Below are 288,358 nucleotides of genomic sequence, written 5' to 3'. Positions count from 1 at the left end.
ATCTTCCACGAGTCTATCGCCGTATTTAGCATTTCTCCTCACATTGACATAAAAGCACTGAATCCTTGTCAATCCTGATCAGTCCAATTCGGAACCCATTTGTGTGAACGAATGCCATGCTCAAAAATACTCCAGTCTATGTCTACTATAAGAGAAATCCATGTTTGATAGTCAAAGATTATTCCAAAGGACAATAAAAGTTTTGACTAATTTATGATTATTGTTCCGTAATTCCGTAATAATATGCAATAAACATAATTGAAATAAACTTTGGATGTTCTGAGGAAAAAAATATATTTAAAGACATTGAAAAATCAAGACAAAATTAAAATGAGTATATGCGAAAGTCGATTAAAATAGGCATTTGAATCTCACCGGTTTTTCGGTTGTCAAGCTCAACGGTTTCCGAAACATGAATTTCTGTTGAAATTACATTCAAGAGATACACTTTTAAATATCATTAAATGCAAATGTGCAGCTCAACCCAATTTCCTTCCATAAAATATTATCAGTGTCTCCAAAAATTACCAGAGCAAAATACCATAGCAATTAAGCGGTAACCTGATAGTGTTATCACCGGTGTGAAGTAAATGCAAATCTGCGTACACTTTTGGAATAGATATGAAAATATTTTAATTGAAACTTTTGTAAATACTCGTCATGAAATTTTATTCTACACTATTATAAGAGAAATTACTCCTCTTTGAATACCTGGGAGTTATTTCCATAGCTTTTAATATCACATTTGCTTCGTAATGTATTGAGGAAATTTTATTATACAATCTTGCGTTTCTATCTTACATGAGTTAATAACCGAAGAAATAGGTGATGCACTAAATATTTTAGGTATAATAAACGAACGCTGAAAATTGGCCAAGGATTAGATAATCGCGATATAATATCTCATAATATAAATGAAATCATTAGTAAAATATCTTACTGTTCAGAAAGGTACTTACGCACATACTTGAACAGGAAATCCTTACTCAAACACCTGTAATACTTGCGTACCATTGGACTTTTTAACAAAGATGCCATTATCAATAGAGATAAATATCTATGTTACATGGAAATTATATTACCGACGCCCTTTTAATGATGATTCTAAAGGAGAATTTTTAGTGCTTGGCCTACAAGATGGAATAAATTCATCAAAAAATAAAATTACTCCACTCTGGAAGATATTTAGCATACACTCACCTGATATATCCTAGCCGATTATATCATCATGAATCACGGTCTCAATAAAGAAATCTATATCACAACGCCAACGGGCATGTAAGCAGTTAAGACGCCGTGGTTGAATTTTTCGCCTGCTTGGCTTGAGAGAAAATGATACTCCATAAATGAAAGCAGGAGGATCGTAATTGTGTGGTGAATGAAGATGCTTGAGGTCGCTAAAGCGCCGGAAGTGGGGAAAACGTTAATTCAGAAAATAGCCGAGAGGGCATAATCGGGAAAAATCACAATTTCGGAGCAGTTTACATTTCCGTTGTCTGATAATGCTCCATTGTCGGTCGGCAGGTTAGTAAAAGAAAAAAAAAGAAACGAAGATTGCGGCTTTTCGGTTTAGTAATCTCAAGCGGCGTGGATGTTCTCCATTAGTTGGGTGGCGTTTAGGGGAAACAACGATTGGAAAAAGAACAGGACACATCCGACGTTTATTCCAGGGGTACGATTTTATTCTAGGAATACGAAAAAAAATCAGCAACCGCTGTGCAAAGGCTCATGAGATCCACTGAGGATATACATTCCCTCACGTACCGCCAACTGGGATTAATTTATCCCAACATTTCATGTTTTCTCGGGGACAAACAAACTTATCTAATATTTAAATTAATTAACAATGTAATAAAGTGGTTAAAATTATTGACACATCATGTATTTTGAAATAAAGTCTGTTTCTAAAGATCTAACTATTTTACCAACAAGGATTTTTTTTAATTTGGCAAAATTTATGTTGAATTGCAATTAACTCCGGTCGAATCCAATAAATAAGTACAAATATAATTTTAAATCATAAGTTGGAGCGAAGGTGCTCTTACACAAAATCTCTCTCAGTATAATATTTCCAAGTATTCCTCGATTTTAATGTGTAATTTATTTTATTAGGGTAAAAATAAAAAAAATTCTGTTAGACAATCACAATATAATACCATGTGTAAATGTATATAAATCCAGTTAATGTTCACAATTTCTTCTATTCCATGGAAATAAAACCCAAACTAATTAAAAAGAGGGCAATTTTTGCTAACTGCCGACTATTGATAGAACTAAGTCGAAAAAAACTCAATTCAAGCGGCAAAATACAGAACTGTGAATATTTTTACGTCCCTGAGGCAAATTTACCTCGGCTGACCGCATTCATAAGCTGGAACAAGTTCTACACGAACCTAAGAATTCTGCGGAGACGCTTAAATATTTAAAATATGAAATTTAACTGAAAATAGGCTCAAATATCAGGCTATCAAGATAAAAATATTCAATATTATAGCTGAGTTATTCTTTAAAGTAGCACATTTGACCTCTGATCAAATTGGTTGGCAACGTGACCAAACTTCAACCGACTGCCGTAGACTGGATTTGGGAAGGGGCAAAGAGAACAAAATTATAATTGCACAAATAAATGCTACAAGGCATAATTGTCATTGGGAAAAAGACTAAGCGTGCCTAATAGTTAAAATGCGTAATATTGAACAATGGAGCTAAAAAAATCTAATTATGCTCATGCTTACCCAATAACTACAAAAACCATTTTTCTAGAGTTGACACACGTGGTCACAAGCCTTGATATCATGTTTTTCGTTATATCAAACATTATAAATATTTTCTTAAAAAAATGGCATAGTGATAAGTTGATGGTAATTTTTTCATACCCCTATTGTTGTTCAAAAACAAGCTGAAAGCTATCGAACATCGATACGAGAAAAGAAACGCCACATTGCAAAGTCCACATTTTCATTTTTTTAGTATGAGCGTGGAGTCATCGCCAAGCAGCTCGAGAAAGGGTTCGGAAAATGGTCGCGCTCTAGCAGTGGCTGAGTCCGGAATATCTGGCTGCAAAGGGAACTAATTATTGCACATATTAATAATGAGCAAATGGTCGCAATAGTCCACGGCATCGCACCAAAATGATGATTTTTTCCCCTGTCGTGTGAAATAGGTTAAACATGATGTTTGAAGAGGTTTCATGAATACAGAACTCGCGAAAACATTACAAAACATCAATCGTGAGACAACGGTTTAGGGAAAGTAGCTACACTTAGATTGGACCTCAAAGTTTCCAACGGAATACACATCAGAATGAACAGATAATGCATGGAACATTTTTGTCGCGTAGAGTTTTCATTTCTAAGACATATTGTCGTGTTCCGACTTTCGCACGTTTGCAAGGTTCCCCCCCCTCCTCCGGCCAATATCAGATAGCCTTCACCTTTCCTCCTTTTACGTTCTTCGCGACCTATGACCTATCTCTCTTTGGCTTTCAATACAAGTTCTCACGATTCCATATTAGGCTTGCCAGCCCTTCTTGGCCAGGTTCTCACGAAGGAGAGCCCTCATGAGGTCAAAGGCTATTTCCAAACTTTTCGCCTCGCGTATTTTCTTGAGACATACGCTCATTAATTTTCGCCATCCCTTTGAAATCACCGCCCCTATCGCAGTGACCGCATCCGGGATACATCCGGGAAAACACTCAACTCTCGCTTCTGACGTAAGATTAACTCATCCCACCTTGGTTAATAAATTCATATAGAATACGGGTCTTTCCTAACGGTCGTGAGAAACTACGCATTTATTCTGTTTGCACGTGTCGAGCGACCCGTGGAATATTCCAGAGAGGGGACCCATTATAAATAGGTAAACTCGGAGACGCCAAGGATCATTCGCTCTTCTGGACGTGGAACCTCTGCCACTCTGATTCTCGACTTGTCTGCCGACAAACCAGCGTCTTCTCTCCGCCACATCGCCAGTTAAGCCGATCGTTCGATCCACCGCGAACCATCCATCCGACTCTCCAACTCTGCTTCGCCATGAGCTCTTTTGACGAGTAAGTTAAAGCCAAGGTTTCACATGTATTCTTACTGAATGTTATTAAATGGACTTTACTTAAGAAATGGGTGTGTATTCCTTTATAATGACTGCCTCTGTCAATTAAGATCCTTCTCTACCTCTAGCTACGAATCCCCAAATAGTATCGTGCTCTTTCGAGGTCACGACAAATGGTGGAGGCGCCGGGTAAATTACAAGCAGTCTTATAAACGAATTCACATCGCACTTTGTGCATAAATTAGATATTAGTTATGTTTTTTTCTTTGAGCAAGGCGTGTGGGAAACGCCCTATGTTGTAAGATGTATGAATTAATTTCTCTCTTACAGGAAGTGTTTTTTATGTTGCATGTTTGCTCTTTTTTATGATCTGTGTCGAGTTTTGATTATGTGTTAGGCAGGGTTTTGCTTTCCAGGAAATGTTCTTGATTTTGTGTTTGCGTGTGTAATATTTAAGTGCGTGTGTAGTACTTAAGTATAGGGTTTTTATTTTCGCTTCCTACCGTGTTAGGCAGGGTTTTGCTTTCCAGGAAATGTTCTTGATTTTGTGTTTGCGTGTGTAATATTTAAGTGCGTGTGTAGTACTTAAGTATAGGGTTTTTATTTTCGCTTCCTACCTGTGCTTCGCGTAAGAGTCTCTCCGTTCGACCTGTATTTAGTTTCTTCTGAGTTTTGAGGGTAAATTCATGTCGACGTCAAGAACGCCGCCCCCAAAAAGAAGTGACCGTTTGGCAGGAAAATCTCCTGCGTATCGTATTCCCGTAAATCCTACTAGGCGTCCGGCTGCGGACTCCGAAACGAGTGACTCAGAGGGTGAGTTGAGGGAAGATAAGGTCCTTGTCACGGACTTAAGAACGTTGCAAATAAACGCAGCGGAGATGGCAGATGGTGGGACAGCAGCGCCGACCACGGAGGCTGGCCCTTCAGGCGAAAATAATACTTCGACATTTCCTCGTATAGGTGGAGTCCATCTGACGCCACCAAAGTTTAGCGGGAATGCAAACGAATGCCCCTTGCAATTTTTATCTACCTTCAATAAGATTAGCACTGCCAACTCATGGTCAACCGACGCACGATTAAGACTTTTCCCATGTTTTCTAGAAAGTACTGCCCAAAGATGGTTGCAAGCACTTCCGGCCTATGACGTAGAATCAGGTGCCCTTCGTGGCACCTGGGAAGAACTGGTGGCGGCCTTCAAGGCTGCCTTCAAGGGGACGATGTCGGATGAGATGAAGGCCCATAGATTAAACGAGCGCACTCAGCAAGCGTTTGAAACCTCCGAATCATACTTTTATGACGTGACCGCCTTATGCAAAGAGGTAGATCCCCAAATGCGTGAATCGGAAAAAATCCGTAACATCCTCAAGGGGCTGAGGCCAGATATTGTAAGGGTCGTGTTGCCTATGAAGGCTAAGACCTGCGAAGAATTACTAGAATTTATTAAGCTGCATGAGGCAGCCATTTTGGTCTCAGAGACGGTAAAAGAAAAAAGCACTCCTCAGAAAGCAGCCGAGCAATCGAACGCTTCCATAGGACGATTAGAAAATAAAATCATGTCACCGTATCATGAGCGTGAAAACGAAGAAGCCGCCGCCCCATGTGTAGGTCAAGGACGCTTGAAGATAAGCACGACCGACGCGCCGGCCGAAGATTAATTCGGAGGCAGGAAATGGCGTAGTGAACTAACGACTCACATCGCCCGGAATTTCCGCAGTCAGTTTCCAGTTCTATTCGGCTGGTGAAAACTCGAATAATATTATAAAACAGATAATTGAATACTAAGTGAGGCAACACGGCTGTTAGTATAAAATGAAAAGTAACCTTTTACAGCCAATTTTCCATGTTTCTTGATTTATTCTTGAATCTTTTTCTGTCAACAAATTGTTCTTAGTATTTTTTTCCAGTCTTGGAGAATGCGTTCTCAAACTTGCCCCGCTTTCAGGAGTAAATTGACACTCTTACATTTAAATACTATTTACAGTTAAATGTAGACCAATTTGTTGACCCCCATAAGTTATAAGTGATGCAATTGTGTGTGGAATTTATGTATGTGGCATGCAATGAAAAATTGGCCGAAAGGGCGGCCGAGGAGATGTATCAGCAAACCAGCGGGAAAAGACTGAAGGAGAGGTAAGCAAGTTAAAACTGTGAGAAATCACATCCTTAAGTCACTCAACGGCTCGGCGCCCAGGCGCCACTCCAAAGAGGCAGGACAAGGAGCTTTCAGCTAACCTGTGAGCGGATAAAGGTAGATATTTTTTCTCTTTTTTTTTTCATAGTCGCCTGACTGAGAGAAGAGGGAGGCAACCCGCCACACACCACTTCCTTCCCTTGAAGCAGCGATTACGCATTTAGGGCGTTGTCTCATTGCGGGCATGAATGGAAGTCGCAATGTAACGAACTCGCGAGTAGATTTTGTTAGCTTGCCTGTGAGAATAATGCTTGAGTATGAGAGTAATTTCGATGTAATTAACATGTGTTTATTTTTCAGCAATTACCGCCCGAGCTGTGAACAGCCGTAAGAGCGGTGACGCCAAAATGCATAATTTTGGTTGATTTTTTAAAGGCTTCGATTGGAGTGAAATCCTCGAAGTATTATGGGTGGGATGTTGAAGCCAATCAGTGTAATAATTTTTGGCCGGCGTGAGATGCGCTTGGGGCCAGAGGAGAGCAAGGGATGAGAGACACCCCTCCTCCTTTTAAAGTGCTTTGTTGTTTTAAGAAGTAAAAGTTTTCAGTGGTACCACTTACGTAATTATTTTGGGAGATGAGGACTTCTCCTAGGGTCAGTATCTGGGGACGCCTAGAGGCCCGTGTTGAATTGATAAGTTTATGATGCATCATGTTGTTAATTGCCAGTAATGTACAAGTGTTAGTACATGGGCTTGAATGTATTTTATGAAATACTTTTGCCGGTAATACGTCAGGGAACGTATGGGCATGGAGGCTAGGTAAGCCAAGTTTTATTAAGTAATTTGCCGGTAATACGTCAGAGAACGTATGGGCGCAGTGGCTAAGTAAGCCAAGTTAGCACAAGTTGGTGCTTTTTGTTCGTTTGGGTAATGAGGAATTACCCCGGTTTTAGATTACACTGAAAGAGGCTCAACAAGATTAAAAAATGGTGCAATTCTTAAGCACTTTTATGAGGAAAGTTCGGTTTGCTGTTATGCAACGAACTGGTCGCAGAAATATTAAGCTAAGATTTTTTCTTAGGGGTACTGAAATATTTTTGTATCCACCTGACTGTGGGTCGGTGGAAAAGAAGTTATGTATTACTTATGAGAACGTGAATTGTTATTCAGCTAGATTTTTCCTCACGCAATTTTACATGACCTGGTCGCCTGTGAAGCGCAGCATGTTAATTAATTGGAGGAATTTAATTACTTACATACTTCCACTATTCAGTAATTTCAAGTACTTTTAGAAACAAACGTTTATCCGTCATAATTAACTTGATATATTTTAATTGTCCAGCTGAGAGTTTTAAACGACTTGTTAAAAAACCCATAAGGTTTTCTGATTACACAACCTTTAATGCCACTTGTGAAATAACTAACGGAAGCGAATAGACTTGATCACTCTTACTGACTTCCTATTGTTGTTGTTCACTGTAAGCGCATTTTGTTTATTTCCTTAAAGGAACTCTCTTTGCGCAGTCGGCTAACCGCGCCGCTTCCTGTTTTCGCGTGACAAGCGCTCTTGCTTCACGCGAGGATGGCTCATGGCGTGTTTTGAAAGAGTGTGTGTCATTATCTCCTGTGGGCGTGTCCCCGGATGGGAGGCAGCCATTTTTAAAAACACAGTCGACTCTCTACTGGCTTCTGGCATTTCATGGTGCCTGGCAATTTTTAAAATGCTGTGATATTTCTTTTGTATATTTTTATGAATCTTTTTTTTTTACTCAATTCTTAAGCGTTTGAATTCAGACTAAAAGTCTCCTTGGATTTGCTTGTATTCTTAACAGGCCGCTTGTCACGTCCTCTGTGACCATGACGCCTCAGAGGATTCTAGCCTGTGAAAATGGGAGGGGCCTGCGCCTCCTAGTGGCAGCGGTCCTGCTGACCACGCCCACTCAAGGCGCGCCAAGAGCTGGCAGCCAATCACCCCACGTTGACCTGACCGCTGGCGCATACCTCAGGAACCTTCCAAACATAACCATTTATGAGACGGCGTTAGCCCTGGCGTTTCGGTGGGACTTCAACCCAGGCTATCAGCTTCAGCTACTGAGAGAGATGGTTGGAAGGGCCTGCAAAACAGCTGATAATCGGCCAGTATGCAGTCTCCCACGGCTCGCGGTCGACTCTGCTCTTCGCGATTGGGACAGACGGAACTGGTTCGAATCGTTGTCGGAGGCACCCCTGGCCACGGATGGGGGCGCGATGGTCAATACCTTCACACTTCCCACGCGCAGACATTCCAAACGAATGATAATCTCCGCGGAGGAAGCGAGGGAGCAGGAGAACGATTTGGCTGAGATGGGAGGTGTCAAAAATCTCTCAGCGCCTTGCATACCTACGTACGCACCGGCCTCGGGAGATAGGCCTGATTTTGGCCTACTGACCCTCATCACTTCCACCATAGCAGCCCAAAGAGATGTCCTAGCCATGTGTCAGACGCGTAGGCTGAGCCCCTCGGTCGTGAATGTGGATAGACTTCGCGCTGAGTTATTATCACTGCAGCGCTCTGTCCACAGCCGAGGTTGGGAGCTGGCGATCCAACACTTCTCCAGATATTACGTTCTACCACTCCTTGATTGTTTACTATCCCCTTCGTCCTTATACCTATTCCTAGTGATACCTCTGACAAAGGCTAACACCACGTCAGTCTCACTCCACTCCTTTATCCCCATTCCCTTTGCCTACGGCGATTTCACTTGTCAAATCACGGCCCCTGCGGCGGAATTGGCTCTGGTACGTACCGCTGAAGGAGTAAAGTTGGGAAGTCTGCAGTGTAACCCTTATCGAGATGAGTTGTGCTCTCTCGAGTCGGTACGAGAAGACGAGTCCGTTCCGGCCAAGTGTGCGAAATTAGTCGCCCTTGGGGGTACGGCAGAAGAAGCAGCCAAGGTCTGCCCACTACATTGTCAACGATCATCGGAGACCCGGGTCATTTCACTTGGCCCGGCCACCTTTCTAATTACTCATCCTCCGGCCGATGCTGTGATCCGTTGCGACGCAGTCAGGTGGAGTGATTGGGGCGCTAGGAGAAAGGGTTCCTTCCGCATTACCCTTCCCTGCGACTGCCAACTGTCTTACAATGGCAGCGTAGTCGCTCCTACTTTTCCCTGTTTACCCTCAGCCAACCCTACCTTATCCGTCCGACGCCTCATTCCTGCGGAATGGTCGTTGCTCCTATCCGTTTCCCTTCCCCCTTTCTCAAAAGCGCACTCCTTATCCTGCACGGATCTGGACGAATGTACCAAATCATCATGGGATCCTGAGAGCCATTCCTCGCTTGAGCTTCGGCCGTGGATGTTATATTTGAATATCGCCATAATCCTTTTCCTCTGCCTCCCCTCCTTGTTCCTCAGCCTTTTACCTTATGTTACCTGTAATCGCCCTCCTGTACCTTTTTACCTGAGTACGAACGACACATCGCCATCGGATCGCCCTCCCCCAACGTCACCTACGAGACTTGGCCCTCCGTTAATTCCCCCTCCGCCCATTCCAACCGCAGCTGCTAGCTTCCGCCGTCCGTTACCCACCCCCGCCATAACCGGTCCTGTTTATGAGGAAATACTGGAGACAGTCTACTTGCCCATGAGACGTCGGCCGTAGAACTTGTTTTGTGTTTAGTGTTTTTTTTGCGTGTGCTATTGTGACTAGTTTTTGCCGTTTTGTGCTTTTTTGGTTGTTGGTGTTTTTTGTGTTTTTGGGTTATTGGTGTTTTATTTTTTGTCTTGGGACTGCTCTTCAAGCTTAATTTTTTTTTGGACTCTTGGAGTCGATTAGTGTATATTTTCTTTGTTCTGTGTTCTGATTACAATCTGTTTTGAGTTTTTTATCAGCTATGTTGTGCCTTCGGCCACTTGCTGTTCTTCATTGGCATTTTAATGGACTCATTCACTTGCCTATGCTGTTGGACTTTTTGGCGCATAGAGCGTTGCCAATGCTACGATGCTTCATTTATTTACTGCATCGAATTCCTTTTATTATTTTTTTGATTTTTTTGTGTATATTTTTGCGTATTTGCTATTATGGTTTGTCGTTTTGGTTTATGTTGGTACGAACATTTTCGTTTTTCCTAGATTTTGCTCTGCACCCTGTAGTTGTGCAGGCTTGTATTTGCTAGTGTTTTGCTAGTGGGATAAGAAGTTAGTGTTTTTTTGTGTTGGGTGTTCCTTTTCGCCCGTTGCTATCTTTTTGTGTGTTTTTCCCACTTTTTCATGAGTGTTGGTTCTAGTTTGTGTTTGATATTTTTGTGCTAAGGTACGGCTGACTTCATCAGCCCTAGTTTTATTGCTGGTATTGGGTTTTTTCGTTTTTGTATGTTGCCATTTTATTTTGTGTAATTCAAGTTGCATGTCGCTTCTCTGTACGGCGTGCATTTCGTTGTCATTTTTGAGGTTATTTGGTGTTTTGATTACTTTCTGGTGTTTTGTATTTTTGTATCTATGGCTTTGGCTTATGGTTTTTACTTGCTCGTCCATTAGGTTATCTAGGGTCATTTTTCGGGGACGAAAAACGCTTTTCCAGGGGGGGAAGTGATGTCGTGTTCCGACTTTCGCACGTTTGCAAGGTTCCCCCCCTCCTCCGGCCAATATCAGATAGCCTTCACCTTTCCTCCTTTTACGTTCTTCGCGACCTATGACCTATCTCTCTTTGGCTTTCAATACAAGTTCTCACGATTCCATATTAGGCTTGCCAGCCCTTCTTGGCCAGGTTCTCACGAAGGAGAGCCCTCATGAGGTCAAAGGCTATTTCCAAACTTTTCGCCTCGCGTATTTTCTTGAGACATACGCTCATTAATTTTCGCCATCCCTTTGAAATCACCGCCCCTATCGCAGTGACCGCATCCGGGATACATCCGGGAAAACACTCAACTCTCGCTTCTGACGTAAGATTAACTCATCCCACCTTGGTTAATAAATTCATATAGAATACGGGTCTTTCCTAACGGTCGTGAGAAACTACGCATTTATTCTGTTTGCACGTGTCGAGCGACCCGTGGAATATTCCAGAGAGGGGACCCATTATAAATAGGTAAACTCGGAGACGCCAAGGATCATTCGCTCTTCTGGACGTGGAACCTCTGCCACTCTGATTCTCGACTTGTCTGCCGACAAACCAGCGTCTTCTCTCCGCCACATCGCCAGTTAAGCCGATCGTTCGATCCACCGCGAACCATCCATCCGACTCTCCAACTCTGCTTCGCCATGAGCTCTTTTGACGAGTAAGTTAAAGCCAAGGTTTCACATGTATTCTTACTGAATGTTATTAAATGGACTTTACTTAAGAAATGGGTGTGTATTCCTTTATAATGACTGCCTCTGTCAATTAAGATCCTTCTCTACCTCTAGCTACGAATCCCCAAATAGTATCGTGCTCTTTCGAGGTCACGACAATATAGCATCCCGAATATAATATCTTTAGCATCTAGTGTATAGTAAAATATTGGATTGAAATGCTAATTTCCCTAGAATCTATCACCCACCAAATAGCCCAAGCGTTCTCTTTTTTAAACTCCAAGAGCATCACTTCCGTGTCTTTCAGACTCCTCACGCCTATTCCGATATGGCAAGGTCATTACATCAATTTCCTAAAGTCGTGGACGCAATGAAACACCTGTCTTACAACGTAGACAGAGGACTAGCAGATACCAAATAAAATTTAGTATAAATCAAGGAGTGAGCACAAATGAAGAGTAAATGAGCTTTTTCCTCAACGATCCGAAACATAAATGCATTGCACGGTGCCGTACGACACTTAATATCCTAATATCCAAACATGGATGCTGATTTGATTTTTAAAAAGATATTTTTATGCATCCTTCAAAAATAAAGCTTGGGTTGTGAGGCTTAAAAAAATTAATCCCTCATGTAATTTTATACAGCATCAAGTCAAATCTGGGTAGTTAAAAGTAGTAAGAGGTCCGTGATATTCATTTTTCAGCCTTCTTTATGAAAAAATCTTAAGTTCTACGCGCGTTTACCAACAATAACCCTGAACTAAACCATTAATTCCAATAAATAGAACCATAACTTCATTTTAGCGGCTAAAATGAAGTTATACAAGATAATAACTAAATTACAGCAAAAATTTACCTTTGTTTGATACTTATCGAGAGAAAATAGTTTTGGAAGAGTGATTCTGAAAACATTCACTCACTCTAACTGCTCTCGCAATTCGAATATCCATCAGTAACCACAAGTCTTGCGACCATTCGAATAAATATCCTAAAAGTCCACAATACATCATTTTGAAGAAATTCTTGGAAAAGTACGCCATTAGCACGTATTTCACCAAATTACTGTGGTTGAAGAGATTGTGTTAGTGTGAGGTCTATAGTGTTGATGGAGGCTTCCGCGGAATTGTGCAGTAGGCACAACAAGGCTCCTGGATTTTTCTCCGCATTGATTCATGTCTTTCTGAAGACAGCTTTGCCTTTTTGCAACAGGCGTCCTCAGGCTTGAAGTGTCAGATGCAAATTTTTCCCCGCCTTCATTTTGACCAGATGCGTCCTGATTGTGGAAGAGTCTTCCTAGCGTTTTAGAGCGAATAGTTGTCTATCCGCTGCATTTAAGTGACTTTGCTATTTCGATACTCTCTCGTGTGAATCGGCTGAGCATTTTGGTGGCTAGAGTGTTGGCTTCACACCGCGGGGACCTGGATCAAATTCCGGCGGAGGAACAGGCTGTACAGAACGTGTCCGACCTCTTAGTTAGTCTTTATTTTTGGGGTGCGTTGACAGCAAAGGTCATTTTGCACCACAACCGTCCTTATGTAAAAAAATTTCAAGAGATTAATGACACATTATGAATGGAATTGATATTTAAAATAAAAAAATTTGCATGCATCTGTTTAAATCACTTTGCAGTTTGTTAAAAACGTTGATATCCTTCAAAAAGGCAATTGCTCGTGACAAACCCTCTTTATCCGACCTCTTTATCAAATTAAATGTTCCTTTCTTTCTTTTTATCTTCCGATTTCATATCTTTAATTAAAAATGCTGTATCACACAAGGTGGTTTAGAGTGGTGTGGTGGACAAGAGCAGCACTCCGTCCGTCGGTTGGGACGTCAGTCCGCGGTTCTCTTGGCGAATTTCGTTAATATCATGCTAAATCTGGGTTTCTCCCGACCTTACCTTCCCTCCTCTCTCACGGCGCGATTGACCAAAGCTGTTGGTAACCTCCTGCAAATATCTTATCATAGTGAGGCGGAAAGCATGTGCAGGACATGACTTCATTGATTAAGACATTAATAATAATAGTTGAGAAACTTTTCGGTGAAGACGTAATAAAGATATGAACGAATATTGCTCATCCCAAACTCCATACTCTTCATTCACAAACATTATGACTGGTCAGACCATTGTTGCGTCAATCCACCTTGCTACTTCCGCCACTAATATCATAACTAGGAAGTCTGTAATATCCTCCCATCTTTAGATTTGCATAAAGTCAAGGACGCCCGTCCACATTTTTTCCTCTCGCGAATCTGCGCGGGCGCCACACATTTGTCATTTGTCTCAAAACGAGGCGTGTCTCTCTCTCACTCTACGTGTTTCCTACGCCTTCGGTTGACGGCTCCTTCTTAGCTGACTGTTTATGGGGCGAGAAGATGAAATCGCGAAATACATGTCGCGGTCGGTCGTGCTTCCGACGAGACAATGACGCCCTTAGGTGCCAAGTGACATCCATGTGTGAATCCTATAATTACGTATATTCGTGCAAAGAGAGTGAAGCTTATGAAGGACAAGGAGGCCACCCGGCGTTTTTCGGGAAGGACAGTACTACAGAGTTAGGAAACTTGGAACTTGGAATTCATGGTCACATGGCAGGATTTTTTGTGAAGGAGCAAAGCATGCGTGATTATGGAATAAATAGGTGGAGTGGCTCGCCATGGGCGCCAATCTGGCCTTTTTCAAATGCGGTTAAAATTGACCATTGCCATTCGTCTAAACTGGGATTTCTAAAACCAAATAATTTGTATGCTAAGAATACACTAATGCTGGGTAACGAATCGCAATCAATACCTTTCGTTTTCTTTGATAATGGAAACCACCCTATTGTGTACATGGTAATGAGCCCCTCAAATATGTTGAAATAAATTAGATTAAGAATGTCAATGACTTAAATGAGATGTAACACTTAACGCCCAAACTTCGGTGAGTTACGATGGGAATTCATGAGCCTGGATAGCTTAGAGGTCTGCATTGGGGAATATCCAAAGGTCCATGGTTTGATTCCTGGAAATGAGAAATATTTTTCCAATGCCACTAATTTCAATAAAACACAAACAAAGACGATAACTATTTCCGTAGACCACACACAGGATTAGCTTATATCCCACGCCACAACATTGACCATTATGTATGTAGGTACGCATGTGAGCAGACAAAAAAACCTCGCAATAATTGTCGTCGTGAAACGTTCCATAATGATGAAAAAACAATTCATGAGCAAATATAGAAAGAGAACTCATTGGAATTTTAAAAAATGAATTTTTAATTTATTTGCATTTTTCCATCGGGACATATTGAAATTCAAATCTATTTGCCCATGGGCACTTGAATGAACAAAATTCAGGATTTTCATTATTATCGGAAAATGGAAGACAATTCTTTTTCAAAATTTCATGTTAGCCATTTCATTTATTTGTATCACTTATTAGGATGTAATAATAGATATGATGTGCATAAAATATTGAAAAAATTGCATTTTTCTGAACACAGTAGTTGATTTCTCCCAGCAAAAATCGCGAAACAAACTTAGAATTTGTATTCACATTAGTATTTTAATTTTTGTGCAACATGCTTCACCGCTTAGAGGCATCATCAGGTTATTTATTTAATTAAAATTATTCTTTTTATTTTTGCTAAATTATTGATTCACTAGTTACGCATGTTTTATTGAAATAAACGAAAGTGAAAATAAAGTGTACTAAAAATATTCACGAGAGTTTAAAAAGTAAATAAATAAAGCCACGTAACTAGGATTTTACCAAATTATATTTTATGTAATTAATTTGATAAAATTCCTAGAACTCACATTTTATTTTACTCCTCTTTTTTATGTCTTCCGTATCAGTTTTACCTTCAGGTTTTTTCCGCTATTGTATTTTTTTAAATAGGTTAACACATTAATGTTACAGATACACACAATTCTGCAAAGTAAATGCACCAGATAATGCCGCGTAGTAGTAAAACATGTTTTAGAAAAATTTTATTTTAGAGTAAAAGTATGGTTTTATAATAATGAATAAAATGAAATATATTACATTAAAACACCTATCATCCAAATATGGAGACCACAAAGGCGCAACAGCAAGAGACAATGATACAAACTTATGAAATAAGCGCCTTTAATAACATGCAATATGTTAAGCGTAGGTAGTAGATCTCTTTGAGGTGTGATTTGTCGTTCGAAACCGCCTCCTCTCCAACTTTTTCTGTAGGCATTATTTCAACTGTTACTCAATTTAGACATATGATGACAACACATACAATATGCGATGACCTCAAGACAGGATAATAGCATTCAATTAGCCAAATGAATCATCTTCGTGTCGTGTCGGAATGCGGCCATCGCACTTGAGGACATGCTATTTCCAGATTTCGAAATTTGTCGTTTCATGCGCCTTCTTCGACTCTCCGAAACTTGAATACAAATATTTCCCCTCCTCTCCTACTTTCCTATTCTATAAAAATATCCTCGTTCTTAAGAAACAAAAGATCAGCATAGCACCCAGGCGATATATACGGGTATTGGGCGACGTAAGGAGAAAAAGATGAATGGTTGACAAGGTGACTCTTTCCACACTCAGTAAGAGCAGGACAAAAGAAGGGAAAGTTCCAAACAATCACTTGTTGGCAATGCTATAGAAACAACTGGATGAGCTACGAATTAAAATGGAAGCAGTGCATAATGTTGCTTTGCAAAGTCACAAGGACTGGTAGGCTCGAGAAATATCTCGCGACCTCTAGCGCCTCTTTGTAAACGTTTTGCAACCTCGAAAACAATGAAATAATTAGTGAAGAACAGAGGCATAAGAATTCCATTGGTTGAAAATCAGCCAAAATGGTCTGCTAAGTCAACGTCTTGGCAGGCGAAGAATGACAAGCAATGACCAGTTTCCATAGCAATAATTTTACATAAAAATGGCGGAAAAAATAACTAAAGCTCATTATAAATTTAATTTATTCAATATCACATTCTCCTTTTATCGAAATTTGTTAACAATAATTCGAAATATCTCTTAAAATATATGTTGAAACACTAGCAATCCTTTTAGAGAAAATAACACACTAGAAGTCCCTACTTGCACATTTGAAAGCTATAGATTTTTAGCATACTCTATACGTATTTTGATACTAAACAGAGGGAATTATGATCCCTTATTCCCCGCAGAGCAACTTATTAATGGTTATAAATTTCTAATAAGCAAAGAATTTATTTTTCATCGTAAGCAGAGACGCTACGAAGTAGGTAATTCACATGCTGATTGCGGTATAAAAGTATGAAAAGGTCCATGAAGTTAAAACAGGACGCTAAACTCGCAGTAAAATCGTCATCCACAGCAAATCTATTTGTGCATCGGTGACATAAAATGAAGTACACCATTCACGATGGAAAATTTAGAATGCAGCTGCATAGCAGATATCTATGAGGCATGCTTCGGTCTTAGCTGATTACAGGAAACTAGTATTGCTCAAGCCATATGCATCAAGTCGCCATCATTACTCCATGAATCGTGGTTCATCTATTTCAGAGCACTTCAAACATTGAAATCTCATTGCGTCCGCTGTTGCCTAATTGGATTTCTGGCTGATTTCACCTAGGTTTCAATCGCACTGGTGCACTGGTCATCATAACTCTGTGTACGTGCTGATGTTTTCAACTAGGAAGTGCAATGGGAGAGCCAGCTTCATTTCGCGCACGGCCCCTTTTCATGTCGAGAGTGAATAGGGTGGTTTCCTATTATATTTTTACTGCCTAAATCGAAATATTATTACTCCTGGAGTACGCATTTCACTCTCTTAGATTTTTAAATGACAATACGGCGATTAAATGAAGAGTGAAAATTTTCAAGCGCGCGGAAACGCGACGGCTAAGTATTAATGCTGGGAAAAGCCCGTGTGACGTCATTCTGGTTCTGGCTGCCGCCGTGTCAGATTACATTGGGGTGAGGCTTTGAGCGCCACTGCGATGTAGGCTGCTAGCAGGCAGGATAGTAACCAGCTAGCAAGTAGCGCTTGGCTTAAATAAGGATTATTAATATCCTATCAAACGAAGGAAACTTTCCGGCCTTAGGCACTTTTAATAGGTGATTAGTCGTTTCACAGTATTTTTCTTGGAATATAACGAAATCAGCAATAAGCATATCATTCCAAAGGTGATAGCAGAGTTCTCGGTTTATTAAAAATCATAGCTTTTTCAGGGTTACAAGCACCTCCACATCTTTTCCCTAAAATACCAACGATTCACTCCATGAAGTTCCCCCAAGCAGAAAATGTAGGCAAGCAGAAGTATTAAAGCTGGACTGTAGGAAGGCTTAATATGGGTTCGAACCCCAGACCCTTACCCTCAACCTCAAACAAATGGGATACCATGCTCCAACACATATTCTGCATTACCAAGCCACAGTAAACAAGAAAAGCCAATGCGAACATTAATTTTTCAATGTTTTCTACACTGTTTGATATAAATGCTGCTATTCCTCTACGCACACGCTCATGTTTGAAAATGAGCCATAGTCTAATCGCCAATTCTATTATGTCGGATCAGATGAGGCGGGGAGGAATTGAGATAGGGTCAAGATACACACAATGAGGGGAGAAAACTAAATATAATTTAAAGCCATAAAAAACATCTCGCAACAGAATCGTGGATACGTGCTGCAATGCTGGCATAGTATTGGCCATATTACAGCACGTTAGATTACGATATTAAAGGCCATACTCAAGAAAAGGTCTGGCAGGATTAGCGTGGAAAGAATGAGACGTAAAAATTTATTGGCGAGAGAGGTTGAAATCCCATTTTAAAAGTGAGGCAGGAAGAACCACGAAAAAGAAAACTCTAAATCAAACTCCACCGGTGTATTTATAACTAAATTGGCTTGATAATTGGAAAATTGGAATGAAAACTATGCAGGTAAGTGTTAAATGTAGATATCACACAGACAAGGAGACGATACGAAACTATTTTTTTGTTGTTGATAGAATAAACGACTAATTATTGCTGAATTTTAGAGGAGAAACTATAGTAAATTGCAGTCACTATGATAGAGACCAAAACTAAAAGGAAAAAGTATGAAGAACAAAAAAAGATATTCAATGAATTGCATGACGTAAAGGGCAGGCTACAGTTCAGAGTATAAAATGTAAACTACGACTAGTTCAATGTGATTTCAATAGTATTCTTAACAAGACGTCAACCTGGAATACTTGGAAAGGCTTTTCAGCCTACACACATGGCCAATTTTGCAGCCAGCTTCAAGAGTGCGCGTAGCAGCGAAATTAATCGTAGCCTGAGTTGTTTATTTCTGTATTTAAAGAACACAAAGCAGATATAAGTGAAAGCTGCACCCCACGCTATCAACGCTTTCATGGTTCGTCCTCGTTAAGAGAGTTAATTACTACTCAGGCCGCCGAATTTTGCGTTTCGCCGCCATAAATCCAGCACCATAGGAGAACACCCAAAAGTCCCTGATGCGTTAGGTCAAGGAGTATTCTCGCAAAATTCTGTATCCATTACATTAATAAAAGAGTAACTTATTTGAGAAACTTCTTCCTCGTTGGTTCTGTTCCCAGTGACTTATCGCTGGGTACTTGATGGGCCGTAATGTTATATGTACGATTATGGCACAAATATTAATCATTTGGAACATTTGTATGATATTTTTTTCTTATGTTTTTTAACTTTGATAATGGAACTCTTTCGTCGTTTCGCTGTTGGTTTATCGGCCATAACGAGTAAGTAAGTTGATTTCATGATTCTATATTTTAATTCATCCTATGCTTACACGATGCTCGCATTTATTCTATGGTTTTTGTACATTAAATTGATTTTGCTGTCAGAGGACATACGTCCTAGAGCAATAAATATCTTTCTAAATCTTAAATCTAAATTGGTAAACAAATGACACATACATTTTGGATGAATACGTATCGGAATTATTTTATTAATATAGGGATAAATTGAGAAAAATACAACACATACTTTTATTGTACTCCACACCCTTTACTTGAATACGCTTACTCAATCAGTATGTTTACCGGATCAAAACCCCTTGTCTCTTAAACGCCTTTCTCCTGACCCAGAATCTCGCGAAAATAAATGCTATTCGTATCTTTGAAATAGCTATTGAGGAAGGCGGATACACATACACTCATTACGAGTTGATACTTTCAAACTGAGATTGGAAAGGAGCATAAAAAGAAAATATGAGGCCACAAAATAAAAGCCTAAGGAGACTAGGTGATTGTTATCATTTTAAAGTATGAACACTGCTTTTATTTTTCATTTTTTTTATTCAGTGGTTAGAATGACTTTGTTAAAAAGTTGTAAAATACGATTTTTCAAAAGACGGATGGCGTAATAATAAACCCGCAGCAAAAAAGAAGGTTTTCACTTGGCCAAATGCTACGCTCAAAGCACGCAAATTGTTAATGTGTGTAAAAACTTCTTGTATTTGTGCTGGTATTATTCTCAGTAATGAGAAACGGCTTATGTTAATTTTTAAATCCGTTATGTTACCAAATATAAGATAAAATATCTCCAAAAGGTGTAAACTTAAAATTTGGATTCAGAAATAATATTAATTAGGTTGGAGATTGGTGCGATGGAGACAGGTGACGAAGATTGTTATTTTTGTGGTATGTTGGCCAACCAATCACTCATTATCTCATATGTGTCACTATTTATTTCCGTAATGATCTTCTGTACCGTTTGGCAATGTAAGTGTGTAATTTATTAACTGGTAGGAAGCATTCATGTCATAACTTAACCACATTTTGAACTTAGAGCGGAAGGACCAGGTTCACGAAATAAAAATATTATATTTTACGTACGAGTCATACCCATAAAAGCAGTTCGAAACATACGTGTAAGCTCGGCAGTGCTTACTTACGATGGAAGTAATTTCATTCATTTTCGGGACGAGAAAAAGCACACAATGCCTTTCAAAGCACGAGAGTAGAGAGGCGCCTCGTCACTTGGAATACTGATTAAGAGAACGAGAATAAAAAAGTGGAGAGGTAGATGGCAGAGCCAAAGCGAGAAACGCGTTTTCTAGATAAAAATCATCAAAAACGTATTCCAACTGAACTCCATCATTTCAGGAATTAACTTTTTAAGGACTATCACGAATGAATAAAGTAGCAACTGTTTAGAAGCCAACTTAACTTTTCATAGTCCATTTAATTTCGACGCTAAGAAATCGCCATAAGTTGTATTGTCATGTTCCATTATTATACATGTAGAATGCCATTAACGTGAGTATTGCCATTTTCGGGCAAAATGTTCATGCTGTCATCACATCATCATAAGTCAATAATCCTAAGATTGGTTTGACGTAGCCCTCAATTCTTCTCTCCTATCCGCTATCCTTTTCATAGCGATGTATTTATTCTCTTAATTTGGCATCCTTTATAACCTGCACTATGTAACTCATTCGAGGCCGTCCATGGCCCTTCCACCTTTTTTCTGCGATTGTTTACATCAGGACATCATGCCTCAAAATTTGGCAAAATAACGAAGTTGCCCTGTCATTAAGGTCTTTAGAAGACCCTTCTTTTCTCCCACTCTTCTTAGCTTGGTCGATCCATTTCATTTTTATCATTTTTTGGTAGCGCCACATTTCGAATGCTTCCACTCATTTCTCCGCTGCTGTCGACGTCGAAGCCTCGCTTCCATAGAGACATTGCTCCATATATATTAGTATTGTTTCCATACTTCTATTCCTGCATATGCTTGTTTGCACTACATGCCAAAAAATGGGCTGATTAGCAATGAAACTCTCTTATAAAAAGAGCATTTATACTTGTTGAAACTCAAGTTGTCGTGAAGATAATGCCTTACCTGACTCATTAATCCGCAGCGACAAAAAAATGTCACTATGTTGCTTATCTATGGAAGGAGACGATACGACCACTTGCGGTGGATATCATAAGAATTATCACAGAAGCGATAACATGATAGCGATTTTTTGCCGAACGGATAGATATGGGAATTCGTTTTTACCCCGAACCATAAGGGATTTCAATAAATGCTGGTCGTAATTTCCTTAAAGCACTTCCTTTTTATTTTATAAATGGCTGGTGTCCTAATACCCCCTGCCACACGCCTTTTAGGCGGCTAGCGGGGTATTATGCAGATTTAGATACCTGCAAATTAAGATAACTTCGGATATACCTACCTAGTTATTTTATGTATGCAATAAATATTAAGTTTATGCATAGTTGTTGACTGCAAATATTGTGCGAAAGTTCCATAGAGAAAAAATCGTTCGCCTTTGCCGGGACTCGAACCCGGATCCTCCGATTTCCCATTGAGCGCTTTAACCCGTTAAGGTACCGACACTACGAAAATTACTGGATCCGGATTTGAATCGGGGCCAAGGCGAATAATAATATGTGGAATTTTCGCACATTTTCCTGCATTGTAGGTGACTCCGTGAAGTAATCGCCGTGGAGAGTCACGGTACCATTAACATTTGCACACATTATTTATCACTCAAATTGTTAAAATATTTTACTGACAATATTCCATTATATTTCTAACATTAACATACACGCAGGTAGATCATAGCCATGCCATAAAAGTAGGTAGCCCTAGATTCATTCGTTACTGCTATTTAACTGTTCCATTTTTAATTTAGTAGTGAGTTACTGTGCAAGATTAAGCTGATACTTCGATGATGATTTGAAAAAGGTATTTGACCCACACCTACATTTGAGGAACTTATAAGTGACATTAATGTTTTACGACGGAAAATATGTCTCAGAAAAAAAGTGCCTTCTTAAATTACTAATGGCATATTACAAGACAGCCACAAGTTCTTTCTTCATAAACGATCTTCACTTACAGGTGCTAAGTTGGAGAGCACTTCACACTTCACTAACAGATAAGGTGTCACATAGAAAGATTTTATTTCTCTTTAAGGCTAATATGGGTGTTAAACGAACCTAGCGGTATTACATCGCCAACACAATTCTGATATTACTAATTCTTCATATTTCGTAAGAAAAAACAGGAGACAACTACTAAGACTAGCGTATACCAAGTCACCCCATGAAAATCTACTGGTTAACATAATTTAGGGCATTTCAAAATGGACATCGAGTCATTTTTGGGCTTTGTAGCATTTACACCATTTAATTTATACATCATACGTAAAGAATAAACCAAGTAAAAGAGCAAATCAAAATAACTTAAACGCAAGTTTCCAGTATCGACGGATTCGGGCTTCATATAATGGAAGGTATCCCTGATAGATAAAATCCAGCACTTTTCCACAAAATATGTCATGTGTCTAATACGAGTACCACTCGTCATATCGAATCTAAAGTCGATAAGAGCGTCTTCCAACCGTGATCAGATAGTCTTGAGAAGTGAAATGACATATTTTATCGTTGTTTTCAAGTCGGACAGGTCCGATTGCACACTGAGAATATTCATGTCGTTCTTTTGATAAAATACCCTACGTCACAGCTCTCATCCTGCTCAGATGGGTGGAATGTAGATGGATACAAGGTTTCTGCTCATTAGTCGCCAATTTTGCTACTAAGAGAAGTATAGTATTTGCGTGCGTATAAGACCATAAGGAAATATTTTGAGTCGGTATTTCATCTCATGAATCCTTGATGACTTTAAGTCAAATGGTAGGTATACATTCTCTTGAAACTCCGAAATAGGGTACTTTCCTCCATCAAAGAAAACGAAATGCAGTGATAGCTATTCGTTACCCACCATTCGGGTTTTCATAATATATAAATTATTTGGTTTTAGAAATCCCAGTTTAAAAGAATGGCAATGGTCAATTTTAACCTCATTTGAAAAAGGCCAGCATGGCGCCCATGCGATTCCACTCCACGTGACGTCACAGGGACCTAGTTTCTACACGAGAGAATAGTAGTTTTACATCGTCTGACATTACCAATACATGCATGAGTCACAGAGCTCAGGGAAACATCACTTAACAATCAATTATTAAAATTGTCTAAGGTCAGAAAGTTTCCTCTGTTTGATAAGGTAGTAATAATCCATATTTAAGCCAAGCGCTACCTGCTAGCATCCTGCGTCGTATCAGCGCTCAAGCCTCGCCTCAAGGTCACCTCACAGGCCGGCAGCGGGAACCAGAAATACGTCACAAGGACTTTTCCCATCATTCCTGCTTAGCCGTCGCGTTTTCGCGCATTTTCACTTTTCGTTTAATCGCGAAAAATAGATATCGTCATTTTAAAATGTAAGAGCGTGAAATACGTACTCCAGGAGTAATAATCTTTCGATTTAGGCAATAAAAAAATAATAGGAAACCACCATATTCATCATGACAACCCCAGCACTTCCAAGTCCTCGTTTTCAATCGGTCATCGATTAATTAGAATCCTAAAAAAAGAAAATATTTCCCGTTACTTCCAAGTATCTACAGCCATTTTCCCAAAACTTTATCACCTGTTGTACTGCGTTCGTATCACTTGGCTCTTTGCAAAGCCTTATTGGCAGAGGAGCCGTATTCTCCTCATTATTTGAGGTAGCGATAATAATGCAAAATAGTTTCCCGCAACTAGGCCCTCTATCACTGTCACTTAGCTCGACCATTTGGCTGCACTAACTAAGCAAGCATTCGGTACATTATCACTTCCTGCCGCTAGCCTTCAAGGGCAGCATAATTGGTCTCCCAGGAAGGCCGCATCGAAGAAGAGGAAGTTGCACATCTGTCAACGCGAATGATTCCTCGGACAGAGCGATCGTCACTTCTTTGAATGCGAGATAAGACGCCTGAGGTTGCCCGAAATAACCCTTAGGTCATTCTTTCCACTGAGGATAAGCGCAAAGAGAGTGATTCACTAGATAATGTACATGGACGGCATGTTCGGAATTTAATTCAGGCTACTTGGCTTTCCAAGGTCTCTCCTTCATAGCCCCCGCAACCATCACATGCATCAGTGATTTTTCCTAGGGAAGGTAGTGAATCTCAACGATAGAAGCACGGGATAATAATGGTTATAATGCCATGAGAGGCAAATGGGCAAAGCTTCCTCTCAGCCAGTTGTATACTTCTACATAATACTCCGCAAGCCGCCTAAAAGGCGTGTGGCAGGTACTTCACTTCGTCTGTAGCCTTTATTTTAATACCATCCACAGAATAAGCATGGTTATAGTTGGACGAATTCCGCAAGAAATGTACCGTCATGCATTTGCTCATATTAAGCTCAAGCCCCCACTCTTAGGTCCACAAATGAACGTCTTGTATTGTCTTGCATATTGCCTTCTGTGGCACATAGCTGTTTCATCTACATATTTATTGATTTATTACATACTGCTGCAAGTAGACTAATTCCAGATGGTAGCATGAGATTTAAATAAATGAATGAAAAGGTTACTTATCTAAACAAAGTACATGGACGGAAAATACAACTGCAGTATAAAAATACAGTAATTTGAAATCATACAATTAAAAAAATTTAGTTTGAACCAAATTACCAGATTTCCAACGCTCTCATATAAATCACTATGAAATCAACCTATAATCGATGAACACTTACTCTTGACAATTTTAGCACTTGCGGGGAAGGCCTTAAAGATATTTTCAGGTAGGTCGTTCCTCTTTTCAGGTAGGCCGTTCCCGGATTTTTTTTTAATGTCCGTCCGTCACCATGAGGTGTAGTGCAATTTTGGTAAGGGATATGATGTGAAGAAATGTGATGTGACAAGTTATGGAAGGAAAACATGGAATCGCAATCTCCAGAAAAAGATTTGGCCATATTTATCTCTTTGTGATTGTCTGAGTCAGTAAATTACTCCTTCATAGTCAAGGACCCCACTCATATGTGTCTTGAAATATTAAGCTACAAAAATGACATCATTGTACCAGTTTGGCCTTCAGTATTTCAAAAATACGATTTAAAAAATTGAGGTTTGTTTCAATTAAAGCGTCCGCCACTCCCTTAATTGGTTTTCAAAGCGCTGGTAATTCATTGAATGAAGAAATTCCATGCCGCGCACTCATAAACGTATCTTCTTTCAATTTCAATGGCAAGTATGATTTCCATCGAGCCATTCGGATGGTATAGGTACTGTAAGGACTTCAGAAAATAAGCACAAAGAAAACCGAGATATTAGTATGCAGCAGAAGAGAAGAAGGCAAGACTAACATTAAAAAGGGAAGCAAAAACTGATAGAGGTGGATGAATTCGGTTATTTGGGAAGCAAGATAACTAGTGACGGGAGAAGCAAGAAAGAAATTATCAGCTGAATAGCCCAGGTGAAGAGAGCATTCCACAAAAGAGATACCTGCTTACAGCGGGAAACTTAAATATTGAAGTAAAGAAACAATTTATAAGAACCTACATTTGGAGTATGTTACTATACGGAAGTGAGGCATGGACAATGACCGCAGCGGAGAAAGCAAGGATAGAGGCCTTCGAAATATGGTGCTACACAGGAATGATGAAGATCAAATGGATCGACCGAGTTAGTAACGAGGAAGTCCTAAGAAGAGTAGGAGAGAAGAACAGCCTCATGAAAACGTTAACAAGAAGACGGAGCAACCTTATAGGCCATATATTGAGACATGATGGCCTGATGAAGACAATCGTCGAGGGACAAGTGGAAGGTAAGAACGGAAAAGGAAGACCTCGAACAAAATACATGGAACAAGTAAAGAAAGATGTGAAAGAGAAGAAATAATTAGGTGTGAAAAGATTAGCTGATAGGAGAACTGAGTGGAGAGCTGCGTCAAACCAATCCTAGAATTGTTGACCAATGATGATGATAAAATAACTTGAAAGCATGATTCAATATTTTCCTGGTGAATTATATCGGTGCTTCAATTTATACAATTTAATCAGAAGATGACTGTAAGATGGCGTCAAAACTTTGTCTGAGGCCTCGGAATTTTCCTAATATGTCCATTTGTCGCGCTCAGATCGCTATTCAATTCCATTCCATCTCCTAAGGGCGTCTTCGCGGAAGGAATTCCTCGTCGAATGTGAAGACTCCCTGAACAAGAAGAAGAAGCAGGCTACGAAGCGATGACGCACGCATTACAGAGTTCCTTTGTTTTGAGTTTCGCCCATCCCACCTTGCTAATCTGCTCGCGACGATTCTCGAAGGCGTTGACGGTGGTTGTTCTTGAAAATATTCCCTACGTATAAAATTTTTCTCAATTACGTCATCATCTTGATTTTTTTGGAGGACATGAAGTAAGACCCTTTCATCATTTACCTATTGCTTAAACCTGTAAACTCCACCCGGTAATATACTTTAAGGTAGTACTTACGAATTTTACAGGCAGGTGATTATTTGCATAGATTTACTGTTTATCTACTTACCTTAAAATTTCAACATGGTGGCGTAATGCCTAAGGATGCAATATGCTAGGAAAACATACCAATCGAGGGTGAGTGAGGCGTCTTCTTAAGAGGCACCTTTCGAGCTGCGTTTTCAAATTGACATACTGCCCTCGAAAATGAAGACTGATGTCATGAAATTCAGAGAACACATAGAGGATCGTTTTCGATATTTTCCAATGAATATCGTTAAAAAAGTTATCAACATCATTAGTCAACATTCCTGAGATTGGTTTGACGTAGCCCTCCATTCCTCTCTCCTAACCACTAGCCTTTTCATAGCGATCTATTTATTCTCTTTTACATCCTATGTAACATCTCCAATGTAACTCATTCGGGACCGTCCCTTGCCCTTTTTCCCTTCCACTTGTCCTTCAACGATAGTCTTCATCAGAACATCGTGCATCACAATGTGGCAAACTAAGCTGCCCCGTCTTCTTCTTAAGGTTTTTAGGAGGCTTCTCTTTTCTTCCATTTTTCTTAGCACTTCCTCGTTACTTACACGGTCAATCCATTTTATCTTCATCATTGCTCGGTAGCACCACATTCCGAATGCTTCCACTCATGACTTCTCTGCTGCTGTCAACGTCCAAGCCTCGCTTATATAGAGAAACATACTCCATACGTAGCATCTGATGAATTGTATCCTAACTTCTATTCTTCTTTTTGTAGTAAGCCCTCTTCGCCTCCGCTATTCTACTGACTTAAAAGTTAACCTCAGTAACCAAAACGTAAACCTTTTAGAATTGAGCAACAGGATGTTTATTTTTCTGGTGATATCAAAATACCCAGAAACAGTTTCAAGATAGATGATCAGGTAAATTTTGTCCCGTCGTGGAAAAAAACGACCGATCTTTCGAAGGACAATAAGTAATATCAGGAAGGGCTTCGGGAGTTGTAATTTTCCATAATTGTGAATTTGTCACACCTATATCGCTATTACTTTCTGTTCCATCCATTCTGTGAGGACGTCTTCGTAGAATTTCCCCTCGTAAGAAAAGACCCCCTGACAACTGAGCAGATTTCCTTCGTTTACTTCATCGTTCTGCCTTCACAACCAAATCGCACCGATTCGACGAAGTACTTGCCGGCTGATCTTAAATTCTTCCTCACTTAAAACTTGCATTGTCATCTTTAAGTTTTCTGGATACCTAGAATAGATACATTACCTAAGCAGAATATATCATTTTCCGCCCGTTCGTGAAAGATGAAGATTTGGCGGCATCATTCACTTTGACGTGATATTTTCATATTTTTCATCCAGGTAAATACCAACATTGGTCTAGTGTATATGTTCAAAATTTCTGGATGACCGCGTAATTTTTAAACATGCATTACGTTAGTACACCAATGTAATCTATCAGGGGTTGATGTGTTTCCTCTTAAGTACCCGTAAGTTAGCCAAACGGATAGATGTGGGAATTCGTTTTTCCCCAAGCCATAAAGGACTTTAATAAACGCTAGTCCCAACTTCGTAAGAGGATTTCATTTTTTTTATCTGTAAACGGTCTTAACACCCCCTGCCACACGCCTTTTAGGCGGCTTGCGGGGTATTATGTAGATGTAGATACCTGCAAGTTAAGATAACTTCGGATATACCTACCTGGTTACTATACGTACGCAATAAATATTAAGTTTATGCATAGTTGTTGACAGCAAATATTGTGCGAAAGTTCCATAGAGAAAAAAATCATTCGCCTTTGCCTCGCATTCGCCTTTGCCACGCATTCGCATTTTTTAATCGCATCCGCATTTTTTTCTTTAAACGGCTGGTGACTTAACACCCCCTGCAACACGCCTTTTATGCAGCTTGCGGGGTATTATGTAGACGTAGATGTAGATGAAGTATTGATTTGGTCATAAAAAAGTTCCTTATAAGCCTATTTGTCTCACTCAGATCGATATTTTATTCTATTCCATAGGTAATGGCGTCTTTGCAAAATGTATACCATGTGGTATAGGAGGAGTCCCTCAAGAAAAAGAAGAAGATCACGAGGCGGTGACGCACTCATTAGGGAGTTCCTTTGTTTCCCTTCGCATCCTACCTATCTCGCTAAAGTCTTTTTCTAAAGTCTAAAAAAAGTCTAAAATCATTTTCTTTCGTCACGAAAAGCGATCGCTTAAGTGATCATTTTTCTGAACCACACGGGCCCTCCCGCCGTCGACTTTCGCATCACTTTCAATATCACAGCTCGTTGTCATGGGACCCGCATAACGAAAATATACAGCGTGTTTATGTTTATCTATGTCGTTCCCACGATTGTCAAACGTTGCGCTGCAATCGCTACATACGGGCATGTGTTCCGATTGGCTGATATTGGGTTTTGGGGACGGTTTTAGCGACGGAAAAAGCGACCGGACGAGTGATGAAAAATAGCGATGGGAATCCTCATCGCGATCGCGAAAAACAAATGCCGGCGAAGACCATTTGCGAGTGATCACTCCTAGTGATCGCGGTTGTGATCACTAGGAAATGACGGATAAAAAATGATCGTGTGATTCAGGCTTAACCTGCTCGCGCGAAGGCGTCGCCGATGGCGGCAGGGTGATCTTGAAATCCCGACGCGTGCTCTGACGCGGTAGGCCGTAAATACCCATTGTTACACCCTTGCATGCCATGGCGACCGGGTGCGTGGAGAGGCGGTGAGTTATCTGCTCCCACTACGGATGCCGCATCAAGGTCGCGCACTTAATTACGGAATAACAAAATTTTCAATCACTTGCACACAAATGCCGCAAAGGGGAGTGGCACCGCCCATCAGCCACTCATTATCACAAAAGTGTATAATCATGTTTACTTGTTCATTTCGCGGGTTTCGGAGCCATCTGGGGTGTTGACATCCTCAAGGTCAAAGTGAGAGTTTTCCACTGAAATTAAAATTCGGTTTCGTAACTTTCATTCGTCATCGCGCGACGATTAAAATCGACATTTATCGAGAGCAATCATTCAGTTTCTCAACGTATTCCACGAACATGGAAATGAGAACAGCAATCTCCTTGGACGTCATGTTTTGCTTGCCAAATGGTTATTGAAAACATGTGAAGAGTATAGTAATGTGGATAGTATAAAAAACAGCATTCGACAGAGAGTTGTACACTTACGCGGGCCGAATAATGGCTTTTCAAATTTGTTCTGTGCGGAAAAGTTGTATCTGAAAACTTATATCAGAAACCCATATCCGATTTTTTTTTAATCTGATTTTAATTACCACTGATGCTCGAGCCCCAAAGGTTAAGATTATGCAAAAATTCAGGCTGAATTTGAAGACCCATGGATAATAAATCACAACAGCTAAGCCTGCATTAGCGATAGAAAATTATGAATATAAGATTCAAGATAATATTTACGAAGTTTGTGGACGAAGTTCCGAAAATGTAAACTGAATACCACTAGTTGAATGGTGAGTATATGAATCAATATTTCACAACTCTTAATGCAACATGGGAGAAATAAAAACCAAATAAATATCCTTAAAAATAAATTTAAAATACTATTTAATATTACAAAATGTCATCCATAAAGGAATACAGGCTTCAAATCACATCCCACTGCTTTTTGGTCATGTGTGTATTCAGGGAATGAAACAAGTACCTAAAGTATAATAGCAAAACCTTGAGGTCCAATGCGTGGTCCATTGTTCCATTTTTTTTACAAACAAAAATCGCCTAGCTCATAAAAACACGTCTAACCTTAGCGGCTGCTGCAGAAAACGTAAATAAATGAAGAGAGCTGAAATTTTTATCATACTTTAAACTTAAAAATATTTGATGGTGGGACTATAAAAACCCACGAAATTTCGAAATTCCCGTTATTTTCTAGAATATTTTAAGAAACTTTCTTTTATATGAAAAATGATCCTGAGATTATAAGAAAAAGAAAAATTGAAACGAAGTGCATTTTTAATTTTCATGCAAGACATTAATCATTGTTCAGCTAATTTTAGATAAGCTATACAAAACGTCTCCTCTTTAATTTTATTGGAAGTTGAACAAGAGGGATATTTAAAATTTGTTTTGGACTTTGCTAAATGTACATTTCCATGAGTGCAAGTATGGTTTAAAATTAATGAAAAACTTCTAGAAAACGAAGCGAGAAAAAAAGAAAGGTGTTAGAAGTGTAAGCATGGAGAATGTAAAGTGAGAGAGGTATAATAGGAGAGATGAGGAAACAGAGTGAGGATGGAATGAGTGCTTGGAGTAATGATGCTAAAGGAATGGATGGACGTGAAAAGGAATGGATGTCTGACAGCAATCAAAGGTTGTGAAAAGGATTAGGAGCCTCCATGGGCAAAATCACGAGTAATATGTTTTTATTCCTAGCTAAATAAACAATTTAAATGGTAATATAGAGACTGTCGATTCTGATTTTTAAGAAATAAGTAGACCAGATGCATGTAAACACCTTTATCAGGAAAATAGTAGTAGGTAGGAATACTGACCAAAGAAAATGTAATTATCTGACGAATTTCCATTAGATATTTTAAGATTTGAATTGATAACAGATAAGTAAAGTATTTAGGCACGTCTTTCCATGGAATTGGGAAGGTATCCAATCAAATACAACTCTTGAAAAGCGACACTATCTATCTACACTAAGGTATTACATCGCTTTTAAAACGATTCCGATGCTATCGCTTTTAAAGTCGTGGTATTCGTTTGGATACCATACCAAATCAATGGAATGAAGTCCCGAAAAATGTTATTTTTCTATTAACACCATTAAATTCAACAGTTAATTAAACTTTCTTTGGCAAATAATACTTCCTACTGGTATTTCTCTGTTAAGGATATGTTTATATGCATCAGGGTTTAGGTATTTTTTTAAAATCACCTCAGACATCTTTTTCCGCCCATTTAAAAACATTGTATGACACACCTTACTCTATTAAGGGGTAAAAGTAAGCTACAAAATTAAAAATAGTCCGTTTTTTGATCAGTTTTACGACATGCACTATGTATTCCCACACAAAGCGATTACTGCCCACCGACCGGATTTGAGCCGGTTGCGACACACAGGAAGCCATTGGGGTGGCGCCTGGTTCCGCGGACGAAGAGTGCACATGCAAATGCACGAGAAAAAAAAAGAAAAAAACACCGACGAACGGTGCCTCTAGTCTCCGAGGCCACCGCCGCGGTGGTATCACAGATCGCAGCCACTTATCATCTTTTTCATGACTGAGACAGCAGACCAGGATATCAAAAGTCTCGCAGTTGCTCTGTAAATACAGCAATTAGATTTTAGGATGCGGTTCAGAAACGTGGACGATGAAGAATCAGTAATATTAATGAGCCAGAGGTGCTATAATTTATGATCACTCCTGATCTATTTATAACAGACCTAATGCAGCTGCCTGTAGCACCTGAAAATTTTGTATCAGGTCTGGTCAAATTAGACGACCCTGATTTCATTCCTGATCATACTAGATCGTAAATGCCCACACGGTGGCGATAATTCTAACACTACCACCACCAAATACAGCTTTCCTGGGATTCATTCATCATCATAATTGGTCAAAAATCCTAATATTGGTTTGACGCAGCTCTTCATTCCTCTGTCCTATCCGCTAGTATTCTCATAACGACGTATTTCTTCTCTTTCACATCCTTTATAACCCTTTGTCCTATGTAACTCATTCGGGGCCGTCCCTTGCCCTTCTTCCCTTCTACCTGTCCTTCTACGAATGTTTACAACAAGCCATCATGTCTCATAATGTGGTCAACTAAGTTGTCCCGTCTTCTGCTTAAGGTCCTTAGAATGCTTCTCTTTTCTTCCACTCTTCCTTGCACTTCCTCGTTACTTACAGGGTCGATCCATTTTATCTTCATCATTCATTGGTAGCGCCAAATTTCGAATTTTTCCAACTCCTGACTTCTCTAATGCTGTCAATGTCCAAGCCTCGCTTCCATAGAGAAATATACTCTATATGTATCATGTGATGAATTTCCGGGATTCTTTGCGCACTTCAAATTATTACGACACATTTCTTCACATCTCCTGTTTTCTTCATAAGGCTTTTTCTTTGCCGTCCGAAATAACAGCGGACACCCATTGTTGCTGGAAGTTAATGATTTAAATAAGCAATCTGCACGGCATGGAGAAGATGAGATAGAGATAGTTATAGACGTGGAAAGCGGAAAGAGAAACTGTTGAAAGGATTAAGGATGAAGCAACAGGGTTTAGGTGGACCGAGTAATTAGGGAATAATATGTATGCTTATTAACGAGGTAATTGATAGAGAGAAGAATATTCAGCGAAGAATTATGTGAAATGGATTGGGTTCATTGAAAATCATATAGCCTTATGCAAAAATGAGGAAGGATAATAATGTGAGAAAAAAACTGGGCAGTCCTAGGAGATAAGTTAAATAATTATACTGAATACGATGCAATAGAGATTTTACAGGTATATTGCTAGAAGTATTATTTACTAAGGAGTGCCTGTTTAGCTAGCTGGAGAAGTACTTTGTAATGGCATAAAACTAAATAATTAGCGCGCGTTCACTAATATATCATTATATTTGGAGCGGCCTGCGAACAAAAGCAATTCTTTAAACACAATTGAATCAAAACTTGTGCGTGGATTGCTGCATTAATGTACATCTTAATTTTCTACGAATTTGCTCAAGTACAGCACGAACGTTTCCCGTATATTCAGAAAGAACGCTTCCGCGGAGTGTTGTCATTGATTGGCTGCTTTCAGGTTCTCTACCGCTTCTGTTCATCTCAGGCGACAACATGTTTCGCAAACGTTGGAGTTTGCCTCTTCAGGTCCGAAGTGTAGGATGCAGTTGGTAATTTCCTTATATACCTTTCCTTTCTTACCTCAACCATCGCCGAACACACATGGAGCGGACCGAAACACAATGCAAGTATGGAAGAAGCAAGATTGATCACAAAAGAAAGACCCAATTGCCCGAGACTAATCAGATAATCCATCAAAATAAAGAAAAACCCAAATAATTTCAATAGAGAAGATGAATACACACTGCCCAGCTGTTGGAGACGAGTTTTCAGCGAAAACAAGAAAGCGCGCCAAAACGAACCGGCCCCTGGCTGATGGAAAGGTGTATGTATAAGGAAATCACCAACTACATCCTACACTTCGGACCTGAAGAAGGAAACTGCAACGTTTGCAAAACATGTCGTTGTCAGAGGTGAACAGGCGCGGGAGAAAACGTGAAAGTAGCCAATCACCGTTTCTTTTGTATGCTTTCCATTGTCAGCATATTAAATATAAGCAAGTACAAGAAAAACCACTACAAGTAATTCCTTCTCAGATAATATCGAGATCGTGCTGCAATGCGTCGAATACTAAATAACCTGAGGTTTTTTTTTAAATGCACAGCATTTTACCTTATTTAACGATGGTGGAATTAGGAACAGTTTCAGCCGAATGTATTTCTACGACATCGAAGGGGCATGTGAGGTAAAAAAAAAAGCATAATCAATCACCATGAGTGGATCGCTTAGTTTTTAAGTTCTACCCCTAATCCTAAAAAAATATTATCCTTTAAAAATAAATATCTCATTCACCTTCAAAATATACTGTAAAAACACTAAACATCCCAAATTAAAGATTATTGCGTTAATTACTTGATACAAATTAACAAAATTTCATCGACCATTGTTCAGTTAACTTATTTCAGTATGTTGGAAACATTATTTTGTAAGAACTTCAGTTTCGTTTTTTCTGGATTTTCATAATTGTTTTGCATTTACTTTATAGATCTTACTTTCAATTTGATCTTAGTCCGTTGCATTGTGAATTACGATTTATTCCAGTATGTACCAGACCTATAGTCCACGATGTCATTAAATATTATTTCAGTGATTTCAATCCTATTGTGTTACAAACTACTAACATTCAACAGATCAGTAGCTTGTGTCTTCTTTTTGTGCTCCAAGGATGCTTGCCTGAGAAAATAAACTAATAGATCTATGAATAAATGTACTTTGTAATTTTCTACGAATTTATTTCATATACAGCACAAACGTTTCCTTTATTTGCTCTCCACTGTCAATAGAGTGAACATTCAAGGACAAGAAAAAGCAGAATCTCTCAATCTGCCCCAACATGCAGTGAGCGTTGCCTGGCGACCGGATTTGAAAGACAGTTGCAACAGACAGGAAGCCAGCCAGCCCTCAGGTTCCGCGAGCGATCAGATGCAAGTGGGAGAGATAAAAAAAATAAACAAATCGAAAAAAGAAAAAACAAACACCGCCCGACACTGCACGGTCTCCGCGACCGGCGCCTCGTTGGTGCCAATGGTCCTTTATTACGGCACTAACGTCCGAGACAATCGGCCAGTGAGAGCTTCCCACGTGCACTTCAATACGGAATGCCCATTGAGTGAGCGAGGCGACCACGCCCCGCCATAGCTATATATAAAGGGATGTGGTTGAACACAGTCGGGTGGCTTGACCCCATTCTTGACCGGATTGAGGTCAGTTGTGACCGTTTGGGTCGCCGGGCGCTAGGGAGCCATCTAGCGGGGGGACAGAGGAGTTACACTCGAGATTAGAGGGGGGCACAGCACATTCCATTTCTCCGCTGACGGCTTGACTATCTCTCTCTGACTAAGAGCTGCTCTTGAGGAGCACAGGAGGCGTGGTAGCGGTTTCATAAGAGGATTACCAACAGGATGATCTCGCGAAGCTGTCGTCGAGATGGCCGTGTGGATTAGAAAATGAAGGGGACAGATATTGTGCTCCACCAAGATATTGCACGGTTATAAAAATCAAGACAAAAGACGCCACCATTCATCTATTGTTGAGGAACTGCCGACGTGAATAAGTGATTCAAATTAAAGATAAGACCTCCACAAACGTGAATTTTAGATCAAGAAGGGTATAATTAGGTATTTTCCTGATCTCCATTTATGATCAGACCTAATCTAATTAGAACTAGTGCGAATCCTGATAACACCTGAATATAAGGCCTTATCATTAGCATTATCTCAGGCCTGGTCAAATACGATGATTTCGTTTCTATACCTAATCATGCCAGAATGAATTACCTCTTAAATATCCATGCGGGTGACAATAATTTTTAACATGGCCAAAAATGGGATTCATTGGTATTTCAAATAATATCGCAATATTTCTTCACACCTTCTCTTAACTTCGTTAGGTTTTTTCCGCCTTCAATAACAGCGGACATCAATTGTTGCTGGAAGTCAATAACTATTAACAATCTGCTTGACGTTATTCTTTAATATATCTTGATATTAGAACGCCACTATATTTTCAGGTCCGACAGAAGCGGTAATTAAAACAGATATTTTGCCATACGGATAGAAATTGGAATTCGTTTTTCCCCCGAACCATAAAGGACTTTAATAATTGCTAGGCGTAATCTCGTTTGAGCATTTCCTTTTTATGTGTAAACGGCTGGTGTCTTAACACTCCTTGCCACCCCTCTTTTTAGGAGACTTGCGGGGTAGTGTGTAGAGGTAGATGTATAACCGTCTTCATGGTTGATTGTCTCCAATATTTAAACTATTCTTATGAACCCCTATTTACTCTTTTGGCTGCTAAACATGGTTAACAAAGGCATACAACAGAAACTTCAAATTAAGCCCTTATTAATCAGTAACTATTTTCTTTCTACTCCAAACACATTATATCAATTGGCGACCTCGAAATGGCATTAGAGCACGCCAATAATTACACTTACGAAACTCATTGACTTCAATGTATCGTTTATTTCCAAATAACTAGAAAAGCTGAATCTTGGTAAGGATCCTAATTCTTCAGACTAGAAGATAATGACTATTCCGATATGAAAAAACCTTACCTCCGTTTTCTTCAAATGCTATTTGATATTTGATGATTTTTAAATTGAATTTCAAGAAGATTGATAAAGAAAATACCACAGCATTATCCTGAGAATGGCAATCAATTCGTTGAGGTACTCCATTACAATAGAAAATGAACTAATTTATAGTGGCATGAAATTACACTTGACAATTTATGGCCGAAGGATAATAGTAAGATTTTACTTCTTCATATTTTACCAAAAATTTCCTGGCTTAAATTATTTAGATGATTTCATTATTATTTTGATTTAGCCCCTAAATTTTAAATTGGACAAAGATTTGACCGTTCCAAGTCATTTTTTCAAAGACCAAATGCCAGGTGTGAAAGGGTGTCTAAAAATTGAATCTTAATAAACAAACTTAAATATGCCTTAAACACACCATTGTGTCTATAATATATCTCTTTTAATTCTAAATTTACAGGTTCAAATATGGCGCCGATCGGAAGGTTACGATACGAGCACTCAAGGATTCTGATCATGTCACAGTGTGCTCAAATGCATTGTGCCAGTCTAGGGTAAACCCGTGAAAATTGAAAATTTTACTTATTTGATTCTGAATACGAAATCCTACTTCAACTAAACTTGAGTCTGAGATCAGAACCATCGGAGTGGAGTGAGGGCTCAAAATTGAATCAGGTTCTGGATTCTAAGCCTTCTAAAAATCCCATTGTTGTGTGGTTACCGGTTAGGAGAAAAAAAATTGGAACATTACGGAGTATAATCATTTAGCCCTCTCAGTGGCGCGTGCTAATGCGCCGGCTTTTACTTCCACATCGAAATTGCCACGTGCCGGAATATCGGCTTTGAGATAGTTTATAAATAATCCAAATTAATAATTATACAGCAACTAAGCTCTTAAATAAAATAATCAACATTTATATACAGCTATAAATCAATATTCCAAGAGATAACGAAATAAACAGATTGTTGATATGCCAAAAAATGACATAACAGAATTTATTCTCGGAGGATATATGTCATATTTAAATATTTTCGGCATTTCTCGGCGGTATCACTCCAAGTCGGTGGCACTGAGAGGGATAAATTCATGGAATTGCGCAAGGTAAAGGCCTAAGAACGAAAGTTGGCTGTAGTTTGGGCCCAAAATAAAAATAAATTATTCATTAAAAGGACTACATTCGATTAAATTCGACTTTTTATTTTCCAATCAATAAAAATGCGGAGTCACAACGAGCCAATCTACCCTCAGGTCAATAGCGTTTCCGTCCCGAGAAAGAGGCATGAACGCAATTCACAATTGCCAGCACTGAAATTGCCCCCCGGCAGCGAGAATGAGTCCTTCGAAACTGAAAGTACCAAACGACTTATTTTTCGTCTTTTTCCCATGAGTGAAAGGAAAAGCGTCATAAATCTTAAACTTCTAATGCCCATTTAACATGTATGCTGGAGAGGAAACTATTCTTTTCTTGCAATCAAGAAGTTGAAAAGTAAAAGAAAATGAAATTACATTCTATTTGACACAGCTAAAACTCGAATTTGAATGGAAAAATATTAACACTTGCCGTGCTGAACTGTATATCTGTACCTCTGTGCGGGCCATTTTCCATACTTCTGTGTTATTTATTACAGAACAACCTTCAATGAGATGAATAGGTGTTTGGTTTCATTTTCAGTAATGAATTTTGCATTCATTAGTTTATTTAGAGACTAGTACTACTTTGTTTAAAAAAAATACGGTACACCACTATTTTTCAAAACACGGATGGGGTAGTATTAAATTCGTATAAAAAATCGAAGGATTTCATGTGGCGTTATATAACACCCGTTTCACGCAAAGTGTTAAATATTTAAAAAAATATCTATTTATGTGCCGCTGGCAATTTTTTCCTCCATCTTGACCTGAATAAAGCCAATCACTTAGTGATTTTGCCGGAGAGTCATAATGGATAGGCGATGGTAGAGCTCTCCCCATGCCAAACCTCAGGTGAATGAATTTTAGACATGAAAGGTACGGGTGCAAGTTCCTTCTCCAGGGCCACATTGCATCGCGCTGCGATAATTTTGAGTTGAGTTGTACCGTCGTCCATTGTAATGTGTAAAGTGCGTCCGGGAAGGTTGGAGGTCGAAGAGCAGGGGTATTTGTGACGTTTTGGGGGTGAGTGGATTGGAGTCGTTAGTGTGGATCAGGGAAAATCTTATTTTGTTTAATGGAATTGTCATTTTGTAGAAAACCCAAAAGGTGCAATTGTCAAATAAATGCCCAAGTTGTGGTACGATTTGTTTTATAGAAATGATTCTCTTTTTTTCGGTTTATTGATCCCTTGCGTGAGGCGTCCCGGACAAATCCTCGTGGTTCTTTTAGTTTTAATTAAATGATTTCTCCACTGCTAGCTAGTTGCGAGCAAATTTATGTAACGCGGAACTACCCTCGTCTTTTGGGTTCTGAGATTTAGCATGGGTAGTTGTAAGAGGGTTACAAATGGCGTTACATATGGTGCCCAACGTGTGGAGCCTCAGGGGTCCTTAGGGGCCCGAGGGTCTCGACGAGTATCCTATTTAAAAATTATCTATTTATGTGCCGCCGGAAATTTTCCCCTCCATCTTGAGCTAAATAGATTCAATCATTTAGCTATTTTGCCGGAGAGACATAATGCATAGGCGAGGGTAGAGCTCTCCCCAAGCCAAACCTCAGGCGAATGAATTTTAGACAAAGGATACGGGTGCAAGTTCCGCAAAAATCACGCAAAAACAAAGGAAAATTACTGCACTGCCCTCTCGAAGCAATCTCTTCCCCGCACTCCTGCTAATTCTATTCTCACTCCTTTCTCAGTTACCCTTTCGTGGACTTCTCTCCGTCACCTCTCCCTTGCTTTTCTACTTACGATACTCCCACCTCTCCAATTCCAATGACAAGCCTTTCACCCTACCCTTTATATTCTTCTCCATCCCCTTGGCCTTCCCGTTTCTGTGGTTCTTTCCCCTGTGTCGTTCTTCTACAGTAATGTCTAGAAATACGTGAAAATCGCACTTTCATTTTTATTTTATCGCACTTTCAATAACAGTTTACCGCATTTCCTAGCGTCTTTTTCTTTATTTTCATAATGAGGTAGATGACGATAAAATGTGGTTGAAACACAGTTACATGACAAAATACAGAATATTTTAAATAATTATGTTGTAGAACAATAATAAATTAAGGAATAAGACGCATAGTGGCGGAGGTGTAGCTTGCCCGCGCCCACTTGTAGTTCGCGGCCACGTAGAGTCCCAGCCAACTAGCAGCTGGCCAGTCCCTCATATGCTCACATGCGGTGAGTGTCGGCGGAGCATATAAACTGCGCTCGGCACAAAATGTACGAGTTTTGCCGTCGAAAAGGCAAATTTGCGTAAAAATATCATAAAAGTCATTCATATCAATTATCCAGTCATCGTATCTGTGTCACATTTATTTGCGCACATCGCACCTATATCGCATTTATCGCATTTGCGATTTTCACGCATCTCTAGTGATGACTAGAGTCCTCCCTACACTTCTCGGTTATCCCGTATCTCTTTATCTCTATATTTCCTCACTCTCTTCCCACTGTACGTCTGTTTCCCACCCCTTACTCCAACTTGTTAAATCCTCACCCACCCCTTCCTATAATGCATAAAATGATTTTCTCCTATACTACAATTTCTTGTACCTGATGAAGGCTCCGTTAGCCGAAACGAAATTCGTACGTATTGAATGATTGTGGAAAAGTTCAACTACATTGTATTTCAATTTTACCACTTCATTGCGATAGCATGATATTAGATTAAAGGCCTTAGATTTTAACTCCCTCGAAACGTCATATCGTATCATTTGGAATATAATCTGTGTGTCAGTCCCAAAATCGTGAAATTTCAAAAATCCTTTAACTTTCTCGGCTGTTTCAAGAACGATTTCTGGAGAAATATAACTTTTGCGTATTTAAACATAAACACACACACTTGAGCCAATCTCAAGGAATGTCAAATTTAGAAAAAAAGACAAACATTAAACGAATATCTATTTTGGTATCGCCGGAAATGTTTTCCTCCATTTTGAGATAAATCGATTCAATCATTTACTTATTCCACCTGAAAGTCATTTTGGATAGGCGAGAGCGGAACTCACCCCATGTCAAACCGCAGGACACTAAATGTTGCCATACAGGGATACGGGTGCGGATTCTAAATGGTTCTACTCACAGGTATCAATAACTAGAGCGGGGAAAAAAAGTCTTTCCAATTTTTGTAAAAGTGGGACTTTTGTGGTTTTAAATACAAATCTTCACCAATCCCATCAAATAAAACCGTTTTTAATGACTTACTGAGAAACTTTTTGGGACTTTATTTTTGCTGTGGCGGGACATTTTCTATTAAAAGAGACTTTTCTGGGACTTTTTATTGAAAATACCTGCCTAAGTTAATATTTGGCTGTTGTGACCACACTTGTTCAACTTTGTGTCGGACAAATCTTTTTTTTTATTCGGTGCATACTTCACGGAGCAGATATTTACCGTAAAATGTAAGCTACTAACAATTGCTAATGCGAAATTTTATTAATAGCTCCGGAAACTTTAATGAATTCTTTCGATTACTCCACCGTCCATGAAGTAAACCCATGCAGTGCTTCAACTCGAAGGTGGTTAGGATATGTGAGCGTAGAGCTCACCACGTATTTATCCGCATCTCTACCCTCTTTTCTCCATCATTTCAATTAAATTCAGCCACTTTCTCATGGAAATAACTCAGACCTTTAATGATACTTTTTTCAAAAATATTGACTACTTTTTAGGCGACTTTTTTTGAAAAATTGGAGACTTTTTTTTCCGCGCTCTATCAATAACAATACACAAAGGGAACGGCACTATCCCAATCCCTCGGTGAATTTTTCATACATTTGCCGTCAGGGAAAAGAGAGGCATATGCCTCTTTATATTCACAGTCGATCGCGTGTATTAAAATAAGTAGGCAAGCATTCTCACGGTCACGCATTTACTTGTGAGCCCGTGATACTTTTGGAGGCCGTGACAAGGACCTTACGCCCGCTGCATACATTAGCTTGAGCAGATCCCTCTCCGTCGCACTTTCGCCTTCACAAAAGGCGTTCCCACTGCCGATGGTTCCGCCACGGAGATCCTAACATGCTGGGATTGACAGACACATCTCCACGCTGCAAACCCTTTCTCTTGTCACTTTCCCATGCGAGTCTCCTATTTAGGCACCCTTTTTTCAACCCTCAAGGAACAGTGAAAGAGATATTCATGAGGATCCTTTCTAGCGTCTAATAGACCACGTGCGCCCCTTTAGTTTGAACTTTTACTAATCTAGGCGCCACATTAGCATTACAAAAGTAGCCCACTTTCCCTGACCTTCAAACGAAGAGGGTTCCTGAGCTCTCGACTCCTCTCTCAAAATATTCCAAACGTATTTTATTATTTAGCGGAGAAAAAACTTGTACTCATCCTAAACTACATTGGCAATATTCTAAAAAACAAGAGTTTGAGCGAACCGTAAGAATTAACCTGACAAATCATTTATAATCAATTTAAAATCAATTACCAGATTGCATAGATGGAATAGATAAACAGACTAAGCAATTTACGCAAGAGCGTGTAAAAATAAGTAAAGTGGAGTCGACTCCTTGGGATGATTATGTGATGGTTTTCCCTTGCCTTCCACATGGCTGCACTATAGCTGTTAAAGTTAATGTTACCATGCCTGCAGTGAAATGAGAGTCACTGTACTGACCAAAGTGATCCCCCTAAACTCATATGAAGAAGAGCTGCTGCCCTCTCCCCCGGATGTTGGGAGGCATAATTGTTGGCGGCTTAAAAAGTTATGTTTCCTGAAGACAAAACGTTGCTGGCTGGGACCTCTAGAGAATTAGGTTAAAAGAGAATCCTTTTACAAGATGTAAGTTCTGATCTCACTGATCTCAATGATTGGAGGCATTATTGGCACCATAATATGTGCAAAGGTTCTCCTGCAAGTAAAAATAACTGTAGTAAGAACTATCACAAAAAAGAAAACAGTTGCAGCTATCAATTTCTAATAAAATCCAAAAATGCAAGCGTGATAGAGAGGATTCTTTCCCTATCGAAATAAACAATTCTAACTTTCTACGAGTATAAAATTTTTTATTACGACCTTCTATGAATGTGAATATGATGGAGTAACATTTAAGCTTAGGTCGTAATTAAAATATTAAAAAATCAAGGCGAAGATGATGCATTAAGATTGAAAGCTAGGTCTTGATGAAAAAATTTATAATCGTGGGAAATTGCAAGTATTTATTTCAATATCGCTTTTAAATTGACTTCTGACGTAGCCTAGAAATTTATCGAATTTTAATTCAAAATTCCAACTGTATACACACACTTCAAACATTTCCTAAAAAATATAGAATTCTAAATTGTAAGTCTCACCGCACACCTTCATGCAGGTGCTTTCAAACATGTTTCCAACGTTAAATAATGTTTCACGCATTAGCCCGCCGATGAGAATCTGTAGTCAGAAGCCAGCAGCACAGCTCTCAATGCCCTTGAGGTATGGGGCAGCCAAAGAGAAATTCCCAGGCTCCCTCGCCTGGATACGAAGCGAAGGGGTTGATCTCGTTTCTGCTATCGGAATGAAATCGCTGCTGCATGCATCTGTCGACGCCCACTTCAAAAATCCCCGAATCACTCTCCACGCTCCACCGAGCACTCCGAGGGCCACCAAACAAAAACGAAACGCCACGCGAAGCGAAGGGTGCATCCACTTTATTTACACAAACGGCCCCTCTCTCCAAAGGCTAACTACCTGCCCGACGGCTCTCAAGGTTTTCGCGAAATACGAGCTCCACTTGGACGCGTGAATTGGACGGGGCGAGGTCGTCGTTAACGACAACGGCATCGCTGGACTTGTACGACCGACGCGACGGAAGGTGACAATTACACTCCTCCCTTACACTTTCCCTTCCTTTCCTTCGACTCGTCCCTATTAAATTACCAGAAGGATTTCAGATATAAAACATCTTTTACCTTTTCATATATCTTTAAAATACTTTTTTATGCGATACGATAGCTAAAACATTCACCGATATAAGGTTAAAAAACAAAGAATGTTTCCTATATGGTGATCCGTTGTTTATCTTGTATTATTTTGATGAACTGGAAAATTTTCACATATAAATCATCTTATACCTCTTCAAATTATCTTTCAAATACTTTTTTGTAAGATATTATTGCCAAAATATTATTAAATACGGTAAGAAAACAATCACATTTTTCTATGTGGTGAGCCGTTGTTTAACTCGTATTATTTTACTGGCTTGAGGTTGCAATATTCTTTTAATTGTATCTTGACTCAAATGTGAGAACCCCGATTAAATTTTTAAAGTACAAAAGGTGATCTTATCATACATTCATTTCTTTCTGTGCTCTTAAAAAAGAATAAAATTCAGACTACCATTTTCGACAAATTTAATAATAATGGTAGATATACACAAAGTAGAAAGAAAGAAAAATTTCCTCAGCAATCTATCAATTTACTCTGATTGATTTTTGTCAATGCTCATTTTAAAGGTCTTTTTCGACACTGTAACTTCAATGAATTTCATTTCCGTTACTTGACCTCTAATACATCGATTTTTGCATTCAAGTTTAAAAATATTCCATTCCCAAGAAGTGCTGGGTACCAGCGACAGTGACAAGCGTCACTCGGCGCTATGTCACTAATTTTTGCTGAAACATCCCCAAACGAAGCATGAAATGTCAAGTCTATTGGTTAAGTTACTAAGAATTCGGAGGTGAAAAGCTGAAATGAATGCACCGCTAACAACGTTCACGTGCAAACAGGATTGGCATTACTACCTAAGAAGGTCTGAATATTGTATTTCATTTAAAATAGATAAATTACTCCAACTCAACCAGTCATATGGTGTCTTTTGCGTAACGTATTACTCTACAGAAACAAACGAAATCAATTGAAAACTTCAGTGCATTAAATTCTGTTTAGTATTTACTGCCCTCTCGCATATTCAAATAACATCTCAAAGAAAAAATGGGGCAAATTTTGCATAATTATCCCACAGGAAAATGTTTAAAAAGTTCTACGACAATTTTTGAACATTTCTTTAACTATAAGCGTGAAATTTGATTTGAAGGCTTTCTGAATTGAAGCTTTACATAAAATATAGGCATCCATCCACGTAGACGTCATAAATTCTTTTATGTGCTATCTTTATTAAAGAAAATCTGGTAAGTAAATACAATTTTCGATATCTAAGTCATTATTGCATGCTATTGACTACGCATTGACTTAAGGAAGAAATGATTCTTCATATAAGAAGGGAAATATTTGACATGAAATATGTGTGACAGTGTTGTGAGAGCTAGCGCACATACAAATAATAATACATGTCATTCAGAAAAAACAAGGAGAGAACAATGCCCGCATAACTTAGAAAATACAGCCGGGAAGAAGAGAGGGAAAACCATATAATATATGTATCGTGTGTGAAAATCAACCCGAGTGAAAGGCAAAGAAATAATGCAATGACAAAGAATATAAAATGGTAAATTCCCACAAATGTGAAAGCTCTCTAACTATTATTCTAAAACATACCATTCCATTGAAGCTGTTGAAAATGTTAGTCATAAATTTAGTCTTTCTCCAAGTGCACACAAAACATCGAATATATAATAAGTTCATCTAATGTACTTTGAAAAATAAATCGGGGTTATCACGTTTAATAAACAAAAGGAAGAATATTGCGACCTCAAGATAGTAAAATAATCCAAAATGAATAACGACTCACAACTTAATACCATCAGCAAACCAAATAATTAAATCATAGCCTATTTTAGACTATTTTTAAGGGAAAAAAGCAAAAACTAGATGATTCTAGGAAAATTTTATGCAAGGGAACCTTTAAGTCCACAGTACATATAATGAAGTTGATCAATTCCGAACATTATGTTACAAAATAAATATTAATTATAAAATTTTGAGCTTACGCTGAAACATTGGATTAGAATGATCAAAGTTCTAATGTTCATACACAATTGGAAAACTTGACGCCAATTAACTTCCTTAAAGCAAAATAAGCATCAAAAATGTTTAAGTAAGAATGTCTTGAAGAGCTCTATTGAAAATATTTCATTTTTAATCCTTGAGTTGTCACTAAGTGAGACAAGAACATAATTATTTTCACCCGAAATGAATCTTAAATGTACAATTTACACTTTTATGAGGTCCATACAAGCCTAGGATACATTCGCTTTCCATTATCACGAAGATGAGACTTAATAGCAAGAGCGTCTTTCCTTGTGGCCACCTTCACGAGAAAAACTACCGTACTAAGTTGTCAACGACATCAATAAGCAATAAGGGAGAGTCAAACTATGTTGGAACGACCCAGCCTTTAGAATAATTTAAATATTCAGATAGACGAAAAACCTAACATTATAACAGGCAAGTTTTCAAATAGGTTAAGAGGTTATATGCACCTAAAAAGGTCCAAAAGGCATTCAATAGGAAAAAAATGCATCTAATTGGGGTGGATACGCCCATTGTCACCCCATGCATACCGTTACACTGATCCTCGTCAACAAAATAAAGGATACTCATATGCTTGGCTTCCGGGCGTCCACTTCTTAAAAACAAAAGAACACAAAATTGACCGCATTAAACGTATTCTTTCCACTGGGAATATGTAATCAATATACTTAGGTATATCATCAACACGGACGCAAGCGAGAGATTTCAACGACCTGAAAAAAAAGAAAAATCTTCGCCGAGGTAGCCACGGGGATGACGAAGAGAGGCATTGCCTCAAGAGTTCAAATAAACGGTAGCTCAGACCGCTACGTAAAAAATAAATAAACTGGAGTAATTCAGGATCAACTGAAGGGGGAAGACAAGGCTCAATCCGTGAACTTAATAAAATACAAAAGGAAATGCGCGCGGTTAGTCAAAAACTGCTACGGGCGTACAGAAAGCGTCACACAGATTTGAATCGAATTAGGCTAAGAGTGAGAGGCTACCCGCTAGGCTAAGTTTGCTTGAACAATTGAGGATATATCCAGACCCATGTACTCAAAATCTTACGTTCGCTGGTTATTTTAGCCCTAACACCAATAAAGCCATTATTTTCAGGAAAAATATTGACACATTAAAGCCGTTTTATTACGGGACACTGCAAGCAAAATTGTTTTATTGATAAATGTGCATTTCATATTTTTCATTATTATGCAAGGAAAAGTAACTTTCTACAAATATCAAACTTCGTAATTCATTTTAACTCTTGGCTCAACATTATTTCAAATACAATCAAGCCAAACAAAGGAATCGATGAGTCAAAATGGATTGGCTATAATTCACTTCCTTAAATTTGGCCAAATTTTCCAACTAACTTAAAAAACTCAAAATTAGCCCAAAATCGTACTATTTTTTATTTTAGAAATGATGAAAGCAAAATTAAATAATTTCGTAATTTTTATCAACCTTTTCGCTACTAAAACATCACAAATAAATTCAATAATGGACTCAATATTGGATAATATGGATATATTCGATTTTGATAAAAAATAGATACAATGGATATAAATATGTCTAATACGTAATAACTGGAACGGAGCCTCCTTTAAAATTGAACGCTCTGCAATTCCTCATCATTTTGATGATTCACGGTTACTTATCAACAAATGGTGTGGCAAATTTTTTCCCTTCTGCCACCGAAGACGAACTCTTACGGTTATTTCGTATTTTTGGAAGCCATCGACTTCCATACTCTGACATTCATTACTTAAGGGTCCAGTCACACGAGGCCTAAAGAAGAGCATGGAAAATTCTTAAAGCTAACCCATGTCCCATTAGCTCATTAATTCACTTACTGATGTTGCATTCCACTAAATAGTGGACTAACTCATTGGTAATGGTATTCATGAGATTTCAGTTGGAGGCAATCAATTCTGAGCCCTTATTTGCATCGGTGCTGCAGTAAAAACGTCGTATTTGAAAACCTTTTAGGTATCTAATACATTCCCTATTTCTACATCCTTGGAGTGCGAGGTGCCCCAGGGAAATGCACTGGCCCCCCATTACCCTGAATTTGTGATATTCACATGCCTGAGGCTAACTCTGGGTGAGCTCTATCCTCATCCTTCCAAATCATGTATGGGGTGATATTAAGATGAGGCGACCGACAGCTGAGGTCATTTGCGCCATGAGGGAAGGGTAAGAGAGGGAAGGACGGAGAGAAACCCGGCGACTGCATTTGCCTGCTCTTAACGAATTGCGCCAAGGGGACCACGCCTTAACGTCCCATCAGATGGACAGAGTGATGTGCTTGAAATTTCCGTCATACAACATTCAAGCAGGGATCGGAAGGGGTCTGAAAATTCCTTTCTCCGTATTTTTACAGGTAAATCTGTTTTTAAAATGTGACCATATTTATACAGCATTATTCATTAAAGCAATGCAATAGTTCTATAGCGCTGCATGCAATGAGTGACTTTACGCACTGTCCTGAGCATGGGTGCAAAATTATTTATACCAAGCGTGGAATTGTTTTTTTTTTAGAATCATTTGGCCTAGCTGGGATCTGAACCCAAATCTTCCATTCGCCAGCTAGTTGGTAAAACTGATATCAAACCCGACCAGCAATGGGGGATCCAGAATTGAACACTACCCCAAACTACATGTTTTATTCATCGTGACTTTCTCCCTCGGTTTAACCCTAATAGAGGCAACATATTTTTCTGTCTCGAGCAAGGTGATTCCATTAGACTCACAACTATTTCTACTTATTTAAACTATCTGACCAATAAAAATGTTAGTTTTCACATCACCTAGTATTTATAGTACTCTAAAGAAGCACTTTCCATACAATATATTATTTTTACTTAAACAAAAGTTTTAGATTGAATATTAACTTCTCGCATAATCAAACAGCGCATCCAGTAGACTGTTTTAACGAAAAAGGGATTTTGAGTTAAAAGGGGATTTGAACCCGATCCCATGGGGTGGGAAGCCAACACTTAAGCCGCCACACCAACCCGATCCCCCGTCCAAACCAATCAGTGAGTCTAAATCAATGAGTGAATTAATAAATTCCCTTTAAGTGTATCATTGTAATCATTCTTTATCATTTCCTCATTATTTATGAATAAATGCGCTGTAAGGAAGAGAATAGGATTTTTAGATAGATTGAAAGGGAGTATGCCTTACAGTGAATTAAAGAAGGCAGTGCTGGAATGAAAGGGAGGCTCCCAGATCACTTCTTGAGTACTCCATGGAAACCTAACTTAATCTCTAGAATGCCATAATAAATAGGCGTTATTTCTGGAGATCAATAATTTAATCAATTAAAGACTTTTTCTCCTTTCACCAATAAAAACACGCTGCAGATGCTCTCTTCTCTCCCTTCCGAGAGCCCTGTCTCATCCTTGTGCTTTCTCGCCCTCTCTCCATTCACATTTCCACCATGCGCTCAAACTACATAATGAATTAAGTCCACCGCGTCCACTTTCACGCCTCGCAGCAGAAGGGTCACTGCGTGAGGGAATCCAGAGTGAGCGAATCCGAAGGGTGAGACTCTTCGCTCTGCCCTGGGCCACTCTCCACGCCTAACAGCTCACGCATCACTCCAGCTACGCCGCTCGTGTTTTGTTCCACATCTATATACTACCCGGCAAGTGGCCAAGATAGGTGTGTGGCAGGGGTGTGAGGACATCATCTACATCTATATAATACTCTGCGAGCCATCTCTAGGGTGTTTAGCAGGGGGTGATCAATCACCAGCATGCAGCATGCAATTTCATTCCAACATGCACACCACACGGTTCAAAAAACGTTACGCTTACTAACAAATTTTGACATTCTGAATCTGTCTGTTCTATAGTCTATCTCTTATTTTTTACATATAATCTGATATACGGTAGTATGTTGGCGTTCGTAAGATATGGCTTACTTCGTTAGAAAAAACACAGTGCTGGAATTCATCTAAAAGTTTTAGCCTATTTTTTTAATCTACGGTCTGACAGAGATTCCCATCCGAGTTAATCGAAGAGGTCAGTTACACTAACAAGACCATCGTAATAGACATCAACCGTCAAAAAAAAGGGCATGCTGTAATAAACTCCATTTTTAAGTTGTATGGTATTCGAGTGAATGTACTTTTATAATCATTATGAAATTTAAAAAAATGTTTTTCCACCTAGATATATAAAGGTATGACTAGTTTCGACACATCGGCATCATCATCAGACATGCCGTTGAGTATCTGATGATGACGCCGCTGCGTCGAAACTAGTCATACCTTAAACTCGATTTTTTTCAGGATTAACTTTGTGAAAATCCAATGTAAACATTTGAAAAGGTATGGTACTTTTTCACATAATTTATTTAAGACGACCGGTTTCGTCTTCATCGCTATCGAAATCGTTATTTTGTTGTTTATTTGGTTGCTATTACGCGTTGGTAGGGGAGGGTGGCGTTGGGGTTGGAGCGTTACTCAATTTCAGGAGAATTTCCAAGAGGGGGGAATGGTTGACCAAAATATTCTCATTAGCTAAAATGTCATTCCTGATGTGCTTCCTTATCTCCAAGCAGTCCATCCTTCTTCCCTTTTTCTCAACGTGGAGAATTTCTGGAGAGAAATCGCTCCTGTGGTCACTCTCTCATAGGTGCTTCGCGAAATGCGATTTGTCTATCTCCCCGTTTCTTAACGTCTTCTGTGTTCCTCTGTTCTTAGTCGGAACGAACGTCCAGTCTGGCCTTTGTAACAGATCTCACAGTCACTGCACTTGAGTCTGTAAATGCCACTTCTATCATTAATGTCAATTTTTCTTTGGCATTGCATAATACCTCCCTTAAGTTAGATGTGTTATAACATTCAATTTTAAATTATTCTCTGGGAAAGAGGTTTCATCTACATCTACATCTACATAATACCCCGCAAGCCGCCTAAAAGGCGTGTGGCAGGGGGTGTTAGGACACCAGCCGTTTACAGCTATTAAAAAAAAAGAAGTGCTCTAACGAGGTTGGGACAAGCGTTTATTAAAGTCCTTTATTGTTCGGGGGAAAAACTAATTCCCATATCTATCCGTTCGGCAAAAAATCTCTCTTAATTTATCGAGGTTTGCGGTTGCCTGTGAAATATGTCCGTAATAACTTAGTTGCACCAGCGTTTCTTATGTTCCTAATGATTGGATGATTGGTAGAGAAGTTTCTGTGCCAGGAGGGAGCATTTCATCCTGAACAATTTATCCTGCAATGTGTTTGATGGTTTTGATTTCCATGGCGAGGAACAAACAACTAATCAACAAAATAACTATAAAAATAACGAAATCTGTACCTGAAGATGTCCCCTCTGCGACGAAACCAGTCGTTTTAAATAAATTGCGGTAAAAAGCACCATACCTTTTTAATTGTTCAGTCATACCTTTATAGTCTACCATAACGAAGTTCCGCCTAGTGTTCATTGAAGCCCTTTATTGCTCGGGGAAAAACAAGTTCCAATATCAAATCGTTTGGCCAAATATGCCTCTGAATTCATCGTTTATATCGGACTTGGAAATGCAGTGGGGTTCTAATCTCGCCGTATCTAATCTAAAGTCGCCGAATTAGGTGACCTTGGGGCGAGGATATTGTGCGCCGCTGCGATGCGGGCTGCTCGCAGGAAGCAGAGTACCCTGCTAGCTGGTAGCGCTCTGCTTAAATAAGGATTATTAATATCCTATCAAACGAAGGAAACCTTCCGACCTTAGGCAATTTTAATAGGTGATTATTAAGAATAGTTTCCCTGAGCTCTGTGCCTCATGCATGCATTGGTAATCTCAGACGATGTAAAACTCCTATCTACTCGTATAGAAACTAGGTCCCTGTGACGTCACGTGGAGTGGCATCGCATGGGCGCCAATCTGGCCTTTTTCAAATGCGGTTAAAATTGACCATTGCCATTCGCCTTAACTGGGATTTCTAAAAACAAATAATTTGTATATTATGAATACACTAATGGTAGGTAACGAATCAAAATCAATGCCTTTCGTTTTCTTTGATGAAGGAAACTACCCTATTAGATATTCCGAGTCGAAAGATATTTTCTCTTAATTTCTCAGGTAATCTAAGCCTACCCCGCAGCCTCTGAGACTCTAGCGGCTCCTCGCCTAATTTGTTTCATTTATGTGAAAAACTTTCTGTACACCCGTCGCAGTTGTTGATGGGTCACGTAGCTTTCCTTTGTATTTTATTAAGCTCACGAATTAAGTCTCTCTGCGCCGTATCCCATGTGCTCGTTGTGCACTCAAGGTGTGGCCTGACAGGTTGAAATATAATAATAATATTTATTGTTCCACACAAATATAAATTTTAAGAAATACATGGCTTCAGGAACGTAGGAGGCAGAGTGGAGGAACGTGGAGTTAATACTCCGCTTCGGGGTTACCGACTCTTTCTTCAGTTAGAGTGCTTTTGTACATATTACACAAATAATGTTACCTTGCAGGATCATTCGTTTTGAGAAATAATAAGCTCCCTAGCATATGAAACATATATAATATGTAAACATAATAAGAATAAATAAACATATAGAATATGAAACCACTAACTAACATAAAACAATCATAGCATCTCATTCCATTCATATCAATACCTCATTCACCTAAGCAAATGTGAAACATCATTATGAGCAAACAACCACATCTTTACCGTTTTGCAATATCTGTATACATTCATTTCGTCAGTCATGTATTTTGGTAACTCAAAGAAAATTTTCGGTCCCAAGAATAGGTAACTTTGTTTAAATAATTCTGTTCTTGGTCAGGGAATGTGAAAAGTATTACAATGTCAGAGATTATGTGATATTGGTAAGTTCTTTTCACCACCTCTAATATAAAATGCTCTAAGGACCTTATAAACAAATAAATACCTCAAAGGTAAGATATTTATTTTCTTGAATAGGGGAAGGGAATGAGTTAAGTTTGATGCCCTCAGCATTACCCTCATCACCTTTTTCTGAGATACCAGGAGTGGTTGCAAATTTAACATCACCTATCTTTTCCTTTCTCGTCCGAAAATCTTCCCACAATACGCTAGTCTCTTCATTTTTATGACAATACCACGTATCACTCGTTCCAACCAAGCACTCATCTTGAAATGCTCACGATATGTAGAAAGAACCAGTGTCAACTATTCATCAGAAAAGAATGGCGAGGCCCTGAAGAAGCCGGTATTCGTTACACATGTTGTGGAAAGTCTTCCGATGATAGTTCAAAGCATATCGATACTACAAATTAGTACATTATTTCAAACCGATTACTATCTTTTTTTTAAATCTTAATTATAGCAAATTTAGGAAATTTTGCCGTAAATAATTCCTATGAATGCTGGTTTCCAGCCAATGCCGTAAAATTCATGACAACATATTATAGACGATGCAAGAGAATGAGATGTGTAAGCCACTTCATTATGCTATACTTAGTCCTGATATCTGAAAAGAATGGGAATAATGTAAATTTCTTTATTCGGTGGCATCGGTTAAACATTGCTTCATCTGGTTTTTAACAGTACAAATTGAGTAAAAGGCGATTTAATGCTTCGAGCTGTCTAATGAGACCTGCCTACGTTGAAGGCTTCGTGGAGCCCCAGGCATTAAGTATCAAAGAGAAATATAACGAATGTTATCAGGTATTAATGAAAATATTAATCGTAAGATATGTCTTTATATACGCATGGCCACTATCACCGAAAAAATTATCATTCTGCTGTTTTTCTTAGAAGTATTCGAAGTTTTAAGAAATATACTTCGAAAATTGATGCTGTGTTTCCAAAACTTTTTTGAGCCACCGCCCCCTTGGATCCATAAACCTATACTCAACGCCCCCTAATCGGTATCTTAAAAATAATAATCAGAATCATATACTAATTAACCAAATGAGGAACACTGTAATAATTAAATTAAAAACAATGACCAATAAAATGTTTATTTAGAATCCATATTTCAGTTTCATAGCAATTAATGTGAATCAGTGACACTGATATCAGGTTGACAAGTCATGTCCCCTCTAGAAAAAAAGCACAGATCACTCGTCTCTAAGTAGCCCGAATGCATTCTCTTGCGTAACATCCATTAAACGAGTCAAACGTTCACTTCAAGGCAGCAGCAACAGCAAGCATTCCCACGTCCGTTTTGCCCGTTTTGCTCCCCTCCCATCCCCTCCCCCAGCGGTTTCCATGCCTACATCACTTCCGAATACGCGCTCTCGCGGCATTGTGTTGCATTCAGAGGAACTGAATGGCCAGGAAGTACTCGGATGCAGGAAGAGCTTGATAAAAACGCCACCCTCCCTGCCACTGAAAAGCGAAAGGAAATGAATCGCCGCCGCCACCACCTTATTTTTAAGTTATTTATCGCAGGATTTGAAGCATTCTCGCGTTCAAAGAGGAAAGCAATTTAGCTGTGGATTTGGAGGAGGCCTCGGACAGGAGATGGACACAGCTTTGATGTTTGGGGTCTGACAGACATCCAGTTCCCTCTTCGACTCTTAACTCTACTTTAGACTCTAAATATACAGGGTGTCCCATTTATCTTGACCACCTGAAATAACTTTTTGTCCAGATGCAAATTCAAAAATTTGTCAAGCAAATGTTCATTAGCCGTCAGGGGGGCATTAATCAGCATAGATGCCTTCCTTGTAGCTTTGTTACTTACAAAGATATGAACAGCGGTATGTCTTTTTTAAATGGCACCCTAGGTTTTATATTCGGCAATTCAACGGACGATGGTTGACTGAATGACTGGTGTGCATTTTACTATGTTTTCATTTGTTCACTGTCAACGTCAGCAAGTGGAGTAGTTCCAATACCCGCGTAACTGCACTAAGCGCTAGTGATTTAGTCATTTTTCATAACACTGTGTTTATGCTAATGGTCCACCGTGCAACATTGAATAAGTCATTAGGAGAGGAAATGAATTGCCGAATAAAAAATATAGGGTGCCATTTAAAAAAGACATACCGCTGTTCATATCTTTGTAAATAACAAAGCTACAAGGAAGGCAATCATGCTGATTAATGTCCCCCTGACCGCTAATGAACATTTGCTTGACACATTTTTGAATTTACATCTGGACAAAAAGTTATTTCGGGTGGTCAAGATAAATGGGACACCCTGTATACATGAAAATGGAATATATAGTAAATGCCTGATGATGATATTTTGCAACGAAACTGATCCCATCAATAAATAATACTGGATCCTGCCATTGCCTTTCCTCACTGATCTATCATAGGTAAACAGTTGATAGTGAAAGGACATCTACATGCCATTCTATATTTATATGCATCTGTTTTTAAAAAGACTCTCAGTTTGGGGAGGCACACACAGTAAACAGATTATTATGATTAATTCTCATACTTTATCAAAATGCTACACGGTGAAGAAATTTAGTCAAGCACCTTTGAATTCCTAACCACAAGCGTAATCACGGAGAGAGATCAGATATACCTCCTCCAATGAGCTCTCCACAAATCATATTTAAAAGCGTCAATTGTTCAGACTGGTAACCGCAATTTATCAATGGAATTCAGAATACCGAGTGACCGATGAGAAGTGAGAAAGTCCTAATAAGAATAGGAGTTGGGATAATCCCCGCAAAAACCCTAATAAGAAGGCGAAACAACGTGATCGGCCATATATGGAGACTTGATAGATATTTTGAGAGATGATGTCTCCGTTCATATTCCTGACAGCTACACATGAAAACCACAATACCAAATTTGCCGTTTGATTTAAAACCCGTCAACGCCCACGGGTGCCATATGGCACCCGATGCAATGCCGAGCCAATACCCCTCCAATGCATTTAATATGTGAATTTTAGCGTACATTTCGATGTGATAGAAAAGTAATGCGCAGGTGTGAAAAGATTACCTGAAAGACGAATTGAGCGGAGATCTACGTTAAACCAGTATTAGGATTGCTGACGCCAGTGATAACAATAATGATAAGGGAACGATAGGTAATGACCAATTAAATCTTCCTCGTTCGGCCATCTATCGCATCTTTAATTGCGAAAAAGACAAAGATAACGCAAACATTTCATTTGTTTGTGACGTCATAACAGTTCTGGCTCATCTATTCGCTAAAGGAGAGTCTTCCATTGTTGGAAGGAATGGGTCACTTGAGCGTAGCAGCAACAAGCCACGCAGAGATCATTTCAATGTAAACTTGAAAACTAATTTTCTGATCCAAATATACTTCGATATCTAGAAAATTATCTACATTAAGAATAATACAAGTGAAATATAATAAGTCAACCCCATACTCTTGAATGCAAAGTAAAGTCAACGATATAGCCCCTATGATATAGAATGGTCCATATGAATTTTCATTGCTTAAATTTATATAAAATGAATATTCACACGACTTCTTATATTTAATACAATTTCAACTAAAGAAAGCCCTCATAAATACATATTTCAATGGTGTTACTGGCACTAATGGCAATGGCAATAACTTGAAATGGCACTATTCTGGTCTATGAGCGCTTGGATAACAATTTGGAAGAAGAAAAAGCATTTCCAAGGCCAGCCATCACGACCATTAAGGCATTCACCATTATAGTGGCCGCATAGGAAGTCTCCGATTTTATCTCATCCATACGCTGCTTGAAGAACATACGTCACAGTCTTTATAACACCGTAATCTTGGGAGGTTTGTTTCTAGCAGATCGGGTGCTAACGTGAGATATTCTCATGCCGTAAAACGGTATTTTAAGCAGTACCTATACAGAGGTTTTCACGATATCATTATACATTCATCGTGACACAAAAGCCAATAAAATAATAAAATAGGAATACCGTAGGAGTTTCAGATTACTTAATGGTAGTGATGCAGAATTAAGAATTTTTTTATGCCGGCTGGCTCATAAATTCATGGCTACGGCTTTCTTGACCAAAGTATGGGAAGAATTTGTGAGCCCTAAGAAACTTAACACTCAAGTTTTGATAACTATCGGAAGCTACTGGAAAATGTATCCGAAATTATCTAAAATCCGAAGTATTTCATTTATTTCAACGTTTGTTTTCAACGTTTATTGCATTATTAGTTCGCTTTCAATCGCAAAACTTTCGCAATCAAATCTTGTACCGATTGACAAATAACAAAGAGAAAGTTCTACAAAAACGCCGTCTTCATAGGAAAATTTTGATAAAACTGGATTTCAGCCGCTCAAGGATGACATCATGTGATAATAACAGGAGGGTCTTCAGGAAAGAGCAAAGGATACCGCAGAAAAACTAACAGGAATTAAAAATAAATACTGGGTAATTTACAGCAACTCCGGAAGTCTAACTTGCTACATCCTGAGGGAATTATGGTGCTACTACGTAAAAGTGCATTGAAAGAGGAATCTTATCTAATATTCGATACACAGAATGCTAAATGCGAAAACGAGATTCGCTCTTTTTGATTTCTCACCAATTATCATTCTATTTCACATTCGTTGTCATCATATCGTACTTCACAGCTCAAATTAACAAAATGCTAAGTAAAAAATGAAAAAATACATATCAGGTGCTATATAACCGTTGTTTCTTCCTTTAGAAATCAGCAAATAAAACCGTAATAACACACGGATATAATTATAGAAATTCGTATACATGCATACACATTACTTCCCAAGCATCCATTTAATTCTATTAATGCAAAAGTTACTCTACTTTAAATTATTTTTAAACCAAATTTTGAGCATAGTTCTGTAAGCCGATTGATTTTCTTATACTACAAGCATTTGTATGATTCACGCAGTTTTAAGCTGCTCAAATGTTTCATTCATTTATTTTGACCGAATGAGATAAATTCTATTATCCGGAAAACATTTGAAGTGAGCTTTCATATAATTTAAGAAGAGAAATAGCGAAGGCATAAATCTCATACTAATGATGAGTCCCAGTTACCATGAAATTGATTTTTGGTGATTTTTATTCCCTTAAATTGATACAAAATTATTATTTCAATAAAATTAAAAGCTTTGAGCACGAATTAATGTAGATAATATTGCGCTTGCCCACCACAACAATTAACTCTGTTAATTATGGATAGAAAAACACGAATTCGGTCACACTGGAAATAACAATTCAATATTCTAACATCCTCAAGGCAATCACGAGCGTTTGATTCATTTCGCGGGTTTAACCCGTAGCTTATCAACTCAATAATGGAATCCATAACGACAAGGTATTCCATAACTGCTCTCAGTCAGACAACGATTCACAGAAATGAGACCACCATACTAACCAAAACTTCTCATTATAAAGAATAGGTAAACACAAATAAAAATTAAACTAAGCATCTTGTGAAATATATCACCTGAAAGCTTTCCCCCTAATTTGTTCGCTACTGAGATAATACTGAAAACCCGGCAGTAAATAAACCCCATTAAATATCCATTTCCAGTTGTTACAAATTTTCTCCGCGTAAAATTGATGGTTTATAAAACATTTAAGACTCTGATCAAGACTAGATAAATTGAATAGCTCTCAATCCAAAATTTCTGATCAAAATCAGCTTTCAATAATTTTCACCAACATATTTATTAATAATAAATTTTAATTTAGGAAATATGACCACTTCAATTTGATTCGGGCTAACAAATTAAACGATTTTCTGCAACACTTATTCATCATTAACAAAATATTATTACTAACAGCAATTTGACTTTTTTAGCATGAAATATGATCGCGTATCCTCAATAAGCTGGCCTCCTTAAAAACAATAGAGGAAAGTTTCCTTCATTATATATTAACCAATGCTCAGAACCTCACATCTTCCTATCTTCTAAGCAATAAATTGATATTTAAACCAATTTTGGCTTCCAAATGTGGTAAAGGGAATCATCACATTGATTCTACGCATTTATAATCAAAATCTTAAAATCCAGAGGTACATGAATATGTAAAAGTCATTCCGGTATAGCCTTGAGGAATATAAGAAAGAATTAATGAGTTGAAATGATATTAATGTCTAATATCAATGAACAGTCCAAATTGAAACATACTAAAAAAATCACAGCAGTATTCATAATGGACCAGCAGTCAATTCCGCTCACCTTTATCCTTTTACGTCAGAGATAGACGGTTTCTTTGACACCCGTCGGCTCCGAATAATACCAAGTTGTCTCCAAAAATGCATCAAACCTCTTGAACTTTTCCACATCAAAAATATAATCATTTAAAATGTTTCTATAAAGCGACCCCCAAAGCGACTTCTTCCGTTTTATTTTCAACTAAAGCATCAACAACCTCTCTGATCTGATTTTTTTTTAAACAAGAGAAAAAATATGCTGTAATTTAAAGACATCAGCAGAAGGTGACAAAAATTAAATACTTGAAAGATCATGCTAAAACCCACCAAAAATATATGATTTAGATATCCGCTTATTCATGCATACAAAAATGTGCCTGATATTTCTACAAGCCCAGTCGACAAATCCAACATATGCAATACCTTCGCACGCGATAATTACGAGCAAGGCGGCATTTGAACATCAAGCATGTTTTTCGTGGGGGTCTATAGGGAGGGGATAAACTTGTGGGGGATCTTTTGGGGGGGGGGTTTCCCGAACATTGTGTCTCCCAAACATTTCGGGGGAGTTCAAAAACCACATACACCCCCAGGCTCCTGAGCTCTTTGGCCTTGACAGGTAAATTTAAACATTTATTGGCCCTCGTATACTTCAAAAAAATACGTGCCATAGAAAATGAATAAAAGTCATGAAAAATTAAGTCAAGAAAAAAATAATTCGTGGCAATATGATTAAGAGAGGGGAGGTTATCCGTCAAAATGACAAATCCGGTCTTTCTAGTGATAAAATGACCCCTTTCAAGTGGCCAAAATACATACGAAATAGTAATACATTTTTCCCTTGCCTGATATTTCTACAAGCCCAGTCGACAAATCCAACATATGCAATACCTTCGCACGCGATAATTACGAGCAAGGCGGCATTTGAACATCAAGCATGTTTTTCGTGGGGGTCTATAGGGAGGGGATAAACTTGTGGGGGATCTTTTGGGGGGGGGGGGGTTTCCCGAACATTGTGTCTCCCAAACATTTCGGGGGAGTTCAAAAACCACATACACCCCCAGGCTCCTGAGCTCTTTGGCCTTGACAGGTAAATTTAAACATTTAGTGGCCCTCGTATACTTCAAAAAAATACGTGCCATAGAAAATGAATAAAAGTCATGAAAAATTAAGTCAAGAAAAAAATAATTCGTGGCAATATGATTAAGAGAGGGGAGGTTATCCGTCAAAATGACAAATCCGGTCTTTCTAGTGATAAAATGACCCCTTTCAAGTGGCCAAAATACATACGAAATAGTAATACATTTTTCCCTTGCCTGATATTTCTACAAGCCCAGTCGACAAATCCAACATATGCAATACCTTCGCACGCGATAATTACGAGCAAGGCGGCATTTGAACATCAAGCATGTTTTTCGTGGGGGTCTATAGGGAGGGGATAAACTTGTGGGGGATCTTTTGGGGGGGGGGGGGGTTTCCCGAACATTGTGTCTCCCAAACATTTCGGGGGAGTTCAAAAACCACATACACCCCCAGGCTCCTGAGCTCTTTGGCCTTGACAGGTAAATTTAAACATTTAGTGGCCCTCGTATACTTCAAAAAAATACGTGCCATAGAAAATGAATAAAAGTCATGAAAAATTAAGTCAAGAAAAAAATAATTCGTGGCAATATGATTAAGAGAGGGGAGGTTATCCGTCAAAATGACAAATCCGGTCTTTCTAGTGATAAAATGACCCCTTTCAAGTGGCCAAAATACATACGAAATAGTAATACATTTTTCCCTTGCCTGATATTTCTACAAGCCCAGTCGACAAATCCAACATATGCAATACCTTCGCACGCGATAATTACGAGCAAGGCGGCATTTGAACATCAAGCATGTTTTTCGTGGGGGTCTATAGGGAGGGGATAAACTTGTGGGGGATCTTTTGGGGGGGGGGGGTTTCCCGAACATTGTGTCTCCCAAACATTTCGGGGGAGTTCAAAAACCACATACACCCCCAGGCTCCTGAGCTCTTTGGCCTTGACAGGTAAATTTAAACATTTAGTGGCCCTCGTATACTTCAAAAAAATACGTGCCATAGAAAATGAATAAAAGTCATGAAAAATTAAGTCAAGAAAAAAATAATTCGTGGCAATATGATTAAGAGAGGGGAGGTTATCCGTCAAAATGACAAATCCGGTCTTTCTAGTGATAAAATGACCCCTTTCAAGTGGCCAAAATACATACGAAATAGTAATACATTTTTCCCTTGCCTGATATTTCTACAAGCCCAGTCGACAAATCCAACATATGCAATACCTTCGCACGCGATAATTACGAGCAAGGCGGCATTTGAACATCAAGCATGTTTTTCGTGGGGGTCTATAGGGAGGGGATAAACTTGTGGGGGATCTTTTGGGGGGGGGGGGGGTTTCCCGAACATTGTGTCTCCCAAACATTTCGGGGGAGTTCAAAAACCACATACACCCCCAGGCTCCTGAGCTCTTTGGCCTTGACAGGTAAATTTAAACATTTAGTGGCCCTCGTATACTTCAAAAAAATACGTGCCATAGAAAATGAATAAAAGTCATGAAAAATTAAGTCAAGAAAAAAATAATTCGTGGCAATATGATTAAGAGAGGGGAGGTTATCCGTCAAAATGACAAATCCGGTCTTTCTAGTGATAAAATGACCCCTTTCAAGTGGCCAAAATACATACGAAATAGTAATACATTTTTCCCTTGCCTGATATTTCTACAAGCCCAGTCGACAAATCCAACATATGCAATACCTTCGCACGCGATAATTACGAGCAAGGCGGCATTTGAACATCAAGCATGTTTTTCGTGGGGGTCTATAGGGAGGGGATAAACTTGTGGGGGATCTTTTGGGGGGGGGGGGTTTCCCGAAGCTTTCGCGGCTCATGACGATTAAAAATAACTCACATACGGGTGCATTCCCTTGAAAAAGTGACCAGCAGTCGGTCGCGAAACGTCGGGGCAATCTCCAGTACGACACGCGGCATACACCCGTATGTGAGTTATTTTTAATTTTTTCCCTTACTTTATTAGTGCTGATAGGTACTGTTGGACTCATGATAACTATGCTAATATTATTTCGCGCTCTCTCATATGAGTGGGTTGGAAGCCAAGGGATACAAGTGATTTCTCTGTTCTGTACAGAGTTAGGTACAGAAATTAGGTAAAGAAAACAAACGAGATCAATTAGATTATTAGTAGTGCATTTGATTTTCCAGTCGATGTCAGCACAAAAGAGAGACACACTCGTTTCCATAGGCAAACAGGTTTTTGTGTATTTATTCTAACAATTAACTTTACCTAACTCTGTGGAGAAAAAAATCACTTGTACCCCTTGGCATCCAAACCACTCATATAGTGAGTCTCATCATACCTGCTCATCACACTTTCACTCATCCTAATTATCCTAACGAGCCATCACTGTAACCTGAACTCCATTGTTATCCTAATGGAAGATCGTCATGCATGCGATTATTTCCCAGCACTGAACCAACTCTAAAGAATGACGTCAGTTAATACACTTCACAATTTCGTAAGAGGAAGCGCTGCAAAGCTTCCCTACCGCATCCTTCCGGAATTGTAAATTCTTCTTCTCGATACACCTTCGAGATGACACGGCAAAAAAACGCAACAATGACAGGTGGGGGGATCACATCTTGGACGCACTTCCTCATTCCCAGCGCGACACCCACCAACAACAATGATCGTGTTCCCTCGGAGACGAGCGGCAAAAATCCACGGCTCCTCCGCAGAGGGAGGCGCTACACTTCCGAAAATAAGGCATGGGCTGGTCCTTTGTTCTACGCCTCGGAAAATATTTTTATTTTTCGGGGAGATTCCTTCCGTTTTTTAGTATAAGAATGGGAGGAAAAGGCCCACGCCCACCTGTTTCGGCAAGACAGCGATATCGCTTCCCCTCCATTTGACACTCCCTCCTCCCCCCTCCCTCCTTCCTCTTCCCCCGTCCTTCCCACCAGCTGACTCCAGCTAAAAACCACACTCAAACACCACCCCTCTCCCACGTTCATGAATGAACCGCGCGCAAAGAACGATTCGTGGGGATGAACCGAATGACTATAACCATAGCATTCAATCAATCAAAATCATCGATGTTCCAGGAGAATATGAATATTACGACCATGGCGAGAAATAGGAAATCATCCGTTGAGGACTCACAATGAGATTTTTAGCTCTTTTTTATATCCGCTCCTTGGATTTGATGCGAATTCTAATTCAAAATATCAGGCAGTTAAATTTCAAAAAAAAATTATAATTGAAATGAAAACCAGCTATTCGTCATGTCTTAAATTTTCGATGAATGACGAGCAGAATACAGGAAGTACTGGAGATATTATGCAAGGATTTTATGACAGCCAGATGGCACATATTTTGGCCCATTAAAGAAGTTCCACGCCCTGAAAATAATTGAATTATGGGGCGCATTAATCGGAAAAAAATCATTTAAAAAGTGGCATACCCGTGATCCCTTTGGAAACATCATTCGACGACCAAGACGCACTTAGGATATTCTTCCGGATTCGTGGTTGCACGTTCCAATCGATGAATTAAAATTGAGTAGTGAATTTGCTTCAATTACACAATGCACTTATATACATTGCTTTGGGTCAATAATAAATGCAATGGAATCAATGATGCGACTCAACAATGAATGGATTTGGATTCGTGGATTTTAGCCAACAATGTATTAATCCAGGATAAATAAATGGACCATCAATTAGGATATTTGGTTCAACAATGAATAAATAAATTAGTGCATTAATACATTAGTGGATTTTACATAACAACGAATATATTTGGAATTATGAATCTGATTCAACAATGACTGTATTTGGATTTGTGGATTTTGTTTGCCCATGATTGGATTTGGATTCGTAGATCTGGATCGACAAAAAAAGGACTTGAATACGAAAATGAATCTGGTTCATGTATGATCTTAGGTTTTCCCGGCGTATCAGTTGCAGAAAAGTTTCTCGGGTTTTCCACCGGTTGATGTCGTCCATGTCTCCCGACGTTTCGATCAGCGACTTGCTGATCATCCTCAGGGGTTCTTCCGAATGCCGTTCTTCAAATTTTTTATATAGGTACTGGACAAATTTTTAAGAACGGCATTCGAAAGATCCCCTGAAGATCATCGGCAAGTCGCGGATCGAAACGTCGGGAGACATGGACGACATCTACCGGTGGAAAACCCGAGAAACTTTTCCGAATCTGGTTCAATTCACCGGAAATCGTTTCGCGCTGTTCACTTCTTACGATCTTAAGGAGCAAAATCATTGCCATTCTCCAAATCACCCGAACCGGATCATCAAAAATGAATCGAATGAATCCCCATCTATAGTGCCGTGAGTGTCCGCACTCACTCTCCCTGGATCCCCTTCCGCCCCCTCCCACCAAATCCCCCCCTTTCTCCTCCCCCACCCCTCCTCCTCCGCCCGAGTTCTCGGCTGAGTGGTCTTCCTTGCCATGGCTGGCGGGCCGCGCGCTCTCCGCCAGTCCACCGACAACCGTCGCCAAAGGAGTACGCACACCTATCTCGCTCGCTCTCTCTCTCTCTTTGTACCTCTCATACCTCACACCTCCCCTCTGAAAGCCGGAGAGGAAAACACCAGCACATGTGCTCTGGAACGGAATCTCTCCACTGACGAAGGCTGTGGGATTTCGAAAGGACACCCTCGAGTGACACCCCGTCCAAGGGGTTTGCTTACCAAGTTCCAACCCTTAAACTGGACGGCTATTTCTCGTCAAAAGCTAGTAGTTCAGTGGCAGCGGGAAGAGGTGTATTCGCGGACGGGAATGAGGAGATAGGGTCTAGGGGGACGAAGGATTTCGATCCGGCTGAGAAGAAGAGGGGACGGGTAGGAGGAGGAGGAGGCAAAGAGAAGAGAGGAGGACGAAGTCAGCTGGTGGAGGAAGAGAATTCCAAAGGGGTCGTCATTGTCGCCGCCTGCAACATGGCTCGAGGCAACATGGTCGCGATTCTGGTGAGTCCTCGATGGATATTTTTCCATCTCCCTCCATCATTATTAAATACCCTTGCTCTCGTACACGCTCCAAGGTGGCTTTGAGGGCTTCGGCCCCTTACACCTGAAATTTTAATTTCCTAGTGGTGACTACCCCCGAATACATCTGCTGAGGAGAACTCTAGCCCAAAGGCTTAGGGTACATAGGGACATATACAGGTTTTTTCAGTCGAGCTATCCTCTGACAATCCATTTTTCGATATTGTTATATTCCATAACATCTGCCAGCAACGAATAATAATATTAATGTATTTTACACTTACAGATAACCCCAATTGAAAGTGTAATGATAATGTCAATTACGCGAAATCGTGGAATGATAAAAAAATAAAATAAATAACTGACGAAAAATATTTAAGATAATAAGTAGTCAGGCTAAGTAAGTAGTTTACTCTTAAGACTTTGTAATGAATCAAAAAAGATAGAAAGACATTAGCTGCGCATATCATCCGGTTAAGTGGCTCAAACCGCGTGACGTCCACGCTTCGATCTTACATCGAAAAAGTCGAGTGTGTCTAGTTCTACGGGAAGGAACCTTATAGTATATTAAGCTTAAGAGATAGCTACAGTAAACTTCAGCAGTCACAATATTTCTGAGTAAAATAAAATCAACCATGTTTCTCCGTGCCTAAATAACATGGAACAAGACTTTCAGCGTTATGCATAAAATATCTAACTGACTTAATGAAATGTATAATTTTCCGATGAGTACAAATAGACAACAAAATATCAGCATAGGAAATTCGCCTACCTTCCCCTCGCACCTCCCGAAGCGAAATTCTCGCTCTGTGCCTGGTGGGCTAGCGCGGTTTGGGAACGCTTCATACTCCGAGTTTAGGCCATTGTGATTCAATAATTGGCATGAATCTTTCCATGCAATTTTTTAATGAATTGGAATTCTAGATTTTGCTTATTTTATAAAAAAAATTTTGAGAATATATGCATGGCTAAAGAATCGATGGATCATAAAAGAATCAATAGTTTTAGCTTTTTCTCACATATGGCAAGCACTGATGTCATAAAAAAATCCTCTCTGATGATAAGCATTATTTTTACAACACATTAAGAGCTAAACTTTATCAATATTACTCATAGAAGCTCTCAAATAAGTTTTTAAAAATGCTCTAACTAGTAGGCTACCCATTTAAAACTTAATAAATAAATATAATCAATGAGTTTAACTGAAATCATTATATATATTCCACTACATAGGTTTTTTCCTTCAGTCATAATATTGTGTCACTCATGTTAACGAAATAAAAATATCATTTTAATCACAGCATTAGCATAGATATAATTTTCTGACGATACTTTAAACCCTGCGTCATTCACTAAAAAGTCATTCGTTTACATATTCCGGAACAGATGAATAATGCAGGCAGCAAATAAACTACGAGGTTTACAAAAGAGTGGCCTCATTCGAGGAACGAAGTAATTTTTGATAGGAAAACTCTTTCTTATAGAATAAGGATATGGATATTGTCACAGACTATATCTTAGGAGGTAGAGGTTAGCTAAAAGTGCTGGCATTGTTACAACCGTCATGGAGGCAGAGAGAGGAAACGCGCTAACAATAGCAATCCATTCATGACAGGCAGGCGTTAATTCACAACCTTTCCCCTGATTTACGTTCTAAAAGAGGAAGCACGGCAAATCGTATAAAAATGAGAGAAAAGGCCAGGATAACGATGTATAATTGTCTCTCTATCTCCGACACAGGTGCGGATTCAATTTGACCTGCCTCACTCATCTCTCAGGGACTAAACCGGACTCTAATCAAAAACTCAGAAAAATCGCACCGCTGTAATCGCCCGATTCCTTTAATTAACTAAGCTTCTGTTGACAGGAGAGGGTAAATAATCATTTCCATCACAACTTTCTCCACCGATTGTGGATCATATTTCATCGAATCTTCTGTCGCCTCCCAACGTATACTCGCTTGCTGAAGTGTTAAAAGAGGATGTTATCATCCGGAGTTGGATTCTCACGCGTCGAGCGGTGCCGGAGGCGCATAAGGCGGACACAGTGATTCAATTAGATCGGAAGGAAGCCAGCTACGTCGACCCAAGGGAATATCTCCTGGAGGAAGAGTGGATGGGTGGTCGAACGTATTTCGGAATTGGGTAGTCAAGATCATAAGTTCCGTTTATGGATTATAGAAATATTTCCGTTTATGGATTATAGAAATATTCAACCCTTTAACACGCTTTTCTCATATCATTTATGAGGAAAATAAACTATTTATATGCATATTTGCAGAGTATACAGGGTGGAGAAACATTTTTTCACGAAATTTTAACCCGGGATAGTACTCTGGATAACTCATGATTTCGAATGCTTTGCCTGCCGGAGATTGAAATGTATCCAAGGCATCCAACAACAGGGCAAACTCGCGGCTAATCAAAGCGCTTGGGCCAAACTTTCTGTAGTTGAAAAACGCTGCGTTTTCGACCTGTTCATCATTTGTAATTTTGTTTCCTTCTGGCATCAGCTATCTCGGGTTAACATTTCATGACATAATTTTTCTCCACCCTTTACCTAGGTTCTAATTATACCCAGAGAGTTTTTTTCATGGTGAACCACATCCGTGGTGTATACAACTTTACACCCGTGCGTGACTTCGTATAAAGTCTCTTGTTTTATGCAGTGCTTCCACTAAATCTATTCTACTATCCATAATGTAAGTGGTACTTACGAGTAATAATATATCCAATGCATCTCATAAAAGAAATAAGATAGAGTAATGCCTAAAAGTGTTTCATAATCCCTGAGCGGAACTTGATTCCCAGCCAAACCTATGTCTCTTCGGACGTGTGCTAAGTGCCCTCAGCCGGAAATCGTAGCCAAGAAAGCCCTCAATGTCTGTTTACACCGATCGGTGTCCTTTCAGCCCGCAGGACGATGTGATGTTGGGATGGGGTTGACGCGTTCCGAATGCAAATAATAAATATGAAAGGCTGTTTCTGCCAACTCGCGGTCGTGGAGACTTCAACGGCCGGTGGAGACTTCAACGCGTGGCGAGAATGCGGTGACATTGAATACGACATTGGAGCACGCTAAGAGAGCAGGGCAACTGCACCAGAAGCTGCTGGCATGAATATGTCACATCATTCACAGTCATGTCATAGCGGGACGCACGAAGCACGCTTTATTACGAAGCACCGCACTTGGCGGCCTCATGAGGCGACACTCGCGTGGCAATGCGAACGGCATATTAGAGTATGAGCGAATTTCAAGGGTAGTAGGTACCCGATCTCATCTGTGTACTTCGAATCCTCGATTATTATATAAGTTATTTTATTTTAAACACGCTCCCAGAATTACCACTTTCACAGATGATACGATTCTTGCGCGCTGTAAGCCTGGGATAGTGAAAAGGATAACTATTATAAACTAACAGCATTTTCATTCTAAATTCCTAACAATGCTATATCGAACATACATAAAACATATACGTGAAAAAATAATGAACATAAATCAGTAGTAGGCGATTCGGTTTCTATAGTAAAAATTAATTATTGCATTTCAAAACTATTCTGGCTCAAAATCCGTGTTTGACAGAGAAATGTGAAAATCAGAGAAAATAAAAAAAATCTTTCAACAGACGGATGAAATTAAATGTGATTCATCATCATCACCGGTCTTACTTATTATCTCAGCTATCCTTAGATTGGTGTGACCCAGCTCTCAACTTCAGTCAGCTAATTTTTCCACATTTAAGCTTCAAGTCTTTCCTTTCCATGAAATCATTTTATATTTATTTTCATTCGATATCAAAATAAATATTGGAAGAATGGTTATGACCTTTGATGAATATAACTTACCATAAACTACACTCAGTACCTAACAGAGGTCTGAATTAACATGATAAAACTAACATGATACATGCTAAAAGTTGTCGCATCATATTTATTCAACACATAGCGATATAATTCACTTTTTTCTAAAGTGAAACGATTTAAAGGCCTCTCATAGATGCGCAACCAACGACGATGAATAAATGGAGACGAGAATTTCTCTGAAACTGCCGCTGGGTCCACGCGCTTTTTCAATCACTTTTTCTCACGTAATATTGCAGACTCTTTTACTATAAGTTTCACGTCATAACCCGTACTTTCTAAATTACATAATATATTCGATGACTTCTGTAAGTTGTTGATGTGGCGCGAGGACATAAAGAAGTGATCTCGAGTGGGCGTTATGTTTTCTTTTAAATTGGAATCTAGTTCTCCCACATGAGTTCACCCACGAGCAGACCGTAGAGGGCGCCTCTCGTGCGTGGGCCAAATAAGCCTTCGGGAGTCTGCTCTGGAAACCTAAGGCCAGCAGTGTGTCCGGTTGAAGAATGGTCAGGATTGCCGCTCTAATGGCGCGGAGGCGTGAAATATATATGCGAGAGTCCATACACATGCCGAATTCCACGTTTTTTAGCGCTCGCAATATTCAAGGGATGCCATATGCGAAGCAAAAGCTCTGAGCGGCAATAGGATTTCAAAATTATGAGAACTATGATTTCAATCAATGTACAGAATATGTGCTGCAAACCAATGTTTTTCATAGGCTTGTTTGGGATTATTTTTCATGATTCCCTAGAGTACTTTCCACCCTTAAAATAGCATCTTATATGAATGATTACGAAACAAGGGTCCTAATGTTATAGAATGAGAATTTAAATGTTTACGTTTTTTTAGTTTAAAATTTATACGTTTTTTCTACACATTACCTTGCATAAAAAATTACGAAAATTTATCAATAGGATTTTAGTATTCATGTTCAAATAAAAAAACTTTTTTTTTAGGTTTTTAAGCATACGTAAGTGTCTCTTAGAGATCGCCTAAAGACAACATGGCAACTGCTGTACACACATTTAAGACCAAGTTTGGCACTTGCAAGAATCAAGCTGTAAACCTTGCAAAAAAGCCTTGAGTTATCACATAGAGCAAAGAATACATGTCGATACGTTTTTAAAAATTCATTTTTACCAATGAAGTTAATTTCATTAAAAACCAACTACTAACCCATTATAACCCAATGCTGCTTCTAATCAACATCGAAAATGAGTAATTTTCAGCTCTATTCAGGAAGGGTTGAAGTACTTCTTCTTTGTGCTGTAAAGTTTAATGGCAAAAAATGTAGCTGCCTCAGTGACAATGATTGAGTAGAAAATATTCACATTTTCAGAAGTCTTAATATTTAATATCCCCCAGAAGCAGCTCTGGGTTAAAAAGGGTCAATAATCTATGGATATTCATGTTGAGCAACCAAGTAAATACCAAGTTGATCTGCTATTCAACAGATGTTTCTAATCAACAGTTTGCAGTTTCACCTCGAGAAAACCACGAATAACTTGAATGGAGCAGGTATCACAAGTTTTACTCACTTGGCCAAGTAAAAGTATTTTAACTCCATCCACTTACAGTCATTTGAAGGAGAATTAAGTTCATGAATGTAGAGATATCACTGTTTTCGGTATTCTTATACTTGCACATAAACCAACATTTCTCTGCCGTAATCGTTTGAGTCGAAGGTCGGCAAGTTAGGTCATTTAAAAATAAGAGGGGAAGGAGGACTATAGAATGAGTGGATGGAAACCCGGCACCCAATAAATTAACGCCCACATGATGAAAGGGGATACGGGGATTACGTACTATGGTCCCATCCAACCAGCTATACTCACGATGGCCTTTGCGGGAATCGGGAAACGTCTCAAAAATCTTGCTAAGAGAGAGATTGAACGCGATTCCAAAAAATAAGAATTCAAGAAAATATTCCGCGACTCAATGGCAATCTAGGATATAGTTTAACAAATTCAAGAATAAAGGTTTGCGTAGGCACTGATAAAGAAAAAACGCTATTTTCAATTACGAGTTCACTGTCCAAAATTAACCAATTTTCTTAACCTAGCCTACTTATCAAGCAACCCTATCAAGCAACACGCCTGAAAATGTTCCGGGAATGACAACAGGTGGTATTCGAAGTCGAGCCTATCGGATTGTAGGACTAAAATAATTTCCTTGTAGCACCGCAGAATATATCCCAGCTCATTAAAAAAATGTAAAATTTTATGGATAACGAAATAAATGCTGAGGTGAGAATTCTCCGCTCAAAGTCTATTAAAAAATTCGGCGTCTAATGTCAAAGAGATGAACCACCTGAGCCTCCAATAGGATGATATTTCATCAAACAATGTGTTGGTGGACGTTAAGCCTTCACGAGTGCCTCAAACTCAAGTGTGCAGCAGATGGCGGTGAAGAGGAAAGAAGGGATGTGGAAGCAGATGCGAGAGTAAAGATACGAAAACCATACGATCAAAATATACACGCCGGAATCCAGTTTATGTTAGTGCTTATGCACTAGAGAGCAAAATGTCTTAAGAAAGAGATGACTGAACGATTTTTGCAATAAGAATATTTATTATTATGACATTAGGGTCCATCACGACGAAAACGCTAAGCATTTATAAGAATAAAATATAATTTGAAGTCCACCTGGTCGTGAACGAGCCTTGGTTATAGGCATAACTTAATTACGTTGAAACATGAAGCAAAATCCTAAAGAAAGAAGCTTAAAAATCTTCGAAGACTCCATTTATACTTTTGATAGGCTTATGATAATTTTCTGATCATCCATAGTATCAATACCTTTCAGAGGAATACAGCTGTTCTTATAAAATTTACATTTTGAGCGCAGTTGCTCGAAAAAACCTAAATACATTGCAAAATAAAGGCAGCAAGCTTCTACTCACGACTTTTCTCCGTAATTTCTCGGCGTAATGTAGTTCTGCGTTGGTTCGTTTCTCTTCCTGGCGAATAGATGTAATGAAGCGGGGGCTGATCTTATTTCACAGACACTGAAGAAGCCCAATAAGTAAAATTTGGTATTTATGAATCGCAGGAACAGATTAATTTTCAGTTTTAAACGTTTATAAAAAAGTACAAAATAAGCACAATAGCAACTAAAGAAAATCTGCACTACTTCTTCATTTTTACAATCTGACCACTGAAAATGTAGAGATTAACTTACACCTAATTATATTAAAATTTCCACTTAATCACTTGCTTCCCGCATCAATAGAGAAAAATGATTATAAGTATATCTTATTTTTGTCTCTTTTTGCATAATCCATACCAAAAGCCTTCGATGTTGGGCTTTTTTGAGTTACATTAGATAATAAAATATTATCACTAATTAATCTAATTTGTTTTAGAATTAAATTGTAATGCCGATTAGGTAATATTTAATAACATAAAATAGAACAAAATAATTCTTACTTCGAAAACTGCCATTTATTAATTAGGTGAAATAGCGAGAATTATTCTGCGTGATAATCTTTGCAGAAGAGAAAGGTCATTCGCCAAAAAGAAATCAATCGAAATTTGAAAACAAAGCTGTTGGCTTCGATGAATGAGAAAAATGAAACTCAAATTATTTTACCACGTCAATATTATATTAATTATTTCACCATACCAATTAGTAGTTGCTTTTTCGGGGAGGAAAAATATTAAAGCAGGAAAGTTTAATATACTTTCAATTCAATAAAGATATTTCATATGTAATGCCACCCTAGCTCAGAGATTAATCACGCAGTTTTGATGGTATAGGTTATGGTAGAAGTCACTCCTTACTTTGCCACAGGTCAGTGAATTTCAAACATTCAGGATACGGGAACCTCACACTTGAAGAATTTTAATTTAAATCGTTCGAAAGCTTCAAGTGCGGTTTGAACCGAGCTCCCTTAAATCAGCTGCCAAGCAGTCTACCCACTAAGCTACCGCGCACCCTTCATTCACTGCTACTGTGTGATATACCGCAGTGATTTCGTTCCGATGGTGAATAAAAGTACCTAAGGCAGGCGAGATGCAGTGGAATGACAAACTGATTTAATGAAAAAGAGAGATGGCTATTTTCCACAAATTTGTTTAAAAACGTGCGACGTTTTTCGACCGTGAGGTCATTCTCGAGTACCATGTCGTTAAGACTGAACTTTTCAAAACCTCTGAAAGCTATACCTAACAACTATTTTCTTCTATTTTCTATTATTAAAATATCACCTAAATGTGGTAGCAAATTGACCAATACAAAAAAGTAATAAAATAATAATAAAAATAAAACGGATGTCTAATTAGGTACGATGTTTTATCATCTCATACCTCAACAAATAGCGTAATCGAAGGCTTTTGACTTTAAATATGCACGACGAAAGAAAAAATAAGATAAATTTATAAATAATTTGCTCAATTGCAGCTTAAAGTGAGTTATTAAGTGGTCATACAATACCCCTCCTTGGAATAACCTGACGGTCAAAACGCGTCGTACGTTTTTAAACAAATTTGTGGAAAATTTTCATCCCTTTTTTTCATTAAATCGATTGTGAATGACGAAATTGAAAAAATAAAACACTCAAATCTGGAGAGCGTGCGACTTTAACGGTATTTGAGGATTTTTTTTTCGAAAATAAGGCGCTAGAAGGGGTCTCAGTCACCACAAGGAAGGCAGGGTGATAGCAGCGGGATGGAGCATATCAGCAAAGACCGACATATTGGATGTCACGCATGACGTGGGCGAAAGCGGTCCCCAGCTGCTGAGGTTTTTTCCCTCCTGACGGGACAACAATTTCATCTGAAGTAACTGGAGAAGGAGAATGGATGCATGTCACCGAGAATGCTCAACAAACGCCTCGCAAGCCTTAGAAGGGACGAAAGATTCTCCCGACTCCGCCCTGACACTTTGGAGAGCCGAAACCTTAGGTTCTAGACGAACTCGGTGAAAAAAGAGCCAAGCGCATTGTCACTGTGGCGATTAATTTTTTTTAAGAGACCTCTGTTGGGTTCCGGATTTGTCACTTTCACTCGAAAGTTGACGAAATTCGCCGTTTTGAAGCAATGAGTGGAATCCGATTCCCAAGTTTCCGCCGTTCACAAATCCATGGTCAAAATTCAAAATGGATTGACTCGCAGTTTTCCGTGGCGTTGACTTAGTGATGTCTCCAATGCATCTGGAATTCACCCCGTCAAAATTTATTCTGAGATAACAGTTTTGCTGATATTCCCATTAGCATCTTCAGGTCAGTCAGGTAGAGAGTCAGTATTTTTCGTATACGTTGTGTATTATACGGACGCCACTATCCAAAGTTAGCCATGTAAAAATTCCTAAAGGGTACATGACCTGACGCCGATAAATATGATAACTGAGTAGCTGTCGTCTCAGAATAAATTTCAACGGGGTGAAACCAAGAGTCACTGCAGAAAATTATAATACTTTGTAATAAAAAATAATTTGTATACACTTAAACAGAACGGATGAATGTGAAGATACAACATGATGGTCAGTAGAAACTACTTACAGAGTAGCTTTAAAAAGTCATAATATCAAACGAACAGATACAGATATACCGACTAGACCCGAGTAATGAAGAGATAGGAAAGATAATAATTTCATCGATTGCTAAGGGACATTTCACGACGGAAATTAAGCACATTTGATACACTTTTAATATTTTTTCCCGACGATTTCTCATGCATGTGATATTTTTCATAAGATTTCGAATATTATAAAACAATTTCCGACTATTTCTTATCAAGCCTCTTTGCGATTAACAAAGTCACATTTCTGGCATTTTCAGAGCACTCTCTGAGTGTCTGAGAAAGTTCACCAGGGATACCTCCTCGGTGTGCACAGTGGAATAAAAATGAGCGACGTGAGAATAAAGGAAACATATTCAATCCAGTTGCTACAATCACGGAAAATATTTTTCTGGGATACACATCTACGCAAGAATCTTCAGCCTTCATCTGTACAGTGCTATCTCAGTAATCTGACGCATACACAACGGTGACACGGTCATATTATCGAAAAAGCCACATTACTGGAAATGTGAATAATAAAATATACTTCGTCCAAATACTTATTAAAATTTAAATTAATGAATTTTGTGTGTTCATAATCAATATTAAAATCCAACTATTCGAAGAGCGACGGGTCCATGGTATAAAAAAGGCGAGGTATAAAAAAACCGTCATGGAATTAATTCGGGAATCAGAATGGATATGATGACGACGCGGGATGTACTCGTCGAAAAGTTTGTTTTTAATTGCCTTACTCGGTTAAAAAACCCAAGGAAGATTTTACTAATATTACTCGCCGGGAGAGCCTAAGATCCTCTGCTACGAATTTCCATTGAACATGGATGAGGACTTCAACATATTCTCATACGCTATGGTATATGGAGACGACCAACAGTTGCGGTCGTTTTCTCCATGTAGGAAGGGTTGGGAAGGAAGGGTGGAGAGAAACCTGGCGAGGCCATTAGCCTGGTTTTAACTAAACGCGCCAAGGGGACCACGGCTTAACGTCCCATCCGACGGACGGAGAGAGGCGATTGCAGTCCACAAGGAATTCATGCAGGGGTCGGGCAGTCTCAGAAAAATTTCCGCTGTCGTAGAAATTTAAACCCGGGCCCACGCGATGGGAGGACAGCATTCTAGCCATTACAGCAACCCCATCTCCCAGCATAAATTCTTTCTAAATAAAATTCCTGAATTACAATGAAGCAAATGAGAGGTCAGTGAAGGAGGGAAATAGGTTGAAATCGTGACTAGTAACATCACTTCGCCCGGTTCCCACGGCGTCGGAGAGCTTTAAGTGCACTCATGAGGAGATAGAAATGGTATCCGCGGAGATATGCTACAGGGAAGAATGGAGTTATAGAGAGAGAGAGTGAGTGTGGAGGTCATTGCGTGAGATGGACAACGCCCCGTCAAGTGAGGGTTCCCTGGCATCGGTCGGGTGGCCACGAGGACGCCGAAGAGAACTGCCCTCTCTTGAAACATGAACACGATCGCGTGCTGATGCTCAAGAGAGAGGGGTGGCCATTGGGGGAGCACTGACAAGCGCTCCAAGAGAATCATATGCTCGCTCGACCGCTACCACCACCATCATCTGCATACCGCTAAAACTACTGCGAAGTTACTATTGCGTGGCAGCATGTAGATCACTCCCATTCTCTCCATCATTGACAAAAGTAGGATGTAGCAGTAAGACCAAGGGAATTGTATTGACGAGGATCCAGTGTTTATGCTAGATGCTTGAATCATGTTGGGTGCATTATAGTTGGTTTTCATAAAGTCCGCAACGCTGTGATGGGTGCAGATTTATTCTCAGTATATTCTCTCTATTTATCCTCAGCATTTTTAATTGAGTATTAGCGCTCGCAAAGAATAGCATTGATAAGTTATACATTTGATAAAGTGCATAATCGAGAATATGAATTTCGGTTAACAACTCAAGATATAGCTTGTTTATCTGATAAATTCGCATCCCTCTTTCGCCAATGACAAGCGGAGCGACTGCAGTTAATCCACTGAAATACGAGGTACAATAGGTTCACTATCAATAATTACGAAAATTTAACGGGCTAATACTAGTCTTTACTATCCTATAAGCCTAACTTATCATAAAATGTGGCCTTAAAATACAGTGGGTCTTGTTAAGTAATGTAACAAATTATACGGTACCTCCTCCAATCCAGTTCGAGATAGTTATTCACGGCTTTCCCTTGGTGTTGAATATTCGAACAAAATTCACACCTCCCTTATTGATGCAATTACTGCGTCATACACTGTATCAGTTGAGGGATACATAAAGGTCTAAATTTTCGTGCGAAGTCTTCTCGGGAATTCCACGTGGTAAGTTGATCAGGCACTGCCGACGTTTCGATAGAGAGAGAGACCCTGATGGTAAAGAGAAAAAGATAATACAAGGAGGCTCGAGGTATCAAGCACTGAAAGACCAACATTGAAACACACCAACCTCAGAATCGTATTGAGAAAAGGAAAATTTAAATCTATGAAATTCTTAAAAATGGATATTATTAAACCCCTGATGCATCCCATCGTTTGTAAATATAAAATTTAACGGAAAATACATTTCCAATCGAATCAAACGAAATTTGAGTAAGCGCTATCTTAGGCATCAGCCAATCAGACTAATTATGTATCACATATTTTAACCATTTCAATAATATACGCAGAAGTCCTAAATAAATCATGTTGGTTTTTGCTCTGAGGTCGATATGCACGATGAGCGGCCGAAGGTAACCGGGAGGGGAGATCAAGGGAGGAGATGGCGGTCACTGGTCACTGGGCGGTGTTTAGCGCGAGTTCGCTGAATCGAATCGCTATCCACGGCCGACGCGACGGCCGCAAGGCGAGCGCCTATCAGTTGACGAGGCGACAAGGAAATCCGGGGATGGCGTCTCGAGTTCATGAGCAAGATTCGAACCCCACTGAGAAGGCTTTTGCAAAGCTTCCCCGAGCTGACAACCGAGGGATATACTTCCTCCCTCTCCCCCCTTTCACTCCAACAAAGGAAGGAGCGCTTGGAAATCCGGGCCTAAGTGCAACCAGCATAATTATTACATATGAATGAAAAAATTGGTACTTAAATAATGGGATCATAGGTTGAGTATCAGAGTATCTTACGCGCAGTGCAATGGTCAAATCGTCAAAAATATTTCAGGAAAATAATAATAAAGGATGGAGAAAAACTGTGTCACGAAATTTTGACCCTGGATAGCTGATGCCAGATGAAACCAAAGTTACTAATGATATTTAGGTTGAAAACGCATTATTTTAAAACTCCAAAAACGATGAGCCAAGTGCTCCGATTGGCTGCGAGTTTTCCTTGTTTCCGGATGCTCAACACAACTCATGACTTCTATGTATGCTTTACCTTCCGCAGATCACGATCTATCCAAGGCAGGTTTGGTTACACTAAGGCATGCTTTTCCTGTAACGGAAATACTCGAAGATACAGCAAGCTGTAGGTCATTAGAGTCCAATGAAGACTTTCTTTTTCTGAAAACACCAACTGCAAGGTCATCAACACGATAAACACGTAAATGACACTAAAGAATAAAAATACACGTTATATTTTTTCAGCAGGATGATTTATAGATTCAGGAGATATAAACGTCCACAAAAAACTTGTAAAGAGGTACTTTTACACTTCCACTGTAATTTTGAACGCCTTACCGCTTGGAAATACAAAAATTAATTTTATTAACCCTAGGTCAGTTTGTGAGCATGCTCAGTTCCTATTATTCATATTCAGTCTTCGTCTTTATCGGCATAAATGAATAATTTATATTTCCTCGTCAAAAAACCCTCCAGCTAATTTTTTTAGCGATCGATAAAATCGAAATGGAAATCTAAAAATCAAATGATGACTATGTTGAAAAAAATACCTAAAAGGTGGATGACGAGTCATCTGTTTTCAAAGGATGTCATCACTGCTGTCTAGTCCACTTTCTACGCTATCGTCTCCACTGTTAACACCGGAAGCTGGTAGGGAATTGATAATGCCTAAGAGAAGAAAGTATTGGATCAACCCTCTAGGAAACACGGATGCACACTCCTTTCCGAGTATCTCCTTGAAAAAGGAAATCCTTACGCGTATTCCTCCAAGGTGATGGACGAGACTTTCATCCAGATGCTTGAGAAAAAACACACACGCACACCCGTTTACTCATCGAAAGTCCTTTTATCGAGTCTTTTCGAAGGAAGAATGAGAGGATTTTTTTCCCTCGGAAAGCCGCTATTCCGACTTAAGTGGACAGGTGAAGCAGGGAAATGGAAGTGGGACAAACTGGGAGACTGTCACCAATTACCTTCTTAAAAGCTCTGAAAGCGTTTATTCTGGATAATATAAGAAGTTTAACTGACTCATGTTTGCCTAGAAATTTGCGAATTTCGCTTCCATTGTTGCCTCATCTTAATGTGGCTACCAAATTCTAGCAGCAGCTGACCCTTATAAACGAAAATAAACAGGAATGAATGCTAGGATAAAGATAAAATTCTATTCCCCCTAAGATCCCAATTTGAATCACCTGATCTTGTATAGCCACCATTTAACTTGAAACCGAAATAAATTGTTCCCGCACCAAACGCGATAGATCGCCTGAAATACTTGAATGGTATTGTGCACATATCTTGAAGCAATCAATTTCAAAATAAATTCATCATGAACACTATATTACCACACATAGTTGATACCGTATGTTAACGTTAATTTGTTTAAGTAACTGTTAAACAATTGAATGATTAACGCTAATTGATAGCACAGTAACACATAGTTGATTTTTTATTCATCATGAAGCATTATAAGTATTATTCATCGTTATAAAATTGAATCGTTGAAACTGCCTTGTCTACGATTAAAAGCACACATACATTAAATACTTTCCAATCAACCTTGTGAAATCTAATGTTGAGGTAAGTCATTCAAAAGGAGTACATAAATTTCACCACGCTTTTGATGACGTACTACATAAGTTCATCAGAATGCGATAAAATACGCTGTTAGATGGATCCGGACGCCATTTTGAAAATTTTAATAAGATTTTGAAGGAATAAATTTGAATATGGGCATATTCAAGCTTTAGAAGCAAGCATATACAATCCCTGGTATACGAGTAAGGCCCTCCAAAGTTAGCGTCAAAAAATAGCTACCCCAACCATGTTTGGGTCTTCAGAAAATCCTGTTACAAGTACATATGAAGGTGTTTTTTTTTCCTACGCCTAATTGTTACACTTCATGTTCCCTCGCGAGTGATTCAGTGAAGCTTCAACGCTATTTCAACGCAAAACCCTAAACAATGGCAAATTTTAATGATCCAAAAAGAAAATGGAATTCTTTATACCATATCTTTTTTTATTTAAAAATTGCGCACATTCCCAAATCCAAATGACATTCGAGCAAATAAATATAACACTATTGACTAACGAATGTCGTATGGAATGCACACTGGTGTTCAAAGGTATTTACAAATCCTTATCGTAGGTTTGGACTTCAAAACATTCACCAGTATCGTAATGATATCCTTAAAGAAAGCAAAGGCTAGCCGCACGTTTAAATTCTAATTCCAAAAGCTGAGAGAGATTGAAATTAAAGGTTGACAAAATAAGAGGTTTAACCTCAAAGTGAAATCTACAGCGATGATGAATGAAAAAAAAAAAAGATTTAAATTTTGGGCTAATTATTGACGCATACGCCGAAACCATGAGTTAGAGATTAAGAAGATTATACATCTAAAGAGAGGAGAGAATGATGATGACAAGTCCCGTCATGCCTCAAAACGGCTTCTGGAATCTTAATAGCCACTGAACTTGGACCGCTTGATGAGTCGAATGAAGAGAAAAGGGAGCGCTCCTCATGCCTCGGGGATATGAAAACTAGGGCGAAAAACACCTCCATAGCAACCACCTCACGGTAGGGGATGAGAAAGTTAGTTAGATTGCTTATTACCACGTTTCCGTTCAGAAAATATTCTAGGAGGCAGAGTAAACACCAAAAAAACGTGCTCGAGGCCCGACGAAACGAGCCGCGGACCAGGCGATCACAACACAAGAAGTATGCTAATTGTGACAAGTAATTTATGGGCAAACTGACTCGTCAATAACAAAATCGAAAAAATAATATTCTGACCGTGACAGGAATAGTGTGAAGTTGATGATTAGAAGGAGATCGATATAGTGTTTGGAACCGAATTAAATCTTTGCGGAGAGTTTTAGCAGGTAGCAGAGCACCCTGATAGCAGGTAGCGCTTGGCTTAAATAAGGATTATTAATACCTTATCACACCAAGAAAACTTTCCGACCTTAGCCAGTTTTAATAAATGATTATTAAGACATGTTTTCCTGAGCTCTGTGCCTCATGCATGCATTGGTAATCTCAGACGATGGAAAACTCCTATCTACTCGTATAGAAACTAGGTCCCTGTGGCGTCACGTGGAGTGGAATCACATGGGCGCCAAACTGGCCTTTTTCAAATGAGGATAAAAATTGACCATTGCCATTCGTCTAAACCGGTATTTCTAAAACCAAATAATTTGTATATTATGAATACACTAATGGTGGGTAACGAATCGCAATCAATGCCTTTCGTTTTCTTTGATGAAGGAAACTACCCTATTGGGAATCGATTTGAAAGAATCGAAATTGGAATCGGAATCGACTCCTCCTTAGTTGGAACCTATGTCGGGGTCAGTGTGATTCAAGCGTAGAAAATTACAAAAATTTGTGCGTTCTGCAATCATTATGCTTTAGTATCAAATGGGTAACAGTTAGAGTAGAGGTAACAATGAGAGTTATGCGTCCTCTTAAACCTCTGTATCCCTCGCTCTTATTTTCCGCAGCAGTTTGATGTTGGATGGATGGAGAGAAATTTCCCTGCTAAAAACAACGTGCGCGGGGGGGGGGAGGGAGTTTGGGGGAGGGAGTTTGGGGAGGGCGTCGCCGAGTTCCGCAAATAAAGCAGACCTTAACCCATTCACCGCTCTGAAAATGCCCCTTTGCTGCCGGACCTTTCTCGGCGGGACAGCCAGCCGCCCCGCGAGGCGGCGGTCTTGTGGTTTGCTTTCACTTCCTACTCCCGCATCAACTCGCCAACAGGCAGAGATCGCGTCCACCCGACCCGCCAAAGTGCGAGTGTCAAGGATCATGTGATCGTCGTCCCACTCATGGGAGACACGCAGACTTTGCCAACGTTCTCTTTTTTTCTTAAACATTCGAAACTTACAGTTAAAAAGGTATGCGATGAGGTATAAAGATGAGAACCGGCATCAGCGGAATTCATCGAAACGTCGGCAAGGATGGAGATCTCACCCGGATGGAAACCCGAGAACTGTTTACGTCAAACATTCGCCGGAAGAAATTTAAATATTTTATTACGATTAAAAGTTAATGGAATTAAAAATATTTATTTATTTTCATCACCAAAAACTGTGCAGAGGCCATTTGCGGACGCGTTTATGTAAATAAAATCTCAATGAGAATGGAATAGTTAACAAGCGTAATAGGTACCTTTCATTGGTTGCCTATGAATGTTTATATTTATTGTTATGTTTTTATCCATCTTGTTACATGAAACAAATTTTGCGATTGATCTTTTAACTGTTCCTTACTCGCGTAATGTTTAACTGTGGTCTTTCGATTATTAGCATGACCATTAATTTAATGAAAATGAGGTCTTTCTTTTTTCCTTTAAGGCATTCAAATTTCGATGTGCTCTGCCTCTAAATGCGGAATCATTAAATACTTAGCACTTTGAGTTGGCGGTTTTTTTTTGTTTTTTTTTAACGTCCAGCTTTTATTTTCGCATCTCAGCCTTATTCGCAGTTAATGTGTTTTAAATATTCCAAAATTCATTTTAATATAATGAACTCAGAGCACTTTTTATATCGTTAAGTCTAGCTAAGCTGTACAATTTTCTGGACTTTTGACTCTGCATTAGTCAATGTATCTTCCTAAAATAAAAAAAATGTGAACTCCAAATTGCTCGCGCAGTTTAGTCTGGGGTGAGAGCTACCTTAGAACGTATCACTTTTTTCTGAAACATCAAGTGAGAGGATGGAATCTCAATTTCGAACGGTGTTGCTGTATCTCTAATGGGAAAGAAGGTTGACTTTTTTTAATAAAGGTAAAAACAGTGATTCATTGGGAGTGTCGTGTCTGGACGTATAGGTTGCGTTTGAGTGGTGGGCGAGCGGGGCCGTTTGCACCCTGTTGGGGATCTGCCCATTCACTCCGGAGGAGATCGCTCCCTCCGCACCACGCCTCGTAATCCTCGACCGCCGCCCACGCGACACCCTCTATCCGTCGGACGCTGCCGCTGCGCTCGCCGCTATCCGCCCACTCCCGCGAAAACACTTTCTCCTCTATCCGCTCCTGCTTTTGTGTCGCTCCCTCCACCCTCTCTTATCTCCGCCGAGCTATACATCAGCAGGGAGAAAGAAATGGAAAACGGAACGGAGGGAGCGGAGGGTTAAACGCGATAGTGATGGCATCTCCTCCGAGGAGGCGTTCCTACCTACACTGCAGAGACACGCATCCCTCGAGGCCTGATTACACGATACATTAACACGTACTAGTTAATGTCTGTTTACATCAATGATTTTTGTGGACCGGAATGGAACATGTAGAAATGCACTAACCAAATTAGAACAGGTCCTATTTTCTGTGCGTGCATTTGCACAAGTTGGGTGGTTACACGGTGTATTTTGGTGTTCATTCTCGCGTTCATAAATTTAGACATTTACCCTTACAGGCCTTAAGACTCTATTTAGGAAAACAACCCAGGTCCATTAACGCAAAGTAATCGCCAGGCACTGATCCCATTCCAGCTCGAATATATAAGGAATCAGCGTCAGAGATAGAGTCTTACTTGAAGATAGTGTTTGAAAAATACCTGATAGTTCACGTTGTCCCTAAGCACTGGATAACAGCGAACGTTACGCCTACATTTACGGGTAGGGATGGAGGAAGCCTAGTAATTACAGGCTTATCTCACTGACTTCCATTTCTTGAAAAACCTTGGAACATATTATTTACAGTTAGATAATGGGTCATCTAGATAGCGAAAACCTGTTAGCAAAAGAAAAGCACGGGTTTATAAAAGGCAGGTCTTGTGAAACCTAACTTACTCTCTGTGTTCATAATATTTTAGCCGCGAGTGAGATGAATGTTCAAGTCGATACCGTATATTTAGACTCCAGACATGCAATATGGTTCCACATTTAAAGCTGATTAGAGAATTGGAAGCATACGTTATAGATAAGCACGTAATAGGTTAGCTCGGATATTATTCAAGTTATCTCAGATGTACGCCAAGGAATTGTTACAGGTCGTCTTATTTTCTTTCTATACATTAGTGACATTCCGATTTCTTTTTTCTTCCTCTTGATCTTAATTTTTAACGTTGATTAGCGTCTCGGTGTAAGTATGCCAAAGTTTAGTGCCAAACACCCTAGAGCTGGCTCGTAGGGCATTGTGTAGATATAGATCTCTCTTACTCTACAGTTGGTAGTTCACTTTTCTCCCTGATGCATTACGTAAAACCATTTGCTATCACATCGAAATTTTGTGGGCATATAAAATAGACCCTTTTCAATGTTTGATTATTTTAAAAGAAACAATATGTTATCCTCTTAGGCAAACGTTTTCGTAAGAAAATGTGTTGAAACCAGTCTTAGTCTAGTCACATTTTTTTGTGGAAAATTTTCAATAATTTTTATTTTATTAATATGGGGTGTATCCAGAAAGTATGTTATAATAATGTTTTTATGAGTGAAATCAGTACTACTTATGTATCTCTTGTTCTACGGCCGTAAATAATTGAAATAAATGAATTCCCCAAGGCCGTAGGTACTCTTTAAAATATGAAATTACGTTTCAATAACTAAAAACTCTCTCTATAAAGGCAGTCTCTCTAGAAATACATTTCTTTTAGTATTTTCTCCTGGTATAAATTGTACACAAGTACGTTTTCATGTTGAATTTTCCATTCGGGATTTAACGCTCGTTAGACAAGCAATTAAAGCATATTATCACCCGGTACAATCACTCTCTTGCCGCGTATTCTACCACCAGTAATACTGTGACCCTAAATCAAAGGGAAAACACATTATGATACTATAACATCAATGGAAGGGAGAGTTCGGATATAGTAAATGGCTAAAGGGCTGAATTAATCGCAACCGTAACTTTCTATTTGCCCCCATTTTTTAGCCTAGCCCACTCTCTTTCTCTCTCTATAATTGTAACGGTTTCAGGGGTCAAAGCTCAAAGTGTAAATCATCACATAGAGAAAATTTCGAAAGTCACAGAGAAATTTGGGTGCTGCGAAAAGGAAGCGACGAGTAAGATAGAATCTAAAATAAACTTTGTAATTTTCCACACAGTATTTATTTTTAAAAAAACTGCCAATTTTGACCTTTTCAGGTCATTATCAAGGGGTAACAGAGCAAAAGTCTATCTTATCATATTTATTCTCAAAAAATATAGAAGCGGAACTAGTTCTCTTGCTGTACAACAAAGTCTCTCGTCTTTCTCTACCGCTGTAAATTATTTTAGGCCGCGAAATTGAGGATTCAAATAATTGGATTGCCTAACCTCTAAGATGTAGTACTTGCTCTAGGACCAGCATCGAACGTTTAAAAAAAGGAGGGCAAACGAAAACAATACATTATAGTTATAATTTAAATTAATTGAAATAAATTTCTGATTTCATTTCTATCGGGCAATGTAGCACGGTATTTGATAGCGTATTTTTTATTTATTTGATAATAATTTTTGTTCACTCAAGGATAAATAATAGGATAAGCTATTTTTACTAAATTTAATGTCAGTAAAGCCTTTCTTTAGGTTTTTAAAAATTTAATTGACTTGAAAGTCCATTGAATGAGATGCATATTGTATTAATAGGTACATTTATGCAATAATTTGTATTTACACTTCCTGCATAGAATTTCCTTATTACCCATACTTTTTTCTTGGGACTAAAAAGTTCAATGTCCCAACTAATTCCAACAAATTACCCTTATTAATTACATCATGCAGAAAGAGCAAATCATGGATGACTCTTTATTTACTCAGTGTTTCCAATCAAAACTCGTTTAAGTTAACTTTGTACTCCACATGATTCTATAATACAAGATAAACTGAGAAGTACTATTTTCTGTATAAAAATAGTAGCGGTCGTAACTTGGTGGAAATCTATAATCTTAGGAATAGAAGTAATAATAACTTCGCTATTTTCACATGGTATTTCATTGATACCGACCATGGTTTCGTTACAGCGTAACATTGCCAAGGTGAAGGATTACAGGTAAATTGACAAGTGTATATAGCAGAAGGTTGGGTAGGGAAAGGTTTGGTTGGTTTGGGTTGGGAAAGGGTTGAAGGTTTGCTGGGAAGGGTTTACCTACCCAACCTTCTGCAATATATACTAGCAAATTTACCTGTAATTCTTCACCTTAACAATGTTACGCTGTAACGAAACCATGGTCGGTCTCAGCAAATTACCAAGTGGAAATAGCGAAGTTATTATTCCTTCTATTCCTACAACTATTTCCTGATTGAAAAGTAACCATGAAAATGTTACCATATAGCTCTGCTTAATGCACATGGCCATAAATTAATATAAAATAAAATAACTTTGTTTAATTCCACACTTTATTTTAAATAGCACGACCCATAAAATAAAGTGTGGAATAAAACAAAGTAATTTTATTTTATTTTATAATGAAGCAATTCCACAAAGTAACGCCTGAGACCGTGTCTTATATTATTAGATTATTAGTTGACAATATCAATAAAGTCAAATTCTGTTCAAGTAGGATATGCGATGTCAATCAATACTTTGGGAAACTTCTTTGGCCCCTTGTTACAAGCGAAAACACTACACCACTTCTCCCCAATGAGATGCGGTAAATTGATGGGCGGGCGGCAAGACTTCAGAACCGTTTACACAGCTTTTAACTTTGTTTCGGGAGTTGCCCACTGTCCCTTTCTAACTCGGCTTTCTTTTCGTTCCAGGTGAGTACCTCTGGGAAACTGGAGCACGCCGCTCCGTACACAGATAACGGAAGGATCACACGAACGGAGGGGCGCTAAGCTAACGGACACACGCCAGTCCATGGGAAAGAACCTTCCACGCCGCTGTGATGTAAGCATTCCGATGCAGTGCTTGGAAGCGAGGCCGGTGGGGGGTTTTTCTTGGCTAGGAGGCGAACACGAATCTAAACGAATCGATCCACACATTTTCATACGACCGATAATTTCATGTTTATTTAAGTAAGAAGGGCTCGTAAAACTATGAAAAAGATTGAAACTATCCCACCTTCTAATAAATTATTCCAAAATATTTGCAAAGAATGCGTTAAGATACCTCATAAAAGCATTTGGTAGGCAATCAAATCCAAAGATCCAAGCGAGAGTGGAATTTTTCCATAATGAAATTAAGACTAAGCAATTTTCCACGATAGTAATATCTATTAAGACCTAGGTTTTAATGTTGCTACACCACCTTGAAGATGATGTAGTAACGTTGAAATATAGGTCGTAATAAAGTTTGCTGTCGTGGAATACCTCAAGTATTTATTTCAATACTTGAGAAAAAAAAATTAACACATCATCTTCAAGGTACAAATGGTTTGTAGTGTATGCATAAATATTTATAATGTATCAATTCAATCCATTACACACCATTTGTACCCTTAATATTAAGTATTAACACTGAAACCAAGGTCGTAATAAATTTTCTAATCTTGAAAAATTGCTAGTATTTATTTCAATTAGGTAGCCACTTTTCCATTCTGTAGCCTTCATTTACCACCTATTATTACGCTTCAATTAGGAACTCTTACCATGGATGTTTATTCTTCAATTTATATCCATGTGCTTACAATCAATGGCTAACTGTACCAAACAAAGATATTCTCACTTTTCCTAAGATAAGTACATCATTCAAGCTCGTTGCCATGTTTTCACCGATTCGTTGTCATGGTTAAAGCATGCACCATTACGCTATCAGAGAAATTAAACTATATTAAGAATTTTAAATGATAAAAATAGGTGTAGCATCATAGGGGTATATTTTTCAAAATTCATATTGCTCTTTGATTGCTTCGGTCTTTGCTAAAGTCGTTCACAATTTCAATGTACCAGCAGAACAGGTTTTTCATAATTCCTTTCAAAGACATTTTTCGAACAGACATTGTTACAACAGCCGTTTCATTAGAATGTAAATTGGTTTTGGTTAGGTTTTAGTAAAATTGGGAGTTATCACTACTCATTTCACACCGCGATCCAAAATAAACCAGTTTGCGCATAACAGGTGATAACTTTTACCTTCATTTTCACAGTAAAAAAACTCCTCATTTCTACGCAACGGGCGAATCATGCATATGAATAAACTAGGTGAATATGGATATATCGAGTTTTTAATGATGGTGTAGCGGCTGCCGATTTTTACGTGCATAATTAAACTTAGGGATTTGACAACTTTGTTCTACTCTCTGAATAATAATTCAAACATCCTCATCGCGCGAAAATAAAAGTCAGAACACAAATGCTTCAAGGCATCAAAAGCATCGTCATAGCACGAATTCCCGAGCGAAGGGAAAACATAAATTCATCTCGAAAAGCGAAAGGATTTCCAAACAATGGACCTTGGATAACGGAATAAATAGCCCCTAACAACAACAGCGAAAGTGAAATAACAGAATTCGAGCCGATTCCAGAGCTACAACCAACCCTCCCCGCGTGATAAACTAGCGCCTCTAGCGGAAACTGGGGGAAACTGGCCCACCCACGCCACGATATGGATAGAGTGCCCGTTCCACTTTCACGTTTCCCACGGGGACCGCCCAGCGGAATTACGGTAACCCTTGGGGCCTTGAGCCAACCTTTGACCTCGCCTCTGACTAAGCTGATACATTCCATGAAACAAACTTCACTCCCTTGGCACCTACACAATGTGGCTTCAGATTCTCATCCTCTTTCACGAATAAAGTCAACTTTTTGCAGTGAGATGTAGTGGAACAATATATCGAATGGTAAAAAATAATCGTACCGCCAACTAATTTTACTATAGCAGCTTACTTCACGTACATTTATTGCCACTCAATCATCATCAGGTACTAACAAAATCCCATTTCAGACAGATATAAGTGGCGGGGGGTATCCATTCCATTCTCCCCCCCCCCACTACTTTTGGAGACGCATACATTTATCTGAAATGGGATTGTATAGTACCTGATGATGATATTGTAACAATCGAAAAACTTGCATTAAGCTTTTAGGTATTAATTTTTCTCTTCTTCTTATCTTGACCTCATTAATTAATGGTAAAATAATTCTTGGAGTACAGGTCAAATGTATATGATGCAAAGAAGTTGTTAGCCAACGTTTAAGTTTATTTAAAACCATCATCAGGGCTATGAGTGAAAACATGAGAACAATATAAAATACAATGATATACAAACTTGGCTAACAACTTTTTGCATCATATACATTTGACCTGTACTCCAAGAATTATTTTACCATTAAGCTGTTATATTAAAATTAGTTGACAAGGCGATATATTGTCCATCATTCTCTACACAAAACAAGAAATGACATTCTCCATTCATAAAATTCTCCAGTCTCCTTTGAATAGTCACATCAGCTTCATTATTTACACTTTCATAAAAACAATTCGGAATAAAATATTATTATATAACGTATCATATATAGGTTAGCTGAAAGGAGAATGGAATGGTGTGCTGCGTCAAACCAATCTTACTATTGTTGATCAGTGATGATGAATATGTCATTAAATACTATCATTTGTAAAGAAGCAATCCCGCAAAGCCTTAAAGTAAGGCTCCATTATTAATGCATATTTCAGAAAATTATATGCTTCTCACCGGAAAGATATGTTAATTTGGCTGCAAAAACTTTAACTCTGATGCAACCGATATTCTAATCACACGGTCTTTCCCACGGTGTTAGGTCTGAGAAAATATAAAAAACTTTAATGCCCTGGGGAAATTTCAAAGATATAATTTTTGCGCTCAAATATTTACTTAATTGAATATTTTACCCCTCTAGCAATACAGTATCATTAGAACTAGAATGTTAAGAATAGAGAACTCTTGACTTCGCCTAATCCTTTGGAAAAACTTACGTTTCAAAATGATGGATGCAAAGCATAACCACTCATTGTACTTTTCCTCTCTCGATTTTTCTTTCACCTTCAAGTTTTTTAAGCGTTTAAAAATTATAGACAACAGCTGTAGTACGATCAGATTTGAACATACGAGTCATCAATGGTTTCACAGGTGTTTAAACGCAGCCATCCTATCTCATTTCCGGGATACACTCCCTACATATAACTCAAATAAGTTCATAGCTCAAGGTCATCTGAGAACAAAGATTGTTTAGAAATATTTCAATATGGGAGGTTACGTTCTTCAGGCAATATGAGGATTTAGTACTATTACCACTATGCAGAAAATAATAATGGCCTGAACTTTTTAAAGAATTATGGAAAATACTAAGTAATGTCAATTCTATTTTAAAATGGTTCAGCTGACGCTATCTTTTGAAAAATGATAAGATTGAAAATTTAAGAGCAAAGTAAATGTATTACGATACTTAATACGTATTTATATCTCATAAAAATTGAATACATACCTAAGAGCGTACACCCTCAATTTCAGACGAATAAAAAACGTATCCACAGCTAACTATGCTCCAATAAAAAGGAAGTAAAGCCATAACCTTCATCGTTAAGCATTTCTCTCTCATCGTTGCATCAGATCGACGGAAAAATATACCAGATAAAAATATAAAGCAATTCATTCAAACCACCGCATTAAGCACCATATTCCTATTCGTGGACAAATTACCAGTAATTACTAGTTATAAATACGAGTGCAGTCCGAGAATATACGCCGCACTTTCACGAACAACATCCCTCGATTCTATATCATAAGCATTGGAAGCAGGCTTCGAAAGGTGCGAATTCTTTCTCGTCAGCTAAATTACGCAATCTCAGCCGAAAGGAAATTGAAGCCAAAAGCAAGAAAGAACAAAATGAGTGCAGAACGAAAACACTTTAATGCGAATGAGGAAGAAAAAAGAGCAAACTGCAGAAACGAGACGAAAGTAAGGCGCGACCATGCATCCGGTTCGATTTTCGCTTCATAACTCCTTCATACCACGCATGCAGCAGGAAAATGGGGTCGTCCACTCAGACATGAAATCTCACTTCAAATTGAAAGAATAGGGTATATGCAAGGAAAAGACTAGTTACTTCGAAAAATACCACAACCACTCAGCCACTTTCTCGTCAGTTTGAACTAAAAATGCGAGGATACATCGAATGATAAACAAAGATATCGAACTTACCAATATCTTCATTTAACAGCTCAAAAAACGTATTTCGATTGCTTTATAATCGTCATCAGGTATTAACAAATTCCTATTTCAGACGGATATATGCATTCAAAAGTTGCGAGGGGAAGTATCAAAAGAAAGGTGGTGGGGGAAGATGGGTAGGTATAGGAAAAGGCATAGAAACAAAGTTAAGAAAATTAAATCATACAGACAACCAAAGTTCCGGACTTTTGTCGTGTCACAAGGTAAAAAATATTTTGGAGAAAGAAGTGGAGTTACATAGCTATTAGGGGATTACATCAAACAATAATGGAATAATAATGGACCACGTGAGGCCCATGCACAAGTCCGAGGAGTAACAAGCTGTGGCACACTCGCAACTAGTTCGTGACGTCATCAACTTATCTGCGGAAGGGATAATACCCTCGTTTTTTGCCGCTAATTCTTCCAGATTCAGGCGCCGGATCGAAAAATGATTTAATCCGCGACTATTTCACTTTAAACTCCGCCATAAACTGACATTACTGATGTATGTGCTAGACTAAAAATCTACCTTGCACAACATTAAGATAATTCTTAATTTACAAGTTTTGTTTCGTTTTCATGACTTTGGTTTTATACTGAACCTACTATTTTGCTGTTTAAATTATTTAATGCTCTTGTAATTATTCAATTATGCCTTTTTTTCTTTTTATATTATTTAAATTACCCAGCATTGTCATATTACGGAGTCCAATTGTGTAACTGTATACTCCCACGACAATAACCTTACTATTACTATAATTACTATCTTTTTTTCCTTCTAATCTTGACCTCGTTTAATTCATGGTAAAATAGTTCTCGGAGTATAGGTCAAATGTATGTGATGCAAAAACGTTTTAGCCAATGTTTTAGTTTATTTTAAACTATCATCTAGGCTACGCTTTGCACATATTTATTGATATTGACATATTAATCAATAAATATGTGCAAATCTATACCTATACTCCGAGAACTATTTTACCACTATTACTATCGGCAATTTACGAGAAAAATAGTGACGAGTCCATTCTTGCGGAAAAATCGAATGAGCAAGTTGCCAGTCGGTCGAAGAGATCGAGAAAGGCAGTGACTTTTGCTTTCGGAACTGATGAAGTGCGTATTTTTTACGGTCGATTTCTTTCACTCACGCAGAAAGGAGATCAAATAGCATTTGGGAGCAGGTCGAAAAGTTTCGGCAAAGTTTCCCCGGAATCGTATCCAGAGCGAGATAAAGTAAAAGGAGGAGAGAGGGGAAAGCGAATTTTATTGCGGGAAGGACAGCGGAGCAAGAGGTAATAATCGCAGACTTGGTGCGTTTTGGAAGGGGGAAGCACTCTCTGCAGCAGCGACCGGCCTCCAGCCCTTTCGCCCACGATAAGATCTCGCAAGAGCCACCGCTGCCTCCGTCATGATTTACGTTCGAAAACGTCAGTCCAATACGTGACCTCTCGATCAATCCATAGCAGAGCAAGAAAAATGGAAGCTTTCGCGAATACGAGATGGAGTTTTCAAACACTGACCTCATCAGAATTAATGGTCAAACTTCACGACTCCCAACAAGGATGTAAAAAACTTATGATGATGGTGTGGTTAGGAACTTTGCAACTCAAAAAGCAAGCCTCGTGGTTAATCCTCGGTTTCGATAGCAAAATGTCTCAATGAAGATTATTAAGAGCATTTTTCTCGTAGTTTGAGAGAAAAAAAAACAAAAGTTTATTTCCCATTTTACATATCTCACCTCAGCTTTACCTAATGTTCACAACATCGCAACGTTCGATTTTATTTAATACCTAAAGCTTATTATAACCCATTGTAGTACCAGTGAGTTTCGTGGAGCCGCTTGACCTTACTCAAGATAAACCTTCACTTCGAGCATACACACCTTAAATGTTTTAAGTTTCGTATAAAATATTAGGGATGAATATTACATTGTGGAGAACTAAGAAGCATTATCTAGTAGATCTATTTACGATTCACTTAGGTTTTTGGGGCACGAATACCACTGATTAATCGTAATGTATATCCTTTTACATCTGTTTTAAAACACACATTTCCCAAGTCGAATCAAACGTTGAGATCGAGTATGCTATCCCTAAGGTAGGAAGGCAACAAAAACCTCGTAACTCATAAAAACTTTTCTCTTCCACCTGAGCCATGGAAATATATCAAGAATATTTTCTAATACACTAATTGATTACAGTAGGTACATCATTTTACATTAATGAATAAATTATTAATAAGTTTTATTTGTTTATGTAATGGAAATCGCAACATCCCAAGTATTTAATACTATCCCAACCTATTATTCCTGCGGCAGGTTTTGCCTGTTTACCAGCACTGTAATTGTTGATTGTTAGAGACACAATACGTAGTCATCTGGCGTCATATTGAAGGAAACTACTGCTTGGAACAATGCAAATAAGATTGATGGCATTAGCACTTCCTCTCTTTGCCACATTAATGGGCGGACAGATGTAGTATCTGCCAGCATTCCGACCAAACACGAGCCGCAATTCTCTCCAAGGCTCCCGCCCATTGCACCAAGTGCGATATTAATGGTGACTTGGCATGAACTGGACTAGGAGACGCAGATCCTTACAAAGCGTAGGCAGGCGTGAATCACCGCGACGGAGGAGTGTGACTCAACTTCACCGGTAAACATCTGTGAATTCGACGAGCACGGATGTCCGAATTTATAGAATACACGAAATCCATGTCGGGCACAGCGAACGAATGTTTTGAGCGTCCCTTCCAGTTATATTAAAACAAAATGGGTCCCCCCAAATATTCTACAAAACTAAAAAAATCACCAGCTAGCGGTCTTGAATCAAGGTTTTTCCGCTGTGACCACGGCAATCAAATTCCTATTCTAAGTCTGATTTCTCGTGCATTTCGTTAAAAAAAATTCACACGCCACTCTACTAAAAATTAAAATTAGGGTACAAGTAATGCGGATGGCTTACATTTTTAGCTTCATAATTCTTCAAATATTCAAGTCAATCATGGAGCAATTTTTTAAAACATATTTCGACTTCAAATACAGCATAAATTATACAGGGTTGAGAAAAATTTTGTTCCAAAATTTTAACCCTGGATATCTGACGCCAGTGGGAATCAAAATTAACGATGATGTTTAGGTCGAAAACGCACCATTTATAAATTACAGAAACAAGGACCTACCCAGAATCATAACTAGAGGGGGGCAAGCCGTGGTAGTTCAATTTGTAACTCAGATAAGGTTAAGGAAACCAAACTTTAAAGACAATTTTGACAGCGCTTTTATAGTACTATTTTAAATTAACTGCTTGAGAATACAATACTTTCATTTTTATTACATTGTTTATATTAATATCACTTTTAATGGATTTACAGTAATTTTTTGCAAAACTTTCGTTTTGAACTAAATTAATTGTGTTTCTAAGGGGGGTAGCTGCCCCCTCCTGCCCCCCGCTGGGTACGCCCATGTACAGAAACTTAAAGCCAACCGCTCCAATTGGCCGCGAGTTTTTCCTATTACCGGTTGCCTTGGATGCATCTCGATCTCCGGTAGAGACAGTATTCGAAATCATGAGCTGTCCAGAGCATCCGGCAACAGGGCAAATTCACAGCCAATCGGAGCGCTTGGCTCAAAGTTTCTGTAGTTTAAAAATGGTGCGTTTACGACCTAAACATCATTAGTAATTTTGGTTCCAACTGGCATTAGATCCAACGATTGATCGATGGATTTTTCCCTCTAATAGGAAAATCCTCCAAAATCGTTGGCACATTAATGGCTGATGCCTGGTTTCGCTATATAGTGGGCCCTTTCTACAGCGTACAGGTGTTTACCGTGTCCCTCCCTTCCAGCCCTATCCCTATCCCAGAGGCGTCGTCGGACTCCTTATCGCGGCGGAATGTTCCTCTTTCCTTGTTCCTTCCCATCCAAACCCCTCCCCGGGAGCGCGGGCGTCAAGTCTCGGACTTGGTTCCCGGCCCCGGTGCGGTGTGTCCTGATTTCTGACATCAGATGTCCAATGTTAATATTTCGTGACATAACTTTTCACCACCCTGTATAGTGTAGAATGTCCAGCTATCTTCTGCTAAAATTGGACGATGATAATTAGAAGACCGGAAATTAAAACAAAACTCACATTGACAGCGTTTCTCGGTGGAACATGATTCACTTCTGAAGATCAACTCGCTGGGAGCTCGCGGCAGTTCGCTTGAAGTCACGGAAACGGGGAATTTCTTTGAATCGCGGAAGGTTACGCCTGTGACGGCACGGTGCATTTAGGTCTCAGCCTAAAAGGAGCACGAAAAATTGAGGCAAGGTATGACGGAGTATGAAGCATAGGGTGGAGCGGTGTGGGAGGACGAATTCGCTTTCACTGTCGCTCTTGTTTGTTAACACGCTTGAACGAAAGCAACTTTTCCTCAATTCCATTGGAATTCTTTTTCCGGGTTTTAGAAAAGCACAAATACGTTTCGTCGAAAAATTCAACTATAATACGGGCAAAGCAGGTTCATAAATGTATGGAACATAATTTGAGATTATCTACATAAATTGTGGCTCCGTTCCATGCTTTTAACAGCTACAGAATATAAACGTAGGTGCGAAAAGATTAGCTGACAGTAAACTTGAGTAGAGAGCTGTGTCAAAGGCATCTTAAGATTGTTGACAAGTGATGACTTTGATTTGACATAATCTTCCAAAACTGAAATAAATTGGCTCTCTTTTCCTCTACTTGTAATTTTTTCCAAATATAATGATACGTTTTCTTAATTACTGACCCTCATATTTTCATTTAAAGTCAAAATTACAATCAATGGAAACCAAGATATTCCAAAAAAATAGACACCCTTCACTAGACGGGCGAATAGTAATGAATTCATTGTAGCTGGCTGTACCATAAATAAAGAAACCACGAAGAGTAAGATGCACAGGCTTTGAGCAAGCACCTGTTCTTGATATCTAAGCCGATTTTACAAACTTCCCGCTCTGAATTTTTACGATGAGAAAACGACGCGTAAAATAAATCCAAAAAATCTTCTTACAGCAAAATATAATTTTTTAATTCTAAGAAAGAACCAGCCATCACACAATCGCAAATGATGGCGCTCCAAAGTAAAAAGACAAAGTAACAGTCATGCATCACATAAACATTCGGAGATTACCATATTTTTTGTTACTACTTCAATTATTTTTTCGTTTTTTTTTCATTATTAATTTAAACATTTTTTCTTGACTAATCAAACTAATGACAATGTTTCATTATTATTATTATTATTATTCTTTTTATTTTTTCGCATTTTAATTATTAATTCGCATCGGCTAAGTTATTGATTATTTTCTGTTTTTTCCTTTGGCAAAATTAAATCTAAAGCAATGATTAAAGACTTGTGATTTGAAGGAGGTTAAAACATAGAAAAGACTCATAGACGAGAAACTTTATGAGGCAGAATTTATGTAGTTGGGATACTTGAGTCGTAGTCTCATATGCCTATACGCAGTGTATTACCTCTTCCCTTCAGCCTGGACTTGAAACTTTTCATTTATTCTAAGTGAGAAATGAAATTGCTGATAGCAGGGAGTTTGTGAGCGGATCTAACGTCTCATATGGTAATTAATTTTCTGGTGCTTGAATCGTCCTTCAAACCGATTACAATGAGGTACATACAAGGAAATATTTTTTTTTCGAGTATGACACCATTCTTCACTTCACGTCGGACGGGAGGAAGACATAAAAATGAGGACCGTATCTCAGTGTGTGAGGAGCGCTCCTTCGCATCCTTGGGGTGACCCAATGCCTCGCCTTTGTTCGTCGCTCACGTTCCAATCCTCGGCTGTTGATCTCCGTTAAGGAAGTGCACGGGACGTGGAAGCAAGCTGCCAAAATAGGCAAAGATATAAACTGGTCGACCCGCACGTCGTCATCGCACCGCGGGCGGATTCCTCGAATTCGATCGGCGAGAAGGAAAGTCCGCGCGCGCGATTCCAAAGCGAGGCGAAAGTCTGCGACTCACTGCTCGCACCCATGACGCTTATTTAATCTCTCACCCACTGCACACATTCACACCTGCATGCTGTTTTTAGTTTTTACCGGCAGACAAGGAACCGGTGGACAGACCACGCCATAAACACGAGAGATTAAAAGAATATTCTCCCGTCGGCCACTGCAAGGGCCGCCTTCGCAATTTCTGGTTAGAGTTAACTGGGACATGATTCAGCCGTAACCATACCTTGGGATTATTTGAAATATTGCGATAAGCTAAGTACTTAAAATAACATTTAGTATTAAATCAAAACTAAAAGCTCGAACGTGGTGGAAGAGCTCCATATTAGCAATGATAACACTTCTTGACTTCCACAATTAATTTAAAAAATTACAACTTGTTTCGGCTGTTAATCCATTATCATGTACATACACAGCAATAAAAAAATACGGCGGAGCTGGTTTAAGCATAATATGTAAACCAATGGTGTAATCATTGGTTAACAATGATAGAAGAATTCGTTAACTCCAACTTATATGCTTCGCCAAATTTTTTGCAGGCATAATATAATCGGCTATAAAAAGCCTATCCTTTCTCCTATTTCGTGAGACACCTATTTCTGTCTGGGGATATTAGCAAGTATAGCTAGATCAACCCTGAAATGAGCAATATCTTGCGAAGACTACAACGATACATCGTTTCTTCAGAATATACTGAAACATTTTAAGAGCCAAAGCGCCAAAATGATGGTAAGAATAGGACTTCCGTAATGGCCTACAATGACGCTTTCCAACGAAGTAAACCCCCTTGGTGCATCGTTTCACAGTCAGTACAGAGAACCGAAACCGATCGCTAAAAAGACATAAAGCATAATATTTCCGACTGTTTAAAAGACAACGGTGATTACTGATTTTTCATGAGCCGGGGACATTAATTTCTCTCCACGTTTTTTTTAATAAATAAGTGCATGAGCATTAGAAAATACTGATAAAAAGCTACTAGGACCGATACGAAGTCTGTTAAATACGAAATACCAAAATCTGTTAAGATCCACCTGCCATTTCAAAACATTTATACGAACACCTGTACCAAAATAACAACATGAATCACGCTAAAGGAAGAAGCGAGCGGAATTAAAAACTAGAAATAATATAACTATGGAAAAATAAGAACTGTAAAATTTCAGACGAACGGGCGAATTACCAGGGACAAAACACCTGAATTTTAGCCTCAATTGTACAGGTAGGAAACAGTTGGCTGAATGTATTTATACGAATTCAGCGAGTAATATCATACCTGTCTTATATTTTGCCAACCGCCTCCTAGACGTTCTCACACAATTGATATATTGATAATGCAAAGCATGGATACTAAGGCAACAAATGAACATTGTGGTGCAAGACTAAGAAATAGATTGGCCAATTGACTCACTCCCGATAAACTCTAACCTTGACTTTTTAATGAAGAACTTATTACCTTGATCGGGCACACCATAGGTATGAGTATGCGGAGAAAATACGTGACAGGTTATTCATTTGATTTTCCGGGTAATTTGGGAATATTTCGCTTCTCTCAAAGGAAAAAATGATGAATGCGGTCCATGCTATAAAGTCGCCTTTACCAAAAGTAACGCTCACGAGGAAAAATGAAATGCGCATGAATAAGATGGTAATAAATAGCTGCCAAAAAAACGAGGACTTCATTGAGATTTTATTGCTCATATCAGAATGAAATCCATTCATCAATAAGCAGAAACAAGTACCTTTCGGATTTTAGCAATCACTGTGAAATTAATCGTTTAGTATAGGCAAAATGCTGGCAATTAGATATGCATGACATTTCAATCCCCAAACATTCCTTTCACTCGAGGAAAATCCCTTTTTTTATTATTCAGAGCACGCTCGTAAAGGCTATCAAATTATTCAACAATTACTCATTAGACCCTAATCCATTCCATTCCCTCATGGGAATAACATAAATATATCCATGGGAAAATACTTCAATCGCGTAATTACAAGAATATATCTCTTCTATTGGACCCATGGAGTTTTCATTCCACTTATAAGTCATCCACTTTAGTGCATGAGAATAAACTAAAATGGTAAACTTCCACATAATTTTATTTACTTAACCCATTATAACCCAATATTCCCTCTAAGCAACATCCAAAATGTTTAAACTTTCGGCTCTTATTTAGGAGATATCTAAACTAAATATTATTTCGTAGTGTAAATTTTAATAACGAAATATTTAGCTGTCAGGATAATTATCATTGAGTGTAAAATTTTCAAGTTTTCAAAATGAAAATTCTTGAAATTTGATTTCTCCCAGAAACAGCTCTGGGTTAGAAAGGGTTAAGTACCGACCCGGTTTCGACACGTGGTGTCATTATTTTAGGCCTTTGACAATGACACTACGTGTCGAAACCGGGTCGGTACTTAAGTAAACAAAAATTGTGTGGAAGTTTACCATTTTAGTTTATTCTCTTGGACATAAAACACTTCCATCTGATATCGCCGGACGCTGTCATCTACTTTAGTTTACAAAAATTGAGTAGGGGAACACGCAGACTTGACATGAGTTACCACATTAAAATTGTAAGAGGAAATTGCGTCATAAATTTCAAGAAATATGAGAATATTACGACACACCATAGAAGGACTTCCAGTGCGCAGCCTTCCTTGGTATGTCCAGCACAGCCTTGACATGGAGAAAATAAGATCATCGCCTTTAGCCTTTCCAGAGGAAAACTGATCCCATGAAAATATTCATGACTCTTATCTTTGACTTAGAGCGTGGTTGGCATCACGACCGCCGAAAAGAGAAGGCTTTGGAAAAAGGAGCTCAACACCCACGACGGAAAAATTGCAGTAGGGTAGTTTCCTTTTATTTTTTTATTGCCCAGAGATTAAAACTCCTGGAGTACGCATTTAACACTTTTAGATTTTCAAATGACGATATCTATTTTTTGCGATTAAATGAAAAGTGAAAATTTTCAAGCAAGCTAAAACGCGACGGCTAAGTATGAATGCCGGGAAAAGCCCGTCTGACGTCATTCTGGTTCCCGCTCCCGCAAAGTGAGGTGACGTTGGGGCGAGGATATGTGCGCCGCTAGACGCAGGCTGCTGATACAGGCTGCTAGTAGGTAGCAGAGTACCCTGCTAGTAGGTAGCGCTTGGCTTAAATAAGTATTATTACTACCTTATCAAACGAAGGGAACTTTCCGACCTTCGGCAGTTTTAAGAGCTGATTATTAAGACATGTTTCCCCGAGCTCTGTGCCTCATGCATGCATTGGTAATCTCAGATGATGTAAAACTCCTATCTACTCGTATAGAAACTAGGTCCCTGTGACGTCACGTGGAGTGGCCTTTTTCAAATGGGGTTAAAATTGACCATTGGCATTCGCCTAAACTGGGATTTCTAAAAAACAATAATTTTTATATTACGAATACACTAATTGTGCGTAACGAATCGCAATCATTGCCTTTCATTTTCTTTGATGAAGGAAACTACCCTGTTCTCAAAGTAATCGCAGGGATTGGTGCCTCTATCATCGATGAAAAATATTATTGAATAACGAATTTACGGATGCAATACTACATTTCAGAATTCACCAACGAATTAACCTACACAGTGGACGCTTGAGAGAAAAATTTGAAAGATGGCGTTCCATAAATACTAATGGCTATAACTTCTTATTCATAATACAACATGAAACAAGTGACTTTGTACTCAGTCACGCGCTGGGGGCAAAAGTTATATACACCACGGATGAAATTCTTCGTGACAAAATATTTGGATTACCTGGGATTTGAGTGCTCACGACTAGTTAGTAAGCACTAATTCCGTCAGATTTGCCGCAGAGTGTACTTGTGACGTCGAAACGTTTTTCGGAAAAACTATCCTAAAACTCGCCCTGAGAAGATGGCTTGGATGGCAAACACCCCCGACTGGCAATCGAAAGATAAGGGTTCGAATCCCGGTTAAGCCAAATATTCTTTAATGACTACAGTCTTCCTTGGTGTATATCCTTATTCGTAAATGCGGAATTTCAAAAAGATTTCACGCGAAGGATGACAACCAGTAAGAATAGCGATTTATTGATTAAAGCTACTCCAGAAATTAAGGTAGGAATGGATAGGGCATTTTAAAAATAATTCTGTACACTCCCAATTTGAACTTCACAAGTCAAATCACAGTAAGGCCTGGGCTATTCGTTTAAGAGTATTGATCATAAATTCAAAATGTAAGTAAGAATGGGGAATGAAGAACAATTTTGCTGTTATTAAGATAAAATTTCAGGAAATTCGAACTTAGAGCTCGTTCTTTCGGGTTGATCATCCGAAACACGACTCATGAGGCATGTGACGTTGGTGCCCCAAACCAAACTCCTCATGAATGAGTGTTGGGACCAATTGGTCCTAGCAACGCACCTTCTGTTTTCCCGATCGAAGATTTAAACAACAAAGAGAAGCGAATTGCAAAAACAAAACCGAATCAGCTATCTAACATGCTTATTTCCGAAGACTGCGGACTGCTATAATCAATTCTTGCGCGAAAGAAGTTGCCTACTCTAAAGCATAACATACAGAGCACGTGCCGCTGATCACAACGAGAAGATGATAGGCATTACGCAATTTTGGAAGAGTGCCCTACCTTGGCATTACATCTGGAACGGAAAAAAAAACCTTCGTTTTTTCCGCCGGCACCATCCATTTACAAGATGACATTTCCCAAGGACCCACGAGACAGCATGCCATTGGCACGCCCGATCAAATAATTCCCAAGTTTCACGTTCGGTTTGACGGCCGAGGTCCACTGCTTTCAAGAGATACCGGATTTCGGCATTGCTCTCAGGTGTCCAATACGCAAATTGATTCCTTCAGGCGCAGGGGATTTCGAAATCTAAACAACCTTCACTTTTACCTCCATTTGTTCCCAGCTGATCACGATATCGAACGCACTCTTTTATTGGCAGGTAAACCTTTACAGCTGGATGTGATCCAAAGAACCTCGCTCAAATTCATCGAACGGCAGAATTTGTTTTACAGTTCTCAAATGCAACACAATCACTCGTGGCCAAAATTAAATAGCAGTAGGATAGTTGAATTCTCAGTTAAGTCTCAACGGTCTACGAGGAGGTTAGGGCATGGTTTTAGATACTCCTTAAGAAGTCTAAGAGTTTCATTAAATTTATGCGGCAGGGGAGTGCCCTAAGGTGTATTATTTGCGAAAGGAAAGAAATTTTTTTTTAAACATAACTGTGATCAATTTGTTCTCAAATTCACACAACTTTCAATTTCAACTAATTTCATACAATAAAAGAGTCAATATGAGAGAAAATGGACAGAGCGACGATAAAGTAAGGTTAGTCCCATCTACATGAAGAAGAAGGTTATAAAATAAAAACTGACTGTCACAAAGTAAATAATTTGAAAATCAAATTTTAAAAGTTATTCATTATTCATTCAACTTACTTATTAAAAAAGTATTCAAAATATGTTTTCAGAGAAACCTCCGGCCAACAAGCCCAGGAAAGCAAATTTTACAAATGACGGACGTTTTTTGGAAGCCATAAGTGAAAATCAGCATTAATCTGCACCTTGCATTTACACACTCTTTGGTAGTTTACATTGAAATCAATCAAACGTGGTTTAAAATTCGCAAGTCCCACTTCTAAATGGAAAATTATAGTATTCATTTTAAATGATTTTTTTTAAATTACGAATTATTTATAGATTTGTATTATCTCCTCCTCTTGCTCTAATTCTACGCACCCCAGCAGTGATAAACCCCAGCGGCAATAAACACTTAGAGATTAGTGGCGTGAAAACTGAGTTTTCACAATTCCAATCACTCAGATAACTTTCGATCATTTTACTCACTGTATGGATTAATAAGTATACAGAAATATTTTAATAAAATCAGCACTGAATTAATGATGGCCTACCATTAAATCCATTAATATGTACTTTCTAGCAAGCTCTTCGGCCACACTTACATAAACCAATGACTGGATTCAAGGAAGAATATATTTGCATTGTAATAGATTTTGAAAAAAAAAATTCTACTTAAAGGTATATGTTTGAATTGGCTATTCATTTTGGATCTCATGGGCATACTCTTTTCATTTCACCACGGTTACTGCGTAATTATATGGAAAAAATAATAATTTTACTTTAAAAAAATCATATCACTGCCAAAAAATACCGCCAAGCTTTGTGTGCGAGGTATGTTCTTATTTTCCTATAGTCATTACTTAAGAACAGATGGTGACGAGTGGGATTTATTTTTTGCGATGAAACATCTCGCTCTGAGGACAAAAGAGGGACTATTGGCGCATAGTTTTTTTCTGCAAACCAAAAATGTTTCCCCAGAATGATCAATAAGGGTAAAAAGCAGTCGCAAGTGAGTGACTTAGCAGTCGGTCCAGGAGTGCCAGATTTCGTCTCTCCAAGCAAACAAAAGAGGTTTGCTCCAAGCAAGGTCCTTGCCCTTGGAATCATCTGGACCTCGCACGACCGAAGTTCTCCGAGAATAGCGTGCCTTTAATGGTTGAAACATTCTCCAACGTATCACGACAGATCTTCTCGCGCTTCGTGACAATTATCTGTTGAGAGAGGTTACGCACGCGCGGCTACAATGAAGCACCGTTCAAAATAACTTCTACACCTACGAGGTGTTTTGTAAGCCACTACCAGGGTATGTGGCACGGGGTGTTTCCACACCAGGCATGCAGCACTCATCCTAGCCTCAATCAGACAGGCGCTCACTTGTGGAAACGGGCAAAGCACTCAGGACGAAATGCTGTCAGAGCAGAAATTGGGATAGTGATAAGGAAACGAACATGTTGCCATGCAGATACAAATTTTAGGTAATAATAAAAAACGAAAATTTATCGTAGTAACTGATTCATGAATCAATTATAACATGCCAAGAAATTCATGCAGCTAGATAGTGCTGACAATTACAGTAAGTTATTAAATACAAATGCAGATGTTATTGTACCTAGTCCTAGTCAAACTGTGACTTTGCTTCTATTGCGACTGAACAGCTTGAAACAAATTCTTCCCCACGTTTCGTTGAAAATAATACACCCATTACTTCAATCAAAAATACCTGTCTTTTTAAAGCAATGCTTTTCTAGGTTTCACGAGCCGATCGAGGCACAATCATAATGTTTCAAATAAGACTGGACTTCCATTGTAGCATTCCCTTGCGATGTAACGCAAAAAGGTATTCAGGGAGAAAATTTATATTGAAACTTTTTAATGATTCTCATGGTATAGATAAACATTTTGTTCACAAATATTGGAAGCAATAAAATTTGCGACTTTTTTTAAAAAAGGTTGAGAATGTTGCCAATGAAAGTATCAAAACTTCTCAAGACATGAGGTATTTAAAAAAATGTTCATATTTTATCCTGAATTTGGAGAAAGCGCTCCATAATTTCAGATTCACATTGGTAACTTAAATAATTTGCTCCAACCTAGGTAGGTCGAATAAAATTTAGTGCTGAAATTCTCAAGGTCTTACATGATATATCCACGTAACTCCAAAACTTACGTTTGCAAAATTTAGCTTTCAACTAAGGAAAATGCATCCTTACCTTTCGACCTGCCGTGCTTTTTTTTGAGGCATGACTCCCTGAGAACTTATTAAATCATCTATAGTAAAATGTTAGGGTATATGAAGCAGACCATTTTCAAGGTATACCTATATCTTAAATATGAATAAATTAGATTCGATGGGAAAGTACCAAGGTGAAATTTTCAAATTTGAGATGCAGAAAAAAGTTGGCACGAGTTTAAATAATACATCGTGAAAATTTCAAGGTGATATCGATAAGTGCGCAGCGAGTAATACGTTGCCTAAATGACCGTTAAAACGCAAGAGATACATCCTCTTAGGCCTAGAAATTTTTCTAGAGTCTGTTGGGACGTCATGGATTGACTTCGAAGCGAGAAATCACTCATTACGAAGAACGACACGACACATACCATCGCGAGGGCATCGGCGAAATAATAAAATGGAAAAATGGGTCAAGGGGTATCTCCAAAGAGACACGCGATAGCGGGTAAACAAAATGTCTCTTCGCGTGATGGAAGATGATGAAGAAGAAGAAAATGAAAACGGCGCTAAAGCGTGATTCAACATAAACCCACGCCTGCGCCGAGAATTGACATTGACGCGTAAAATGTCCAGATTGATATTCGCCTCACGGTTAATATGACCCGATCTGGATGGACATCTAGATCGTGCCATATTGCAACAACGTCGTCTAGCTACGAAGTGACGATTAATAGAGACGTGAATGCTAAAAAGCCACAAACACACGAAAAAATAATAGTTGAAATACTTGTTAATTATACTGCGATCATCAGGTATGTTATGAATAAAAATATATTTGTAAAACTTCATTTAATACAATTTCTCTTCGTTACTCCATGCTATTTATACTTGGTAATTTGTTAAATTGTCTAAATTAATATTTATCAACATTGGTAGCTGGTAGCTGACCCTGTTACTGATAATGGATGAGACGCCATATTTTTCACCGGAGAGAATCTCCGATTTCTATCCGGAACATGTTGAAAAGCAATATGGCTGCGACCATTACGTCTTCTGATATGGTCACGAACAGCAATGCTTATGGAGGAGTTAGAAATACCAGATTTTGAAGGCATACATGTACAACTGGCTTCAAATTTGTCATCAAACAAAAGAATTGGTTACTTATGTATATCATTTGAAATATACCATCTAATAAGATGCAGCCGAGGTCACGAATGGGACATCATAGAAAACGAAAGGCATTGATTGCGATTCATTACCCAACACTAGTTTTTTCATAATATACAAATTATTTGGTTTTAGAAATCCCATTTTAGACGAAAGTTAATGGTCAATTTTAACCTCATTTAAAAAAGGCCACATTGGCGCCCATGCGATGCCACTCCACGTGACGTCACAGGGACCTAGATTCTATACGAGTAGTCAGGAGTTTTGCATCGTCTTAGATTGCCAATGCATGCATGTGGCACAGCGTTCTGATATGGTCACGAAATCCAGCGTTCGTCATAATACCGTATCCAATACTTAATACAGTCGCAGATACTTAAACGAACTTTCGCGGGTCATAGCCAGGGAAAATAAATATTTTGCTCGCCTGATTAGGGTATAAATCGATATAGCTAAAATATTAAATGGCTTCGATAGGGAGATTATCATCTTCCTTCCACGCTGAAGCTGTTGCCCACGAAAAATCGACCACCAGCGACAAAACGCGAATAGCACACGCTCGGCCGCAGATATTATTATTATTATAACTTTTAAGTACAGAAAATTTAATTATTCAAAATTTAAATCAAACATTATTCAAAATCTTTGCTAAAAAGCAACACAGCCACTGACCCAAAGGATCAAAAGGAAATAAAGCCTAAATGCCATGCATCAATATTTCTGGCAATGAAAATTACTTGGATATTTACCAATAGGTAAACACCATATATGTTGGACAGTCGTCATTATGCTTTCACAAGAAAACATAGTGTACATGAATGCATTTCTGTAATAACAACATGATGAGCAAATCTTCCACCATAACCCTTGAATTTATTGAAATGAGAACTGACGCTGTATGCAAATTGACACAATTCTACTCGTAAAAATAGAATCTCTTGCTATCTTCGAAAGATTATGGAAGTAGACACGAAGGCTTTCCAAAGACCAATGGAATATATAGGCTGAACTTCGGAATGCACTGTGTATGTTGTCATTCTTGAAACGCAATCGGAACAGGTTCCCGAGAATGTAGCCTTCACATTGAGAGGAGGAATTTTAATGTTCACTCCAACAATACTCTCTTGGCATTAGCTCTTGATACTGCCACCATGCATCGACAAGCTATTGAAGAAGAGAGATAGCATTACCTGACCTATTAAACTGATTGGCTGACACTACTTTCCAGAGCGGGAAGGAAATTTTAGCAAATTCAGGCTCTCCTCAAGAAATTAAGCGACCTCAGGAACGTCGCAGCTCCTTAGATAAAGCGTTGGGCTGTTGATAAAAAGGCCTTGGGTTCAAATCCCATACGAAGTCTTAAAAAACACTCAAAATAGTACATACTATGAATACGCAGCTTGCTTGAGAACTGGCGCATCATAAATACTTCATCCGTAAACTTAATAAAATATATAAACGAGAGCTGCACGCTACGTCAAAAACTGGCAAGAGCGAACAGAAAACTTCATAGAATTTTTATACTTATTAAGCCGGGAGCCGCCAAAGCCTTGAGGCTACGTGCTTCTCAAGCAATGCATCAACAATAAAGGATAAATATCTTTCAGAACATTACGGAAAAAATTATCTAAGAACCTCATTTATTCCCTAAGTTCGATAGGAACGAAAGTTTAAGAGAGATATTATGCTGAACGGAAAAGTATAGCATTTCTTTTTCGCCCCGAGCAACAATGGACTTTAATAAACGCTAGGGGACTCATTTCACGCATATCTTCTATTTTTATTTATTTGACGGTTGGCCTTCTAAAACCCTCCACTACACGTCTATTTAGGCGCCTTGCGGGGAAGTATGCAAATGAAAATACATTCTTTAAGTGCGAAGTGGCCCAGGTAAAGGAAATAACCCCTTGTTTTGTTAAATTCACACCCCGTTACCTTTATCCGCGTTGAGCTTTGTCCTCACCTATACAAATCAACGTAACGGCCTTATCTAAATCTTTCCTTGCGTTTTATCACTCATAGAGAGGAATTGGGAACGTCGTGGCCTAGTATTTAGAGGGTTAGGTTAATGTTCCAAGGGTCTCGGGTTCGAATACGCGAGGAACATTTGGATTTGGTTAAAAATATTGAAGCGCGAGATAGCCTGAGAAAAGGAACTGCACCTCCTGTCTTAGATAAAAGCCGGGGTATCTTTTCCAATTACTACACATTTATAACTATGAACGATTTCGAATTATTTCTTTCTTTCCAAAAAAGCTTAGTTAATCATCAATTCATAAAGGATTTAGCATTTCAATTAGAAAATCATCACAACACAAATATACAAATATAATTTAAACGAGAGTGAAAAGACTATACTAATTACAGAGTTTCATTACATGACCTGGGCGTTACCGTTCTCAATACATTGTGCAAAAGCTCCCTTGTAACCTTCCAACGAGTAATTTTTTACTGTTTTACTGTTGTTTAATAAGAGATAAACCCGTGAATGGGGTGTGGAATACACCGAGCTATTGTGCTGAAACCATAAGTTCATTCCGTAATACAATGACTTGAATGCATACAGTTCTTTTGCAAGATCCTATTCTCTATCACTGTAATCGTCTCAAGCGCTGAAATAGGTGCATCGAACAATATTTCGAAATCTGGCCTTGATCTTGCTTCACCTTAGAAACGGAGCGCTCCACTTAGAAAAACATACGGAGAAAGGGTCTCCACACATTAGTCATTGGAATAACTCAGGCGGCCTCGGAGTAAAGATGTCACTGAAACCATTTCACGGCAGCTTATGAAGAGGGATTCCATTTCAAGCGCACAGGCCAACGATGGTCGATTGCACTATAGCTCATTGTAAATGTCTTAGAGGAAGGGAATGCTACCTTTCCACAGTCCTAGAGAAATATTATAACATTGCGCAGAGGACGATTCTATTCCAAGGGAAAACTTTAAATGAAGGCCTAATTCCGACCCATAAATGCTAGATTTATGTTAGATCCAAGGTTTCCGCGGCGTTTCTCCATATGAGTTTCGGTATTCGGGTGACTTGAAGACGCCAGTAAGACTTGAAGACTTCTGACCTGAAGACGCCAGCAGGATGGCTGGAGAAACCGTCGTCACCTATGGACAATTCAACGCGGAGGAACGCCCGAAAGCCGAGACTCTCATGCTAGAATTATGTTGACACATAGGGCAAATTTTGATCGGCTTTCGAAAGTTGCGTGGCATGACAATAAGTGTAGAGCGATACATTTATTTTTAATGCCAGCAATGGAGTACACGGACGATGAAGTGCTGGAAATGGTGGGTGAGGTGAAAAATGAACAAGGTAAAGTGGACGGACAGGATAAGGAACGACAAAGTGCTGGACATGGTGGGTGAGGATAGGCAGCTTCTAGATGAGATACTGAGGAGGCTAGAAGGTTTGGATTGAGCGAGTACTGAGCTGGGAGGGGATGTTGAAAACAGTGTTAGAGGGTAGAATTTTGAGTGAACGAGGGAGAGAAAAGAAACTTTAAATTCTTGTTCAAATACGTTTCGTTCTCGTGCTGGGATTTTCAACGAAACTTTGAGCATTCCTCGCAGCTGTGCACCCGAAAATGGTTAATACTAGTGCATCTAATCGCTGTGAAAATCTAAAAATAAAAAAATATTTCACTTAGCCCGCCTACTCAAGGGAGAGCGTTTGCTATATCCTCGTGAGCACCATGTGGAGGAAGGGTGACCGGATGGTGAACCATGTGCGACGCACCATAAGAGGAAAGAACATTCTTCACCACCTACGACCAGAGCGGTGCATGGCGGTAATCTACCGCAGTGCAGGTAGATTACAATCGTCCGCCCGAAATAGTGGAAATGCGAGTGGCGCAGAGACGCATTCGTAGAGTTTCAGCGGAAAAGGAAATGAACTCCACCACAAGCGTTCTAAAATTAGTTTCTTCCTCAATCCCAACTTCAGTCGTAAACATCTAGGAGTTCAACAGGGTCATTTTCCGCAACCACCTCGCTTTGCCCATATGGAAAACCAACTGGTTATATAAATATATTTTTAATATTTCACATTCTTTGCCTCTGCTTCTTTGATAATGGGACCAAAATGTAGAGTTTGATAAAAGTCAAAAACGAAGAATATAGCAGGATAAATTTGAGCATATTATAATAAGAGAATATCAAACCGAGGCATTTTTTTAACCATCACTTTCATGTATATGGTGAGAGAATGAATTTACCAATTTATTTTTCAATAATTTGAACCAAAGAGGCCAAGATAAGATAAAATAGACCGCATTTTTTACTCCATTCTCTTCGCCATCTTGAGAGCTCACACCCAATATCAGTCATTAATATAATATTCTATGTAGCTACTAATGCCACATTAGACATGTTTTCCGAGCATTGCTGAAGCTTGTATTGATTAAGCGAAAAATCGTCTTACTCCCACGGCCAGAAATATTTTAAATACCTTCCTGCCATACCTTCCCATAAATAAAATTGCTCAAAAAATTATTCCATTATTTCCATTCGTGTTTCATATTTTCCACATTTTTTTCTTTTACTGTTAAAAGCTTTACATAAGAGGAACATAGCTTGAAAACGTGCGCACAAAATTTATGTCTTGTTTCGAGCACATTTCAAAATTCACTTCCTCTTCAAAGCAGTTATTCCCCTCTATTCATTATTAGTTCCAATCACAAGTTTCCCACTAATTTGGAACTCCTGATTTCCCGTTATATCATCTCCAGCGCTATGCAAGAATAATATCAAGCTCAAATTAAATACCTCTCATGAAAATCCTATTTACGTTCTTCTTGCATATGCCACTTTCTCTAATGTGAATAGAAGATCATGGCTCTGCCTCTATAACATAAAGTCAACCACTGAAAACCAATTAGCACACCGATTTCCTATGCCTTGAATATCCTTTCCATTTACCGTTTTTAGATTCTCTATTTGATTAGATTCTCTATCAATATACACTTATAATATGCTTAAATGACTCACTTTACTTATAATATACCTTCAGGAACTTACCTTTTAATATAAATTCACGTAAATCGTTCATAATTTACCAGTTGCTGCGCCCGAAATGTCATCAAGCGTCTATTTAACAGCGTTGCTGCTTATCATTATTTGCGGTTAGAATTCATTCTGATGAGCAACGGTACTAAAAAGAAACGAAAAAATGCAGAAGTGGATGAGCCATGAAGTAAAATGGACGAATTAATAGCCTAGCATATTATACTTAGCATAAAATTCGTGACATCACTATTAATAAGTAATAGTTAATCGAAAGCGCCAATATCGCGTGTTACACTGACAAATAATAACTATGAAATAATTGGTTTATATTGTTATTACAAAATGGCAATAGCCCAACAAGGATTAATAGCTAAAAATCATGTTGAGGATCCATAAGGAAGTACATCTATGATGAAGAAGATTAAGAAGAAGTAAATCAATCTTGAATATGTGGTGAAAAATATACAATATAAAATTATTCATGGTGAAACAAAAACACAGTACTATTCCACGAAATTTATTTAAGCTGTCTACTAGTTTCAACGTTTACACCGTCATTATCAAGACTTGATAATGACGGTGTAAACGTTGAAACTAGTAAACAGCTTAAATAAATTTTGTGGAATAGTACTGTGTTTTTGTTTCACCATGAATATGTCATCGTTCCACCAAGTATCGCCCAAATCAGTTGATTTTATTCGCAATATAAAATTAGCCTACAAAAAGATTGCTGTAAAAAAGTGAAGACGAAACTAATAATGAACAATTCATCAAGAGAAAGCATAAAGCAGGGCATAATGGGAATTCAGGTCTCTTAATGATAATTCTTCACATTAAAAAATAAATAAAACAATCTCAAATCGCTAAAATGCGGCAAGTTAACCCAACGTCAAGACTAACTGGAAAATGGTCAACCTGTCTTTGTTGAGACAGCTGATAAATTTTGGTTTGCTGATTGCTAGATATAAAAAAAACTGGACGGACAACATAAGATATCTCAGAGTTCAGTTAAACGACTTGTGTTTCCATTTTAGTGATATTGACTATATGAGAATGTTATGCATTGTCTGAAGGTACCGTTTGTATATTTTATTTCTACTATGGGTACGAATATTGTTGAAATAAACTGTAATTATGATAGCAATTCGCAAGAATTCGCCGCCTCGACTGAAAAAGAGAGAATTGAGTTGAGACTTCCAAGCGAAGAGGAAGTGAAGTCATATTTAGGGATGTGCTTTGTTATGAATGTTGAATAGGTGTGACGCAACAAGACTGCTAGCTTATAAGGAAGTGGGCCAGCTTTGAATAATGACCCAAATAAATAACAGCTCTGGCATTCCATTCCGCCGATTCTTCGCATCCACATTGAGCACGAACCACTATTTGTGAGGCCAAAGACTATTCCCTCGCAGGAAAAAGGCAAATGATTTCGCATTACGTCAATTTCTTTACGCATTGGTTCAACATGAATAATCTCAGGATGAGAAATGGCCCATTTAGCAAAACATGGAGTGAAAATAGCGACCCATCACGTGATTTTCAAACGGAAATTACCAAATATGTCCTTCCTCTTCGTATCTAAGCTGGATTATGATACATGGAAACCAACTACATTACTTCAAACGTTTCTATAGATGAGATTACCTTAGATTACTTCAATAAAACTTTACTTTTGATTCTTTAACTGAAATACAATGCCTCTGAAGCACGCTCAATTAGAGAAGACCATACGCATCCGTCTGATTGCATTGCTTAAACCCGTAATCTGTATGAATGAATGCGCAAATGCATGAACAATAGAAGGAAAAATATCCAATGCTGTTTTCAATTCTAAAATTATTATTTTAGGGAAAAGATTAGGCTTGAAGATGTGCAATTTCTTCCACTATGTGAAACAAGCTTGAGGCTTTGAAATAGACATTAAAGAGCAATTGAAAGTTTTTACTTACGATTCTCTTTTTCTGATTTCACTAGAATAAAAGAATTACTGTATTTAAATTATAGAATGTGTAAAAACTAAATCATGGCACAGAATGCTTCCATTGTTTTCAGGTTTACGCCACGTTATTTAATGTTTGATGACAACTTTGTTTGATTGTTATTTAGTATTTACGGCTATTCAGTCTGTGTATTTATTCTTTGGATGGCTTCCTCGATGACTTGTTGATGCTCTCATTGTATTCGGGTGTCCTCCGCGTTGCTAAACTCCTTATGTGATGAAACAACGCAAAAAATGAGAGCATCTACTAACCACCGTGGAATCCTTTTCAAGAAAAAATACACAGGCTGTATAGCCATTGATACTAAAAAGCAATCAAACTAAATAGTCACCAAACATTAAATACCGCTGCGTAAATCTGGACGCAGTGTGAGTTTCTACTAACCACGGCGTGATCCTTCGCAAGACAAAATACACGACTGTATAGCTTTTAATATCTACTAAATAACAATTCAAAACATGGCAAACGGAAAGAAAAGAATACCAATCGGATAGTTTTTTTACCCTTGTCAACAATCTCAAGGAAATCACTTCCCAACGTTCTGGTAGTTAAATCTGGCATTTAACGACTGACCACACGTAAGCATCTTACTTTAACAGCGTAGTGAGAAGTGCTTTCAGAGGAGAAAATGACAGGTGAGGTGCACCAGCTCAGTGAGAATCGCTCCACCCATACGTTGAAGGCATGTTAGATTCGTGCAGCACGCCCTGGTAGCTATCGGCGCGCCACATTGCAACGGGGCGTGACGTCTTTCGGAATCATATAATCTTCGCTTTTAATCCAGCACGAAAAGAAAAGACATCCGTCCTCTTCTTCGGTTCTCAAGTACGGGCATTAACTGCACCCGACACCTCAACTCAAGAGCGCATTACGGAATTACCTCTCATCCCAGCAGCTGCAGATTTCAAGGACGGGAAAGTAAACAATTCCAGATTAATTTCCATGATTGCCTTTTATCATCTGCTTTCTGAAGTCTATCCGACAACCATTTCTGTACCTCATGATTCTAACAGTGATGCGTAATTCCAGTACACCTATTCATTTCTATGGGGATTTTCTATCTTAAACGGCTTAAAGTACATCGTACTCGAAATAATACCTCAGCAAAGTTATCATTCCCTATCATTGCTTATTTAAATATAAAATTCAGGAGGAACATTCAACTCAGATTAGTCGATATAAGTATTATTCGATTCTATTACGAGTTAACCTTCTTGCCTCTATTTACCGTCCCATATTCTCAATAAATAATATTTTTGATAATATATCACATTCCGGTAGTCTCTAAAAGCATTGGTATCCACACATACTGCTTCTCTTTCAGTTGTGATTAAGTCTCCTCCACAAAAAACTGTACTTTGAATTGGAGCCTCATCAAAAATGTCTTGGATCCATCATGATTCTAGTACATCTAGCACCACGAAACAATTTTCCTAAATACTTCAAAGCTAGAAAAAGGATTTTTAGAACTTGAATTGGCCCTTTTACAAGCTCAGCTTGCATTTCTACCAAACGGATATCTTCTTATGATTACCCAGACTGATTTTCGTGAACAATTCCAAACTTTTTATGGCCTAAAAATGGAAAAGTATCGTCCTATTTAATTCGTGTAGAATTAAGTCACAAAGGAAGTCACGAGTCCAAGAGAAAAGAGAATGTGCTGGGTGTATTTCCTGAACTGGAGGGGCAAATGGGATCGGTTCTTTGTATAATAATGGGAACGACTACTCCATTTTCCCTGCTCCTTCGTCAACTGGCTGGCGACCGGGCGTCGGACGGGCGAGGATAACCATTCCTTTATAAGGAAATGAGCGGGATGAGCCCAAGAGATGGAACTGCAGAGATCTTTCCTCCGCTTTGTGAGATGCTTTTCCCCTTCCACCTTCTCCCTGACGTCTCCAAAATCCCCCACGCAGCGACGGCGTCAGGCTCAGTAGATATTCTTTTAGTTTAAAGTTACTCCTTCTAAATAATTCTACCGGGTGGAGTAAAATTGTGTCATTTACCCTGGATAGCTGATGCCAGAAGGGAACAAATTTACCAACGATTTTTAGGTCGAAAACGCACAATTTTTAAACCACATAAACTTTGAGCCAAGCGCTCCTATTGGCCATGAATTTGCTCTGTTGCCGGATGCCATGGATATATCGCGATCTCCGGCCGGGAAAGCTTTCGAAGTCATTGGTTTTTCCAGAGCATCTGGCAACAGGGCGAAGTCGCGGTCAATCGGAGCGCTTGACTAAAAGTTTTTCTAGTTTAAAAATAGTGCATTTTTGACCTAAACTACTAAAGAATATTTAAACTAATTGTTTTGGGTAGAGGCCACCCGAAGGTAATATAAAGTGTATGGAAACCGGCCGCGAAAATGAAATTATAGTATTTGCGGAAAATCGTCATTAGCCTTCAATTTATAGACATATATTTCAGATGCTAGAAAATTATGGACCGCTCTGCACTCGTCGTCGTGCTGAGGATGTTATCGAAAACTGAAGAAAATGCACCTTTTTGTGGAAATTTAAATTAAGTTTCTGAGCGAAAGACTGTGGCTGCCCCCATGCACTCCTCTTGGTCACAAGTAAGCATAGAATAATGTAGCGTAAAATGTTAGGAACCGAACTCACAGAAATTATCGAGCGAAGACGGCGCTTTTTTGAGAGCACAAGGAAACCGCCGATTGCTCCTCGTGTTTATTCCGCCAGCTTCCTTGAGACAGCCGAAGGTCGAGGCGAACACGAGTCATTAAAGTCTCCATGCATGGGCCTCTTCGCTTCAGCCCACGTCAAGTTCAAGATCAACTAATTGCGACGATCAAATTCGAGGAAGGAGGAGCCTCTCTTATTCATCAGGCGATACATTTTGTACGTCATTCCTTCGGTGACTGAGCTGAGCGCCATTGCGCGACTGAAGAGCAAAGTAGTACAGCATACCGAATAGAGTTATCTGTGGGTTTTTATTTATTTTGATTTCTTCTAATCCGATTTCCAAACGCGTGAGACAGAATAATTTTTACATCACTTTGCCATAAATTGAGGTGAATGCTGATAGGACGAAGTACAATTGATTTTTTTTTAATCCATTCAAACTATTATATTTATCTTCCACCTTTCACAACAATCCTCAATAACCTGTTGCTTGACAAATTGATTAAGTTTTAGCAGTAGTTTTCTTACTTCCAATCGATAAGGGCACGTTTTGGTAGATAACCTTAAAAAATAGAAATACACCTCTCCCTCGAAATTCCAGACTACAGACATCATTTTACCAGCATCTATAATTCATGTACATAGCTTTATCAAAATATGCCTAAGATTTTTCTTATATCTCTTGTATAAAATGTTTTACCAGAATTTGATCTAAAAGAAACAATGTTTGACTCCCGTTTGCCCATGGGAAAGCTATTTCATTCCAAAAAATACAATTTGTGATTGCCTTGTTATAAATGAGTCATTCACTCCGACCCATTTCTCGCCTTTCTCAATTTCAAGATGGGAAAAGAAAATTATCCATTAAATCGACATTAGATGGAGTCCTCTTGTGAGGAATGCATTTTCTAAAACGCAAGAAGGTTTTTTCGTGCGGTGAATACACTGAAATTCTTGAAATCGTTTTTTAAGAAAATTTGAGTGAAAAAATACGCCAAAAATCGATTCCTATGAGCTAAATCACACTAAGTAGACGGTATGATAGTAGGGATGAACGAGGCAAGAAGGAAATAGTCAGCTAAATGGCTTAAGCGAAGAGGTAACTCCTAAGAAAGAGGTATCTTCATAGGCAATATACTTTAATTATAGACGTATGGCTGCTTTCTTATTGGTCAAATGTAGAAGATTTTGTATCTTATACGCATCAGTATTTTTAACACTATTTTCTCATATAAGTATAGTTATTTTCGCAGGAAGATATTCATTGGGACTCAAAATTAAAGCATGCTTTTTAATGGACGATAATAGCATCGGAGAAATCAAGGTTGGGAGCTATCAAAATGTGGTGTAATGGAATAATAGGGAGGATAAAATGGATAGATCGAGTGAGTAATGCGGAATTTCTAAGAACAGTCGGTGAGAAGAAAACCTTGGGCAAAAGACGGGATAACAAAATCGGCTTTAATATAATATAATTTATTGTTCTTAGATTTTTAAATCCGATGGAACATTTTTATGTAAGCAATTTATAGCTCAGCAATCAGTTGAACAAATATAATAATTATTTGAACCAATTAACAAAAATGAGCATATGCAAAAATTTCAAGTTAATCAAATATAACAGAAGATAATAATTTGAACCAATTTACAAAAATTTACATATAATAAAATTTCAGGTTAATCTAATACAATAGAAGAAAATAATTTGAAACAATTAACAGAAATTGACATTTACAAAATTTTCAAGTTAATCAATTACAACGGAAGAAAAACATACAAACAACAATGCAGGACATACAAACATGTTTATGTAGTGTATAAGTAGTCAATTAAGATGAGCTGGTTAATACTAACAAGTATAGTTTATTTCGGAATATTTGCAGGAATGAAGATTCTTTGAGTGTTTTACGGGGGCTATTCCATATTTGTGAAGCGGCAACAGTAAATGATTTTTGAAAGGTTGTGGACCTATAATGGGATTTATGGAGATAGGTGGGATCGGCTCGGGTAATAACATTAGGCAAAGTTGCTCCCTTAGGATAAAAATCAATGATGAATTACGGCTCATTATTTTTAAACAGGAAAAACATTAAACAGGCCAATTTAAACTCTTAATATTAAGGCCTAATGTGAGACAGGAAGGCCAAGGGAAAACCATTGTTGAAAAAAAGGTGGAAGGGAAATGGCAGAGGTATACCATGGATGAGATGCATAGATCTAGGTTATGATGGATGCAACGCAGAATAATTACGTAGGTGTTACAAGATTGGCCGATAGGAGAACTGAGTGGACAGCTGCATCGAAGAAAACTTAGGATTTAGGACTGTTAATGATGATCAGTGAATACGAAACCCTAGGGCTGGCTCGCTGGTTACACTCCTGGGCCGAGGACTGAAGCGTTAGCTTATCACCTCTGCTCCGCAGAAGGGGGAGGACAGGAAGGAAAAAGGAAGGAGGCGCCGCCGCGACGACGACGCCTCCTGGGACGGGATAGGGAAGGAAGGGATGGGACGAAGAATCCCGCACCGTCACAAAGGCTGGTCCTACCATCAGCGACACCTGGAAAACCATTTCCGTGCCAGCGATTTTAGAGGATCTTTCTATGAGAAAGAATAATCCAACGATCAAATCGCCAGATTATGTTAACGATGATCAGAGTAAATCATTACGAATACTCCATCTTTTTGCAAACCATCAACATTTTAAAAAAACCGAGAATTTTTTTCAGATTCATAGGTTGCCAAGGTAATATACTCAAAATAGTTCCTTCCAAATTCCTATCAACATTCCCAAAAAAATTGAGGTAACCGTCAATAATTTAGTTTACTTCTCACACGCTGGAGATTAAGTAGCGTGAGTGGAACTTAAGTGAATGATTTAAATTGAGGCTTTGAGTAACAATAATGCATACTCTGTGCTAAAATTAAATCGAATTTTCAACTTCCTACGGTCACCAAACTTAGATGCGATACGGAGGAGACATAAGGAGTAATTAGCGGGGAAGGGATGTTGAAAACAATGTCATAAGTAGCTTAAGCCAAATAGGGGAAGGAATAGAATAGGAATTTTAGATCAAATGAAAGGTGGTCCTTATTGTAAAATGAAGAGGAAACTCAAAGATGAAACACCGTTATGCTCCTTGTAAGCCTACCTTGACCTGTAAACAATATAATAATAATGATGATCAACACCAAACTTTTCTATTCAATTACACTTTTCAATTCAACAGCAATTTCTACACTATACACAACGCCTAATATATTTAACAAAATAAAATTTTTATTTAAAAAATCTTTCGCGTCCGCAAGCGGTGAGCCTCATAACCGCAGATTCATCCGGAAGGACTAGAGCGACAAAAATGAGGAAAAAAGCAGGACAGAAATGAATCCTGAACAATGAGGAAAGAAAGTAGATTTCACTAGCAAAGCAAAATGAACACTTCCGGTTCAGATACCGGATATCATGCACATGTCATCATTGTCCAGACATGAGGATCTGCGAGATGTCTCTGAAAAGTGGTGTCACTACGTTTTGCTTTTCTATTTAAAGGCCAGTACAATTATTTCATTGTAAATCAACTTTCAAAACACATTCACATTAGAATGATTTGTTTCCATAAGGTATATTGATGAGCATTGTCCATTTCTCATATGTAGTTATTTTGAACCGAGTCCTTCCTGACCTTCCCGAATTATCTTCTAATTCTTGACCTTCTTGGTTTTCCTTTAGGAATGATTCCTTCAATTTTTTCTATCGGATGCTTAAATATTTCTTCTTGTAATTATTATATTAGAAAATCTTAATTGATTAGGTTGGGAGCCAAGGGGTACAAGTAATTTCTCTTTTCTGTGCGGAGTTAGGTACAGAAATTAGTTATGGAAAACAAACGAGATCAATTAGATGTTTAGTAGTTAGATTCCACTGGATGTCAGCACAGAACAGAGACTCACTCGTTTCCCTTGGCAACCAGGTTTTTGTGTATTTCATCTTACAATTAACTTTACCTAACTCTATTGAGAAAAAAATCACTTGTACCCCTTGGCTTCCAACCCACTCAATTCAGAGTTCGATTTTGCAAACACATGTCATGTTGGCCGTTCAATATAATCGTCTTATTTCTGGGTTGATTGGTGTATTTTATTCAAATAAAAGTCTTTTAAGTCGTGACAACCTTGCCTCAATGGATGCATGTCATCACTGAGATATATCCTTTAACTTGTTATCGTACCGCAGTATTTCAAGCCATGAAAGACCGATTCAGCCTCCAATGTTTGATGAGACGTATCAGATGAGCTCCGTTCTGCATGATCGACAACACATTTTTGCGACGTTACTCATCTTTAAATGGTTAAAAAAGAGGGAAAAAACGGAGGGATCTTCGATTCAGCAAATGGAGTCAAACAACCTCGCATTACCACACTCATTTCGCGCTCGCTTGTTCCGATAAATCGACCGGTTCTCCCGTTTCTATGAGATCCAGACGTTTTCATTTTCCACGGTCGTGTGTGTCGAGTCGAGCGTTACTCTCGAGGAGGAGAGTGTGGTCGTGGGAACTTTCACTCTCGTGTGGACCGCGAAGCACATAAGAAGCCAAGAATACAATTCATTCGGAATGAAATTCACTAACTCATTTTTAACTGTGCGGTATTCTATTGTAATATTTCTTGGTAGGATAACTTTTACTTCTTTACCACTTCCTTTTTTTGCGTAAAGCGACCCAGGTTCCGATGGATAATCATTATCAGGAGTAAATTATTATATATTTATCTTTTTTTATTAATCCCTCCCTCTTCAATTTATTTTCTAAATTTTTCGTCACAGCATGGAATTATCAAGGTGAGGAGTACAGGCAACTTGAGCAGTATAAATAGCGTAAAAGGTATGAAGTGGGAGCCATGGACGGTCACAATAAATCGCCACGTGGAAATAGTCAAGTTTTTCTTTCTACTATTTCTGCGGTAAAGTATTTCCACCAAATGTCAGCTACCATTGATTATTTTCTGAATATCGTGCTCATATCCTCTCTCTATTTTTTATGTTTTTTAATAGAATGGAAGGTAGTGAAATTATATTTATTAGTTTGTAATTATCGTTGAGCAGTGAAATTAAAAGTTATTATTAAACATCGAGAACACAGCTTTCGCTATTGGTATAAAATACTTTTATTCCTTCCCATCATATCTCATGACATATATGTTCTTTCTTTAGATTAAGGCTGTTTTAACGCTGTTTAACTCTCAAAATATTTATAGTTTCCCGACACAGTGCTAAAATTATGAAAATCTGATTACGAGCAACAGTCGTAATTGCGGGATTTGGCATCGGAAGTTCATGAGGTGCTACCGATAGATCAAGTAGACAAATGTGGTCTGTGTTCGCTGAAATGAAGCGATTGCAATGGGGTCCACGTGAGGTAGACAGGACGAAGCTTCGGTGTCAAGAAGATAGAACATTTAAGTGCTTACAGGAATAACAATTATGATAAAATTAATTTTGCTAAATACTTAATACGTAACTGGCATAGGAGTGATTTTAAAAATTAATATTTTTTAAATTATTCAACGATCGCCGCGAATTAGATTAAAGAGAGAAGTTAGAAATTAAAAAAAAATCAATAACCACGAAACACTCTCATAAAGGCCGTTTTACACGGGGCACGGAATTGCGCAGGTTAGAGCTGCATTAATTTCTAAAATGGCGTGGAATTGTGCGAATGCATTAACGAAATTAGAACAGGGGCTAATTTTCCGTCTCGCATCCACGCATGTGTTCTATAAATTCATCGCATTACACGATGCAATTTTGATTGCGCCTTCGCACGTACGCCAGATTGCGCAATTCCGTGTACCGTGTTAAACGGCCTTAAAGGAATATCTTTACCGATCCTTTTCCCTTTCCTGGCGTCCGTGTCAAAAGTCATCTCTTCCTCTGTTATGTAAATAAGCAACAATCATAAGATAAATACATATAAATTTAGGCCTACTTATTATGATTATTCATCAAAACCCGAGTTGCTTCATATGAAAAAATCTGTATAAGTAAAAGTTATCATACCAAGAAACCTTCCGTCAAACGCTTTATCTCCTCAATTCTCCTCACTTTAAATATGCGTGAATATCTCGCAACAAGATTTATAACAATATTATTTATTGGGCAGCATAGAATATACGAAAGTACGCATAGGTGTTTTCTTCAATCTATTATCTGCATCGTAGGCAAATAAAAACTCGAAACATATGGTTTCATGGCTATAGCTCTAAATAGTATCTTTAAAATCGGAAATTTTGTACAGAATACTTTTGTTTTCAATTTCGTGACTCAATCGCTGCTATTATTTTTCGAGCTTAACATTTGACGAGGAGTGCCGAGTCCGCTTCGCCAGAATGACTTCCAACCTATACCCTTCAAGATGTGCTTAGTTTTGATAACAGCCCCTGCTCTAGAATCCTCACCAATTCGATCACTTAGGTCTTTCACGGAAATTGTTTTTTTTTAGCTTCCCCGTCTTCTTTCGTATATGATGAGCGTGACTGGCCCCAGGCAAATAGACCGACTGAAGGCTATCCTCAGCATCACTTTCGCCCTCCATATCGACGGCCTAGTGAGAAAGGAACGGCGTGCTCGCGATTTCTGTGCGTCCGCTCCACATAACAAGAGAAGGCGGAGAATGTGAAAGTGAAAAAAGTGGCTTCTCGCGCCGTCGCCCAGGAGACGCAAAAAAAACAACAGCGAATCGTAGAGCCACCACCGCCCGCCACCCGCATTGTGAAGGCGCCGCGCCGTTATATGAGAAGAGGGAAGTGGGATGGGCGGGTTCCCATGTTCCCCGTCCTGATACTGTGAAAATGTCGAACATCTCCGTCCTCAAAGAAGCGCCTTTGACAGTGGCATTGCTTTCATTCTCATGACAATGCAAATTTAAAAAAATACTTCGCGGAACGAACTTCTCTTGGAACCTTAAGTCTTAACTGCGGATACAAAAAATGTGACTACATGGGTGGGCATCAATGCAAGTAGTTTTATCGCGACTAAGGTTAAGGCCAGTAGGACAGTGGCAGACAAATCCTCCTGGTGAATTAATACAAAAGTGACTGCATTCTTTTTTCCGCTCACAAAGTGCTTCCCCTAAAAAATAATTGGATTGATAAAATAAACACTAATATTTGTAAAAGTTATCACAAAAATTAACCTCTTCAAATAAATCTCTGAAAATATTATATCTTATATATTATGTCTGAGCTTAAGTCTAGAGATTGTCTACACATACTATGAATAAAAGTAGATCATTCCCCTGTAAGCGGTATTTTCTGTAGAAAACATCCGTCCAATTTGGCATCTCATTGTAAAATATCCTGTCCAGGTGTTTTTGGAAAATGTTCAAAATTCTTCTTGAAAAAAAATTCTTTCAATCCAAAAGTTAGAACGTGAAAAAAATGAAGATTCGCAGGAATTTGATTGTTAAATGCCAATCGATTTGATAGTCACTATGTTACGCTATAGTTAGTTATTGTGTAATTTGTAGCTAAATCAGCCACAAACGCCATTCTGATGATGAACGTCGCAGTCAAATTTTGCCGACTACAAAACCCCTTGCAGACGGACAAAATTGAAATACGATACATACTAAACATATACTAAGAGCTTCAATCCAAAGGTTAGATTGAATTACATAGCGCTCTTCCATGTGCCTCGTCAAATGGACGAGTTAGTTGATAGTTGATTTATTTTCACTGCACTTTTTGGATTAATTTTATAGGCAACAACAATTTGCAATTGAATTTGAAGATGATTGCCAAGTCAACCTAGCCCTGTAACTCCATCATCCTCCGGAAATTCAATGAAGATCGAATATCTTCACGTTCTGCCATTCATACTAACAAATTTTGTATTGTATTAAGAAAATATACGCAACCTCCAAACACAAAGTTAGCAAAAGAATTTTTTTGTTCAATTCGTTTTACAAACAAGCCTTTGTTATTTTCTATCTAGTTTGAAACTTGAGTTTACTCGGTGTTGTGCCCGTACATATGATACCATAAAAAATCAACTTTACGTACGGCGCTAACAATACGAGAAATGGGCAATCACATTAGTGATGGAATTACCTTTAGAGAAAACTATACAATAAGATATTTCGATAAAATTTTAAAATACAAAAAAAATTGCAAAATTTCTCACTGTACAGGATCAAAAAGATCATTTATGAAGGTGGTGCTCGTATACAGAAACCAAATAAATTATCAAAATACCTTCTAAATATGCCCGAAACCAACATGGTCAACCTCCTAAACGTAATAATTTCAAATATCTTCAAAGCGTGTGAATCGAAGCGTAATTTGAAAACTTTTAATAAGGCTAAGAATAATGTTTCAAATACTGATTTTATAAAATTCAATCATTTAGCTGATGATCTATCAAGATAAAATATTTCCAACCTAAATTTTAATTCGAGAGAAAAAGTTGACATTTTCATGGAAATGCACAATTAATATTATCCATCTTGTTGCGAGTGATTCTCGCACATTCGTGCGCGTCTTCAGTAAACTAAAGTGAGGATAGGACACGTTCGAAAGAGATGTATTCTTGCTTCTTATGTGCCTCGCGAATCGCTGTACATTGCGGGATTTTTTTCATTTAGCGAAGATTATCTTGCTTGAATCGATTCAGTAGCGGGTTTGCACGTCAACCTAAGGAGTGTGCAGAAAAGGTCAATCGAAAGAGATCACTTGATGAAGCACTGTTGTCAGACTATGGAAATGGAAGTCGTCCTGGGCTGCACGCGACCCTGCTTGCAGTTCTGACGACGCTTCGCTTTCTAAGGCTAATGCCTTAAAACACACGCCGCCGAATCGAGCGAAAAATTGAATCTCTCCTCGCAGCACTTATCACATAATGTCACTACGTCGCCCGCAGTAGGTTCTGGTTTGTCGAGATAGATGATGCTATAAAGTTTTTGATTTAGACCATTTGTTTACAAAAGTAGCTCCAAAACAGTGATGGAAAAATGGCGGTCAAGATTATTTTTCGAGGAATCGATTATTAATCTCATTAAAAAGAGGCACTTTTCAACAAAAATCGAAAAAAGAACCGGAAGATCGATTAGTCTATACATACAGTCAATCGATAATACAGTTTGTACAAAAATATGTTTATTAGGAATTCCAAAAACGTTCGAAGTACACATACTCGTAATTTGACTCATTACTTGGGCGGGCACAGACAAACTGAACCCATGACGACGATGAGAAAATTGGCGTCAACGGTAAATCGTAAATTTCTACACAAAAAATTTGGATCATTGACTTAATTGTCTGTAGTTTCTGGCCCTAAAAGGAAAGATATTACTTCAAATTTTGGTCCGAAGTTTTAGCATTAAATTGGTCCTCAATTCTGTATCGCTAAGTTAAATCACACAGCATGGAATATATGAAAGCATATAATCGAGTTCTATTTACGCCTTTCACTACATCGGTGGTAAAAAAAACTCGAAACATATGGTCTCATGGATATAGATCTAAATAATATCTATAAAAACCGAACTTTTGCTTTGAATTCTTTTGTTTTTTAATTTGATGACTCAAGTTAGACACTGAGTGTTGCAAATGAAGAGTTTACTTCAATCTTGGGCAAGTATTGCCATAAATTCAATGGAATAAAATGTGTTCATTTTATGAATAGAAGGATCAACAACTTTGCTATTTCCACATAGTAATTTATTGACACCGACCTTTATCATTACCTTGATAATGTTACTCTGTAACGAAACCATGGTCGTTGTCAATAAATTACTATGTGGAAATAGCAAAGTTGTTGATCCTTCTATTCCTGCGATTATGGATTTCCACCAAGTTACACCCGCTACGATTAATTATGAGTTAATTTTATTCGTGGCAATCCTCTATTGTGTAGTCATTGCTTTTTTTCCTTCTAGAGAGCAGTTGAGTGGTTAAGACATCAAATGATGCAAATTCAACCTCTTACATCGGTAACTGGGTTGATTAAGTTAATGAGATGGGAGCATATGGCCGGGCGATTGCGAAGGGCGTTTGATATGGTTGTGGCGGTGGTGGAGGCGGTGATTTGCGACGGCTGGTCTGCCGTCCGGTGAGAGCAGCGGCCAGTTTTCTTCGGCCACTCCCATCTCAAACGCCCGACAACGGGGAGAGGCGATCGAAAGTGCAAGATGAGGTCGCCACTGGGGAGGAGAGGTCGTTTCCGAGCGATCTGATATCGCAAAAAAATATAGACCTTTTATTGACGTTAGCGTTGAGAGCTGCGTTACGGGAATCCATCGCGGCGAATGTGCCCCTGTACTTAGATTTACTTCACGGTTAAAGATGGAAAAATATCGGTAAAAATTGATTTTGCGATAAGTCAAAATTAAAAGCTCGACTTCTTAGAAAAAATCGAAATTTGAACCGAAATATCGATAAATTACAAAAAATTGACGGTTCTTTTTTTAATACAGTTTATACAAAACATTTTTATTATGTATTCAAAAAATACTCAACATACAAATTTGAGATTTAGAAAAAAATCCCAAAAAATATACTTAGAATACATGCGTGAATATTTAGTTGTAAAACTTAAAAATGTTCACATTTAAGTTTTGTGCACGGAACCATTTGGCTTCACTAAATCAAGGTCAAGGATCGATCTCGACTTCCTCGATTATTGGCATTAAAACTCGATTTTCGATTTTAATCGAAATTGATTTTCCATCACTATTCACGGTATATGTTTGTCTACACTGTAGCGAATACTATATGCATACACTCAATCCTGTACTTCCATTTCTGCTGTCAAAAATGATCCTTTCACTCATGGTGTTGAAAAATTATTGATTTGACTACGTAGGTTTGTGGTTATATGTAGTCGCAACTGATAAATTTTCGACCAGATAACCAATGTGAGATGATGTGGCTTATGGATCAAATTGAATATATTCCTAACCACCCCAAATTAGCTCAGTCCCAAAACTATCCATTCAACCTTCCTTTACTTAACTGGACTGTTGCTACTCTTCATCGTTCCTCTCTTCCCTTATATTATTAACTTTAGCAAGCACTCCTTGAAATATGACCTATACATTTTACCTTTCTCTTTTTGATTACTCTAAGCATGCTTCTTTCTTCTCCTACTCTTCTTAGCACTTCTTCATTAGTAATCTTATCTTTGCACCAATCTTCTCCACTCGTCGCCATAGCCATATTTCGCAGCTTTCCAAGTTCTTTTCCTCTCTCCTTTTCCAAGCCCACGCTTCGCATCCATACAATACGATGCTTCGTATAAAAATCATTTTTCAAGTATTTTCCTAATATCTACCTTAATGTTCCTTGCTATCACCATTACGTTAATCTTGCTAAATAATAAATAGTAGCCTCAAATAACTTCCATTTGATCAAATCAAATAGATATTTCATGAATCGATTCCTTTTTCTCGACCTCAAGTATTTAATGATGATTAACGCCTCGGAGTACAGGTCTGAGAATTATATGCAAAATTGTCAATTTTCCATATATTTTTTATATATTTTTCAGGGCTATGAATTATAATGGTTACACTAAATTGGTACATGAAACCATGAAAGATTATTGCGATGTTTTTTTACAATAACAAGATAAAAATCGGTAGATATTTCGGAGAGAGTATCGGTCTATCCTTTCAGAGTCATAGGAGCTGACGGAATAACAACTTTGTTTTTTCCACACATTGATGTATTGTGTCCGACTATGATTTCGTTGCAGCATAACATTTTCAAGTTATGGAAAAAAGATAAGTTTTCAATATAAAAAGGAAAGATAATAAAACCATTTGGAAAAAATCAAAGTTTTTATTCCTTCATCTTCATCATAAAAGGATAAACACCAAGTCACGCCCGCTACTTTTACTTCAATAATCGGCTTATATTTTCTAGGTGAAGTTTCTGCTCGGCGTAGGTAGGTAAGCACATAATTTCGTTTTCTTTCCCGGAACAATTTCCTTCCGGTACGAAGGATGTCACTCCCCGCAAATAGCTTCAGCAAAAGATTCTCCGCGCATCTACGATCGCGAAATGGAGAGAACTGTTCCGACCGCGACCAACCACTCACTGGCAGTAAAAAAAAGCCCCGAGACGCGACGCGGGTATCTTTGGACGGGGATGAACGCACTTCCGCGCCGTAAAACATGCCCGAACACAGTCATCCAATTTCAGCGATCGCCGGAGGAAATTAATGGTGAATAAAAACACGGCATGGAAATTGCCAGTCGCGTTTTTCTTCGCTCTATTCGAAATTTTTTGTCTGAGTAATCGTTTTGCTAGGTTCTTCTTTTTTTTGAGGATTTAGCATTTATCTCGGATAATCGCGAGTTCGGATTTGTCTGTCGTCGCCGCAATGAATCCATCTTGAAAGTGATTACGGGTTCCCTTCTCGGGCGATGTGGGCTGTGCACTTCCTTTCTCCATTTAGAGATCGTTCTTCCCTGCCCAACGGAGGTTGGAATCTTGAAGGACGAGTGCTGTCCAGGAGGGAAGGCCAAGGGAAGAGCGGTTTTTTTTCACTCGCTGAGTCGTTTTTAGCGTTTTTCTGCCTCTTTCATACTCATATATAACTGAATATCTAAACAATCTATTCCCCATCAGGACTACAGATTCCGTCAGAAGAACCCGGGCAGACCTAAACCTTCTCCATATATCCCAAGCCCGTACCCACCACTACCTAAATTCCTTCCCAATAATTGCCAGCCTCGGTGGCGGTGGGGTAACGTCCTCGCCTGCGAAACAAGAGGTCGCGGGTTAAGGTCCCGCCTAGGTAGATTTCCCCTGTCCAGGGCATGGTTGTTCGTGAACGTTTAATTGTTAACTTTATTGAATACCCCGATATAAAATGGCCAATATGAGCTGGATTCGATGGTTTGAGAATAAAATTTTAAAAATAAAAAATAATTACATCCAAATCCTGGAATTCAATACCCCCCTCAATGTAACACTCCTCCTATATAATATAAATATATTACCTCAATATAATACCTCATCCACCCCGGAATCTGTTGAGAGGAAATTGTATGAACATCTTAAACCGTAGCACTGTTGTTTTGAATTGATTATAGAACCATGCCACTGTGAGTTGATAAATTTAATATTTGTTTGATTCATTGTATCCAATCACGTTTATTTTTATGCTATGATTACTCTATGATGATTGTATTTTGCGCAGAAAGTTATCAGTATTTATGTTTTTGGCTCTTGTGAGTTTCCCAGAGTATCAATAAATCATTCATTTATTCATCCATTTATTTTGGTTTAAGACGACATATCACTAGCATTCAATCGAACAACAGTGAATTAAAGAAACATTTCTTGCATGTATTTCTCTGTAGAAATTTAAACCCTTTCTTACTTAAAGAATCATGATTAGATGGTTGAAAGATTCCATTGAGTATTAAAATGCATCAAAATTTGATTCAACAACGGTCACTTATGTTTCTCAAGACCTCAGAATTCTTGGTAACGAAGTATTACACGGGAATCGTGACCAAGAATAAAATTAAGTAGCTATCAAGAGGATTTCTCAATAAAACTACTACACCTACGTCACTAAAATGTCATCGCAAATGACGATTTTCAGCAGAGATGCCTCAAATCAACCAGTGAAATGAACATACTCATTTCCACCTATTGGAAAACACGATACAATTTACCAAAGTCTAAAATAAAGCATATTGTACGTGAAAGATATACCCAAGTTGGTAATTGATATAAACAGGATAGTGTTAAATGAATAAATTGCGTATACAGGTGTTAAGTGGATTTGTAGGTGTTGAAAGAGAAGGTGCTCCAAAAAGTACTCGTATAGCAGTAGTAGTAGTAGTATTTTTTTTTAGGGTACCTTGACAACTAAGGTCATTTGCACCACTCGTATAGCATTTGAGCCAGTGGTACGTACCTACTACGAATGAGGGAAAGCCAGAAGCGAAAATCTATCCATAAAACACAGCACCACTGGGGATAAAATTGGCGTTCCAGTTCAGATGTTCTATTCGATGCCTTATACATCCGACGAGCAACGCACGCATAGGCTACGACCGGGGCTTGCTCCATCAGTTTCCAGCGAAGTCACAACCTCTTCATTTTAGGCGATTGTGGCTTAGAACATGCGTCATTTCAGTTTCACCTTAGTAACTTTAAGAAACAGCGCTATCTCATGCAGGCGATCGTACTCCACCACGTCTTCCATCACTTTATCCAAAAGTATATATAATTTGAAATTCGTAAAATTAATTAAAATAAAAATAATTATAAAAAAATAAAAATAATACTTTTCCGTTCCAAAGATTCGAGCGTGATGGAGTGGAATTTTTTTCCATATTGAAATAAATACTTGAAATTATTCACGATTTTAAAATTTATTACAACCTCGGTTTCCAGCTCTTAAATGACGCTAACTTATGTAACAAAAAAAATAAATTAGGTAATATTGAAATAAATACTTTCGATTTTCTACGATTTTAAAATTTATTACGATCTGGGTTTCGATTTCAAGTGAAACATACTCCGTAATAAATTTTATCATCGTGGAAAATTGAAATTATTTATTTCAATATTTCATTAAACCCTCTTTCTTAATGCATTTAATTGGATAGGTTTATTAACGTAATGCCACGATTGCTAAGGAATTCATCAAAAAATTCTTCTCAAGCTTCTAATTGGGTTAGGCTCCCCATATTTTCCGATTAAAATTAATGATTATTTTTTTATCCAATTTATAACTTTACAAGTTTCGTATTACGTATTGCTCGTTATCCAGGAATTTATTTAAGTGCACAAACATGAATGAATAGACTCAAATAAAATTCGCTGAGCTAAAAGGCACTGCATTGAAATTAGGGGAAATAATATTTATAAATGAAGACGAGATTCTTATTTCCCATTAACTCTCTAATTTCTTCAGATTATATTTCAACCAAATGTATTCGGCCGAATGAATGGCTGAATTCAAAAAATCATTTTTTCAATTATAGAAGTGTTAATACATGACACATAAAATAACATTGTACTAAAGAAATGAAAACTATTGTCAAATTCGTATGGCATTATTATTATTTAAGTATTACAACCATTACGATAGGTTTGCATGGAGTTTTAAGAAGCATTCTGGCAGCCGCCCCTCCCTTCAATTGATAATAACGCCTCCTCCTTTTCATTCTTTCTAAAAACATATTCTCTTCCTTCCTCTCTCTAGTTCACAGGGCATATGTGCCTACAATTTTTACAGCTCATTTCGGCATTTTTAATTTTATGCGTTAATTAAAGTGGATCCCTCGGTCACACAATTCATGAAAGGAGCGTACACAATTATGCGTTCACGAAAAATATGGAACTGAACGGTCACTTGGTCTAACGCGAGGTGAAGCCTTCAATATTATGAGGGTATTTTTTAATTCTATGGCTTTAAAAAAAGACACGCTAGCCATATCCGTGGCACACGCGTTCGACGAGGACAAATTTGCGGCGTGGTCGCGTAAACACTTCATCTGCGGACGGGGACCGAGAGTGAAGCAGAGCTCTCGCGGACAACACGGCCATCTCAAGACGATGATCTCCGGAGCGGTTCGAGTGCCCCACTTGGCGGGACGAGATCGTGACCAGCTGACGTCCGAACAGATTCACTCCCAGCCAACCACATGCGCACTTGAAACGCTGTAGTCGACGATCGATCGTCATAGGGGAAGCGCAAAGCGACATATTTTCAAAAACATGAGCGCTTAAGATGACAGCACATCAGAAAAATACTGAGGAGACCAAGGGCACACTCTACTTCATTATCTTTATACTATATAGCCCCTTAATGACCACTCACTCACTCATACAAATGTTTGGGGTGAACGAGACGAGATACGATAAAAAGTCTAATGAAGACCCCCTCTAAAATTGTCTGAAAACCCAGGAAAATTATGAAAACACTAAATTTCCAATTATTTATCTGTCTATTCAAATACAGAGTGTAATTGAGTATGGGGATTAGTTCAAAAAATGGCCACCAAAATCCGATGGCGGCGCGGCGATCATAGAAAAAAAAAATTTGTGTTTAAGCAATTGCCGGCGACGATCACTTGCGAGTGATCACTCTAGTGATCGCGATAGTGATCACTTTTCGCGACGAAAAATATGATCGCGTAATTCAGGCTTAAGATTGGTATGACGCAGCTCTCCACTCAATTCTCCTCTCAGCTTTTCTTTTAACACCTTTGTATTTCTTCTCTTTTACATCCTTCATAACATGTCCTATGTAGCTCTTTCGGGGACGTCCCTTGTCCTTCTTCCCTTTAACCCCTCCTTCTACGCTTGTTTTCTTCAGGCCCATATGCCTCATAATGTATCCAACTAAGTTGTCCCGTATTCTCCTAATGGTTTTTAAAGACTTCTCTTTTTTCCCACTCTTCTCAGCACTGCCTTATTAGATACTCTGTCGATCCATTTAATCTTTATCATTCTTCGGTCTAGATTCCTTTAGTCCTCCAATTTCTCAAAATTATACATTTTGTCTGAGACAATCGAATTGTTAAATTTAAATGAATGTTCAAAAGATTGAAATGTCAGGGCTAATGGTTTTTAGGAGGGAAGCAATATGGCCAGGTTAACAAAGGTAGCGGCTTCAATTTACAGAGAAAAAGGCAACCCCTGCCCCATAAATACCCGAGATGGGTCGGCATGGCAACACGGATCATACGATAGGCAACGCGACACGGTAATTTCGCCAGCGGCTCACGCCTCAAAGGAATACCGCCAACCAACACAGTTCCGGAAATACAAGAAATTCCCACGACTAAACTAAGCGGAAAGTTTGTATTGTAGTCACGAAGACGATAGAAACAATAAAAAAAGTACCCGAGATTTTTATATGCAGATTATGACGCTACCTACTCTACAAAGAAGTTCAAAATAAGTTCCGAATAGAGAATGGAAATAGGGTGTCCCGGAATAGGAATTGAGATTAGGGTCAAATTAAGGTTACCTGACGAACAGAACGAAGATGGTGGTAACTGAAAGCAGAGACAGCTAAATTGAAATATTGAACTATTAAAATAATTCATATATTTACTATTAAATATTATAAGTGCTGCCATATGTTTCCGGCTTAATGCAATAATTACTCTCAAAACATGCAAAAATAAAATCTGAAAAAAAAAAATTCTGCGACCTCCAGGATTCAGATCTCGAAACTATTTCAAATTTTAAAATGTATTCGTACAAAAATTGTCTATTTTATGCTTTTTTGGCATAATTATCTCTTGCCCTTAACCGACATGAATATATCTGATTTTAGAAATGTTGGGACGTTTGGGACTATACACTGAAAACTAAGAGTAATAATAATTGGACCTCAAATTAACGCCTAGCATGGTAAGAAAAATCAATATTGATAAAGTCAGTTTTTTCATGATTCAGCATAGAGAAATAACTCATGTGTTGACTACGTGTCACACCCACCACACTAACCACTTTATTTCTAGGTTGAAAATAGATAACACCTTGATTTTGGCGAATTCGAATTTTAGCGAACTCTATTTTTCTTAAGTTGTTGAGAATGGAGGTAAGCTCGGGACATCATCAAAATCATCAATAAAATACCGCCACGAATAGAAAAAACTTGTAAAAAGAGCCAACGGTATGAAGCCACAAACGCTTTTATCCGCGAAAAACAAGGACCCCCACTCAGGTGTTGACGTCGAGATACAAACCGCTAGACACAGCTTCAACTCTAGGCGGCAGTGCCTATTCGTGATTTTATAATAATGCAATAATTACGCTAGGAGCGATATTATCTATCATTCTACCACATCGTGTTTTACCAGAAGTGGTACCTTGAAACCAAATATTTTCCGTACTGTTCTTCAAGCATGTAAACTCGTGCTCACGCAATTTTGATGAAAACTGACACAGAATTGGGACAAGATCACAATTTTGTCCCATGCGCTCTCAGTTTGAGGAATTCAGAATGAGCAGGAAATCCGGATTTTCGCATTGTTGCTTGTGATATGGGCACAAGACGGACGGGCCGCGCACTCACTCGCCGTCTGTGTGCGATCAAGAGCGAAGACAAGTCACGCGCACCTCGGCGGCGAACGGTAAAATAAAAAAAAATGACGATCACGGAGCTCACGGGCTCTGAAAGCCAAGCGCCATGATCCAATACCACACGCACGCACACGATATACGGGGCAAACCACGAACATGAACAGGGCACTGAAACGCAGGAACAGATCCCCGATGCATAGAGAATTGATTGCTTCGGAGTTATGACCAAATCCGCCGAGGGGACATCTGGAAATTAGAATGCGAAAAACGTGCATGGCACAATGGTCAGCTTATTTCTTTCATTGCATTTCATGTTTTTCTATGCACTCGAAAGAAAGAAGCGTTTGTAATTGCTCAGACTATCTCTCCAATGTTTCGCCCCATTAGCTAAAAGAAACTGTATTTCTGGAATTTAGATTTTCCCTGTTTTTACTTCCAAATTATGGCTGCAATGTATGTTCTTAAAGCACTCAAGAATCTAATGAAAATCTGTATTATGGCAACATTATCACCTCCTCTGAAAGGCACAAGTCTCATGCCTCGTAGTAAACGAAGTGATTACTGTCATTTAGCTCATTTTTACACGAAATTATTTATACGAGACACAGCGTTTCTACACAGATAATAATACCATTCAATTATCTTGTTGTTCTCCGATACGGGGTCGTGGTTCAGCGACATTGCCAATTTGGCGTCCATTCGGGACATTTTTGGCTCCTGGGTTGTAATATTTTTATGTCTTGAGCTGTACTTCATAAATTATTCCAAGGAAATAGAGAGTACGTATAAAGAAGGAAGAACATAGCGATATCTATTCCATTGCTTAACTGTAACATCGCATGTTTTTATATCTAAATAAAGGAGCTAAAGAAGAATCAAAACAATTCCCTTTCCTCGAATACAGAAGAAAATATACCACCGGTCAAAATGACCGGTAGAGATATTATAGGAATGGTCTACGGTCCCTAAGTTCTAGTGTTAACTTAATCATTCCTCAAGGTATCCCAGGAAATTGTGGCAAAGACGCGGGATGGAAGAAAAAAAAACGAATTTTGTGAACATCGTGTTGGAAAAGAGCAAACGTAAAAGGATAGTCACGCAGGAAGCCTGTATTCTTACGAAATTCGGTTGGTTAAAAACTGCATGGGCTGCAACTTCGTCAAATATGCCGTACAATGATCGATTAAGCCTGTCAACTTTTTAGACCATATAAATACGCGAGGAAAAACGGTTTCAATTTCGCTTAAGGCTCCACTCACTTTTGCGATTTACTTTCCAATAGGATCGCAAACTTTCACAGTCGAAATCGCAAATAAAAGTAATGAGATTGCCCTTTCATGGGTCTTTGAATTGACTACTTTCAATTAAACTCGCTCAACACGGGGGTAAACGAACTGTACAATGTTAATTATCGGCTTTTCAGCCGATAATTAACATTGTACAGTTCGTTTAAAAAATTCCATCTACAGCTGAGCTAATTTTTTGTAAAAAGAAAAATTGAGAAAGATATTTTCCACGCCTAGTTTATTAAAGCAGGTTTCGTTAAATCCATGAAACCAATTATTTTTCCAGACTTAAAATGAGAATATGACTGACGCTGGTGATACCGACCACGCCAATAGCCATTCTTTTCAAGAGACGGTAACGATTATTCGAAGGAACCCAGATTTTATGTTCATTGCAAGGTTTTTGTAGTGGTAATATTTCAAAACGTTTTGGTGTCAAATTAAATACTAAAATCATTATAGAGAACCACCAGTTAACTGAAAAAGAGTTTTTCGTAATACCATATTTTTCCACGTGCATGCTTCCAAGTAAACTCAATTAAAACCCCAAAAAAAGTTTCAAATATAAGCACATAGTTTTTACTTCAAAATCCTATGCCGGGGTCACCTATAAAGTACCCTATTGTTGAAGCTGCAGAAAAATGAGTGACCCTAGCTCTAAATTGCAAACTCAAGGAACTAAAAATAGCATATCAGTTCAATGGTTGAACATGAATTTACGGTCTCTCATCAATCGATGAAATTTCTATGATATATCTCGAGTATAAATATTAAAAAGACACCTCCAACAAAGCTAAGATTTTCAGGCATAAAAGGCTGCCTAGTAAAGAAAAAGCCAATTATCGTGTAGAGATAAAATTCATAATTGAAAAAAGTTTAAATTTTCGTTGCATTCTCATTAAAATATTGTGTTAATTAGAAATTCAAACCTATCACATTCACATTAAGGATAATCATTAAATGACGCACTGATTTTCAATGGCACTATTACAAGCATAACGGTCACTTCTGTGACTTTAGCCTGAATCAGGAGATCATATTTTCCATCCCTTTGAAGTTACAGCTCCAGCGATTGCGGGAAAAAAGAAAGTATCTTGTGATTATTTCCGCGATGACTTAAAGGATGGGCTTTCCATCCCTTTTTCCGTAACTCGACAAGTCCCTTTTTCCGTAGCTGAATGCTTTAGCCACTCCGAAAGCAAGGCCGCTAGCATCGCTTGGAACGCCACGTTTGGCATTTGTTTAATTGAATTGCAGTTGTAAATACGGAAAGAATCGGAAAAAGCGATGGAAAAATGGACGGTGGGAATGACCTAGTAATTCAGAAAATGATGGCCCGAGCGATCATTCTTTTCGCCGCTGAAAACCTATCGCTGGAGCTATCAGTCAAAGAGATGGAAAAAATGATCTTGCGATTCAGGCTTTATTGTTATTGAGTTCCAAAATGGTATTCCTATTTCCCACTGCATTGCTTCAGCAAATGAAGAGCGGGTGGTAAATGTATGCTTTGAGTGAATATAGTTTGGGGGATGTTAAAGTATGGAATTAAGGAAAAAACGAACTAAGTTAAAATATTGCGAAGGGAGGATTTCCTCTAGAAAAGCGATCCCGCCCTCACTACAATCCTTTGCGAACTCAATTTAATCAATGGATCGGCAGAGAAGTTTTTTCACACAGAGAACGTGTTTCCGGTAGACCACCGAGTGGCGAGGCAATGCCGGCCACATAATTCGTCGCTTTCACTTCACTCTGACGACACCAACAGATGAAAAACAGCAGCCGACGTTACGCTACGCCCCCTTCCATCAGCGAATCCAGGGCTGGGCGATGCATTGAAATATTTGCCATCATCTATTTGCATTAAGTTTGTAGCGTGTCAGTCTGTCTGCATTTTGTGCAGTCACATTTACGGGTCTATCTCAGTCGTACTAAGTGCTACAGGGATGGGGTTTTGTGCGTTCAACGCAGAATCTCTGCATCAACATTTTTGACTTGGTCCCAGCTCTGTAGATCGACATTGCGTAACGTTGCGGCCAAAAAACGAGCAATAACGGACCAAAAACAGCCTAACTATCACTTCAGCCTAATGTTGTCGAGAAGATTCCTTTTCCGCGTTGAAAAGCGCCTCGTGGAGGCCGAAATAACGTTATACGCATATCACTTTCATATTATGCATCGTTACCCGCTCTTCCTCAGCTTTTTCTCCCAGTAGTTTTAGCCTGTGTGCTCTGTTGCCTACGTGTGATTGTGTGTGAGTGAGTGAGTGCCAAGGCTGGCCGGTTGAGAGGCTGTGTTTGGTCCCTGTATCCTATTCCATCTTCACAAACCATTGTTGTAAACCCGAGTCGGTGTAAAACTGTAAGTGCACGCTTTCCACTTTCCTATTATATATCTTGACCCGTTCTTCTTGAGCTTATTCTTCCGGCAGTTTTAGCTTGGCGTGTGGGTGTCAGTGAGTGAGTGAGTGCAAAGGCTTACTGATTGAGAGGCTGTGTTTGGTCCCTGAAGTCCTTTCCATCGCAGCAAATTCCGCGTCACTGTAAAACGGATAAGTGTAACTTGTCACGGCTTTTGGATCATTTTATTTCACATTTACCTGTCAAGGCCGTAGAGCTAATTACCTCATATTCAGCAAAAACAGCCTGCCCACAAAATGGGGCACAGGGGATATGGTGTTTGGTGCGTTCGACGCAGAATTTATATAAGTGCTCTACCAAATTCATAACTTTTTAATGCTATTCCTCACTCACTCACTCCCATGGCCATTTATACCCCAAATGATATTTAGCCTCGTCTATACTGTCTGCCTCCAGCTCTTTCTCACTTCTGCATCCGCCTCACTGACTCCCATTTTCCCCATATCAATCAGCACCTCATCCTTCCATCTTTTTCTCGGTCTTCCTGGAGGTCGTCTTCCATCAGGGTTTTCTGCCCAGACCTGTTTTACTAGGGCCTCTTGCTCTCTTCGTATTACGTGCCCTGCCCATCGCAATCTGCGGCTCTTGGCTTCGGCTACTACGTCTGGCGAGTTGAAAAGGTTCCTGATTGTGTTTTATTGTGTTTTGTTCTCCAGGTTCCGTTCTCTCTCGTTGGACCAAAAACTTTCCTTAACACTTTATTTTCGAAGACAATTAACTTCTTTTTCGTTCTTTTGTCGATAGCTCATGATTCTGCTCCATAAACAAGGATAGGTCTTGTTGTGGTCTTAAAAATTCTGAGTTTGGTTCTGATGGATAACATTTTTGATGTCAGGAGTTTTTTCAGGGCATACATACTTCTGTTGGCTGAATTTATTGCAATGCTATTCCTAGCGATTGTAAATACTATAAAATGAACACTGATTGTATATGGATCACTATCGCCTCATCGTCGCGCTGCGGGCATTATAGAAAACAGATTAATGCACCCAAAGTGGAAACAATAATCAAGCTTCAACTGGACGGAGTGATACCTCCTCTTCGCAATCTCCGTGTTCTCAACAGTTAAGTCACCGTCGTCCTGAGGACCTTCGCTCCCCCCCCCCCCCCCCCTGCGTCGTGCGCTCCAAAAACAATACGACTCGAAATTCCAGTCTCCTTGCCAAGTTTCCCTACCGCACATTTAACTGCGGACGAAGACGTGGAGGAACCTTCCTATACAATGAAGCACAGGCATGAGTGAGTTCAATAAGCTACCACGTTTTGTAGTCAGGGGTGGCAAAAGAAGCTAAACGAAAGTCAAAAACTGTAATATTTCAATAGTTTCGTTCCCTGGAGCGAAATGTAGAAATAAAACGAAATGGATTTAAACCCTCGGAGCTAAACCCAGGGTCGAAACAAAATCGGAGTCAAAACTATTTCGTGTCGAAACTAAACTAAAACTCTGGGTCAAAACGAAACGCAGATAATGCTTCGCACCGGAGGGACCACGTGCTTCACCTTCTAACAGTTTACTTTCGACCAACAAACCGAGTACGAAGCATGATCGAGTGAAGTAGATGTTCAGCCTACCGCCATTAGATGCATATCATATTTGGGCACTCATATTTTTCCCACTAACAGGAGAACGATGAACTCAAACTGGCCATTCGATTTTTTAAGCTCACTGTTTTAACCTCTCTACACGTATGTCAAAGGTAATGGGTCGAAACTCTTCTCTCCACTCAACTTCTGGGATCGAAACTTAAGTATGAACAGTGGAGTTTCAATTAATATAGTACCGTTCATGAGAGTAAATTTTCTTCCCGGGTTGAAACTAAACTCCTTTGTGATATTAATGTCGAGCGGGAACGAATCTAAACCTAGGCCTCGTATTTTCGTTTCCCACCGGGTCGAAACGAAGCATTTTCGTTTCGTTACATTTGCTGGTTGTAATGTTCCTGTTCAATTTTACTATTTCAAACCAAATAAGCACAAATTACATACACAACTGTCCTGGGTTATTAATCAGGAAGAAGAATCAGGAGCGACGAAACGTTACTTACTTTACAAATAAAAATTACTCACAAATTGCAAACACAATTGATAAGTATTCAGGATGAAATATCGGGAGCAACGACGCGTGCGACCAAATGCCTGCCGGTCACGGAATTGGCACTCCCAATCACATGACTCCCTCTTTGTCTATTTCCGCGTCATCAACAAGAATTGCTGTCCATTACTACTTGACTCCTTATGTTTTTCCCGTCGTCAAGAAGAATTGTTACAGTGCTGAAGTCTTCATTAGGGCAAGGTGGCCGATAGTTCTGGTTGACATCACATGAGACAGAAGGTGATAAATAAGTTGGCATATGAAAATACTTAAGTCTCAAAACCCAGCAAATATTTAACCAAATTAGATTAGGTGTATATTGTAACGTAATCTTTCGCAGAGATTAAATCTCTTTCATTAGCCACTCTTCCACTAGATAAACTTCACAAATTGTTCTAAGGAAATTGACAGTCTTTGGCGTTCAATAGCCATAATCGATATTATCAGAGATGATACGTCAAATAGGCTACATGACGCTCAATTTGTGAAATTTTTTAAGGAAAATAACCTGTTTTCCTTGCTTAGTTTGCTTGCAAAGTTAACCGGATTACATAATTATATCCAAGGAAAACTTTAAGCAATCCTATTAAAAGGGGACGCGATAATGACCGATCATTTAAGAATCAGCAACAAAAAGGTAATTGCTCAAAATTCCGTTCTCATCTTCATCAAAATAGAAGGAAAACAAAGCTAATTGACGAGGGGTATTCTTTGAATTACGATTAATTGGAAGAATGAGAGCTTAATTTAAAGGTTACTTGGAAAAACGATATAGACAGAATATCCTGAAAATGCTGCGCGCCTTCCTCTTCAAGAAATATTTTTCCAACGGGGCAATTAAAATTAATTAGAATAATAAACGATATTGAAAGGTGTAAAAATAGTTAAAAGTGCCTAAGAACCTAAATTAAAATACGATTTTTCCTAGAGTGAATTCATCGGAAAAAAGGAGTATGCAACTTTAAGAGAGTTCTTCAAGACCATTGAAGGAGATTGAAGACAGAAACAATAAAATATCATAAAGCAAGCTCTTCATATCTTCAATAGCACGCTAACACTATTTTCTGTGAAACTTTAACCCATTTATGCCTAGTGTTCCATTTTTGGAACACCTGACGCGACTTTCTAATTTAATGACTACGACTTATTACACACCGATATGTCATGGTTTTTCTTTCTATACCTCTTTATAAAGGTATATTGCACTACGAGGTGCAAAGAATTAGTCAGTTTTGCCAACACATCCTAGCCAGTGTGTTGAGAAATATCGGTCTTTTTGTCTAAGTCAGTTTTTCTTAGATCATCCCAAATGTTATATTAATAACTATTTACCATTACGCCCGAATGTAGTAAATTTTTCCCTGCATGTTCAGTAATAGTTAACCTATTGTGCTTAAAGAAGATAATTTTTAAACAATGTATTTTGTTTTAGTTATAAGCATTTATTTAACAGTGTTCCATTTTTGGAACACTAGGCAAATCCACTACTATTATGCATGCATTTAGGCGCTCTGAAATATTCGCTTTAATTTTGAATCAAGTAAGCAATTAGATTTGAGAACAATTAATAATCTTCCCGGTTGATTGCTGCGCGCTCCTGCTCATCTCGTTAATGGTTCTTATGACGAGAAATTTGACCATGCTGACCTTTTGCTGATATCAGATGGTGATACTACTGAAAATATCGGTGTATCAGCTTCTGATTCGCCTCAGCCTCCTCTTTCTCAAAGAAAAAAGGTAACCAAAGTTGTTCGCAATAGGAACGCAGTTAGGATTAAAGTTTAGGGGGGGTTTAGGTGCAACTAATTCTGCGGGGTATGATATACGGAAGGTTCAGGTGCCCTCCCCGAGAAAATTTTTATGATAAATGGTTCAAAATTGTGAATTTTACGGCTTTTGAGGGATATTTTATTAATCCTTGTACTATTGTACAAGTAATATTTATCCAATTAAGTAAAATTGATTGAATTTAAAAATTTCTTTCAGTTCTGGGGGGGGGGGGGGTTACATCCCCCCCTCGCTGCACCAATAGTGCGCAAATTGAAGAAAGCCGATCTGACTGCGCAGCCAGTGGGAGGTAGAGTTTCAGAAGAAAAAATCACGAAAATGAAAACCGCTTCCGAATATTTAGATCTCTTTATGGGTATTGAAGTGATTGATATGATTGTCAAATATTCCAATTTATATGCTGCAAGTAAGGGCGTTAACCTTGAACTGACTGTCGGTGAGTGTCGCTTTTTGGGAATAATTTTCCTGAGTGGGTATAAATTCTGGTGTGGTGGAATCTCTGTTCCGAGACGGCATATATTTTGGGAGTAAAGACCAGATTCGCATAATTCTCCAGTCAGTGGTGCAATGAGACGTGATCGATTTGAAACAATATTTTCAAATTTGCATGTTGCTGACAATTCTTGCTTGAATCTCATGGACAAGTTTTCCAAGCTACGACCTCTCATTGAGCAACTGAATGACAGATGTATGAAATTTGTACCAAATGAAATATACTTCAGCTTTGATTAGGCCATGATTCCTTATTTTGGTCGTCACGGGTGCAAACAGTTCATTCGGGGTAAGCCTTTTCGGTTTGAGTATACATATATTCTGATGTGGTCCAACGCGTCTAGGCTACTTTTGTTGGTTTCAGCCTTATCAAGGAAAAACCCCGAACACTAAATACCAATAATATGGTGTAGGTGCTTCAGTTGCGTTGCAATTTACTGAGGCACTCACAATGCAGCATCCGGATAAATACCATTTTGTGTCCGACTACGTTTTCACAAGCATGCACTCCTTAATAAACTTCATTCAATGGGACACCAAGCAACAGGCAAAGCGAGAAAAGATCGCATAGACAAACCTCCTTTACTATCTGGTGCTACCCTAAAGAAAATAGATAGGGTAACATTTGATTGCCGCATTGATTGAAAGGACAATATTGTTTGTAGATGGAATGATAACAGTGTTGTGACTGTTGCATCTTCTGGTGTCGGTGTCAATCCTTTGCAACAGGTCAGTCGTTATCCTCAAAATATGAAAAACGATACAAGCAACTGAGACAAATTTAATCAAGGTCTATAATCAGTATATGGGAGGAGTGGACCGAGCTGATGAAAATATTGACAAGTAACAAGCATCAATCCGTGGAAAGAAATGATACTCAAGCCTTCCGTTATTCTGCTTTGAGTTAGCTTTACAAATACTTGGCAATTGCATAAAACAAACGATGTGAACCCAATGGATCTTCTTGAATTCCGTCGCCGTGTGATCTGTCACTATATAGAGACATATGGTAATACTGCTGAGCCTGGTGGGAAAGGGAGAAGATCTATGAATCGTAAACTTGCTTCACATCATGACGGCATGAATCATACGATTGTAAAGCAAGGAAAGCAAACTTGCTGTGTCCAATGTCACAAAAATAACACTTTTCAAAGTAAAAAATGCAATTTATCATTGCATGTTAAGTGTTCACCTGGATATCACTCTTAATAGTGAGTAAATAACTATCTGAAACTAATGTTTTGCCAGTCACCATTGAGTTCCTTATGGTAGTGGATTTGCCTAGTGTTCCATTTTTGGAACACCTCGTAATTAATAATTGGCAAGAGATACATTGTTTTTTCTTTCGGATATTGTTTTCATACGTATTTTTACCTACAATACGTAAAAATCAGCTTAAAAGTCGCTTTTTTCAAACCTTCGGCATAAAAGGGTTAATCACATTTCTTTTTTCAGAGGCGAGACTGAATCGAGATGAAATTCATGCGTTCAGTAAGTCTAAATAAACTAAATAATTTTACGTGGGCGTTTTAATAATCTCAGATGTCAGTCATACGCGGTATTAGGATCAAAAAATCGTCATGTAATTTAATGGATTTTATTCACAGTGAGTTTTTACATACACTTAACAATAAGAAAATATATTTTCGATATTTTTACGGACTTTCAGAATTAGAGGTGAATTCCGGCACACAATGGACATAAGATTCATAACCTAATTGGTATCCCAAGCGACCGTTAAACTCCGTCACCCGCAGATTGAAAGAAAACAATGAAAGAGAACCAATGGGAGTCATCGAGTTACGCGCTGGAGTCATTTGCTGCAATGATATATGCACGCGCGAAATATTATGAGGGCGCCAACACCTAATCGGCGCATAACGACCCCAGACAATGCGAGAGCCGCGCGTTCGAGTCACGACCGCTCCTGAGTGCCAATTCCGTGACCGGCCGCGGGAAGACCGCAAATTGAGCTGCCGACCCACTTGCGAAACGGACTCGGAGGGAACGTCGAACAGACTCGTTCAGCGCCTGGCTGCTGCCTAGGATGCCATTGACAGCAGCGGCCATTGTCCGACTCAAGAATATTACAATAGAGGATTCTCCTAAGCAACGGCATCAAGATGTTTTGCCACCCACCGCGCGGTTAAAAGTATTTACTAAGGTCACCACAAGCGTCGCTTGAAGTCAGAGCGATACAAATTTTGATGAATAAATTATCAATACTTATAGATTTCACCTTAACTTATATTTGAGATTATAAGGAGTGGAGAAAAACTGTTTCAAGAAATTTTAACCTTGAATAGCTGATGCCAGCTGGGACCAAAATTACCAATGATGTTTGGGTCGAAAACGCTCCATTTTTAAGCGTAGCGTTATTATTAAGCATAGCTCAAAACCCTGAAGGCATTAGGCGCGCGAAATTATCCCTAATTGCTCGATTATATACCTTAATAATCACTCTCTGCTCCTATCCGCTAATTTACCACTGTTTTTCGTTTGATTACACTAAAATGTACCACATAATCCATCTTATCAATCGTGTCCATATTTCTCATTAATTCGTTATTTTATGAACATAAACATTGTAAATAGACAGCTTCTGGCCTATTACGCCAATGGAAAAACACCGCCAAATAATATTGAGGAGGGATATGTCCACTCGACTTCACCCTTCCTTAAAGCTGAGCGCAGGCAGCGCCATATCTGCTAGCAGTGCTTTAGTGACTCTACGGGAGTGAGTGTGGCGTCTATTATCCAAGAAACTCTCCGCAATATGTCTCGCCCAGGACTCCCTTGGACAAACCCACGCGCATATCCCAAAGAGGATCTTTATCCTAGTTCTGGAAAGAATAAACAGAACGGAGAGCGCATATAGCCCGAGCAAGGACGGAGCGATTCGGCCGTCTTTCGAAATTTGAGAAACCTCAATAGAAAAGACAAAGAGGGTGGAATGAAGAAAGGATTCATAGTGGCCCTCCAACTCCTGCATACATTTAAGCTGTAAATTATTCAAATTAATTTTTTTAATCATGTCCAATTCACCTTTAAAAAAGTTATATATGTATCGAAAAACTGCTGACGGATATGATTGGAATTTAAAAAAAATTAAATGGAAATGAAACCATAGATCAAGATATCTGCAGAGATATCTTGCTCTATGGGCAACCTGGAAAGGCTAGACGTACGCACTGCTAAAGATATACGAGTACATAAGGATGGAAACAGGGTCATATCGGGCGGTATTTCTACGTAGCCTAAAAATTCATTTTTATTTCTTTTGAAGATTTTTTCTCTTGATATGAATTTTCAGTAAGCTATCCGATTGAGGTAGGTAGTTTTGTACAAAGTAATCAATTGGTTAAAAAGGATTTTTTCCTAATTTTGGCACCGAAAAATATCTTTAATTAATCGAAACATTCTTTTGATATACATCCTCACATACCTATAACTCAAAATTATTACAAATTTAAAAATAAGTTTAAGCAAATATTAAGGAATTTATGGTATAAATCAACGTGGGATAAGCATCATGAAAAAAGTAACTTTTCCTAGGCGACTAATTAGAGCCCATTGCATCACCTGTTATCCTATTGTCTCAAACTAGATTCTATTTTAACTTCATTAGCATTAACTTAGGTCCTTTCTCGCTTACACTCATAAAAAATGGCAAAAATTCAGTTTTTACCGACATTTCAAAATCCACTGAGAAGAAGATACCTTGGTAGCTCAAGAGGTACATCACCTCATGTGAATCTGGGATGTACGAGTCCAGGTTCGAATCCAGGTCCTGAAAATAATTTTTACTTTGTATACTTTTCGAACTTCATCGTGCACCTGCTCGTGTCTCCATATGGGTAGACTGCGGGATAATCTGCGGTTATTTTCTTGAACCATACATTTTGTCACTTTACCTAACGCTAAACACAAACACGACTGGACGTAGTGAAACAGCAGTTATTGAAATAACACTTGCTCAATCCAAATCGATAAAGCCTATCCAAAAAGGAACTGGGGAATTAATATTGAGCAGCAACTCGCCGGCCCCACGTGGGACGGAAGGCGTAGAAGACAGCTGACCCACTCGTTCAGTATTGCAAGATGTTCCACATTAACATCCTTGGCAGGTATTGCTAACCTTACAATAAAGAAGTTCCTTTCACAATCTTCACAGATAGCTGAGCATATGCGAGCGATAAATCATTCAATTTGCGTAACACTTGCATGAACCACCAGCTAAGTAAGACGGCAGAATAAATTTTGATTTCGATTATTTCCTTAGTGTCCTTTTCGTCAAGAACGGGCTAGAAATTGTAAGCTGTAATCTATACGAATAGTATATCGTTCAGTAAGTTGAAATAATCCAAACTTAAATTCAACAGCCGAGTTTATCAAATGATGTATGGGAACATACCCAAGCAAATTTACCATGCAATTCCTAAGTCTTGAATTTACAAATCTTATTTCATTTCAAACTGGTAGCAAGCATATCTTATTTCATCACATTTAAAATTTATTACAGGCGATTATTGCTTAGCCTAAAATATTCTTTGTAACCCATCCCCATGTGAGAATTATCGTGCGCATACATAAAATAAGGCATAATTATCACTTATTATAGGGTTAGACCCTTAGTTAAACTAACGAGTTGAATTTTGGTGAGTCAATTATTGCTAAAGCATTTTCATAAGTAGTATCTCCTCCATTAATATTTCTTTTCTTTCATTGCAGGTGAGTATCACAAGGAGTACAACTACGTTTCCCTGGAGTGTAAACAACCTAAGAGCACATGATATGGATGGATGGTAAAGTATAACCGAAAAAAAATTAATATCACATCATTTAGCGATAAAACGTATCCCAAAATTACCTGTAATATTACGAAAAAAATCCAAAGTTCTCTTTGAAGTAATCACCTACGAAAAAAGGTTCCGCTTCTGATATCTTCTTGCACACTCAAAAGAAGGTAAACTGTATCGTTTAATACACCTAAAATAGACAGGATGAATAAGAAATGTATTTAAAATAACCATCAGACGACGACAGTTGTATTTCAATGTTATAGGATCGTATTTGCTTCAAAGAAGGAAAATATTTTAAATGCATCAAGTTCCTCACTAAAACGTTGTTTTTCCCGGGGTAGATGAGCCATTCCGTATTTTTAAATTATTAGTTGACTAACATTTGGCATATCAAATTTGTAAGTATTGCGTGGTGATGTTGAGGCTACGAGTTTCCAACAAGGCGACCATGTTCATTTGCACCAATGGCATCGTCCCATTACCTCTTTCAGCTTCGGTGTGATGTATAGATTCATCACTGAGACGTTAAATACAATCATCCAGTTGGAGAAATAGTTTAATACTATTTACCAATTCACATGGAAAATCTGGCATTATATAAATTAATGCGACTTTTTAGATGAATGTTAGAATTTTACCCCGTTACACTCTAGTTACTAGCAAACACCTCATTCTTAAGTTTACACACTAATATGACTTTTAATGGGACAGAATCAACATTTATATTTTTTATCTCTTTAGTATATCCCGTTGTAAATTGTTGTGAAAATGAACACGAGCAAAGGTATATATTCCATTTTCGATGTGAGGAATTAAATGAAAGGCTGCAAGAAAATGGAAGAAACGCTTTAGGGTTTCAGTCTTTCGTTGGCTTTAAACCTCTAAGTTTGCAAGCGTGGACTTGACCCAACCAGCGAGGTCCTATACAGGAAGCAGGAGAAGTAAATGCATCCTCTTTATCCACGTTAACCCTACCACGTCAATAAATATGTGCATCAAAGAATAGAATGTACCCAAGGAAAAAGACGGCAAAGGGTAAGGGTATGCGTGAAGCATATGGTCGACTTTGATGGCCAAGGATGAGATAAATTCAAAAATAAGCTTTGTTACATTCCACCCAGTATTTATTTATGTTTAAGAATTTTTTTATAACTACTTTGTGGAATATAACAAAGTTTATTTTTGAATTCATCTTATCATTGGTCATCAACGTCGAGACACATTAATTACCATGTCACCATTCCACGAAGTGAACTCGTGAGCCATTGATTTCAGACCAAGGATGATTCGACCCGGTGGAAAACCCAAGGAGAACTCCTTCAACTAATTTGCCGGAGATGTATGAAAGGAAATAGTAAACCTATTTGTGGAATAAGACAGATGATTTTTATATGCTCTTGCCATTAAGGATTTCCATGAATTTACTTCTAGGACCATTACCTAAGAGTTTATTGTTCCACTATTTTCGTCGTTCCAGCAGCTGTATTTCAGTTATAGCACAAATTAGTACATCATCACTACTCATTGGTTCAGTTATTGATTGTTGGTGTCTTAGTGTACCCTATTTTCAACTTCTTTGATTGACGGTTTTGCCGCCCCTAGTTTCCAGAGGGGAGACTCAAGGGATCGTAGATTCCCTTCGGATGAGTAGTCGAGGGGGGTGCACATCCAGGTGACGCCACCGTCGAAGAGGCTAGCAGGCACGGACGCGCGCCTATATAAGGCCACGCGGAAAGTCCGAGCGAAGGGGAGGGGGAGAGAGGCCCTTGGGAAAGGGGGCGGGGGAAAGGGTAGCGCCCCTCCACGCCCTGTCCCAACACCCACCAGTTTGAAGAAACCCTTCTTCCTCACACGCCCACTTGAATCCTGCCACCCACGGACAGACTGCCACAAGGACAAAGGGGAGGGCGACAGATACCACCGAGATACCCATAAGTCCTCCTCCTACCAACCGCCGCCCCTCCTCTGCGGCCAGCGAGGTAGCCGGTCCAAAAATCGCAACGGAGACCCTGGAGGACACCGCGCGCTGATTAAATCCCAACAAAACCCACCGCCTTCGCCGACGGGAAGGTCCGCCAGAGTAATCCGCAATGAAATGTCTCCAAAACCACTCGCACCGCCCACCTTCCAAAACTAAGCATTCCGCAATAGGGTACCTTCATCAAAGAAAACGAAAGGCAGTGTTTGCGATTCGTTACCCACCATTAGTGTAATCATAATATACAAATTATTTGGTTTTAGAAATACCGGTTTAGACGAATGGAAATGGTCAATTTTAACCGCATTTCAAATAGGCCAGATTGGCGCCCATGCGATGCCACTCCACGTGACGTCACAAGGACCTAGTTTCTATACGAGTAGATAGGAGTTTTACATCGTCTGAGATTACCAATGCATGCATGAGGCACAGAGCTCAGGAAAACGTCTCTTAATAATCACATATTAAAACTGCCTATGGTCGGAAAGTTTTATTCGTTTGATATAAGGTATTAATAATCCTTCTTTATGCCAAGCGCTACCTGCTAGCAGCCTGCGTCGTATCAGCGCTCAACGCCTCGCCCCAAGGTCATCTCACTTGCGGCAGCGGGAACCAGAACGACGTCACACGGAGTTTTCCCGGCATTCATACTTACCCGTCGCGTTTTCGCGCGCTTGAAATTTTTCACTTTTCATTTAATCGCGAAAAATTGATAACGCCATTTAAAAATCTAAACGCGTGGAATGCGTACTCCAGGAGTAATATTAGCAGCAGTAAAAACCCTAATTGCTCAAATCAAAGTAAAGCCAACGATTGCGTCATAAAAACTAATCTAGTAATTATAGCACAAATGATATCAAGAAAAATTTATCGGCATCAATCATTAAAGCCACGATATAAATAAAATCCTACGAACCGGATTTCTGTTATGTTTTCACTCATTTTGTACATGATTCGTCGAAGTTACCTCTCTACATATTCAGAGAACACTACGACACCAACACTCAATAAATAAACCAATTAATAGCAATGACGCATTGGCTGTAATTGAATATAAAACCTCGCGAACGACAAAATTTGTGGAACAATAAATAAAATTTTAAGCATTGTTACAAGAGGCAAATTCTTGGAAATCCTACATGGCAGCAGCAGTTAAATAAAAATCATCTGAATATTCAACAGATTACTGTACTATTTCCGATCATTGTTCTACGGTGCATAGAGAGTAATAAAAACATTAATGATTTAAATATTTGCTATTGCAATACCCAAATCTAATGCTATCTGATGTCGGTGGGAAAGAACTCGCCCACGAATAAATAGCAGTCAATAACGTTCATCACTCACCTACTAGAAAACAGAGAAAACGCAACGGTCAAAATCCATATCATTCCGTCCACTATGACAGTATTTTCATAAACTGTGTGCAGTCATTGAAAAAGTGAATTAGCATTCAAATGTGTTACGAGACATCAATAACGATAGAGAATATTTCCACTACGCGAAGCCAGAAACTCTATCATACGTACACCGTAATTATTTTCATTAATTTACGTTGATTACAAAGTCGCAAGCTGATCGTGCACTGTTTTCTTAGTAGCTATGACAGCATTTTCACGATCATCACTAGCGAACGGAATGGGTGGTAGCCAGTTTACACCATGGAGCTAATTTTATTTTTAATGATTAGTAAGTAAGGAGAATTAGGTGAAACGAGAAAAACCTTTTCATGAGCGGAAACGCGCATAGAGTCGCCGTGGTGACCGTGCACTAGCAGGAGTGGGCTTATGGCCGAGTGAAGGTGGCGTGAGACAAAGAGGCATACAGAGGTAACGGTGGTATCTCATAAACGAACAAATCGAATTAAATGCTACTAACAAAATATTCTTTTCACAGAATAAAAATAGTGAACATTAATCAAGTCCGACGGTTCTTACAATTAAATAGAAAACTGAAGGGTAAAATAAAGCAACAGAAAAAAAGGCAACAAGAAAATGAAAGAAATGACGAGAATATTTTGTAAGGTAAGAGTTAACTCTTGTAGACACATGGTTGTAAATAAATAATACACACCCAAGAACGATAAATAGTCAGTGACGTTTCCCAGAAGGCAGAGTGTAAAATCAAGTGAAACAACACTCTATACTCCGATAGCGACAATAGGTCTACTATGGAGTGTCATTAAACTTGAAACAGATTTAAAATTGAGTAAATTAATGATTTGTCAACCTTGCACCACCGTTTTCTTTTATCAATATGTATACCGAATGTAATACAAGGGAGGCCTGAATGGCTTACTCAACTGAAGTTTGTTATAGGAGAGCATACTGATGACGTATCTCTCGTGATCAGCTGGAGTACGAGCCAATGCAGGCCGTGACGCTAACCAACCCTTTGATGATTTATTTATTTATTCATTGAATCATTCTAAAACTGCCACGGCCTTTACATTGAATATACAAATCTGCAACTTTAACACATATAAACCTTAAAAAACTATAAAAAGGATATTTAAAAAAGAAAAAGAAGGGATTCAGAAGATGGCTTTTCGCAGCTGCCGCTTGAATGATATGATGGGCATTGAAAGATACAGGGAAGGGTGAGTAGTCGAAATGGTATTGAAAGAGGCAGGGAGTCTGTAAAAAAGTGGTCTCTGAGAGAAAGAAAGATGGAATTTAGGTTGGTGTAGTCGGTGGTTATTACGGAAGGAGCGGGTGGGAATGTGGAGTGAAAAGAAAGGCAGTATTTCTGAGGATCGGAACTTGGCATTGTAAATGAAGGAAATATCATGAAAATTCCTTCGGGGGGGCCAGTGATCATTACTTCAGAGCGAGAAGAATTACGGAGGTGAGGAACACGGTGTCGGACTACTCAAATAAAGAAATTAACTGGGCGTTCAAGAATTTTAAGGTTGGAGGGAACGTACGAATGATTCGGAGGAAGGAGAAAAACCTTTTCACGGGCGAAAATGTGAAGCAAATCTCCGTTGTTAAGGTGCACTGGAGAGGAGTAGGTTGTGGGCTGGAACGCAGGCGTTGTGAGTGTTAGTTAAAGAGGCGATTGCGGCATCCCATTAACGAACACAATGCTCGGAAGTGAGAATGGAGCAACCCGCCTGGATTGCTTCGCACGCGCGTATGGCACATGCACGTATGTAGTTTTAAATTACTAATTTAAGGCGACATTACATACTGCGCAATTAGTGGAGCGGATTATGCACACATTGCGAATGCGCCAAAATTCTAATCAAATATCACCACCACGAGTCAACATACTTTTGGGATCACGTTTTCACTTTATGGTAGAATTGAATTTGCAATGGGAAATTGAGAGCAACACGAAACAGATTACTGCGCAAGTAAAGACCGTAAAAGTATCTCAGAGAAAACGACCCTGTAATAATCACTCTGGGATTCAATCCAAAATTAACGTCCCGAAGGTTATTTTGAGCAGAATGAGGCACAGCTCACTCCACACTAACCCACGGGGAAAGCAAACCTAAGAATTTGAATTTCATGCATTCACGCACGCCTAGACGTTCAAATTTTCGTACATTCAGGGTTATGTTTTTTCAAATGTTAATTTCATTAAATTTAACAACCAGTTACCAGCAAAAATAAACAAAAATGAAAACATAAAAAACACTTTTTCCAAAGTGTTTCATAAAAGTGCACTAAAAAAATTAAAAAATAAGCTTTTCACTAAACGGAAAATAAATCAAGAGTGGTGATTAGGTTTTGATATTAATATTTCATTCCAGTCCTTACTCACTTATCATTCTCTTCCACACTAATTTCATATGAAACTGATCAGCAACGACCCTTTATCCTCCAGTAATTATATGCTTATTTTTTTACTTATTGGCGTTGATTAGTGAATCGGAGTGTTTGTCTTTAAGAATTAAATGCAAACTTTTTGGCCAACGTTTCGGCATATTTGTATACCGTCTTCAAGGCTTAAATAAGCCTAAGGGTCCTCTTGTATTATTGTTTAAATTTTCCATTTCTGGTGCTAAAACTCAATCAATCTCATCAATCAAAGAGGAAAATAAATCACAACTTGAATATCATCATCATCTAATTCAACAATATATAATAATTTAAAGAAAAAGGACCAGAGAAAGTTAGCTGCGTAACAACTTCAGAACAGAAACGCATCTTTTGGAGCATCAGGAATGGAAAATTTGAACTATAATCCAAGAGGACCCTAATCACATATTAAAGCTGTGAAGAAAGTATAAAAGTACACCGAAAAGTTGGCCAAAAATTCTATATTTGATTCCTAAAGACCTTTACTCCAAGACACTAAACAACGTAAAAAAATTGATATCAAGAGAATGAAAAAAAAAACTTTAGAAAAAAAAAGGTTTTTTGGAAAAAGCATGTTTTTTTAACTTTTATCATTTTATTTTTTTTCGAAGTTGCGATAGAACGTCGGCGCAACCATGACCTTCTCTCTCAGAGACAGTGAGTGATTCAAAGCGGAGGACGACACCTTCAGAACAATACGATCGCCCGCGGGTCTAAAATTAGGCAATGGGCAAGAGACACATTGGCATTCCGCGCAGCTCGGCGATTTCACGGGCGCAGCCTAATTCGCCACACCCGAGGCCTCCCTTCGCAGAGCACGCGCGCGCATGGATACGGAGAACATTTGACAATCGCCGACTACTGACCCGCATTGGCTCTTGTCGCTTCTCTACATACATATCCCGCGCTTTCCCCTTTAAGAAACCATTAGAGGCCTTACGACCAGGGATGGCAAGTGAAACGAAACGAAAATGTTTTATTTCGACCAGTAGGGAAACGAAAATACGAGGCCTGGGTTTTATTTTCGTTCCCGCACGAAATTAAAATCACCAAGGAGTTTAGTTTCGACCCGGGACGAAACTTAATTCCCAGGAACGAAACTAAATTAATCGAAACTCCGCTGCTCATCGCTAAGTTTCGATCCCAGAAGTTGAGTGGAGGGGAAAAGAGGGAATAGTTTCGACCCATTACGTTTGACATATGTGTAGAGAGGTTAAAATATTGAGCTTAAAAAATCGAGTGGCGATTTTGCGTTCACCGTCTCCTGTTAGTGGTAAAAATATGAGTGTCCCGTGAATCTAATGGCGGTAGGACAAACCTTTACTTCATTCAACCATACTTCGCACTCGGTGTGTGGGTCGAAACTAAACTGTTTGTTCTGGGGGGGGGGGGGGCACAAGGATACCCCGTAATGCAAAGCTTACGTAATAATAACGGGACCGTATAAAAAATTCTGCCTATTTTTTAAGGGTCTGGGGGGGGGGGGGACGTGCCCCCGTCTAGATCCGCCTATAGTTCGCACGTGGTCCCTCCGGTGCGAAACATTATCTGCATTTCGTTTCGTCCCAGAGTTTTAGCTTAATTTCGACCCGAAGTAGTTTTCACTTCGATTTCGTTTCGACTCTTGAGTTTAACTGCCCGAGTTTAAATCCATTTCGTTTCGTTTCTACATTTCCCTCCCGGGATCGAACTATTGAAATTTCTTGTGTTTTTGACTTTGGTTTAGTTACGGTTGCTTTCCCTGCCTTCGACCCTTCAATGACGACAGGGAGAGAGAGAATATACGACGAGAATATCTCCCTGTGAGAGTACAAGGACTCGTCTTTTATAAGAGAACGCATCACTCCCAGAGAATCGTTCTTTCTTTCACGTGGAAACACTCGTTTAGAACTCAAGGGCGGTTTATTAAAAAAATAAGAAAACAGAAAGAGTTATCGCGGAACGTAGCACCTAACGGGACACGACGTATTCAACGGGACAAATAGCGTGAAACTTTGGAGGGCGCAATGTCGCATTCGACTTTTTCATCAGATTAGCAACCGTGTATAGTTATTTATAGCCATGAATCGCGGAAGAAGGCACCTCGGAATTGAAAATGACGCTAAAATAGTATGAAATCCAGAATTAAATTCTGGAAAAAAATCACTGGTCGTTATTAAGTAAGTAGTAATAAACGTTTGAACAGAATCTACGCAAGATTAAATCTTAAGTTTTTCGCACAACCTAATACGAATTTGGATTTTTTCTATGGAAATCATTCTTCATTCATCACCATCGAAATAATTTCATCAGACCTGTGCTCATAATTCATAGTATAAACGTCTTCTTGTTGAACCATGTATTTTTCTAAACAGAATCGAGTTCTAAAACCCGTATGACTGTTACGGCTATCAGCGTAATTGGGGAAAACAACTCAACGCGCGCTTTTGTTTCGAAAAGCGATTTCAGAAAACGAGATTTTTAATGAGTTTACAAAAATAATTTGCAAGAGGAAGGGCTTTGAGTAAGGCCATAACCTGCTCGCATAATGGTTACCTAGTCATAAGTCGAACATAAGGTGCAGACGGACAATCCATTTGCCGCGAGAGACGTCATAATCGTGAAATGGGTTTCTCATGGCTTATTTTACGTCGCAATATTGCTTCCAATTTTGGAGCTCGTCATGAAATCTATAAGGAGCATACGCTAAAAATAGTCCTTGAAGAAACAACCTCAGCAAGCACTCCCAGAGGAACTGGTGAACCCTCACGCAGCGGAGCCATTCAACTGTTTGTTTGCTTTCTCTGTTGTGTTTAAGTCTATTCTCGCGGGCGTATTCGTGTAGCGGAAAAGGTATCGTTCAGATAAACGTAAGAATCATCATGATAATAGCTGAGAGCGCCCGTTAATTAGATGTTTTGCCGGAAATAATTAATAATTTTTTCGTCATAAAACTCGTAAACCTTGAGGAGAAAAAGGAAGTCTATATATTCACAAGGGAGATGGAGATTCAAAACGGCCAAAATTTTGTCGTACTCCAGCTCAGCTAAGACCTTGAATGGCAGACTAAAGGAACTTAAGTCTTTATAAACTATGAAGGCATTGCGTTTTGACGACAATAATTTCAGGAAACATACCTGGCATGTAAAATTATTTAATACCTTTAACAGAGAAAACTGACTATTCACATGTATACTTCCTTTACAAAACTATTATCAATAACATTGCTACCATACTCTTTTAGAGAAACCCCCAGAAATGTTTCTCGATCATTTTACATCGTTGAAATATTCGATTGGGCCTCAGTCCAGCTGTCTCATAAAGCAAAACTACGTAAATTAATGTGGCATAAATTTGAATTCCAAATAAAAAAATATAATTTATCATGACTAATAGTAAAAATTAAATTTCCAGTAACTTTCTCAATAAGCATTAAAAACATTCTCAACTACTCTGTGAGTGGCCTCTAGGAGGTATATAACTAATATCCATGTTCCATTACCACTATTTAAATTGAGTGAGAATTTCTAAAAACCTAAATTATAAGGAAAAATGCTATATGGGTAATTACATCAAATAGCTCAAAATTAGACCACTTTAATGATTATCATCATTCCATCTATTTTTATCCTCACAAAACATGAAATATAAAAATATGCAACCGGTGAATAACGTGGGAGAATGTTACGAATGAATAAATAAACTTTTTGTTCGTTGTATGTTCAGATATATAAACACACAACGGATCCCAAAAATTGGCAGATTTGCGCGGGGTGAAATAAGCATTTGACGGGCGATGGTGTAAACAATGAGAGGCAATGAGTTTGCATAAAGTGAGGATCGCCAAGCGCTCTGCTTTAGTCACGCCTCCCTCCGTAGAAAGTTCTCCCAACCGCAAATGCAATCCGATGCAACACCTTTTCTCAAAACTTTCCGCGCCCACACAATGGACTGGCTACCTCCCTCTATCTGAGTGGAAGCGAACGATTTTTCACGGCCTTCGATCAAATCAGAGACTCCCTCCGCCATTCCGACGTAGACAAGAGAAGACCCCCTTCTCCCTCTTTCTCGCGTCGTAAGAGTAATCCTTTCGCAAAAACGAGTCGTTGAACTCCCTTTGGTTTTCACCGCCGGAAAAATTCCAAAGTCAGAGGAGCAAAAAAAAAACGCTTTCCTCGATGAAAGTGTTTCCTAAATTAACCCGAGCGAAGGAGCATTCAAGTTTTAAGATGGCGCATCACTTCTACTCGACCGATTCTCATTCGCGACGTACGAGTTAAAACATCGCGCTATCGATTTGTAACAAAAAGTCAAGGTGCAAGGAGAAAACTGTTGCCATCATTTGCTTATATTTCTGATTCGGTAATTCTACCACAGTATTTTCTCGTATGAAACATTTTTACAATCGAGATTGCCGCGACAAAATTTTGACGACGCACTACTCCATACGCCCAGAAAAGTTCAAGGTAAAAGCATAATTTTCATACATGATATCGTCGTCGCGACATAATAATAATTTATTTACTCCTACATTTTGTTTTTACATCTCAATACAAAAAAAAACATGAGAAGGAGCTTGGAGGAGGTGGTCTCCAAGGTAATAGGACCAGAATTGAGCCACCATCAAATAATAAAATGTATGCCAATAAAAAATAATAAGGCAGTAAATGATACAAGAGTGTTTTAAATAAACAACATCAAAATAAATATTCAATTATTTCTTGCGAGAAAGCCAGCCTTTAGCAAATCTTATCATTACATTCGAGGATTTATTTTTTTTTCTAGTGGGCAGTAAATGAAATAACTTTGGCTCCATGTAAAGAAAACAGCGTTTATATAATGTTAACTTAGGTCTGTTTGCTACTAGAAATGACTCACTCCTTAAATTGTATTTATATTTATAACATCCACTTGGCATATTCCCACTTCTGGCAAAAAAAAAACAATTTAAGCACTTTGAATAAATACAAATGCCTTAGTGGCAACAAATTTAGGGCCACAAACAACAGAAATGAGTGCTCATAATAATGTTTAGACAATATTACCCTAATTATTTTTTTTGCAAAACGAGTGCATACTTAAATGTGCTCATGTATGCACTGCCCAATGCACATATAAGGCAAATTACTGTTCATGTGCGCATGACCTGCTAACATATTTTCTTATTTCGAGAAAGAAATCAGTTATACAGGGCCAGCGGAAAGAATGGCAACAACAGATCCCTTTCACGATGCAAATCAATACGTGAATTTTTTGCAATAAGGCGATCGTGCAGAATAATTATTCCATTAGTACGATGTCTTTACTATGACCTTACTATGAATTTAAGTGGGAAGTTACGAAGGGAAGTGTGACTGCCAGAATACTTCTTAAGTACTTCATGGAAACCTATCATGATCGGTAGAGTACTTTAATAAATTGAAATAAGAAATCGGGAAGTATTGAGGCTAAATTTTCACATGTGAGATGTATACAAATATTGAAAAGGGATTACCCAATATATCCTGAAAATTTCAAGGTAATAGGGTAGTTTCCTTCATCAAAGAAAACGAAAGGCATTGTTTGCGATTCCTTTCCCACCATTAGTGTATTCATAAGGTACAAATTGTTTGGTTTTAGAAATACCGGATTAGGACGAATGGCAATGGTCAATTTTATCCTCATTTGAAAAAGGCCAGATTGGCGCCCATGCGATTCCACTCCACGTGACATCACAGGGACCTAGTTTCTATACGAGTAGATAGGAGCTTCACATTGTCTGACATTACCATTGCACGCATGAGGCACAGAGCTCAGGGAAACATCTCTTAATAATCACCCATTACAATTGCCTAAGTTCGGAAATTTTCCTTCGTTTGGTAGGGTAATAATAATCCTTATTTTAGCCAAGCGCTACCAGCTAGCAGCCTGCGTCGTATCAGCACTCAAAGCCTCGCCCCAAGGTCACCTCATACGGCGACAGCTGGAGCCAGAAATACGTCACACGGGCTTTTCCCAGCATTCCTATTTAGCCGTCGCGTTTTCGCGCGCTTGAAAATTTTCACTTTTCGTTTAATCGCGAAAAATAGATATCGTCATTCAAAAATCTAATAGCGTGAAATGCGTACTCCAGGAGTAATAATATTTCGATTTAGGCAATAAAAAAATTATAGGAAACCACCCTATTGTCTAAATTTTATACAAGTAATACGACCTTTTCGAATAGAGGTCAAATAATATATTCACTCTGAAGCTCATGCTAACTTGACCGACCTTCGGTGCTTAAGCTTCAAAGGTGCCATACGAATGTGGTATTGCCACGGCCTATTGAGTTCGGCACCCCGGTATCTCCACATCTCCACCCGCAAAACCACTTTAAATCGATAACGGGATACGGGATCACTCACGGAGGAACGCAGCTGCAGTCGAGGGATTCGAAACAATGACTTTATTCATATTCACGCATGAGCGTCTGAGAGGTTGCGTCTCGCAGGAGAATTCCGTTCGGGCCACCGGGTGCGCTGTCCACGTGAGGGCGATTCGTTTTGGCCCGTGACCGCGCCTCGTCTTGGCGAGTCCTCTACCGGACAGATTTGAACTCGACCATCGTGGACGAGACTCGAATGATTAGGCAGAGATAGATGCACGGAAAGAGATAAGGAGAAGAAGCAGGCTCGTGAGTCAATGCCTTCGTTCTACAAGTGTTCTGTCTCCTAGGCAACACTCATTTCTTCTCACGAAGCGATTTCGGAACACTGATCAGCGAACCAAAGACTATTTCCGTCAAAACCTTGTTTACAACATCATGCATGAAGATTCATCATAAAACTAGCAGGCCACTCGGTGCTGCTCGGGAAGGATAGTAAGTATTCAGAGATGTGGGAAACGTGGAACTCGGAATTCATAGTCACATGGCAGGACTTTTAAGCAAAGGAACAAAGCAGGTATGATGATAGTATGCATATGTAACAGCAAGCAATGGAAAAAACTATTTCCCTGTACCACACACGGTATCAGGTTATGCCCCACTCCACAACATTGTTTGTTATATGTGCTCATACATGCGTAGATCAAATATGTCGTACATTTCTTCGTGCATCTATTTTACTAGGTGAATTAAACTTCGGCGTCTACGCATTTCCACATAACATTTTACGCGTTATTGTATCATACAACCGGGATTGGAATTTTCCAAGATGAAAGCTCATAATGGAAGAATTTTCGGGAGAATCCTTCAAAAGTTCTCGCTGAACGACACAAACAATTCACTTTCTCCTTTTCAAAACATTATCTTCCATTCCGATGCAGTGTGGGGATGTGGAACGAAATGTTATTCTGTGACACGCGCCGGGCGTGTGAAAAACCACGGAAAAAGGTTTTTCAGCACGTAATTCTTCCGACGCGACTGGGGGAAATGAAAATCGTGAGTAGAGGAAGCGGTGGCGGTAGGGTTTGTTTTCAAAACGCCTTGCGAAACCCGCTGCTACCTTTGGGACAATACAAAATGCGTACATAAAAGTTTTCTCCGCATTTCCGAGCGTTTGAATTCCGCTCCCAAAATAGATGCGGAAAGGAACTGGAGGAATATATCCGAGGAGGAAGCTTCGACTCAGATTTAAAGACAAAACAGGAAATGATGACATAAGATTACGGAGTTTTGAATAGATATTTATACGCTCAAAGGAAGCTGTTAAAGAAAAGAGAACAGCAACCTCCGTGGAGACTGTTTGAACGCAGCAGCGCGCCATCTATTTTAGGAATACATTTGTTATTTAGATAAACATGCCTGCTTTGTGGATTTTGAAAAAGCTTTTCATAGAGTGAACTGGGTAAAGTTATTGGATATTCTCAAGAAAATAGGTGTAGATTGGAGGGATAGGCAACTTTGTTATGCGGTTTTGTAAAGCACGAGCGAGGAATGTGAGACTAAAGATAAAAGTGGGTGGTGAAAAACTTGAGCAGGTTGAACAGTTCAACTATTTAGGCAGTACGTTAGAGGAAAACGGATACAGTAGTAAGGACATTAGGAAGAGAATTGCATTAGCAAAGGAGGGGTTCATGAACAGGAAGGAGCTTCTGAGAGGATCGTTACGTAAGAGTTTAAAGAAAAGGTTAGAGAAGAGTTTGATCTGGAGTGTAGCGCTACACGGTGTGGAAACGTGGACGCTGAGGAAAGAAGACGAGAGAAAATTGGAGTCATTCGAGATGCGGGTATGGAGAAGAATGGAGAGGGTGAAATAGACGGAGAGGAAAAGGATCGAGGCGAGGAAGGATGGCGAGGAGAGGCAGCTTTTGGATGAGGTACGGAGGAGACGGAATGTATGGATGGAGTGAATACTTAGCGGGGAGGGGATGTTGAAAATGGTGTTGGAGGGTAGAATGTTAGGGAAACGAGGGAGGGGAAGGAAAAGAATAGGATTTTTAGATAGAATGAAAGGTAGTAGGTCTTATTGTGCATTTAAGAGGGGAGTGCATGATGTTAGGGGAGGCTCCCGGAATTCTTCTCAAGCACTCCGAGGAAACCTACCTTAATCGGTAGAATACTGTTAATATTATTATTTAGATAAACACCCCAAAAAAGGGAAAAAATCCACCAATTCCTCCGCAGGCTTTCCCCAATCAAACAATAACACTACATAGATTCCAAAATAAACATTATTACATTCCACAAGGTATTTATCAAAACCTCTACTGGTTTCAACCTCTTCAGGTAATTATGGAGAGGTAATAGAACATGTTCTGCTTTGTTTCCTCATAGTTTTTTCACTATTACAAAGTTTATTTTTTAGTCTCTCGTGTGAAGTGAACTCGAGGACCATCGATTTTAAATAAAAACTAACGCTTCGTGGTGCACAACAGCGCGCGAGAAACGTAGTTTCAACTTACATTTTCATTCCAATGTACTAAACCTGATGTAAAACAATGTCATGATGTCCCTATTAACGATATAATTACACTTCGAGCGGCTTACATTGTATGCTTCTTTTAAAATAAAAATTTGAAGGCAAATCTCCGGGATGTTAGATAATAAAAATAACTCTGTTGGTTCCAGGATGTTTATTCATTAATATCGAGCATGGAATTATTATCTCCACAATGATATAATAGCATTGAACAATGGTCGGAGTTAATTAGTATTCAATATGGAACGTACGTGAATTTTGATTTGACGTACGCGGTTCCACCTAGTTCCCTGCTATTTACAAAATAACATTTGGAAATGGAATGAGCAATATTACGGATTTCTTAGAGGGATAATTTCCACTCACGCACTTAGGAAAGCTACAGCAACCAAATTCACCGTGCCCCATTCTAACTTGGCTGTCAGCATGAAAATTTGACGTTATAATATTAGTAGTATTTAAGATGATATATATCCAAGATCGGCGCATTTATCATGTTTATCAGTTAATTACTTAAAACGCGATTTATTGTTCTAATTTTCGCCAGCATTTTTGGTTTAGCGGCGTCCATTATACCATTTTGTTACAAAGCTCGCAACTTTTATTTTTTGCCGTACAAATTTTCTCCCTGTCTTTTAAACCTTTTGGCTTCGCCACAAAATACACATGTCTAATGAGGAAATAAGTGATATTGAATCTAGTAGAACTAATAGTAATTGTAAAGTAATTAAGAAAAAATTAATTGGATTCGACTTTACCAGATTAAGGATTAGAATAAAGATAATGTGGGTTCCAGTTTTACGCTCGGATGTTATATTGCAAAATAATATTTCAAGGAGATGTATGTGGCCTGGAGGAGCGATCGCAAAATATCGCGAAATATGGCAATCGAGATTCTCAAACGCAATGAATCCTCCTTATCAAGGCCTCACTACCTTCATTGTCAGGTGTGGTATAGAATTTGGAGAAGGCGACCGACAGCTGAGGTCATTCTCGCCGTGAGGGAATGGTAAGTGGGAAAGGGCGGAGAGAAACCCGGCGTCGGCATTAGCCTGCTCTAAACGAAAGGCACCAAGGAAACCACGACTTCATCTGTCAGACGGTGGGGTATCTTGAAATTTCCTTCACAAAGAACTCAAGCAGGGATCGGGGAACCTATGAAAAATATCTGCCACCGTCGAGTTTTGAACCCGGTTCGATTGGTTGGGACTCAGCACTCAATCCACCACGCTAACCCGATCCCCTTCATAGTCAAGCACCTCCACCGAAGTCAGGCTGCAAACCTCGGTCGTCATGAGGTAAACCAAAGTTATGACATTTTTCGAGCCCTAAAAATGGCATAACTTTGGTGCCGGAACCAATGACCATTTCAATGAGTTCTATTAAAAATAAAATCCGAAGATTCAAGCATGATTTAGTGGAATTTTTCCATTGTGAAATACATACTTCCAAATTTCCATTATTATGATTTTCCATCAAAAATTGGGATTAATTAAAATTGGAATCGAATTTTAACTAATATTTCATTTCAAGGATCCACCATAGCGAGACCTTACAAACAACACCGCATGTTTCTTGAGAATTTACACTCGGAATTCAACATACCTCTTCAATCCGATTCCCAATTCCGAAACCCTTGAACATCGCTATTCCGTTGGACACTGGTCAGCGTGAGATTCGGTCGAAGACAATGAACGCTGAATTCACTCCTATTTTTTAAGACCACGCATGCGGAGACGTAGAAATTCTGACAGCTATAAAACAAGGTGTTGCGAAGGAATTCGATCTCATCGGGGACGGAATGAAAACCAACTCACAACACACCCTATTTCTGTTGGTTTCATTCGACAACCCATGAATCAAGGTTTAATAAAGCTTTTACTGGTGTATAGCCAATTAAAGCAGATAAATTAATGCATAATTCCAGTTTTACACGGAAATTTTACCGAATTCCAGGTTACTCTTACGTGATTACCGCGATAGATAAGAATTTTAAAACACCCAAAATAACTTCAATACTTTTAAAGAACATAATATTTATCTATTATTTTATGTTCCTAATATAAAGACCTCCACTTTTTAATAGACATTTTACACTTGATTTATGAATGTCTCACTTGGCACCCCATGACATTTGTCATTCTTTAAAGAGTTATATAGATAAAGATATGTTTTCATAAAATGCACTTTAAAATGTCACCTAGTAACAGAAATCTTACACCTAATTTATGAATGTCTCGCTTGGCACCTCAAAAAATTTGTCAATCATTTCCAAGAGTTGTGTAGATATAGAGTGCTTATTTAGTGCGATTTAAAATTTAATCAATAAATTGTCAAGCATACATGGACATGAGCTTTAAGATTTTGGAATTCCATTTTGGGGAAAATATTCATGAATAATTCAAGCATAAGTCCAGGGACTAAAAATTCATGTATAATTCCCGTTTCTCCCGGATTTCCCAGTCACTGGATAGTCTGCTTTACTGCGACATTTTGTTGGGAATTTTAGATGATAGATTTAACTAATGAAAATGAAAATTTGAGAGCATGAATACAGTCGATTAAAAATTGCTCCAGTAAATAGTTTACGGCTCAGTATCACTCTTGCGAAGAAGCTTGCTGAAGTTTAAGAAAAAGAGCAGTGTGATTAACAGATAGAAAAGTATGAATGGTTTGTACGAAAAGTATGAAAGCATGAAGTCAAGTCATTGCATGCATAGGTTTTTTCATTCGTGAAGGTTTTTTCATTGAGAAAACAACAAAGCGCATATCACGGTCGAAAATAACAGTCAAATACTTTCAAATGCTGAATGCATAATTTCGAACCGATACAATGGATAAATCAATTGTATAAATGAAAGAATTAAATCTTAAAGCACCACTGTAAAGGTTACGCAAATCATACACGAAAATAGAAAAAAATAAGGTGAACCGAGATTCAAAAATAGACCAATAATAGAAATTTGCATCGCCAAATTTTAAGAAGAAAGAATTTTAAATAATAATAGAAGAGAAACATCCATGAATTTCAATGCCTATTGTGAGAATAAAAGTGAGCACCAGTACTTTTAATTACAGCAAAAATTAACACCAGTGGGATACGCACAACCCAAAAAAAGTCTAAATTTCTTTCAAAACTCCTCCCTAATTGCAAAAAAATACTCAACTCTAGAGTTTTCAAATAGGATAAATAAGTTTTCATTGCAATAACATTAATTGATATTTCTCTAACAATTTTTAATTGAAGACCATCTGGTGAGCCAGTTTGATTTCATCAATTGCCGCAATGGTAATCTTCCAGAAACTGCGCCAACGGTCGATGATTTCGTCACCATAGAGACGCTTCCCAAACCTTCCAGAATAAGCCATCTCGCATGTCTCCTGGCTTCAGGGTCCCAATTAACTGGGACCCCAACACGACCGCCTATTTGCAATGCGAGCATGATCTAGGGGCTAAAGCTGTCCCAATGACGTGTACCCAAAGCACAATACACTGAAGGCAATCCCTCGGTTAGCAGCCAATGCGGAAGGGGCTGACGATCCATGGGCCTCGTACGCACGGAGTCAACTCCACTAAGGCTTACGGGACCTAAGCGACCTTTTGCCCCAAAAGACTTCAGTTTTACATCAACGATATCGAAGAGGGAATTAATTGCTTTTAAGGCGGCTAAGTTCACGTCCTTTTTATGCCTGCTAACATATGCTGAAAAACAGAATAATCAGGTTTAAATAATTCACCAGATCAAGGTAGCTAGTAGGATAATCAATCGAATTAAGTGCTACGGTACAAGTATAAAATTACCACCACTACAAAATATTTGAAACAGGCATAGTCAGCAATAACAAAAAACGATGTATGTAAATCTAAATCTACAAAATACCTCGCGAGCCACCTATATCGTGTTTGGCAGGGGGTGACCAGCCATCAACATGATCCCTAAGTGTACATCACACGGACTTAAAAAAAAACATGGCAGTCCAAGGACTGCCGTTGGAAGGGAAAACTTTTTATTTTAAAAATTTTGGACGTTGATTGATGTTAAAAAAAAAATGTACAAGAAACCTATGCTACTAACTGGATTAGGAATATAAACTCGGAAAAGCCAAGTTACTAGCCGAAATTCAAGAAAATATTTTTTATAACTATTGCTATGAAAAAAAATCGACTAACTATTGTCAGCACTAAACGTAGCGATCCTTTTTGCCTCAGAATATATATATATTCATACATGAGGAACGAGCAAATTCAAAGTTCTCTCTCTCTCTTTATGTCCCTCTCCTTCGTTAACAGCGAGGCGGTGACGATTTTGAGGTGACGGTCACGCGAGTTCAGAGTTTTTTACCAATATGAAAAAAGTGCCTAAGGCACCATAAGAAGTTTTCACTTCAAAAATTTTTTTTCTCCACGTGTTCCCTTTTTTATATTTCTACAATATATAATTGTAAACACTTCACATTTATTAATTAATTTTATGGCACAACATTCGAATAAGCTACTCATATTGAACGTATAAAAAGAAATTTAGTTATATTGTACTAACCCTCACTATTCTTGTAGCGAGTACACTCTCCTGCACGAGTATGGACTGGTGACGGTGACGGTGATTCGAGTCTAATGGTTTGTACCCCTCCACAAGTACTGTGCACATAGCAAGTATACTGTGTGTATGCAGAATATACACAATTATACATATGTGTGGTAGCGGTGACGGTAACGCGAGTCCAATGTCTTTTACCCATCTACAAAAGTGCTCAACGCGTCATAAGAAGTTTTAAATTTTACCCATCTACAAAAGTGTACATACAGAATATACAATTACACATATATTTAGTAGCGGTGATGGTGACGGTGATGCGAGTCCAATGGTTTGTACCCCTCCACAAGAACTGTATATAAAGCGAGTGTACTGTGTATATACAGAATATACATTATGTAGTAGCGGTGACGGTGTCGCGAGTCCAATGTCTTTTACCCATCTACGAAAGTGCTCTATACGTAAATGTAGTAGCGGTGACGGTGACGGTGTCGCGCCTCGCGAGTCCAATGTCATTTATTCATTTACAAAAGTGCTCAACGCGCCATAAGAAGTTTACACTTCAAAAAACACGCACAATAGAAAAAACAATATGTTTGCATTCACGTGAGCTCCCTCAAAGTATACATCACTCTCTGCAACACAGGACCGCAACACAAGCGAAACCCGATCTGGAAACCAAAATTTAACAATGATTATTAATTAGTAATATATCTATTTAAAGGTTATGACAATTCAAAATTAATTTATATTATTATGTATTAAATAAAAAATGTCACTCTAGGACGTTTAGGAATCTTCGCAAATTCAGACGCAATTCTCGCACAAGTACGGTAATGTCGCAAAAAAAACCTATGCATCGATGAAGGTACTTAAACACTTTATGAAAAAAACATCACGGAGAGTAATTGCAAGTGTGGGACTTAAAGCGGAAAATACCTTATTTTTAAAAATATCGGAACGCATGGATAAATTTCCAATATCCTTCAGATATTCCCTGAAAAGTAGTGGAATTCCTTGCTATATAGAGAGCCTATGGTTCTCGAATCAGACATCGATTCCATTTTAATTTAAATAGAAACCTTTACACCTCCATTACTCAATTCTCTGATTACATTTCTTTCTTCAGCTCGATTTACCTCTTTTCATCAAATATACCAACATAAGGTTTTTAACAATTGCAAATACTACCGGAAAAGCTACGATTAATAACTTTGAGGAAAAACCATGAAGATTTGTAATGGATAGATTTACAATTATTCGCCCTATAAACCAACACACTTTGTAATTTAATTCGAGAGAATGGACCAAAATAAGTATAAGGATACTTCTACGGTTCAATTTAAGCAGAGATAAATTCCAAAATTATAGGTCTTTTTTCGAGAATGAAAAAGCAACCAAGAGAAAAAAATTGAAATAAGGAGGATTTAAACATTGCACTTTTCGTATACGAAAAAAAAATTCTCATGACGGAAATGTATTGCACTAACAGAGAATATAAAAAAAGACACAACATAGGCATACCTTTGAATGAAAAGATTTAAACATTGCCCATTTGAGTATGAATCCCACGTAGCACAAAGGGATGGAAAAATAGTGCTATTAATGAATGCAAAGCCTTGAAAAACCACATTGTCTCCGACAGCTTTGCGTACATTTTTAAACACTACGAAGAGCATAAAAAATACAATGGAAATTGAGGCCGTGCGAATGCATTTTAAACACAGTTGGAGCATACATTAGTCGGTTTCACCATTGTTTAGCAACTAAAAAAAATGAAGGGATTATAACGACTGAATACTGCCCATCGCCTAACTCCCTAATTAAAAATGGATTTTGTCCGAATAATTTACTGTCCTCGCTGAAACAGTGTAATCCCCCGATTATTAATGAGTTTGTCATCATTTCTTTACATGTGGATTACGAAATTCGCGCGGACATCCATTGATGCCTTGAAAAACTGGTTTTCCCAAGGCGCACAAATTTTGGCTAGCCATTCAAATCAAGACGCACTAATTGAGGTCAAGAAATGAATATTGATTAGTACCTAACAATTAAGTCGTCCGAGTTTTTAACGAAAAGAATAAATCTTATACGTCGGAGGGGAAAAAATAAAAAATAAAATGCGTCCTCTTGCCAATTCTCATGAGGAATGAATAGAAATGTGTTATATACCTTGTTAACAATAATATGCCATCACAAACAGCAACAATCAAAGTGCAGCCTTATCATCCAAAAACTGCTATTCCCAAATATATATAATTAAATCCTATGTGAACACAAGGCAGTCACCATTACCTCTTAATAATTATAACAGCATTGCATTCGAATCCGATGTGGAGGAAATTACGTCGCCAAAATTTAAATTACCTCTTTGAACAATTCGCAACGCTTCCTTTTTTTAGCACTTATAAACTAATAAAGACTTTTTAAATTCCGAAATTCTTTGAATTATTCTACCTTCAGAAGCATTTCGACTACATTATAGATAGTATTTGGATTTAGTATACCTCTGCGCGCTTTCTTTTTCAATTCCGACTGAGAGAAATACATACAATTAAATTACTCATTTTGCGTTACTTGTGTTCTTTCTTTTTGGATTTGAATACATGTTAGCAGATGCAGAGCAGAAAGCAATGCGACATTATACTTTCAGACTAATTCGTGCATTTTTTCGATCCTGAATTTGTAGAATTGATTTCAATTAGTCCCTTTGTTTCAGTTTGGAAAGTTTATTTCGTGAAATTCGCTTTATGCCAGAGGATGACACAATACCTCTAATAATTGAGGGTAAAAAAGACCTGTAAGCATGAAAGTTAAATTGATGATGCTTATGTTTCATTAAATAAATATATGTTATAAAAATGGAAATTTAACAATTGGCTTCCAAGCAAAATAACAATATGTAATTATTCGATTATTACAACGGACTCTGATTTTTCAGTGATTTTTACATATAAAATCAGCTCATTATAAATTAAGCTTCCTTCAGGGTAGCGGAGTGTAATCACGCTAATTGCTTTAGCTAACTGTGGCAAAGGATATGTTAGCCTGCCAACATGATTCAACAACATCGTTATCGAAGAATATTGTAATATTTTCTGACCTTTATTTATCCAAGGTCATCTACCGCCTGAATTCTTCTTTCAAAACGTACCTGGAAATAATTTTCTCGTGTAACTGAAGGCAATTTCAACTGGAAACACATAAGTTACGTGTTGGGAGAAATGTTAGCTGTATGATGAAAGTAAACTCATTAGTTATCAAAAGATGCATGATACCATTTCCCTGTAATGGCAGATATGAAATTACAATATTTTTTTCAAGTCAGATTGAATAAAATCCCTAAGATACAAAAATATACCAAAACATTGGCCGAAAATTTTTCGTTTAAATCTTAAAGACCTACATTCCTAGACACTAATCAACGTTAAAAATTGACGTCAAAAGAAGGAAAAAAGAGCCATTGGTAATGTTCAAAATAGTTGGTACTATGCAGTTTTATAAATTATCTCGGATGAATATTCCCCGGGTGACATAAGAACGATATTGTACTACCTCACTAAACTCGTAAACACCAATCAACATTACCATTTGGGCTAACGGTATTTAAATTTTACATTTGTCTAAATTTGAGAGCATCTTAAATCCGCGAGCGTCTTAGGAGCCCTTCCCACCGTGACGAGTAGCTCTTAGAATTTCAATTCATTCACAACAGTGGGACCTGATGCTGGGCAAAAAACCACTCACTCCCATACCATTGGAATAAAGAATCGACTGCAAATAATAAACGTATAAAAGCCATTTTTACATTTCAATACGAGTCGTGCTTTTGGGAACGGCTCCAGCCCGATACGATAGAGAGAAACATGATTCAACACCTTTCAAATTCTCTCGCGTCAAAATTTATCACCATCCTCATCCTAAGTAACCTTGAACTCCAATGATTTGCAAATTTAAATAGATATCGAGGTAAATGAATAGGGGCGGTCTGGCCAGATCGGATGGTCGGCAATCGCCGAGGGCCCCGAGCTTATGAGGGCCTCTCAACGCTCGCGTTTATCGTCAAGCACCTGTGAAAGGTGAAATAAAAAAACAGCCTCAGATTATTTGAACTAAAATTTATTTTGCAATTATAAAATTATACTTTTAATAAGTTGCTTTATTTACAATATATTCAGAGGTTATTTTTAAGGTTTTTTAGATTTCAACGCGGTTTCAATAAACAAATAAACTACATAGATAATTGAACCATAATACATCATTAAATTTTATATCCTCTGAAATTCTCACGTTACACAGTACTTTTTTCTTACGAACTATCTATTGTTATTAACTTTTATCTAGTTTTTAAGAACCAGAATAGCGTCAATATCCATTTCCGGGAGTGCAAAGCTTGGCCAGCGTCAATGAGCATTAATGTTCGCAAGTTCCACGCGCACTAGTTACTCAGTTAACAACCTAAGTCTAACCAATGAAGCAACCTAATCAATTAGCAACTTCCCTTAGACCCTAAATTACAAAACGCTAATTTCAAGCAAAAATATTTTTAATCAACACTGCTTAAATATTTATGACTGAAGTAAAATGCAGGGGTGCCGACTTACACAAAATATTGGGGGGCCCCAAACCTGGGGTTTAATCCTGGGAAATTTTATAAGTAGTGATTTTTAAGTTTTTTAAGCATTTTAGAAGATTCATATGATCAAAATTTGAACCATGATAACACGAATCTCGACATCTGGACACTCCGAGGAAAATGGACAAGCCTTTCACATTTTTTTACGCACCCATATCGAATTTTTGAGGGGGCTCGGGCCCCCTGAAGCCCCATGGAGTCGGCGCCACTGGTAAAATGGTAATTAAGAAAATAAATATTAATGTAAGCGTTTAAATAAAAATGTATTTCTTTCTTAGAGAATATTCCTATTCACTGGAGAGAGAAAAGAATTCGCCTTCAGCAACTTGTCGCGCAAAGACGTTAGTTTTGATACTTTACCGGAGACCGCTATAAATGAAATTACTTTAGGATAACAGGGCCAAAAACAAATGACGAAGTGCCTTCAAAAATCCTGATATAACTGTGGGAGACTTCCATTTACACTACCGAAACATACACCTTTTAAGGTAATAAATGGCTAATAGTGTCCAATAAAACAATTGCTTTGATTTTTAATCAATTTTAAGACTATTTGGGCTGAGTGTAAGCAATTAAATGGATTCAGAAGCTAAATTCATATGTTTTATATTATACAGCTCAAAAATTCGTTGAGGGCTTAAAACTACAACCAAACTTCGAAATAATAGAAGGGTGAAGAGTGTAGCACATACTTACTATTTATCCACAATTTTCGTTCTAGAAAATTCGTTTTCTAAACAATTTTCGTTCGAGTCTAAAATTTTGAAAATAAATTGTAAATGCAACAAAACTTTTCCATAAGCATCAATCATACCTCAATCACTGATTTTAAAAAAACTCAATCTTTGTATGATAGCGATGGTGGTTGCCATTTTGCTCATGCTGCATGAGGTCAGTAATTCTCCGGGATATTATAAACTACATACTTTAAGCGTGTTTTTCAATTCATGCGAAATCGTCCGGAAAAATTCTACTCAATATGCACTCATTCTCTACCTATGTATCGAGAGCAGAAATTAAAGCCATAGAGGGTGAAAATTTTCATTGCATAATCAAACGCTTCCTTACCCTTCCATCCTCTTACGACACTTAATTAAATATGCGATTCCTAATTATATAACTCCCTTTTTCGCAAACGGCGCCAATACCAAGCAAATTAATCTTTAAAACCATTAAATCTGTTCTCATACGAAATTATGTCAATACGTGTGAAAATAGAATCATGGTGTTCTCAATATGCTAAAAATAGTCTTCACTCATTATGAATCCATTCAGGATAGAAATAAAAAACTTTACGCTTTCACAAAAGTTAGGGCTAACTTATTTACCATTATAAATACATCGTGCGTGAATACCTTTGATGAAAAATAATTTTGCATGTAATAAAGCAAACAAAGTTTTTGCCGCTCTTAACATACATTATGATTGAAAAATAAACAAAAAAAGACCACACTATTTGACCGACGGACTACTTTTCAACAAATAATTTGATACACAAAGCTACACGTTTACTAATTTAGCGTTGAAATAAATTTCATTCGTCGCAACTACATTCATTATAATAAATTGGTGGGAGAGTTATGAATTTCGATAAGTATTTGGCAAAAGGTCGCTGCATATGAATTCAGTATTAAGGGCTCCATTTGGTAAATTGCAACAGCACAGAAAACTACCAAAAAAGTGAATCATGGCACGGAAGAAACGTCTTCACTAATACCATTCAGGGAGAATTTTTAGTCACCCAATATGTGGGTTTAAATATTTCCATACAATTAAAAATATTATTTCTCAGCTTTTAAAAAAAAAAACTTTTGGAATTAATGTGATACCTCTGCCACATAAAAAACTAATTTCGATATAATGCGAAGATACAAGCGCAATAGAGTGGTATTTCAACGCTAAGTAACCGCGGAAAATTGCAACAGTATTCTTCAATGGAAATTTCAATAGATTATGTTTAAAAAATTAAAATTACAATAACCACTCTCGAAGCTATTCCTTAGCAGGCTGTTTTTCATTTTAACCCATTATAACCCAATGTTGCTTCTAAGCAACATCAAAAATGTATATATTATATGCTCTGTTTAGGAAATATCTAAACTACGCATTATTTTGTGGTGCTAATTGTAATGACGAAATATTCAGCTGAAACGATAATTATGATTCATTGCAAAATTTTCAAGTTTTCATGATAATAAATCTTGAAATTTGAATTCTTCCAAAAGTAGCTCTCGGGTTAGAAAGGGTTAAAGCAGAACATCTATACCGTTAGGAGTCAGAGAGATGGTGATAATCTCCGGGAATAATTCCAGGCTGAGCCCATCACAGCGTTTCCTCCGTTTAAAACCGAAGAATGAAAGGGCATTTGAAAAGAAAGCATGGCCTCTCATGTAGGTATGTGGGAGCACCCAAAAATGAAGCCTCACCTATGACCTTCTCCAGAGGAAAACTCCATTTTCCACGATTGTGTGCTAATGCAACGCCCCCGCACAGAGATTCCTCGATATACGCCAACACGAGAGACGAAAAGAAGAGGTTTGCTCTAGCGGTGCTTCCTGCCTCCAGGATCCTCCACAATTGATTAGTCACGTCTTTACAGAGCAAGGGAACGGCGACGCTTATTGCCCGTCTCAAAATTCAAAGAGACTCTGGCTGGAAAGCTTAAAATCTGAGTGAGAAATTCACCCATACAGTCACAACATACATCATCGGAAAGCTAGTTTTATTCCACTTATTGATTATTACGAGATTACTCGTTTAAAAAGCTCCGCTTTCAGACAGACTTCCAGACTTTCATAATCATTATCATATAATAATAATTAAATGAAGTTATGAAAGATACAACTAGCCCTCTCTCTATTCTCAGAAGCAGCCTCTACTTCGACGTTCAAATATTTAATTTCCCCATATTTCTTGCCATGAACTATTCATAAAGTGAGTGGAGAAATTGTATTGAATGTCTTAAGAAACTAAAGCATTAAAGCCCTTCCACAGAAAGAAAACAAACGCCAAACTGAGGCTTTAAGACAAAAGTTTAACCCAACTGAAAGAACCTTCAATGGAACTCCGCGAAAAATCTGAGCTTCTATTAATAGTGTTCCAAAACACACTCGGGAAAATACAAGCAAAAAATCTGTGAGGATTACTGTTCATTTTTATTTTGACTCAGGAGCACTCACGAAAAACTAAAAAACTTTAAAAAAAGAATTCATCTCTTTTTATCATGGGAGAAGTAAGTGGTTTTCCAAAGCTTTGTTCTCCATAAATATTTAAACCCGAATAATAGCCCTCCTAGAAAAGTAATTTTGCCTTGAAAGTACCCTCGCCTTGACACTCAAAACATTAAGATGCTAACCAAAGAAGTCTTCGAGTGGCGAGAAAAATAAGATTTAAAGATTCAAGCGTGATGGAGTGGAGTATTTCCATATTGGAATAAATACTTGCAATTCTCCACGGTGAAAACTTTTTACGACCTGGGTTTCAATGTTACTATATCACCTTGAATATGATGTAGTAACATTGAAATCTAAGTGGTAATAAATTTTAAAATCGTGGAAAATTGCTAATATTTATCTCAATGTTTACGAAAAATCATCACTGTGAGACAAATAAAACATAATACGCCTTTCTCTTGAGATTTAGCTACAAATATTTCCTAATGCTGATTGCAACGTAAAGAAGATTAATTTTAAATCGAAAAGAAATTAATTTAAAATGTTCCGATTAGTAAATCGTTTATACGATAAAAATCGATTTGCAGAAGGAATGCAGAAATTTGCGTTGTCGTGGTTACTAGGGTGCTGTCTTCCCGCCTTGTGGACCCGGTTTAAATACCGGCGGAGAGAACTTTCAGAGACAGCATGATCCCCTGCTGGAGTGGCTAGTGCGGAACACTTCGCGTGCAGTATTCCGTCAGTCAAATAGGACGTAGAGCCGTCGTCCCCTAGGCGGCTATCGTTAGGAGCAGGATAATGCCGGCAAATTAACCTGTCGACTCCTTCAAATACCATACCAAACAGATCTGCAGAAATTTATTTATTCATTCATCACATATTAATGCAAGTAGGCTATTGCCTGGTGGCAGCATTAGATTGAAACACATGAATTTCACGTCTACCTATGTAATAACAAAGTAAAGAAGCAGAAAATACACCTATAGTAAAAAAATACATTAATTCTAATATCATACAACTAAAAGATGAATATTGACCCAAATAACCCAATTTCAAACTCTTCATAGTGAACCACAATGTCATCAACCAAGAATCGATGCATACTTATTCCTAAAAATTTTGGGATTTGCGGGGAAGATCACGTCGTCCATCGCTTTCGCTATAATAAGGTTGCCATCAGTCGAAGACCTTTGTCCAACAACCCTTCGCTACCTTTCCTACCCTCAACCCCTATCTCATCTCCACACCCTGACGATATAAACCATCGACTTGTGTAAACAATTAGCACCACTGTGAGGAGGTTTCCAGCAGCGGCAGCAGAAGAAAAGAAGTCAAGACCAACATTAAAATAGGGAGGCAAAAACTGATAGAGGTGGATGAATTCTGTTATTTGGGAAGCAAGATAACTAGTGACGGGAGAAGTAAGAAAGAAATTATCAGCAGAATAGCCCAGGCGAAGAGAGCATTCCACCAAAAGAGAGACCTGCTTACAGCGGGAAACTTAAATATGGATGTAAAGAAACAATTTATAAGAACCTACATCTGGAGTATGCTCCTATACGGAAGTGAGGCATGGACAATGACCGCAGCGGAGAAAGCAAGGATAGAGGCCTTTGAAATGTGGTGCTACAGAAGAATGATGAAAATCAAATGGATCGACCGAGTTAGTAACGAGGAAGACCTAAGAAGAGTAGGAGAGAAGAGAAGCCTCATGAAAACCTTAATAAGAAGACGGAACAACCTTATAGGCCACATCTTGAGACATGATGGCCTGATGAAGACAATCGTTGAAGGACAAGTGAAAGGCAAGAATGGAAAAGGAAGACCCCGAACAAAATATATGGAACAAGTAAAGAGAGATGTGAAAGAGAAGAAATACGTAGGTGTGAAAATATTTGCTGATAGGAGAACTGAGTGGAGAGCTGCGTCAAACCAATCCTAGGATTGTTGACCAGTGATGATGATGATGATGATGAAATGGAAAATTTTACCCGGAGGAAATCCCGAGAAAATTTTCCCACATTATTCGCCGGTAAATCATCTGAAGCGTAAATATTGTTTTCCTGGCTTGGAATTCGAACCCAAATCCAAAGGGATACCCTTCAAGTTTTGAACAAGTCAGGAAATCAGACCGGCTCAGTTGCTGTCAATTTGAAATCTCCCCGTCTCATCCCATCGCTGTCGAATCATCGTGAAGCACTTCCGCGATCCTGCAAAGGGAATAGCCTCCGCTTTCCTTCGTCGGGTTCAAGGGTAGCGAGCGTCGCTTCCCCCACGCCAAATGCCAATGAATAAGGACACGGTCGTCTCCGCCCTGAACCACGAGGAAGTGGAATCGAAGATGACGACCACGCACTCATTCCATTCGAGTCGAGATGCATCTCCCCACTTGACGGCTCCGCATTTCGATGGAGAAGACGGCAATAAACGCGTGAGCACGACACGCCGGAAGAGAAAGAGTCACGCTAACTGACGACTGAGCGATGGGCGCCTATATTGCTGGGCCAAATCACAGCTGCACCAAATTCCCAACGCGAAGCAGATGCTCTCGTGGTTTCCGGGTTTTCACCGCTTTATGTCCGATGACGTCAGTGAAGGCATCTCCGGTGCTCCACCGGGTAATCTCATCCATGGCTGCAGACGTTTCGGGGCGCGAGTCGTACTCCATCCCTTAACATTGTACCCTGAAACGTCGGCAGCTACGGACCAGATTACCCGATGGAGCACCCGAGAAACCTCCACTAACAGTAGTATTAGTAGTAGTAGTATTTACATTTAGGGCGCGTCGACGGCTAGGTCATTTCGCACCACTACTGTGTCATTTAATTACAAAACTTATGTAGAAAGAGAGCCAATGCACATGATGTCTTCGTGCAAAGAGTGAGCATAATTAGATTTTATTAAAAATATTTATTCCTTTGAGGAAATGAAATGTATAAGTTAAGTTGGTAGGGTGGTCTCCTAAAAGGGCTTCTAGGTCTCCCCCTAGATGAATTCGTCTTCGCGGTACTTAACACAATCTATCAGGATATGTCTAATATTTAACAGGCACCTACAATCATCAGATTGGAGAGGTTCTTTCTCTTCAGAAAAGAGATACGCATGGGTCAAAGGGCTGTGCCCTATCCTCAACCGTATGAGTACTATCTCCTCTCCCCACTGACAGTATACGCATGGAGAGCATCATATCTTTTTTCTGATTATGAAAATTTTGCCTGCAATTCCGCCAGCATCTTCAGTTTAAGTCAATTGGAGTGTGGTGTACACTCCTTCTGACCTGATGAAGCTGGTACGACTGCCGGCTAAACTGTCGTCATCAGATACGAAACAACGCGGTGTAAAACCGAAAAACGCGACAGCATCGACTACTTCTCGCGGAAGCCTCCACTATAAATTAACGTAGCTTCACTTTTGAAAATCGGTGGAAAAGATTTCTTCATTTAAGGCTTCTTGACGTCTATTTCAAGACGTAAAAACAGAAGTCCCATGTAAAATATTTCGTTACTTAACCGAACGCAATTTCAACACCTAGCGTCTTTGTTAAGGTTCACAAATGCGATATACCTACGTCAGATGTAGAGCTGTTAAGACCTTTTAATGGTTCACACCATTGCCGCCTGAGATATAAAATATTTTTTTGCTGAAAAGTTACCTCCATTATTACTTCATGTAATGAACATGTGTTATATTAACAAGAGTCAGTCCTGTGGAGTCAGAGTGATTGTTACCCAGAATCATTCGACAGCCACGGAATGAATTGGAAACCTACCACGAATAATCCACTCACATCAGTAAAGACTTTTACCGCATCAATTATTTTGCATGGTAACGATAAATAAAGAAGGTTAGCAAAGGATTGGAAAGGGAATATTTGTTTGTATTAGTAGGTGAAAACCTGGCATGAGTCAGACGATACGTCCCCTAAATTAATCGAGTTCGCACACGTCATTAGATAGATCAGAAGCCACCCTTTTCCCCGGGGAAAGAGCTGATGACAAGACAGGACCGCGAAGTTACGAGAGAGATAGAGAGAGCCCCACCTGTGAATTCCAAGCAAGAAGGCATGATGAGCGGCTCGCGACACGAGGAATGGGGCTGACGTAATGAGTGAACCACGCCCCGAAGGCAGGGATGAGGAGGAGTCTTGGGTTGTGTTTACGTGGGTGAGCAAATGAGTGGGACCTTGAAAGACGGATGGATAGATGATGTGTTTGGAGATTTGATTGCCACGGTCGATCTTACGGAGGCAACTCAACTGGCGGGACGCAATTCATCCGAGAGACGGCCGTGGGCGCGGAATCAGATGTATACCTACCGCAGATATTTAGCACGCTAATTCTTCTTCATCCTTTTACCCACGGAGACTGCATAGAGGAGGCCCAATTCCATCCCGTAGAAGTCTGATTTCTGTTGCCACTTCGGTCGCATTTTAATGGGTTTCCAAAAATGTCCATGGCGTTGTGATGACTGTAATGCCATCCACTTTGTTTCAATATTTTTCACTATAATGTTTGCCATCGCGAGGAATAGCATTGATAAATAATGACTTTGATAGATCACATCATCATGTATATAAATTTCGGATTATACCCCTAATTATGCCATATTCCTCCGTATAACTCGGATCAATTGGTCCACCAGCGACAGAAGTGGTGACTTTTGTAAACCCATTTCAATGCGTGGTGGGCGACAACACATTCAGATACCGATTTGAGGATCCTCTTGTCTATTATTCGTGCTTTTACCAAACAATTTCCTCCGGCGTTCCTCGGGGCACCATCGTTTCATCAACCTCTTCAATCTCTTCGCAAATGTCACACAAACCTCACCTCATCTGTATTTATATGCCGATGACACCACTTCCCTTGCCCAAAGTCTATACCCCGAATTTGCCGCCGACCGCTTTTAAGATAACGTAGATGACTACGAAGACTTTACTTTACGAAGAATTTATGTAAACTATCAGTAAATGCCTCAAAATGCACCCACAGGGTATTTTCGAGAACACCGAAACCCGGAGAAGGTCCCTCAGTATTCTTCGGTAAAACCAAAATTCCAAAATAACAAGTAGTAAAATATCTCAGCCAGTGGCGTTGCCAGGAATTTCGTTCGGGGGGGGGTCCAAAACCAGGGAGGGAAATTTTTGAAAAACCGAGCGCTAAGTGATGGGTTTTAAAGTAATTTTAACACTTTTCATAATCGAAACAACTTAATTTGTTAAAGAAACATTTTGTTAATTCCTGATTTATCAATATTTTGTTTTCTTTTATGAAGGACAATAATTGTGTTTTTATATTTCGGAGGGGGGTCCGGACCCCCCGCTGGCTGCGCCAATGATCTCAGCGTCCATGTGGACAAGAAAATAACCTTGGCCCACCACATCAAGAGTCGATTCGACAAGGCGTCAGCAAGAAGTCTATAACTATTCTTCTACCGCTCATTAAAACGTCATCACCGCTTTCCTTAAAAACTAAAATTACTTTACAGCAGCACCATCAAACCCCTTCTTTCTTATGGTTCACCTGCGACATATGGCTTCATGCTGCAGCAACTCACCTCAAGAAACTACAAACCACAGAAAATGTCATAATTCGCAGGATAACGTGTTTTATCAGCAATAGAAATATTCGCAAGGATCTCAAAATCACCCCTCTAATGCAGAGCTTAAAAAGTGTTCTTCATACTTTTGCTAAATCACTGCCTCTCACTACTAACGAATTATTTTCTCATCTCTAGGATTATTATTAAAAAACTTAAAACTCACTACTCATAAAATTTCCCGGGGCAAGATCCCCGGTTTGGGCCTCCCCCCCAATATTTTTTGTAAGTCGGCATCCCTGGTATCAACCAATTGAAAGCCTATTGAAAGTTATCGATGATGTGAAAGAGATGACAAGCGAAGTAAGAATAGGTTTGGTAATGATAATATCAAAACCTATTAGTTAGTATTTTATAGAAATGAAATAGTTTTTAAGTTCATCAAGATCATTGAAATATCATAAAATTTTCCTTTGATTCATTCCCAAGAGATTCCGCTAAACTACACTAGCTACCATGAAGTTCTTGAAAATGCTCACTGATAGATAAACTGAGAGGAGAGCTGCTTCAAAATAAACTAAGATTGCCAACCAACTATGTAGATGAAACCATTTGCTAATGGCAGGAAAATTCCAGCTGAGAATGAAAAATTTACTACAGAAAATAAGCGTTACGGATTTGTTTAGATGTAAGTCACACATATAACTGATAGCCACAAGATTATTGAAGCCACTGAGCGCTTTAACACACTTGCAGGCCAACCTTCAAACTCCATCGAAAAGAAAACCTCGGATTTTTCAGCTGAATAAAACTGAAATAAATCAAAAAGAACCTATTTCCAACAATAAGAACCAAAAAACACGGCAGGCCATTAAATAAGATGGAGAGAAACTGGAGAAGTATCTTGTGGTACTAAGGTAATAAAAACCAAGTGCGAAAATTTCGGATAGACCCGTTGAAACTCTGGAATATTTCATTAATACATTACCTATCAGTATCTCTGTAATCCGGTTTTTCGGTAATTAGACACGTCCAGTTATCCGGCGTGCAGGGCTGGCGACCTCCGTTCGACTAATATTATTTCGTCAGTTTTAAATAGAAGATTTTTCAGTGCATAGAACGTATTTATTTTATTGCTATACACGCTTGTTCCTTAACTCACATCCAAAGCAGTAGGGAGAGTTGTTTATATGTTGACTATCTGTATTAAATTGCAAACTATACCTAAAAAAGTTTTTTGTGCATAGTGTATTTTATGTACGTTACGATAATCTGGCCATGGCATATGTTTCCATTTTCCGAAATTTCACTGCAGTCATCATCATAGTCAAATATCATTCCATATACTCATCGTAAGGGAGAATAAATATTCCAAACGATATCTAAGCTTCAAAAAGTTCCTCTCTCATTTAAGATATGAAGTGAAACACTTTACACTTTCCACATAAAAATTTATTAAACTACAGTCGACATGTTTCGCTGCACCGCAGCATTATCAAGACTAAACCAAGAACTTAACCATACCAATATAAATACAAAAATGCAAACTAGCCAACATTTGAGAGACTATTAAAATGGATGTTTATCATTGCGATTCTCTCATTTTACCTACCTAAACGCTGCCTTCGCCAAGCTAATTCACAAAATGAGTTTTAAAGACCAACGAAATCGAAGAATGTTGCGCTGGAAAATGCATTTTTACAATAGCTGTGAAATAAACACGCCACACAGAAACACAGAAGATCGCTATCACCCGCTGTCTTAGCAACGCACGGAATTCAAGGTAGTGGCAGCAAAACGGGTGCCTTATCTCATTCAGATTGATACCATCTCCTCCTTTATTATTAACCTGGTCGACGACTAAAAAAAAAGAAAAACAGCGAGCGAGGGACCTTGTTAGGTTCGGATCCCACAGCAGCTGCTTTAGTATTCACGGCAGACTTCTTTCCTCTCCCACACGCGCGCGCGCTCAACACAACTGCCCCTTGGACCCACGGACTGCGCGAGGAGCGGCGCACAATTGGGGCTGGGAGGATCCTTGGGGGAATCGTGTGAAGATTTCCCATCGTGCACCGGAATGCAATGGAGTGGGAGGGGGATAGGAGGGCGCAACAAGAACAGGGGAATAACGTAAGGAGAGATAACGGTCACTGGGAAGGAAGGAGCATTTCTAGGGAGGATGTAGTTTAAGTGAAACGAGTCGGACGAGGCAGAAAGAAAGGTGGAAGTGAAACAAAAGGATTTGGCACATGAATCACGGGGAGAAATATGACAGCCATCGCCGGTTTAAGCGGAAAGCAGAGTGCGCGGCTGCATGGGGCGCCAAGCGAAAGGGCTGAGTCCAATGTTTAGTACAAATCAAACGAGGAGATGAAAGGGTGAGGGTCCATTTTCTCCTGAAATTATAGCAGAAGTAAGGGTATATATATATATATCGTAAAGCGTCCCTTACTACTCGGGTTATAGTTATTCCCAATTTGGACCCAAATGTACTTCTGTGCCAATGCTGTTCCCTGGAAGTTGTCCAAGTCTGTGGCGCAGCGAGGGAGGGGTTCTGGGTGTTAAACACCCCCCTCCCCAGAGCTCAGAGAAATTTTTAAGTTTAACCATTTTACTTAATTGGATTGATATCACTAATAGAATAGTGTAAGGATGAATAAAATATCCCTCGGAAAGCAGTTATACTCACCATTTTGAACCATTCATCTTTAAAATTCCGCAATTTATTAATCTCGCACCTACCGCTTTTCTTGGTGGGTATACCATACCCCACACACCCCGATGTTAGTTGCACCTAAACCCCCTAGCCTTAATTCCCAAGTCGCCTCTTAATTCGCCTCTGGTCCAAGTAATGTCTTGTCGTACATAACAAAAAATGATTCGACACTTATTCCTAAAGTATTAGCATTTATTTTAAAATGTTTATTTGTTTTGAAAATGTTTATATTTATTTTAAAAGTATTTGCATTATTTTAAAATGTACACAGAGAGAATCCCCAATGCCTCTCACGTTATTTTTTTAAAGGGGACGGAATTTTCTTCGCTTATGCTAGAAATAATTTCTAGAATCGGTCCTTATAACAGTATAGCAAGTCCAGACACGAATATTACATAAGAGGATTCTCACGTCTGCCCCTGTATTCATTGTTTACCTTGCCTGTGGCACCCGCTACGGTTAGACGTGTTTTTAAGCACGTGAAAGCATTTCGCAGGTAGCATTTCGAACGTGGATGTACTTTTAGCCAAACGAGTACGAATGGGAAGAGGCAAAAGAGAAAGGTGGACGCGAAACTGAAGGATTTAGCGGTTAAGACGCGAGGAGAAAAATGACAGCATAGATCCAGATAACACACAAGGATTCCTCGAACTGTAACGGAATGGTGAACTATGCGCCAGGGTCGCCCAGGAGCGGAGGCATTATCTCACCTACTCTACCTGAATCCACTATTCTGAGACCCCGGAAACACCTGACATTGTTTTCGGAGGAAACGCGATCACTCATTGCAAGGGTTAGCAACCTTTCGTGCTTGCGGGACGTAGGCTTAAATGAGTAACGAGAATTTCACATTACGTTCGGGACGCAAGCAACAGTAATTTCAGTAGGTATGTTTGCGATAAACAATCAGCGATGTTATGTGATCGAGTAAATGTAATCGGGTTACTTGCAACGATTACTTTTGCAGTAATTTGTCCTAGTAACGATTAATTTTTACTTGTAATTTACTCCTTAAGTTCAAAGAGGAATCGTTACTTTCGTTGTAATCGCAACTTGCTCGTAATCGACGATTGGTTTACTGATTTTTCCAGGCTAATATATCACTTCGAGTTCCTAAGTAACATAAGTTGCTTCTTTAGTTTCAGCCACCCTTATTTTTTAGCCTACTTGTGATGGGTAAAATGTATTATACTCCTTGTGTTATTACAGCAGTTATTATTGTACGTATCGCAAGTGAAATTGCAACTATAGCAATTTGTATTACTCAATTATTCCACATTTTTAAGGCACTGTTCAACAGTTTTCCTTGTGGTCTCTAGAGTGGCGAGGAGAAAAATCTTTCAGGAAGTACGTAATTGCAATTGTTACCGTTATTTTTAAAACCAGTAATTTTTGCTAGAAATTGATTACTCTTTTACGAAATAACTGTATTTTATCTCAGTTACTTTTTCTCAGTACTTTCACCAACACTGGGAATAATTTACTACAAAATTTTGAAAACATACTCACTTCATAAGGAACGAAAACACTTAAATTTTTACATATTTAACCGCCAACTCGTTTACGGACCGCATTCATTTTTTGCAGGGGCCCACGGTAGCATGCAAAACGTAGGCCATTCGGTATCACTCGCAGAAACGGATACAGAAAAATCTCGTGGGGGGGAGGCGCAAAAGATATCATGAGCTACCTTTACTTTTATCGTTTTAAAAAATAATTAGGTCACATGCAAACTTTAAGAAAGTTTGATTTAAACTGATTATACGCATATACAATGCAATGTCATCTTATGGTATAAAAAAGTTACAACAATTGTGGTTCTGCAATGTTAGTCAATGCGGGCGGCCCCGCTAGAGGGGGCGTTCCCCCCCCCCCCCCCCCCCCCATGTATCCGTCACTGGTATCACTCCATCCGTTTCGTCGAACCTTTGCAATTACGCCGATTTGGCGCCGTTAGAAAGATATCTGGACTGGCATTAAGTATTCCCTCGAAATTTCCAACATTTACATTTTATACCTTCACCTCAAATCACCAAGCTTCAATAAATTGCTCTTCTCCTTAACATCAAGAAGTTACTGCAACGTCATAGAGTCATCCCTATACTTGAAGTGACCACGTGTGACCGGTTTCCAACGATATATCTCCAAAATCGGCAAGGTTAATACGAGAAAAGTGGATTTTCATTATAATTTAGGTAAAGTAATTAAATAATAACTTCAGGCATGAGTAGCTACTTAATCAGACTGGATGTTCAAAATTCCATCTTAAATTCAATTATCTTGTATTCCACATCTAACTTTATTCTTTCCAAAAATAATAATTTTATTTAAGGTCAAACATAACTTCATAATTTAACCGGCTATTCAAAATCCGCCTTATATTCATATAGCTAGCAGCCAATATATTATTTCAGACGGTAAAAATGGGGACTACATGGAAATTGAAAAGAACTTATTTTAAAAAATAAAAAAACTTGGATATTTAATGCGACCTTTCATCACGTATAACCTGTTTTATTCATTCGAATAGCCCTGATCTAGCAGTGAATAATTCATATCGCGAGAGCAATGAATGAATAGATCATGACACTAGCTGAATAGTAATACTAAGTCACCAAGGCGTGACATGGGACGTCTCCCGTGACAGTTATTTACCATGGAGTTGCATTGACACCGACTCTATGACACGTGTAACAGATACCTCGATCTAGCCGTTGACCTACCCGCAGAAGTCACATTCATTACGCATTTGACCCATTGTGCAGAATAGGTTTCGCATATGAGTATATTTAATATTAAAGAAATAATAATGAACCACAAGCTTCCAATGAACTATTTTTCTTTTCCTCGAAGATTTTTCACAGCTCCTTGTTCCTTCTGGTAACGCTGCGTCTGAGTATCTATTTTTCGACGTTTCGTTAGGGAGTTTTATCTCTCTTAAGTAGGCTCTGAAGTAACTCACATTTAAGAATGAGAGATGCAACTGATATAACTAATTCTCGAGATAAAGCTCCTAAATAAAATAAGAGGACTGAGAAACATAAAGTGAAGACGACTCGGACGCAGTATTTCCCGAGAGGAACGAAATACAAAACAATTATCGTAGTCAAAATTTTAGAAGCAGCAACCCTACTTAGAGGTAAAATTTCAACGAGAAACTTTAATTATGAACAGTTTTTTACAAAAATATTTTCATGATTACCTTCTATTTTTCCGGATTTTACTGAAGGGTTTGAAGGGCTATTAATCCGTATTGATAATAAAGGTGCACTGCCACAATCACATAAACCGTGAGTAGTAGAACCTGTTCAAAATGGAACCAAAAGAACGACGAATGAAGCCTTAATTCTCCCTTGATCTCATGATCACAAGCACAAATATAAAAAGCAGTTCAAAGCTTTGAAAAAAAATAAATGTAACAATAAAGCAAGGTGATGTATAGTTATGGCAGGGAAGCCTAAACAAACCTCCAGGCCTCTCACACTGGGAATTCCGTCCGAGTCAAATGGGAAGTTCTACTCTGCCGCTAGCGCATGCTAATTTGATTTTATTAGCACTTGCTCGACATCGGGGGGTTGGTTTACGTTCCCAAGGAAACTCGCCGTCCTTCAGACACACCACTTACGCTTACCCAACGTACCATAGTCCGAGCAGTGCGACAATCTTGCTAAATAACATCTTACACAAAGGGTTAGCACATTGAAGGTAATACGAGGTGGCAAAGTAAATATTCCCAGCCATGAATGGACGGAAATTAGGTCAAGATCTAGGAAAGCTGGGGCGAGCGAATGTGTACAACATGAGCTATTAAAAATACATAACGAGGAGGCAGGAGTGATAACATGCGCCCGAGCAAATGGAATGTTTTGCTCATTTCGTCTTCTACCATTAACTCCCATTTCTATGGATTAATATAGCGCTTGGACCTTTTTAGTATAAGACACGGTCTCCGGCGTTACTTTGTGGAACTGCTTCATCATAAAATAAAATACTTTGTTCTACTCCACACTTTATTTTAAATAGTACAACCCGGGTTTCTGCATATCATGCTATCATCAGATCTTTTTAGTATCCCTTTTTGCAATGGAAAATGACAACTGAACTGCCACTGATTTTAACACTCGGCGTGTTATGGGCGTAATATTAAGCCACGTGAAATACTTCGGTTAATGCGATGGGCTTTATATTACGCCATCCGTCTATTGAAAAATCATAGTTTGCCATGCTTTAACGAAGTGGTACCTAACCTCTAAATAAACAAATAAAAAAACAAAAGATAAATGCATTCTTTAAAATGATACCAAACATCTAATACTAGCTATTTTAAGAAATGACACATTAATATTGAAAATGGCAAGCACTGGGTTAGAGATCTACAGTACCATGGTCAGCACGCGTGTTTTTTATTTCCCACTTACCCGTAAACAGCACAGAACGGACTTTATGGCGGGGGTTTCAACATTGATAACAGAACATCACAAGCATCCATGCCCTGTATAGGGACCACATACCCAGGCGGGTTTCGAACCCGCGACCTGCGGTTTAGCGGGTGAGGACTTTAACCCACCGCCAACGAGACCGGCGAAGTAATCCGGCCGATAATTTACCCTTTGAGCAAAGTGATATCCCATTTGAGGCATGACTTACATGTTGTAATCACACACTGTTTTGGACGATGCTTGGTGGGATTCCATCATGCCGGCTAATTGAATATAAATAAATATTCCACAACTTTTTTTCTTCGTTTCAACCGGTTTTAACATTTAAAATTCACAGCCACCGTAAATGGAAAAATGAGCGCGGGAGAAACCGGAATCTTCCATCAAAAATTTAGGATTCAAAACAATGAGGTTTTAACTGGTTTTAAGTGGGAAATCGGTATATCAGGCAGAATAGATCAAGAAAAATACCTAGATAGTAAATAAGGGGAGCACCAACGACCAACAGCAGTATTTTATACATCAGTTGAGAATGCCAGCAGGTAAAGAGAATATCTATAAGTCGACACAGCCAAATAATCTCAATTTTTTCTACTTGAAAAAACTTATACCTTTGAAAATCCATTGAGTATTGCTTGGATCTGACAAAACTGGGATATTACGCTGGTTAACCACTCCCACGGCGAATCATCTGGATAATAATATATTACAGTATAAAAATAATTTTTCATGTAAAATAACGTTTTCCCGGGAATTAAAAATAAGAAAATAAATTTTCTATGAGCTTGACACAGTCTCTAAATAAATTACGTCATATACAGCAAAAAACGTTAGGCGCATGCTCCAATATAATATTCAATTTACACTTAATATCAATTAAAATTTAATTAATTGTAGTACTTTGTATTTCTCAGTCATACTATGTTAATAAATGTTAAGTATAAATGTAAAGTGGAAATCAGTAGTCAAATCACTCTCTTACGCGCCTCTTTTTATCAACTTCCACTACAAGTCTATAGATAAGGCCTTCGTGGTGGAAGAATAAATTTTTTCCACATTTGAGGGCCGTAAATTAGTCTTCTCAAAACAATGAAGGGCTTTAATAGATGCTTGGTGGGGCCTGGTAGTGAAGTCACTCCAATACGTGCAATTCTTTCCTTGTAAACGGCTGGTATCCCGACATCCTCCACCACAATCATGTTCAGGAGTCTTTCAAGATAGCAAGTAAATGTAAACATCGCTTCATATATGACTACAAGATCAGGGACATGTCGCGAGTGATTGATCACCCTTGGTGAGTAGCCAGGACAAGATTAAAAGGCAAAGAGAGTAGGGGCAGGAGTGGTTTTTTGCATGCCTACTTTAACGTCGTGCCTTGTCCGACTACATTTTTATTTAATTTCGTTCGCTACTTAGATATTTGATTATATTATTTTAAATGTTTATGTAAGTTTTGCTACCTTGATTTTTCAGATTTTTTATGGCTTGTTTAAAAGAAAGTCGCTATTTGTTGTTGATAAAAGACTAAGGCGATGTTCAAGTATACCGGGACTAGCTAACTTTTTTAAGGGATAACTTTTACGTAGTCACCCGCAATGCACAAATTGTGCGAAACTTTTCCACAGGGTAGCTTAACTGGCTAAAGCACTCGGTCGGAAATCGAGGGATCCGGGTTCGAATCCCGGTCAAGGTGAATGATTTTTCCTCTGTGGATTTTTCGCACGATTAAGGCGATTTTCAAAAAGAAATTTAAAGAGAGAAAACATGTTATGATGAGGGGTAATGTTAAGTTGAGATTTCAAGGAAATTCATATTTTAAAGGGGATTCGGATGTGTCACGCTATTCCCTCAGGCAGATCTGGAATAATCGGCTGCGAGAGGAGGGGCGTGGATTCCACCTCGTAGTAGTCCGCCATCTCTTCCCGGAAGAACCCGTTTCTTTCTTAAATGTTCGTTGAGGTTACCACTGCATTCTTCCCCATAACACACAACCTCCCCCCGGCCGCTACTCACTCACGAGGCGGCTATTTTCTTTTGAGATAGGTCATGGCTCAGCTCAGAGGCTCACGTCCGAGATAAGAAGGGGGAAAGGGACTCAAGCCAGCGTGTGCTCTCAGGACGAGCAATGCGACGAGCCTGAATATTTCAGTTCCATTAGCACTTACCGTGCTGACCTTAGTACTATAGATCTGTGCCCCAGTGCTGGGAATATTCTATACGTTTGCATTATTTCTTAACGATCAACATTTTGATGCGAGGAACAGGTGTTTGGTATCACTTTAAAGAATAATTTTTGCTTTTTTTTCATTTGATCGATTCAGGATTTTAGAGTCCCCCACTCCCATTTACGCTCCTGTAGACGCGTAAATATAACCATAACTATGTACACCCCGAGAAATATTATTGAGAGACACCGACACTCGTTTCGGCAATTATAAAATGCATTCGATGTAAATACTATAAATAGTCTCTATTTAGAGGCTATTACCACTTGGTAAGATAAAATTGTAAACTACGGTTTTTCAATGTACGGATGGTGCAATGTTACTCCCCATGGTACTACTAAAATTTTAGTAGTACCATGATTACTCCCGCAGCAAAAATCGAAGGATTTCACGTGGAGTAATATTATGCCCACAGCACGAAAAATGTTACTAAAAAAAGGAAGAACGGCCACTCCACCGCGCTAGGACAAGCGTCATTGCTCATTTATGTCCACTCGCAAGCCGCCACGACAGGCATGTGGAGAAGGGATGTTAGGACACCATCCGTGAGAAAACAAAATGAAGGAATAAAAAGAAAGAAAATGAGAGACGCGTACGAAGTTCCACCAAGCATTTGTCAAAGTCGTTACGTATCTGTGGGGAAAAACGAATTCCTCTATCTATCCGTTCAGGAAAATGTCTCTCCTAATTTATCGTTTCTGTCAGACCTTGAAATACAGTGATTGAGGTTCTTCTATGATGTCCTCCGTGTCGCCTTGAAAAATATCTTTTCCCAAATGCTCATGCCATGTTAGCATCGCGTCTAGCCTGCGAGTCTCCAGTGGTGCTCAGCCTAAGTCTGTTAAAGCTGTGTAACTCGACACAAATTGAAACTGAAACAGTATAGAACTTGTAATTGCTGTGTTAACTTGAAATATTCATGGTGCATTAAAAGACCACTGTCAACATTTTCTCGTACCAAAAGCATGAACATTTAAACTCAGTATTTTCACTAAAGTAAAATTATATATTTAAGATAGGGGTAATTGTTGGCAAGGGTTTACTATAAATAGGCAACCTGAAAAAAACATTTAATGTGGTTTCGTAGACTATAAAAGGTTTCCAGCTTCACTCTGAGAAACCATCATATAAGGAAATAAAAATCACTTTGCAAGTTCCACACTTTTGTACGTCACTTATATCATTATTAACGTATCTACATACGGGATAAATGAACCATCAGTTCGCAAACAAGGACTGCAACGGGAACAGTGTGTTATTGCCCACATGTTCACAAATTAATTTTTGTTCCAATGCTCTGCATTCAATTCTAAAAGATCTCTTGACACTTTTATCATCACCTTCAGCATTGTTGTTATCGCGACCTCCAGAATGGAGAACTTGCACATTTTTTGAAAAAAATAGAGGAGATAGAGGACGTTGAATCTTGCACAACGCAAAAAACCCGAGGGCTAGGTAACGCTTCGTTCCCGAGATAAAAATTCTCAAATTTGTCGAAAATCCAATGGCGCGAAAAACGGCGTTCGAAAGGGGGCGTGGTTGTTTCCAAGGGTCTGACGTCATATATGCCGTTCCGAGTACTCCGAGGTAGTACTGCAGCGGGGGCCGCCGTTCCGGCCGCTTCCTCCGGGACTCTGGGCGGCACTAACGGGGAAAGGTGCACGGGCGGAGTTTTGGGGAGGGCAGCGGAGCCTTATATGGTAATGAAATGTAACTTAAATGGCAAATTGTCAGAAAAATTGCGTAAAATTTACGTCAATAAAATAGCTGCAGGATTGATAAATTTAGAAAATAAGATAATTAAGAAGTGTGATTAGTTATTGAAATTTAATGAGTCAGTGAGAGCTTGTCTATTATTATAGCAATACTTGTAAATAAAAGCATTAAAAACATTCTACAAACCTCTGAAATCAGTATTTTACCATAAGTTTAGAAGCACCTCATATTTTCTCAGGTAACTCATATTTTCATATTCACATTACTTACATTTTGCCATCCATAATCCAATCATTCCAATTATGGAATACAGGGATAGGTTGTGAACATAGACAGTTGACTTCTGGTGAAATTTAAATGGATTAAGGTTTTAAAAGAAATTGTAAAGTAAAATCCATTAAAACATTTTATTGAAATCAAAGGGCTTTAAATAACAGTGGGAATGTGTTTTTTCTCCAGAGTTCTCTGGCCCAGTCAACCAGTGTCTTCGCTAAATTTGTATCATAATTGACAATTTTAATTTCAATTTTGGAATTGACTTCATACTTAGGGTCAGCAACGCACAATATTCCTTTTTCCTTCCCATAAAACAACATTTGGAGTTGCAGTTATGCATGGCATCTACCGCCAACCTTCCCACATTTGCTAATATAATTCTTGCATGTTTCAGATGTGGGACACTTCACCTTTACCACATATTCAGAACTAATCAGGCGATGCCACAAATTCAGGGAGTTTAGCTTTCAATAAAAGTCCTGTATTTTCAAAACTAACACCCAACTCTCGTCTTAATGACTTAATGACATCACCTTCTAGGTCTTTCCCCCTCTTCATTGGCCCTGTGATTTTAAAGGGTCGAGCACCCAACAGCTGCTCTGCCAGGGTACCACCACCATCCATCTTACAGTTAGCCTCTGTATAAATCATTGAGGCACCCAATCGTGCATACCTCAACTTATGCCACATGTGACATGATGCCTGCCCAACAGTCAATGATGATGCTTGTAAACAAAGGGGCAGGGTAATTTTTGACTTAGCAAATTGAATGAAGTCCTCATAGAGCTCCTTGTGTAGGCTTTCGCGGTGTGGTGAGGATTCAGCAGACAGGTTTTCGGAGTTACTACCGCGTAGATTCATCTCTGCAGACGACTGTTTCGCCGTCATTGCAGCAGGCTTCTTGCACCGGCCTCCGACGGGGTGTTTAAGAGACGGGCGATACCACGGATCTCCACTTCATTGACCTGAAGAAGCCTGCTGTAATGCCGGTGAAACTGTCGTCTGCAGAGATGAATCTACGCGGTGGTAACTCCGAAAACCTGTCAGCTGAATCCTCATAGAGCTTATGGGTCAAAATTTGAGTTTGAAATAAAATGCCCAAATGAAATAAGTCCAACTGCTCAAGGGAGTGAGAGGGAGAGTTGTAAGCCAACAGAACACATTGATCGTTATTTTCCCTGCAGTCCATCTATACCCGGTCCTTGAAATCACCAATTCCAAGAATTGGGTCCACAGGCTTCAAATTTCCTAGATCAGTGGCCATAAGGAGTTGGTTTCTCACACCAGACAAAGGTGGTTTGCGCCAATAGCACTCAACTTCAGTTGGGGAAGGCTCTAAGCTCTTGTTATGGAGCCACACTAGGAAAGCCAAGGAAGGCATGCTTGCACCCCCCTTAAAACATGAAGTGGTAAACATTGCATCATTAGTCATCTTCCAGAAAAATAATTCACATTTTATTTTTTACAAATTATTATTTTACATATTACCATCGATTCTACTTGCTATCACCATCCATCTTACAGTTAGCCTCTCTTTCGTCTATAAAAACGTCGGTATACGTCTAAACTTTGATGAAATTACAATAAATTTAAGAGTTACTTGAAACCATTACAAATAAATATCATAACATAAAGGTAAGTACTTATAAAGCCATTAACAGTGGTCGCAGCTACTAATAAAGATATGCATGAATTAGTTAATAACTAGTACTAATGGATCATTACGCCGAAGCATTATAATTACCCGACGACGCTGTGCAATCGTGACAGGCAATGCTCAAAATCGTCTTCGACGCTTCGTCGAACACCATGGTGGCATTATAACTTTTGGCCGTAACTTTACGTTCCAGAAAAACACTTCACCCGGCATAAATTATTAGATCTATGTAATGGCACACGTCAAGTCACCCTCTCAATGTATTCTTTTCTCATAGATCTGAAATAGAGATTCATAATGTAAACATTGCGAAAAGGTCACATGTATTATCACAACTTTGCTGATAATGACGACCTACTGCAACAGAATTCACATGAAAACAATTTATACATTTATATATCTTGTAAATAACATAAAATACTTACCGCAAAGCCTTTACATTTCGTATTTCAGCTGATGTTTACTTGCCACAGCTCATTAAGTACTCCATCATTATGGGAGAATCGACTTCGGGTAGATTTCCGGACTCCGGACGAATATATCCAGCTTCCATGCCGATAATTCTCTTAAGTGTAAAATAAAAACAGATAGCGTACTTCTTTAAACTTGTACTACAGCGCAGGAGATGTATATCTCAAGGTAAATCCACTTTCCAGCGTCTCGAACTGATAAACACTTTGTTGTGCTTGGTTACCATGCCACGGAACGGCATATATGACGTCACGCGTCATTTATGCCGTAAAACGATTTCATTATTTTCAGGGCGCTATTATTCAGTTAATATGCGTCATTCAGGTTAAAGAGAAGTATACATATTAAAGATTTTTGATGTTCTATACGATGCATGAGTTAAATTGCCTGTACAAAATCCTTGCAAGTTCTCCATTGTTGACCATGAATAATTGAGCTCTGTGTCTATTCCTTTCCTTAAACCTTAATCTTTTTCGCTATTTCAACCAGCCATGGACATAACAATTGTAAACACCTGGCAAAAATGTCTCCATACCCATTACTACCCCATTAAAGAATCCGAGCGATAAATAATATATGATAATATAAGTAACCATAGTCGGTTTTAATAAATAAACAGCGAGTAACGTACGAAGTGAATGATATTTTCCCTTTCTTATGAAAATTACAAACGAGTAGTACGTCCAGTGCTGTAGTTGGGCAAAAACATTCAGGCGGTATTCGCCAAAATTTGCCTACAGCCGGACATGTATTATGCATCCGCGGCCGCGATTGAAATGCCCAACTCTTATATTAGTTCCAAGTTGTGCCACGAGATAAGTAAATAATCATTTCCGATTTTTCTCTCTGAATCCATTGGAGAATTTACAGAGGAGGTAGGTATCTGTTACAGATTTAAAAAGGTGGTTTAAACGGTGCGCTTATTACGATTTTTTATTTAAGGGGGTACGCAGTACCAGCCCAACTACAGCACTGAGTACGTCATGAAAAGTAGAATTGAAAGACGCGACTGCATACGACCGGTTGAGCGGCAGTAAATCGTCCGCTTAAATAAGGCAGTCAACTCCAAGACGTGATTTTAGAGGAATAAAATACTTTCGGGCGGCTCAATTCACTGCGACCATTTAAGGCGGGAACTTCCTTCGAAGGCGTCTCGTCTCCTCACGGGCGGCGTTCCTCACTCCACCCACGCGACTCTCGAGACACAATGCGGAGACGATCCTCAAATGCCGAATAATGTCAAGCGCCGCCGAGCCATATAATTGCCGCTCTTCATTTCAGACAGGAGGTCATCGTCCTTTTTCAAATTCACGGACGGGAGAACCTCAATCAACGAACAATTTTCATTAATCACCGCGGCAGAGACCTTGAAGCTCTTCGTAGCCATTCTCGATACGAAGATCTGGGGCAAAAAGTTTCGTACTTTGATGACTCTCTAAATTAAAAAGTTCTACAACTACGCCTGCAGATGAAACTTCTATGAGCCAATGTATCAATTTTTAGATGAGGTAATAAAGAAAGAATTCTCAAAAGCCGCGATACAACGGGCAGATAAACAGGAGAACCGTACATATTCTGAGGTCGACTTGGGAATCCCCTATTGAAATATTCGAGAAGCGGACCAACATCCGTGAACTGAATAAAATACAAAGGCAGGCTGCGCGTTTCGTCAAAAACTGCTACGGGCGTACAGACAGCGTTACCCAGATGATAAGCGAATTAGGCTGGGAGCCGCTGGAGAGTCGGAGGCAACGCGCTAGGCTTATATTGCTTAGACAATTTATAATAGATATTACTGTATTTAGGAGCGACACGGAGAACATCATCTTAGAGCCCCGCTATACTTCCAGGTCCGAAAAAAAGATTTATTAATTAGATATTTTTATTTTATGATATATATTATATATTTTTTATAACATAATATACATAATTCAATATAATATTTTTATTATATAATTAGATTCGATATTTTGCCGAACAGATAGTTAGGAATTCATTTTTCCCCCCAAACAAAAAGGAATAAATGCTAGACGTAATTTTGTTTGATCTTTTGCTTTTTATGAGTAAACGACTGGTGTCCTCTCACCCCTGCCACACGCTTTTTTATGCGGCTTGCAGGGCAGTATGTAGCTGCACACGTGAATCATCAGCAAACGGCCAAAACTAATTACGACAGAACCGAGAAAATTGAGAATATAGTTGCTCGGAGGAGTATCAGCTCACAAGAAATAATCAAAAAGATTAAGGTTGCTTTCACCACAACCTCTACTCCTTTAATTAACGATTCTTTTAATTCAGATGATTCTTCTACTTCTTATTTAAATACTCCGCTCAAAATACCACAAACACATTCACGCTGTTGAACACCTCTTGGTGAAAAATATTATTTTCAATAATTCGACAATCTTTATAGATTCGCTTTTACCCAGTAGTGGTAAAAAACTACAGTGGATAAAATCAACAGATTTAGGCGTTACTTGGTGGAACGATGAGATATTCATGGTGAAATAAAAACACAGTACTATTCCACAACCTTATATTTTTGCAGTCTACTAGTTTCAACGTTTACACCGTCATTATCAAGACTAACTCTTGGTAGAGTTTAAAATACTAAGAGTTAGTCTTGATAATGACGGTGTAAACGTTGAAACTAGTAGACTGCAAAAATATAAGGTTGTGGAATAGTTCTGTGTTTTTATTTCACCATGAACTACAGTGGACATTTATAAAAATAGATTGGCAGAGAAAGTAACGAGTTTAAGTCAGGAGATCTCATCCTATAGAATATCTTACATACCCCAAGCAATGGTGGATACAGAAAAAAATCAAGGGGGGGCACAAAAGATATCTTGAGTTAACTTTACTTTTAATATAATGAAAATAAGTAACATGAAAATTATAAGAAAGTTATATTTAAACTGATTATAAACATACAGAAAACAATGCCATAATATGATATAAAGGAGTTACAAGTGTGGTTCTGCAATGTTCGGTAATGCGGGCGGCCTCACAAAGGGGGCTCTCGCCCCCCATATATATCCGCCACTGCTCCAAAGAGCAAAAGGAGAATCAAGATAAGCCATTCGCGAGACCCATTCCTTTTGAAACTAATAAGACCCGTGGGTAATTTCCGGTAGATAAGGTCAAACGATTAATTCTCCTTCACTTGTTTGCATTTTTCTCACTCACTTCAGAGAACAGATTTAAAATAATTTGTTAGCTAGGAATAACTCGAAAATTCACATATATTTTGCGGATTGATAATCTATCTTTGATTATTCTCAAATTAAATCCTTTTTCTTATCGATACTTGATGCTTTCTCATGATGATGACGGAAATTTCAATGAAAAAGGGATTTCCATGGTTTTATATCAATGTCCACATCTGCAATAATTAAATCCATGGCAAATGTTTCACATTAATGGCTAGTTCTCCATTTTTTTACAATTATATAATACTAAATATGCATAAATTTTCCTGTGCTCCAATAACTTTTAAAAATTTACACAAACAACCGTCCTTCCCATTTTTTTTTTGTTACACTTGCCGGCCAATCCGGTGATTGCCATACCATTTTTTGCGAATTTAAGGACGGGAAAACCTTAATGGACGCAAAACTTCTCTGACCACCGCAGCCGAGGCCTTGAAAGCTTTCGTTCGTCTCAATGCGTAGAGAGGGGGCGAAAACGTTCACTCATATATGACGCTCCTCGCCTGAATTTCAACTGATGTATTCTGAGACAATTATTGAACCTCCATAAATAGTGAAACCATGCGTTATGCACTCAAGTAGGGAGATACATCTGAGCTGACACCTATCTAGAACACAAATGGATTCCAATGCAGAACTCCTCAAGGCTGCCCTTATCCACTAACATCGGGAACGTAATTAAAATCATTTGGCACCCTAAATAGGTATATCGCTATGAAAACTCTAGCGGATAGCAGAGAGGAATGGAGAGTTGCGTCAAACCAATCTCAGGAGTTTTGCCTTATTTTTAAGCATACCGGGACCAGCCACGGTGATAACTTATACGGGTGTCACCCACAATGCACAAATTATGCGAAAAATCCACAGAGAAAAAATTTCTCGTCAAGGCGATCACCCTGGACAAGGGGAATGATTTTTTTCCCTGTGGATTTTTCGCACAATTTGTTGCCTTATGTTGATGATGAATACTATAGCTATTAAGTTTGCGATAAAAGGAAAAGGAGCAAGCCTAGTTCTGAATTGAAAAGTATTTTCTCAGTTGGGAGGGGAAAGGACTGGGAATATGAGCGAAACGCGCCATGCAGACCCAACTAAACCGGTAGAATAGGTAATTTAATGATACTTCATCTGAAACTCGCTCATTGATTCAACCCATAGGCATGTTAGGATAGGTGAGGGTAGAGATCACCCCAGACAAAGGCATTCATTTGACAATCTTCTATATTATTTCTACTGTATAGACACCTTTTTCTCAACTTATACGCAACCAAACTCTACAAATGAGGCCAAATGCACAGAATTTGTCAGAGAACATGCTATGGTATGTCTTACTTCCTATATATTGCTATTGTTTCGTAAAATTGGTTTTTAAATAAATAAATAAAATTTTAAAAACAAAAAATAAACAAAAACTGGTAATTATTCCTGACGTTAACGGCGCACAAACTGATACATTCGTTCATTTGCAACAATATCTCGCATTCTTTAAATAACTTTTATCAAAATGCGGCTGATTCCACATTCAAGTCTCCTGTTGATACGTAAGTATGAGTCATCATGTGCGTTTAACAGAGGATGGTGTAATTACTTCCAATGTTGTGTTTAAAGAGGTCTTCTGACCTCAATTTGTACATGAACATTCCTAGTAAATTTGTACATAAGGCCCTGCCTTTTTTTCTACATTTTAAAATTAGAAACGCGCCTATCCCTCTGTGGACCTGCATTGAAAAGAGCGGGGGAAGCCCGCTGGGCGCGGGCTCAGCACGCTCGTATCACTAATTTCTAACATTTTTATTTGCTCCTAAAAATGAGCGCTCTTTTGGGTTAAGTAACTTTGTAAGATACATATGAAATATTGGAATACTCTATTCCCTATATAAAAGATAAGACCTCGGGCTTCTCGCCATTCTTAACCTGAAGACGCCATTAGTTTTCTACCGAAACTGTTGCTGATTATAATAGAAGCTAATAAAATATTACAAAGTTCATTCGCAGGTTACTGCGGCGGTGAATTGATGACGTCAAAATTTTGGGGCTGCGTCCACTTATGTTGTTGAATTTTTATTGAATATGAATAATTATTCAACAACATAAGCGGACGCAGCCCCAAAATTTTGACGTCATCAATTCACCGCCGCAGTAACCTGCGAATGAACTTTGTAATATTTTATTAGCTTCTCATGGATGAAGGACAATGATAGACTGACCGTCAGGCGCTCAATCCCTCTTATTAATAAGAACCAAACCCACAGGTATTAAGGTCAACTGGTCAATTTTCCTCGACTTTTGCATTTTCCCACTCATATCAAGGGAGAGCCGGTTTTGAAATAATTTAATGATTTGAAAATAAGCAATAACTCGGAACTACAATTACCTTTTGAGATTAAAAATTCATCACCTCCATGGAAATAACAGTTTGAGGTTTTTGAGCGTAATTTTGGCACACAAAGGCTTCTCAAATCCATTATTCTGAGAAATCAGCTACGCTATTTCCATTTTCCGAAGGCTGGTAGTCGAAGGTAATGGGAAAATATAATATACAGCTTACAGTTAAGTGCCGCTAGAATCCCGCAATAATCACACAAAAATGTTGAAAATAGAACCGTGGAGAATGTGAAATTGAGTGAAATGATTGAAGATGCATCGGTAACCAGGCAACCGAATAAATGGTCTCTAAGACATTTAAATTACGATATTTAAACTAAGATTTAAACCACTATCGTCAGGCATGTGGTGGGAAACTAAAATAACGTAATTTCCCTCCTTCATAAGTTATCGAAACAATAAGCATTTCTCACATGAATTAATTTAAACCTAAAATTAAAATCCGAAGAAGCAGAGCTGTATGACAAACTTGGAATGATATTTAGAAAGAAAATAGGTAACACTACAAAAATATTCATCATTTCAAGCATCCACCACTTGATATGCCTCTATGCGTGGTTTAAAGATACGAAAAATGCCTGAGAACGCAGGATTTATGTCGTTAATTTTGGCGTTTATACATTTATTTCATAATTACGTCAAACAAATTATATTATCCAAAATATTTCCAAACTCCCTATATTTTAGGAAATTATAGTTTACAGTGTGATATGAGCATCTAGTAAACCTAATCAATAGTTTGCCCAAATGAATAAGTTATTTAAAACCAAAAAGCCAGAAGAAAAAAAATAATCACCAACCTTCAAATAGCGCCCATTCTTCTCAACCTGGAAGCACTTGCAACGGATCCGAACACAGCAGCACACTCATGCGGCGAAGTGAGATACTACGTCTACTGTGCAATTTGGCGCGAAACTTTTTGAAAAAAAAGAGGTCTTGAGGCCGTTTTACACGGGGAACGCAATTGCGCAAGTTAGAACTGCATTAATTTCTCATTATGGCTTGCAATTGTGCGAATGCACGAACGAAATTAGTACAGGGTCTATTTTTCCATCTCACCTCTATTCATTCACACGTGCGTTCCAGCAAATCACCGCTTCGGACAACCCAATTCTGACTGCGCCTTCGTACACGCGACAAATTTTGGAATTACGTACCCCATGTAAAACGGCCTATCATAAATCCATGCGGATAAACTTCAAATCCCGCACTTAGCGTCTTCGCCTCTATAGCAGCCTGAAATATATACTGCCACGCAGCAGAAATGTGGGTATAAAAAATTGACCAGTTTAGAAAAGAAGAGTCTGATTTATTATGATTCCCGAAACATTGACATCAACCTTTCCAGCGATCCACAAACCCAACGAACAAAATGAACCAAAATAAAATGAACAACTTATATTCAATTTCGCTTTATTCAGTAAATTTTCAATTACAAATTTGAAAGGAAAACAAACATTTTTGTGCATTGTTTCGCATTATTTTCGATACAGAGAAATGCAGAAGTAAAACATATTGCAAATTTTAACAATATGAAAATGGGAAATCAAATTCAGGATAAAAATGAGACGGCACAAAATTTATTCTGAACACGTCACACTTCCTATCAGCATTGCTAAAAAAAGGCATCATCGCTCACTAAGTTTAGGTTACAATGAAGAGCACAATCCTGAAATACCTTCATTAAGAAAATATAAAGTTAAACACGGACATAACATTTGTCATAACCAAACAAAATTTCACTAACTCGCAAAATATTTACAGTACGGAAAACTATGTCTTTCGTGAACTGTAACTTACACTTTAATGGATAGCGTAAATATCAGAGAAACCTTCTACCTACTAAACTTTAGTTAACATCACCAAAAGCAGGCGAAAAGGCAACATAACAAAAACCATGAATAAACTACGAAAACTATAAAACCTTAAACACGGTGATACATCACCAACTATGAATAAATGTGCACTAACCAATCCAGAGAGAAAGTTCAGAAAAGTATGAAAAGTGTACAATAAAGAACTAATTTAATGCTTGATTATAATGCATGCACCTATTTTTTAAAAGACTATGCGGCTTTTTTATAATTATCTATTTTTCGTGAAAAAACAAAACCTGTAAATACTATGAACCGAATTTGAGTCTAAAAAATAAAAAAAGTCAGTAAAATTATTTCAAATGCCCCTATCTTGAAAATGAAACGCTAAAAGTGATTCAATGACGAGAATTTCACAGCAAAAAACTTCATAATTCAGAAAATGCTCCAACAACCAGTATCTACGTGATCAGTAACTAACGCGTAAAATTGTAACCGAGTAAAATATTACTATCCTACTTGGAAACCGATTTCTCGGCTCTAATACTTAAATGATATCAATTATTAATACCTTTAATTACAGCACTTATTAGGCCAAATATAAAGAGAGCTTAACGCAAATGACAAAAATGTAACGTAAAAAAATAAAACCAAACGTACTTGGGTATCAAAACTAGAATTATCTCTTATTTGACAGAATGTCTGGACAATCTTATAGACAGTCTAATTCTTTTCTTAAGTCGCGAAAATAAGATTTCATGGTCCCTAAGAATCCAGGCTTTTAGTAAGCCTAGGACATAAACTTTATAAAATCTACTAGGCCGATATAATAAGTGTGAGCTAATTAGGTATTTTGCAACTTCATACACCAAACAGACGACCAGAGTTCTTCAAAGCTCGAGCTGCATCGATCATAAATAGAGCCATTATAAATGATTATGACACACAAGAGTTAGGAATTCCAATGATCAATACTAACGAAAACAACCGAGAACGTTAGGCACACAATACCGCCGTAAATGCACTTTCAAAAAGAAATAACTAAAAAAATAATAGTTTATACAAAATAATAAATTCCGTTAAGCAAAATTGAAGTACTCTTGAAAACTTAAAGCTTGAAAAAAACTTAACTAAAACAGGACGGAGGAACTAGTTCGTACGACTTATTGACGTAAGCTCAAATCAATATAATTTCTTTCTGCCACCGCATAACTTGGAACAGAAAATTCTTATGTCCTTCAGAGTGATTTTAAGAGGCGCTCACACGCCACAGAAATATTCTGCTGCCATATGATCATTGTCGCAAATTCTCGCATTAAAATTTACTTCTTAAAACGATAGAAAAGAAAATTTCTCAACACAGCCGGTATTTTCAGAAAAGACCAGCGTCATGAATCCAATACTTGTATTCGACTATCTCTACACAATAGGGTAAGCTATAAAAATCACATGATTTCACGAAGGTCCTAACTATAGAAAAAATGGAGCGGGATGTATAATTTTTTACTCTTTTCTCATCATAAAAACTAAATGTCAACAAAACTTTGAAGACAAAATGGTTTCGCCAAAAACTATGAGTCTAATTTATGAGTTGAAAAATTATTAAAAACATTAAAGTTAACTTGCTGATAATTAATTGTAAATAGAAACTTTGTAATTAATAAGATAAGTGAGTGGGTTTTTTTTCTCCTCACCTGCCAAAATTGACTAAGCTTTACATTAATTATGTTATCAAATTTTATGTTTATGGTTTTAATCACAAATGTTGTGACAAGAACGAATAATATTCTAGGGAAGCTTGCCTCAACTCACGAATATATTAGCATATACAATTTAATATTAAACTGAATATAGTGAGAATCGGTTTAATGAAGAATATATAGCTCAAAATTCCATACAATAATTGGCCCCTAACGATACTTATTTTTCTTACCTTTTTCTTTGTGGGCCATGACAGCTAAAACTCATCTGGCCACCCATCACAGCGACTAAAGGCGGAAACGGAACCCCAAATAGAGATAACTACGTGTTTTTGATGATTTATCTACGAATCTCGCATTAATTACCTGGTTAATTGTTTTCGCTTGACCGCAACCAGGATGGCCCTCAAAAGCTCTTGTCTTGTTCTTCTGTATATTTATATGTTTTATTCTTGCAAACAGTTAAAACGCGCAGGCCATTAATTAAAAATAGAGGCCATATCAATTATTGGCAACGTTGTTATATCTTCATTCACAAGAGCGTTTTTCGCCGTCCCCCCAAGCGGCGAGGGTAAAAGGGTATAGCTCGAAGAATTGATAGCAAGGTCGAATATCATTTCCAACGGATCACAACATGCCGAATTGTCCTAAATGATTCGGGAGCCGATAGGGAACGCAAAAATTACTTGCCGAATACAAGGAATGCGTGACTTATAGCAAGCGGAAATTATGAAATTGAGCATAATATCACCTGCAACTAGGGCAAAGTTTACCTTATTAACTTGCTAGACACAGAATAGAAGCTTGTAAATAAATTGGAGCACTTGTAGTGGCAGCGTTTTCTTTCTCTCTTAAACATTACACTATTAAGGATTATTGAACCTTATTATCTTAGCTATTCCCACGCTGCGAGCCCTGTTACAGAGTAAAGAGTCGTCCATTAGGTATAAGACGTTTCAGGCACGGGCAATAGCTTAGTGTGTGGAAAAGAAATTTTTTTTATCATTACGTACAAAGAAGAATTCTCTACTTGCCTGCGCTTTTGTTACATTGGGCCAAGGTTGCCCTAATTCAATATAACTTAGGCCCAAATTTTTTAAAAATAAAATATCCTGGTTTTCAAAATAAATAAGAGTTTCAGAAAGAGCCTTAAATTAAAGGTACATGATCTGTCAATAATTTCAACCACTTTATAAACATTTCTCGTAAAATTTAAAATTAGAGTTTAAATAATTTTAAAATTATTAAATTTAAAGTTTTTTTGTTGCCAAGAAATCATTGAGAGTTGGTAACCAGGGTTGACGGTACGCGATATAGTGGTGTTGCTGGACTAATTTTCTTTCCCTTTGTTTCGCTGACAGGTTGTCCTGGCACTGGCGTTGACAGTGGTCGAGGAAACGGACGGAGCGTCAGCCAAGGGTGGTTGGAGTGAAAAGCCTACGCAATACCACATTCAAACCGACGAAGGCCCGGAGAGGTTCTTCAGATATCAGGTATGCTCGCTTACTACTGCACCCAATGAGATCGCTGATCGAGGTAGAGGAAGAGTGGGGTAAGCTTTAGGATAAAAGAGGATGGTTGGCAAATATAAATTGGAATGGGAAAATATAGGACGGATTTAAAAACACAAAAAACAACTTTCAATGATGGCGGCACACTGCTAGAGGCAGGAATGGCCCTCACTGAAAATTAAAAAAAATAGATAAATAAATAAAATGCTTGAGTATTTATAATTGCAAGCAAAAAATATTAAAAATAAGAGTTTAAAAATGAAGAAATAAAATGAAAAAAATAATAATAACATGAAAAATGGGAAATTATAATAATAAGAAAAATGGGAAATTATAATAATAAGAAAAATGGGAAATTATAATAAAAAATTTAAAATCATCATAATAGAAAAACAAATATTAAACAATAACTCAAAAATATTTTGATTGATAAATATAACTCGAGGCTCATATCGAAAGAAAAATAATGATTAAGGTAAATAAATAGGTAACTTCACTTTGGTAATTAAGATAATTGGATTGTAAAATTACTACAATGTATCTCAGAAACGGGTTAGAACCACGTCAAATCAGGTGCATTTCCATAAATTTTATTCATTTCTATCTACGCATGCGAATTTCCAAGCTTTCATCTCAAAAAAAAGACATTTTGTAATTTTGACCGGCATTTTCCGATTTCCGACCAAAGTTTTCCGACCTGCTTTTGGTCGTGAAGTTCGCCCAAATTCTAAAAACTCCGTGAAGTCACCTCCGATGACTGCGGAAATTTAACTACGCCTAGCATTCCTCATAGTTATCCCAGAGGTTAGAACGCTTGGCTGCTGATAGAGAGGTCCCGGGTTCAAGCCTTCGGGCACCCCAAAATAAAAATACTCGGGGTGGTCCAGGGAAAGAAAATTTCCTCCCCCTAAACTGAATCCGTAAATTCACACACCTGTGACTTTGTCCGAGGAGAGATCTACCCTCACTTATCCATACTAGCATTCGGGTTAATTCACAAAGTGAATGAATAGCCCAAATTGGATTGGAATTCGACTTAAGAAGAATGGGGCGCCTATGATTCTTGTATGCACGGTTCCTCGGTTCCGTTCCACCCGTCGCGATATCTCAATCATGATCGCCACTCGCCACCTGGCGCGAAAAAGCAGAACTATGAAACGTCGTCCTTTTGTGAATGGGCCTCGATGACGATAAGCACTCGCTTGGAACGAAGGAGATACTTATCTCTGTTGGGGAGCGCGACTGAATGACAGCATGAGGAACGTCTCGGACCACGGTTTGTTTGATTGCTTGTATAACTGTGTGAGAAACTCATTGAAACGGGCAAGGTGATTTTATATCCACCTGAGGTTATACCGCTCATTCTTAAAATCCCTATCCGAGGAGACTACATAGAAGGTTTCCCATTGAAGCTTTGTCTAAGCAGCAGACATAAATTCTGCAGCTCTGCTCGCTTTTAAATCGGTTTTCAAAACTGTCCGCGGGGAAGAGATAAGTGTGGAACGATACATTTATTCCTATTGTATGCAACAGCGATACATATGGATGTTATGCGCTCACGAAACATAGGTACGTTATGTCACCACGACTGAAATTGAAGTTCACAGACTCATTCATAGTTTATTTCCCATTGAAATTCGGATCGCTCAAGCGTCAGCAGCGTAATTGGAGACTTGTGTAAACTCATTTAAATGAGCGGCGGATGACAGTACACACGAATATTACAGAATAGGATCCTCAAGTCGGCCTCTAAATGTGTTGTCATCCTCCGCGGATTTAAATGGGTTTACAAAAGTCGCCACTCGCGTCGCTGACGGACCGAGTTAATCGCCGCTAATTGATCAATAATGAAAGAATGTATAATTAGGGGCATAAACCCGAAATTTGTACCGATGATGACGTGATATATCAAATTCATTCTCAAAAATGCCTCGCAATGAAAAACATTACACTACAAAATGTTGGAAAAAAGTGGATCTCATTGCACTCATCACCGCGCCGCGGACATTTTTGAAAACCAATTAAAATGCGACCGAAGTGGCAATAGAAATCAGCCTTCTGCGGGATGGAATTGGGCCTCCTCTATGCAGTTAAGTAAAATCTCCTCTAAGTAAAATTTAAGGTTTAAAAATTGTCACTTTGTACTCTGAAGACGGCGGCAGACCACCAAACAGAAACGCTGGTATTCATAAACTAAATTGACCTGGTGAGGATCCTTAGGAAACTACACAAATAATTAAATCGCGCGTTCAGATTGAGCATGTTTGTTCTTCCCGTCTATCGCAGACTTTCACGGGGCAGTACCGCAAGGAGAAGAGGCTGGAGGATGGCACAGTGGTGGGAACATACGGCTGGGTGGACCCCAACGGCATGCTGAGACTGCAGGACTACGTGGCGGACAACGCCGGATACCGCGTCGTCAAGAGCAGGAAGATCTTCGTGGGCACCAAAGAGGCACCGGCCGTCCCTGCACCACTGCCCACCACACCCGCACCACCGCCCGTCACCACGACCAGGCCACCCTACAGGTATCCACCACCCCCTCCCAACGCCACATTCAACTCCCGTCAAACGGTCAAAACTATCGCGCTCCACATGTGAACTATTAAAAACTACAGTGTCGACCCTCGTCTTGAATAACTTAACCCTTTAGGGGACATAATATATATTCCGATTTTTTTTTTTTAACTCTCTCAAAATTAAATGAGAAGATGCATGAATGTAATAATTGGTTGTATTGAAGAATAGGCTATTGGTTTCTAGTTTTAAATTCTTTTTGCGATGTCCTTTCGATATTGCTGTTTCCACATTGTTAAGAACTTTCACTTGAAATTCTGTTTACGAAGTGTAAACTTGATAGTTTATGACAAATCAATGAGAGGGTCAATTATAACAGGACTTTCGCTTTATCCTTTATGTGTGCCTAGGCTATAAATTCACATCCCAGACTATATCTCATAAACTTTTAGAGATATTGCTTTCATGTGAATGTTTTTGGAATCTACGCATCAATGCTAGCATGTTTTATGCAATCTAATGGTTACTATCCTTATGGGCCTTAAACGGTTAAGGTCTAGCCACGGTGACAACTTACGGAATCACCCGCAGCGCGCAAATTGAGTGAAAATTCCACAGAGAAAAAAATTATTCGCCTTGACCGGGATTCTACATCCACCTAACATACTTAAATTAGACACTATGGTGGAAATTCCATACTTGGCACGTTTCACACATCATTCCACAAAGCTCGTAATGCCATCTCCAATCCCATCCGTCACCTCCATGCCCAGAAAGACAGAGTAGAGGTCCAACACGATGCCGTGCACAAAGGTCCTTGATAATAATTATACTTCTACGGATCCCCGGATTTCCGGCGCGCGGCTTGGACTGCTAGTCACACAATTTTCTCAGCAGTCCAGAATATCTAGTCCGGTAAAATCCACAAATTATTCTGCCTCGGTAGCTTAACTGGCTAAGGCACTCGACCGGAAATTGAGGTATCTGGGTTCGAATTCCGGTCAAGGCGAATGATTTTTCTCTCTGTAGAATATCCGCACTGCGTCTTGAAGTAAGTCAACATTTCCAACAAATTATTCAAATTATCCTCTCCTCTTCCGCAGACCTCTTAAGGACTGATGTGATTTGGTTTACTTATCGTCATGGGGAGAGAAGGGAGGTGCTATGAAACATTCAGGTATTTTCTTTTTTCAAAAAAATACTGGGAACCATGCACGTCTAATTATCCGTCCTTGGTCCCTGTTGAAATTAGTAGGGTGTTTTATTATTGCCACGGTTTCCCTGTATCTCCTCGATTTATAAAATTGACACTTAGATCCTACATCAACTTAACTTAATATGACTTAATATAACTTCATGAAGTCAATAGAAGAATTTGAATATCAAATGTGAATGACAACAAATATTATAATATTACTTGCATTGGCTACTGACAAGAGATATCTGATCTCTTCTCAGATAATGACTCATCCAAGTCGAGTTCCATCATTTTAAGCCGTTGTGAACCGGTAGACGCTCTTCTTAATTATCTATATCTGGCGTTACTCCATAGTCATGCCTAGTTGAGTAAAGTTAAGTTGTTATGGCCGAGATCTCAGACCTCGGTGACCATATAGGTCACTATTAGCGAATATTAAGTCATGATAGAGAATAAATTAGCGACTTCAGGGTGTCAATTCCGAGTCTTTCAATTCTGAGCTACAGCTGCCATTCGCAAGCCAAGATAATACTTTCCACCATGTAATTGCGAACATTTGTCATTCACAACGCGTTTCGAAGGATAGCGTCATCATCAGGTCAATTAAATAATAATTTCCGGCTTACAGTTACACATTTTACCAACAATGTCCCCTTTTTTTCTTTTGCCCCCTCCCTCCTACGATATGACGCATCTTAGCGACTCCGCTGCGCCGGAACTTAATTGAGAGGTTGAGGAGCCAAGGGGTGCAAGTGATTTTTTTCTCAACAGAGTTTGGTGAAGGTAATTGTTAGAAGAAATGCACAAAAACTTGGTTGCCAAGAGATGCGAGTGTTCTCTGTTCTGTGGTGACATCGAGTGGAAAATAAAATGCACTATAACAAATATCTAATTCATCTCGTTTGTTTTCTATACCTAATTTCTGTTCCAAAAGGCCGTTTTACACGGTACACGGAATTGCGCAATCTGACGTACGTGCGAAGGCGCAGTCAAAATTGCGTCATGTAAAGCGGTGAATTGCTAGAACATATGCGAGAATGCGTGGACGTGAGACGGCAAAATAGCCCCTGTTCTAATTTCGTTCATACATTCGCGCAATTCCACGCCATTTTATAAATTAATGCAGCTCTAACCAGCGCAATTCCGTGCCCCGTGTAAAACGGCCTTATTTCAGAAAACAAAATTACTCGTACCCCTTGGCTTCTTACCCATTCAATTGGTAAATGACGTGATAAATGCACTGTGCGTCGAAACGAGTTGTGAATGACAAATTTTTCTATTTAAAACAGGACAGCACTTAAGTTATTGATTCCATCTTTCATGTTAAGTCAACACGTCTTCCATGGCACATTTGAACTTTAAAAGTTAATACAACAAAGGCATTGCGTTGTTATTGCATCCTAGTCTTCCATTAAGGAATGATGTAATTTCTACGATTCAATATCGTAGATGACGTTGGTAGGTCAAATATTTGGGTCCAAAAATAAAGAAACTATAATGAGAAGCCTGCGCCCTCATTACATCCAAGTTCTCGATAGATTGTTTCTTGTACATTTTTCAGAATTTGAAATTCTAACACCTTCACTTTGTTCCTTCAGAATCGATCTCGCACAGATGTACGAAATTATGCTTTCCCCGTTGAAAAACAATCACTCCACTTATGTTTTTAAAACCCTGTAAATCTGTAACTCGTAAAAAGTTTCATTTAGAAATTGCTATCCAGTGTTCAACATATCCGGCGTTAAAACTTCGACTGTTTATAAGAAATAGTTGCGGGCGTGACATGGCAGAAATCCTTTAGGGTAGAAGTTGAAGGAATAACAACTTTGCTTTTTCCACGTGGTGATTCATTTTTTCCGACAATAGTTCCGCTACAGCGTAACATTTTCAAGGTTGACACATCTTGAAAATGCCACGCTGTACCGAAACCATGGTCGGAATAAATGAATCACCACATGGAAAAAGCAAAGATGTTATTCCATCAACTCTTACTTCCACGGAAATCGTCTTGCGTATGAAAATCCAAGTCAATTATCATTTAAGATCTACATAAATTCCGATACAACAATCATTAGTACATTAGATTTTTTTCACTTATCTTGACCTCATTTTATTAATGATAAAATAATTGTTGGAGTATACATCAAATGTATAAATTTCAAAATAGTTGTTAGCCAACGTTTCAGTTTAATTAATGCGTGCAAAGCTAAGGTATGTCAAAATTTTTGTGTATTCTCTTCTCATTATTTAAAATTATATTATTGTAAAAATAAAGCTCTTTCGTCCCATTTATTTATGTAACAATATTGTATATCATTGTATTTAATTGTGTTCTCATGTTTTCATTCATAGCTCTGATGGTGGTTTTAAATAAAATGAAACGTTGACTTACAACTTTTTTGCATTACATACATTTGGCCAATACTCCAAGAATTATTTTATCATTAATCATTAGTACTATCAAACTGACTAATTCTATGTATCTCGCCCTTAGGCCTCCTTCATCAGCTCCAGAGTACGAGGGAGGCGTTGGACCAACTACGTACCGGCCGCCCTTCGTGTACAGCAGACCCACTGACTACGACAGCGATCCGCAGACTGACCACAGGCCTCCCACCACGTACGTCCAGAGGCCAAGCTACCAGAACGACGGATACGAGCAGAACTCAGTCTACCCCGAATACGACGGCGTTTCTACTTATCACAATGGTTTCAGGTGAGTTATTTCTCGATATAATAATGTCAACTTGAAACCTTTGAGCCATTGAGAGTGGCGATTGAAGAATAGAAACATGATTCCACTCATATTCCATTTATCCACTCAATTTATTCCCACTTTTCTCTCCTTTCCCACCATGTCCAAAACATTCCCGTCCATTTTCCTCTCCGCAAATTTCACTTTATCCAATTTCCTCCGCATTCATGTCAGGAAACCTCTAACCAAATCCACATCCCCTTCACCAGTATTAACAAGACTATACGTAGGTAGAAGGAATAAGAAAGCGTACAGTTTTGTTAATCATCTTGTCTTCATATCCCTAAATCTTTCATCTTGATGTACAGATATTTTGTTTGATTTCTCATCCTTATTTCATAGATTATGTATCAAAATAGCTGGAAACCCTGGGCATACACTGAAATTTCGAGATTCTAAATAGATATCTTTCCATTCAGTTCATCAATTGGTATATCCTAATGAGACGTTAGCAGGAGAGGTATGCCACAGAATATAGTTTTTTTAAACATCAAAATACAAAATAAGGAAATCCTATAAAAACCAATAAAAAAATAGTAATATCTGAAGTTTTGCATGAAATTACAGCGGCTTATATGGGTAAATGGCATGCCTTCGTCTGGTTAAAACTGGAAAACTTTATCAGATAAACAGGCAACCTTGTGCGAGCGCTAAATTTGCCTGCACTACTCCAAATCATACCATACCAATAACAAACAGATTTTACAGGCTATAAATCCACAATAAATAAGCATCACCCACAATAATTTAAAAAAAATAATTATACCTAGATAAAATAGGGTAGTTTCCTTCATCAAAGAAAACAAAAGGCATTGACTGCGATTCATTACCCACCATTAGTGTATTCATAATATACATACATATATTTGGTTTTAGAAATAAGACGAAAGTCAATGGTCAATTTTAATCTCATTTGAAAAAGGCCAGATTGGCCCATGCGATGCCATTCCACGTGACGTCACAGGGACCTAGTTTCTATACGAGTGTATAGGAGTTTTACATCGTCTGAGATTACCAATGCATGCATGAGGCACAGAACTCAGGGAAACATGTCTTAAAGTCAACTAGTAAAACTGCCTATGGTCGGAAAGTTTCCTTCTTTTGATAACGCATTAATAATCCTTATTTAATCCAAGCGCTACCTGCTAGCACGGTACTCTGCTACCTACTAACGGCCTGCATCGTAGCGGCGCACATATCCTCGCCCAAAGGTCACCTCACGCGGCGACAGCGGAAACCAGAACGTCACACGGAGTTTTCCCAGCATTCATACTTAGCCGTCACGTTTTCGCGCGCTTGAAAATTTTCACTTTTCATTTAATCGCGAAAATTAGATATCGTCATTTAAAAATCTAAAAGCGTGAAATACGTACCTACTCCAGGAGTAATAATCTTTCGATTTAGGCAATAGAAAATAATAGGAAACCACCCTATAGTTAAAATAAGAAATTCATCACACACACAATTGATAATTATATCATCATTTTTACGCAAAAAATTAGACACCAATTTTTTAGTGGCATCTCCCGTTCATTAGACTAAAATTTTAAAAAATTGAAAAATTGGCAACCGTGAGGAAGCCCTAAAACAAAAATAATTAAATCTACATGAAATTATTTTAAATTTAAAAATTTATCACATCAAAAATAAAAATATAATAATTATTTACAGATAAATTTAGATACGGGCTAATGTTTTATTCACCACTTCCATTCATTCGACAAATTTAAATTTAAAAAACTGGCAAGCATTAGCCATCTCTACCCTTTTCGCTTAATTGACTCGAAACCTGTATACCTGTATACTAATCTATAATGACTTACCTACTGTATTTGAAATTTGTCTGCAACGGTTAATTAACTCCTGTGTTAGATTTATATTTGATTTATGTAGAGATGAACATTTGTCCAAATTCTACACTGATCTGAATTGGTTACCTCTTCACAGCCGAAGGGATTATATCCAGGGATCTTTTCTGTTCCCCTTATTCCGAAAACAGACTCCCGAATACCTGTACGAATTATTCATCCCCCGCAAAAAAGTTACTGGAATTTCCACCCGCCGTGTTTCTGACAATCAAATTCCTCTAGCCAGCACCAATATATATTTCAAATCTTTTTATCCAACTGCGTCTAGATTCTGGAACTCTCATCCGCCAAATATAAAGACGTCACAATCACTTCAGTCGTTTAAAAGAAGGCTGTACTCCTATTTAGAGTCTGGAGCTTAATTCAGTCTCCTCAACTCATTAGAGCTATCATCTTAAAGTTGTGATGTTATCAAAACTCTCTACATAAATGTTTATATGTATGTGTGTGTTCATTACTGTCTAAGTTAAAACTTATATATTTGTGTTATTAGTATTGAATGTTTTACATTTTTGTAAAAATATCTACTACTTGTTAGCCTAACAATAATCTCCATATAATGCCTTATAATATATAATGCCTTTTATTAAGAGTTGAACATTTCCTGTATTTTCTATTTTTTGCTCTCATAGGTTTTACCTAGAGCATAATAAAAATATTCTATTCTATTCCATAAACCTTTTCTCATATAATTTTTTTCTCATAGGTATTTCCTGCCGAGGCACTATCATGAAGAGGAGACATCGCCCACGTCGCGAGGAGACGTCCGCACGGGCAGCTTCGGCTACATAGACCCATTCGGCATCCGGCGGGTCGTCTACTACAACACCTCCCCTGGAACGGGATTCCAACATCGGAAGAACAATCGCTACGTGGGATTCAACGCCACACCATACGACCCCAGGCCCACCTACTGAAAACAACCCCAAAATCAAAAACGAAGGAAGAGGAAATCAGAGAAGAGCAGAGATCCCTCGTTTGCAATTGGTTGCCTTACGCGAGAGAGTAAATTATGAAAACAAAATAATAAAACCGCACGTAAAACAGATCAATGTTAAATGGGGTTGAAAAAAAGTGCGCGACACATATATTGCCGCGCGGAATATACTAAACCATTCTCTCGTAAGCGCTAGTTAAGTTATCGAATGCGCGAAAGAATAGCAGTAGGTACCACGTGCTACGCTTTAGATTTTTTTTACTCTCGAATAATTTAATATGATCTCCCGGGAGAAGTTGGATGAAATCAAAAGAACCTCAAATTTGGACAAAAGAGCCCGATAAGTGTCAAAATATAAATATTTTTAAATTAATATAATAGATAACGTCCGCTACGATGGGGCGTTTTATGCATGATTCACTCGATCACTGATTCGGGCTCGAGATTTTTATTTCCAATCGGCGCAATTTTTTGACGCCAAAAAAATAAATATTTCGTCGCCTGCTAGTGCGAGAGTTTAACGTGAGCTGTTATGGGAATGTGTTGTGAGCAAAACGACATACCGAGACAGCTGAGTAACCGGTCGAGCTTTAATATTCGCTTTTAATTAAAGTGGGCTGCAAAAAAAAAACATTTAAAAAAAAGGCAGAGCCGAATAAAAAAAATATATCTGAACGCGCATATTCGCTGCATCGCCAAATGATGCCGAATACTCTTAATATTATTATTCCTAACCCCTAACAGAAATAATTGTAATTTAAAAAAAGCTGCGGATGGTTCTAATCAGCCACATGAAATGTCTTAATAGTGATGGGACTGTGAGTGTAACAGCGCAACAGAAAGACTGAAAATGTGACCGAAAGAAGCAACCTGATATTGAAGTGGACAGAGAATCACGGTTACGTCACAATGGCTGATTGAAGAAAGGTCATCTAAAACCCGTCGACTTCTACTAGTGCCATGTGGATTATTGTGTGCATGTTGAGGAGAAAAATACGAATCTCGAAAACCGCAGTACATTCTGAATAGTGCCTGATATTTTCATATACATACTTTCAAATGATCTTTGATCATATAGAAACCCACCGAATAAGACATACCGCCTTATGTTTCAAAACATTATACATCCTGGAGAAAGCATGACGTAGCGAGCATATATATTGATAGATCTGTTGAGAGCAATCAAGTGCTAAGGCTGAGAACCTTCAAATTTGAAACAGCCTTATTAATGCGTAATTACTACATCAAACAGATTTATCAAGAAGAAAGCAATTTCGATTAAGACTAAGAAATCAAATTAAGACTCGGTAGGCTACAATTCATTCACTACTTATTATCACCAAAATATTTTTGACATGCGACAAGTATTTCCTCGCTAATTTTAATATTCTTGAAAACTTAATATGCATTGGCTGCATTCATTTCTCATCAGCTTTGGAGCAAAGGCATTGGGGTCTTTTCTGTCGTCAGAAGCAAAAACGTTTCCAAGGATTCCATCACAGCATGAACTAGGACCGTCAGATTCCATCCGTGAATACAATATAACTAATTTCTGGAGACTATTTATTATTATTTCGGGCAGCCGGATTGAAAGTCCATAGAAACATTCCTAATTAAATGGTATTGTACCAATCGATACGCAAAAACTATCTAAATGCCATAAACCGGAGGTTTAAAACATTTACGCGGCACAGCTTAGCTCCAGAACGACTAATAAGGATTGTAAAGAGCGGAAAAAATCGCACAACCTTCGATCTTCTTCGATATTATGTATAAATGTATCGAAAAAGTCCTTCCCTCACTGGATGATTAATGCCGTAAATCGCGGGGAAGCAAAAGAGTGAAGATGAAAAATCCGTTGATTTCAGTTTTGCCTCAGAATTGTGTTTATTTTGTAGTAATGTACTATTCTTTTTTCGAGCTTCCCGCTTTGCAATGTCAATCATTAATTTCAGAAACAAGAATGGACTTCAGTTGCGAGATTCGTAAAAAAATAGCCATACTAATTGGCTGATATGAATATAATTATACCTTGTTGACTCGTTTTGTGTGATGTAAATAAATTTTGTAAGTAATGGGTATTCGTTTCATTTCAAAAATACCTTCTCATGAACTTCATCAACAGCCACATGAGATAACATTTATGAGGACACCTGAAGGCAGGCACAACTTGGGTAAGATTTGAATGATAACGATCGGCATTTAGTACATGAAAACACACTTCCCCTTACCGAAACCAGGATTTTAAAAAACCTGGCTGCAAATTAAACACGTTTCACGTTTAATGTACTACTTTCCTCGTGGTCAACAATTTTACCATTAATGACATTGCTGGACTGATTTTTTTCAATGACATGACTAATGCTTGTTTCCAAATTCTACAGTAAACACTTCATAAACGGCAAGTTTGATTTCCTATAAGATTCAAAGCCTAAATTAATCCAAATAGGCCTGAATCCCTGCTCCTTTGAACGTAATCAAAATTAATAATGCTTTCATTCATCCCTAGGGCAGCACGGCTAGTTGCGAATGGAGTAACTAGTTTTTACATAATTTGAATAATACATTATCTAAATGCAATAAAAATTCAATAATCTCTGTATTAATTAGAAATTATTGAGTTATGTAATCTCGTTAGTATTATATCTAAAAAATATTATACTACGGTTTCTATTTTTTTTTAATTCTCTGAACAGAAAAGAGCTGCATATTCTGATCCGATATTATGTACTTATTATATCACCAATATTTCAATATTTTTAAATTTTATAGTACACACAAAACTGTGGGAACAAAGCAAACAATACCCCTATCGGTGCTCAACAATCTTCCCCTATTATCACATTTGGTGAAGTCTTGAGATTCCCCACACGGTGAAAATAACAGGTAGCACTAATGTGAAAACGTAGCGTCTGGAAATACTGAGTGATCACAAACCCTTCATACCAGCCGAGCGACAAACCATCATGCAAATACTAATTTCATAGAGTATAAGTTGAAGCATAAAATGCGTTATCCATTGATTTAACATTTAATGGATAAAAATTCAATTGTTAAGATCAACACGTATATACGGTCAGATTAAAGGAACAAAATTATAACATTTAAGAAAATAGAAAAGAAAAAAACAATTATGTCTACACATTCACCACTCTCCATCAGCAATTGGAAAACCGAATTGACACAGGAATATTGATCCTTAAAAGAGTTCCCCGGGTGTAAAATTGATACTCACTGTTCATCACCATATAAAACGGCCAATAAAATGAGTGCTAATACGATAAAATACAAATATAATAACGCCCAAACTAAGAAGAAACAAACATAATAGAACGTACATCTTGGTCGGAGAGAATATTTCCAGGTATAGCAATACTAAATATTTGGGGGTAATTTCACGAACAAATTGGAAATGGGGAATGTATTTCGATCAGGTGATTGGAATATCATTTCAAACTCTGCAGTGGGTAATGAGAAATATTAAAGAGAGAACAAAACAATCAAAATAAATGGCCTACATGACTATGGTTCGTTCTGTATTAGAATACAGTACTTCATTGCGGGATCCTCATAGTAAAACAAATATTTCAAAACTTGAAAAAAAGTTCAAAGAAAGGCAACTAGATATAATCTAGGTAGGCATATAAGGGGGGACAGTGACACAGCTAAGTTATGGTGTTATGTTATGGAAAAGCATAAATATGTAAATATGGGATAAACAAAACGCATTTAAAAGGGCGAGCTAGGAAGGAAATGAGTCAAAAGCTGGACTCACCCTACCATACAGGACGATCACAATTCTAAATTATGTTCAAGAAGCAGAAAACGGACATTTTGAAGGAATCCTTCCTGCATAGAAGATTAAAGGATTGCGATGATCTATCTGATAAAATATTTAAGATCTACCCCATCACCATTTAAATTTGTACGCGTAAGTGTTACTCGATTCTTGGTTAATGTCATTGTGGTTCATTAGATAGCGTTGGAAATTATGCTTTTTGGTTCACCCTTCACTGGTAAATAGCGTGGCATCCGCATAAGTGTACTTTCTGTTCCTTTACTCGGCTCTTACGAAGGTAGATTTTTCATTAATTTATATTAATTTTCATGTTACCACCAGGCGATAGCCTACTTGTAGCAAATTTTATTAAATAAATAACGAAGAGTGAATTGGAACACAGTGGTAAGACTGAAAAGCGCGACTTGATTTGGGGAATAATCCTCCCAAGGTTATTCCCTAAATTAATTCATTAAGTTTGGAAACACCACCGCCTCACCGGTTGAACACATAATCGCTTTTATCCTGAACACGGCGGGGTTATAGACTAAAACGTACATTCTCATTAAATTGCTAGATGGAAGCCCCGAGGCTATACAGCCCACTAGGCAGAAAATCCACGTTTCCCTTATTATAACAGCTTCAACACGTCCGAATCATTAATATGGCCACTTGGCCATTCGATATAGCGCTCGTATGGGCCAAAATAAAAATAAGGCCACAAGAGACAAACTAGTGAATTTTATTCATTCATACCTGAACGCTATCGATTAAATGGAGTCGTGGGAGCGTATTTACCAACGATATCTAAATATTATTTCAGTTACTCGCGCACCCACTCAGCGATTCAACTCCAGGAATGTTTTGGATAGACTGAAGACCCCTAAACTACATGAGCCACAGGAGTGTGAAGCTCAGGGATCGAGGAAAGGAGGGAAGGGTCCATTTCCATTCCCTGTATCTTCCATTTGTCCGGGGGGGGGGGGGGGGCAAAGATCAGTCTGCGGCCCCTTCTCCCCGCGCTATCTTCCTCCCCCTCTCCCCACCTCTAAAATATAATGCCTCCGTAAGCTATTTTTTTGAGATGCCGTAGTTGAAATTGCACAGATTATATCAGCTATTAAGCAGTCTCATTAATATCTTTGTTTAATAATATATAAATTAATAATTATAGTTGAATAATTTAACTAAAAAATTAAATAACTTTCTTTATTATTTTAATAGATTAAAAATCTTTCCCAAATGATACCTCGTCTCACCTCCGCTCTTGTGGATTCCGTCAATCAAAGCCAGGGTTCTCCAATAAGGTAGTTTCCCTCATCAAAGAAAAGTAAGGCATTGATTGCGATTCGTTACCCACCATTAGTGTATTCATAATATACAAATTATTTGGCTTTAGAATTCCCAGGTTAGACGAATGGCAATGGTCAATTTTAATCGCATTTGAAAAAGGCCAGATTAGCGCCCATGCGATGCCACTCCACGTGACGTCACAGGGACCTAGTTTCTACACGAGTAGATGGGAGTTTTACATCGTATGAGATTACCAATGCATGCATGAGGCACAGAGCTCAGGGAAACATGCCTTAATAATCACCTATTAAAACTACCTATGGTCGGAAAGTTTTCTTCGTTCGATAGGGTATTAATAATCCTTATTCAAGCCAAGCGCTACCTGCTAGAAGGGTACACTGCTACCTGCTGGCATCCTGCATCGTATCAGCGCTCAAAGCCTCGCCCCAAGGTCACCTCATATGGCGACAGCGGGAACCAGAATGACGTCACACGGGGTTTTCCCAGCATCCATACTTAGCCGTCGCGTTTTCGCGCGCTTGGAATTTTTCACTTTTCATTTAATCGCGAAAAAAAGATATCGTCATTAAAAATCTAAGAGCGTGAAATGCTTACTCCAGGAGTAATAATCTTTCGATTTAGGCAATAAAAAAATAATAGGAAACCACCCTATTTACTAGGCCACGAGGGCCACATTCCAAGTTCCGAATCGCCCCGCTGGCCGGATAGCAAATTTGCCGATGACTGAAGTATTCGATACCAACGTCTACAGAAGAATCCGGTGGCGTATTTCTTATTTACGAACAGTTGAAGGCGACTTTGATGTGCAGTACAGCGCTGCAATGCTCCTACCGGCGTCTCACAGAGATAAACGAGCGAGAATCGCACGCTACTTGAAACGACGGCGCGGGCCGGATGAAAGCCCTACGAAAGGCCGTATTTTGGAGACCCCTGATCTAAGCCACGGATTCAAAGGCCAAATCACCAACTAGAAGAAAAATATATTTAAAGAAATAACCGCGAAATATCCAGCGGCGTATCTTCGCGGAATCACCCGCAATTGCCTTAAAATTGCGACAATTCCCCTATTGAAAAATCAATCGGGAGATCCGGATTCGAATACTGGTCAAAGAAAATTATTTTTCGAGGAATTTTCACCGAGAAACACAATATCTGGCTAAGACTAGTAACACTCAGGTAATGAGCGGAAAATTTTGGAGGTAATATTAATATACACTAGTAAGGGATAAGGGTAAAATTTATACTTTGAAACCATTTGCAATCATAAGGATGCGAAAGAATTGTACTAGAGAGTACGTAAAGTCATGGAAATGATTTAAGGAGTAAGAACTTTAGAAATGTTTTAATGAGAACTATATCATTACAGTAATCCCACAAACAAGAAGCTTTAAAGTTTTTCCATCACTAACAACGAATGCTTCTTTGATAAAAAAGGTTTGAATAGTGCACCTAAGTTCACAGAAATGCATAGAAAATTATTACGCGAAATATACATAATTATACAACATATAATTATAATATTTTTATAGCAGAGGTAGATACTAGAAAAATCGCAATTTCTTCCAGCAAAAAGAACCTCTTAACATTCTTTAATCATACCACTTTGGCACAATGATGGTGGTTATCCGATCAGATGTAAAAACATGTCGAAAATATTCATTTCGGTACACGAAGTAAATTTTTTTCGAGCTGCTGTCCAAGAAAAAGGTTTATTCACCTCTTTCAATTCATTTAATTATAATTAAGATTTAGGATTAATCAGGACAATGGAAACTGAGACAACAATATTGACGAAATCGTATCTAAAATCTAACTTTCAATGATGTCGCACTTTTAAGCGGATATTATGTAAGTAAAGTCAAGAGAAAATGATGCTAAGGTGAAAACAAGCCAATTTCTCGGCTTTCGGTTTAAAATTAAACGAATGCTTCATAGGACCCTCTGAAAATCTAGATAAAGATCTTAGTCCAGCAATGACTATGGAATTTTAAGGAAAATCCCAAGATCAGCGTAAGGTTTCGTAGAAAAATAGGAGCTGTACCGACGAAATTTGAATAATACATTTCTTGAAAGAAACTTGGACAACTAATCAGAGCTGCAGACTGGTATTTTTACGCTAATAAAATTCTGGAAATAATTGATGAATTTATCAAAATAAATTTCTTGCGACAGAAAAATAAAATATTGTCAATTTGAAAGCCACAATATCAGCAAAGGATTACTATTTAAGTATTCTACCGGTTAAGGTAGGTTTCCATGGAGTACTTAGGAAGCATTCTTACTCCCCTTCCTTCATGTATTTATCTCATCAATTCACAGTAAGGCCTACTCCCTTCCATTCTATCTAAAAATCCTATTCCCTTCCTTCCCCTCCCTCGCTACCTAACATTCTACCCTCTAAAACTGTTTTCAACATCCCCTCCGCGCTAACCACTCAATCCATCCATAACTTCTGTCTCCTTCGTATCTCATATAAAAGCTGCCTCGCCTCACCCACCATTCCCACCATGTCCAGCACTTCGTCGTTCCTCTTCCTCTCCGTCCACTTCACCTTCTCCATTCTTCGCCACACCCACATCTCGAATGCCTCCAGTCTTCTCTCGTCCTCCTTCCTAAGCGTCCACGTTTCCGCTCCGTAAAGCGCTACACTTCAGATCAGACTCTTCACTAACCTTTTCTTTTAACTATTACATAACGATGCCGTCATAAGCTCTTTCCTTGTCACGGACGCCTCCTTTGCTAACACAGCAATACCAATGGTGACGAGGCATTTACACAACTGAAGAGAATCCGATACGACGCAACGCGAGCAGCTAAATAACGCTCTAAGAAATCACACATACTAGATATCCACTCAATAAGGAAATAGAATCAGTAGCCCGAAATAGGACCGGAAATTTTTCCATCAAAATGACAGCATTTCATCACATGAATTTCCCCAATGCATCAACTCCAAGAGAAAGTCAATGCAGTTTCCAGATTTAAATGAATTAATTTATAACTCCAAACTTAAATGTACACATTTTTGTTTTAACAACACAAATAAAAGGAGCTTTAGGTAGCTTCAAAGGTTAAAAAAACAGCATGGAAGCTACCATCCTCAAAAATTAAATAAGAGGCAAGCCAGAAAACAAAGAAAATATGTATAATTTTCTGAAACATTATCATTATGAATCCGATACGTGACAAAAAAAACAATGTGAAAACAAATCTGAACGTATAAGTACATGAGCATACAAGATATTTGTATGTGTTCACAAACACATAAAAAAAATATTTATATTATCATGGGCTAGCAACCAATCTTTAGCCTTTTCAAAAAAATTATTTATACTCTTTAACTCTTTAATCAAACACGGTAAATTATTAAAAATCTTAAGCCCTAAATAAAGAAATTATCTTTAAAATATAGAAAGATTAGGCTTAGGAACTATAAATTTAACATTCCTACAAGTTTTCCAATAGACTTTTACTCTATATCGCAACTATAGCTACCACGGAAAAGTTAAGTTTCAACGAATGCTCAATGATTGAAGTTACTAGAAACAAAATAGGGACAGAAAACACAACCCACCATGCTGAAACAGCAAAGTTTTGACTCCTTCACCTCATACAGCTCTATGATTACTTTTTTTAATTTTCTAAATAATAAGTAATGAGATTTATAAGCTTTATTAAAAATGTTAACTAATCTTAAGTGAAACTTAAGCTACCAATGATAAGTGTGGGTATAAATACAAGGTTTGTATTTTACAAAATAAGAATAAATTAATTTCAAGAAATTTATCAGAGCTTTCTCCAAAAACCCCTTGCAGTCTCCACAGAATGCTCTTTCGGCATCAACACACTTTTAAAGGCGAGTTTTACACGCTTCGCACGCTCCCTGCAGGTGAACAATCGAAGCATTAATGCTTCAGAGCCTGCGTGCAAGCCGCTTCGACAGCATCCCGGGTTCGCGGTTACCAAGCACCTCGAATCTTGCCCCAGCAGACTATTCTTCCTCAAAATCATAGTCGTCCCCACAGAACGCCAACACGGGACCCTAGATGCTGTCAAAGCGGTTTACACTACTACTTGAAATACGAATCCACTATTGAAAGGGTCCAGAATAAATGTTTAAGATTGGTTGCTTTTAGATTTAGAATTGATAGAAAGAGTGGATCACACACTGAATTGTTACTTTAATTAATCTCAGTACACTATATAACAGGAGAAAATAATTGGGTTTAATGCTCTTACATGCATTGCTAAATAACCAAATCCAATGTGCTGATTTATTAGGTCTTATTAATACATGTGTTTCTGCATTACATACAAGATCTCAGAATCTATTTTCCCTCCCATATAGTAGTTGCAATTACATATTTTATTTACTTATGTACAGGATAGTAAGAGATTTTAATAACATATGCTCAGATGTTGATGTTTTTCATCAATCAAAATTTTCATTTAAAAATTCCTTACAGACCCATTTTTATTGCCTACCTAACTACTCTGTTTCATTTTTTAGAAGAAATTTCAGTGTATATTTAACTATAATTTATTGTCAGTCTACTTTTAACTATTTTGTTTCAATTTTAAAATGTATTTATCTAGTTTTACTCTTCATTTTCTTTTATTCATGTTTCCATCATAGTCACAAATGAAGATTTGTATCATACTTCTTAATAGGTATGTCTAATATTCCTTGTACGCTTTTTTGTAGTATGTACATTTTTTTGTACGGATAATTGAGCAATTCCTGTCTTTTAATTTGTAATTTGTAAAAGGGCTTGTGCCCGTTAAAATAAACATATTATTATTACAAGCACGCTCTCAAGGATGTTTCGGTTGTTCACTTCCAGGTGGCGTACGAAGCGCAGAAAACTCGCCTGAAGAATTGTGCTAAGGCTGAAGGAGCCTACCTTGAAGACTAATTGAGTTTTGCAACGATATCTCTCATGAATTGCTTTAAAACGAATTTATTTTCACAATTAAAATACCCTGCATTCGCTATAGTCAATAAAACACGGGAATTATACAATACAAGGCTAAAGAAAATAAGTTCTTCAGTCACCGCCGATACACCGTCTGCCGTCAACTCGACTCTCACTTATCTAAACAAACTTCCGCGTGGAAGAACAAAGATTAATAATTATGAGGAAAATAATTATGAGGACAGCCGTAATTACACCTAAAACTTTCAAAATAAACAAATTAAATGAAAAATATGACTGAGAAATTCCACTTAACATTTAAATAAATGAAAATGTTGCATTATAAGACAAAAATCAAACAACCGCTTTCCTCGGACAGACCCATGAATTTTGAAACTTTTCTCGTTATACTAATTAGCATATCGAAGTTGAATTTAAAGAAATATCTCGTGTATATCCTAATATTTGAGTGGAACAATCATCTATTAAACAATATTTTATAACAATCACTTAATTACCTTTCTCCCGCAACCAAAAAAAGGCTCTCACTGATTTAGCAGCATACTGTAAAATTATACACGGACAATTATCGAAAATTTGTGACATTTAGTTCAAAACTGCCAATAAGTATTTTTCTCCGGGAAAAAATATTTTAAATGAATTTCCTTGGCTAAAAGAGGTCCAATGCCGCACCATTGTCACTCAAATATCTCTCTTAAAAGCATGACGATCTTTTAAGTAAGTACCCGAGCGTTATTTCCCACTACTGATAAATTCGAATTTAAAATTTTGCCTCTATACTCTAGCCTTTAATTCTTTGTATTTCTCGCAGCTATGATTTTCTGTTTAATCAGCAGCGCGGCATTCAAACACAGTTTATAGAAAGACCTGGGTATAAAACATTATGATAATTTATCATTTTACCATATGAAAACATTGAAGATATTTAAATATGTCATTCTAATACTCAGTATCAGCAGGACACCAAGGTGGGTCCTCTGAGGGTTACAACGCACCGGGGCCGGGAACCAAGTCAGAGAACTATCCGCACGCGCTCCCGGGGAGGGATTTGGATGGGAAGGAACAAGGAAAGAGGCGGCGCTGCGATAGGAGCCCGACGACGCCTCTGGGATAGGGATAGGGCTGGAAGGGAAGGACGGGGTAAACAAGTCTCCGCTAAAGAAGTGGAGAAGGCCCACTCAGTATCGGCAGTGAAAAAATTACTGAGAGAATTTCATTTACAATAAAAGTTAAAAGTTGAAATCCCTATGAAAACATTTATGTGGAATGAAAACCGCTACCACAAAAGAAAAATTCCCCATTCACCTGAAATCCTATATAGTTTTACTTTTTTCTCTCATTAAGATGAAAGAGAAAATTAACGCCGTATCGTCCACGCGACAAGTTCGAAACTACTGCAATATTTTTGATAGTCACCCAATTAGTAAAATAGATTTTTTATAATAGAATTAGCCAGCAAAGCGAATTAAAAGTTTTAAGATTTTCCCCGATTGATTGATTATTCGTTCACTCACACTCTTACCAATCAATTCATAGAAATGATTGCTTGGTAGTTTTTGAGCAATTCTATGCATTCCAGAGATATTATTTTATTATCATTAAAGACATCTATAATTTATTATAGACATAAAATGAAATTGTGATTTAGTTAATTTAAAATGCATTCATGGGGCTTAAAAAAACAAAAATATTTCTCCGCAGCATTAGGCAAAAAAAACTTTAAATAAACAACTCTCTGGCATATAGAGGAGCAAAAAGTGGCTAAAAAAGTCCTAATAATACCATTCACATACATTTCGGTTCAAAAATATCGTACTGACACTGAAGTTAGGAACGCGCGTTTGGTTATTAAAAATAATAAAATTATTAAAAAAATAAAAATCATTAGGATATAAAAACTGCAAAAAAATAACTCTCTACCATCTAGAGGAGCAGGAAGTGACTAAAAAAGTCCCACTAATACCATTCCCCTACATTTTGAGTCAAAAATATATGAACACTGACGTTGGGAACTCGCGTTTGGGTATTCCTTACAGATAAAATTACCTCTCGGGAGACCCAAGCTTACCGAATACGAACTGAAAATAGAGGCTAGTGGGAAGTCCAATTGCGTTTGCGATGCATGCCACCAGAGTTCGAGGACGCCACATCCGTATTGGGCAAAACAAGAGGAATGGACGCCGGAAGGCTTATGTGAGTGCTGATGGGCACCAAAAGGGCAAGACGCCGAGGAAAAACCTCATGCAACTGAGGAAGAAGGAGAGAGAGAGAAAGCAAGGCGATGATGTCAGACATGGAAAGCCAAAGGACTCGCTCGAGGAATCTATGACGAATTTCCTTCCAATTTGGTCGACGCAGATATCTCCCTAATAGGATTAGAATGCAAGAGTTCTGATTCCCAAAGCCCAATTCACGAAGGTCACGGAGAGCATTTCATGGAAGAGGATTCCTCCAATATGAATGCCTTCGATGAGACCTAGATGATGAACGCCAATTAGAGACACCAGTTCTTAGAGCATTCAGCAGTAGAAACTTTAAGGTTTCAACTAAAGCAAAGTAATCGCAATATTCAAGACAGTTTCATAATTTTTGTTCCCTTCTTCATTTTTATTTAAAATATTTCGTAAAAAAATTGGGCTTGTCAGGTCTAAAAATAATAAAAGTTCTAATGGCTCTTACAACGAAGCTAAGACGCATTTGATGAAAAAAAACTTCCTCAGTTACTAAGCAACCTCCTTAATATAGCACGCATGAGTTCATGGAAGGGAATTTGGCATCATGAATGGTTCCATTGAGTCCTAGTAGGTAATTATTAGAGAGACAAGATAACAGTGCCTACAATTTGAACATGAATGCCACTTTGGAAAATTTGATATAACATGGATGATTTTAGGCATCCTCGGTGGATTTATGCAGATAAATTTCTAGAGTCTCCATCCAAGACAAAAAAAGTTATTTTTGACCAGCGCTAGATCATAAAAATTATTACAAAAGCTAAATCCCGCGTCGGTACCACACGAGTTTTAATTTTTGACATAGAAGAATTGAATCCTTTACCGAAAATTTGTACGACAGCATAATCGAAAAGTTAGAGCACTGCTCTCACCGCTTCTCGATGGCGAACTCTAATGAAAGCTTGGAGAGCCAATGGGCGGAACGTTATGGTAGTGATTAGGAAAATCATAGAGTTCGAATCCACGTGCAGCTTTCGAAGGTCCAAAAGAAAAAATGCTGACTGCGAGTGGCCCTAAAGTTACAAGAGTAAAATTGAATGAATGGCTTCAATAGATTGATGAAAAAATGTCGATCAAAATCGACATTTCGAGCAATAAATTTAAATCAAAATTAAAAGCTCGACTTTTCAACAAAAATCGAAATTTGAACCGAAATATCGATAAATCGAAAAAATTGAGGGTTATTCTTTTTAAATACTGTTGGTGCGAAAACATGTTTATTTTGCATTCTAAAATTACTCGATTTACACAGTTGCGATGGAGAAAAAAATCCAAAAAAATCTACATAGAACACAAGCGTGAATTATTGACAGTAAAAATTTAAAAATATAAGCATATTAAAGGTTTGGGATCTCCGCATTCAGCTTTACTGAGTGTTTTAGAGAGATTAACTTATTGCGATTGTTTCTTGATGATCGAAAGCGTGCTTTCCAATTTTATCGGCCTTTGACAAAAGTATTTCACTCGGGACGGATGGCGTTACCATAGGCCGATGAACGCTGCTGAGATCAAACGAAATGGTGAAGATGGAAATTGAAAATTCGAGTTCGGATCGAAACTCGATGATCAAGACTCAATCTCGATTTTCCTCGATCTTTGGCATTTATAACTCGACTGTCGATTTTTCCATCACTAAAGTAATGACAGAATGTTTATTAATGCTCTTAGTTAACCTGTAAGAGCAAATAAAATAAATAACATGTCGTATTATGCTCAGAAAAAAATAAATATCATTTTAACAAAATTTAAAATACATTAATACAAAAAATATCTTTTTACGTTCTATAGAAATCATAACGAACGATCATAAGAATAAAATTCTTTGACCACAACACGACAAAATATCCAATACCACTAAAATAAAAAATTATAAGTTTATGGATAAATACTTTTGGAGAAAATATATCTAGAAATCATAACGAGCGCATTAGAATAGAATTTTTTGGCAAAGCCAAAAGAATATATTGTACACAAACTTAAACGCAGATTTTCAAATAACAATATAATTTTTCTTAAAAGGATTGAAGGGATTGCGGCGATTTGATGTTTATCGGTTGGGAATTCTAGAATCTAGAAGCAGTAAGTTGTAAACAGTTTAAATATATATCAGTGTGGGCTTGAAAAAGGTAGTGAGTTAGTGATACTTAACTTTCATCAATATCGCCATACCTTCACAAAATACTCGACGTTTAGCTCTTTCCCAAGCTGATTCTTAAAAATTAAATAAACCAACACTTATCATACAAGCAAAATAGATTTATTTAGCTATACCATATGATCAGTCGTGTAGGTAGTTAAATTAGTTGGTCCATCAATTTTGAAGAGACAGTGCTTAACTAAAACATAATACAGACGGTAAAAAATATCTGCTCCCAAAGAAACTGCTTTATTTTCATTTTCTACGGTTACCCCACGGAATCAATGACCAGGCTGAAGGCATATCACGGTGCATTAAAGTAGCAGCATTATATACGTCCAACCCCTATCACACTGAAATAAGCAAATCATAAATTAAATTCCTAACGGTGCCTAACACAATCTCCATAGTTCGGGATCTTGGAATTGTAAATACTCGCATTCATTATTGAAAGATGAAACTGTACTCATCGGACTAGTTTCGAAGATAATAAACGCTGAACATAACGATGAAAATTTAGAAAAAATGACGTATTATACCACTCTTCAACAGCACTTGATGCTAATTGATTCATAAAAGGAAGGCGTAAAACTTAAGCATATGTGTAAACACGTGACCTGATTTAGGCAGACAGATCATCATCAACCACTCACAGAATGACAGTATCATCAAAACATCCGATATGGGTGTCACTCCATTAATTATTACATTTTATTGAATATATTTGTTTTCTGCGGATTATCTTGAAAATTTTCGTACAGATGATCTACGATCCTATATGATATTGAGGAAAGTATTTTCTTTTCAGGTATACAGAAGGACTATGATTTTTAGAAGAAAATTATGAGAACGTGAAATCTATCAACGAGGTCATGTAAAGTATTATCTCTATTGCCCGATGTTTACGAATTAATTGGCTATACGATAGGCCTGTGATTCGGACAGAATTCTGGCCCGGTGGCAAAGATGAATCTGGTTAACATGTACACTAAACGCAACAATAAAAATAGTCTTCTTCGACGAAACCACTAACCCTAAATTTTCTCTAAAAACAAATATAGATTTTTAACTCAGTTGTAAGTAATATTAATGAGCTTAATGAATTTTTCGATCGCAGACACCAATGTATATATAGGGTCCTACAAAGTAAACATTTCATTTAATTCCACACTACCAATTAATACTGCGTCCTACACGAGGAATAGGATGGGGAACTGTATTAAGGCAGGAATACAAATTAATACCAAAGGAAGACTGACAAGTATTGTTGCCGTTTACCTCGGGAATCTATTTGGCACATATACTAAATATAGAACCTCACTGTTTCACATTTTCAAGGTCTGGAAACGATAAAATACGAGAGATGAAGGTGGAACTCAGTAAAAAATCATTTAAATGCGCACCGATTCTCTTTTTTTTTGTAAACGGCTGGTGACCTTACAACCTCCGCAATAATCTTTGAGCTTGATTAAACGAGAGCTATGGGCGAGTAACAACAATGTGATTGCGCAATGTCACCCATTTTCAGATCAATTATTAAATCCAGACAATCTGGATAATTTCGTTCAACCTTAATTATTTTACGTCCTTGGCAATCCAGATTATTAAACAATAAGTCGAAATGGCAGGAAACCCAAGAAAAACCGTTTTCATAGTAACTGCCATGAGCAACCAAAAAAATGTTTTGCGTCAATATACCTAGCTCAGTAATTAAGGAGTTGCGACCCGATGCTTATAGGACATTGTTGAAAAAAAACTTAAAATTGTCTCCCCTACCACCTCCTGAAGCACCCTGTATATATTCTGCAGAAATCAAAAATGTCAGCTCAAATTTTTAAAGGAGTCATGCGTCACCAAATAAAAAAAAATTGGACCGGTTCATAGGAAAGGACAGGTCCGCTTAATTCAAAGAAAATGAGCACCACTTAATCTCCTCTGCCCTGGCGTATTGTATACAATACATAGACGACTGTATTTTTTACCACTTTGCTAAGTGAAACGTTGTGATTGCAACTACTTCGGTGTTTCCGGACATATGACAGCACTATACAGAAGCACCATTCACAAGAATTGCAAATGATTTTGTTAACAGTGGCGTAGCCAGGGGGGGTCTCCGGGGGAATCGGATCCCCCCCCCCTCTCGAAACATAAAAACACAATTATTTTCCTTCATAAAATAAAATATTAAAAAATCATGAATTTACATAATATTTCTTTAACAATAAGTTTTTTCGATTATAAAATGTGTTAAAATTAGTTTAAAACTCATTACTTCATACCATTTTTTTTTTCAAAAATGTCCCCACCCCCTCCCCCGGGTTTTAGACTCCCTCCCCCCACCCCGAACGATATTCTTGGCTACTGTTGGTTGACATCTAATTAACCATAAAACATTAAATTCAAACCAAAAATCACGTAAGATATCGATATATCCCAGGACTGACAATGAGTAGGATAACAGAGGAATCGGTGCCCGTGGAATAAAACTGTCAACGTCAAGGCCGGTCAAGGAAATCCTGTGGACGGTTAAGCAACAGGCAACTGAGATGAAGAAGAGGGTCGTCGTGAGTAATGCGCTTTCGGTTGTTCGTATCCGCAGGCGCGAAGGCGAGACGAGTCAAAGCGAAGCAATCGACTCAAAAATACGCTCGACGGAAGAGCAACGAATTCCGAGAATTCGGACGACATTCGTAAATGTAACGGTGAATAACCTCAAGAGGTAAGAAACTAGCGAAGAAAGTAGGAACCACAGTTAACGCCTTGAAACAATGCTAAAGGAGGGTTTAAACACGTGAGAAAAAGTACAAAAATCATGCACTAAATTAACTACACACCATCGATGCCTACAAATGTGATTGGTTCCCAAAAAAAAAACTATTTTGCTCCGATACGGGCGGCAATGCGATTGCTAACATGAAGTGGCATTGCCACGTCAGTCGCATTTTAATCGGTTTTCAGAAATGTCCGCAACACGGCGATCTGTTCAGTGCTATCCAATTTTATCCAATATTTTGTAGCATTGAATTTGCAATTGAGAAGAATATTTAAATATTGTTCGCTAAATTAACTACATACGTTGCAATTAAAAGTTGTGAATTCGATACATCACACATCATTGGTTCGCGAGTTCACTTCGTGCAGTGGCGCCGACTCCATGGGGCCTGAGGGGGCCCGAGCCCCCCCCAAAAATTCGTTACAGATGTGAGGAAAAATGTGTCAGGCTTGTTGATTTTCCACAGTGTCCAGATATCGAGATTCGAGTGATCAGGTTTCTAATGTTGATCTAAAATTGACTCTTCTAAAATGCTTAAAAAACTTCAAATTCACTACTTACAAAATTTACCGGGGCAAGGTCCCCGGTTTGGGCCCCCCCAATATTTTTTGTAAGTCGGCACCCTTGACTTCGTGGAATGGTGGCATGAATGAATCAAAAACAAACTTTGCTGCATTCTACACTGTATATATATATATATATTATAAACTTAATCGGTTTCGTCCTTTTCAGGTTATTATCAAGAAATAACAGAAAGAGTTTACCTCTACCGGTTTCGAACTTCCCAGGTCATTATCAAGAGGTAAATCCTTTTTTTTTACCTCTTGATAATGACCTGAAAAGGTCGAAACCGGTATTTTTTAAATAAATACTGTGTGGAATGTATGATTCTATCTTGATTGATCACGTCATCAGTAATATAAATTTCGCTTAACGGTCCTGATTACAAGTCATTCCTTCGTGAAATTCGGATCGCTTTGGCAGTAAGCGACGCGAGCGACGACTTTTTTAAACCTATATAAATGCGCGGTGAGTGTAAACACACGTAGAGGCGAACTTGAGGATCCTCTTTGGTAATATTCGGTAAGAAGAAGGCAGAAGGCAGAAGGCACAATAAACGCCAATGGAGCTCACATTTCCATAAGAAAGTAAAATAACGAGAAACTCAATGAATGATCAAAAACATTATCAACCCCCAAAATAAAATATTCAGGTGCTATTTGTAACCAACAAACCATTCTACTGTGACAAGGGTATAAATGCTAAGGGCCACTCGAAAAAGACACTTCTTTCCAATGTTAAAAAGTTGCATATGCATGGAAATATTCAATATAAGTTCATTCAAAGAAATTTCACTAAGGAATCATTAGAAATTTCATGCAAGGAAACAGTTCAGAGTTAATATGAAAATCATCCCTCATAAAGGATTAGAGAGATGATTACCATGGTGACCCACACAAAACTTTCATTCGTTAGGATGCTTCATACAGTAGACATCACTATTCAGGGCACGGCCGAAACTACATTAAATCGAATGAACATTTTTTGAACAGCTGATAATAACATATAGAAGGAGCTTTAGGTGGTCTCCAAGGTTATAAGAATAGAATTTAGCTACCAGCAAATAAAAATATTGTATTCCACAAAAATAAACGAAGTAAATATTACGTAAGTATTTTTACAATGAAATAACGTCAAATCAAATGTTCAATTTTTTATTGAGAAAAAAAGCCATTCGTTGGCAATTTTAAACATTTTATTTGGGAATTGAACTTTTTAAATTGCAGGGGGCAGTAGATAAAATGACAATCATTACGAAGGGCGGACAAGCTATTTTCGAGGGAACAGCGTTGTATAGCCCAAAGTGATACGGTCTACACGGCAAATACGCCACTCTTCTAAGCAAGAGAAAAATTTTGCAGGCAAGGAAGCAGTACGTGAAAACTTACGAGTGGACAATGGTTCCCTTGGATCAGAGACTTGGAAAATCGAAAAATCTGACCATATAAGAATTGAAGCCTCCAATAGCTCGAGGCATGTCAGAATTATGTGAGTAATATGTAGTGGAGTAAAAATTGAAGGGAAATTCCGCAGAGGAGGACCAAAGCATACTCTCTCGGGAAAAATTAAGAGGCGCAAAAGGACGAAGAACATGAGGGAACTAAAGCAAATGGCTTGGGGTAGGGAGATATGGAAGGTCTATCTGACACCTATCTTAGAATTGCAATAAAATGAATGAAAATTACATGCATTACGCAAACGCATTGAAATCGATACATAATCAGCTGATAAAATAAAAAATTCCTTCGTAAAATCATACCAATGGTAATTTTTCATACATTTCCTTCGAATAAGCGGTCATTTTCCAGCTCTGCCCTGCCTTGATCCGTGAATGCTACACGATAATTTTTTAAATAAAAAAAACTTGGAGGAATACTAAGGCTGCAGTGGAACAAATAATGAATAGAAAATGTATTCGAGACCTATTAAACTTTTTCGAGGCTCCAAAAATATATAAAACACTACCTTAAAGAGCACCCAAAATATTTGGCCACAATAGGGTGGTTTCCTATCAATTTTTTATCGCTTAAATCGAAAGAATACTACTCCTGGAGTACGCATTTCACGCTATTAGATTTTTAAATGACCACATCTATATTTCGCGATTAAATAAAAAGTGAAAATATTCAAGCGCGCGAAAACGCGAAGGCTAATTGTAAGTATGAATGCTGGGACAAGCACGTGTGACGTCGTTCTGGTTCCCGCTGCCGCCCTGTGAGGTGACCTTGAGGTGAGGCTGTGAGCGCTGATACGACGCAGGCTGCTAGCAGGTAGCTAAATACCCTGCTAGCTGGTAGCGCTTGGCTTAAATAAGGATTATTAATACCTCATCAAGTGAAGGAAACTTTCCGATATTAGGCAATTTTAATAGGTGATTATTAAGAGATATTTCCCTTAAGTCTGTGCCTCATGCATGCATTGGTAATCTCAGACGATGTAAAACTCCTATCATCTCGTGTAGAAACTAGGTGCCTGTGACGTCACGTGGAGTGAAATCGCATGAGAGCCAATCTGGCCTTTTTCAAATGCGGTTAAAATTGACCATTGCCATTCGTTTAAACTGGGATTTCTAAAACCAAATAATTTGTATATTATGAAAACCCTAATGGTGGGTAACGAATAGCAATCAATGCATTTCGTTTTCTTTGATGAAGGAAACTACCCTATTGCTAAACTGATCGGTTTAATGGTGAATAGATTGCGCATCAAAGTACGTACACAAGCAAGTAGGTAATAGAATAAGGTCTTCATCTAGTAACACCGCCCTGTAAGGAGTTAACGAGTTGGTTATAGTAAACTTTATCCACAGATAACGGGATCGCGCTTTGAGTATGATGATTAAGAAGTTAAGCGTTAGTTAAAGTGAGCTATTGCTCTGTTGGAACAAGAAAGATATTAATGCACAAATGATCATAAAACCAACGAGCTCTTACTATTCACTAACCCTTCCTCCCAGTCTTTGTTTATGGAGGGAATTTACTTCCGTAAATACTATTTTGTTTGATATTGTGCGGTCAGTAATACGCATTCAAATTTACATTATATTCTACAATAACTCCGAAAATACTGCGTAAATAGCTAAAAACGTAATAGTGTAACTTTTAAAAATATTGTTGGCAGATCTTATTATCTTCCCACAGCAAAAATAAACTCAGATTCTGAACTGACCCTAAAATTGTTTGGCAACCGAATTCTATCGCCCATGAACCATCGCGAAACACTACCGCGATATTGCGTCAACATCCGAAAATATAGGCTACATAGCACGAGGTATAAACATCAAACAAGGGATATCAAACACATAACAGGAGAAGAAACAAAAGAATTCCGCTCCAGAGTCGTCCCTCCGTTCACTACGTTAAACGCAACTCCTACAATTTGTTTATATATCATGTCTCAAGGCCGTAGAAAAAAAATTCGCCGGATGGACTTCTGGAAATGGGGCACATTATATTTGTGCGATTTGAGATCGCATAATTAGATCGTAATTTTTAAAAAATCACCTTCTGTATACAAAATCATAGAATAAAATACTTTCTTGAACTACCACGGCGTTTCACAATGATTCCTTGGGATTGGAATACGGTTTGTAGACGGTTTGCGGATCATTCTAGGTCGTTTCATTAGGAGGGAAAGCATAGTAGTATCTTATGCAGATAGCTAGTTTGGTGCGGGAGGAAATTCCCAAAATCCCCAGGAACCATCACCACCCTGGTCATTCCATACCACTCTTAAGCACCACATAACACCCTGAAAGGTGTTCACGAGTTCTTGTCCGTGCGACGTCTAAGCTATCAAGAAAAAAAACAATCAAGACTCCACGCAGTATGATGACAACTCGTTTGCCGTGAAGTAAAGAGGGCGGCTTGTACACTAATTTATTGTTGCTGGAAGATTCCGGAGCAAATCACCAAATATTTCCCCTGTAAAATTTGTCATTTGCCTTTTAATCAATTCCTTCGAGCAGTATGACGACCACAGAATAGTAAAAATTTCAAGTTTTAGTGAAATTTGAGGAAATTTATCAACAATATTTTAGTTCATCAAAATCATAGACAAATCTATGGAATCAAGACAAAATGAATGGGAATACACTTTTCGTACGTTTTGGGTACGTCAGCCACAGAGCAATTGCATATTCCCGCCCTAAACAAAATTTTCTTTATCAACTTGACATCCCAGACGGATTTCAAATTCCCTGACATTGAACTTAAAAGATCTATCCGATTTGTAACATACCTTATTCATCATAAAACACACTACTAAGAAATTAATTATCTGCATGATATTCTTCAACATCTTCTCCTAAATAAAACGACCTACAATGGTGCGAAAATCGTTTGGCAACCGAATTCAATCACGATTCATCGAGGAATGGCGTCAACATCGGTAAATAGCAAAACCGGGGAAACTGGGGTAAATCGCAAAGGAATCAAAAGAGGGATCCGAGCTAACCCCATCGCGGGGGACTAAACAAAAGAATATCGGTCCAGAGTTGCGGCAGGTCCCCGCAAGAGTGGACCACGCCCAATGGAGTGAGGATGAGCACAAACACTCAACACCTAAATGACGTCGAAAGCCGGAGGTACATACCGATTGTTACGCGTGCACTCGCGTGGGAGAAAACCACCATGGTAACGCAGGAACGGGAGGAAATTCTAAAATCCCCAAGAGCCGCCGAAACGAAAAACAGAGACTGCCCATGGGCAACGAAGACATCAGCAGAAGTTAGCTCGAGTCCGAGTACGACCCATGCCGACGTTTTCATAAACACCAGAGGAGAGTAAGGGGTTTCGGAGGAGGAGGGTGGAATGGGCTTGGAGGGGTGGGGGGATGAGTATCGAGGAGAAATGGAGACGCTATCTCTGAGGGTGAAGACGAACCCTCTGGACGTGGGGGACAGTGGTATAAAAGAGGAGGAATTGCGGCGACAAAGGCAGAGTTCGTCCAAAGTTGGTATTCGCTTCACTACGACTGCCATTGGAGAGCAGACGACATGAAAATCGTGAGTAGCAAAAGGAGCATTTCTTATTTTTTATCCATTTACCATCCGCAAGACAATTACATCCAAGTTAGTTATTTACTTTTGAAAGTGTGAGCAAAACCTTATTTTTTGCGAAGTGTAACTAATTAATTAATTCAAAATTAAAAACAGATTAGGGCACACGTGATGGAGTATATAAGTAAGATTCAAGCATATCTTTTATTTATTTATTTAGTAACAGTGAAATATACTTTCCAGGTAGATTTTTATTTAGGTAACACAGAGCAAAGCTTATTTTTTACGTAGAGCGACCAATTAATTAATTCCACATCAAAATTCACGATACAGTGCGCAAGTGAAGGCACATATAAGTAAAATTCAAGCATATATTTTTACATTTATTTAGCAACAGTGACATATACTTTCCAGATGGCCCCTAATCATATAACTCTCATAACACTAATTAAAGCTTATTTTCTGAGTAGTGCGACCGATTAATTAATACAAAATCTAAATTCACGGCATAGAGCGAAAGTAATGCCATATATAAGTAAAATTCAAGCATATTTTTTCTATATTCATTTAACAAACGGTTACATATACTTTCCAGATGGCTTTTTACTTCCGTGACACTGATTAAAGCTTATTTTTGCGTATTGCGACCAATTAATTCATTCAACATAAACATTTCCTCCATATAGTAATCGAAGTAAATACAATAGTAAGTAAAATTCGAGCATCTCCTCTTGTAGAGGTCATGAAGCGTAAGCACAAAAAAAGAATTTCTTCTTTTTTATCCATTTAGCACCCGTAAGACAGATACATGCAAGTTGGTCTTTTCCTTAGGGAAGTGTGAGAAAGCCTAAACTTTTTGCGAAGTGCATAAAACAGTGACATATAGTTTCCAGTTGGCTTTTTGCTTATGTAACAATGAGTAAAGCTTATTTTTCGCGTGGTGCGACCAATTAATTCATTCAATATAAACATTTACTGTATATTGTAACTGACGTGAGGACATTCGCAAGTAAAATTCGAGCATGGACTCTATTTATTAATTTAGCTCCAGTGACTAATAAATCCGAGAAGATCTTCCTCATCAAGAGAAAGAGCGAAGTTTTATTTTTCCCTAAGCGCAATCTAATCATTGTACATCAAGCCAATTAAACGAGAGAATTAAAGACAAGTTAAAGTAAAATTCGAGTATTCCTTCTTTTAAGAATCTTTTAAGAACAAATATAAGCTACCAGGTCATTCACTTAGGGAATAGTATCCAAAGCTTACTACTTTTGAGCAGTTTAATAAACCCGTTCACTGAACATCAACGCTCAATACATACGGAAAAATGAGAAAATAGAAGCGTTGATAAAATTCAAGTAATTTCCTTTCTCGTTCATTAACACTAGTATTTACAAACACATCAATGTAAGTCTAACGCTTGGAAAAAGCAACGAAAAACTAATTATTTGCTAAAGTGTTGCTAATATTCGCTACATTTCGAAATTAAAGTCAGTTCATAAATTAAATTCGATCATTTTTTTCTTTTAAATCATTAAGCAGCAATGGTCATCAAAAAATAAATTGAATATTGTTTTTCACTTTTGGAATGGAGGGTACAAGTCTTGGCGTAATCCAATCAAAAACTGACATTTGCATATTTAATACACTTTCAAAATTCGATCACTTGCTTTCTTATTTATTCAGTACCAGTGGCGAACCACCAATTCACCCACGTAGGTCTCTCACTTCGGGAAGATTGTGCAAAAATTAGAGTTTTGCGTAGCACAGTTCATTGATGCACTCATTATAATATACAGAAATTAAAGTTAAAATACCAGCAGTTATATTTGCTAAAATCTTTTTCATTCATTTAAACAGCAGTAACGGTCCAAAAGTACATCAATTTAGGCCTTCTAAAAATAGTGTGCAAAGCTTGATATTTTGCTTAGTGGCATCAAAACACAATCTAAGGATGAGCGCTCATAAAATTGAAGCATTTCATTTTTCTCCTCATTTAGACTCAGTGACAAATTTATCTCAATAGGGCAAAGGTGGCAATGATGAGCAAGTATTTTGTAGAAGTTCAATCAATTAAAAAATTGTAGGCATTAGAATATTTTCCATTTTCCTATTAAAACAGGAAATATTTCGGTATCACTGTATTAAAATGCTCCAATTTTTTCGATGACAATACATTCACCTTGAAAAGGGTAATCTGTAATTTTAAGACATTTTATTTGGAGAGTAAAAAACAGCTTGACCTTTTTTTAATTTCACAATGAATGCAAATTTTCCTGAGGAAGACATTTTTAGCCCTCAGTGCACCTCATTCTAGCTTTATTCTAGGCTATCAAGTGAACCACAAATCTTGAATATTTACCATAGTAAGCGCGGCTAACCTCAGTAATCACCAAAATAAAAATATTTAGGGACCAGAATAAATAACAAAATCATAGCATCAAGTACTTTTAACATTTTGAAACAGTGGATCGATGGATGAATCACTAGAATCAAAGACGAGGTGAATTGGAAACTAAGATTACAAAAGCAAAATAAACAAACCGATTCGTAACTCATAGCTAAACTTGCAGAGATCAAAACTAGATATAATTGCCGACACTCAGCAACGGCGTCTTTTCATCATCAGTCATCTTTTAATTCATTGTCATTTATGTCGAATCCCTGAATCGTCTCAGAAAACAGATTCCATAAGATAACAATATTTAAGGCCCGAAACCACATTTTAAAATACATTGAGCTACTATGATTTTTAGGCGATTTAAATGGATAATTTACACCTTAAGTTCGCAGTCATACGCATATCATTCAAATTGCAATTTTATAGAAGACAAACGGCTTCAAAACACTGCTAAAAATCGAAAATACTGTGAAACTGCGTTAGTGAATAGTAAGTGTCGGTAAAAAAAATATGATAATGCATAATTTAAAATACTTAAAATATATCTTTTGAAATAATGCGGGCATGAAGTATAATAAAATACGGCCAATGTTCGTAAAATTCTTAAATCCGCTTTTAAAAATTGTATGCGCTTCGATATGAATTGCATGTTAAGATCCATAGGGGTATCTACCTACATATCGGTCAATAAACTTCCAATGTTAGGTGTAACTCGCCATGGAGCCAGAAAATTTAAATGGCTTTGGTATTCACAGCTGTTTACCAAACCACACCACTTTCTCATTCCTTAAAATTAAATATCCAAGAAATTAAGAGGTCTTCATGAAGCCTCAAGCATTTTCGACCATTTGCTCTCTTCTTCAGAGTCGTGGGAACTCATTTCGTAACTTTTTCTAAGCTCGTAAACAGGCGCAAATTTGTTTACGATTTCTAATTCCATTCGAGGGAAAATCGCGAGGGTCAAAACAACTCCAACATTAAACGGTGCGAAATTACGACCTCCAATCTTACCGGGGGCAATGATAGAAGCCAGAAAAACTTTAACGAACCATTACATTCTCGTCATGGAAAATTTCAAACAGTTGAAATAACCACTTTTTTCTTTCTCAGCTCGCAATACTGATTAGTTTCACTGGATTAAGCTTTACTTGATGAAATATGCTGTCGAATACTTTGATCATAACATTGAATTCCGTAGCTCTGATTTTGAGGTAAATCAGACTTAAAACTAACGCTTACATTCCGTTTTTCATCCTACTCACGTGTAATTTTTGACCCCAAAAAGGACTATATTAAGACATAGAGGCAAAGATTGATAATGAATCATTGTATGAAAACGCCATACATACTGAATTTATTGCTTAACACTAGAATGACCGGCTGGGTCAATTTGACCCAAAAGATAATATTTGTTGATTATTTTGAAAGGAATAAAACTTTTACACTCATATTTCATGACTTTTAATCATTTAGTTTTGTTTACCACTGTGCAAAAGTTATGCCTAATATCATTATTTTTTCTATTTTTTCTCGTCACTTATAACTTCCATGCCCGGATGGCTAATTTTGACCCAGACTATCCTATCCATTTGAAGCCTTTCTACTGTTGCTATGTATTCAATATAACGGTGTGTTTTATACTGATCTTTTGTCAAAATGTTGGTGTAATTTTTTTTAACCTGATACCATTGAAATTCATTGTACCTCCCAAACCCATCAGAGGAAAAGTGATAGGTATTCACAAATTTGTGGAAGCTAGTGTCCCAAGACAACACTGAAATTGTTGAACAACTACAATTTTAATATTTTTCGTCTAATTAAATTTTCTAATCTCCTCCCAAATGCTTTATAAAAAATATTAATAAATAAACTGGGAAGGAATTGAGTATTTTGAGTAAAATATGCAAACATGGTCACATAGGGTCAAATTGATCCACTCGGGCATAATAGGGTGTGAGGATTGGTCGGGCATGCTAGTGTATATAGGGCTAGAGAATAGGACATAGAAACCCACACGTATAAGATCTTTCTCCGACGCCTACACGGCGGTAATAAAAAAACAGGAAATAAACTATCTAGAATACCTTACAATAAATAAATTGTTTCATACCAAATTAAAGTATATTAATGAGAATAATGCAGCATTCTTAAACAAGGTAGAGTGCCTATTGCTGCTTTTAATTTTCGAACGTAACGCCTTTTGCTGAGTTTATGTACCTACTAAAAACAATGTCAAACCAAAAATCTGATAGCTCTCTTTCAAACCGAGTTATAAATTTTACGAAAATAAAATTCGAAACGAAAGTAAGCAACTCACCGCAGCAAGTCGAACAATACCGACTACGGTATTAGGAAATCAGAGTTCTATACCGTCAAGAACATGCGGCACGTGGCTTACTACTTAGCCTCCGACTATCAACCATAGCCGACGGCTAAGTAAAAAAAATAATCGCTCTTCTTAAGCTTAATTCAAGAGTGTTAAAGACACTTTCATGACAACTTAACTTAGATAAGTAAGACCTAGACGAAAACGACATATCCAGCCAATCATAGCTCTGATAAAATCACGAAATCGTGAAAACCATTTTTGAGGGCTTTCGACATTTTTATGACCATGAATAAACATAAACATCTTCCTCCTCGCTACTCAGGAAAAAGGTGAATCAGATTTCAACTACCGATCACACAAGTCGAGTTATAGCGAATTGAGTTATTATGAACATTCAAACGCTCACGTCCAATTCTCAACAGCCAATAGGAAGAGTCTCCCATGCGGCCGGTCGTTCCTCGTTATTTTTTGCACGGTATTGCTTCTTTGAAACTTACGCAATCAACTTGAAATTTTCAGGACGTACAAAGTAGGCCTTTACAAATACTTACATGAATTTGGAACTTAAAAGTTTTTTCTATGAGAAAATGTAGAAGTAAAATTCAAGTATTTATGATACAAGTAAATGTTAACGAGGGCCTACTCTAATAAACTCTGAACATCTCGAGATGAGAGCCTAAGTGCCTACAATTTATATGTCATGAAAGAAGAACGGTCACGTCGGTGTGATACGACCAAAACTTAATAAGTTACATCATTAAGTTAAGTTAAGTAGCAATGTTACTTTTTGAGAACTATTCTTTTGACCTCAAACGCTTCAAGTTCAAATGCAGATATTTCTATGACCAACTAGCAATAAATTGTCCTTTCTTGTTAAGCCTGCACGTGTTAATGTAAATATTTCTTTGACCAAGTTGCCAACAAACAGCCCGCTTGTTCCCTGCAGGTTCTCTCCGTGCTGATGGCCATGGCGGCCGTGGTGGTCGCCATGCCAGAGGCCCCCTTGCTGCCCAAGTCGCTGTACGCGCCACCTCCGCCACCGCCAACCAAATTATACGCGCCGCCACCGCCGAAACCCTACGCACCACCTCCACCGCCTCCTCCACCACCTCCGCCTCCTCCTAAACCCTACGCACCACCGGCACCAAAGCCGTACGCACCGCCGGCACCAAAGCCATACGCCCCACCTGCACCTCCTCCTCCACCACCGCCTCCACCTCCACCACCGCCTAAGCCCTACGCACCGCCTGCACCGGTCTACGGACCGCCAGCTCCTCCTCCACCACCGCCTCCTCCACCACCACCTCCGCCACCTCCTCCTAAACCCTACGCACCACCGGCACCAAAGCCGTACGCACCACCGGCACCAAAGCCATATGCCCCACCGGCACCTCCTCCTCCTCCTCCACCCCCTCCACCTAAGCCATATGCACCACCTGCACCAGTCTATGGACCGCCAGCTCCTCCACCACCTCCTCCACCACCGCCTCCACCGCCGCCTCCGCCACCACCGCCGCCTAAGCCCTATGCCCCTCCTGCACCAGTATACGGACCACCGGCACCCCCTCCACCTCCTCCTCCTCCTCCTCCACCACCCCCGCCACCTAAGCCCTACGCACCTCCTCCACCGCCGCCTCCACCTCCTCCACCACCTAAGCCATACGCTCCTCCTGCACCGGTCTACGGACCGCCAGCTCCTCCTCCTCCACCTCCACCCCCTCCACCACCGCCTCCTCCACCACCTAAGCCATATGCACCACCTGCACCTGTCTATGGACCACCTGCGCCTCCTCCACCCCCTCCTCCACCGCCGCCACCACCACCACCACCTCCACCTAAGAAGGAATACGGACCTCCACCACCTCCTCCTCCTCCTCCTCCACCACCTCCACCAAAGCCTTATGCCCCACCAGCACCTGTCTACGGGCCTCCAGCTCCTCCTCCACCCCCTCCACCGCCTCCTCCTCCACCTCCACCTCCACCAAAGCCTTATGCCCCACCAGCACCTGTCTACGGGCCTCCAGCTCCTCCTCCTCCACCTCCACCCCCTCCTCCACCTCCACCAAAGCCTTATGCCCCACCTGCACCAGTGTATGGACCTCCAGCTCCTCCTCCGCCTCCTCCACCTCCACCTCCCCCTCCACCACCTCCACCCCCTAAGCCTTATGCCCCTCCTCCACCACCAGTACCAGTTTATGGACCACCCGCTCCTCCTCCACCGCCTCCACCACCTCCTCCTCCACCAAAGCCATATGCCCCACCTGCACCTGTCTATGGACCGCCTGCTCCTCCTCCACCCCCTCCTCCACCGCCGCCACCACCACCACCACCACCACCAAAGAAGGAATATGGACCTCCACCACCACCCCCTCCACCTCCACCGCCTCCACCAAAGCCTTATGCTCCTCCTCCACCACCACCCAAGCCGTATGCACCACCAGCACCAGTCTACGGACCACCAGCCCCTCCACCACCCCCACCTCCACCGCCTCCTCCGCCACCACCTCCTCCACCAAGGAAAGAATACGGACCACCTCCACCACCGCCTAAGAAGGAGTACGGACCTCCACCACCCCCTCCTCCACCACCTCCCCCCCCTCCTCCACCACCACCTCCACCCAAGACTGAATATGGACCTCCACCTCCTCCCCCGAAGAAGGAATACGGACCTCCGCCACCGCCTCCACCACCCCCTCCACCTCCTCCTCCACCACCACCTCCACCCAAGACTGAATACGGACCTCCACCTCCTCCACCCAAGAAGGAGTACGGACCTCCACCGCCAATCCCACACACTGTTTACGGACCCCTGCCAGCAAGAACTGTTGCAGCCCTCGCTCCACCCGCTCCCTTGGCAGTGGTGCCAATCGTGCCACCCAAACGGGAGATCATCACTCCCCTGACCGCAGTGCGAGGATCGGTGCAGGCAGTACCATTCACCGTGGCAAAGCTCTCCAGTGCGCCCTTCTCCACAGGCTTTAAAACAACTTCAACTGGGACTTTTTCATCAAGGTAAATATACGTGGCCAAAACAATAGATAACGAGTACAGATTTCAGTCATTAAAATCTACAACTAAAACAGCAAAGATGCCTACAAATAAATGCTTCAAAGTGGGTGACCAGAAAAATTAGAAGTTAAAATCTTTTAATAGGCGCCCATACCACATAATTTGCAGATCTAACAATTTAAAGTAAAAGTTTGTAAATATAAAATTTTCCAATTATCAGCTAGAATATTTTTTCTTCAAGATTCCACATTGCTATCTTTTCTAAAAGTCCCTAATGATATCTCAGTTAAAAAGGCTAATAGTTAAAACTTTCATTTGAAGTTTGATCGAGATGGCAAACTTATTTTTTTTTAGCACCATGCAATAAAGTATGGAAACTAGTGCTCTTGGAAAATAACACACACTTAGCTTTACTATGTCATATGCTAAACAGCTCTAAGAAATCAAAACTACATTTTTATCAGCAATAACTGGGCTGCAGTCAGAACCTGACTAAGCCTATGTAGTTGAATGCATTGCAACAAAATGAATTGCCTCTAAACTACTAAAATTGGATTTTATCTATTTCCAGTGCTACTGACAGCACAGGGAGGACAGTCACTCAGTTGGGTGCATTGAGCCAGGGACCTCAAGGCACAGGAGTGGTGGTGAAGAAGTCTACATTTACTAATCCGATCACCAGTGGTGGACTTACGACAGTGAATTTTATCTAATCAAAGCGCTGGATTGCACACAGTTGTCAGAAGCAGGCTTCAAGCGGAGACGTGAGCGCAAGAGTGAGAATGTTACGTGTACAAATGCAGCTGGTGATGAGTGGTAATCATATACTTCTGTGAAGGGACACTACCGACTGATCAGATTGACATGGAAGGATGTGAACTTGTTCATATCGCAGCATGCAAAGTGCTTTGATTGGTTAAAAATGTAAAGTTGTGTACGGAAAAAGTTGTAAATAATGAATGTCAAAACTCTCTTTATCTATTGAAGAGAGTCATTCATGTTTTTGTGATAAGAGGCTTTGTTTGCAAGAATGTCTGAGAAATTAGCTAAGAAAGAAGCAATGAGACTCTCTAAGTGTTCAATAGAAAAAAATCATGACAATCTTTCCACAATCCAGTATTGTTTGGCATATTTTACAATATGCCATTCAAATACTAGGAGACAATTTGTAAAGCAATGTGAAATAAACGAACTACTTATTAAATCTTAGAGTTTTTTGTACTACTAACAGCAAATGAAAGGTAAAAAGGAATATTTTCAAACCATCTAGGCCATGGAGAAGATTCTTTTGGTTAAAGGTATTTCCCTGGACTACTGCATGATGATCGGCCACATTAATGTTTGAGCAAGTTTAATAAGAACAGACAAAATTAATTCATCATCCTCCTAACAGATACATTTTTCAATTTATTCATACTAATGAATAAATCAAAAAGAAATTTAACAAGGAAGCTTATTCAAATTTCTAATCAAAAACAAAGAAAACTTGATTGCACTTACCTATTTCACACAGACTATAGTCATGTAGTTTGGAAAATTCTTTTAAAAAATTAAATGATTGTCACAATGGCATACACCTATGCACAACAGTCACTTTCAAAGTGATAGTCCCACAGGTAATGAGAATATGTGTAAGAGAACCTGTGAGGAGTAATGAAACCATTCCCAACTCTAAGGAAATATACTGAATATCAATTCCAAAGATGGAATTTTCACAGGTATGAAAGCAGCATATATATAAAATTTGGAGTATCTGTGAGGATTTACCCGGGTATTCAAAATTACCAGTAACGAAGAACCTCTGTACAAACCAAAAATTCAGTGTGAATAAAAACGTAAAATCAGGTAGAGCTGGCTGATATTTTGACAAAATAGAATTAAGAAACACCTTTTGGACATAAATATATCCTAAAATTGTGGTCCAATCAATATCACCTAAACTTTTAAGACTACATAAGATGCAAAAAATGCCTCAATCAAGTCACAATCAATGGAAGGAAGAACCTATAACCGATGCACACTCAGCCATGTACTCTAAAATGTCAAATTTCAACACATATGATAATTAATAATTCCTTAAGTCAGTAAGATCCTGCTCCATTATTCATTAAGGAACTAAACCATACGCAATCATCCTTTTTTATGTATGCCAGAATTTTCAGCAAGCATAGGTCTTTTTTTATTTAGTCTAGCATATCCTTAATTAACCACCCCAACCTTTTACAACCTTTAGCGTTGAAGTAGAACCTTTTCTTAAAGTTGATGAGTCAAGCTGGCATTCTCAGTGAATTAACTCTTCTTTGAGAACCTTTTACCCATGGTTGAAAACATTGAGCATTTCCCAAGCCTTCTTACAATTATGGTATCTAAGAGTGAAACGAGTTTCCAATTCATAGGGTTCAAATTGCAGCCATGAAGACAACTTTTTGACACCTCAGTAAGGTGGTTCATAAGACAATACTGATAAGACTGCTTGTGGGACAATGCTCGAATCTATAAGCCCATGTTTTTCATGATACCTAATAATCACTATGACGATCAATTCATATGAACCACCTTTCACACCACACAATAACAAAGAGGACTTTTTGAAACCTCAGTTGCAATGGCACATGAAGTGTGATTAGGCAATATCTAAGGCCAAGAAATTTCAATGTTTATTGACCAGCTTTCCTAACCATAAAATCATTGCAATAATATTTTCAATAGATAAATCTAGTATTACATTACTACAATTCAAATTATGGAATAGGGTAGTTTCCTTCATCAAAGAAAACAAAAGGCATTGATAATGATTCGTTAGCCAACATTAGTGCATTCATTGTATACAAATTATTTGGTTTTAGAAATCCCAGTTTAGATGAATTTTAATGGTCAATTTTAACCTCATTTGAAAAAGGCCAGGTTGGCAGCCATGCGATGCTACTCCACATGACGTCAAGGGGACCTAGATGCTATACGAGTAGTCAGGAGTTTTACAATGTCTGAGATTATCAATGCATGCATGAGGCACAGAGCTAAGGGAAACAGTACATACTTAGTATTCACCTATGAAAATTGCCTCTAGTTGAAAATTTTCCTTCGTTTGAAAGGGTATTAATAATCCTTATTTAAGCCAAGCGCTACCTGCTACCAGGGTACTCTGCTACCTACTAGCAGCCTGCTCATAGCCTCGCACCAAGGTGGCCTCACACGGCGGCAGCCGGAACCAGAATGACATCAAACGGGCTTTTCCCAGCATTCATACTTAGCCATATAATTCTCGCGCACTTGAAATTTTCACTTTTCATTTAATCGTGACAAATGGATATCACCATTTAAAAATCTAAAAGCATGAAATACGTGTTCCAGGAGTAATACTCTTTCGTTTAAGCAATTAAAACAAAAGAGGAAACCACCCTATTACAGAGACAAAGATCAATTTGAATCCTAAGCTCACTGCAATGGCATTTGCAGAAAGCCAGTTTGTTTTAAATGGTTTTTTTAATTGTTTTTCTAAAATCATTTAAATTCAGGCAAATTTTAAAATGTTTAACATTTCTTTTTCTATTTATCATTACAAATATAAAATATTAAATAACATAAATCAATATTCAAGCCTAAGGTTTATGTAGTTGTAATTGGTAATTAAAAATTATAAATTTTTAGATATTAAAAGACTTGAAGGAATTATATAAATATTAGCACTGAAAACTCAGTGCTCATGCCTCACTTCCTGCCAAAAAGCAAGCTCAAGAGTTGAAGACAGACAGCTACATTCACTTTTTCAAGGAGTGCTTCCTACACACATTATTTTTTTCTGGAACAAGTAGAAAAATTACACAGCTGAATTGTTAATGGCAATAGGTGCAGTATTTCAACGTAAAGTACTGCAATGAATTGATGGGCACCACTTTCATCGCAGTTTGGAAATGGAGTTTCGGTATTTTCTATACTTCTAGTAGGAGGGACATTTTATTTAGTACAAATTTTATAACAACAGCAATGGTTCATATGCATTAAAGTGGATAAGTAAAATATCTGATTGCCATTTTGTGTCTTTGAAATAAATATTCCCTCGGACAGATTCAACCTCTTATAATTGCATGACTTCAGTGGATAATACGATGCTTTACGACTACACCAACTCACTCTCTGATACCAAAAGTGTCTTATTACGAGTTTTTTTAAGTTACACACAGGAATGAACCAGTCTTCTAGTGTAACTAAATCAAACTGAATTTTAACAAGCAGTGGAATTGGGTGCTGTGCTGAATTGCGGCAGATCTTTTACATATTTTACATTCCTTATCTTTCACCAAAAGGCTAAAGCATAAATTGTAAGAAAATATACCGCTACAGATTGACCTATTTATGAGAGAAATTTCTGGAGGTGGATTTATTATCTAACATGAGCTTCACAATTTATGTGGTATTCAACAATGCACATTTCCCTTTCATGATGTTGTAATAAAAGTACTGCGGGCTACAGCTGTGGTGAATGAGCTTCATTTGTTACAATACATACTTTTGAATCCGACTGTACAGTTCCACACTCTTCTTTAATATATTATTTCACCAGACAATATGTACTGTTCGATGAAACTATGGTCATGAAATAAAAGAATCCGGTAGAAGTGCACAACATTTTTCTTGTCAGTTCAACATGAAAAAAACTGCAGCTTATTGTTATTCGTAATCAGATCATAGATACATGCTGAATTGATTGTATTGTTCCTCTACTTGTCACCTAGATACAGTGCAACCTCGATATAACGAGATCCCATGGTGCTCCAATAAACACTCGCTATAGCAAATTGTCGCTTTACCGGAGGTGGAGCAAATAATAGCCAATATAGCTGTTGCGAACAGTTATACAGGAACAGGAGAGGTGCGGCGACAGATAAATTATATCCGATAAACGTAAGCATAAATCCAGACGAAAGGTGATGTTTTTTTGCATTATTAAATTTCCTTACTCAAACAACGACTAACTATTCAAAAAATTTATAAACGCCGCACAGAATAAAAATCATGCAAAGCATTGTTTTGTCAATCATTATGCCAATGCACAACCGATGAAGACATTTTTCTATGTACTAAATTAGTGCATTTACGTAATCATTCTATTATTTTGGCCTTTCCCCACTGAAAATTCAAAAATTAAGTTACAAAACTGTATCGCGGTTATTTAATGCCTCAAATGTTTCCATTGGTGTATGTTTATTGTTCCTGTACGTTAAGCGGCAGTTAAGTGAAATAACATATTGCATTTGTTTCTGCAGTCGAAAACAGTGGAAGGTTGTATAACGTTCCTGCCTTGGAAGACTTTCTATCATATATACCAATATTTTCACCAAAATGAACTACAGTAAAACCCATCTTTTACACTTTTGAGGGGGACAAGGAAAAAAAGTGTAAATCGCGGGAAAGTGTAAAATCGAGGTTAGGCACAATTTAATGAAAAATAACCCCTTCAAATATAGTTAAATGTTCTTTTTTTCATATGAATCATGTTCTTAATGAATAGTAAGTATAAAACCTTTAATTATGATAACAAAAAATTCTTTATTAGTACTGAACTCTCAGCGAGGTAGATCATACAAAACATCAGTCTTCTGAAAGAGATCCTTTAACACAGGACGATAAATAAGTAAATACTGATAAATGAGTAAAACGGATAAACATTTTCCATTAACTCCATAAACTTAAAAAAATCTTCTAAAGTAAAAATATTTTAATCATTGGACAAACTAAACAAAAATATTTGACTTAAAATCCATTTAACATTTAATTAAAAACAGTATGTATCAACCTTAACTCTCAAAAAGTCTTCTCAAAATTTAAAGCAAATAATTATATATCACAGAATTTAAATTAAACATTCTGGGATGAATTAAGTGATGAAAAAAGAAGCATCATTACAATTTGTTCTTTTACCTAGCCTTCTTCTCGAAATATTCCATTATCTTTGTTTGCTTAGTCATTTTATTTGTACAAATTATTTCCACTCTTTTTTCTATTATGTCCAACAGCTCTAATTCTTTCTCATTTCCTGCAACAGTTGATAAATGTTGCCTCAAGGCACTGACAGCAGACATAGCATTGATTGTGCTTTCTTTAGGCATTTCTGTATCATCATCATCCTCCTCACTTGCTGTCTCATCACTGTCATGCAGGTCAATAGCTTCATCAATAGTAAGTGACTTACATGTTGATAATAGCTCATCCACTCCCACAAAATCTGAAAAAGTTATTTCATCTCCAAATAATGGCAACTGATCATCGGCTCCCAAAGCTATATTACCACCTCTCCCTTCTTCCAGTGATTCTTCACCATCCTGTTCCAAGTTGCAGTCTTCAGAAAAACTAAATCCTGCTTTTTTAAAACAATTTGCGATTTTACCCTCAACAACTTCTTTCCATGGTCGTTCTACGTAGAGTAGTGCATCTAAAACTGATACTTTGAAGCTCTTAGGGTCCCTCCCACTGTCTATAAGATTAATTGCTTTTCTCACTAGAATCCTGCGGTAGTTGGATTTGGATACATGGATTATCCCTAAATCTAATGGCTGTAATTGGCTGGTACAATTTGGTGGGAAGAACACCAGTTTTATGTTCCTCAAATTCATATTTTTTGGGTGGGCTGGGCATTGGTCTAAAAATACTACAATTTTTCGGTTTTGTACACCCATCTTGGCATCTAGAGCCTGCATTTGTTCCTGAAGTAAATGTGACGTCATCCAAGCTTTGGTATTAGCAGCATAGGTTGTGGGATATGCCTTGATATTTTTAAAACATCTGGGATTTTTGGATTTTCCAATGACAAATGGCCTCAACTTTTCACAACCATTAGCATTAGCACCTAACAATTCTGTTAAACGAGCTTTGCTATGCTTTCCACCATGACAAGATTCACCTCAAAGTTCTAAAGTCTTATGGGGAAGTGTATTGAAAAAAGGGCCCGTCTCATCTAAATTGAAAATGTCTTTTGGAGCATACCCTTCTATATGCTCACTTAAACAATGTTCCTTCCACTGTGCCACTGTTTGGGGATCAACACTATTGGACTCACCACAAATTGTTTTGTATACAACATTATGCCTAGTCTTAAACCTGCTTAACCATCCGTTTGAAGCCTTGAAGTCTTCAATTCCCAGCCTCATTGCCACATGTTGCGCTTTTTCCTTCAGAATAACTCTGCTGATGGGTATGTTAGAGGACCTGGTGCACTGAAACCATTCTTTTAAAATTTCTTCTAGTCTATCATATTTCGAGTACTCAACATATTTTCACCTCTTTGCACTGGGTCCGCATTCCACTGCACTGGTTTCTATGTTTTTGCAAGTTTTAACAACAGTGTTTAATGTGGACACTGGAATCCCAAGTTCTTTGGCAAGGGAAACGCGTGAACCTACATGCGAGTCAACTCTTCCCAAAATTTTTATTTTATCTTCTATTGAAAAAGTTTTCCTCTCTCGTTTCTGGGCCATTCCGTAATTGATTCGCGTTTATAGACGCTGTCACGAAAAAAGCAGGGAAAAAGAGATTATGATTAAAACAACTTTAAAATTAATCGAAGAACTTGGTAATAATGTACGCGAAGGAGAGCACCCAGTACGTGGATCATCACGGGAACGACCATGAATATAAACATAGCGTCTACATTCGTAACTACGGTGCTTACAAGTGAAGTGGAAAACCTACAATACTTACCACCAACAAATGGAATGAAATTTAAACTTCGCAAAAAACCTGTCTCAGGAAGTCCCGCAAGTGGTCAGAAACAAATGAAGAAGGAATTATTATAGTAGTTCAAAGAGGCCGTATTAATGATAGTGGCGCTGGTGACAGGTATGCCAAAAAGGCAAGGAGGTTGTAAATACAACTTCCTTTCCTATATTTACAACCTTCTTGCAAAAGATTATCCCTACCTTCGATCTCTAAAACTCTTTCTTCTTGATTACGGTGCGCTATCCGCCATGTTCCCTTTGGCGGCCTGGCGTAAATAGCGGGTCATTTGACATTTCGTCAGCGTAAATGCGGGGAAGACTTAACATTGTAGAGATACTTAAATCATCGGGACTTGACGAAAATGTCGCAAATTGCGGGAAAACGTATATTGCGGGGGCGTGAAAGCGAGGTTCTACTGTACTTATTTATCGAACGACAGTTTACTACATGAATTTGAGACTGAGCACTCCATGTTAACTTCATTTCTAACAGATTGCGAGAAATTACAGAGATAAGGGATAAGACTCTTGGTGAAGGTTTTCCGACGAAACTCTCGCTAGGGCAAGTGCCAACACCAAAAGGGCCTCGTAAAACCGAATTTTTTTTACATGCTTATTATAGGGTCAATTAACGGTGCATCGGCTATCTCTCGTAACTGCGTGGGTCTCGCAATAGCCCGTACTCGCTTTAACGAGGTTCCACTGTAATTATTTTCCTTTGGAATCGAACATATCTGTGTTACCTTATTAATTTATCAATTCTGAAGAAATAAGCATCCAACGTCATTGTAATTACCTTGAAAATATAGCCAGGGCTTTTTTCTAATGTTTAGTTGACTTGAGAAAGTAAATTGAAGATCTGGAAGTGGATTTATTATCTAGCATGAGCTGCACAATTCATGTATTAGCAAACATTTCACATATCCCATTCAAATTTCCCTTTTATGATGTTTTAATATAAATATTGCAGTAGATGGCAATGTTATTTAAAGGTGCTGTAGGTAAAACTTGACCTGCTAACTGCTTTGGTTATATTTTGAGCCACTTACATAACTTTTTCAATGAGCCGAACTACCATGTAATTAGCTCAATTTTTCTAACCTTACCAATTCAAATGATCATAAATACATAAAATAATGTAAAGAGTAACACGAAAGGATGAATTTACTCACATTATTCTCAGTCCAGCACCGACTTTCTCGGAATGAACTCAAATAGAAGTGGTTGATCGGGTTTGTTGATGAGGAGAGACAAACAGTCCAAATTGGGTTTACCAAGCCAATGTATTTCAAAGTTTCGAACAATCTGAAAGAAAATTATTGATCATTCAAACTAAAAATAATTCACATGAATATCACTAAATTCAACAAAATGACTCAATAAACTATCACTTAGAATGCATTTAGCTCAAAGAAAAAGGATTTTAGAAACATGATTTAACCCTTAGTCTAAGGCCTAGACTGCGGGAACGTTTTTAAACATTTTCTTTCTCTGGGATGGTCAGGGGAAGAGTTAAGCAGCATCAGCAATCCCTACAGTGCAGGGAAAGTGCCCTTGAGCTCTACCAGGGTAGCCTGAAGAAGGTAGTCGAGCAATGGTCAAATGTTTGAAAACACTTTTCCAGTGGCGGCTTGCCCATAAGGACTCTCGGACGCCACCCCTCCCAAAGATTTGAAAAAGGAAAAAATAATTTAATACCCATTCAATTGTAATTATACATCTATTAACCAAGGTGTTTTTTCAATCCCATACATCGAAAACGTAGGAAAAACACGCAAAAATAGCGTGAGAAGTTCGTATTTGTAGCCGCGGGGCGCTGGCCAGAACGTCCTAATCCATCACCATGCAGTTACATGAAGAGTGGCAGTGGTGGGGGCTGCTGGTGCTATGACGCCTCTAAGCATGTGCCTTATGGAAGTCTTGGGACGCCGCCCGAGCATGCGCAGAACGACGTATCTAGTGAGTTAACATCGCCACGCCACCCAGCGGCCGTATAATCTTGGTGTTGCAGTGTTGCAGAATACCTTGTTTTGGTGACCAGTAGACTTATTATGTGTAAATTGTTTTAATGTAAATACACCTAGTTGTAGTTGAATTAATATAGTTAGTGACTGTTAGTGTTTTAGTGTTAGCGATTGTTTTGTGTATTAGTGGTCTTTAGAATGCCTGAAAAACTCACTAAAATACACAAAATATTCAAAAATGCTAACTCCCCGGAGGAGTGTGCCCCTCCAAGAATTTGACTCACGAGCCACCACTGCACTTTTCCCCAGTTAGCATACAAAATGTGTAAAAATATGCAGGTTGAAGCAGTCGAAGGGTTAAGAGTCACAAATAGAGAAAGACTGAATCGTTGTACGTCAACCATCCGCATTGTCTTATTTCTGAACAAAAATACATATTTAATTTATATTTTTCTGCATGAAATAAATTCAAAATTATGCAGAGCTATCCAAGCATTATAACAAACCACATACTATCTTGTTTACTAGGGACAGCCAGATCCGATACGTTGGATCCAAATATATTTGGATAATGCACTTCACCAGGTAATGAAATTGGATCCAAATTTGCAGAGGAAATTGAATCTGTATCCAAAATTTTAAATTACTACTTCATTGAATGCAGCATCCTGTAAGGGGGCGTGGAAGGAGTTCCAATTCTCTCTTCACATGCACCAATGCACTGCGATGCTTGTCCTACTCATGAACTATTTTCTTTTAAAGCTCTTGCAGGGGTAATACAACAGAATTTCAGCCTCGGAAAATTTTTAGACAAAATACAACCGGCACATAGTGTGATTCTTCCCAAGAGATTGAAAAATCACCAGGTGAACCTCAGTGTCGCGGGATAGTGACTACGCCACAGATTCCACTCCCTCAGCTCTCCATCAACCCTTAGCCCATGTCTTTGACCTTTTTTTCCTCTCCGAAACCACACAGATCAGAAATCATTAGTTTTGAAGGAAAATATCAAGTTACACTAGAACAAAGGAAGCATGTTTTAACCCTCCCTCATCTTGCCAACTGACCTATTTCGGCCTTCTTGTTTCAATACTTCCTGTTTCTGGACGCCTACTGCTAGCTGAGTCATCTATTGGTCCCAAAGGTGGCTAACAACATATTTCAGCAACTGAATGACATTCACGAGATTCAAAAAAGAATGACACCACACGCGACACATTTCTGACAGTATTTAAGTTTTTTGAGCTCTCATTGTTTGACTTAAAGCTTTCTAGTTACAACAAGGCTAAACCAATATTCACCACTGTCCAAAAAGTACTATTTTCAAAGAGACAAGTGTAGCATGAACACACTCAAACAAGATGAAAGGGACTGGAAAATCAAACTGCACAAATAATACAGCTCCCCCACTTTGCCTTGAAAGCAATGACATCACAAAATTGCAGGGTCAGACATGTTCATCCCTTGACTCCCTCATTCATAGCCTCTTTGCTTGAGAGATGGAGGGAGCACGTTCCTTCCCCTCCACCTCTCCTTTACATGTTTGTGCCGCACACTCCTTCCTCTCAGTGAACAGTCATTTCCTACTGCTGTAGTTTCCCAAAACTTGCTGTACGTGATGTCTAAGTTGTTCTGAACACTGTTTGATGAGTTGCATATTGTACAGTTTCAATTTAATTTAATAATAGGCATATTGATTAAAATGTCTCCCACGGCCAAAAGGCAAGAGACTATCTCACTAAAAGTATCGAAATGGCTCGCTAAGGAGTTTACACAACTTCAATTTCACAGTAATTCCAACTTGAAAAACATGTATGATCTCATCTCGAAAATCCAAAACACGACCTTAAAAAGATCCAAAATATTAGTTTCCTTTGATTAGTTTCTCCTCCCAAGCATGCCCCATGCCATCGAAATCTTCCGGAACAAAGAAAACCAAATCTCTTTCAGCATATACTGTAAACCTACTCACACCAACAACTATATCCACAACACCTCCTTCGACCACAGAAGCCACAAACACACAGCCCTCCACTCCCTTATTCACCGCCTACTCAATGTACCAATGAACAAAACAAATTTTCAAAAGGAACTTGAATACATTAAACACACCGCCGTATCGAATGGTTATTCTGAACAGCTCATCAACAAGATCCTCAAGAAGCAGAAACAAAAAACGTATTCAAGACACCACGACACTCGTCCCAGCCGAAGACCAAAAATACGTAAAACTCCCATATGACCCCACACTTGACCCACCCCATTATTGGCTCCATACCTTCCCCAATCCCTGAGGTTCGACCAATTGCATCAACCTTTCCACTTTATCCATCAACGATCATTACCACGCTCAATATTCCAATCTTTTTGAACATTCTGATTTTTCTTCAAAAATGCATATCTTGACAACACTTTAATGAATCACTTCAATTAATTTCCTGACATACATATCTTTCAACCACAAGTTTTGTTCTTTTTTATGTCACAAAGTATAATATGAGCATCAGCCATTTTGTAATTTAATGGAACCAAAACTCAGCACAAAATCTCTGAAAAATGAAGTTCAAATAGAGAAAAATTATCACACTGATAGATGATACAACTTTTATCTCTTAGATATAATCCAAGAGTGTCAGAGTTGGTCATGATTTTTGCACATCTGTATTTAGACAATGATAAAATAACATGGCAATTGACATTCCATCACTTTATTGTCAATTCTTTTTGAGTATTTTTGCAAAGTTTCAGTTATTTTGCCTCAAAAAATGTAACTGAATACCTAATTTTGTCCACACTTTTTCAGTTTCAGCCGATTATGGATTGTCATAATAGACCAAATCAAACTGGCCAATTGAAGGAAGAAAGATACAAGTGCCAGGGAACCCAACAAAGGCCTTCCCACCATTCAGTCTACCATCAATTTTATGTTTTAGTGAAATTAATTAGGAGATTCTCAGTCTCTCTGGTTAAAATTACGCTTGGCCAGTGAGATTCACTCAAATTATTGTCGTAAAATTTCACTGCATCAATTACCAAACAACAGATATCACTAAAGATGATGGATGAACTTACACTTAACAGAAGAGCTTGGATGTTCTGCTCAGCCAACCTCCTTGCGATGCATGTGCGTGGCCCATGTCCAAAAGGCAATAACAAGTAAGGACTCACAGGTTGCTGATAATGGGCACTCCCACGAATCCACCTTTCTGGTATAAATGAGTTTGGCTGACTAAAATACTTCTCCAGTCGACAAGAAACTTGATTCTGAGTGACAACCACTGTCTGCAGAAAGAAAGACCACATTACTGTTCATAGATTATAAATAAAAAACGGCATAAACATCCGACAATCATGGTCAATATGCTACCAGCATAAATTGAGGAGGAAGAATTTCAATGAGTAAAATCTTTCTTCTATTCATGTCATCAAAAATTAGTAGCAAAACAATGTCTTGAATGAGACAAATGCAGCAATACCTAAGTGCTTAAGGGCTGCACTTGTCCGCACTGACAGTACCCAAGCACCTTTGCTACATGTCAGTGGTGGATCCAGGATAGGAACAAAGGGGGGGGGGGCTTAAGTGGGGGTAATCTCCTAGCAGTACTGGGGATCCGAACAAAATTACCATTCTATCTAGTGTAAATTGAATACTCAAGAGGGGGGCTACAGTCCCCCCCCCCCTAGATCTGCCACTGCTAGCATATGAAGCATGAAATTCAAAAAAAAAGTCAGGGTCCCTGGTGATCATACTATGTAATTGTAAGCTTTGTACTGCAACCATTAAAACTGATAGACAATAATGTTATACATCTTACAGCCTCTTATATAGTGTACTGTATCATTCTACAAATCACCATAATTCACTTACCCCTTTAGGAACCATGTAGCCAGAAAAAACTGTGTCACACGGAAGAACTCTGCCAATTCCAACAGAAACAGGATTTAGACGAAGTGACTCCTTTAGCACAGCTTTCACATAATGAGATTGTGCGAGCACTTCCTCCGTGATGAGAGAGCAAGCATTTTCAGCACCTGGGAAGTATACACAAAAGAGTGAAGAAACATTTTGTTTATAGTCACCGTGAATAGTCTCAAATAATTATTCAAGCAGTCCACCAATTAAGGCATACATATTTATTCCTGTGTGTGGTAATTTTTGTTTATAAATGGGGATCCTATGAAATGGGAATAGTATTGAAAGGCAAAAAAGAGACTTGGAAGTCTGTTTTTTGTTAGGTTCATAAATTAATTGGTGGGGTGGATCTCAGGGGCCTGTAATTGCATTCATACCTAAAGGAAATAAAATGCTGTATCAAGTGGTGTATGAAGTTTTTAGGAGAATATTGAATGTCGCAGTCCTAAATTCCTAAAAAAGTAAAAGTCCTAAAAAAGTAAAAAATTGGCCCTATTATTATTTCACGTGCAGCTGGTCGAGGTAATATTTTTGAAATATGCAACTACATTCAGACAGTTTGGACATGGCTGTCACTCCTTAGACAATTATTACCAAGACTCAAAGAAAGACATTTCCTTAGACAAATGTCTGCAGCTGAGAAAAAAATTGAAGCCCCAAAAGAGGAGTGCCAATCATGGGAAATGAAAAGACAGCGTGTACTGGTGTGAACAATGTGCAGTGCACTTATGCTTGGATTGCTTCAAATCATGTAACACAAAGCAAAATTACTAAGGTAAAGTCATTTGAATATTTACATCGTGGAGTTTGAAACAACATAATGTGAGTACCTGTATGAAATGTAAGTCTTTGAGAAGAGGTAAATGTTTAAGTGGTTCATTTGCAGTTATACGTTTAAAACCATCCTCCCAAGCACTTTGGCGAGGGGATGGTTTTGAGTCCCATGATCTCCACTCCCTACATCACGCTCATAGCCAGAGGGGACTTTAGGGTTTTCGGCCCCCCAAAATTTATTCTCCAAGTGATGACTACCCACAACACATGCGCAGAGGAGATGACTAGTCCAGGGGCACCAACCCTCTAACACTCCACTTTTTGATACAGTCACATTTCATGATGTCCACCAATAAACATCAATGAATTTAAATTTCAGCATCATACTAATTACAAATACTCCAACAGAGACACATGAATGTATATAAAGCAGATTTAATGAAATCCATCGTTTCCCAATGTGTGAACTGACAACAAAACATTTACATAGAAAACCCACATAACATCCAAGCTTGTCCTGGAGCAAATTATGGGCTGGGTGCCTTCCATGGGCTGTGTGGTACCCATGTACCTAATTGGAAATACCATGTTAAACCCCAGCCAACCCTAAACAGAAAAATTTGAATCTTTATTCAGTTTTGCTTGACAAGACTAAACTTTCAGTCCTTAACCAAGTGCCAACCACATCTGCACAGGGTCATAGCAAGACAAATAAAATATTAGGGGGGTTCATTGGAGAAGAGGTAAATATTTAGGGGCTCATTTGCAGTTGTACATTGAAAACCATCCTCCCAAGCAATCCGCTGGTCACGTGGCATCTACCGCAGGCCAGACCATTTTCTTTTCTTTGCCCACATCATATTTTCATAGTTAGGAAACTCATATTCCTTGTATCTTATTATTTTATGATTCCAAAATAGTCACCAATATTATTAAATGTTTTTTTCACATTTATGGAATAAATTTTGATATTTTGCTGTTTTTGGAGTCAAGACTTACACAACAACTTGAGTGACAGGGTGTTACAGGGTAATAGCTTCGTGATATTCATGGCAAAGTTTTTAAATACATTTATAATTTAAACCAACAACTATTTAAAGCATTAATTTATGGATATTCATCTTATTGCTACGAATTTTTTATTGTCATCAATTTAACACCTGAATAAAACTATTATTGTGAAGAATTTACTATGGTTCTCACATGATTTGAGTGAACTTTGGTATATCACACCGTTTTCACCTCTGATATATATGCTTATGGTGGCTTATAACATTGATGCATAGCATTAACCATAACATAAAAATACAATTTTGTGGTTGCATCGAATAATCTAATAGTAGATATTTTGGTTCAAGTTCAACAGAATGCGCAATCAATATAAAATGTCTCCAAATTCAATAATTCTCCCTGTAGTCAAAATTATTTGTAAGGTAATTAACAAAATCCCAACTGTGTAAAATATATTTTCTTTTGCCGTCCAAGTTAAACATGTTGATAAAATTTCGATGAAAGAAAAACTGTAAGAAATGTAGAAACAATCAGTATTCAGTCTTAAATTAATACAAATAGTATATTCATCATTACTATACATAAATTTGCTGTCCATTCATGAAAGGAAGTATTCAATGAATGATTTATTATATGTAGTTAAAACAGTTATTTCTACTTTCATGCATTTTGTTTAACCATTCCAAAATGGTGTCTGTGAGACGGCATGCGACAAATAGCATTTCCAAAATGTGACGCAACCTACGGAGGGTTAAGAATGAATTTTAATTCTCCACATTAGCCATTAAATAGTTTCCCCAACCCTTAGTCCCCTCACTGTTATCCCCTCCATTAGAGCCTCGGGCTCAAGCACTTTGTGTATAGTGTGCCCATCTATCTTCTCCGCAAGGAAGTGGTGGGGGGAATAGGGCTGAAATGTTAGTAAGGGCGGTTTGAGGTATGCAATCAAAGACCTCTCTTATACAACCTTTCCTAGCCTAGCAATGCGGGTGATAGATAGACAATTTTGGTGGTGTGTTCTACATTGGGTAGGGAGTAGGCTAAAACAATTGGTAAGTCCTTGGCTATAATTTTGAAAAAAAACTGTAGCTATAAAAGTACTTTATTCCAAAAGAACTGGGTGGTGAAAACGATGCAGGTCGTTTAAGTTTTTGCTTAATCTGGCGCATGAGCAAAAGTTAATGGAATGGGTGAGATAAGGTACATATGTTTCATATGGAGGGCAGGAGGAAAGATTGGAAAAATCATTGGTGCGAACTAGTCCCTTTGAAAAAAAATGTTTTCCCAAGTTAAAACCAGGGCTCAAAGTTTGAGGCCTCAGAGTAAACTCTACACCCTAACACTCTGAGGTTTAATGGGCAGGAGGGTGGAAAATTTAACAATACATGACTTAAGAACCCCTCCTGGCAGAGTTATAGTCCTTTAAGTGAAATAGTGTCATCCATATTGTAATATCTGTGACTATCAAGTTGCAAAATGACTATTTAGAGTGCATGGCGTATCAATTAGCAACCCCGATGCTGGGAATCTTCTATGATTGTAATTTCTAAATACCTATAAGTAATACTTATTATGTAGGGAGTAGAAAAATATCTCTGATTGATCAAATTGTGCATTGTGAATTTACTGCAGGCTTGACAGACCTGATTCTCTGAATCATGGGATCAACAACGAGTTCTTTTGGTAGATATTTTGACAAATAAGTAAGTTATCATACACTTACAGCATCTTTGATTGAGAAATGGTTCTGTTTTACAGAAAATCAATGAAATTACATTTGAATATATGTACTCTTTAATGAATGAAAACAAGCATGAATGAATGAATAGAGAGAATGAATTTTATTAGATATGAGAGGAATATGCTAAGTTCTAATTAATTTGAAGTTAATTTTTTCCACAAAGTGATGCCTGAAGGAGTTTTTTCGTTCAAATGTATAACATTAAGGCTTGGCAAATCTGTAGGCATGAAGAGCCTCAGCAGTGGAGAGGGCAGTGTGAGATATAGGATCCTGCTGATGTTGTCACATTTAATCTTTATAAATTTGTGCCTCGCATAAAATCGAAAGCCTCAGGTGCAGTGTTTGTTGCAAATGGGAAAATAAGAATGGGACGTTAAAAATGGGAACCTAGTTCTTTGGCACCAACCACATATATATATATATATATATTCACAAAGTTCACTAACTTTTTTTCTAGATGAAAATGGTACCATGACCAAACCAGGACTCTAATCGCAAGTTTCCATCTCAAAATAACATAAAAAGATAATTTATTTACATCCCCTCTGGAGTTAGGAAAAATGATGCACTAAAGTCACAAAAACATCAAACAATGAACACACACAGTTATCCCTCAGATATTGTGACAACCTTCTGCAAAGTTCATAGTGCAGAAATGGTCCCCATATGTATTACATAGTTATGGAGAGTTACCTTACAAAATTTAAGTGCACTATATTAATTTTGAATAATTCTTCCATGTTTGTCATTCCTGTAATTGTCAACTGATTAGTTTGATCATAATCATGGGCATAGGTAACAAACTCTCAGGGTACATTCAGTGCCGTCCCTGGGGTCATGTCAACAGGTGTGGTGATGAAGCATTTGTTTAAACAGTAAAACAAAATTTTTCACGAGCCAGTGGAGTATAAGAGCAACCCCTTGAATCCCAATCACTGTGGATAAGCTGAATCCATTTAAAACTGGCCTATGAAAGGGATCAATGCAAGGTATCGGATAGAAAAGCACCTACAATGAAAAAATGGGAGTAGGTGCTACGTAAATACCATTCCGAATGTGCAGATAATGAAATAGTTTGGATAAATTTTATCACAAAACAGACTCGGAAACAAAAGAACGAATCTTTGCACAATAGAAGCTGGACTGATCTCTACAATAGAAGCAGAACAGGACTGATCTTCATTGAGAAGGAAACTGCACCCTACACTCCAATTACTCCCCTAAACATTTGGCTTGAGAACCTCCTCCCAATTGTTTCCTGGGTTAGATTTTTAAGATATCAATTTCTGCATTACTATAATTCATGCATGAGCATTTGGGCAATTGCTGGATATTTGGTCCTTTTGGAAAGCAACACTGAATTCATTTAATTCAACAAACCTGAAGTGAAGGGGAGAAGTTTCACTGCTTCTTCAAATAAATTATTCTGTTTTTCTTCATTCACTGCCAAATGGTATAGACAAAACCCTGCTGTGTACGTGGCCTGAAAATAAATTTATTCATGAAATAAAATGATCCAAATTAATAAAGCAAAATTCATAAGACATTTTGGAAAATCAGTTCCATAGAATATTTTGTATTTTATAAAACAGAGAAAACATAATTGCAAACTTTCTTATCCCTTTATTCTAAGTCATCATCACTTCTTCTTTCACTATTTTACACGCTTGAAATTTGTTCCAGCAAGGTCATCTTAAGTACATATGTAGTACATTAAGGTAGTCCTTATTTTTAAAGTTTTCGAATTTGGGACGCCCCCCAGTTATGTTCCATTTGGTGAAAAATAAATGGTGAAAATTATTTTTGCAATCTGCCGCATCGCAAGTTTTGAAATTTTGGTATTTATGGGTGTTTTACGGACATAACTGAAGATGTCACTCTCGGATTATTCTATCACTTTTCTGATTTTTACAATGACCCGTGAGACGTTTGTGTAGCGTATCACCTCAAATCTTTTTTTTCACTTCTGCCCTTTGGTTCCCGGGATATCGCACTAAGAGTGAGCACACGCCTCCCCAGGCAGACATTTTGGGTGGCACTCAGGTTGCATACAAGGGTGGACCAAAAAAACTATTTTTTTTAATTTCCTCATTATACTTCTTGGAAACCCTAAAGAGCTATTGTCAGACATTAATTTACAATGTAAAATCTCACCGTATCAATGCCAGCAAGAAGCATATCCATAGCCATTCCAACAACATCTTTTTCATCCAATCCAGGGGTTGACATGTAAATTTCAAGGAGAGACTTGTACTCTGAAGGATCCTTTCCCTTCATCTCTTCTTTCTTTAAAGAGACAAACTCTACGGCTACCCTGTAAGGAAAACATTAAATGTGAACATTTCCTAAAATATCAATGAAAGACGAAAAAAATAAATTGAATAAAATGCTAGAGACTCAAGTACAAGTATATACTGAGTCTGTAACAGTAAAGGCTTATGTATCTCAGCTACATTCTTTTCGATACCCTCAAACTAATGTTGCCGAAAAAAAATTTAATCAAACAGGGGTCACATTCAGCCAATACAACTGTTGTGACACCAATGCAAATTTAATTCTAATGACTGATACTTGAAATAGGCGAATATTTTATTATTTGGAAACATAAGAAAGACAATCTAGGCTAGGTCACTGAAATCAAGACCTAAATCCATTCCATTAATCAATACCTCCACTGCAAAAATGCTCAACAATCCGCCAACGAATCAAATCCGCTCATCTAGTAGCCCAACAATACGAATCTACTCAGCTAGCAGTGTCCGGAGTATAAACGCTCACCTCCAAGCCTGGAGAATAGGAGATGAGCGTTTATGCTCCGGGCACTGCCAGCTGAGCAGATTCGTATCGTTGGGCTACAAGATGAGCGGATTTGATTCGGTGGGCGATTGTTGAGCGTTTTTGCAGTGAGGTATCGTAATCCATAAACAAATTCAAGGTTTGGATGAAATACGCATTTACTTAAGACTTACATTGAGACTTTTAGGTCAGTGGCTGCATAAATGTTTCTCCATTTGAAGAATTAAGTGAATGACAACTATTTTGAAGGAATGAATCGGAATCTTCAAATCATAACACATGAACAATAATACAATTTGCTAATAATACAATTGCCCAATATCTCAGGTATATCTGATTATACAGGCGAACTTATAAAATGCCGATATGAAAATGTAAAATACTTTTCACACAATAAAGTAAATATAGTTTTGGATCTAGGAGTGCTGAGGAAAGAAACTGCCAAATAATAAACCATTTGGCCGAATTTTCATCTTACACGAAATCTTATATGAAAGGGAGAGGGTGCACTTTGGGGACAGGAGTGTGGGTGGGGAACTTGAGAGGGCATTTAGGGGATGCTAGGTGCAGGCCAAGAACCCAGAAGCAGGAGTGCAAAGGTCCATGAAGTTTGAGGACATAGAACTTGAAGTCAGGTGCAGATCGGCCAAATAGCCAGAAAGCTATTTCAGGGGAAGGGCAGTTGGGGCTAAGAAAAATTCCTTCCGGCTGTTCCCTATGATGCCAAAAGTGAACGTTGGCATGCAGACTACACTATTCATACTACTCCTGGAGTACGCATTTCACGTTCTTAGATTTTTGAATGACGATATCTATTTTTCCCTTTCCCTTGGGCTACAACCTTGTCGCGGTGGAAAGGCTTGCGCGCTCCTATGATCCCTTGAGCTGCACTGGCGGGATTAATTCTAAATTATTCCCGGTAGGGCCACCCATGCCAGATAGGTTGAAGGGTAGGAGCCAGACGAAAGGTAGTCCACGTGAAGGTGTCACGTGAAAAACACTGTTGGAATGGAAGTGGAAAACCCTACCAACTATCTCTTCCCTGAACACATGGAGTACAACCAAATGAGCCTCGGAATCTCATCGCCTGGGACCCGTCCGCAAAGGGCGGGTGTCGGGTACGGCAGCGAGGTCGGCAAGGTCCTCGGGGTCGTCAACATGCGAAATCCTTGCAGAGACTTATCATCATCAACATCAGTGGCAGCAGCAATGAAGAAAGAAGAAAAGAAGACCAAGAAGATGGAGAAGAAGAAGTCTGCTATAAATGTGGGGACGTGGAATGTGAGGACTATGATGAGGGCGGGAAAGTTAGAAAATATCAAAAGGGAAATGGATAAAGGGAGGATAGATATCTTAGGATTATGCGAGGTGAGGTGGAGGGATGGGGGGGACTATTGGAGTGATGGGTATAGGGTTATATATAGTGGAGGGGAAGAAAGCCAGCGAGGGGTAGCTTTAGTATTAAACGGGAAGATGGGTAAGCGTGTGGTAGGTATAGACCAGGTAAGCGATAGGATTCTGGTGGTAGAAATTGAGGTGCGGCCCACCAACCTTGTGGTGGTCCAGGTTTACATGCCCACTAGCAATCATAGGGAGGAAGAATTAGACGAGGTGTATGAACAGCTCGACGAAATAATTAGAGACACACCGGGTAAGAAAAATCTGGTAGTGATGGGGGACTGGAACGCCTCAGTCGGGGAAGGGAGGGATGGAAACGAAATAGGAGATTTTGGTCTAGGAATACGGAACGACAGGGGAGAGAAAGCAGCAGAATTTTGTAGGAGAAACAAATTATTCATCACAAACACGTGGTTCAATCATCATAAAGGGCGAAGGTACACGTGGAAAAGTCCAGGGGATGCGGGGAGATATCAAATAGACTACATTATGGTAAGACAGAGGTTTAGGAACAGTGTGAAAAACTCGCGCAGCTTCCCTGCAGCGGATGCGGATTCGGACCACAATCTAGTGCTCATGAAATGCAACGTAAGATTCAAAAGACTTATGAAAGTTAGGAAGGCGAAGAAATGGAACGTAGAAGCCCTGAAGGGGAGTATGAGGAGAGAATATCAGGAGCTAGTGGACATTAGTATACGGGAGATTGAAAGTACCAAGACGGTAGAGGAAAGATGGGATAATTTAAAAACGGGAATAGTCAAAGCGGCGGAGAAGTCAATTGGTTACGTTGACAGTAGAAGGATAAAGAAGCCGTGGATAACTGAGGCAATGGTAAATGAAATGGAGGAGAGGAGGAAGTGGAAGAACGTGGACACAGAACAGGGCAAAAGAATGTATAGGGAATTGAATAATCGATTACGACGTGAAACTAAGAGGGCAAGGGAGGCTTGGTGGAAAAGACAGTGCGAGGAAATGGAAAAGTTCCAGAAGGATGGAGAAGTAGGCGCGTTGTACGCCAAAGTTAAGTCGCTATCGGGCGGCAAAAGAGGACAAGCCATGTCTAAAATTAAGGCTAAAGATGGGAGGATGCTAACCGAGCGAGAAGAGGTTCAGGGTAGGTGGAAGGAATACGTGGAGGACCTGTATGACGGAAGGAACAGACCAGAGAGATTGACTCTAGAGGAGGAAAGTGCAGTGGAGGAGGATAATCTTGGGCCGGAGATATTAGATTCAGAAATAGAGAGAGCACTCCGTGATATGAAGGCTAGGAAAGCAGTAGGCGTGGACAACATCCCGTGCGAGCTTCTGAAGAGTCTAGGGAAGGAAGGTAAGAAAAGGTTTTTCGAACTAGTGCGCAAGATCTATGAGGAGGGATGTTGGCCGGAGGATTTCGTGAAGACGGTTTTAATTCCGCTTCCGAAAAAGAAGAAAGCTGTGGAATGCGGAGATTATAGGACTATCAGCCTAATATCCCATGCGGCTAAAGTAGTGCTGAGGTTATTGAACAGATGAATGGAGGCGAGGGCAAACGAGTATTTGGGCGAAGATCAGTTTGGTTTCAGAAAAGGGAAGTCAACTCGTGATGCAATAGCAATAATGAGGGCCCTCGTGGAGAGGAACCTAGAATATGAGCAGGACGTATATGTGTGTTTCGTGGATTTTGAAAAAGCATTTGATAGGGTGAACTGGGTAAAGTTAATGGATATTCTCAAGAGAATAGGTGTAGACTGGAGGGATAGACGACTGATTTGTAATCTGTATATGGCCCAGACTGCGCAAGTGAGGATAGCGGACGGAGAATCTGGGTGGGCAAGCATTGGCCGAGGTGTGAGGCAAGGCTGTCCTCTATCGCCACTGCTCTTTAACGTGTATGCTGAAGAGATGGTAAGGGAAGCGTGGGATGAGTTAGAAGCTGGGATAAAAGTGGGAGGAATGATGTTCAAATCAGTGAGATTCGCGGATGACCAGGCGTTGATCAGTCAGTCAGCAAGGGGGCTTCAGGCCCTAGTGGATGCGTTATACGAACGTTGCGAGGAGTTTGGGATGAGGATTAATCACAAGAAAACTAAGGTAATGCGGTTTTGTAAAGCATCACGAGCGAGGAATGTGAGACTCAAGATAAAGGTGGGTGGTGAAAAACTTGAGCAGGTTGAGCAATTCAACTATTTAGGCAGTACGTTAGAGGAAAACGGATACAGTAGTAAGGACATCAGGAAGAGAATAGCATTAGCGAAGGAGGCGTTCATGAGCAGGAAGGAGCTTCTGAGAGGATCGTTGTGTAAGAGTTTAAAGAAAAGGTTAGTGAAGAGTTTGGTTTGGAGTGTAGCTCTCTACGGTGCGGAAACGTGGACTCTGAGGAAAGAAGACGAGAGAAGATTGGAGGCGTTCGAGATGTGGGTATGGAGAAGAATGGAGAGGGTGAAATGGACGGAGAGGAAAAGGAACGACGAAGTGCTGGATATGGTTGGCGAGGAGAGAAAGCTTTTAGATGAGATACGCAGGAGACAGAAGGTTTGGATGGAGTTAGTGCTTAGCGGTGAGGGGATGTTGAAAATGGTGTTGGAGGGTAGAATGTTGGGGAAACGAGGGAGGGGAAGGAAAAGAATAGGATTTTTAGATAGATTGAAAGAGAGTAGGCCTTACAGTGAATTAAAGAAGGCAGTGCTGGAAGGAAAGGGAGGCTCCCAGATCACCTCTTTAGTACTCCATGGAAACCTACCTTAATCGGTAGAATACTATAATAAATAAATCTATTTTTCGCGATAAAACGAAAAGTGAAAATTTTCAAGAGCGCTAAAACGCGACAGCTAAGTATGAATGCTGGGAAAACCCCGTGTGATGTCGTTCTGGTTCCCGCTACCATCGTGTGAGGTGGGGGCTGGGATATGTGCGCCGCTGCGATGCAGGCTGCTAGCAGGTAGCGGTTGGCTTAAATAAGGATTATTATCACCCTATCAAAAGAAGGAAACTTTCCGACCATAGGAAATTTTAATGGGTGATTATTAAGAGAGGTTTCCCTGAGCTCTGTGCCTCATGCATACATTGGTCACCTCAGACGATGTAAAACTCCTATCTACTCATATAGAAACTAGGTCCCTGCGATGTCACGTGGAGTGGCATCTCATGGGCGCCAATCTGGCCTTTTTCAAATGAGGATAAAATTGACCCTTGCCATTTGTCTAAACCAGTATTTCCAAAACCAAATAATTTTTATATTATGAATACACTAATGGTGGGTAACGAATCGCAATCAATGCCTTTTGTTTTCTTTGATGAGGGAAACTACCCTATAGTAAATTCCTGGCATTGGCAGAGTTTTGGGGGGTTCAGGGGTAGCCTGGTCCCCCCAACTTAAATGGTAATTTGTCCGACAAAAGCACAAAACTTGTGCCATAAATTACAATGAAAACAAAATTATCAAAAGTTTAAATAAATTTTATTCTTAAATAATACTTAAAATGCTGCTTTCAGAGTCTAATTTAAACAACTTTTCGAGGGGAGGGCTGTTTTCAGGGGAGGGTCCCCCCTGTTTCCCTGAGGGGTATTCTATAGCCCTTTAACCCCCAGAAGAATTGCTTGCCCCCAACATGTACACATGTATAACTCTACACATCTAAGTTCCACATTAAGTATACCACTCTACATTGAAGTTTGCGAAACATTTTAGGACAATTCTCTGCCAAGAGATAAGAATTTTTACCACTATGTTGAAAGGCCTCTTAAATTCAAAAGCCTAAAATGTAGTGCAACAAGAAATAAGATTGTAGACTTTACTGGCATTCTATATGAAGGAATTCCCCTCTGAGTAAAGTCTACAATGGCCAATCCTGGATTTGTGCATTGTTGCCAGGGCAGATGAGTGTCGAGCTTGGGCTTCTGATAGCCATAGATACCCTTACCTGGAGATCAGGTGCCACATGATTGGTCACCATAATAGAGGTACATATCTTGTTGGTCAATCCAGAGTTAAAACCGCTCTGTTGGTTTTTCAATTCCTTCAAAATGTGTTTGCAGGATTTGGTTATGGAGAAGCCTATGTCCCGTTTGTTAATACACCTCCTATTTTGAGTATAATACTGCCAAACATCATATTGTTACCAAATAATACTTTTAAAGGTAAATGGTACTCATACCTCATAAAACAAACAAATACATATTCTAGACTAGCAATAAACTTTTACCAATAAAATTTTGTTTTATGGGAAATAGTTTCAGAGTGAATACATATAGTGTTTATACTTGGATAGAGGACATAGCGATGGACAAGCTTAGTAGGCCTTTGAAAACCTACCACGTCAAGTATAGATGGTTTATAAATGAATACAATAAATATGAATTATTTGATATGCTTTTTTTATTTATAAGTTTGGAGTTAAAGTTTGGCACCTCAATGTGTATTTTAAATTGTATTAAAATTACGTATGCTGGATATGTTGTTAGGAGAGAATTATAGGGTAGATTTTTTTATTCTAGGTACAGGAGTTCTGAATTTAGAGCAATGGACCAGGTTCTTTATAATAAAACCTTTAAAGTTCATAAAGAGGACAGAGAAAGGATGAAATAGTCTTACAGTTCACCTAGAGCAAGAATATATTTTGAGGGAATCAAACTATCAGAGAATACTCATTTCCTCTTTAGCTAACATTTACCATAGTTAGAAGACAAGTCGTTATTGCTAATGCAATACCAGGATAAATGAGATTTATTCGAATCCAAAAATCTGCTACAAATTATGCTGAAAAGTTACTGTATTAAGAAATGTTTTGATACTACCTTTCCATCACTTCCTGTGATTCCCGCAACTTTTTATACAGTGGAGTTTCAAAAAACCTCCAAAGTTGCGGCCCATTGTCTGTGGAGAGAATACAACTGTTTGAATCCAGAGCTGCTTGAATGAGCTTTTTAGCCAAGGATTCCTCATTGAAAAATGAGGAGAGACTTCCCATTCTTACATCGAAGGCAACCAAGCATGTCACTGAAAAATTAAATGTGAAAGTCTTAAATATATATATCATTAATCTTGAGAAAAAAGTCTCCTTTATCAAGCTATAATTTAATAATACAAACTTGCTTTATGTTATTATGAGATGAACTTTTCCAAAATTTAGTCTACTGTTTTCACCAGTAATTTCCTATTCATGATTTTTCTCTAAATAACATAAATAATAAAACCAACTATACAGCAAGACATGCATTGAATTGAATGTTTTGCTCTCACATTGAAAAGTGATCTGTAAAAATATTTTTTAAATTTTGATGTGGAGGTCTACCCTGGCGAAAATGAAGGAGGCTGCAAACGCTGCTGGAATGCGTTTACAGATGTTCTTTAAAAGTTCTCATGCGTTCCTCGGTGTTTTTATAGCGTTTGTTGATGTTCTGCCACGTTTATCTGTGTTTCCCTCTCTGTTCTTGCACGTTCGTAAACGCAGTTCAGAAATGCTCAGGGAACACAGTAGAACGCCTAAAGAAAGTGTTTGCCTCCCTGTTTATGAACACTTGAGAACGCTATCAAAATGAGCTGTTTTGGAACACACATGAACGCCCGAGAAAACGCCAACCAAGAGTGTTTATCATTTCTGTCAGGAACGCTCAAGAGCACTGTGCACTAGGGCTGTTAGGAAACGCAGATGAACGCCAAATGAACGTTCCTGAGAATGTTTTGAAACTTGTAGGAACGCTCCTAAAGCCATGACGTGGTATTGCCATTTTTGCCAGTATTATGTCTCAATAAATTCAAATCAATTGTAAGAAAGAAGTTAACAAAAACAATACAAGTCCACCTGCAGTCTCACTCATGATAATATGAGCACTTTTGTTCGAAGTCCTAAGACCACCACAAAGTCATCTCAATCGCAAATGAGCAGGGAATTGTGAGTAACATTGGAGAAAATGTCTTTAAAAGTTTACAATTGACTCTAGTTTGTTTTCTGAATTGTGAGTTTTACAATAGCAGAAGAAGAAGACATAGATAATATGTATATCATACCGATCATTTAGTGCTGTTACTAATTCTTAAAAGCCATATATGTATTATAATTATGATTAATATTCAATGATAAATGTTGTGCAAACCCTTCTATTAATGGTAATTAATTATATTTGATACACTCCAATAGAGTTCTAATAAAGATAAATAGAACATTAAAGCATTTATAGAAAAAAATAACATTAAAGCATTTATAGAAAAATATAACATACAGGAATATTACATTACGTTCGCGCCATTTTCCAATGCTATCCAAAGAGTTATCGTGGGTTGATTTTCAGGCTGGATGGAAATAAATTAGTTACTTCGACCTTGAGAGAACATTTATTCTTCGTGTTAAAGATTCACACTTTCACTTTGATATTATAATTCAACAAAAAACAGTGCATATGGTATCTCACAGAAATAAGCATTGAAATTTCACACACTAATACACCAACGCAAAGCCTTATTAATCAACATAACACCCATACGGCATCTTAGAGAGAAAGGTGCCAGACAGAGTTTCAATAAAAACACATTGAGCAAAAATACATTCCGGTCTCAAGCACAAAAATCTCCCATAGTCTGATATTTCACGAAGGTGGTCAAGTTCCACATCATCACTGTGCAATGCTCCACCATTTACAAATAAAATTTCCCGTACCAACAGAACCACTGCCTCATTCTGAACACAATTTTTTTAAATAACATAACTTCTTTCATCAGAAGTCATCACCACTGAATCATTGTTTTTTTTCCTAAGGAATACAGTGAGGTAGTTAGCCTCATTCCATTGTACAACATTCTTTTGAAACATTGGCATACTGAACTGTCCAATCCTTCTTCAGCCAGGAGACATTTTTCATTTGCATCCACAATTAATGGTTCCGCTTTTCCTAATAGTATACATGAACCTCCACGCACAAATCTCACTAATTTTTGTTCTAAAATATCCTCACAAAAAAGCAAAGTGTCATCAGTGGTAGCTAAAGTTTGACATAACTGTGGCAAGGCTTTCAGAATAAGATATCTTGTAGATATTTCCTGGACAACACTGTGAGGGTTTTTACTCAGCTTAAGTAATTGGCGATTTTTTGCCTCAAACATAAATGCATTATGAGTCCAAAGACTTCCATAATTTAGAAACCCTTTACAAATGTGAGATAAAAGGTGAATGTTGTAATACATATGCTCTTCACCAAAGTATTTCTGAAAATTATAACTAAATAGCAAAAGAAGCCTGTGAGCTTCTTCTACATCACTAAAGCTGACCGATTTTTGGAGCAATAAATAAGTAGCTTTAGACAACATACCAATATGTATCCGATATTTTTTTTAGAACACCTTTCAGACAAGGAATGCCGTAGAAAAGAAGAAACGATCTCCATTCATTAGCTCTCCAATTCGTCACCTCTTTCACACTCCTTGGTGTTCATGATATAGATGAAGGGGGCATCATTCTTTTCAACCTCTCGTCAATTATACTTAAAACATCTTCCATTGCAAACAGCACACTATCTGAAGTGTACTAGAATTTCATTCTAGTGGTATCAGTAATTAAGGTGAAATATTTTTAACAACACCCAGTGGAATGTTGTGCATGTAATCAACTATGAAACTTTCAAAAAGATATATCCAATGATGCACAAAGTAAGGGTGAATTCTATTATAACTGACCTCGACAAATTACATACATTGTGGAAGCAAGCCTAAAGATAGAAAAAGATCATGTCAGGTCCAGAAGAGGGTAAGGCTCACAAGGCTCTAAAAATTTCGTGAAAGGGTCAGAGACAAAGCCCTAAGAAGGAAATTGGCCTAAGCCCCTAAATGTCTAAGAGTAGACCCTTTCCAGATGATGTTCAGAATATATTTGGACAGGGTAAGTAACCAAAACATAATTCATGGACTTTAATACATATAACCTTTCATCACTAACCTCACCATGTCTAAATCAAAGGCAGTTCATATTTCTGACAGCAATGCAGAAATGATATACATATGCAGGGAAAACAATGTCACTCACATTGTATTGCTTAGTAGCCCACAAGCGTGATTTTCTCCTTCCCCTCCCTCCATCCATCTAATGCTCACCCCTTCCCTCTACCCCTCACCCCCAACCAGTGGCGTAGCGTACAGGAACCCCTCCGAAATATAAAAGCACACTAACTTTGCATCACAAAACAAAACTAAATATTGAAAAGTCATGCATTTACCAAATATTTCTTTGAAAAATGAATTTTTTCGATTATGAAAAGTGTGAAAATTAGTTCAAAACCCTCTCCCTAATACCCCGTTTTTCAAAATTTGTCCCCCCTGGTGTTGGACCCCCCAAACAAAATTCCTGGCTATGCCACTGCCCCCAACCCCTGGTACAGCAATGGGCCTCTGCTTCACCAACGGAAATTGTGACTGCATGCCAGAGGACAACACTCAAGATGTAATTGATTGTCTCCTTCAATAATTTATGACTTAGTTATAATGCAAAACTTCATTCTCACTAGTCAAGGCCTGGTAAATACTTTAAATATTCATTTGAAAGCAAGTACTTCCTTCAATTCAATAACAGTACAAAAGAAAATTATAGGTACAGCAAATTTTCTCCAGTATGTCATACATATAATTTGCAGTATGATAAATAAAAAGTTTTAATATTGACCAATTACGAGGCACTGCACAATTTTCCACATTTTACTGCCTCATGACAACTTTCAATGAATACTTCAACATTATCAAGGGCTCTTATTTTCACCATGTTCATCCTTAAGTGGGTGCTTTTTCTAATGTCGTAAAGGATGAGGGTTGAAAGAGAAAGGGTCCAAGGGCCCTAGCAAAATATCTCACTCTCCCACAACCCTAAGTAGTCCCACTCTGCAACACTCAAAACCCACCCTTCCCTTTCACCTTTCCCCATTGGTAAAATGACCTAATTACATAAATACAAACTTTGCAAAGCATCATTTAATAATATATGACCAAACACGTCTGGTACCAATAAATTAGGTGAAAATTGTGCAATGCCTCATTCAATTAACTTCTCCATAATCTTAAAAAAATTTGAATGAAGTAGGCACTCACATTCTAGAAATAGGCAAGATATGCTTTCTAGGAAATCCTTTGGGCTTTGATCAATGGAACTGCCGCAATCTTGGTCAGTTTTCACATAAATATCACGTGTGTGAGAAATAAATTCCTGCAGCACTGCATTTGTATTCGGTAGATAAGAGCGAACACTGGGGAGGCGACTTAAATCTTTTTGAAAGGCTGAGCGCAATCGCCACCATTCTTGACCATTTCTGGAAGAAATAAGGGGGGATTAAGAACAAATATGTAACACAAAAACTTATGGCAGAAACTAGTACTATGTACTGACAATGAGTGAACTGCCAAAACAGAATTTTCTAGTTATCCCCGAAAGTATAGCCTAGTGGGGCAGGATGGGTATATGTACCCATAAAAGAGAAGTACATATGTAGTAACAATAATAACCAACGACTTACAGAACAACCAACACAAGTACTGTTCGATTAAATAGAAAGCCACTCTTTTACAGGCAAACGGTCTTCTCATATTTGAGAATAAAAACAACATGCATGCAACCATTACTTTACAATATATTCTCTTTATTTTTACAAGAAAAATATTAATATGAATTGTTTGAGGCTCCCTAACACAGGAAAAAAGAACATAATGATAACGGTATTAAAAATCTTGTCTATTTTTCAAGTGTCTGAGGGGGGGGGGGTTGCCTCCCCCCAAAATCCGTCTATGGCTATCATGAACCATCAATTAAATAGAAATGCCGGCCTCGGTGGCAGTGGGGTAAAGTCCTCGCCTGCCACTCCGTAGGTCGGGGGTTCAAATCCCGCCTGGTTAGGTGGTCCCTGTACACGGCATGGATGTTTGTGTCATGCTTTGTTAATTTGTCCATCTTAAAAGATTTCTATGAACTGTTTATGGGGAAGTTGAAAATAAATAAAGGTGGAAATATGGACCCAGAAGGAATTAATTACATGGACAACACCTCAATGACCTCAATTAATCATGAGTTAATAAAATGTCATCAAACAAATAATGGTTGTCATTGGGGGAACTCTATGGAGAAACGGAAGGGTTCATGGTAGCCATAGGAAGATTTAGGGTAGGGAGGCATGTGCTTCCCCCAGACACTTGAAAAATAGACAATATTTTTAATACCGTTATCATTGCATTCGTTTTTCACGTATTAATGAGCCTCAATCATTAAATTTCGTATCAGTAACTATCGTGTTAAAATAAAGAGAATTCATCATAAAGTACTTGTTGTATGTACTTTGTTTTTAATCTCAAATATGAGATGACCATTTGCCTATCAGACTTGTGTGCCTCCCTCCCCCTTGACCCCCCCAGAAAAATATCCTGGATCCGCCCTTGATGACAGCCATACAAGACCAGGCTATCTGCATTACAAATTATACAAAATACATACTGAGTGATAAAAGCACAACAGATGATGAATGAAACAGATGTTTTCCGGTAAGATAAACAATTAAAGGCACCTTATGTGGTAATAACTACAGAATATCTAAATGGTCATAATCAAGTCGCAATTTAAATTATTTGCCAAAAACTGACGAGCCAGTACAAATTAGTAGATACCAAGAACCTATATAATAAATTCCACCCCGACACTGCGCTTGAAAACAGTTCATATAAACTCTATCACCATTAACCCAAAAAATAAACAAGTACCAAGAATTGGCAATCGAAATAAAAAGAATAACCAATAGGTTTTTGAAACATCTATTGTCATCTCTCCTATAGGTATCATCCCAAAACAAACACAAAATAATTTTAGAATAGTCTACCTTAATCCAAACACATATGTCAAACTGCTGAAGGCCATATTAATCTCAGTACAGTAAATCCTCGACAGTAACACCTCTGTTGATCAACAAGTTTATTTTTTTAATCAAATATAACATATTTTTTTCATCTAATAAAAATTTATTCATGCTGAACCAAAATTTTACTCTGTCAAAATTTCTTTGTCTTTGTGTATAAAGATTACATACTCAAGGGCAGAACAGAAAGTAATGCACAATAATTTTTTTCTCCCCTGGTATTACAGCTGGAATGTCGAAATTTCTCCACGATACAGTTTGAAGTTTGCACTATAGAGGGTATTTTGTTTTCATATTCAGCTCTAGTGAGATAAACTTGAACAATGAAACAAACATGGCGGGTATGTTACTTTCGTCCAATTGTGAAGAACAGTAAAGTGTAGTTCATTATTTGTGGGCTAAAGGGAATTCCAGGTGTGTACAAGGACAACTGTCTGGACCGTAGCAATGTCTCCAGGTGGTGTGTGTCTTCTTCCGCTTGAACCTTAGTGATTCGCCATGCTAAGGGCACCCAGTTACTGTTTCAACTCCACAGATTGTCCACGACATTGAGGCAGCAATCTTGAAGGACCGGCTTATTGCCAGAAAACCTTATCGCTGAGGTCCAACATATGGTGCTCTATGTGATATAGTAAGTGACATGTTGAAATTCTGCAAAACTAGTGCTCGCTGGGTGCCAGCAAATGATGACAACTTTGGATTAATAAAAGCTGGAGCGCGCCTGCCATTCAAATTTGAGTAGGAGGTGCTTCAGCATCCATCATACAGTTCTGACCTCGCACTGTCTAACATACATCTGTTTGGTTCCATGAAAAAATTTCTGGCCAGCCAACACTTTGCAACAGATACGAAAGTGAACTCAGCAGCCCGCAGATAACGACGATCCAAACAAACGTACTTCTACACACACAGGGAATATTGAAACTGGTACATCGACAGGAGAAATTTGTTGATGAAATTGGTGACTATGTAGATAATTAGGTGAAAGATGTAAGTTAATTTGCAATTTCCTTGGTTTTGGCACATATTGAACTTTTGCGAAAAAATTATTGAGCATTACTTTCCCATCAGTCCTCGTATGTATTGCTTGATACCTAAACGAAGGCTGTATAACCCGCAAATGATTTTGAAGTTTACCATTAAATAATTCCATATCAAATTCGCTTACATATACAAGGAACAGTATTGGCCCAAGGACTGATCCCTCATGGATCCCAAAAGAAAGAGATGCTTCTAAACTATGACAATCTTGGATTTTTTTAATATTATGGGTTCTCCCGGTAAGACAACTCTAGAACCAGTCATTTGCGAATCCTCTTCCCCCTTCTTGCATTAGTCTTTCAAAGAATAACCTATGGTCCACCGCTTATCCTGGTGGGTATTCCATACCCCCACACACCCCGGTATTAGTTGCACCTAAACCCCCCCAGCCTTAATTCCTAGTTGCGCCCCTGCCTGTGACCCCCCCCCCCCCCTTAATTCACCCCTGCAAACATGTAAGTATTTACTGGCAGTGCATAGGTCATTCCTAATTTATAGTTGTAAGTTTGGGAATGTTCTATTCTTCATGTTTGTCATTTTGTGTTCGCATGACATTCTATGAATGACAGTTCGAATGACGTTCTCCTTCGAAACCATAGTCAGTAAAATAAATTACGAGGAATTAATAAGTCCTTGCTTTTCAATCACAATTATTAACAAATTCTACAAAGTCACACCTGAGACAATTGCGTGGATACATGGTCCCTTGCCTCCCCTGAGAAGGTCCTAGTATGAATTGCGGTTGTGTCCATGGTTAAATATTTCTGCAGTGTAATATATACAGGTCTCTGGCCAGTAAGCTACTCCATTGAGAATGTCTTATTTGGAATAATAGCACAAACTTGCTACAATATTTCAGTAAGGGCATAATCAAAGCCTAAAGATTCAAAGGTCTCTAACTTATCTAATAATTACATTCTCCAATTTCATCCCACAAATGATGCTTTCCTTCACAATTTACTGAAATAATAATTTAAGCAAATAATCCGTCAATTTAAGCATAACTAAGATGCATAATAAATGTATTTAATCTCACGTGGGAAGCAGGCCTCCACATTTATAAATTTCTGGTCGGTCCAATCGATACTTCTCCAAAGCCAGATGGGATCGCCTGCAAGGGAAGCGGCCCTCAACACGAAAAAGATGCTCTACATCATCAGGATCAAACAGCCATATGACATTCACTCCAGGAACAACTTCCTCCCTCACAAGAGGACCAAATTCCTCCAATTTCAGGAATCCATTGTGATGTAAGCGATCCCATCGGTACTTCCCTTCGTTAAAAAATAAAAGAAAAGGGGAGGTATAAGAAAATTAACCCCTGAAATATTACATTCAACAATAAAACTACAAATCTATTTTAAGCCGCTCATAGGTGAATGAACAATTTTCTTGATTATTGCACTTATTATTGCCAAAGGAAAAATGTGAGTAGGCGTAGCATTTTATTTCACTGCCACTTCAAATGCACAAATAATTAATATGGGTTAAAAATTTAAACCCCCTATTTTTTTACAACATTATTTGCTAATTTAAAGAGAACGAAAAAGGAAATTGTAGCATTATACCCATAAGATATGAGGCTAAGAAGTACCTACTTCATGAATTGTTTACAAAGTTAATAACGCCCACATGTAGCTCAATATAACTTTTCACGAATGAATAAATATGCATTACTCGTTCAAAACTGAAAAATCAGGGAATTTGACTTCATTAGGATTATCGTGCATAGCAAACAAGACGGCATGGCTTTATAATTCCAAAACATAATCATCATTGCGAAGAAAAGGTTTCTTTTCCTCTAAGCCGAGTAAACTTGCCCGCAATTATTCTTACAAGACTTACCAATATACGGTATATATTTCCATAGGGTCCCGATGACAGGCAGCGACTTTGGTCCAGGTATGTCTTGGAATGGTTTCTCTTTCACCACGCTGTTAGCACCTCTCACGAATAATATCTGGCTCGACTTACTCAAACCAAGAATCACTCCGCATTTTTGCGTACTTTTTTTAAACAGCACCGGTAAATATTTCATTACCATATTTTAACTCAGCCAAACTTTCTTCGAATCTTCAAAATTAGTCTGCCAACAAATATTCTAACAAACATAAACACGAATCTTTTCAAAATAACATACTGCAGCCCAAACAACACTACCTCTCAACACACCCCAACATAAGTCACTTGAAGTGTAGTTCCAAAAGCATGTAAAATATGCTTTCCAACACATATATCCACTTAAAAACAAAAATTAAAATGCATGCTTCTCAAAACGAGTGCATTTCCTACTGCGCGCGTCAGTTTGCAAGCAGGTGCATCCAGGTGAGAAACAATTGACTGATTAATTTCGGAAGTTGCCGCTTTCCTCGATCGTCAATGTCAGGTTTAAAGTGTGACTTTCGAAGACATGAGATGACCGAGGTGATTCTAGAGATGGGGTGAGTAGAATTTTCCTAATTTCATATAGTTATGAATTAAATCCACACCTTTTTGAAACCGATGACGCCGAAAATGTTCTCTGGCGGCGGGTTTTAGTTTTCGTCCAACTAAGTGATTTGAAATTGTAATGCCTTTTGAATAATACATTGGTAGATTCACTGCGTCTCGAAAAGAACGAATAATGATTCGAAAGTCGGCGAATGGTCTCTTTATGTAAGATCTGCTAACCTCACAACTTCTCCATACTTCTACCTCTCTTACCTTTCCTTTAATCCTGAATAAGTGATTTATCGAGGTCGATTCGATTTAGTATTACTATGGAAGGTATTACCATTTGTTTAACCTTATATTGTTATTGAAATGTTCGTCATCCAAGCCCATTCGGTATAAACAGTGTAGATATTTATCCGCCTATTTCTTATTTTCAGGCTTATAATGTCATTTTCGCTCTTTTTATCGTAGATTTGTTAAATGTATCAATGCTGTATAATTCTTTGAATAATGTATCTAACCATCGAAGGATAATTCATTAAGTGGAATGAAATTGACGAATATGATATATTTATCATACGCAATGTTTGATAAACAATGTTGATCTTTGAAATAATGAAATTGCCAGCGAAATTTCATGGCGAAGACGTTTTGAATACCCCCAGTTATTATGGTGATTAAACCCGGCTATACTCTTTTCACCATTGATATAGTTGATTCGTAAGTCGTTTCAATTACGATGCTCAATCTTAAGAAGTAGAATACTTTTTTCATGAAGCAAATTCTTTTACATCAATGCATATAACACATCGATGTCCGTTTAAGCGTTTCACATTTATTTGTTTCGTACTGTAGAATTCTTCGTGATGAATATTGAAGAAGGTTCTATGAAACTTGTTTATCATTCTTCCTTCAGGTCTTTGAGTTCAATTGAGCAAGTGTGAATAATACGCTATTCTTCCCCTAAATCATAAATAATGTGCTTGGGCGCCAAAAGAGAGAAAGTAATGGAAAACACCGTTGTTAGCGTCACCTGTAAGTAAATACCTCAACTACTCGCGAAGCCACTCGTAGCAAGGCGGCAGACATGAATCCCAAATTAATGGCCATTCGTGAAACGCTGACTACTGACTTATTTTATTAAATTATCGAACCTGTAGTAGTGATAACTTGGATAAAAATAGTAGTCCAGAATTACAGTTTAATAAATAATTGGCTTTAAAGGAGTGAAATATGTATGCGAAAGATAAATAAATACCAACTAACTTTGTGGCGCGTGTCACTTAGAGCAGTGCGATGAAAAATGCTGCGTGGTGGCTATAATCTCGGGTGCTGGTTTCACTATTCGCGTATTTATTGGAGTATAGAAAAAGGTCAGCAAATTATTGAGACTCGGGATCCCTACTCTGTGACTCGGGGAAGAAATGTCTCGAGGAAATATCACACTTCCATTATCGTGACTTCATTTTTCAATTTTCAAGTCGCATGTCAGACTGCCATCGGTGAGACTTATTTTGTGTTTCTTTTTCGAATGTTGTTTTCCTATTTTTTATCCCATTTTTTTATTTTTCATTAGTCTTGTACATGTTAAAAATGAACTCGTTATTGCATCCATGGAGATCGAAATGTTATTCTCAGACAACTTACGGGAATTATACTGTTCTCGTCGCGACTTCTCAGAATTTGGAATTTCCGGAATCGTTTGACGTAATACTTATTTGTCTGACTACATACCATTTGCATATTTTCCTGCCTTTGGAAAATGACGTTGCACATACCTAATCAAAAGCGGAGGAAGGTCTCTTATCATAATATCAGTGTGAGTTAAGTATTTATTATTCATGTTTACATTCTATTTTTTGTTTTCATAATATTTTTATTTTATTATTTGATTCTTCATCAACAGCCATCAATCCTAAGCTTGAATCATTTTTCCCTTCCCTATGAGTGATAGCTCCAGCGATATGTTTTCAGTGAACGAAAGAGTGATCGCTCGATCCATTATCTTCTGAATCACACGATTATTCCCACCGACCCTTTTTCCATCGCTTTTCCGTCACGTTCCATACTTACAAATGTCATTCAATTAAATGCCAAGCTTGGCGTTACAATCGCCTTGTGTTCTGATTGACTGAAGGACAATGCCAGCTATGGTTTTAGACACGGAAAAAGGGACTTTCCGAGTGATGGATATAGGGATGGTTAGACATACCTCGAGCCATTGCGGGAAATGGTCATTTCTTCCCCCGTCGCTGGAGCTGTCCCTTCAAAGGAATGGAAAAAAGTGATCGTGTGATTCAGGCTTTAGAATGGCATGCCGCAACTCTCCACTCAGTTCTCCTATCGGCTAATCTTATTACACCTACATATTTTTTTCTGCTTTAAATCCTTCATTTACCTGATCTATGCATCACATTCGTGGTCTAGCTCTGCCTTTCTTATCTTTCCCCTGTTTCGGAGACAATTTTCACTATGCCCTCATGTTTCATGGCCGATTACATTGTCCCGTCTTCTATCCGAGGTTTTCAAAAGACTTCTCCTATCGCCTACTGTTCTTAGAACTTCCACATTACTCACACGATCTATCCACTTGATCTCCATCACTCTTCAATTGATTATGACGAATATTTTCACAAGTTTCTCAGCAAACATTTCTTAACGTTACAATATTACTATCGCGGAATAATAATTCGTGTAGCAAGGATCAAGTCACCGCATACTTTTCGCGTAATACGATGAGTGAGGGCGAAGGATACGATAATTTTGATCTTTTTTTCATCCCTCATCTATCTTGCACTTTCTCCATCGTAATTTTCCCCATACTCCTCGCACCACCCTCTGAATACTACCATTCTTTGTTCTTTATTTGATAATACTGTGGAATATTATTTTGTTCATTGTTTTATACGTTTTGATTAGTATTTGTTAATTGTTTTCTTTGTTATTGCGAATCCATTATAATTGGTCTTGTACTGTTTTTTGGACTACGCTTTGGATTTGTGATTTCATTGTAATTGGCATAGTGCTGTTTGGATTTTAGAAATAAATGAATGGATTGGGTGAAAAATTAGGTATTCAATCCTGTCGGCGATTTATTTCTTGCTCTCTGCTCCTTCAGTTACACCATATAGCTTGAGGTTGTTCGTAGCCGCTAACTACTCGGTGTCTGGGATGTGTTTTTCGTAGATGCCTGTCTATTATCTCGCTATCTCCTGATGACTATCGCTAATGTAGAATAACGGGAAGTGTTGTATTTTCGGGGACCAAGTGAACACTGTCGTCTTATCATTCGGCGATGTTGACTTGAAACAGACTGTCCACTGGATTATTTGTCTCTTGCTAGTGAACGGAAAAGGCAAAAATCTTATTTCTTATTAAAGGCTCGAAGGAAAGAATACGGAGGGCATAGTGATGGAGGAAGTTGTTTTAAGTTTTAAAATAAGTTTTTATATGGTGCTTCCCGTATCAAATGCAATGAGTTAAACACAAGTATTTAACCGCATAATTATCGCTGTGTTAACAAGAATGTGGGATAAGATTCGCGGATGGGGTCTCGTCCTGCTTCCAAAGAGGCACCCATACAGCTTGTATGGCATTGAAAAAATTATATCACATATATATTCAACATACTGCCAAGAGAGGTGAAACTAAAAGACACTAATAATTAAAAAAAAACGATCCAGAAATGGTTGCGTAGGAAACCCCTATATTCTTTTGAAGAATACATGTCTGGGGACTTCACAGGTCTTTGTGACTAACGGGCCAATTATTATTTTAATATGTGATCTTTACTTTGTTTTTCATGTAGTAATCCTTTTCATTGTTTGTAAGTGTATATTATATATATTTTTTATTTTTGACGATGTCTATTGTGATTTATATCATTTAACGACTAATAAATTGATTGATTGATTGATTGATTACTTGGTATTGAAAGATATGAATGTCAAAGGCGAATTGAGACGAAAAGATATGAAGTGCGAAATTAACTCTACACTTTTACTTCCTTTACTATTCAAAATACAAAAATATTGTCAGAACGATTGGAGCTCCAAGGATCACTTGAGAAAAATACTCGTTCCCACAGCGTCTTGTGAACATTCATACAATTAATACAAGGAGTCCCAAAGTGTACGATCCGACTTTTTTTTATGTAATTTGAATTTTGAATAATAAAGAAGGCAGTGGCGGATACTGGAAAAACTCAAGTGGTGGGGGCGCAAAAGATATCTTGAGCTACCTTTACAGTTATTGTAACAAAAAAATGAAGTGACGTGAAAGTTTAAGAGAGAATTATTGAAAATTATTACACACATATACCAAAAATTTCATGATATGATATAAAAAAGTTACTGTGGTTCTGCCATGTTCGGCAAAGCGGGCGGCCCCAGCAGGGGGGGGGGGCGCCCCCGTGTGCATCCGCCACTGGTTGCAGGTACAGTAGCGGAGAGTCAATCTCCAAGCGTGCGACTCGCTATCGATTATTATTACCGTTTAATAGAAGCTCAAATTCGCCTCGCTATAGCATATATCCAAAAGCTATTTGAATTCAACCCACAAGTTATAAAAATGTGAATACCCACTATATTTGATTTGCTGTGGAAGCTCTTCGTTTCACTGGATTCGACTGTTTACTCTTTTGTGCAAATAAAATATCTATCACGACAATATTTTCAACTTGATTAGCTCACGATCTCAAAATAACGAAGCATTATTTATGTTGTCATGGCATCACTTCCGGATCCACTTTGTCCGAAGATAAATGTCAAAGACCAGCGTGCTGCTCCAGTCACGTAACCTCTCTCTCTCTCTTCTGCGCTCCCTGAGCGAATGACCTCTAGAGGTCACCGTCTCCTTGCTTTTCTCTCATATTTTCGGATAGTTTTTTGTTTTCAATAATTTTCAAAGTCATAGTTTTGTGTCCGATAACCGTAAAGCCGCTTATCGAAATTTGTATTTGCAACGTTGCATCCAAATTGATTTCCAAATAAATTCATCGCCAGATTGCGCTTATGAATGCGCATTTATTTCGTTTCATCCCATCTTGTCCTCAATTCTGTGCGAATATATCTCGAAAATAACTTCCAAATGATTTACAAGCAACCACAGCATGCAGGTACCGTGGCTACAAGAGTTTTGACAACATTTTGAACAACAACCGACGAGGTAAAATCCTTGAATCTTAAGCACCTTGTATTGTAGCATTTATTCAAAAGTCTAAGACTTGTCTCAAATGAGTGTCATACTTTGTAATGTATCAGTCAATTGTTCTAGTGGTGGAATATGGTTTTTTTGAGTTTTATTCGAGATTTTTTTTGGAATCTTTTTTGAGTAAGTGAACCTGAGTTGCACGCTCCTGCCCTGCATTTCTGCGTATACTACGTATTTGAGGGAATCTGGACCTGGACGATTTTCCCGCTAATGGAAAAGGAGGAAGTGATGCCAGTATTGATTTCAGCAGCTAGAGTTACAAGAAAATGTGGTAAAAGTACGATATCGTGATTTTGATAGGAGATAAAGACTCATTTGTATATATATTACCAGGAAACATTTTCTATTCCATTCACTGATCCCCAATGAACACCGATTTCTACCGATATTTCTTGATTGGAACGGAGTACTTTGCTTCATAGAAATACGACCTGATTAGCTTCGATTAGCCGCTTTGAGTAGAAAATGAAAACTCATAACTAAACGTCGATATGAACCGATGACAAGTGGTCAGAGGCAAATGAGGAAATCAGTGTGACCAAGGCCTATTATCCCTCGGTCAAGGACGCGATCTCATTGAAATGTATTCACCAGTGTATTCCAGAAGAGGGTAGTTTCTTTCATCAAAGAAAACGAAAGACATTGATGGCGATTCGTTACCCACCATTAGTGTATTCATAATATACAAATTATTTGATTTTATAAATCCCAGTTTAGACGACTGGCAATGGTCAATTTTAACTGCATTTGAAAAAGGCCAGATTGGCGCCCATGCTATGCACCTCCACGTGACGTCACAGGGACCTAATTTCTATACGAGTAGATAGGAGTTTTACATCGTCTGAGATTACCAATGCATGCACGAGGCACAGACTTCAGGGAAATATCTATTATTAATCACCTATTAAAACTGCCTATGGTCGAAAAGTTTCCATCGTTTGATAGGTATTAATAATCCTTATTTAAGCCAAGCGTTACCTGCTAGCATCCTGCATCGCAGCGGGAAACAGACTGTCACATGGGCTTTTCCCAGCATTCATACTTAGCCGACGCGTTTTCGCGCGCTTGAAAATTTTCACTTTCCATATAATCGCGAAAAATAGATATCGTCGTTTAAAATTCTAAAAGCGTGAAATACGTACTCCAGCAGTAATAATCTTTCGATTTAGGCAATAAAAAAATAATAGGAAACCACCATAGTATCTGGCCGCGGAGACCCCAAGCCCCTTCCAATGACTGTCTCCTCCCATCCCTAGATTTATAAGAAAGGGCACTATTTCCTCGTGGGAAATCTCATGGGAATCATCGTGAGAAAGACTTCGATAGCGGCAGTGAGCAATGTCGTGCGCATGGGGTATCCAGCGAGGTGCAGGAGGGGGCAGCCCCCCCAGAAGCAAAAATCGCAAATTTTTTAAGGAAAATAATATTTTTCAAGCAAACAATTTTAAAGACTAATAAAGAGCTGTTACACTTTGCCTTAAAATGTTGATTTCATTCATCTTTTCCATGCTTAAATTTGACCTACAACTTTCACAACCATGGCTTGCCCCCCCCCCCTCCCCCCTAGTTTTGATCTTGGGTACGCCCTTGGTCGTGCGCAACATGAATAAGAGTTATTTTGAAATACCGTTATTTCTAAAGTATTCGAGATTCTCTTAGACTATCGAGACTAATGTTGCAACGCCCTATGACTTAAATTTCAAAATAAAATCTTAGTGAATGGCATCTAAAGCAAACACAAGTCCACCTTTTTTCTTGGAAAAAAGGATTGATTGTAAAATTACCAGTGAGAGGGTACAAATTAGGACCTGAAGAAAATGTTATCTGCTCGGGCGGAATAATGGAGTAAAACGTTCAAATTTGTAAAATTATAAGCATTGGGAATGATTGATTAAGTGATAGTGTATTGGGCGTTTTCAAGATAAGAGAATCGATGTTTGTTGTGAGTAGTTCCTCGTATAAATATTTCAGAGAAGAAATGCGAAAAAAGAGCACAGTATACGGTGTGCTGCTTCGTGCTGAAAAAATAATCAAAAAAGAAGATAAGAAGTGTAAAGATGGGAAAAATAAAGCCACTGCAAGTTTTAAGGGAAATAAAAGTCAAATAATTATCCCCATGATGATGGCATCGCAGGGAAAGAGAAGAGAGCTATCAGTAGAATAGCCCAGTTGAAGAGAGCATTCCACCAAAAAAAAAGATCTACTTGCTGCGGGAAATTTGTAGAAGGAAATAAGGAAATGGTTCATAAGATGTTAGATTTGGAGTATGCTTCTCTACGAAAGCGAGGCATAGACTATGACAGCTGCGGAGAAATTAATGGTGGAACCTTTCGAAATTTGGTGCTAAAGAGGAATAATGAGAATCAAATGGATCGACCGAGTTTTGCAGTTTATGAGTTTTCCAATGAGCTTTTCTCCACTTATTGTTAGGTGTTTATTTACTCGTAGCACAATCAATATTTGGTCCCAATAGGGTGGTTTCCAATTTTTTTAATTGCCTAAATCGAAATATTGTTACTCCTGGAGTACGTATTTCACGCTTATAGTTTTAAATGACGATATCTATTTTTCGCGATTAAATGTAAAGTAAAAATTTTCAAGCGCGCGAAAACGCGAAGGCTAATTGTAAGTATGAATGCTGGGACAAGCCCGTGTGACGTCATTCTGGTTCCAGCTGCCGCCGTATGAGGCCACCTTGGTGCGAGGCTATGAGTGCCGATACGATGCAGCAAGGTAGTAGGTAGCAGAGTACCCTGCTAGCACGTAGCGCTTGGCTTAAATAAGGATTATTAATACCCTTTCAATCGAAGGAAACTTCCCGTCCTTAGACAAGTTTAATAGGCGATTATTAAGAGATGTTTCCCTGAGCTCTGTGCCTCATACATGAATTGGTAATCTCAGACGATTTAAAATTCCTATCTACTCGTATAGAATCTTGGTCCCTGTGAAGTCACGTGGAATGGCATCGTATGGGCGCCACTCTGGCCTTTTTCAAATGAGGTTAAAATTGGCCATAAACATTCGTCTAAACTGGGATTTCTAAGACCAAATAATTTGCATATTATGAATACACTAATGGAGGGTAACGATTCGCAATCTATGACTTTCGTTTTCTTTGATGAAGGAAACTACCCTACTACCCTATATACTGAGCTTCGTGTCTCATGCATGCATTTGTAATCTCAGACGATGTAAAACTCCTATCCACTCGTATAGAAACTAGTTCCCTGTGACGTCACGTGGAGTGGAATCACATGGGCGCCAATCTGGCCTTTTTCAAATGCGGTTAAAAGTGGCTGTTGCCATTCGTCTAAACTGGGATTTCTAAAAACAAATAATTTGTATATTACTAATACACTAATGGTGGGTAACGATTCGCAATCTATGACTTTCGTTTTCTTTGATGAAGGAAACTACCCTATATACTGTCCAGTGCCTCGAAATCATTTTTGAATCATTGTCCTGCTCCTCTACATCGGAATCTTTCTTGTTGAAAGTTGAATTCCATTGTTTCCGCTATTCCTTGGTCTTTGATTATTATCAATTTATCTCTCCTTCTGATCTCCGCAACCTCGTGAAAGTTTGGTCCCTGCAAACATGTCTTGATGCAGTTTGCCTCCTTGCATTTAAATTTGAAAAATTAACACTCCGTGCAGTTTGCTTATGAAAGAATGTTGCGTTTGGTTGAGCGAGGCTTTATCTGTGATCGCTGCCATACTAACTCCCTTGCCCATAAACGTTCCTAATTTCTTGACAGAAAATTTTTCCTCTCAGCGTGGCGGAGTTAGTCCAAGGTAATCATTGTCAAATTTCATAAATGCTATTTTTATTTTAAAAACACTCTCATTTTTAAATCTGTCCCGTTTTTATTTCCGCTTCAGCTTCAAATATTGCCTCCCTTCCAGGAAACAATTTGTCTTCAGGGAAAAGTAGCATGGAAATGATGCCTCCAGAAGTGGACGTTCCTGTGTATTATTCTTCAACATTCATGTTCACAACAGTGCGATGGTTATGTATCTAATTGTAAGATTAAGATAACCATGCCCGAGTTATTTTACGGAAGCTAAATAATGTTGGGGTGCTTGGGGAATGGCGTTAAAAGAAGGATATTTCGTTTCAAGATACATTAAAATGAGGGTTTACACCTAATATCATGGTTTTATGATCAATTTTGGGACATACTCATTAGAAGCACTTCACAATTTATATATCTACGGCTATATTTTCACGATGGGTATCTTTTATCTTTTTCTTTCCATTTGTAGGTTTTTAATTTCAGGAATTTGAATCTTCCGAAATTCGATCGATTTTACCATTCAATTTCAAGTATCGATGCTCGACTAAAATATGCGTTTATGAATATATCCTCTTCAAATCAACTCATGTTTCGTTTTTCGCGAAAGGATCAGTCATGTTTTTTTATTCGCCGGCCGAAATTGATCGCGTAAAGAATTCATTTCGGCTTCCCGTCTCACCGCCTTGCTACAGCAGAAAAGCTCCATATTCCTCGCCAAATGTTTTTTATTCTTTCCGCCCAAATGCATTCCACCTGATCGCAAGCTGGTGTGCCGTCGTGCACTCTGAGGTTTTACAAAAATCTGTGGCAAAATATCTGCATGTCTGCATCCTCAATGCATAGATCGTCTCATGTGTTTGTGATGGCTGAGCATCTAGAGCTAGGTGCTTAGTTTCGTTATGTTTACCATTTTCTTTCATTAATTATTCCCGAGTTTGCTTCAATTGACTACAAGTGTTGATAGTGGTAAGTTTTGCATGATGCCCGAGTGATTTGGACTGATAGCCGAATAGAAAATCGCTTATCCCAAGGCAAAATTACTTGCCTTAATTTTATCTCGTGAGAACCCTCTGCTTATCCCTCATTTCTGCTCGTGCGCTTGTGCAGATGAAAAATTCATAGTTCAGGGAAAATTTTCTTTCATGGTATGAAAAAATAACGTCATTAAAATCGTTTTTCTTTTAGTTTCTAAGAGATTGAGTTGCGTCATCCTTATTTTTTTTTAATACTATGCATATGATAGCTCGGCATTGTTACATATCTTGACCCTATTTTCGTCTAAATAATTTTTATGTATAAATGATATTGTGTAATTATCAAAGAGCTATTTTAATTTATCAATCTTTCCTTTAATGAATAATTTATGTCATGAGGCGTGTCATTAATTTAGGCTAACAAAATTCTGTGCCTCTGAGAGCGAAATTAGCTATTGCGATTATGGGTATCACTGATTTTATTATATTCAATTATTATTGTGCAGCTTTACTTTTAGAATCTCTTGCTATGTCTGGCTCCGGCAATAAAAAAATCTTCGCATGAAGTAGCGGTTCCTCTGTTC

General features: G+C 38.4%; 4 protein-coding genes and 2 long non-coding RNA genes across 6 annotated transcripts; 3 read left to right on the top strand and 3 right to left on the bottom strand.

Annotated features, from left to right (window-relative positions):
* The first annotated feature begins 64,162 nt into the window (after window positions 1–64,162).
* LOC124160130 lies at window positions 64,163–213,765 on the top strand. Its single transcript, XM_046535882.1, has 5 exons — window positions 64,163–64,667; window positions 202,266–202,397; window positions 204,702–204,943; window positions 208,625–208,846; window positions 211,460–213,765. The coding sequence occupies exons 1-5, from the start codon at window positions 64,638–64,640 to the stop codon at window positions 211,668–211,670; spliced, it is 837 nt and encodes a 278-aa protein (XP_046391838.1). The 5' UTR covers window positions 64,163–64,637; the 3' UTR covers window positions 211,671–213,765.
* LOC124160132 lies at window positions 190,853–192,163 on the bottom strand. Its single transcript, XR_006865087.1, has 3 exons — window positions 191,748–192,163; window positions 191,410–191,601; window positions 190,853–191,058 (listed from the first exon to the last, which is right to left on the bottom strand). It is a non-coding gene; the product is annotated as an uncharacterized LOC124160132 (long non-coding RNA).
* Window positions 202,267–278,324, bottom strand: LOC124160129 (cytochrome P450 302a1, mitochondrial-like). Its single transcript, XM_046535880.1, has 10 exons — window positions 277,206–278,324; window positions 276,397–276,634; window positions 272,515–272,732; window positions 268,245–268,446; window positions 261,432–261,591; window positions 260,658–260,760; window positions 255,707–255,870; window positions 254,911–255,120; window positions 251,047–251,179; window positions 202,267–202,586 (listed from the first exon to the last, which is right to left on the bottom strand). The coding sequence occupies exons 1-9, from the start codon at window positions 277,402–277,404 to the stop codon at window positions 251,054–251,056; spliced, it is 1,620 nt and encodes a 539-aa protein (XP_046391836.1). The 5' UTR covers window positions 277,405–278,324; the 3' UTR covers window positions 202,267–202,586; window positions 251,047–251,053.
* LOC124160474 (basic proline-rich protein-like) lies at window positions 240,121–241,887 on the top strand (the record flags this gene model as incomplete). Its single annotated transcript, XM_046536329.1, has 1 exon — window positions 240,121–241,887. A coding segment is annotated over exon 1 (1,767 nt), but the record flags the coding sequence as incomplete, so codon positions are not given.
* On the top strand, window positions 241,896–243,358 carry LOC124160131. Its single transcript, XR_006865086.1, has 2 exons — window positions 241,896–242,165; window positions 242,734–243,358. It is a non-coding gene; the product is annotated as an uncharacterized LOC124160131 (long non-coding RNA).
* LOC124160473 (tigger transposable element-derived protein 4-like) lies at window positions 248,078–248,884 on the bottom strand. The gene has a single exon (XM_046536328.1). It carries the CDS (start codon window positions 248,882–248,884, stop codon window positions 248,078–248,080), a length of 807 nt encoding a protein of 268 aa, XP_046392284.1.
* Window positions 278,325–288,358: the final 10,034 nt, after the last annotated feature.

This window comes from Ischnura elegans, chromosome 6 (assembly GCF_921293095.1).
Source record: "Ischnura elegans chromosome 6, ioIscEleg1.1, whole genome shotgun sequence".
Lineage (NCBI taxonomy): Eukaryota > Metazoa > Arthropoda > Insecta > Odonata > Coenagrionidae > Ischnura > Ischnura elegans.
Note: the sequence above shows the minus strand (reverse complement) of the source record. Positions and strands in the feature narration are given on the sequence as shown.

Excerpts from the sequence above, each read along its gene's own strand:
- LOC124160130 (XM_046535882.1), top strand. The coding sequence starts at position 64,638 with ATGGCTCGAGGCAACATGGTCGCGATTCTG. Across the intron at positions 202,398-204,701 it reads AGAGGTTCTTCAGATATCAG|ACTTTCACGGGGCAGTACCG; the intron begins GTATGCTCGCTT and ends CGTCTATCGCAG. Across the intron at positions 208,847-211,459 it reads ACTTATCACAATGGTTTCAG|GTATTTCCTGCCGAGGCACT; the intron begins GTGAGTTATTTC and ends TTTTTCTCATAG.
- LOC124160473 (XM_046536328.1), bottom strand. The coding sequence starts at position 248,884 with ATGACGTCACATTTACTTCAGGAACAAATGCAGGCTCTAGATGCCAAG.
- LOC124160129 (XM_046535880.1), bottom strand. The coding sequence starts at position 277,404 with ATGGTAATGAAATATTTACCGGTGCTGTTTAAAAAAAGTACGCAAAAA. Across the intron at positions 272,733-276,396 it reads TGTGGAGGCCTGCTTCCCAC|AAATGGTCAAGAATGGTGGC; the intron begins GTGAGATTAAAT and ends TATTTCTTCCAG. Across the intron at positions 251,180-254,910 it reads TCCAAGCTCTTCTGTTAAGT|ATTGTTCGAAACTTTGAAAT; the intron begins GTAAGTTCATCC and ends ATTTTCTTTCAG.